The sequence below is a fragment of the Rhinatrema bivittatum genome, chromosome 3 (assembly GCF_901001135.1).
Source record: "Rhinatrema bivittatum chromosome 3, aRhiBiv1.1, whole genome shotgun sequence".
Lineage (NCBI taxonomy): Eukaryota > Metazoa > Chordata > Amphibia > Gymnophiona > Rhinatrematidae > Rhinatrema > Rhinatrema bivittatum.
Window position 1 is genome coordinate 288,826,091 of NC_042617.1, and position 238,112 is coordinate 289,064,202.

The window sequence follows — 238,112 nt, forward strand, 5'->3', positions numbered from 1 at the left end:
CTCAAGTTATTCATCTAAATGTTGCTGAATATGAACCTCTAAGTTATCTGGGTATATTCAGCAGCACGGCCATGCCACTGAATATTCCAGCTAAGTTAACCGGATATGACTGAATATGGACCTCTGAATTATTGCCTGTCTGGATCTTGAGACAGGTACACATTTACAAACTACTGATCCCTAAACTACCAGGAGTAGAGTAATTTTTTTTTTATGTTTATCTCCTAGCCTCTTGTCTTAACCTCCAGGAGAAAAATTGAGAGTGGCTTTTCCCAAATTTCAAGTCACCCTGAAGAAGGGTAGGATTGTGTGGGTTGCCGTAGAATACTCCCTATATGTTAACTTCTGGGGAAGGGCTTCATGATCCCCAGAATTTCCAACCAGTATCACCCCAAATGAAAACCCTACTGTGCCTCCAGGTATGACACCAACATAAAGGAACCAAAAAGTGAAATATAACAAATAGCAATATAGCAAAAAAAAAAATAATAATAATAAAATTGCACTTGTAAATCTATGGAGGCAATTCAAAGTTTTAAGAAAACAAGTTTTATGTTTCATTGACCTTCATAGTGACACCTTAGAACCGCATCAATTTAATTTGATGACTCAGGTTCAAAGGATATCAAAAAATGAACCACAACTTTGAAGGAAGGAAGCACCAACAATATAATCTTCATCAAAATAGTGCCTGAATAGTACTTTTTTGTTTTTTGTGATTTGATATGCAAGTAAAAATATTTAAGAACTGAATGCCACACTTATCTTGAGAGCAAACTCGTCGATGTTCTCTAGTCAGCTGTTTAATAAATTAGAGGAATGGAGTGTAATACAGCTGAACATACTGCAATGTTTTGAGAGCACTGCTCCCTATTTGAAGGTATCTGTTTTCATCTGTCAATATCCACCAGCGGATCAGATAAATATTTATTCTTCTACGGAATGAAAACAGCAAATGCAGAACAATGATGTAATATTTGCATTAGAACAAAAGATTACCATCTGTGATCGGGGATGGGCAAAAGAACGCTCTGACAGCTTGCCACAAATCTCTGACAGTCATCTGACATGCTGAGATGTTGGAAATGCGGCCATTTTAAATGCTCAGGCACGCAAAAATAGAACTGTCAATCATACCTTCAGTTATAAAACATTCTCATAAAGATGCATAGAAAATGAAAACAAAACTATAAATCCAGAGGTAAGTGACAAGAGTGGTTTTAAGCTGTGCCAATTGATGCGATCATTTAATCCAAAAGGCACTAGTGAATTTATAAAAAATATCCAGAAATGTTCTTTTCTATTTATCATAGAATGAGGATCACCACCCCTCTTGGATGGATGTGCTAGTTCAAGCACTGTCCATTGCAAATCTGCAAAAGTATGGTTACTTGTAATGCAGTGTTGAACAATAGGGCAGACAGTTCTCTATTGGTAAAACGGCTGCGATGTTCTCTTAATCTGGTTTTAACCATCTGCGACGTGTGACCCACATAAATCATGCGACATGGACATTGAATGAGATGTCCATGTCGCATGAGAATTACAATTAGTATGATTTTGACAATGGATAACTTTGCCGCTGGTGGGATGTTCCCAAAACGGACATTGCATTGCTGTGGGGCACATGTCACATGACCCACAATTATAATGACCGTCAGGAAACGGTTCCAAAGATGGTTGTGTGAACATGACTGAATGTACAACTCGATGTTATGATTCCTACCCGCAGAGCTTCTCTCCGTGAGCAAGCATCGCCACCTTACCTGGTCCTCTGACGTGGCTGGACGCCACCAGCTCCGTTTGCCACGGCCCAGAGGCCGAGGCTGTCTCCCTCCCTCCGCGGCAGGATGCTGCCAATGCAATCCTTTGTGGCCTGGAGACCGCAACAGCTTCTGCCCCGCTCGGCAGGGCCGCCCCTGCCGAGCAGTTGCGGACGCCAACGCCCACGTCGGGTCCCGCGCGGCAGGGCCGCCGCCAGCACCATCTTGTCGCGGCCTGAGGCCCTGCTTCCCTGCCTCCCTGCCTCCTCTTCGCGGCTTGGAGGCCGCCCTGAAACCTGCCTCCGTGGCAGGGAGCCACCGCCGGCCTGTCTTCGCGGCTCGGGCTGCTGACGCGATCCTCAGGGTCCTTCCCAGATGGCAGGAGGCCGTCCTGTGGCCTGCCTGCTCCTTCGCTCTCCAGCGCAGCTGGGTGCCGCTGTCCGTGGTCCTGCTTCTTCTCTTCAGCCTTCCTTAGGTGCTGGCACGCGCCCCTTCACAGCTTTTAAAGGGCCAGCCACAGGAAGTGTTGCTGGCTCCTTCCAATGATGACTTCCTGCTTCTGCCCTATAAAAGGGATTCTTCGTCAGTCTCTTAGGGCCTTTGGATTGAGTCTCACAGTCGTCTGTGCTCCTTCGTTGATCCAGGTCCTCCGTGGTCTTTCCTTGCTTTGATGGCTTCGTGTTCAGTGTCTTCATGTTCCTTGTTCCCAGTCCTGGTGTTGCTCGAGTCCAGATGTCCGTGTCTTCAGCTGTTTCCATGTTTCAGATGTTCCTTGTCCAGCTTTTCAGCATCTTCAGGTTTCTGACATCTCCTGTCCTTGTCTTCAGATGTCTTCAAGTTCCCGGTACCTGATGTTCCATGTCTCCGTGTTGCAGAGGTCCCTTTCCAGGTGTCTTGGTGTCTCATCTCTGGATGTCTCGCTTCCTGGTGTTCTAGCCCTCCTTGGTGTTCGTTCTTGCTCCGGAGCCTTCTGTTCTGCTGGCCGAGGATCTCCGGGTGATGCAGCTTCGTCATGGGAGATGCCAGCAGTGGACTGGTGTCCTATGCTCCTGACCTGTCTTGTCCTGCCCGCCTTTGTGGTGCTTCGGATGACATCTTGTTCCGTTGTCGAAGTTCTGCCTCGGCTGGATTCTTCCCTGCGCTTGTCCTGCTCTCCTCGTGGTCCATGACCAGACTCCTTGGGCTGTGTAGCGCGCGCAGTGGGACAGGGTGGTCCGCGACCAGCCCATTGGGTCCGCCCGTGAAGGTGGGTTGTGTAGGGCACTCTGAGAGACAGTGCCAATGCTATCTTCCCAGCTTCTCATCTTGTCAGGACTTCGTCAAGTTCCTCGTCTTGTCTCTGATGTCATCGCATCGACCCTGGTCCGTGATGTCTTCACATCGACCCTGGTCCGTGATGTCTTCGCATCAGCCCTGGTATAATGTCTTCAACAGCCCTGGTGTCATGTCTTCAATAGCTTTAGTGTCATGTCTTTGTTTCAACCCTCGTATGTGATGTCGTCGCATCAACCTTGGTGTCATGTCTTTGTGTCAAGGACTCTGTCTGCCCTCATCCTCGTTCTGGCCTGCCGCCCATTGCCGTACCCAGGGGCAGGTCCGAAAGGGTTTGGAACGGTCGGAGGACTGTTCATCAATCAACATTGCGTTGTTGGTTGTCCGGGGTGTGCAGGTCCGGTTGAGGGTCAGACCTTGTATCCTAGTCCTTGCGTCTGCCATGTCTTGCCATGTACCCATGCTCGCACCAGCTCACCTCCCACGGTTTGGCTTGGGGCTCCTCCCTGGGTCATGCCGTGGCCCAAGGGCTCACAACCCTGTTTAGAGATGACCACGCCTCCGTGCCTCGGAGTGTGACGGCCGACAGAGGTCGCGCTCGTAACACTTGATCCCTAATGTTCATACCTCCTCTAAAAGAAAAAAGAGGTAACTCCTTAAATATAGGATAAGGATTCAGAACGTGCCAGTAATGTTTAATTAACACGATAATACGGTGAGCCATGTTGGAATATTGGAGTACACGCACTGTCCTGGCAAAAGGAGATTTCACTCTGTATTGCAAAAATTACTCACGATCTGAAAATTGCACTCTAAGAAAGGCATTGCAAATAACTTTCTTGGGATATCCAAATCCTATGATCCTAGAAAAATCAAATCCATGGATTGGCATTTAAAGCCTTCAACATTAGAACAAATCCAGCGAAGTCTAAAAAATTAACTCACCAGTAAGCCGCACTTATACAGCTTAGGGTGAAAATTTTGAAATTTGAGCAACTATTTCTCTTAATGGGTTCATGGAAAAGAGTAATGACAATCGTACCATTATGTATAGTAGTTATTTTGTCCAAAACAGATAAACATTTGATATCAAAAGTGATGGTAAACCTTAAGTTATTATCCTGAATATTCAACCATTGATGAAATTGATGTAAATGTGTTTCTGAGCTGTCCAAATAAAGAAAATGTCATCTATATAACGACTCCAAAGAATGATATTTGCCAAGAATGGTGAATTATAGATGAATGATTCTTCAAAACATGAGACATAGAGGTTTGCTATGTCAGGTGCAACAGGTGACCCCATAGCAACACCATGCAGTTGGTGGAAATATCATGGTTCAAACATGAAATAATTCTGGCACAAAACTAACTGTGCTAATTCCATAACAAAATTTGATGGAATTCGCTGGGACTGGGGAAGATCATTAATGGTTTCATGTATCAACAGCAAAGCTGCATCCAATGGAATGTTCTTGTATAGAGATTCAATGTCCATGCTGACAAAGAATACTTCCCCTGCAGGTAGAGAAATGTCTGACAGCTTCCTGAGCAAGTGGGCAGTGTCTTGTATGTACAAAATAGCTCTTTGTACTTGTGGTTGCAAAAATAAGTCTAAAAAGACAGCCAGTGGTTCAAGAAGGGAACCATTCACTGAACCAATGGGGCGGTAAGGGAGGGTTTCCAGCGATTTATTAATTTTAGGCACTCCGTACATAAGAGGCACTCATGGGTAAGATACCTGTAAAAAATGGAGTTCTTTATTAGTGAGGAACCCTCTAGTGGAAACTTGTGCAAGAATCTTGTCAATTTGATTTTTAAGGTCAGGAAAAGCATCATATTTCAATCGTTGATAAAACCAAGTATCACTCAGTTGTCTGTTCATTTCCAGAATGTATTTCCCAGTGTCCAAAATAATTATCGCTCTCCCTTTGTCCACGGGTTTGATGGTAATAGTGCTGTTAACAGCAAGAGATTGCAATGCTTTTTTTTTTTTTTTGCTCTGATGAAGGGTTGAAATATGTCTTGACACAGTGTTGTTCACTATCTTCTAAATCTTTCAAAAAAAGATTCTGAAAGGTTACTATATAAGGACCCAGAGTGCCAGGTGGGAGCCATGAAGGAGGCTTCAGTAAAGACATATCTGGTAGTGCATTAGGGTGCTTGTCAAAAAAGAGTTTAATTTGCAACATGTGAAAGAACCTATATATACTAATGCAACAGTCAAATGGGTCATGAACGACTGTCGGCACAAAAGACAATCCCAGGTTTAATACTTGCTTCTGTGTCCGGGTTAGAGGTGTACTTGACAGATTGCTCACCACCATTCCAGCAATGTCTGGGATTGAGTAATAGGCTTGTGCCAATGTTGCTCGTCTGGTGCAATAGAAAATTGGGACAGTGTACAAATGCTGTGGTTTGCAACACCGGGGGCCTCTGTCTAAAAAAGGCCTTACAGATGGTGCAACACAATTTGGTGGGATATCCTCTTGATTGTCCGACCCACTGGAGGATCTAAATGATACTTTTTTAGCTATTCAGTTGTCCTGTGAATAATTTAATTAGATGACTCATGTTCAAAGGAAGCGTCAACAATATAATCATTGGTAAAAGTAGTTCCTGAATATTACTTTTTTGTTTTATATGTTTTGATATGCAATTAAAAATATTTTCTCTCAGGCTAAGTGTGGCATCCAGTCAGGGGCGGATTGGCCCACTGGGGGATCGGGCATCCCTCGGTGGGCCGGTCGCTCTCATCACGTGATTTTTTTTTTTTTTAAACTTCCCGGCTAAAGACAAGAAGAGGGTCTGCTGGCACTGCGCCCGAAGAGAAACCTGCGGGCAGGGCCTGTGGAAGCACTAGGGGTGCCGCGAGCAGTGGTATCCCGAGGGGAGCCAATGCCCCCGGGCGCAGGGAGGCTCATTCGGCGCAGCGATAGGCAGATCGGCAGGGCTGTGGTGAGGCTCACATCACCACGGCCCGAAGAAAAAAGATCACGTTTAAACACACTGATGCTCCTCCTCCTTCCTGCCTGTGAGGCCCCGGAAGTAAACGTTGCCGAAGCCGTGTGGGCAGGAAAGAGGAGGAGCATCAACGCGTGCAGAAGAGGAGCAGCGCTTACGGGCCACCACGAGTCCCAAGTCGCAGCGGCCCGAGAAGAGGAAGAGGCCGAGGCCCGGTAGCAGGGCCGCCACGGCCCAAGAAGATCAGGGCCACTGCAGAGCCCATCCTGCAGCGACCCACGAAGAGGAGGCCCAGAGGTGAGAGAGAGGCTGAGGGTCTGTAGAGGGGGTGTGTGTGCGTGTGTGTATGAGATGAGTTGAGAGAGTAAGGACCTGAATGTTTGCAGAGACAGCATGTGAGAGCCTCTGTGTGTGTGAGAGAGACAGCATGTGACAGTGAGAGCCTGTGCTTGAGTGAGAGTCAGACAGCATGTGCCAGTGAGAGACTGTGTGTATGAATGATCGTATGAGAGACAGCACGTGCTAGTGAGAGATTGTGTGTATGAATGTATGAGAGACAGCATGTGACAGTGAGAGCCTGTGCTTGAGTAAGACAGCATGTGGAAGTGAGAGCCTGTGTGTGTGTGTGAGTCAGACAGCATGTGCCAGTGAGACTGTGTGTATGAATGATTTAATATGAGAGAGCATGTGACAGCGAGAGCCTATGTGTGTGTGAGAGAGAAATGCATGTGAGAATGAGAACCTGAGTGTGTTTGAGGGAAGAAGATGGAGAGAAAAGAAACAGAAAAAAAGACAATATAAAAGGAATTGGCAAAAAAAATAAGATAGGGAAGGTGGGAAAAAAAAGCCTGTGACCAACCGATTAGAAAACTATGATCAGACAGCAAAGGTAAAAAAAAAATTAATTACTTTTTAGTGACTGGCACATGTAATCTTTGGGAATGTGCAAGAATAGCACTTTCTCTATGCGGATCTCACAATGTACGAGATCAGCATGGAGAAAGTGGAAGCCCGCGGGCCTGCACAGAGGAGGCAGCAGAATGGGCTTCAGTGCCAGTAGCAGCAATCGGCGCCTCCCCAATAGCCATGTGGCAGCAGTGATAGTGGCAGCAGAGGAATGAGAGAGGCTCCGAGGTTGCTGGCAAAAGAAAGAGAGGGGTTCTGCCTTTAGTGTGTGCATGTGTATGAATGGGACTCTGCCTGGGGGTGTATGTGTGTGTGTGTCAATGCATGGGTGTCCCCCTGGGGGTCTGTGTGTGTGTGAGAATGGATGTGTGCATGCCTGGGGGATGGGGAGGGAGTGGTTTGAAAATGAATGGGAGCCTGCCTGGGGGTCAGTGTGTGTGTGTGAGAATGACTGGGAGCTTGCCTGGGAGTGTGTGTTTGTGTGTATGTGAAGGAGCCAGTGAGTGTGAGAGCATGAGTGTGTATGAGAAAATCCAAGGGAGTAAGAGTTTGTGTGTGGAGGGGGAGAGAGTGTCTTAGAGCCTGAGAGTGTGTCAGTGTCTGTGAGAGCGAGAGGTTATGGTGGGTATAAGAGCATGAATGTGTATGTATGTGACAGTGTATGTGTGAGAGAGAATGGACATGTGAGTATGTGTGAGAGAGAGAGGATAACCTCCTAATCCTCAACAATATCAGGGTGACTGGAAATCAAGAGCTCCCACAGAAGGGGACAGCAGGGGCTTTTTAAAATCCTTATTAGTTTTAATTATTGAATATTATTTGATGTCTGCTCTTTTTGAAATATTTTATTGGTGTTATATACACATTTTTGAAAATTTCCCTATGAGTTAAATTACTGGAGGTTCTATTCATCAGCAGTTTTGAAATATATATTTTTAGTATGATTTTCCTATTGTGATGTTTTATAGTTCTTGATTTTATTGTTTGATGTTTTATGAGGAATGATGGTATTTTCTGTTTTTCCATTGCTGCATTACTTACAGTCTAACTTCTTGTGATTTCCAGTTCAGTTTGTCTGTGCATTTCTGTGTATATTTTATGGTCCCTTTATTCTGTATTTGGTGACTCACCAAATTGTATGTGTAATTGGGTACCCATGGGCCAGTATGGAGAAAAATCCCCCGGGCCACTATTTTCCCACAGTCCGCCCCTGCATCCAGGGGTGCTATACTTCTCTATCACACTGAAAGTATTCTGACATCACACCCAAGGGCAGGATCTGCTGAGAGCTCTGAAGCATATTGCTGACACAGCAGGCCAGTTGAGGTCACTTCAGCTGTAAAAATAATGGGCAAACTGCTATTAAGGGGCCGATTTACTTTAGACCAATTTAAACCTGCCAGTTCTTTCTGAAATCATTCGGAAGGTTGTCCTTCAACTTTTGACTTTTAGATAAGATAACTATTTCTCCACCCTAAACAATCAGGTTTTTGGAAAGTTCTCAGTACCAAATCTGCTCTCACTGCTCTGGCTATGGAAATCAGTCTAAGTCTTGACAAAAGGAAAAGTTCTCATTGTTTTTCTTGAGATGAGCACAGCCTTTGATACCATAGACCATCAGTTGTTGCTAAATTGTCTGACATACGGATTCTCAACTTCCCGCTAAACAGGTTCAAGTCGTATCCTTGAGAACAGAGGCTATCAAGTAAACTTGGAATTCTGCAACCTTGGATTCTTAACCTGCAGGGTCCCGTAGGGCTCAGGGCTCTCTCCTATACTTTTCAGTCTCTATCTTTCACCTCCGGTATGTTAGTACAAAGCCTTGGCTTCAGCTGTTTCATTTATGCTGACATCCAGGTTATGGTCACCCTGGACCCTAGGGCTATGGACCATGTGGAAAAATGTAATTACTGCCTAACAGAAATTGCAAACTGGCTTAGTTTCTCCAAGCTTAATGTCAACCCAGAGAAGTCAAAAGCAATTTGGTTCATCAGGAACCATTCTTAAAGGTTCCTGATGAACCTCTTTTCTTCGGACAGACGGACGGCAGGAGAGTCGGGTGTTGGCCTGCGCAGTCGGCGCTGAGAGCCCGTCGGGGTAAGGCCTTTTAAGATACTCTTGCTCCCGACGTCTCTCCCCACCGACCACGAGGCGCCCAGCACAGCTCCTCTTCTTCAGCCGGCAGGACCCTCCTCCTCATCGGCCGGCAGGGCCCTCCTCCTCTTCGGCTGACAGAGCCCTGCAGCCAATCCGGACCAGGGCGCGCCGGTGACGACACAATCCAGCGTCTCCCTGGGTTTAAAGCCCAGGCTCCTTCCCGGCGAAGGAGCGCGACAAAGGGGCCTGCCCCTTCATGCCGCACCGCAGAGAAGTTTCAAGAGCCAAACTAAGCACTCTGGAACTCTCTCTACATTATTCAAATTCTGATACCCATCAAAGAATCTATCACAAAAACGCTTAAATTTTGGGAAAACTGCCTCCAAGAGATCAACGGACTCCTCGCAAACCTAAACCTGATTCTAAACTCGGCTAAAACGGAACTTCTCCTCATCACCGCAGACAACAGCAACCTCCCACAAATTGCTCCAGTTAACACCATGGTTACACAAGCAAGAGTCCTAGGGGTAGTAATAGACAAACACTTGAATCTAAAATCATTTATTAACAATACAACCAAGAACTGCTTCTACAAGCTGCAGGTAATCAAAAGAATGAAACCACTCCTACACTTTCATGACTTCAGAACAGTCCTACAATCCGTAATATTCTCCAAGATAGATTACTGCAACTCTATCTTGCTAGGTCTCCTGTCCTCAACCATCAAACCACTTCAGATACTCCAGAATGCGGCAGCCAGAATCCTAACTAATTCCAGAAGAAGAGACCACATCTCTCCCATTCTAATAAATCTACACTGGCTACCAATACACTATAGAATCCTCCACAAGTCCTTCACCATCATCCATAAATCAATCCACTCCCAAGCCCCTCTCAACCTCCAAATCCCCCTCAGACTACACACATCATCCAGACCCATCAGAGAAGCCTACAAAGGTTTGCTGTCTGTTCCCCCAACTAAATCTACACACCATATTGCACTCAGAGACCGGGCCTTTTCTTCAGCGGGCCCCGCTCTTTGGAATACCTTACCACAGGATCTTAGACTTGAACCCTGCCTATTAACTTTAAGAAAAAGGCTTAAGTCTTGGCTATTTAAACAAGCCTTTCCTGAGTCTAATAGCCAGGGAGAGATCCTACAGCAGGGAGAGATCCTATGGCAATACCCATTGAGAGACCTTACTGCACAATTGAGAGACCCTTCTGCACAATGTAAATAATATCCATTAAGAGACATTATGGCACAATGTAAATAATCTACCTCTGTAAAGATTATATAATTCTTGTCTATTCCTGTCTCCTTCCTCCCCCAGTTTCAACAACCTTGTTATATTGTAACTTTTTTTACTTCCTAGGCACTGGTTAAAAGAACAAAGTTTTTTGCACCCCCTGTTATTTGTAAACCGGCATGATATGATTGTATCATGAATGCTGGTATAGAAAAGCTTTAAATAAATAAAATAAAAATAAATTATTCGGCCAGACTCTTCCAGCGCTCAATCGTCCAGGCTCCAACTCCCTCTCCTAGCAAGCACCCAGCCGGTTCCAGCATTTTCCCACTCCAGCAGTCATCTAGCCCGTAACAGCAGCAGCTCTAACATTCATCCTGCTTGTCCTAGCTTTTCACTCCAGCACTCATCCCAGCATTCTTCAAACCTGTTCCTGCAGCCATCCGTGCCAGCATCCATCCAGCTTGTCCCAGCGTTCATCCCAACATTCATTCCAGCATTCATCAAGCTTGCTCCAGCAATCTTCCGTTCCAATCATCCGTTCCAGCATCCTTCCAGCCTGTCTTAGCATTCATTCCAGCATTATTCAAGCCTGCACCTACAATCTTCCATTCCAGTATCCATCCAACTTTTCCCAGCATTCAGCCATATCAACTCGCATAGAGCCTTGCATAGCACTCATCCAAGGCATTCAAACAATCAACCATTCCTCCTAGACAAGACAAATCCACAATGCATCCGGGTTCCCAAATTCCTATTCTGCAACACAGTCTATCCACCATAGGAAAAGCAACTATCCAATTTCGACATCGCACCTACAAAACCCTCATCCCAATCATGATCTCTCCTATTACCCAACTGCTAGGCCTAGCTCTATTCTCCCTGACACTATTTAATGAACAATCTCTCACCAAGAAATCTCTGATCCTCAATGACTATCTCCTAGACGCAAAACCAGACATCTACGCCATCACAGAAACCTGGCTTAAACCTACGGATATTGCACTAATAAATCAACTACCAACACAGTTCTACGACTTCTTCTCTCTTCCCCGACATAAAAAAAGTGGCGGGGGCATTCTTTGAGCAACCAAAAAACATCTGAGATTCTCACAACACCCAGCAAAATCAGATTCCAAACTAGAAATAGGCTTTTTTTAAACAACCCAACTCCAGATCCTCCTTGTTTATGCCCCACCGGGCCTACTGGAATCATATGCCTCCCCCATCGTTGAAATAATTGTAACACACATGAATCTGGACTCCCCGGCAATAATACTAGGAGATTTCAATTTGCACGAGGACAACCCTACACTCTCAACCAACTGTGGGGCTTTTCTCACCGCCCTTTCAGCCATGGGCTTCAAGCAGATCGTCAATAAACCTACCCATAAAGCCGGCCACACTCTGGACCTCAATCATTCATCCCACCCTGTTTGCAAGCAAGTCCCTTGGTCAGACCACTCATTAATCTCCACCAACTTCACTCTGACAGAATCCAGTATCATACACCCCCCTCAACCAGCATTTCTCTACAGAAGGCCCTGCTCTTCCAATGACCTCAGCAACCAGCTGGCTTCAGAACTCCCACTCATTGACCTCTCTGATCCCAATTATTATTATTATTATTTATTTCTTTTGTATACCGACATTCGATCGAAATATCACATTGGTTTCCAGATAACAGGTTGAATAGGGCGAGAACTGCCCTATTTTACATTGTAACAAGATAATTAATTAAACAATTAATACAAGAAACATTGTAACAGCTGAATATACTTAAATGTGGGTATAGAGAAATGGCCTATAGCCTATATACAAAATGTACAATATGATTTGGTTACGAGTAGAGGGGGGACAGGGAGGAGGGAGTGCAGGGAGGGGGAGAGGGAGGGAAAGGAGGGGGGAGGGGAGGTGAAGGGGGGGAGGGGGGGGTTATGCGTTAGTGCAGGGTAGTAGTCAAGCGGAGAGGCTTTCAAGAACATGTATTTTAGGATGTTGGGGTTCAGGAGGGAAGGCTTTTAAGAACAGCCATGTTTTGAGCTGTTTTTTAAAGGCTTGGGGTGAGGGTTCGTTTCTGAGAAGTGTGGGGAGGGAGTTCCACAGGATAGGGCCAGCAATTGAAATGGCTCATTTGCGTGTTGCATTGAGGTGAGCATTTTTGAGATTTGGGATGGAGAGGAGACCTGAGTTGGAGGATCTGAGAGTTCTTTGTGTGATATATGGTTGGATGGTGTTGTTTAGCCAGACCATTTTGTTGTTGTTTATTTTTTTGTGTATAAGGGTGAGTGTTTTATACTGGATTCTTTGTGTGATGGGCAGCCAGTGGAGGTCTTTGAGAGTGGGAGTGATGTGTGAGGATTTACTGTGGTTGGTGATGATTCTGGCGGCGGCGTTTTGTAGGACTTGGAGAGGCTTGATGTGGATTTCCGGAAGTCCAAGGAGGAGGGAGTTGCAGTAGTCGAGTTTTGAGAAAATAATTGATTGCAGTACTGTGCGGAAATCATGCGGATGGAGGAGAGGTTTGAGTTTTTTAAGTGTTTGAAGTTTGAAAAATCCATCTTTGATTGTATTGGAGATGTGTCGTTTAAAGTTGAGTTGGCTGTCGATGGTAACTCCTAGGTTTTTTGTGGATGGTGTGAGAGAGGTTCTTGATGAGTTTGGCATCCCCGTGTTGTTTGAGCTTCCTGGATCGTTTGAGGGGGTGCTCTCGAGGGGGGAAGAGGGACGGTCGTCCTGGATGTGAATGATTTCTGTTTTAGCTTGGTTGAGGCAGAGTGATAGTTGGGATAGCAGTTGTGATAGTTTTGAACTGAGTTTGTTCCATCTTTCCATGGTTAGTTCAATGGATTTGGTTATGGGGAGTAGAATTTGAATGTCGTCTGCATAAACGAAGAAGGTGAGGTTGGCATCTGAGAGGTATTTGCATAGTGGAAGGAGGTAGATATTGAAGAGGGTCGAGGATAGTGAAGAACCTTGAGGGACGCCATGGGTGAGGGGCACTTGGGAGGATTCAGATGAGTTTGTCTTGACAATGAAGGATCTGTTAGTGAGGTAAGATTTGAACCAATTGAACCAGCCCTCCTTTCCTGAAGCAACATCACAGAGGCAGTAGCAAACAAACTTTGTCCACCATCAACAAAAAAACTCAACCCCCAACTCTTCAAAAAGACAACCTTGGTTCAACAATGATCTCCAAAAGCTCAAACAGAGCTTAAGACAGAAAGAGAGCAAATGGTGCAAAGCCCGCTACCCCAGCATGCTCGCTGCCTATAAACTAGCGCTCCACCACTAAAGGAACTCCACCTTAAAATCGAAAAGGGATTTCTATGCTCACAAGATCCATGACCTTATCTTCAACGCAAAAGCCCTATTCACCTACGTTTCCAAACTAACACAAACCAACGCAGTAGATATCCCTAACAACCAAGCACAATCCAAAGCGGACGAATTGGCTCTTTTCTTCCAAAATAAAATCTCCAACCTCCTAACGCGACTACCTACTAGCGCTTCCTCTCCTACTAGTACATATCATCTCTTAAACAAAGGCATCTCTCTTGAATCATTTGACCCCATCACCGCGTCAGAGATCCAATTGGTTCTAAAGAAAATGAAACCTGCCACCCATCCATTCGACCAAATCCCAACTAAACTTCTCCTGCTAATTCCTGAAACCATTTCCAAAACACTGGCTGACATCATAAACTGTTCATTATCTCAGGGAATTTTTCCTGATGACCTTAAACTAGCCTCTCTCAAACCCCTCCTAAAAAAACCAAATCTGGATCCTAAAGATACCAACAACTTCCGCCCGATCTCCAACCTTCCGTTTATAGCAAAGATCATGGAAAAATTAGTCAATGCACAACTATCTGATTACATTGAAGATCACAAAATTCTGTACCCCACTCAATTCAGGGTCTGTAAAGCTTTAAGCACCGAAACCCTACTCATATCCCTGACAGACCACCTCATCATGGGACTTGATAAAGGTCAATCCTTCTTACTGATTCTCCTTGACCTCTCAGCAGTATTTGACACTGTTAACCATTCCATCCTCCTCAACCAGCTGTCGGTCATCGGAATAATAGGAACTGCTCTTGCTTGGTTCAAATCATTCCTCAGTAGCAGAGGCTACAAGGTCAGAATTCAAAATAAAGGATCCCCTCGCTACAACTCCTCCTTAGGAGTTCCTCAGGGTTCCTCCCTATCCCCCACGCTCTTTAACATATACCTTCTTCCCCTATGCCACTTGTTAACCAATATGAAACTAACACACTTCTTATATGCCGACGATGTCCAAATCTTGATCCCCATTAAAGAATCTATTACACTGGAATATTGGGAAAATTGCCTTCAAGAAATCAATTGCCTCCTCACTAGCCTAAACCTGATACTAAATCCCTTTAAGACTGAACTCCTTCTCATCTCCACAGAAAATAGTAATATCACTTTAAACCCACCAACCAACTCACTCATCACCCAAGCAAGAGACTTAGGAGTAATCATAGACAATCGCCTGAATTTAAAATCTTTCATCAACCAAACTATTAAGGACTGCTTTTATAAACTACAGGTACTAAAAAGAATCAAACCACTCCTTCACTTTCAAGATTTCAGGACGGTCCTTCAAGCAATAATCTTTTCGAAGATAGACTATTGTAATTCTATCTTACTAGGTCTCCCTGCCTCCTCCACCAAACCTCTCCAGATGCTCCAAAATGCGGCAGCCAGAATACTGACTAACACCAGGAGAAGAGACCACATCACTCCCATTCTCAAAAACTTACACTGGCTGCCAATTCATTTCAGAATTATTTATACATCCATCACCATTATCTATAAAGCCATTCATCATCATGCTCCACTTAACCTACAATTCCCGCTCAGACAACTCACCTCCTCCAGACCCATTAGAGAAGCTTACAGAGGATCACTACATGTACCACAAACCAAATCCACAAATTATTGATCACTTAGAGAACGGGCCTTCTCTACAGCGGGACCTTCGATATAGAACTCCATTCCCCCTGATTTAAGACAGGAACCATGCCTTCTAACATTCAGAAAAAGGCTTAAGACTTGGTTATTTAAACAAGCCTTTCCAGACCCTAACTGATTCTCGCTTTCAACTATAGAAAGACACTTCAGAATACTGTGTAAATAATTATACCTCTGTCTGTTAAGTTACCATAGCTTTGTTTCTTCTCCTCCCAGTTGAGCAGCCTTGTTTTATTGTCACTGCATTGATTCTCTTCACTTGTTCAAGGTTCTAAGTTATTACAACCCCTGTTATTTGTAAACCAGCATGATGAGATTGTATCTTGAATGCTGGTATAGAAAAACCCTAAATAAATAAATAAATAAAATAAAAGGTAAATTTCTTTCTTCTTTGCTGAAAATGTTAACATATTTATCACAATACCCATTCGTCCTGAGTCCATCTAGCAGCTGTGTTTTCCTTTAGAATAAACACTGAGGTAAACAAAATTATCAGGTAAGTAATTTCTCCATTGCACTTAGACGACTACAGGACTGTGTTACAAACTTTAGTTTTCAGTGAATTTGACTACTGTAATTCACTACTACTGAGATTAACTCAATCAACAATTTTCTCTTTACAGATATTACAGAATGCAACCACAAGAGTACTAATAGGCTGCAGTAAATTTGAACATATCTCTCCCACATTACAATTATTACATTGGTTGCCCATCCAATACAGAGCCCAATATAAAATACTAACAATCATTCATAACTCATTATACAGTAATAATGTCTCCTGGCTAAAGGCTTCTTTGCATCTTTAATTTCCCCCTTGAACTCTTAGATCCGCAAACAAAGGTCTTTTACAGGTCTCTAATGTTCATGGGCAAAATTCTGATGAGCACGTACATAGAGAGATACCTCAGGCTGATAGTGACTGATGCCCTAATCATGAGTGTCCACAACCTTGATTGAAGTTACTCATTTATTTGTTCCTGAGGTTCATAAGAAGTCACAGAATGCTTGTTACTGCCTTATCTAATGCCAGCACTGATGCACTATTGCTGCTAACATGGTTTGTACTAAGGGGGCTTCCAATCTGAAAGGCATGTTTTAGAAAGTTTACTGGAAACTGGAGGTTTGCAGCAGGTTTCTTTCTGGCTTGCTGGCTCACTATTCTTCAGGTCCTGCCAGGTTCTGAGCTTTTCCAATGCACTACTGCTCCCCAGTGAAGTCGTCCTGATGCTGGTTGCCTTTCTCCGTGCCGCTTCCATCCTGTCTCTAGCTTTTTTTGAGATATGGTCTCCAGAGCTGAACTCAGTAGTCCAGATGAGGTCTCACCAAACACCTATAAGGGGCATTATTACCCTTTTCTTGCTGTTTATGCCTCTTCCTGTGCATCCCAGCATTCCTCTGGCTTTAGCCACTGCTTTGAAACATTGCTTTGTTACTTTCAGATCATCAGTCACTATCAGCCTGAGGTATCTCTCTATGTACGTGCTCATCAGAATTTTGCCCCCCATCATATACAGCTCATATGGATTACCACACCTTAAATGCATGAGTCTGCACTTCTTGGCATTAAATCCCAGCCACCAAACTCTTGACCATTCTTCCAACTGTCTTAAATTGCTTCTCATTTTCTCTACTTCTTCAGGGGTGTCCACTCTGTTGCAGATCTTAGTATCAGAGTACTACCACTATCTAACACTTCTATAGTGCTACACAACCTATGCAGCGCTGTACAAAAATATAAAAAGGCAGTTCCTACTCAATAGAGCTTACAATCTAATAAGACAAATATATAGGTCAAGAGATTTGGGGATTAAAGCAAGACAATGGTTAAAAAGAAAAGAAAGTTGGTTAACAATACTAAAAGCAGACAATCGGGCATAAGATTTAAAAGTGGTTTCAAAAAGATGGATCTTTAGATGGGATTTATACATGGCCAGATAGAGAGCAGGGCGCACCAGGTCAGGAAGGCTATTCTAAGCATATGGCGCAGCCAGATGGAAAGCATGGAGTCAGAAACTACACGCAGCAGAATCCCTCTCCTTTGTCACACATGCTGAAGACCCGTTCCTAATACAGAATAAGGGACCACCATGGACCAGAAAGAGAAACGTGGAATAAAACTGAAATTGAACCCCTGAAAAACCAGACCCTGCATGCAGCACCACACCAGAGAGAAAGAGAAACTCCTCCAGCACTGATCAAAATACAAAAATACAACAAATGCACATTCCCAAAGGCGACGTAATCCAATCATTAAAAACTGAATATTAAAACTTTTACTAACTTTTCTGAGCATTTTGTTTCATGTAATCAGGTGGTCCTGGTCTCTCTTTCACTTTCCTTTTGTTGGTCTTTAAAGTCCTTTTCATTTCCTCTTTCTTCTCTCTTCTTCTCTTCTTTCCCTGTATCTGTCTCTGACATTGATCTTTCCCTTTCATCTGCTTTCTCCATTTCTTTCTTCCTTGCTTCTCTATCCTCTCATAGCTAGATTTCACCTCTCCTCCTCCATTCCTCATCTCCCTCTTTTCACCTTTTACCTACTACTCTAACCCCTCCCCATTCTTTTCTTCCTTCCTTCTCTCCTTCCTCAGCCTGTTCCCTCTTTCACATCCTACCTAGTCATCCGCACCCTAGCCCCAACCTTTAATCTAGCTACCTGTCTCATCTCCCAGCTCCTTCCCTCACTCATCCCTTTCTTCTGTCCCTACCCAGTCTCCTATTCCTGCTTTCACCTCCTCCCCAGCTCCCCCATTTCCACCACCTCTGTCCCCTTCACAGACCTGTCCCTCTCCACATTAAGTGCCATGCTGGTCAGACCAATAGCCGTGGTTCATCGGGACCAGCAGCCTGCTTCTGCTAGGGGACAGTCTGGGTCTTTTCGAAATATCAGGAAGATCTCCTGCCTCTGTTCATTCCCAGATTTCCTGTCTCGCATTCCCTCCCTTTCCATTGCCTCTTAAACTTCCCCAGCCCCTCCAGGTTATTTACACTATTTCTCCATCATCCCCCACCTTTTTGAACCATTTCACACCCCTAGCCCATCTGAAACATCCCTACTCATCCCTCCCATCAAATCACCCAGGCACGGCATCCCTGTGCATCCATTTCAATCCCAGAGTCCCTACTCTTCCACCCAATCCCTGAGTGCTTTTCTGTTCTCTCACACAATCCTCTCTAATCTCTCCCCTCACCCGACCCTTCTTCCTCTCGCCTTTCATCTCTGATCTCTCTCCTTCCCTCCCACTTCTCTCCTACCACCAATCTCCCCCTCCGCATCTCTCCCTTCCCTCCTTTTGCTGTCCTCCCCATATCTCCCTTCCCACAAACTGTGAACCTCACCTCCCACTCTTTCACTTTTTCGTCTTTCCCCTCCCATCTCCTCCTACTCATTTCTCTTCTTCCCTTCCCAAACCTACTTCTCTCCCATTCACCGCCTCGATTTTTGTATCTCTTTCTACTTCCGTCTTTCCCGCTTAGACACCCCAAATTCCTGTCTCCTGTGTGTCGGGGGAGAGGGTAAATTCGGCAGACGGTAGTAGGGGCCCTCCATGATGCCTGCTTTGCAGCTCTGATCAGCAATGCAGACAGAAAAATAATCCTTGCAGCTGTAAAGGGTTGCCAGAAATGAATCAATAATGTACAGGTTTGAAATTACCTGAGTCCTCAGCCTGTCAGTAACCTGGAGTGTGTGTGTGTGTGTGTGTGTGTGAGGGGGGGGGGGGGGTCTGATGTGCAGGGATCCTGTGCTGTTTGGGAGCTGAGGAAACAGGACAGGCATCTGGGCAGTGCAGTGCTGCCAGGAAATGCAAAAAAAAACAAAACCCAACAACAACAAAAAAGAAATAGCAGGGCTTGAAAGTTGACTTTCCCCACAAGCGGAGAGGGGGGGTATGCTGAACAGACATAAAGGCTGCACTGACCTCCTGCACCTAGGAGAGGGAGGCAGGCAGACAGCAGTGGGGGCTGCGCTGACAGCCGCTGCACGTTAAGCTGTGATTTTCAGTCAGAGATCAGCAGCGCTGCTCAGGGTTCCAAATAGCGTGGAACATGAGAGGGTGAAGCTGTCACCTAGGGAAGCAAGAAGGCCTGGGTGCCGTGAGCCCCGTGACAGCATCAGAGAGGGCACAGGGTACATTTTTAGTCCGTGCTGTGTCGGTTCAGAATTGGAAGAGAAGCCTGGTGACGCTGCTTGGGAGCGGCAGCACTCTACTACTGTATCTCCAAGGCACCAAGGCCCGAAAACAAAGTTGCAAAAAAAAAAACAAAAAACCCAAACCACAATTATACGGACAAGGGCAGTGGGGAAGTAATTGTGTGAGTGCATGCATGTATGAAATGTTAACATTTGTTAATGAGTACCAGGCAAGGTATGAAGAAAGTTCAAGACAGACAATAGTAAGCTGACTGGCGGAATTTAATGCCAGCTAGGATAGGCTGCTGAGGGACTGCAAGCACCTCTGCTCCATAAAGAAGGCTGCAACATTGTTATAGGTATAGGATAATATTGTCACAAATGCCTGTCAATGGTAAAAGAGGCTGCTAGAGAGCCAAGGTGACTTTGGAGCTAAAGTAACAAAATAAAATATTCCTAGTGAGTCAGAGCAGAATCTGATAGGAATCTACACTGAATTACAGTGAGCTGCTGAGGTCCTAAGGAACACTCATCTAAGTGCATAAGATGTGACAAAGAAGCACAGGACTGGTGGCCTTAGAATATAGTGTGCTTATGTGAAAGACATAATTACTAAAATAGGGACCTGCCTTTGTCCATAGATAGGGTAATTATAATGAACAATTATTTTTTATTTAGCTAGTCTCAGGAAACAATAAGACGTCCTGGATACACTCACCTAGGGAACTCGCCATTGATTGCGGAAGACGGTCAGTTGCAGGGAGGTAGTCTCTCTTTTTATCGGGCCGATACAGTAAAGTCCGCTCTCCTGGCGCACGCACCGGCCCTTCGCCGATGCGCGCAATTCTCTATTTAAATTAGGTGACGCGGTAGATCCGGGTAAAAGGAGGCGCTAGGGACACTAGCGCGTCCCTAGCACCTCCTTTTAGCCCGGAGTGGCGGCTGTCAGCGGGTTTGACAGCCAACGCTCAATTTTGCTGGCGTCGGTTCTCGAGCCCGCTGACAGCCACGGGCTCGGAAACCGGACGCCAGCAAAATTGAGCGTCCGGTTTTCGGCCCGACAGCCGCGGGCCGAATTCAAATTTTTTTTTTTTTTTTTTTTTTTTACTTTTCGGGACCTCTGACTTAATATCGCCATGATATTAAGTAAAATGTGTGGCTTGGCTGCACATTTTACTTTCTGTATCCCACGCGCATACCTAATAGGGCCATCAACATGCATTTGCATGTTGATGGCCCTATTAGGTGCTGCGGGTTGGACGCGCGTTTTCCTCCCCTTACTGAATAAGGGGTAAGGGAAAACGCGCGTCCAAGAGCAGGCTAACAGTGCACTCCATCGAAGCGCACTGTACTGTATCGGCCTGTATGTTATGTATAGTACAGAGTAGCTAAAGAAGACAACAAAACAAACATCAACTAAAAGGAAAAAGAAGAATATAGAAAAGAAGAAGAAACAGCAGACAGATATGTGTGCGCACACACCATCGCTATACAGAAAGAAGAAAAAAACATGACAGAGTAAAAAAAGAAAAGAAATTGAATAAAGACAAATAGATATAAAAGAGATAGTAAAGGACATAATAAGAAAAGAGTGAAAGAAAAGAAAGTAAAGAAAGAAACATATGCGCTATACTTACCAAAGTGAACTTCAAAGGTCCTGTTTACCTGAAAAATATAACGAAAGCACAAAGACTCAATTTCTTATATAATATAAGGTATTAGTAGTATTTAAGGAAGAATAGAAGTTTATTGAAAAACATAAATAGAAAATATTGTACTTATCTCATGTTTTCTCAGCAGTGGTTGACAGATAACCGGTTCTAGAAAAAACAAAGAGAAGAAGTTAATTATTAGAAATTGTTTGTGTGATTTAAGTATAATAAAAACAACACACATTGGACAGAATATCTGGTATAGTAAATCTATTAGTTTTAATCCATTCCCTTACCCTTTCTTTACCCCCGCTCTCCCTCCCTACCCCTGGGAGACTAGACTGGATGGGCTACGGGCCTTTTCTTTTTGTTTGTACCTAATTGGAGAGGGGGCTTCTGGAAGTGACCCCTAGTGTGTAACACCAGGGACCACCAAGTGTAGCCCTCGGCTAGGGATACCTAATACAAAGCGGAAGGGGATCCCATCTCACTAGGGCAGTTTACACAGTGCAGGCCGTGGGGACTTTGAGCATGCTCAGTGCTGCTTGTCTCCGTGACCGAGGGTTGCTAACTTTTAACTGTCAAATTTCCGAACTTTTGAAGAATCTGTTTCATATTTTAACTAGGGCCATTTTTGGGGGGGGGGGGGGGGGTGAGTGAGCCGGGCAGTTGCCCGGGGTGCTGTCAACTGAGGGGCACCTTGAGTGTTATGGAGACAGAGGAGGAGAGGCCCGGTGTGGTCACGGTGGATCCCAACCCACGGCACTCAAAGAGAGGAATTGTGTGGCCATTGTGGATCCCATCCCACTGCGGCCAAAAAGCTCACCCAGCCTGACTGTATTCCACACCGCCGCAGCTGAAGACAGGCTCAGCATGGCCATGACCAAAGGCTGAACTCGTGTAACTGCGGCAGATCCCATTTCCCTGTGACAGAAGAGAGGACTGTGGGTGCCATCAGTTGAGGGGGGCTACTTTTCAGTTTTCGCCCAGGGTGCCATTTGCCCTAAATCTGGCTCTGGTCTTCACTGATGGGGTTTACACACCTGCAACTTATTGCCAATCTTTACCATTTAAAAACACAGAAACCTTTAATTTGGTAGCAGATAAGGACCAATCTAGTTTGCCCAGTTTCTTCCTGCTACAGTGTCTTAGACCCCAGATGATCTTTGGCTTTTCCCTCACTTCTTTGCAATTAATGATCCCGTACTTTCTTTAATTGTTATTGTTTTTGCCTCTATCACCTCGACTGGGAGGTCATTCCATGCATCCACCATCCTTCCTGTGAAAAAAGAATTTCCTATGTTATTCCTGACTCTACCCCTTCAGAGCCTCATATCATGGCCACTAGTTCTCGAACTTCTTTATTCTGAAAAAGGTTTCGTTTACCAGCCCAGGGGCCAAATTATTGTTCTGTAACTTTCTTTAGGCCTCTGATTAAATCATGGACTGAAGTCTAAATAAGTGTTGCAAAATAAATAGCTCCAACACATTGAATAATACAGTAGCTACCAAAGCACACACTAATTGATCTTCGTTTTCAGTTTTTATTGCATTTTTCGTGGGAATTTATCAGTGTTTATTACAACAAACAAAATAGGGAGAAAATCAGGGGAGAAAATATTAGTCTGTTTATTACACCGATTTTCTCAAATTTTCTTTGCTGTAATAAAACACTGATAAATTCCCAGGGAAAATAAAACAAAAACTGAAAATGAAGGTGCTCTCCCGGCGCACGCACAGGCCACTTTCCTGGGCGCACGATTCAGGAGGGTGGCCTATGCAAATTATGGCCCGCGGTAAAAGGAGGCGCTAGGGACACTAGCGCGTCCCTAGCGCCTCCTTTTTGACAGGAGCGGCGGCTGTCAGCAGGTTTCACAGCCGACGCTCAATTTTGCCGGCGTCGGTTCTCAAACCCGCTGACATTACTTGCACTTTATATGTTCTTGTTGTTCATTGCTAATTTGCCCATGTACATAAATTGTATTTACACATATTTATTTATTTTTATTTATTTATTTAGAGCTTTTTTATACCGACATTCATGATACAATCATATCATGCCGGTTTACAGATAACAAGGGGTGCAGTAACTTAGTACATATAACAAGTGCAAAAGAAACAATAAAGTTACAATATAACAGGGTTGCTAGAAACGGAGTAGCGAGAAGACAATAATTAAAGAAAATTATATGCCCATGTGGGTATGTGCAACTATTCAAAACCATTTTACTTTGCTATTAAAGTCAATATTGAAACTATAACCAAGTCAGTATCCTTGCTGCCAAATACGAAAACCTTACATTGTTGTGGTTATTTTTATTGTCCTCACTGCAAGAGTTTCAGCCAAGTAAAATCTTGCCAAACCCTGAAGAAGTTTATTGTTATTGAAAGTTTTGTTCATTGCCACTGTCCCCTATCCTATATTGAAAGCCAGCTGGGAAGGAAGAGGTGGTTTACATTTCCATCGTTCACCTGCAGGCCTATGAAATGGGAACTTTTTTCTCTGAAAATGTTTTATAGGAACCGACAATAATACTAGCTATTTATTTAAGGGCCTTATTCATCAAAGTCTTTTCTTATGAACACTGAATGGGAGAAAAGGCTTGGTGACTCAGAACCCCCCAATGAGGAAAATAAAAAACTCAAGAGTCCTTATTTCTCAGTCGAGGTACAACATTCAGAACCATTGCAGGGGGTGGACAAGATGGGTGCAGCCTTCGAGCGTTAGGCCGGGGAAGGGTGGTGGTGGTGGAAAAAGGTGCCAAGTCATCACCGCCATCAGGCTCCGCTGCCGTCACCATCACCGTCGGACCAGCGGCGAAAGAACGTCCCCGTGCAGCCGCCCTGTGCAACGGGCCAGCCGGGCCACCAGAGCACGTGGAAGCTCGTGCAGCTGACGCCTGAGCAGATTGCTCTGGAATTAATTGTGTTGTTTTATTATAATTCACTTGCTCTAGGCAGAAACTGAGAGTGGCCGAACCCCCTGCTTCTTTGGGGAAGAGCAACCTGTTCAGTTTCTCTTGTAAGTCAGAACCAGGCCAGTACAGGAACCTCATCGGCTGAGCACATCTGCATCTATGGGAAGTCAGAGACGGGATTTGCATGTGTGACGCAGAAACGGCTTCTGCCTGCACTGTGAGCGAGTTCCACCGCGCGCGCACCCTCCAACAGAGCCCAGAAACCGATCAGTGCAAGCCCTCTGAGTGACCGGTTAAATAGGGTTTTTATATCATCAGGTAGAGGGGAAGGGGAGGGGGTGCAAACATCAGGCATTTGCAGTTACAACAAACTGATGACTATAACTATTAGGTTGGAAAACAAACTTCTCTGCTGAGTCTCCCATGTTCCTTTCAAAGATTTCCCCATCACTTTACGCTCTGCCTCTTCTGTCCCTTTTTCAAAGACCAGATTGTAGCAATGCTCAGCAGCGGCCTTGCTGACTGGAGGCAGTGTCTAATGGGAGTGGGGAGGGACGGCCAGGGTAAGTGGCTGCAAGGGCTTTACACTTTAATGTTGATTTCCAGGGAGAAAGGAGCAGTGTTCTCCCCTCAGCGATCACAATAGCACATCTGGAACATCAGCTGTGCAAGTCTGAAGGGCTCCTTTAAATTTCAGTTGCATGTTTGTGACAATTAAAATGTTTGAGCAAAAGACAAAAAGCAGTCTGTCTCCCTGCCTCTGAGGGGCCTCACAGGGCTCCATTCAGCAAGGATGTTCCCCACAACACAGAGTGCCCCCCCCCCCCCTGTTAGGAGAATATAATTTTAGGATCACCAGCTGGCTCCATGTCATGCCAGGCAGGCTGAGCTACAGCAAGCAGGGTCTGCTGCTGCCAGTGTATCTTTAAAAAAAAAAAAAAAAAAGCAGGAACAAGCCCCTAGATCAGAGCTTTCCAAACTTTTCATGTTGGGGACACACTTTTTAGACAAACATAATTTCACGACACGGTAATTCAGTCTACTAGTAAACCAGAGGTTAAAGGTTAAACGAACGAAACATATTTCGACAATTTGTGTATGTTTCCTTAAATATATACATAAATAAAATGTTTCACGACACAACCTATCTCATGAAAACCTTAAATTTATATTAAAAATATATATTCCAAGATTCATGTTATTGTTATAATTTATGAGAAACAATAACAAAACAAATTGTCTGTCCCCCACACACTCATCTCTCTCCCCCTCAAGCACATGTCTGACCCCCACACACTCATTTCTCTCCCCCCAGCACATGTCTGTACCCCACACACTCATATCTCTCCCCCTCAAGCACATGTCTGTCCCCCCAGCACGTTTGCCCCCCACTCACTCATCTCTCTCTCCCCAGCACATGTCTGGCCCCCACACTCATGTACCTCGTCTTTTTGATTGTTGCCAGTTAAGTGCTTCACTCCCTTCCATGATCACCAGACACTGCTTCTTGCAGTCAGTACTCCTCATGGCCAGGCCTCATCGGCAGCAGCAGCCAATGCAAGGATGGCTGGGCTCGTTCCACCCACCAAGCCCCCCAAAAAAAACGCAATTGACAGCAAAAATCACCCAATAATAAACCACCCATAAACCGAAAAAAAAAGTGAATCTCTAGAAAAAAAAAAGCCCAAACTCGCATCAGAGTTGACCGCGACACACCTGCACACTGCAGGCGACACACTAACGTGTCCCGACACACAGTTTGGAAAGCTCTGCCCTAGATGCACAGATGATAAAAACCAGGACTGGCTCAGCCTGAACCCCTCATAACCTATCCTGAAGTCATCAGGGCCTGGCTCTACATAAACTTAGGCAGAGCTGCTGATTTAATGTTATCCATGTTGCGGTCCGTTTCTTCAGTTCTCGCAGGATTCCGCTGGGTCCCGGGCTCGACAGGGCCTCCGCCCGAGGAGTTCTCACGAGGAGGGCACCATTACAGGCCTATCCCTGCCTGGCCTCGCGCGCGCGAGGAGGGTTCTCTTAAGCGCACAGCACCCGGAAGCCCGGCTCCGCCTCGTCTGCTGACGTCACGCCCTGCTCCAGATTTAACCGGCGTCCAGTCCTCCACTAGATGCCTTGCAACGAGGTTCCCTGCTGACTAGTTGCTTCCTGTTCCTGTCCTTGCTTGCTGATTCTCGTTGTCTCTTTGGTTCCTGATCCCGGTTTGCCTAACGGACTTCTCTGCTAGCCTGCTGCCTGCCTTGACCCCGGTTTGCCTAACGGACTTCTCTGCTAGCCTGCTGCCTGCCTTGACCTCCGTTTGCCTAATGGACTTCTCTGCTAGCCTGCTGCCTGCCTTGACCCCGGTTTGCCTAACGGACTTCTCTGCTAGCCAGCCGCCCGCCTTGACCCCGGTTCGCCACGGACCTCTCTGCCAGCCTGCCGCCAGTCCTGATCCCGGGTTGCCTCGCGGCCTTCTCTGCTAACCCGCCGCCTGCTGCTACTCTGGTCTGCTTCGCGGCCCAGCCTCCAGTTCGCCGCCGGTTCAGACTCCGCCTACCTCTCTGACCTGCCTGCCAGCCAGCAACCTGCCTTGTTCCTGGTAGCTCTCCCTGAACTATCTGACCTCTCTCCAGACCACCCATGGACTGGTCCTCTCTGGACTACCTTGACTGCTCCAGTCCCCAGGGCCTGGGTCCCTACGGGTCCCTCCCGGGGGGATTCCAGGCTCCGGGTATCCTTGCCAGGCACTGACTCCGCCCCCCCGGTCTGCTCTGTGTTATACCTGCAGGCCGGCCCAAGGATCCACTTCTTGCCTTACCACAGCCCAGTCACAACAATCCATAATTAGCAATTACGTTTTATCTTAAACAGTATGGAAATAAAGTGGTGTGTGACTGATAGAGACCATTTGTGTTTCACCTGTTAAACCTTCCCTCCTCCCAAGAAAACATAAAAACTTCACAATAAGAAAAAAATGTTCCAATGAAAAAGAAAACCTGTTTGTATTCTGAGAAAGGCAGTGCACTGTTCACACACAGAATTCACCAAGAAGAAGAAATAAGTGTAGAAAAGTGCAGGATGCAGGCTCTACGCAAGGTATTCTAAGTTAGAGATTTCCAATCTTTCAAGTGTGGGAACCCCTTTTCAACATACAAAAGTTTTTTTAGGAACCCCCCATCCTGTCCCCACTGCTCTCACTTGGCTCCTTCCCTACCAGTCTCGCTTCCCCCCCTAGGCAACTCACTCTCCACCAGTTTCTCCTTCCCTCTCCCTACGAGTGGCTCTCCAGCCCCTCCCCACCAGCCTCTTGCTCCCCCCTCCTATCCTCCCCCGTCTCTCTCTCTCCTCAGCCCCTCCCATGTCTCTCTCACTCTCTCCCTCCTCACTAGTCTCTTTTCCCCCAGCTGCCAACCTACCAGCAACTCTTTCTCACTCAGCCCTTCTACTACCTTTACTATTTATAAATTGCTCTCCACCAGTCTCTCTCCCCGCCCCAGCCCAGCCCCACCAGTCATTTTCCCCCAGCCTTTCCTCATCCACTCCAACCCAACTGACACTCAATCTCTTTCTCTCCAGCCTCCCCCTATTAATCTTTCTCTCTCTGCTCTTCCCTCACTAAGCTCTCTCTCTCTAGTCTCTCCTCACTCTCTCTCTCCTGTCTAAGGTATCACTCTCTCCATGTCAGCCTCCCCCAGCCTCTTGCCACCAATATCCCTCCCTAAAACTTTATTCCTCATCAGTCTCTGTTTCTTTAGCCTCTCCCGTTCCCAATTGCCAACCTACCAGTTTCTCTCCCCTCCAGCATCCTCCAACCTCTTTATCTCTGTCCTCCTCCTCCACTTGTTGCTCTCCCCTCCAGTCTTGTCCTCACCAGTCTCTCCCCCCTCCAGCCTCTTTATCTCGTTCCTCTCCTCCTCCTCCACTTGTTGCTCTCCCCTCCAGTCTTGTCCTCACCAGTCTCTCTCCCCTCCAGCATCCTCCAGCCTCTTTATCTCTGACCTCTCCTCCTCTTCCACTTGTTGCTCTCCCCTCCAGTCTCATCCTCACCAGTCTCTCTCCCCTCCAGCATCCTCCAGCCTCTTTATCTCTGACCTCTCCTCCTCCTCCACCTTTTGCTCTCCCCTCCAGTCTCATCCTCACCAGTCTCTCTCCCCTCCAGCATCCTCCAGCCTCTTTATCTCGGTCTTCTCCTCCTCCTCCACTTGTTGCTTTCCCCTCCAGTCTCATCCTCACCAGTCTCTCTCCCCTCCAGCATCCTCCAGCCTCTTTATCTCTGACCTCTCCTCCTTCTCCACTTTTTGCTCTCCCCTCCAGTCTCATCCTCACCAGTCTCTCTCCCCTCCAGCATCCTCCAGCCTCTTTATCTCTGACCTCTCCTCCTTCACCACTTTTTGCTCTCCCCTCCAGTCTCATCCTCACCAGTCTCTCTCTCTTCAGCCCCTGCCCAGGCCTTCTTTCAGGTCGATGCAATAAGACGCATGCAAAAAACAGGTGCTCATATCGAGGGTCTGTGTTCCTAACGCACGTGCATCCAAATCCCCTGTGCGCCCAAGGCAATATTTAAATGAGAAAGTGGAGTGGCGTCCAAAAAGGGTGCGCTAGGGACAAATGTGCGTTTCTGGTTCTTAAATGTTTATTGCATCGGTCACATGGACGTCTAAATTGTGCGTTCCTATCAAAAGTGCATCGATTACATGAAATTGTGGAAATTTGCAATGCGAGTTGTATACCAAAAGGAAAGCAATCACCCATGATTTTTTAAGGCGAGCTTTAGCTAATCATCCACTCCACTGCTCCCTGTATACATTGTTTTATTTTTTGTTCTAGCCCCAACTAACTAAATCTTATACTAATTTCTCTAAACAATCCTATCACAACAGAGGCGACTACATTTTTTTTTTATTAATTTTTTATTTATGCTGATTTTTACAATCTTACATAGAGGAAAAAGACAAATGATTACATTTCTATTAACGCAGCCGTGGTCCGAGAGTGGAAGATCACACCGGGACCCCCCCACTGGACCCCAGGTAATTTAAAACATTTTGGGGGGGTTCAGGAGGGTGGGGGATTTATTTTAAAGGGTCGGGGTGGGTTTTAGGGTTGTTTTAGTGTGCCGGTTTTCCCGCCCTCCCCCTTCCCCTCCCCCCTCCCCCGATTTACTATTTTAAACGATAAATTGGGGGAATTCCTATTGTATCGCGCCTCTAATGATTTTTGACGATTTAAAATATATCGGACGATATTTTAAATCGTCAAAAAACGATTCACATCCCTAAAAAAGATATGCATTGGGCACCCAGCCTTTGGGCGCACGTTCCTGCATCGGGCGCTACTAGCTAATGCCTTCTTTCCATTTAATGTACATGCGTTGGGCGCTATCCAGTATTTGTTTGTTAGGGCGCGTGTTTTAGACGCGCTAATCTCCTTGCGGCGTCGCTGGCTGATTTTACGCGCATGAATGAAACCGCGCACTTAGCTGGAGCCACCTTGTTGCATTGTCCTGTTTCCTCCTCCAGTCCTCCTCTCCTCACTGCAGTCTCTCTCCCTAGCCAAGTTCCCTTCCCACCAATCTTTTTCTATCTCTCCCCCCCCCCCATTACTCATTCTCCTTTCACCTTATTGATGCAACTGCCCCTAACCCCCCCTCCAGCTAGTGTGGGTGAGATACCTTCCCTGATCTCTCCCAGCCTGCTGCTGCCCAGAATATCTCGCCCCACATGAGCTTGCTGTTGCCGCTCTTCATCTCCCATCCTGCTCCCTCCAGGCTTATGTCTCTGTCCACCCAAGGCTTTCAGTTGCCACTGCTGATTCTGCTAATTTTTCTACCAGAGGAGCCTCCTGCACCTATTATTTTTCCTTCCTGTGGACCACCGGGGTCTGCGGGCCCCAGGTTGTGAACCACTGGCCTACGCAACTAACGTTATAGTCTAAACTTGTGCAGTGCTGTGGTTGGCAACCCCTTTTCATTCAGCAGGGCCAGCATTAGAGTTTCATTTCTGTATATAGCGCAAAGACAAATAAGCATGTAAGAGACCATGTAAAACCTATGAACAACACTCCAAAAGGTTTGAGGGATCGCTCACATGATCGGCTTAGAGGGAATTTATGTTCTGCACTGTTCTGACAGGGAGGTTAGCTCTCACAAACCAGTCGAAAAAGTATTAAGTTAATCCAACAAAAAAGGTGTCACCTACAGCTAGTTTGCTGACCTTTTATTTTTATAGTTTGGGTGGCAAACTGTAAATCACATAAACTAGTGCGTGCTAAAACTGAGGCCTTCCCTTGCATGGAATACACATGTGAACTGGGATAATAAATTTGTGGGTGGGAGATAGATGCCCCAACTTCCCCTTCCCTGTGCAAACAGAGGTCAGCACTAAAGGGATCTGAGCTTTATAGGGTTTCAGAAGGAGGGAAGCCGACTGTCTGTATCTGGAAAATACGTGTGCACATAATGGGCACATGGTAACAGACACAAACAGGAAGGAGCTGAATTAGACCAAGTTTGAAAGTTGTGAGCACCACTGAGTGAAATTATCAACTCAATTGCTTACAAGATTCAAACTCAGGCCCGGCGCTACATGGTGTGCATCCCATGCAATTACCCAGGGAGGCACACCCAGAGGGAGTGGTGTGTGTGAATGGGAGCCTGACTGTGCATGTTTCTGTGTACAAGTGAACCTGACTGTGGTGTATGTGTGTGTGCATGTGTATGTGTATGTGTGTGCAGGTAGGAACCTGTCTCGGGTGGGTATGTTTGTGAATGAATGGGAACTTGTCTGGTGTGGGTGTGTGTGTCTGGGAACGTGTCTGAGGTTGTTTGTATATGTGTATGGGAGCCTGCCTGGGTGTGTGTGGGTGTGTATGTGAAGACAATTTGTGCTGCCTCACTAATCCATCCCTTACTTAGGATGACTGGAAATAAAAAGTGAGTTTGACATCCTTATTAGTTTTACTTATTGGATGTCTGTGTCTTCCATTTTGAAATAATTTATTGTTGTTTGGGAAATGTTTTAAGTTTTGTATGAGCTCTTAATTATTGGATGTTATTCTGTTCCTTAGATCATTGGAAATATTCTTTTTATAAGTATGGTTTTACTAATATGATTGATTTATATTCCTTGCTTTTATTGTTTGATGAATGATTTACGAGGACTGGTGATGTTTCTGTTTCTCCATTGCTGCATTGCCTACAGAGCCTGGCTTGTTGCAGTTTCCAGTTCAGATTCTGTTTATAGTTTATAGTCTCTTTATTCTGAATTTGGTGAGGGTGAGTGTGTTCTGCATGTTTAACTGAGGTAGGGTATTCAAACCGAGGAGGGGGCAGCATAATGATTGTTCGCACAGAGCAGCAATAAGGCCCTGCTCAAACTCGGGCTAATTCAGCCACTTTTAGTGTCTGTATCTGGGAGAGTTAGATGGACATCGTTTAGGTGAAAGTGATGCTGATAGGAGAGTTTAAATTAAATAGATGTTCTCCCTTCCAATCTTCATTTCTCTTAGTATTGTTTCCTTACCCCACCCCCACCTACCTGAGCAGATAACAAAGTTATGTGGGCTGGCTAGGATCACAGCCCCCTGATTTTCTGTGGAGGCTCAGGGATAAATTTCTTGGCAATGTTTTTAAATTTTGTGAAACATTTGCATAAACGTGCATACAATTTCCATCATTTGAAATGTTAAACTCATTTGCAGTATAAAAATAAAAGTAGATTTCCAACCTTTCTTGGGTCTGAGTCTTACTTTTTGCCTTTTTGTGATCTTTCTTCCTGTTCACCATTTTAGTTTTACCCTTTTATTTTTGTACTTTTGCTCTTTCTCTTCCCTTTTTCTTCTTCTCTTTTCACGTCTTCTCTCAGCACAGCCTGTTTCTTTCCTTCCTAAAGATGCCTTTTCTTTTGCCTGCCCCCCACTCCTTTCCTATTCCTTTTTCCCCGTCTTCCCAGACTCTTTACTTACTGTCCTGCAGTTTTTCCTCCCCCCTCCGGTCTCTCCACCCTCTGTCTCTCGGTTTCACTCCCTGCCTGTCCTCCCTCATCCCTCCCTGCTTCACCAATCCTTACCCCACCAACCTCTCAGCCCCCCTCCCCTGCTTCTCCCAGCTATCCCCCGACCTCATGCTTCATCCCTGGACCTCTCTCCATCTCCCTCGTCTCTGGTCCTCTCTTCCTCTCCTCCAGTTTCTTTCCTTTCCCGCTGCCTGGGCGATATTCACAGTTTGAGTCCTGCGGATCCCGATAGATATTTCACTTTCGATGCATATCCAGCATAGCTCCCTGCTTCAACGGCAGGGGAGAAGAAAAACAACCAATAAGGGCTGTATAACATAGTCTGGGTAAAACAAATAAGCATGGGTGTAGCTTGCTTATTGGCAGGGGAGAAGCTTTCTTATTGGCAGGGGAGAAGAAAAACAACCGATAAGGGCTGTATAACATAGTCTGGGTAAAACAAATAAGCATGGGTGTAGCTTGCTTATTGCAGCGGCTACTACCCCTAACTAATCAAGCTAGATATTTCACTTGGATGCAGCTCCATCACTGCGCTCTACATTAATGGTGGGGGTGGAAGGGAAATAGAACCAAGAGCTAAGAGAAACAGATAAGTATGAGAGAAAAAATGTGTGAAGCTTGCTGGGCAGACTGGATGGGCCGTTTGGTCTTCTTCTGCCGTCATTTCTATGTTTCTATGTGGCACCCTGTGGGCTCTAACCATAAGCCTGGGCTCCCAGATGTGGCATGAAGTGCCACTCTCTCACCGCTGGTGAGAGAGAAGGAAGCTGCCTGCAGGGGAGGAGGAAGAGGGGGGAACATCGTGTAGGCAGGCGTGACTCCAGTCTGGGGCATCTGGCTGGCTTTTCCCAGGCAGAGATGAGTGACAGCAGCAGAAAACGGAGGAGAAAAATCATTGCAGGATCTGTGAAGTGTCCCACACTGACGGAGGCCACACTACTCGCATGGGTAGCCTTCCTCCCCAACACACAGACACACACTTCCTGCCTGCCCGCCCACTGCCCCCAGCATCTCCCCCTCCCCCTCCCCCTCTCTCTTTCGCATCTTCTTTCTCTTCTCATTTTTTGCTCAGCAGCACCCCCACTCTTTCTCCTCCCTGCAGGCTGATATTTTACCTGCCGCCAAGTTTCCACCCTCCTTCTGCCCAGGGTGCCTGAGCCTCCTGCTTGCAGATATTGTATGGAAGGGTGCCAGACGGTGGGGTCAGCAGTGTCCCCTTGAGTCGGTAGTGGGAATGATTGGGGGGGGGGGGAGGGGGGGGTTACTAGAAAAGCAGGGGATGCTAGCCAACAGATACATTTTCAGAGTCCTGTGGATGTAGCGGGGGACGACCTCAGGACCGAAATTGTGATGCAGGGCAGGGCAGAGATGCAATGGGTAGAACCGTGCAGAGAAAACATCCGCAGCTTGTGCCTTCTTTGCACTTGGCTGTAGCATTACCAGGTTTTGCTTCTGCCAAATGTTTTAGTACACATTTTAAACAAGTCAAAGAAAACTTGCGTCAGCAAGCCCTTATCTGCAGCTCATCTCAGTTCCTCCAGTTCAAAATATAATACCAGTGATTCATCACGAGGGGCGCCAACCACCTACATTTCCTCCTTTTTACTGCAAAGGCAGCAGAATGAGAAAGGATGTGCTTTAGTCTGAGATAGAAGAGAGGCGGAGGAGAAATACAGGAAAGATGCATGTGGGCCTACATGCCTTCCACGTTTTGGAACAAGGTAAGCCTTAGAGATTGCCAGCTAATTTGGAACTTGGAAGAGGGAATAGCAATGGAATGGCTTCCTCTGTCTCATGAAATAATTCTGTCCTGCAGGTCAGAGGCCTGAACTTAATCTCAATGAGATCTTGCTAGCGCTGTGACATGCAGCAGGGATCCTCTGCAGCATATTCAGATGCCAGGGTGTAGCCTTGTTTCAGGGGGAAGCGGGAGATATAACGCGGGTGAGGGGGAAAAGACGGGGGATTTTAGCTCAGAGGGTCTGGGCAGATGAGATTTCCATGGTGGATCAGAGACCCCCTGGAAGTTCATTCTGCTGTCCATGTCGGAGCCTGAGTCTGGCAGGATGACTGAGGGGAGGGCTTTGTCTGTGGAAGAGATTAACAATAGTATTTGTGTTTAGATTTGGTCAATTAAATGCAGGTATGGGGGGGGGGGGGGGGGGACGGGGACACGGGGACAGATTTCCCAACAAGAGGCAGCTGAGAATCCAATTCTTTGGGGGTTCTCTGAAATTGTTCTTGCTTTGGAATTTCGTTTTTCTCCCTTCACAAGAAACCGGCTGGCCAAGAAGTGCTCTCTCGTGCCACCAGGGTCGCCCTGGCTGTGCCCGCACAGCTCTCCTCCCTCCGCCCCGGCTCTTCATTTTGTGGTGTTTGCACCAATTGTCGTTTAGTGTTTCTGTGAAGCAGTGGGAGGGGGGGGGGGGGTCATGAGCCTGGCAGAGTGCCCTATGCTCCCGCCCCGCCCCCATGTACTCCCTAGGCTTAGACTGTATATTGTGCCGGCAAAATTCTGTGTTTAGCATATTAGGCTGTACCGCCTGCATTGCCACCGTGTGCAGAGGAGAACAGAGTGGGCACGGAGCCAGCCTCTGTCCCAGCAACAAATCCACTTCCAGGCCTTGCAAACAAATAGGGAGCCGTCCTTATGGCTCCAGGCCTGTACTTGGAAAGTGGGACTGCAGCAGCCCATCCTTAGACACTGCACTGTCTCCCACTGCACTGACGACATCACTGAGGCAGTTCGGGCTGTGCAGGAGAATCCACCCGCTCTCTAGCAAGCAGTATCTTAACCTTCTTGGTCTGCCTGTGTCCTGTTAAAGAGACTGCACCTGAAATAAAGGTTTTAATCCAGCGATGCCTGGCATGGAACAGCTTAAATCTGATGCATATAGGTACAGCTTAAATCTGATGCATATAGGTACCAGGTGTGGTGGGTGGTTGACCTCTCCCAGTATTGAACAAACGCCTTCACTACCGCTTTGGAAGGGTCATTTGTATAGAGTTTAGCAACCACCATCATGAAATCAGGACTTTATAGTGGGGGAGGTGGTGCTGGACCAGTATGGCCGTGGCTATAGGCGCCAGACCTAAAGGGCGCCGCTGCGTCAGCACCACCACTGCCGGCCACACTGGGGGCGCAGCTCTGCGCCGCGGCTGCCGTCTGCCACATTTTCACTTCCTGCTCCCTCCCAGCACTGACGGCGCTTCCCGTGACGGCCACGTAGACGCAGTGCTGGGCACGTGCTGTAGGGAGGCAAGGCACGGAGTTCAGTGGCGGGCAACGAAGCAGGGAATGGCTGCGGCAGGCTGCTATCAGAAAAAAAAGGACCCCAAGGCCCGGCCAATCCAGCAGTGAGCACGGGGAAGGGGAAGCTGTACTGTGGTGGTGGCTTTGGAGGAGACCGGCTCAGAGAGCAGTGCAATGCAGCTATCTGCCCGGTAGGAAAAGGCTTCGGGAAGGAGGGCAGCTTGAGCTTGCGATGTGCGTCGAGAGAAGGGGAGGGCAGTCAGGCTGGAGGTGTCTGGGGACAGGGAAGGGAGGGATGCTAATGGTGTCCTATGTTCCTGGCAGTGTGAGGAAGAGAGCAGGCAAGAATGGATGGGGGGGGGGGGAGGGGGATAGTGCTGATGCTGACTTGGAAGGGAATGGGGAGACAGGGAGTGGGATACTTGGGAGGTGGGAGGCAGGAATAGAGAAGGGGGATATTAGAGGGTTGTGGGGAGGGAATGATGGTGTAAGAACGTGTGTGTGTGTGGACACATGGGTGAGAGACAGTATGTGTGGGGGGAGAGAAAAAATAGCATGTGTTTATATGTGAGAGAAAGAGCAGCACATGTATGTGTGTGATAGAGAGAGAGGAGAAAGTTTGTGCATGCACCAACACACACACACACACACACACACACACACACACACATACAAACTAATCCACAACAATCTAAAGGTCAGGGTGACTGGAAATCACAAGTTCCCAGGTATGGAGAGGGAGATATTTTTAAAACAGAAATGACAGTAGAAAAGGAACACATGGTCCATCCAGTCTGCCCAGCAAGTTTATGGTAATATCTGCTACACTATGTGGGTTACCCCCATGCTTATCAGTTTCCCAGACCGTAATAGTCAGGGCCCTCGTTGGTTGTAGTTTGAATCCAGTTCCCCATTACCCCCATGCTTATCAGTTTCCCAGACTGTAAATGTCAGGGCCATTGTTGGCTGCTGTTTGAATCCAATTCCCTGTTAAGCCTTGCATTTGAAACAGAGAGCAATGTTGGAGTTGCATCAAAGTATCAGGCTTATTGGTTAAGGGTAACCGCTGCATCAGTAAGTTACCCCCATAATTATTTGTTTCCCCAGACCGTAAAAGTTGCAGCCCTTGTTGGTTGCTGTTCGAATCCAATTCCCATTTTTCCCCTGATGTTGAAGCAGAGACCTATGGAGTTACATCAAGAGCATGAAGGCTTATTGGTTAAGGGAAGTAACCACCACAGCAGCAAGTTACCCCATGTACTCTTTTCTTCATTTCCATCCTCTAGCCTTTAGGGATCCACAGTATTTATTCCAGGCCCATTTGAATTCTTTCTCTGTTTTCGTCTTCACCGCCTCCTCTGGAAGGGCATTCCAGGCACCCACCACCCTCTCCTTGAAGGAATATTTCCTGACATTGGTTCTGAGTCATCCTCCCTGGAGTTTCATTTCATTACCGCTAGTTCTACTGATTTCTTTCCAACAGAAAAGGTCTTCTCATACAGACTCCATATCATGTTAGTTGCTCTTCTCTGGACCACCTCCATCTTGACTTTGTCCCTCTTAAGATATGGACTCCAGAATTGAACACAGTACTGCAAGTGAGGCTTCACCAAGGACCTGTACAAGGGCATTATCACCTCCTTTTTCTTACTGGTTATTCCTTTCTCTGTGCAGCCCAGCATTTTTCTGGCTTCAGCTATCGCCTTATCACATTGCTTCGCCATCATCACAACTTCAGACACTATTACCCCAAGATCCCTCTCTTAGTCCATGCACATCAATTTTTCACCCCCCATCACATAAAGCTCTTTTGGATTACGACACTTTTGGCATTGATTCCCAGCTGCCATAAGAACATAAGAAAATGCCATACTGGGTCAGACCAAGGGTCCATCAAGCCCAGCATCCTGTTTCCAACAGTGGCCAAACCAGGCCATAAGAACCTGGCAAGTACCCAAAACTAAATCTATTCCATGTTACCATTGCTAATGGCAGTGGCTATTCTCTAAGGGGCGGATTTTCAGAGCCCTGCTCGCGTAAATCCGCCCAAAACCGGGCGGATTTACGCGAGCAGGGCCCTGCGCGCCGGGAAGCCTATTTTACATAGGCCTCCCGGCGCGCGCAGAGCCCCGGGACTCGCGTAAGTCCCGGGGTTCTCGGAGGGGGGCGTGTCGGGGGCGGGCCCGGTCGTCGCGGCGTTCCGGGGGCGTGTCGGCAGTGTTTTGGGGGCGGGTACGGGGGCGTGGCTACGGCCCGGGGGGCGTGGCCGCGCCCTCCGTACCCGCCCCCAGGTCGCGGCCCGGCGCGCAGCAGGCCCGCTGGCGTGCGGGGATTTACGTCTCCCTCCGGGAGGCGTAAATCCCCCGACAAAGGTAAGGGGGGGGGTGTAGACAGGGCCGGGTGGGTGGGTTAGGTAGGGGAAGGGAGGGTAAGGTGAGGGGAGGGCAAAGGAAAGTTCCCTCCGAGGCCGCTTCGATTTCGGAGCGGCCTTGGAGGGAACGGGGGGAGGCAGCGCGGCTCGGCGCGCGCAGGCTATACAAAATCGATAGCCTTGCGCACGCCGATCCAGGATTTTAGTGGATACGCGCGGGTCCGCGCGTATCTACTAAAATCCAGCGTACTTTTGCTTGAGTCTGATGCGCAAGCAAAAGTAGGCTGATCGCGCTTCTTTTAAAATCTACCCCTAAGTGAACTTAATAGCAGGTAATGGACTTCTCCTCCAAGAACTTATCCAGTCCTTTTTTAAACTTATCCAATCCTTTTTTAAACACAGCTATACTAACTTCAACCACTCTTTCAGCTTTCTTAAATCCCTTTTCATTCTCTCTACTCCTTCAGGCGTGTCCTCTCTATTGCAGATCTTAGTATCATCCTCAAATAGACACATTTTACCTTCTGTCTCTTCCACAATGTCACTCATAAAGATGTTGAACAGAACCAGTCCCAAAACTGAACCCTGTGGCACTCCATTTAACCCAGTTTTCTCTTCAAAGTAGGTTCCATTTACCATTACACTGTCTCCTATCAGTTAATCAGCTTGTAATCCACTCCACTATCTTGGCACTCACTTTCAAGCTTCTCATTTTATTCACAAGTCTCCTATGTGGGACTGTATCAGAAGCTTTGCTGAAATCCAAGTAGATCACATCTAGCGTTCTTTCTTGAACCAATCTCTAGTCACCCAATCAAAAAAATCAATCAGATTTGTCTAAAAGGACCTTCCCCTGGTGAATCCATGTGCCTTGGGTCCAGCAACCCACCAGATTGTAGATAGTTCACTATCCTTTCCTTTAGCAGAGTTTCCATTAATTTTCCCACCACTGAGGTGAGGCTAACTGGTTTGTAGTGTTATGCTTGCCACCCATGGCAGTCCCGCAGTGCGGCCCTCTCACCTCTCTATACAAGCTTCAGGCTCCAGCTCCTCATTGCTGGCGGCGGTGGGCTGCCAGTCTTGACCTCGGACTTCCACCAGCTCCTCCGGCCCTGCTCCACTTCCCGGGACCTCCGGCCAGGATGCCTCCATCCGTCGGGCCTCTCTGCGGGGTTTGCAGAGAGACGCCGCCAGCAGCACCGCGCCCCTCCTTAGGCACTTGCGCGCACCAGTGAAACCTTTGAAGGGCCTGCGGCAGGAAGTTGGCCATGGACCAGGATGTTGACGTCAGTTCCCTCAACATATAAAAGCTCAGGCAGCGCTCTTCAGCGTTACCTTTGCAACAGGTCGCCTTGGTCTCCTGTTCCGGTTTCCGAGTTCTAGTTGCCTTGCACTTGTCTTGTTCCGGCGATTCCTGGATCCTGTTCCTTGTGTTCATCTCGTCTGTCTACTGGATTGACTACCTGGTTCTGACCTCTGCTATGCCTGACCACGCCTACCTTCTCCATGCCTTGACCATTGCTACATCTGACCACGCCTGCCTTCTCCATGCCTTGACCATTGCTACATCTGACCACACCTACCTTCTCCGTGCCTTGACCATTGCTACGTCTGACCACACCTGCCTTCTCCGTGCCTTGACCATTGCTACGTCTGACCACACCTGCCTTCTTCGTGCCTTGATCATTGCTATGTAAGACTTTGCCTCAGACATTCTTGAGTTCAGAGTTCCACGTTGCTTGCTACATCTTCCAAGTCCCGCCAGCTTCCATTCAAGCTTGACAGTGATGCCTCTGGACTATTAAGGCTTCGGCCTTCCTTTGCTCAGGCATCTTCAGTTCTTTCTTATCCATTGGTGCTTGAGTTCCTGTTCCACATCCTGTCCAGGATAGGACCACGACACCTGCTGGCTGCTGTCTCTGGGCTGAACCATCTCCTACCTGTACTCTACCTTGAGGCCTGCCTAAGTCCTGCTGGCCCTGGCACCCGAAGGCTCAACCCGAGGGAAACATGGGCTGCTGTAGGTGAAGCTCCAGTGGCCTCCAGGATCAGCCCACTCCGCCTGCTGATAGTGGGAACCCGTAGGCCCTCGCCTACAGGTTGCATCAACCCCACCTCAGCCCAAGGATCCACATCCTATGCAACATGTAGTTTCCAGCCTCCTCTCTGCTACCACTCTTGTGAAGCAGGACCACCGCTGCTCTTCTCCAATCCTGTGGCACCACTCCCGTTTCCAGGGATCTATTGAACAGATCACTCAGTGGACCCGCCAGCACATCTCTGAGCTCTCTCAGTATCCTGAGGTGTGTCTCATCCGGCCCCATGTCCATTTTCAGTTTGCCTAGCTCCTCCCATACATTCTCTTCTGTAAATGGAGTTTCATCTACTGCATCCCCATCTATGGTTTTATTAACTAGCAATGGTCCTTCTTTAGTGAATATCAATCTGAAGTATTTGTTTAATATTTCTACCATTTCTTTGTCATTCTCTGCACATTGCTCCTTGTCACCTATCACTTCTGACCTCCCTTCTTTCACTGATATATCTGAAAAATATTTTATCTCCTTGCATTACCTCTTTGGCCATCCTTTCTTCCACTTGATCTTTTGCTTCCCTTATTTCTTTCTTCGTCTCCCCCAGTTTTAACAGGTATCCTTCACTGTGTTCCTTTTTTTGGATCCTTTGTACTTCTTGAATTCTATTCTTTTTGCCTTTACTTTTTCAGTCACTTCCTTAAGAGAACAAGATTGGTTTCTTTTCCTCTTACTCTTGTTTACTTTTCTTACATATAGATTTGTTGCCTTGCTCCTTTTAACTTGGCTCACTGTTGTTCCACCTCACTCATTTTCTCCCAGTCTTCCAGTTCTTCCCCCAGGTATGTCCCCATTTTGACAAAATCTGTATTTTTTAAATTCAAAACCCGGGTCTTCATGTGACTTCTCTGTGTCCTATTCGCAAAATCAAACCTTGCCGTGTGATGATCATTGGTGCTCAAATGAGCCCCTACCTGAACATTAGAGACATTATCACTATTAGTGAGCACCAGATCGAGAATCACACCCTCTCTCATGGTTCCATTACCATTTGTTTAAGCAAAGCCCCTTGCAGGGCAACCACTTTCTCTCTACTTCTCGTAGATTCCACAGAAGGGATTCTCCAATCCACATCCGGCAGATTAAAATCTCCAATGAGCAACACTTCACCCTTCTTTCCCACCTTTTGGATGTCTTCAATGAGTTCTCTGTCCAGTTCTTCTATTTGAGTCGGAGGCCTGTAGATCACACCAGTAAACATGGAAGCACCATCTTCTTTTTTTAAGGATGGTCCATAATGCTTCTTCCCTACCCCACATCCCTTACAATTCAGTTGCTGGATATTGTTTTAACATAAAGAGCTATTCCTCCCTGTTACAGGTTCATACTGGGGTGGATTTTAAAAGCCCTGCGCGCGTAAATCTTTCCGGATTTACACGTGCAGGGTCCTCGTGCGCCGGCGCACCTATTTTGCATAGGCCGCCGGCGCGCGTAAAGCCCCGGGACGCGCGTAAGTCCCGGGGCTTTCGAAAAGGGGTGGGAGGGGGCTTTCAGCAGGCTTTCAGCAGGCGTAACTTTGCCGACAAAGGTAGGGGGGGGTTAGATAGGGCCGGGGGGGTGGGTTAGGTAGGGGAAGGGAGGGGAAGGTGGGGGGAGGGTGAAGAAAAGTTCCCTCCGAGGCCGCTCCGAAATCGGAGCGGCCTCGGAGGGAACAGGCAGGCCGCGCTGGGCTCGGCGCGCGCAGGTTGCACAAATGTGCACCCCCTTGCACGCGCCGACCCCGGATTTTATAAGATACGTGCGGCTACGCGCGTATCTTATAAAATCCAGCGTACTTTTGTTCGCGCCTGGTGCGCGAACAAAAGTACGCGATCGCATATTTTTTAAAGATCTTCCCCACTGTGCACACTGGTATCCTGCCCAGGGGCTTTGACCTGGGGGCAGCTAAATTCACTGAGGTTCACACTGGGGCTACCTGAGGTCTAATCCCACATAAGCACACACAATTACTGGGATTATACCTGGGAGCTTGAACCCAGGAGCCTATTCCCTACACAAATAGCCACGCACACAGATTTTGATTCAGTACATCATGGTTCCAGGTATTTAGGAAAGTGAGTTTATTTGAGCAATTGTAAGACAGAACAAATAACATCAGATTACACAGAAGAAGTAATGGTAGATAGATAATAACAATTGCTACATAGTTATAAAAAGCTTACATTTCCAAAGGATCAGTCGGACCATCGCGTCCAGGGCTCTCTCTCTCCTCTCTTTCTCGCTACAAATGCTTGTGGAAAATGTGATGTTCCCTCCCTCTGAGTTCTTATTAAATTTCAGACCCATGTGTGGCCTTCACTTTCTCTCTCAGGCTTTAGTATAAGTTAATTGCTAGTTTTCTCATCATAGACTTAGTGGAATAACTAAATAAAAAGACTCTTGCGCCTGTTCGTAAACATTTCACAGTGCAAGACAGTAAACAGGAGTTCACTCAGAGGTTGGCCTGTGGCCTTCAAACTAGTCTGTGTCTGGGTAAAAACTTTGAATCCATACGGCCTATCCCCTATATACATCCTCAGCAAAAGTAACAAAAAAAATGACTCCAACGCTCCCCCTTTTCTGTCCTCTCTGTCCTTTCTTAACAAGTTATAGCCTGGAATGGCCACATCCCAATCATGAGAATCAGTGAACCAGTTTTCCAAAACAGCAACAATATCCAAGTCTGCCTCCAACATTAGGGCCTGCAGATCTGGGATTTTGTTGCCCAGACTACGAGCATTTGTAGTCATAGCTTTTCAGCTGCTCTTCATAGTCACCTTTTCTGCTTTTTTAACCTGATTAACTTTGTAACTTCCTCTTCTCTTTCTTCCTGTTTTGCTTGGGGGGTGACATGCCAAATTCACTGGCCACCTCCTGTCACCCCCACTCCCTAGTTTAAATGCCTGATAATGTATGTTCTTAATTTTTCACTCAGCATCCTCTTTCCTGCCATCCTTATTAGTTTTACTTATTAAATATTTGATGTGTCCACTGTATTGAAATATTTTATTGGTGTTTGGAAATGTTTAAAAAATATGTAAATGAGTTTTTAATTATTTGATATTATTCTATAGATCAGCAGTTTTGAAATATGCACTTTTTATTGGAGTGGTTTTTACTGTTAATCATTCTTATTTTTTTATTTTGTTATTTTATGTTTTCTGAGGAATGATAAGGATTCTGTATTCTATTATTGCATTGCATATAGAGACTGGCTTCTTGCGGTTTCCAGTTCAGTTTTTGTCTGCACGTTTCTATTAATTCTCTATTTGGTGGGTGAAGATCTATCTGCGTTATACATTTATGACCAATTGAGGTATTCTGCTAACATGTAGCTTCTGTATACGGATCTATAGCAGCCTGACTTGTCTATTTTCCTAACAGGAGGTGTATTGGTGTTTTAGAGCCTGGTGTAATATTTGCAGTGTTGCCTTTTCATAGGTAGGGTTGTTATTGTTTAAGTGCTGGCAGTTAGTGCTCTTTTGGTAAAGTTGCTGAGGTTTACTATATTGTAATTGCAATTCAATTTACTCATAGCTTTCTGAGGGCCAAGTCCACACTCAGCACATTACAGTAGGCCTAATACCATATGGATTCCGTCTTTTGGGTTTTTTGTTGTTTTTTTTTTGCACAATTTTTGGTTATCATCACAATAGTTTATGTAAATATAATATGCATGTTGTAATAGTTGTACCTCTCTGCCCTTATTTTCATGTAAAATCTGTTATAAATGCACAATTTTGAATTGCTCGTTAATTACTGTACCTCATAGATCGTGCTGTAGTTAGGACATAGAGGCATGTATTATTACATATGTTCTCAGACATGAGCGGCTATGTGTTAAGAGCCATTGCTGGTGACTTGTTGCTGTGAGGTGCTGAGACCAGAGCTCAGGTACCAGTCTAAATCTGTACATCAGGTAGTGGTAAATTTTCCATGGCACACCTAATGAGGTCTGAAAGCAAACTAGTGTGCGTGGTACTTTGCTGTAGTCTGTTTCTCAAACTAGTCCTGCCACTGTTGTATGCAAATATATTTCATGAATAATTCTTATTTTGAAGTTAACTTTGTGTTTACTTATAGATTATAATAGTAATAGTGTGATGCCATATCTTATTATTATCTGTTATAAATCCAGTAGTAGTGATTGGATTCACTTGTTGGGGACTGGATACGCAGAGGCATTGTTTTCTTTAATTGTATATTTTTCTTCCTTTTCTAATTTTTCCATTTTGTACTCTGCTTGCAAATTCACGTTTTTCTTGAAAATGTAATCTGTAAATTCATAAATTAAAAAAAATAGTAATAGTGTAAAGGTTTAAAAAAAAATGCAAGTCTTTCATCTCATGGTGTCATGTTGTACACAGGGTGTAGGTACATTTTTTTCACTTGGCCATAGGCACCATATTGCCTGGCTATGTCTCTGGTGCTTGCTGTTAGCTCACAGCCAGGCAATTTGGCGCCTGTGGACACATGAAAAAGTGTACTCTCACCCTGTAAAAAAAAAAACCAACTTAATCCATAGGACATCATGAGCTGGAAGACTCTGCTACATTTTTTTTTTTTTTTTTTTTACAAACAAAACACTGTTACTATTTATAATCTATAAGTAGATACAAGTATACCCTTGGCAGCAAAAGTGTGACCCTAACAGGAGGGTGGCACCTTGCACAAATGGGAAAAGTGTCTCCCCCTTCCCCCAGATTGATTTACCTAAGATGCCACTGCACTGTGCAGCTTCGTCAGACACAGGATCCTGTCTGCAGTCTGTTCCCTCTTCTGAAGATCCACATCCTTCTCCTCTCCCAGGAATCCACGGCCTCTGTAACCTAAAGCTGGCTACCCCTTCCCAGCCTCCATTCCTTTCCCCTATCCCAGCATCTCCCTCTCAACATCCTCTGCCAGCATTCTTCTTTCCCTCTTCCTCCTGCTCCCCCAGCATCCTCCTCTTTTTCTGTCTGTCCAGTATCTGTCCCTCTTTCACCTCATCCCTATCCAGCACTGGCCTTTTTCACCTCTCCTAGTGTCCCCCCACCCCCACCCCGCCATGCCCAACACAAGTATCTCCCTCTCCTTATCCTCCCCCCCCCCCTCCCCCCAGGGCAGCACCAACATCCTCCTCTCTGTTCCCACTTCCAGGCTGAATCAACTGCTAGTATGTGGGATATGAAAAAGAATATAAAGAATACATGTAGTTGTCTGATTGTTAATGCCAGAAGTCTAAAAAAATAAAATGGGAGAGTTTGGAGATAATCTTAAAAAGGATTTATGCTTGTAAATTTGGGTTTTATGTACACTAATGGGCTTTTGAAAAGTGCTACTCTTACCTACGTACTGGCTTTGAAACTTCACTCCAATTGGATCCATTTTCAAAAGGTTTTACGTGTGTAAACAGACTTTACACATATAAATTGGTTTTTGGAAATTGCTGCATTATATTTATTTATTATTTATTTAACATACTTATAGCCCATATGTGTGGCAGCTTGATTACTGCAGTGCTGTTATAGCTGGTGGGGTTTAGGGATACCTTCTCAGGAACAGGGCAGGATCACAAGGAAGGAGCTGGATCTGTCTTCTGCATAGACAAATCGAGCCCTTCTGGGAGCCAATAGGACATAGCTGGAACAGGCACGGCTGGACTGGAGACGGGCTGAATGCCAAGGAAGTACAGGGCTGGAGGCAAGGGCTTAATATGAAGGCACCCAGGGTTGCAGGCAAAGGCTGGACACAAAAGATCGGACCAAGCCAGGACAGGATAAGACACAAACAAGACAAAAACTGGACAAGACAGATAACTTAGAAGGCTCAAAGGCCAAAAGCTAGGCAAGGCCTGAAGGCCACAAGACAAGGCAAATCAAGAAGGTCCTAAGATCACAAGGGATGGCTAAGAGCAAGAAGGCCACAAGGCAAGGCAGGAAGGTTCATAGACCACAGAGCAGAGAAAGGAACAGAGGCCAGGACAAAAAGCCAAGAGTAACTCAAAGAACCAACAAAGAGGTTCTGGCAAGGTAAGTCTAAATAGAGCTGGGGTTAGGTGTGGTGCAGGCAGGAAGGAGGAGCCTGGCAAGTTCTGGAAGCCAAGCCTGCTGAGGACTCCTAGTGGAGAAAAGACTTCACCACAGGCTGATTCAGGTGGGTCACTGAGGAGCTGGTTCTGATGGCTGAGAGCAGATTTCGTTAGAATCCTCTGTTGATGAGGAAGTACCATAGCAGAAGGCAGCATGGTAGGATGAGGCTACAAAGTAGGCAAAATCCTAACAAGCGTTCCCTGATGAAAAAGCTATTTGTAACGTGGCCAACTTGACTGCACAAGTATATGAGCTGCGAGTGGACTCATGAATTATCAAGACTGCGTTAGACAGATACATTTTTACTTGCATTGAAAAAAAAATAAATTCTTGATAGAAATAATCTCAACTTGGATTTTTTTAGGTGGATGGTAGATTATGATGATTATAACTAAGCTCTAAAGGCCTCATTTACTAAGCATTGAGGATTTAAATACACTATGACAACTGATTATGAGAAATTCCACCATTCATAACTATATTTTTTTCTGACATCAATTACAAAGTGATTGGTAGTAAGAATTCCATAAAGACATGCAGAATACAGATTCTACAGGAAACTAACTTCATTCTGGAATCACTATGAATAGAAATACCATCGTTGACAGAGAGGAGTATAGCAGTGGGGGTATACAACTATATATTTGATAGTGAAACAGACTGAGGAATGCTGATAGAGATTAGACAGGCTAATAAGTTTGGAAACACAATAATAATGGGAGGTTTCAATTAACCCAATATTGATTGGGTGAATGTTTCATAAGGGCTTGTCAGGGAAGTTAAGTTTCTATACACAATTGAAGAATTGGACTACCTAATTTAGGGTCTGAGGTCCCAAAGCATTTTTTTTGCCTGGTGAAACAAAGTCCACACCCAGGAGTTATAGTACAGCCTTTATTGCTGTACAAGTAGACATTCAGAGAGATGTGATTAGAGACATCTTGTTTTACTTGGTTTATATAGGAATCGGGACAATAGTACCAAACATGGATGTCACTTGATTCTCGATATCTTGCAAGTGCACACGCATACCAAACCATAAGTGAAACGAGATGTCAGAGGTGTGAAGCATCTGCTAAACCTCAGGGCTAAAGATCATCTCTATTCCCAGTGTGAAATGAATCCACAAGGAGACAACTTAGGTTGAGGGACTTTCCATTCCATGTAGGTGCACATGATAAGTAGCCCACAGGGAAGGTGGGCGCTAGGGGAGTAGAAAATTTAGATGGCCACATGGCCAAATGTTAGATTTGCCTGTCAACTTTCTGAAAATAAAGCAGAGACACTTGCCATCTCTTGCCCATGATGTCAGGGACATTTCTCCATCTCTGCTTAAGTGCTTCTGATAATCAGGGGTTTTGCAAAGTCAGATACCTACATCTTGCTTTCACTTTCCTTCATTATTTCCATTTAGCTAAAGATTCTTATTAGCTTGAAGCTATAATGATAGTTAAAAGGTACAAATGTCAACCACAAGTATCAGTTGTCTCTTTATTGACAAAGCTGATCTGCCAGAAGGTATAGTTCTGTCTAAGTGCTACTTGTTATTGCTCTGAGTGATTTACATTAATTTCTGATCTATCTTATTTTAACCCTTAGCAAGATCTAACTCTAGCGCAATGTAAGATATCTAGGACAGGTCCAGAAGGGTCAAACTGACCTTTAATTCTGTTCAACACCATAAATGACTGCTTCATGGAACAACTGGTTTTAGAGCCAATTAGAGGAGCGGCTACTTTAAATCTAGTTCTCACTGGAATGTAAGATCTGGTGCAAGGGTTAACAGTGGTGGAACTGCTTGGCAGTAGTGAAACATAGGCCGTGTGGTGTTTTTCTGCCATAGAGATGTGCCCTCCCCCACCCCCACCCCCCCTTGGTCCAGACTATGAATTACCCCTATGCTTGGGGTGGGGAGTACCACATGAGAAATATTCACTAATATGATTTAGCTTTGGGTTCGTAGCCTAAGTGGGGAATGAGACAGGGTCCCAGTCACCCTGATACCACAATTCTGTGCCCTTCCCAATCTACCTCTTTCTTGTGGCACCACACACCGGAAAAAATCATCACACCAGAATAAAACGGTAATTTAACCCTTTTACTAGTATTTTGTATATAAATCCAACCAGAACATTAAATGGGAAAAGTACAGTAGTGAAGTGTAATATAAACTTGCAGGTTTCTTATTTTAAATCAAGCAATGCAGAAATAACACTTGGTAAGGCCTGTTAGCCAGGGCAACCAACATACTCATATGGATAGTAAAATAAAATAAGGAATGCTAATAGAGAAAGGTTGGGGTGGAAAAGCAGTGAAGTACACAACTTTCAAAGATTGTCTTTACCCCTGAGTACTCAAAAAAAAGGGGGGAAACAGATGCACTTCAATGTCACCAGTTTGTAAAGGGGGCGCCCTGTCCCAAACACAAAATTGTGTGGTGACAAAAACAATCAAGAAAATGAAGAGGTCCCTCTTGATGGTGGAGCTGGCTAGATGACAAACAAATAGATGAGCACTGCAGTGTGTGAAAGGTCTCTCTCTCTCTCCTGGGGAGCTTCCCCAAATGGTTTTCTTGGTACTAAACAGAAAGCTGGCCTGGTTTCAGTCTCTCACAGAAAGACCACAGTCGATCAGCTTCTCTGTCCCAGCCCTATCTCGTGGGTCTGTATCTGCCAGCAAGGTTTTATGCTCAACTTTGGCTGAAAGGCTGAAGCAGTTAAGATGAGAAACTGAATTTGTGACATAGGACAAGGAAATGTTTAAACAACTTTACTCAGTCTCTTAGGAGGGTGATCCAGCTATGTGCTCCTGGGCCTGGATATAGATATCCAGGAAGTTACTCAGTCTCTTAGCTCCTGGCTCCTCTGTCCCTTGTTGGGATTTTACATGTAGCTTGGCTATGAAGCGAGAACAGCTGTCTGTCTCTATATTTCCTCAGAGCACAGACTTCGGTCTCTCCCTCTTGATAATTTGCTCTTTAGGAGAAGAACTGATTGTACAGCTGCCAGATACACTCCTCTTTTCCTGGCTTCAACTCCTGGACATCCCCTCCCCTCACACACAGACAGAGCCAAATTGCACCTTTTCTATCTTAAATTGTCCCCCAGCATTCCTTTGGCTTCTTCCTTTGCTGGCTATGTAATGCTGTTATCTGGGCAGGCTAAACAGGACAGTTTTTCCCCCAGCTTGTTAACACTATGATTGCTGGATGTTAGCTCTTGCAGAACATTTGTCATTCACATAGGGGTTTTAATATATTTTTATATTCCTTCACCTTGGCTGCGGTGGCTTGCAGACTCTGCAAGTTTGAAAACCCCTTTTTGGCAATGTTATTGTTTGTAAGGTTTTGGGTGGACCCTTGGACACTGTGGCAGATGACCATGCCCACGGGGGGAAGTCCCGTGAGGGGCCACAGGTCAGGCTCAGCTTTAGGTCACACAATACAGAATTATCTTTTATTTATTTTTATTTATTTATTTATTTAAAGCTTTTCTATACCGGCATTCATGATACAATCATATCATGCCGGTTTACATATAACAAGGGGTGCAATAACTTTCTTTTAACCAGTGTCGAGGAAATAAAAGATACAATATAACAAGGTTGTTGAAACTGGGAAGGAAGGAGACAGGTAAAGACAAGAATTATATAATCTTTAACAGAGGTAGCTTATTTACAATGTGCCGTGGTGTCCCTTAATGGAAATTATTTACATTGTGCAGAAGTGTCTCTCAATTGTGCAGTAAGGTCTCTCAATGGGTATTACCGTAGGTTCTCTCCCTGCCGTAGGATCTCCCCCTGGGAGATCCTATTAAACAGAGTTGAGAAGCCCCCAGAGGTGGCAGTAGTGAGTAGAGATGAAGCCTGGCTAGGCTTGTAGTCCCTCAAGACACTGGAACAGCGATCCCTCAATAGCTGTGCTGTAGTGGAGAGAAACTGAGATAGTGAGTACAGTGGAGCATACACAGGGTTCTGGTATAGAGCCTCGTAGGTTGATTACTCACACAGCGATTTCTCCCGGAAGGTAACACAGAAGCTGGAATAGAGGCAGGCCCTCAAAGAGCGAGTACCTGGTTCCAGGGAACAGCTCTGAGAGAATATAGATGGTAACTCACTGATGGTGTAGGCAGCGGGTTCTTCCAAGCAGAAGTGAGCTCAGGCAGCGAGTCCCGGAACATGGGCCCTCGAGGAGTGAGTACCTGTTCCAGACAGCGACCTGAAAGAAAAGAGAGAGGCCCCTGAGGAGCGGGTACCCCGATAGAATGAGTCCAATTAAGGAGAGGCAGAGTAGCTAGGTACGGAGAGCGAATCCCATCCGTAGGGAGATCCCTTGCTAACTCGAATAGCTAGCAAACAGAGTAGGCTTTTGTATCCGGGATGCGTGACGTCATCACAGGGGGACGCCCCTGAGGTTCGTGCCAAAGAAGGAATAAGAAGCAGGGTCACACAGTGCGCGCGCCCTATGGCAGCTGAACAACATGGCGGGATGCAGCACCCACGCCAGACCAGGGACGCAGGAGAGGATGGCAGGCAGACGCCGCAGCAGCCAGAGGATGGCAGGCAGACGCCGAGCAGCATCAACCACGGGAGGAGTCACCAAAGAGGTAAGGAGGGTGGAGTGGAGACGTCGGGCAGCGACAGTTGTAACAGGCAGGTCCAAAACACATCACTCAGATCCAGATGCAGCTCAGTCCACATTGTAAGGTTCCAACAGATGATAAGCTCGAGGGGGCAGGAACTTGATTTATAGTAGCTTGCTAAACAGAGGTCCATATTCAGATGCCTTTAGTTGAATAACTAAGAAGTTATCCAGCTAAATGAAAATTTGGCTAGTTATCCACCTAAATTCTTCTTGGATAACTATTTGTCCAGCTAGAATTTGGCCAAATAAGTGAGGGGCTTTCCAGGGGTGGTCCAGAAGTGTTCTGGGGAGGAAGTGAGTTATCCAGATAAACTTATCCGACTAACTTTTAAGATACCAGGTATTAGGGATGTGAATCGGGTGCCCGATCGTTCCCACTTTCGGGATCGTTTGTTTTTTTTAGTGAAAAGTCATTTTTCGGGTCAGTGCGCGCTAACAAAAATAGCAAAAAATAACAAAAAGTAACAAAAATAAACGTTTTTTTGTTAGTGCGCGCTAACATGAGTTAGCGCGCACTGACCCGAAAAATGATTTTTCTGAAAAATTGGGGGTAAAATTGATCATTTCTTTTAACCAATTTCTAATGAATTTAGAAATATCGTACAATATTTCAATTCGTTAGAAAAACGATTCACATCCTTACCAGGTATATTCAGCAATGCAGCTGCGCCATTGAATATACATCACTAGTTAGCTACATAAGTTTATCTAGCTAACAGTGCTGCATAGTGACTGAATATAGAGTCCAATATTGCTATCTGTTCTGCTCATCCACACCAGTTGCTCAGCTCTACAATAGTTACCACTCCCTCAGAGATTCCCTGTGTTTATCCCATGCTTTCTTGAATTCAGATACTGTCTTTGTCTCCATTACTTCCACTGGGAAGCTGTTCCATGCATCCACCACTCTCTCTGTAAAGAAATACTTCCTTAGATTACTTCCTGAGTCTACCCCCTTTCATCTGCATCCCATTAGATAACCATGAAGTAAAAAGGGGCACGCAAGGAAAATAAGGCCATAGCAGAAAAACTAAATTCATTCTTTGCTTCAGTCTTTACTGAGTAGGATAATGGGGAGCCACCCACACTGGAACTGTTCTTTGAAGATGTTGATTCAGAGAAACTGAATCAAATCAATGTGAATTTGTAAAAGATGCTAGAACAAATTGACAAAGTAAGCATTTACTAAGCATTTTGCCACATACATAGAACAGAAGGAAAGACTAAACAAAGGAGGCCCTAAAGTATTAACAAATCACAGGGTCCTGATGGTATTCACCCAAGCTTCTAAAGAAATATGAAATTTCAGTCCTGATATTGGTAATCTATAATCTATCATACCAATCTACTTTGTACTTGAGGACTGGAAAGTAGCAAATATGTCAGTTTCAGAAAGTGTTCCAGGGTGACCAAGGTTGACTACAGACCAGTGAGCCTGATATTGATGCCAGGTAAAATGGTGGAAGCTATTGTTAAGGTCAAAATTACTGGTTATATGGATAAACATGACTTAATAAGGAAAAGCCAGCATGGATTTAGAAAAGGGAATTCATGCCTTACTAACCTTTTGGAATTATTTGAAGGTATGAGTAAGCATATGGATAAACGTGAACCCATCAATTTAGCATATTTGGATTTTCAGAAAGTATTTGATAAAGTCCTTTATGAGAGACTCTTTAGAAAACTAAAATGTCATCAGATGTCATCTTATTGTGAATTGGTTATTAGTTAAAAGATGAGTGGGGTCCTTCATTTTCAGTTTAAACTACTTTTCACCAATAAATCTTTTTCTTTTTTATTTCAAAAACTTAGCTACGGGCCCACAGTGCTTTCCTGTATCTCCTTCCCTAGCAGACTGAGAGTGGGGCATGTACAGAAACTGGGCTCGGACTGCATGTGCAACAAAAAAAAAGTGCGAGAGCAGCATGCATGATGCTGTGATGCTGCCCGCAGCCGGAGTTACGGGCAGCCTCTTACCTTCCTCCGTCCCGCAGCCCAGAGGCCATTGCCTTGCTGGCATGGAGCTGCGCTGGGGTTCTCCCTCGCAGCAGGAGACAGCTGCCAACATCGCCTTCACCACAGCAGGAAGCCGTGGACTTCAGCTGGGCCGCGGCACAGAGCTGGCGCACACGCTGTCTTCGGCAGGCCTGAGGCCTGCTCCTTGGTGTCAGGATGCCGCCTTTGCTTCACCTCCTCGAGCAGCAGGACATCACTTCTGCATAAATCAGTAAAAAGCAAACAGCGTTAAAATAATAAATATAGAAACATAGAAATGACGGCAGAAGAAGACCAAACGGCCCATCCAGTCTGCCCAGCAAGCTTCACACATTTTTTTTTCTCATACTTATCTATGTTTCTCTTAGCTCTTTGGTTCTATTTCCATTCCACCCCCACCATTGATGTAGAGAGCAGTGATGGAGCTGCATCCAAGTGAAATATCAAGCTTGATTAGTTAGGGGTAGTAACCGCCGCAATAAGCAAGCTACACCCATTCTTATTTGTTTTACCCAGACTATATTATTCAGCCCTTATTGGTTGTTTTTCTTCTCCCCTGCCGTTGAAGCATAATTAAAGTTAAAGAATAAAAATAAAATTAAATAATATAAAAATAAAAATTAAATTAAATTAAATTAAAAAGCATAGTAAAAGATAAAGAGATATATATGCAAAGAAGATAAAGATTTATAAAGAGGACACCTCCCTCACAATACTTCCTTTTTTGTGAGACAACGTATCTATGAAAACCGGGAGTCAAAACCAGGGCTGGAGACCCCCCCCCTCCCCCGGATGAGATGGCTAAGGTGCTCTCCTTTTCTAATGGTCTAAAGGCACTGTTAATTGTTGTTTTCTTATATTCTCATTTTCTAGCTCTAATTCAGGTTTTGCAAAACCAGTTGTTTTAATTAGAGCTCACAACTTCAATAACATTTATGCCTCAACTGTGGCTTATTAGGCATCCTGTTACTGCCTGACTCCCAAAACGTTTAAGCACTTGGCCTTATCAATAAGAAAAACAGAAGTTCCCTGTTCCTGTTTCAACTTGTTAATGAGCAAACTAGAGAAGAATGAAAAAGAAGAACAGTATGCAGCAGTATTGTGTTTAAAACTCCTTTTGTTAAGCTGTGCAATATATATTGATCCACATTTATTCATTTATTTATTGGTGATTGCTTTGTTCACTATCCCAACTGTGTGTGTGTGTAAAATAACTCCCTATTACTTCTTTCCACACATCCATATAGTGGCTGCCAGGGCTACATTGCAGTCATGATCTGGGCTGCAATATAGCCCTTGACATCAGAACAACCATAGGATGGGAGGGAGTAAAGCAGCTGCTTGTTTTTTCCTAGTCATGTATGGCTCCCCTTTCTACAGCTGCACAAGCTTGATGGCACTTGCCAGACGTATTCTCCGGCTGGACCTGTCACTACCTAATATCAAACGCTGGAAGCAGCAGATTGGCAGCTCCTTCCCTTTAGCTAAGCAAGAGTGGGAGAAGGTAACTTAGATTTATTTATTTATTTATTTATTTTTAATTTTTATATACTGAGGTTCTTGTATCAGATACAAATCACTCCGGTTTACATAAAACAGTGAGATGCCCAAAAGGGAGGGGCTTTACATATAACTATAAAACAAAGTACAAATTGAACATGGCATAGAATAGTTACAAGAAAAACTTTTGAACTCAATATCATATTATAGTAACAAATAAAACAATAGGTATCATAGTATTGAAAAATAAAGTAAAATAAAGTAAAACAATAAAGCATAGTATGTACAATAAAGTGTATATTAAATACGATAATGTATAAGCGCAGTATATACAAAAAAGCATAGTATCTTAATAGGGAACGAGGGAACGGGTTGATGTGATTGATTACTGAATATATATTACGCGAGAATGCGAGCATCTAGGCAGCGTTAAGTGTCTGGAAAGGCTTGGCGGAAGAGCCAGGTTTTTAGTTTTTTTTTAACTCCTGATGACTGGGTTCAAGTCTTAGATCTGGGGGGAGCGCGTTCCATTGGTGGGGGCCTGCTGAAGATAGTGCTTATTTCCTTAGTAGTGTTTTTGCAGGTGGGGCATACAGTATGCCTTTGTAGGCGCTTCTGATGGGTCTGGAGGATGTATGAGGTTGAAGTCGTGTGCTTAGCATGATGGGCGCGAGTTTGTGAGTCGCTTTGTGAACGATTGTAAGAACTTTGAAGAGGATCCTATGTTTTATGGGAAGCCAGTGAAGGTTGCGGAGGATTGGAGTGATATGTTCTCTTTTGTTGGTGTTTGTGAGGATTCTGGCGGCGGCATTCTGTACCATCTGTAAGGGTTTGATCGTATTTGTGGGGAGTCCGAGTAGAAGGGAGTTACAGTAATCTAGCTTGGATAGTATGATGGATTGGAGTACTAGCCTGAAATCATTGAAGTGTAGGAGGGGTTTTAGTTTTCTGAGTACTTGTAATTTGTAAAAGCAGTCCTTTGTGGTAGTGTTTATAAACTTTTTTAGGTTTAGATTGTTGTCAAGCCAAGCTCCTAGATCCCTGACGTCAGGAGAGAAATTGATATTTGAGTTTGTTGATTGAGAGGAGCTTGATGAGATGGTGGGGGGGGGGGGGGGGGGGGGTGTCATGGGAGATAATGAGCATTTCCATTTTATTGGCGTTCAAAACTAAGTTGAGACTGGAGAGTAGGTCTTTAATTGGCTGAAGGCAGTCATTCCAATAGGTAATAGTTTTTTGCAGGGATTCCGTGATCGGGATCAGGATTTGTATGTCATCCGCATAGAGGTAATGGGTAAGCTTAAGGTTTGCGAGTAGGTGGCAGAGAGGGAGGAGGTATATATTGAAGAGGGTGGGTGAAAGTGAAGATCCTTGAGGGACTCCTTGGTCTGTGGGGATGGGATGAGATTCCTTGTTGTTGGAAAGAAGAAATAGGGACTTTATAGAACCTATTGTTCAGGAAGGACCGAAACCAACTGAGCGCTGAGCATAGATGAGGGGGTTGAGGTTCCCTTTCTCAGACTATATTGAACTGAGGGTGGAGAAGGGCTGGGCAGCTCAAGATGAGATTTAAGAGCATAGTGCCCACAGGCAGAAGACGGGGGGCAAAGTGTTTTACTCCCAGAAATCAAAGAGCTGCAGGAGGAGTCCCAGTTAATGCGCATCTTCAGAATTTGGCATTTTAGAGACGTGCCTATGTTGCCTACGCTTAAGTCTGGCCCAGGGGCAGCTCCTTGGTGGCTTGCTGCTTGGTCCACTGCTGCCACTGCAGGGCGTCACTGGCACTGGGCACATGGGCCCGTGTCCCGAGTCTCTTCCTTGGTACCTTGAGTTTCTGCTTCTGGAAGAACAGAAGAAGCCCTGCAGAGCCCTGCAAATATTTTCCTGCAGGCACGCTGAAGAGAAGGCTTTGTGGGACCGCTGGCATTTCCCTACAGCCGGCAGCCAAAGAAGAGTATCTGTAGGACAGCTGGCATTTCTGTGCAGCTGACAGATGAGGAAGAGGTCCTGTGCAGGCCACCAGCATTTCCACTGGAGTTGGCAGCCGAGAAAGAGGAAGAGAGGTCCAGAGTGAGCCTGTGTGAGAGAAACTGCCTGTAAGTGTGTGTGAAAGAGAGAAAAAGACTGCTTGTGTGTGTGTGTGTGAGCATGAGAGAATTGCCCTTCTGTGTGTGAGCATGAGAGACTCTTCTTCTGTGTGTGTATGTGAGAGTGTATCTATGGGTGTGTGTATGTGTATTTTAGCCAAAAGAACTTCTTTCAAAAATTGGAAAAAGGATCCATCTGAGGAAAATAAGAAGAAACACATGCCTTGGCAAGTTAGATGTAAAACATTGATAAGGCAGGCTAAAAGAGAATTTAAAAAGAAGCTTGCTGTACTGGCAAAAACTCATAATAAAAACTTTCTAAAATATATCCAAAGCAGGAAGCCTGTGAGGGAGTCGTTAGTATCGTTAGATGTTTGAGGAGTTAAAGGGGCACTTAGGTAAGATAACGCCATCGCGGAATGACTGAACTCTATGCTTTGGTGTTTACTGAAGAGGATATTGGGGAGATACCTGTGATGATTGGTGATTCAGAAGAACTGATGCATATCACTGTGAAGCTGGAAGATGTAATAATGCAGATGGTCAAATTAAAGAGTAGCAAATCACCCAGACTCAATGTAACCCAATCTTTATGGAGGACGCGGAATACAAAATCTTTCAAATAAATAAATAAATAACATTGGTGGACATTCTGTTACTCTAAAACTAGTAATAAAGCCCATCCATAGATAGGGTAGTCTGGTCTATCTCATCCTCCCTTTTCCTTTTCTCCCTCCCTTTTCTCACCTCCACTTCCCTACAGTTTTCTGTCACCTTCCTCCTCTTCCCTCCCCATACCTAGCAGTTTTCTCTTTGGCAGCTGCAGGTCCCTAGCCCTTGCACCAGTGAGTGGGATGGGATCCTGCTAGTATGCTGACCTCTCCAACACCACCGTGGGTGACGAGGGGTGGAGGGTCACGCCGGCCTTTCCAGCCCATTGTGGCACTTTGCCTACTTTGGGTGTCTGTCTGTCCTCTGCCAGCAGGGGTCCCTGTCGGCAAGCTGGGCTCTCCTGCGCCACCACGAGTCTCTGTCTCTCCTCCGCTGGCAGAGTCTCAGCAGCAGCTCCTAGAATGCTCTCCTCTCTTCTGCCTTCAGTCACGGCAACGCAAGGGTAGGGCATGTTTCAGGGGGAGGAGAACAGAGGAGTCCCATTTGCCAACCATGGCAATGAGGGTGGGGAACGTTTCAGGGAAAAGAGAGCAGAGGTGCTCATTTGCATACCAACAATGTGGGTGGGTGGGGGGGGGGGCAGCTTTCCTCTTTATTATAGTTTGGTTTCAATTATTGGCAAGAATGTAGAGTCCAGAGGATATAGAATAATGTTCAGGCATAGGATTGCCAACAAGCTCAAAATAACATGGAAAAGTCTGAGCTAGTCAGTTTTGCTTCTCCTCCTTCCAAAATGCATCTCTGGACTTGTACTTCCAGCGTCTATAAGAAAGGCAGGAATACAAGTCCATAGATGCAATGGGGATAATATTAGGACTGACTCAGCCCCTTTCAAGTGACTGGGAACTTGTTTTGAACTCTGTGTGGGTGACACTGACTAATAGTTCCTGTAAACCAGAAGAAAAACTACCTCTCCCAGTAATAATTTTTTATAATGCTGCTAGACATCCATAGCACTGTACATATACGTATGAGAGACAGTCCCTGCTCTGTGGAGTTTATAATCCTGTCAAGACATGCAGACAAGAGGCTTTGGACTAAAATCAAGAAAGGCATGATTGTGAAGAACCAAAACCAAGTGGGTAATTAGATGGTATGACTTGAGGAAAGGGGCTGCTTTTTCTAAGTAAAACTTCAGGAAACCAAACCATCATCTTCTATTAACTCTCAGTAAGAAAAAGCAGAACTGAGATGGATGGAAATTTAAGTATAACAGATTGGTATATCAAAGCAGTTCTTCTAGGTAAATATCCTTAGGAATCACTAGACACTCCAATGCAACAGAAACGTAGATAAGTCTATCCTAGAGCAAATACATGTGAAAAATCATCTTAGTTTACACTGTGTCTTCTGTGAGCAACACAAGATTATGCACAAGACTTGAAAAGTTTCATTCCAGACCTGCTGCACTCACACCCATAACAGATCAACACTTACAAATCAAGATGCGCTGTGGGTTTTTTTTTTTTAACATGTTCCACCCTAGGCTAACCACCTTGCAGTCTCCTTTTAGTGACTTGATCGGGACCCGATGTAGGCACAGGCATGTGCCTGAAGCACCAAATTCTGAAGGCGCCCAAAAACCGGCCCCGGCCCCGTTGCTCTTTCGTTTCTGGGGGGTGAAATCCCTCTCCCCCCCCCCCGGATTCTGCCTATGGGCACCATAATCTTAAATCCTGTCCTGAACACCCGATGGATGTTTGTTTTTTTTTTCTTTTCCAGACAACGAAGCTTCATAAACCCCCTTCTCTTCCAACTACTTTCTTCTTTTTGCAGACTTGCTGGTTCTCCCCCCCCCCCCTTTCTATAACCGTGCTGTTAGAGGGTAGTGAGGACAGCAGGGGTCGGGAGTAAGGGGTCAGGGTGGACTTTGTAAAGTAAAACGACGGAGTCTGGCTGAGCGGGTTCTTCTGCCCCAGAGCCCAGGCAGCGCCTCGCCCCGCTGCCCTTCTTCCTCCGGGCTTGTGGCGGCGGGGGGGGCGGAGCAGGCTTCCTTTTCAAGAGGCAGCCGGGCGGCTACGGTCCCTCCCCTTTTCATTCTTCGCCCACAGAAAGGGAATCCCGCAGCCTGGGGGACTGAAGAGCTGCCCTCGTTTTCTTCCGGCGCGCATGGAACGCTCCGGGCATGGGCTCTTTCCGCGTCTTGGAGTGCGGGCGCGCGTGAATCCCTCTCCTGTCGTCACGGGGCCTCCTCTGCCAGAGTTTCTCCTCTAGGGTTTTGCAAAGCCTGCTAGGATGGGGGGGGAAAAAAAAAGCCTCTCTGACTCTGACCGAGGAAGTCGATTATCCCCGCCGTCTCTCGCTCCCCCGCTGATCTAATCACGGGACGGCCTGTTCAGGAGGACACCCGCCACCCCAGCACAGAAAGCCCAAGCGGAGTTTTTATTTATTTTATTATTATTATTATTATTATTTTTTACTTCTTCTTTTTTTTTTTTTTTTGTAACTATTTTTATTCATCCAAATCCGAGCCAGTTACAGTTCTTTCAAGATTCGCTCCTCGGCGAAAGTCAGGACGGAAGGCATCCGCATGAGCCCCTGCGATTTCTGAGGCAGAACGGACGTCACGGAGTAAAGGCGAAAGAGTAAGGTGAGCGCCTTTTCTTGGCCGTGCCGATGCTTGGTGATCCAAGACCGTAAGCAGCGATGTGGGAAAATAGACAAGATTTAAAAAAAAAAAAAAAAAAAAGCAGGCTTTTTTTTTTTTTGTCATGATGGAATGATTTGTGGAAATAAATGGCTTTCTGAATATTTTGGAGCCTCGATTGTAACGGCAAAACGTTTTCCACACCAGCAAGCAAAACAAAATCTCTAAAAGTTACTGCCAATTTTTTTTTTATTTTTTTTTTGGAAGGGATGAATAAACATGTGGATAAAGGTGAATCGGTAGATGTGGTGTATTTGGATTTTCAGAAGGCATTTGACAAAGGCCCTCATGAGAGGCTTCCACGAAAACTAAAAAGTCATGGGATAGAGGGCGATGTCCTTTTGTGGATTGCAAACTGGTTAAAGGACAGGAAACGAGAGTAGGATTAATTGGTCAGTTTTCACAATGGAAAAAGGTAAACACTAAACAGTGGAGTGCCTGTGGGATTTATATTGGGACTGGTGCTTTTTTATATATTTATAAATGATGGAAAGGGGTACAACAAGTGAGGTGGTCAAATTTGCAGAGGACACAAAATTATTCAGAGTAGTTAAATCACAAGCAGCTTGTGATACATTCCAGGAGGACCTTGTGAAATTGGAAGATTGGGCATCCAAATGGCAGATGAAATTTAATGTGGACAAGTGCATGATGATGCATACAGGGAAAATAACCCTTGCTGTACTTACATAATGTTAGGTTTTATATTGGGAACTACCACCCAGGAAAAAGATCTGGGCGTCATAATTGATATTACATTAAAATCGTCGGCTCAGTGTGCTAAGGCAGTCAAAAAAGAAAACAGAATATTAGGAATTATTAGGAAGGGAATGGCAAATAAAATGGAGGATGTCATAATGACTCTGTATCGCTCCATGGAGAGACCGCATCTTGAATACTGTGTGCAGTTCTGGTCACCGCATCTTAGAAAGGTTATAGTTGCGATGGAGAAGGTACAGAGAAAGGCAACGAAAATGATAAGGGGCGTGGAATGGCTCCCCTATGAGGAAAGGTTGAAGAGGTTAGGGCTGTTCAGCTTGGAGAAGAGAACGCTGAAGGGCAGAGCCGTAGCTAGCCTATGGCCGATAAGGCCTCAGCTTTTTGGCAAAAACTGCTGTGCCTGCTTCTGGAGTTCTGTTTACCATCAGGGCTGTCCTTGAAAGGGAGGGGTATGGCCAAATCTAATACAAAAATCACCATGCTGTCAATTAGCACAAAAGGAGCCCTTCCTGCAGAGCTCCGGCTCAGTTGACAGAAGAAACATCAGCCGCCCGCCCGCCCCTGCAGTCACAAGGTGCAGCCCATGCAGTTATAATAAACAGCATCAGCCTTCCACACCCCTTGTCCTAGCAGTCCGAAAAGCCACACTAGCAGAAGCATCGACCTCCCACCTCAGCAGTCAAGAGAAGCATGACCCGCCAGGCTGAAACAGCATCAGCTTTCCACTCCCCTGGGCGAAAACAGCATTGGCCTCCCAAGCCTGTTTCTCACCTCAGCAGTCAGAAGGAGCAGTGGTCTGAATAGCTGCAAGAAGCATTGGCCTCCCCACCCCCTCCAGGCAGTTAGGAGCAGGACCCACAGAATGAAAGAAGCAGCATCACCCCCCCCCCTCCCCCTCCTCTTCCTCACAAGTGGAAGCAGAAGCAGCAGGGCCTGGAGTTTAGAAGCACAAAGGAAAAGTCTAGTGGCTGTCCAGGCTGAAGAAGGAGACTGCTGCTGCTGCCCCTTGTTCTTCCAGAGGGGAAACAAGTGAAAGAGCATGAGAGACAGAGCATGTGTGTGTGTGTGTATGATTGAGCAATGCATGAGAGACAGAGCATGTGTGTGTGTATGATTGAACAATGCATGAGAGACAGAGTATGTGTGTGTGTATGATTCAGCAGTGCATGAGAGACAGAGCATGTGTGTGTGTGTGTATGACTGAGCAATGCATGAGAGACAGAGCATGTGTGTGTGTGTGTGTATGACTGAGCAATGCATGAGAGACAGAGCATGTGTGTGTGTGTGTATGACTGAGCAATGCATGAGAGATAGAGCATATGTGTGTGTGTGTGTGTGTATGATTGAACAATGCATGAGAGACAGTATGTGTGTGTGTATGATTGAGCAGTGCATGAGAGACAGAGCATGTGTGTGTGTGTGTGTATAATTGAGCAATGCATGAGAGACAGAGCATGTGTGTGTGTGTATGATTGAGCAGTGTATGAGAGACAGAGCATGTGTGTGTGTATGATTGAGCAATGCATGAGAGACAGAGCATGTGTGTGTGTGTATGATTGAGCAGTGCATGAGAGACAGAGCATGTGTGTGTGTGTGTGTGTGTGTGTATGATTGAGCAATGCATGAGAGACAGAGCATGTGTGTGTGTGTGTAAGATTGAGCAATGCATGAGAGATAGAGCATATGTATGTGTGTGTGTATGATTGAACAATGCATGAGAGACAGAGTGTGTGTGTATGATTGAGCAGTGCATGAGAGACAGCATGTGTGTGTGTGTATGATTGAGCAATGCATGAGAGACAGAGCATGTGTGTGTGTGTATGATTGAGCAGTGCATGAGAGACAGAGCATGTGTGTGTGTGTGTATGACTGAGCAATGCATGAGAGACAGAGCATGTGTGTGTGTGTGTATGACTGAGCAATGCATGAGAGACAGAGCATGTGTGTGTGTGTGTATGACTGAGCAATGCATGAGAGATAGAGCATATGTGTGTGTGTGTGTATGATTGAACAATGCATGAGAGACAGTATGTGTGTGTGTATGATTGAGCAATGCATGAGAGACAGAGCATGTGTGTGTGTGTATGATTGAACAATGCATGAGAGACAGAGTATGTGTGTGTGTATGATTCAGCAGTGCATGAGAGACAGAGCATGTGTGTGTGTGTGTATGACTGAGCAATGCATGAGAGACAGAGCATGTGTGTGTGTGTATGACTGAGCAATGCATGAGAGATAGAGCATATGTGTGTGTGTTGTATGATTGAACAATGCATGAGAGACAGTATGTGTGTGTGTATGATTGAGCAGTGCATGAGAGACAGAGCATGTGTGTGTGTGTGTATGATTGAGCAATGCATGAGAGACAGAGCATGTGTGTGTGTGTATGATTGAGCAGTGCATGAGAGACAGAGCATGTGTGTGTGTGTGTGTGATTGAGCAATGCATGAGAGACAGAGCATGTGTGTGTGTGTGTATGATTGAGCAATGCATGAGAGACAGAGCATGTGTGTGTGTGTATGATTGAGCAGTGCATGAGAGACAGAGCATGTGTGTGTGTGTGTGTGTGTATGATTGAGCAATGCATGAGAGACAGAGCATGTGTGTGTGTGTATGATTGAGCAGTGCATGAGAGACAGAGCATGTGTGTGTGTGTGTGTGTATGATTGAGCAGTGCATGAGAGAGAGTATGTGTGTGTGTGTGTATGATTGAGCAGTGCATGAGAGACAGAGCATGTGTGTGTGTGTATGATTGAGCAGTGCATGAGAGACAGAGCAAGTGTGTGTGTGTATGATTGAGCAGTGCATGAGAGACAGAGCATGTGTGTGAGTGTGTATGATTGAGCAGTGCATGAGAGACAGCATGTGTGTGTGTATGTATGATTGAGCAATGCATGAGAGACAGAGCATGTGTGTGTATGTGTATGATTGAGCAATGCATGAGAGACAGAGCGTGTGTGTGTGTGTGTATGATTGAGCAGTGCATGAGAGACAGCATGTGTGTGTGTGTGTGTGTGTGAATGATTGAGCAGTGCATGAGAGACAGAGCATGTGTGTGTGTGTGTATGATTGAGCGGTGCAAGAGAGACAGCATGTGTGTGTGTATGATTGAGCAATGCATGAGAGACAGAGCATGTGTGTGTGTGTATGATTGAGCAATGCATGAGAGACAGAGCATGTGTATGTGTATGACTGAGCAATGCATGAGAGACAGAGCATGTGTGTGTATGATTGAGCAATGCATGAGAGACACAGCATGTGTGTGTGTATGATTGAGCAATTGAGAGACAGAGCATGTGTGTTTGTGTATGAATGAGCATATGAGAGACAGAGCTTGTGTGTGTGTGTGTATGCATGACAGAATATGACACAGTGTGTGAGTGTGTATACAGAATATGATTGAGCATGAGACAGCATGTGTTTGTGTATATGACTGAGCACGAGAGACTGTGTGTATATATGTTTGAGTATGAGAGACAGAGCATGTGTGTCTGTGTATATGACTGAGCTGTTGCGCTGCATTGGAAGGGAGCACTAGGGGGCGCTCCCCAGCATGGGACAAGTGGGGTGTGCCCCTGCGGTGAGACAAGTCCAAGTCTGGGAAGGACACAGGAGACGAGATGAGGACTTGAATTGAAGATCCGACGAGAAGAAGACTGTAACTGTAGATCCAATGGGATGAGGACTCAGGCGAGGACTTGGAAGGACTCTGAGCACTAGGAAGACTCAGACGTTTAAAAGATAAGCAAGTGCAAGGAGCTCCGAACCAGGAGAGAGTGCAGATACAGAGTCAGGTTCAGAATTAAAACAAGGTTTCGGAGACTTGCACTGCTGAGGAAGTCAAGGACATGGAGGTTCCTCGGCAGCAACCACAGGAATCCCACCGAGTGCCCTACACACCCCAGCGGGGGTGGTCATGACCACTCGGCCACTGTGTGCCCTACACAACCCCATCTGACTGGTTGTGGACCATGCAGGGACGGGACGGTGGAGCCACACGGGATATGATGAACTTGGAACATCACGGAGCTTGGAACAGGACTTGGAACATCATGGAGCTTGACAAGACGAGAGACCAAGGAATGAAGAACATCTAGACGAAGACACGGGATCCCACAAGGAACGGAAGGCCTTGAGAAGATGGAAGACGAGAGTCCTAAGGAGGACTGGCTCCAGGAGGACTAGCTCCTTGCAAAGGCAACTTGGGGCTGATGGCAGGAGCCTTTTGTAGGCAGAAGAGGACTAAGCCCGGGGAGGAGTCCAAAGGAGGGCCCCACCTCCGCTATCCTTACAAGAAGGGAAGAGAGCCACGGGCCTGCCCCCTAGGAGGAGCAGGAAGAGGAAGTCAGGACCTTGGACAGCAGCGTTCTTGCCGCTGCCCTGCAGGAGGAGTAGTCAGGCCTCTGAGCAAGCCCCGTTGAGGGAGCGGCGGCGTCCAAGCCGCAGGAAGGCCTCCGGGAGCGGCTTCATGCTGCAACTGAGTCCAGGGACCGTGGCCTCCAGGCCATGGATGAGTGGACACCGGTGGCGGGCCTCTGGGCCGCGGAGGAAGGACAGATGCGGCTCCATGCCGCGAAAAGAACCCCGGCACGGCCCCAGGCCACGGGAACCAGACAAGTTTCCGGCTTCTGCGGCCTCTGGGCGCGCAGATAAGCACCTCCTATTGCTCCAGCCGCGGGAGGAGTGCAGCATGAGCATGTGAGAGAATGTGTTTATGTGTGTGCGTATGACTGAGCATATGAGAGAGCCTGTGTGCATGGGTATATATGATTGAGCCTATGTGTGTTATGAGCAAGCGTTTGAGAGAGAGGAGAAAATTTGTGTGCAACAACCCCTTCCCCCTATCAAATCCACAGCAATCTCAGGGCATCTGGAAATCAAAAGTTCCATGTATGGAGAGTGGGGGATTTTTTTAATATCCTAATTAGTTTTAGTGAAATATGTTTAAATATGTTTATTAAGAGACAAACCAACATACAGAGTATGTAAAATAACAACCTTCCTCCCCATCCACATCCTGGACAGATGCAGAAAACAAATGATGAAACAACAGGGCTGACGTCTGACTCTGGCACGTCTGACCCTGAAAAGAAAACAGGGATGTCCCTTATCTGTCCCACCCTATACCCTCCAACCCACCCCTCTAACTAACCCCCATGGTAACCAGGCAAACCCATTCCCAGAGGTATGGAACCTATAAGGTATTTAAAATAAGACTACGAGCTCTAGTAGAAATGCTGGCAAGATACAAATCCCACACCTTCAGAAACCTAGACTTAGATGGTTCAGAAGATCGAGCTGCAAGAGATTCCCTGAACATCTTATTATGAGTTGCATTCCTCCACTGCCACTAGGAAGGAGGAGATTTTTCCCCTCCAAACCAATAAGATAGAACGTTTACCTTGAACTAGCAATTTCTTTAGTAACAGCCTCTTGCTTTCTTTCCGAATATAATTAGGCAGCCCATATTAAACAAGACTACAATTTAATAAAGTGTTAACAAAAGATATGATTCTGCCCCAAATCTTCAAAATAACAGGGCAATTCCAGAAAGCATGATGAAAGCCGATGAGCACTTCAAACAATCAGCCGAGGAGGAAAGTTTAGCCCTCTATGCTTAACTCCAGAGAAACAACGGCTCTGTGAAGAAATTTAAATTGCATTTCATGTAAATAGCCATTAGAAGACACACATTTCAGCATCTTAAAACAAGTAAGTGGATGCTGATCAGTCAATTGCAGCTCCCCATCTGAACGCCGGCGATCCAAAATAGATGTAACTCCAACATCTTGAACCCAAGCCTGTAATACCTTCTTAATCTGAGACAAATTTTCCTCCTTTCAACATGGAAAAAGTCATCTCATTTATCTATCACAGTTAAATCAAGATCTATGGTAGGTAGGGTATGGAGATAATGAAGGGTATGGAGATAATGAGAAAAAAATCTTGAGCCCGCAACCCAAATTGCGTTTGTAGAGTTTGGAAGGGCAGGATGGACCCCATCTGTGGACAACACCTGCTGAAGTTGTGTAATACCTTGAGCTTTCCAATATAAAAAAACTCCTTGAGTGGCAGCCCGGCTGAAAATCCAGGTTCCCTTGTAAGGGCAAAATGGGCTTACAACAAGCCGAGAAATGTAACTTCTTCATCAGAATTCTCCATGCAAAGGAAACAACAACCGATGTGTAGCAAGACCATAGGGGAGGTTATGTGCGGGAGAATGCAATAAGTAACGCAGGTCCAAGTCATTTAAAACCACCTTATCACATTCAATAACTGTAAACACAACCAGGCTACGTTCTACTCTGCTAAATCTGGAAGACCTAATCCCCTCTGCAGCCATGGTGTCTTTAATCGGGAGAGAGCAATTGTGGGCTTCTTACCTGCCCATATTAAAACCTAAAAGCAGCTTATCTAATGCATGAACATCAAGACGCTGTAACAAAAGGGGCAGAGTCTGCAACACATAAAGCCTCTTGGGAAACAAAATCATCTTACAAAGACTTATTCTCCCCGCCCCCTAGTGACAAAGGTCAAGTCTGTCACTCTGCCAGTTTATCTTTGGTAAAAGTTAGCAGAGGTGGCGATAATTTTTTAATTTTTTAATTTATCAATTTCAAAATTTACAGACATCAAACAATGCCATAGAAAATTAGGTTCAGTGATTGCATACATTTCTTAATACAATTTTCTTTCCATAATATTCAAATCAAAACTGCCTGTTGTTACTCATATATAACAAGGAGGAGATATAAGATTAATTGGAGCAATTACAGTTCAACTTTACAAAGTAATAGAGAGTAAGGCAGTTTTTACATTAAGAGCCAATGATTGTTTCAAGCTGTATCTTGAGTCCATTGATGCGATTCCATAAAACCTTCTAGTTGTTACAGCTCAAAGAAAACTGAATTCATACACTCAGAAAGAAAGAGCATGAATATCACACAAACGCCAATAATTCTTAACGGTAACCAAAAAATTGAATTAGCCGAGAAAGTACGCAACCTCGGAGTAATAATTGACACAGAGCCAAACCTCAAACAGCACATAACACTAAAGGTTAAAGAAGGGTATGCTAAACTCATGATACTCAGAAAACTTAAGCCATTACTATCGCTGCCAAACTTTCGCACAGTGCTTGAATCACTGATATTTGCAAGCACCGATTACTGTAATGCTTTACTACTTGGTTTGCCCTACACTACGATAAGACCCCTGCAAATACTACAAAACTCCGCAGCTAGAATTCTCACTGGAAAAAGTAAAAAAGATCACATCACAGATACACTTGCCAAACTACATTGGCTACCCATAGAACAAAGAGTGCAGTTTAAAGCTCTTTGCACAATACACAAGCTGAAAAAGCAGAATGGCTGAACACAGCACTTCGAGTACACGTCCCACATAGAAATTTAAGATCGGCAAACAAAGCTCTCCTAATCATTCCATCGGTGAAAACAGCAAGGCTAACCCAGGTTAGGGAGTGTGCACTGTCCCTGGCCGGTCTCATATTATGGAACACTATGTCCCTCGATCTAAGACTTCAGAGAAATCATAAACTTTTCAAAACACACCTCAAAACCTGGCTTTTCAAACAAGCCTTCAAGAAAGAGAACGACGCAATCAAATAAGTAAGGATAAGCGGACTTAGAGCACCCAGCCCACAACTTCCAGATTCTACCTGGAAATTATTTTATCCCTCTGATAATTGTAGTCAAACTGATAGGTTGAACAGCAATAAGACATACAATCCCCCATGAGAATTTCATCAATGTAAATTCCACGTCATAAACCATACTATACTTAATGTCGTTTTGTTACCGAATAATAAGGGCACCCACTATTTAAATTATGATCTACATTCTCCTTGATATATGTGCCTTATTGTGAACCGTTATGATGGTAAATAACTTAATGACGGTATAGAAAAACTTTTAAATAAATAAATCTAACACCCTCAACTTTCATAACACATTTACATGGAAACCGCACGTTGCGCAAGTTGTGGAACCAAACTCGGGGATTATTTCCTCCTCCTTCGTGTCTCTTTGGCATCGTCGGGGTAAACCCAGATCTTCTGACGAAGGCAGAGGACACTTCTCTTCTGAAAACATTTTTTAATTATGTTATCCCTATCAAAGGGTAACATAAAATTAAGAAGTAAAGTTCCTCTTCCTTCCTTCTACTTGTGTATCAAGCGAGGCTTCCGGAAATTCAGTGATATTCAAGGTATTTTCTTTTCTTTCCGACTGGTTTCCACTTCCCTCTTTGAATCCGGATACAAAATATACTTCATTTAACATGGGCTGTTCTTCCATAGGAATCAGTAAAACTTCTTTTAAGAGGTGTTTAAACTGTTCTTTTGCCGATATCATATTACATTTTGGAAAATTTAGCACTCTGATGTTTCGCTATCTAGATTCATTTTCTAGTATTTGCTCTCTTCTGCTAAGCGCCGTTTCCCCTTTTATTATAACATTTTGGACAGATTTTAATTGTTCCATTTTTTCCTCCATTTGTTCCGTTTTTTCCCCGATTGTATAGTTACTACAGATTTTAAATTATTATACGATTCCTGTGTTCCTTTTATTGCCTCTGTTAAAATAGCAACTTGGACATGTAACTGTTGGCCCCACCGCAGAATGCCCCTAAATAGAGGCGTGGCGAGGGTCTGAGGCGCCCGGGGGCCAATGCATTTCTGTTGTCTCCCCTGCACCCCCCCCCCCCCCACCGTCACCCACCGTCACATTGCCACATGGCATCATCATGTGGTGTCTGTTTTCACTGGGGAAAGGGCGGGAACCCAGCCAGCCAGCGCAGCACACCCCCCCCCCCCCCCCGTGCAGGGCCAATGTTAACTTCTCTGTAGCCCTGTGCATGTGCAAGCAGTTACTGTGCTGGCCCTTCCTCATTCTGTTTTGTTTTTACATTTTGTTTCTGCTCTTTTTCTGATCAGGTCGGTGCAAGGTTATTAGGCACTCTTAAGGGCCAAGTTTTAAAAAGGCCGCGCACTCAAAAACCAGGGGGGATATGCATGCGGCTGGGCTGGGTGCGCACCGCGCGCATTTTACAGATGGCCCAGCCATGCGCGTATCTCCCGATACGCGCCGAAGGGCCGGGCTGTGTGAAAGGGGTGGGGGCCCGGAGGCAGTAGTAACTTTTCCGATAAAGGTAGGGGGGGGGGGTCTAGATAGGGCCAGGGGGGTGGGTTAGGTAGGGGAAGGGAAGGGAATGTGCGGGGGGGGGGTAGAAAGAAAGTTCCCTCCGAGGCCGCTCCGAAATCGGAGCGGCCTCGGAGGGAACGGGCAGCGCGCGCAGGGCTCGGCGCGCGTAAGTTGCACAAATGTGCACCCCCTTTGCGCGCGCCGACCCCGGATTTTATAAGATACGCGCGTGTGGCTACGCGCGTATCTTATAAAATCCGGTGTACTTTTATTCGCGCGTATGTTTTTAAAATCTACCTCATATAGTATTAGAAATGTTGTAATGCCTGCTGGGTGTGGGCTTGATCCTGGGAAAGCCAAGAGCAAACTAAATTACAATTACAATATAATAAACCTCCCATTCCAAAACAGCAGTAACTGCCTGCAGTCAAACAGTTACAATCCTATGAAAAGGTGACCCTGCAAACACTGCACCAGGCCCTAAGACAATATGGACCAGATTTTAAGAGGTGCACGCGGGCATAGATTTGTGCGCCCAACCCGGCACGCACAAATCTACGCCCGATTTTATAACATGTGTGCGCAGCCGCGCGCATGTTCTAAAATCCGGGGTCGGCGTGCGCAAGGGAGTGCAACTTGTGCACCTTGCACGAGACGAGCCCTAGAGGAGCCCCGATGGCTTTCCCTGTTCCCTCCCCCCCCCCCCCCTGACCTTGCTTAATACGTTGCGCCTGCCTCTGGGCAGGCATAGGTTGTGGCCGTCGCGTGATCCCCTGACACGGCCGCTGTGCCGGAGGCCTTTATTTATTTATTTAATACTTTTTCTTTTTTTTTTTTATACCTACATTCATGAAATAATCATATCATATCGGTTTACATAGAACAGGGGGTATGATAACAATAATAACAATAGCAATAGCAAACATGCAGCGATGAAAGTTACAATGAACAGGGGAGACGTAACTAGGGAGAAGAAGAAGTGGAGAGAAAACTCGATAACTAAAACAAAGTGAATACATTGTGTGAGATAGCGTGTAATGGATGGACGGGCTAAGTATGAGAACTGTGGCATGAACATGTGGCATAGGCCTTGGTCCTGCCCCGCCCCACCCCGTCCACTCCCCGCCCCTTTTTTAAAGCCCCGGGACATACGCGCGTCCCAGGGCTTGCGTGCGTCGCTGGGCCTATGCAAAATAGACTCGGCGCGTGCAGGAGCGGATTTTCGCGGTTACATGCCTAATATATGGGCGTAACCCTTTTAAAATCCGCCCCTATATCTTCTATAGGGAAAACAGAACAAACCAAATTTCTACAGGTCCTTACAATGAATACCTCACCTCAATCTGAAATGCAGAACACAGACAGACCCTCACCAAATACAGAATAAAGTGACCTTAAAGTATACATGGAAAAATACAGACATAAAGTGAACTGGAAACTACAACGCGTCAGACTCCGTATGTAGTGCATCAATGGAAAAACAAAAGCATCACCATTCCTCAGAAAACATCAAACAATAAAATCAAGAAATATAAAGCATCAATCATAATAGTAAAACATTACTAATAAAAAGAATTAATATTTCAAAACAGCATGAAACAGAATAATATCCAGTAATTAAAAACTCATATATTTTTTTTATTTCCTAATCACCAATACAATGTTTCAAAACAGCACACACATCAAATAACACCAGATTAATTAAATTCAATAAGGATTTAAAAAAAAAAAAATCACTCACTCTCCATACCTGGGAACTTTTAACTTCCGGTCAACCTGAGATTAGCATGGAGTAGTGGGAAGGGAAGGGAGGTACAAAACTTTCTCCTTCCTCAAATACACATAGGTTATTCCTCATGCTCACATAGACACACACACTCTTTCCAAACTCACACATGGTCACAGCACACACACACACACACACTGTCATAATCCGCTATGCTGGTGGGAGGAGCAATCAGATAGGAGTAGCAATCTGATGTATTCCATAGGCGGAGTAGCAATCTGTTGTTATAGACTGCTGGAGATAGTAGTGGGTGGATCCTTGGGCCGGTGGCAGATGACCACGCCCCTGGGGAAAGATCCTGAAAGGGACCACCGGCTAGGCTTAGAGTATGGAGACAGACACACACTAATTATTTTATTAAATAGGTCTTGAAACCACCAGAGGTGGCAGTAGTGAGCTGAAGTGCCCGGCAGGGCTGAAGTCCCTCAGATACTGGAACAGCGATCCCTGGATGGCTGAGCTGTTGAGAAACTGTAGACAGTGAGTAGGCAGGGTATACAGAGTTCATGAACAGAACTTAGATGACAATACTCACTTATTGGTCTCAGGGAGCTCAGGACCTGGAAAGGATAGGCCCTCGAGGAGCGAGTACCTGGTTCCAGGGAAAGCTCTGAGAGAGCGATGGTAACTCACAATGATGTAGACAGTGATGGCTTCCAGGCAGAAGAGCATCAGTAGATAGTCAGGAACGAGGGCCCTCGAGGAGCGAGTACTGGTTCCTGTCTGTAACCTGAAAAGCAAAGAGAGAGCGAGGCCCCCGAGGAGCGGGTACCTCTGGAAAGCCCGAGGAGGCAGAGTAGCTTAGGCAGGGTAAACGAGAAACCTAGTCCTATCCTGTCCCTTGCTAACTCAGTTTGATAGCGATATCAGAGACCTTTAAATATCAGAAGCGGATGACGTCATCTCAGGGGGACGCCCCTGAGATTCGCGCCCTTGCTGGTAGTTCATTCGGAGCGTGCGCCCTAGGCTTCAGGCAACATGGCGGATCTGCAGTGTCGAGCCGGTCCGGGGATGCCAGAGGGAGATGCCGCGGCAGCCAGCCGTCCTTCAGAGGTAAAGTGGGCGGAGTGAAGGCATCGGGCAGCGACGGTCGCAACACACACACACACACACACACACACACACATGTACTGGTTTCTCTCCCTCTCTTCCACACACACACATGCTGGCTCCTCTCCCTCTCCTCCACACACATACACACACACAGGCCCCACTCCCTCTCCATTCCCTCTCTTCCACACGCACATACGTGTGGGTTCTGGCTTCAGTCCCTCTCCTTCAGTTGGACCGTGGGCCTTCTGTACCTCTACTGTTGGGTGGGATGGCCTTCACCTCTGCTGCTAGGTGGGATGGGCTCCCCCGGCGTCCACAGACCTCCTCCACCTCTACTGTCGGAGGGATGGGCCCCCCTGTTGGCTGCAGCAGGGCCAGTGCAAGGGTATTAGGCGCCCTAAGCAAACCTTACAACCTGGTGCCCCCTCCTCCCCATACACAATTTAAAATTATGAATTTGTAACAATAGACTTTACATGAAAAATGATATTCTGAGGCAAAAATAATATATACATTGTTGTGATAGTTACATGCACTGCTATGGTGCCAACCAGAAAACTCTGCCATTTGGAACTCATATGGCATTAGGCCTTTTGTAACATGGTGGGTGTGGGCATGGTCCTCCCGTATCAACACAGTAGTATCTGCCAACACTAAAACAGTAACAATCCTACCTATAAAAAGGAACACCGCAAATATTACACCAGACTCTAACAAGTCATATCAGGAAAACAGAACAGGCCAAGCTTCTACAGATCCCTACAGAGAAACCACATAAGAACATAAGAAATTGCCATGCTGGGTCAGACCAAGGGTCCATTAAGCCCAGCATCCTGTTTCCAACAGAGGCCAAACCAGGCCACAAGAACCTGGCAATTACCCAAACACTAAGAAGATCTCATGCTACTGATGCAATTAATAGCAGTGGCTATTCCCTAAGTAAATTTGATTAATAGCCATTAATGGACTTCTCCTCCAAGAACTTATCCAAACCTTTTTTGAACCCAGCTACACTAACTGCACTAACCACATCCTCTGGCAACACATTCCAGAGCTTTATTGTGCGTTGAGTGAAAAAGAATTTTCTCCGATTAGTCTTAAATGTGCTACTTGCTAACTTCATGGAATGCCCCCCTAGTCCTTCTATTATCCGAAAGTGTAAATAACCGATTCACATCTACTCGTTCAACACCTCTCATGATCTTAAAGACCTCTATCATATCCCCCCTCAGCCGTCTCTTCTCCAAGCTGAACAGCCCTAACCTCTTCAGCCTTTCCTCATAGGGGAGCTGTTCCATCCCCTTTATCATTTTGGTTGCCCTTCTCTGTACCTGCTGCATCGCAACTATATCTTTTTGAGATGCGGCGACCAGAATTGTACAGAGTATTCCAGGTGCGGTCTCACCATGGAGCGATACAGAGGCATTATGACATTTTCCGTTTTATTCACCATTCCTTTCCTAATAATTCCCAACATTCTGTTTGCTTTTTTGACTGCCGCAGCACACTGAGCCAACGATTTTAAAGTATTATCCACTATGGTGCCTAGATCTTTTTCCTGGGTTTTAGCTCCTAATATGGAACCTAACATCGTGTAACTACAGCAAGGGTTATTTTTCCCTATATGCATCACCTTGCACATATCCACATTAAATTTCATCTGCCATTTGGATGCCCAATCTTCCAGTCTTGCAAGGTCCTCCTGTAATGTATCACAATCCGCTTGTGATTGTGTTTATGTATTGTATTTTCTTGCTTTAATTTATTGCTTGCCGTTATTATGGTTTTACCGAGATGACGGTATAAAAATAAACAAAACTTAAACCTTAAACTACTCTGAATAATTTTGTATCATCCGCAAATTTGATAACCTCACTCATCGTATTCCTTTCCAGATCATTTATATATATATATATATATATATATATATATTGAAAAGCACCGGTCCAAGTACAGATCCCTGAGGCACTCCACTGCTTACCCTTTTCCACTGAGAAAATTGTTTCCTGTCTTTTAACCAGTTTGTAATCCACGAAAGGACATCGCCACCTATCCCATGACTTTTTAGTTTTCTTAGAAGCCTCTCATGAGGGACTTTGTCAAACGCCTTCTGAAAATCCAAATACATTACATCTACCGGTTCACCTTTATCCACATGTTTATTAACCCCTTCAAAAAAATGAAGCAGATTTGTTAGGCAAGACTTCCCTTGGGTAAATCCATGTTGACTGTGTTCCATTAAACCATGTCTTTCTATATGCTCTATGATTTTGATCTTGAGAATAGTTTCCACTATTTTTCCCGGCACTGATGTCAGGCTCACTGGTCTATTTTCGAAGAAGAGTAATATGTAAATGTTACATACTATTGTGGCAATTTTCAAAAGCCATTTATTTAACATGGCTAAAACCTATTGGCAATTCAATGGCATATATTGTAGCAATTTTCAAAAGCCCACTTACATGGGTAAAGTGCATTTACACATGTAAAATCCTGTGTTAAGCTTGTAAATGTTTTTGAAAATCAGGCCCTAGGTGTAGTATCCATTTACGGCTCGATTTTCAAAAGGATCTAGCTACCTGCAGTTGTACTCATAAGTTTACATCCCCTGCAGAATTTGTAAGATTTGCAGCATTTTAAGAAAACATGAGTGATCAGGTAAAACATATGTCTGTTATTTTTAATGTGTTTCAAATTAAACTATTATACCTCACAGAATAGCACAATCCTTAAACAAACCTTAGCAATAAAGGAAATAATAAAATGGTCCTGTTCAAATGTTTGCAAACCCTTAGTTCTTAATATCCTGTATTGCCACCTTTTGCATCAATGACGACTTGCAGTCTTTTGTGATAGCTGTGAATGAGGCCCTTTCTTTTCTCATGTGGTAAAGCTGCCCACTCCTCTTGGCAAAAAGCCTCCAGATCCTGTAAATTCTTTGGTTGTCTAGCATGAGCTGCATGTTTGAGTTCTCCCCAAAGTGGCTCAGTGATGCTGAGGTCAGGAGACTGTGATGTCTGCTCCACAACCTTCACTTTCTTCTGCTGCGGCCACTGAAGGGTTGACTTGGCCTTATGTTTCAGATCATTGTCATATTGAAAAGTCCAAGTGCGCTCCATGCGCAGCTTCCTGGCTGACGAATGCAAATTCTCCTCCAATATTTTCTGATAAGATGCTGCATTCATCCTGCCATCAATTTTGACTAAATTCTCTGGGCCACTGTAGCTCACCCCTCCCCAAAACAGCAGAGATCCACCTTCACGCTTCACGGTAGGGATCGTGTGCTTCTCTTCATAGGCATTGTTGAGTCCTCTCCAAACATAAAGGCAAATTTTGAAAGCACTACGCTGCCCAAGCGGGGAGATACGTGCAGAAATCGGGCCGGCGTGCCCTGGACAGATTTTAAAAACTGTGTGGGTATGCGCACAAAACATTTATTGCAAAAAGGGATGGGATGTGGGTGTGGTCTGGACAGGGCGTGGGCGTTCCTAGATATCTCAATGAAATCTGCACATATTTACGCACACAAGTGCGCGCTGGGGGGTCCCCTACCGCGTAACTGTATTTCTGCTATGGATGGCGTGTAAGTCCTGAAACAAAAAACTAAAGAGGTTGGTGGGGTTTTAAGGGTTGAAGCTAACAGTGTAAAAGGTAGGCCTATGAACTGTGTGAACTGGGGAATCTGCTAATTTCGTCTGCACGCGTGTCTACTAAAATCCCCCCCAATTACATGGTAGAGGCAGCATTTACGTGCATATGCCATAACATTTAATTTTAGTCTCATCACTTCATATTTTTTTGTCCCAGAAGTTTTGAGGCTTCTCTGGGTGCTGTCTGGCGTATTGTAAGTGGGCTGTTTTGTGGCATTGGTGCAGCACTGGCTTTTTTTTTCTGGCAACTCTACCATGCAGCCCAGTTTTGTTCAAGTACTTCCTTATTGTGCCTGCTGGAACACCCAAATCACTTTGTTTCAGAGAAGCCTGTATTTCAGTAGAAGTTGCTGATGGGTTTGGTTTTTTTTTTTGCATCCTGACAAATGTTCCTGGCAGCTGAGTCTGAAATCTTTCTTGTTCTACTTGACCGTGGCTTGCTATTAACAGAACCCATAATTTCCCACTTCTTGTTCTTGATCAGAGTCTGAACAGTACTGATTCACATTTTCAAATCTTTGGATATCTTTTTATATCCTTTTCCTGATTTATAAAGTTGAGCTACTTTTGCTCACAGATCCTTTGACAGTTCTTTTGCTTCAATCACCACCAAAGTCAGTGCAGCTCTGGATGAAATGCAAAAGGATTTCTCAAGAGCTAAGAAATTCATTGACTATTTATACACAGACAATAATTACAATCAAACAAGGCACAGGTGTGGATACCTACCCTTCACTGCCATCTCAACCTGTGTGTGTCAACTTGAGTGTATTTTATCAGCCCAAACATTCAAGGGTATGCAAAATTTTGAACAGGACCATTTTATTATTTCCTTTATTGTTATGGTTTGTTTAATGATTGTGCTATTCTGTGATGTGCAATAGTTTAATTTGAAACACATTAAAAATAAGACATGTTGTGTCTTTTCATTCATGTTTTCTTAAAATGCTACACATCTTACAAATCCTGTCAGGGGGATGTAAACCTATGAGCACAACTGTAACTATAGAGTTCAGCCGCCATTTATTTTGCAGACTTATAAGCCTGCCTTTCCATGTGCTTAAGGCAGGTTACAGCAACATGAAATATTAATTACATGATGCAGGAATTATAAATTATATACTAAGAGAGAGTAAACAATATGAAATCAAAACTGCAACAAAAATAAAATGTAGCTAGTGTGAATAAAAACCACAGATTTAGGCGATCAAACTAGAATAAAGCAAAGGAACATGCCAGATGTAGTAAAATAAAACAGAAGGAAAACAATAAATTGGCACACCTTTTAAAAACCTGAACAAGGAGCCAAGTCTTGTGTAACAGCTGTAGCACAGCCAGCAGCTTTTCTCACTCACACAAACAGGGGGCAAGTCCACTCTAGCAGAAAGATTTTCTTAGCTGATAATTTGTTCAAAAAAAAAATCTCTTTTTTTTTAATAGGAAACCTCCCATACCAAAATGGCACCAACTGCCAGCACTAAATCCTACCACTGAAAAGGTAACACTGCAAATATTACACCAGGTCCTACAACACAACTGCACCTCCTATTAGGAAAACAGAACAAGCCAGGCTGCTATAGATCCCTACACAGAAACTACCTGCTAGCAGAATACCTCACCTCTGTCACACATGCAGAACACACACAGACCCTCATCAGATGCACAATAAAGAGACCACAAAATATAAATAAAAATATGCAGACAAAATTGGAACTGGAGACCACTACAAGCCAGACTTTGTATGCAGTGCAATAATAGAAAAATAAAATTGCCATTTTTTATAAAACCAACAATACATGCTTTCTCTCTCACACACACACACTCAATCATACATGCTGTCTCTCTCTCTCACACACACACAAACATGCATGCTCTCTCTTAAACACTCTCACTTTCTCATACACATACTCTCTTGCCCTTTTACACATCCTCTTTCATACACAACTCCCATGCTGTATTTTCATACATGGTTTCACTGTCTCATACCACTTACACCCTCACTTTCTCTCACATTCCCTCTGTCTTACATGTTTTGTTGCTCACACACACACTGTGACTCATGTCGGGGCTCTCCCTCTCTTCTTTGACTGTTGACAGAAGTTTTGAGGGCCGGTACTGCTCTTTGGCTGCTAGTGAGATAGGCTATACCAGGGATGACTTTAGAGGGGGGGCCCCAGGGTGAATCAGCCAGAAATGCCCCCCCCCTACCCATGAGGGAAGGGCAAAAGGGGTTCCCTTCCTCAAGATTGAGATTCTACTCTGCACTTCCCCAAAAGACTCCATACCTTTTCCCTTTCTCTCAAGACACCTCATGCAGCCTCCCCCTTATGGCCCCCACAACTAATCTCTCCACAGGCTATGCCATAAGAACATAAGAACATGCCATACTGGGTCAGACCAAGGGTCCATCAAGCCCAGCATCCTGTTTCCAACAGTGACCAATCCAAGTCACAAATACCTGGCAAATACCCAAACATAAGATAAATGACAAGCTACTATTGCTTATTAATTACCATAATAGCAGGGTTTTTTTTTATAATTTTATTTTTTTAGTTTCAGATATATAACAATATATCACAGTACAGAAGTAACAGAGATTATCAGTGAAATATCACTTATTACAATAAAGGTCATAAAGAAATATTCTGTAATCTCAAATATTATAGGAAATATGAGAGGGAGTCAAGAGAGAAAAAAGGAGCTCTTACATTCTTAAGGAATAAACATAATGGGGTAGATTTTAAAAAGAAGCGTGCGGGCGTACATGTGCGCGTGCTACCCGGCACGCACACATGTACGCCCGATTTTATAATATGCGTGCGCAGGCTTTTTTCTCTCTTGGCTCCCTCTCATATTTCCTATAATATTTGAGATTACAGAATATTTCTTTATGACCTTTATTGTAATAAGTGATATTTCACCGATAATCTCTGTTACTTCTGTATTGTGAAATATTGTTATATATCTGAAACTATAAAAAAATCCTCTGGATTTACGTGCATAGGGCTTTTAAAATTTGGCCCAATATCTCATAGAAACAGACACATTAGAGCATTTCCACAACCTTACTATCAAGTTTGAACTTCCTGGGCGTGCGCATCTAGGAAAGATCTTAATTGTACTGGTTCAAGAAATACATAATTTTCATTTTGAAATCTTATTAAGCATTTATAAGGGTACTTCAAAAGAAATCTAACACTACTATTTAACACCTCCGGTCTCATTTCTAGAAACTTTTTTCTCCGATCTTGTGTAGATCTCATGATATCTGGGAAAACCCTTTACTTTATGCCCATGAAACTGGGCTGTTCTATTTCTAAAGAAGAACTTCAATACTAGATTACGATCATAGTCAAAAGCAAATGAAACAAATAAAGTTCCTGTAGCTTAAATTTCTGTTTCCAAAGACATTTCCAGAATCTCAGTTATATTCTGTTGTGATCGTGGACCCTTTCTCCGCGACATTATGAAGTCTGTCTCAAAGGTGAAGCCCCTGAGATTTCGTCAGCGGAAGGCGATGCAAGCGAAGAAGACTTAACAGGATATTAGTTCATACCAGTCGACATTCCCCTCGAGTTCAGTCTTTAGATGTTGGGAACATCAGCGAAAGGTAGTTGAAACGTGGAAAATACTGGATCTGGAACTGGCTGGATCAGGATCAAGCTGAAGAAGGAACAGGACGAAGCAGGAACAGGACGAAACAAAGGAAGGCTGAAGCTGGAGCAAACTGGCAGACTTCACTCCACCTTAACTGTTGACAAGACAAAGAGAACACGGAACAGTTGGTCTTCAAATAGTCCTGTGCCTCTGATGACGGATTCTCTGCCTCGAGCCCATATTTCCTGCCGCCGTCTGTTGTGTTTGTGGCATTATGTGGACCCTTGGTCATTGTGGAGATGACTCCTCCCACGGGGAGGGGCCCCGTGGGGAACTGCAGCGATAGGCTAAACTCAGATAGCAGACATGTAGTAGATGGAAGGCTTTATTGTACTGCTGTAGATAGATGGTATGAAGCAGGAAGGTAAGGCACTGCAGTCTGCGAGGTGCCGATACGTTCAATAGTCTCTGATGTTGAAGTCTCACCCAGATGTTCAGATAGGTGGGAGCCTGCAGTGCGGATAATGCCGAGCCTGGTGGGTGGAGTTGGAACACCGGATTGTAGAGGTACTCACAGGAGCGTAGTGTAGGCGTCTTCCTGGTAATGAAGATGGTGGGACCGAAGGTCTGAGGTGCAGGATACACAGACTGATAGGCCCTCGAGGAGCGAGTTCCTGATAGTCCAGAGATCCTGAAATAGAAAGAGAGAGAGAGAGAGAGACCCCCGAGGAGCAGTTGTCTGGTTAGTAGAGGCCCTGAAAGGAGTTGGAAGCGAGAGACACCCGAGGAGCGGGTGCCTAGAGCTTCGTAAGGAGCGAGGCCCGGAGTGTAGAGAGGCGTCTAAGCGAGCAGCTTAGAGCGGTCATAGTAGCTAAACCGAAGTCCTTGCTAACTCAAGTGGCTTTAAATACCCAGATGTATTGATGTCATGTGATGGGGATGCCCCTGAGGTTCCCTCCGTGACGTGTATTTGAGCATAGGCAACGTGCACCCTAGGAGGACCTGGGAATGAGCATGGCGGACTGGAACACCCATGCTGAGCTGGAGACGCCAAGGCCCTCGGCACCGGAGGCAGCCCAAGGAGGAGGAAAAGGGAAGAAAAGAGGTAAGGCAGAGCGGTTGCAGCCGTCTGCGACCGACAGACGCAACACCGTCCCTTTAAGATGTTGATGACATCACTGGCCCGCGCACACGCTCATGTCCTGCGGGTGTGTGCACCGACACTACTGAAACAGCGATCCAAGCCGTGCGATCAGCCTGCAGGCCTCAGCAAGTGGCGCGGCTGATCCCCGAAGCCAAAAATAGATCCTCCAGATCCGCTGGAGCAGGTAGGAAGGCCCGATTGCAGCGAATCGCAGCCGGGTTTTCTAATATATTCAGAGATTGTTGATCGTGTGCCTCTATTCCATTAGAATTCTGTATCTTCCGTGGTATATTGAAGGCCTTAGTTATCACAGGCATAGCTTCCCTTGGAACTTTAAGACTTTCTGCAAGATATGACTTAAAAAGTCCACCTCAGGAATTTTACACACTATAGGAAAGTTAAGTATCCTAAGATTCAGAAATCTTAATGTATTCTCAATGTTTTCAGATTTCTTCATTGAAGAGTTTCAAATTGAATTAAATTCATTTGAATCTTTTCAATTGGAATAATTTTTTTCTCCAACTCTTCCAATCTCTTCTGCTGTAAACTCACAATTTTTTCAGTAGCTATTCCTCTTTTATTGGATTCCAAAAATGCTTGAGTTAAGGAAGTTATTGCCGACTCTATGGATAGCAAGGCATTCCAATCTGTATCTAAAGTCACAATAGCTGGTTTCTGCAAAGAGAAAATGTTTCCAGGCATTAATGAAATGACGTCACCTTGGCTCATTATTTCGCTGTTGCCTCCTGCCCGTACAGCCGTAATAGCAGTTTATGGATTTTTCCTCTAGGAACTTATCCAAACCTTTTTTAAACCCAGTTACACTAACTGCTGTAACCACATCCTCTGGCAAATTCCAGAGCTTAACTATGCGCTGAGTGAAAAAGAATTTTCTTTGATTGTTTTAAATGAACTACTTGCTAACTTCATGGAATGCCCCTTGGTCCTTCTATTATCTGAGAGAGTAAATAACCGATTTACATGAACTTGTTCAAGTCCTTTCATGATTTTGTAGACTTCTATCATATCCCCCCTCAGTCATCTCTTCTCCAATATGAACAGCCCTAACCTCTTTAGCCTTTCCTCACAGGGCAGCCGTTCCATGCCCCTTATCATTTTGGTTGCCCTTCTCTGCACTTTCGCCAGTGCAGCTATATCCCACAAAGCCGTTTCCCTTCCAACCAAGATTCTGTCAACAAGCACTCTCCCCTCCTCCCAGGCACCATGATCCCAGGAAACACGTCCTGCTCTCTCCCTAACCCTCCCAGGCACCTTATTGATGATGACAGTCATCTCGTCCCATCTACCGCTTATTCCTCTGCACTGCCGGGGAAGGTACAAATAAAGGGCACCGCCCCTTCCTCTGTGCAAGCAGATGCACGCTGATGATGCTTCCCGCCGACTACTGCTATTGGGGCTACTGGAGTCCTTCCTGCAGCGCAAGGAGGTGTGTGCTGGGTGACCGCTACAGCGCAGATTCCGGTGCAGTCGCCTTAGTTTAGTACTCATCCACAAAGTTCCCTCTAAGGATTAGGTTGATGTGAGCAAAAATCTTTGGTTTGATTACCTTGTGATCACTACTTTCTTTGAGGCATAAAGCCTACCAATTTTATGCTCACAGTTACCCAATCCTTAGAGGAAACATTGGAGCAGCATGCACAAAAACTTTCTCACATGCACACACACACACACTAACACACTTTCATATCCACTCTTTCTGTTTCTCATGCATTCATGCTCATTCTCACAAACACACACACTCACTCTCATGCTTCTCATTCATTCCCCAGACTCTCTTCCACACACACACACACACACACACACACTCATCTCAGTAAATGCAAACCTTTTGCTGCCAAAACTTTGAGAACACCAAAGCATTGCGAAACAAAAAAAAAAGACACCTAGGACCTTACCATACCAGCACTATCAAAGGACTCAAACAGCAGCAGCCCTATTGCGGTCACAGGTACCACCAGAGGATCTCAACATTCCAGGACCCTCTATGCCCAGGGAAGTGATCCCACCGCCCAGAAGCCCCACCTTCGGGGACACAGACATCTCAGATGAGGAGTCAGAACCCCTGGAGGAAGGGGAACTCCCTCTGGGGACAGAACCCCATCGAACCATGAGACGCTTCTTCACCAAGGACGAACTTCCAGACCTGGTCACACACAGCTTAAAAGAGCTTGCCATCCCGGGCACAAGTGCCTTGGGGGAACCTAAGCCAAACTCACTTTTGGAGGGACTTCGTCAGACCTCCCGCCATTTCCCACTATTACAAGCCATCCAGCAACTAATTGACCTGGAATGGGATGCCCCAGAAACCACGTTCAAAGGGGGCTGGGCTCTGGCAGCCATGTACCCTCTGGATCCCGCGGCCAAAGATCTCCTGGCATGTCCGAAAGTGGGATGCCATGGTCTGCGCGGTCTCGAAGCGCACTACTATCCCGGTGGAGGGAGGAGCAGCACTCAAGCATGCTCAAGACAGACGTCTGGAATCTATCCTCAAACAGTCCTTTGACGTCTCCACTATGTCTTTACAGATCGTGGCCTGCTGTGCCGTGGTGACACGCGCCTGCTTAGCACAGACCAGGAACAACACTCCTGGGGGAAGCCCTGGAAACAGCCGTATCATTCCTCACGGACGCCGCTTCAGATCTGGTACGCACAGCAGCTAGAGAAGTCCATCCGTCGTTGCAGCCAGAAGACATCTGGCTCCGAAACTGGTCGGCCGACGCATCTTCCAAAACGAGACTCAAAGGATGCCTTTCAAGGGAACACTCCTGTTCGGAAGCGAACTAGAGAAACTAGCCAACAAGTGGGGCGAGTCCCCACTGCCACGGCTACCGGAGGACAGGAATAAGAGAAACCAGCGACCCTTCCCCCAAACTTCCAGGGGCAGAGGATCACAGCGCTTCAACCCATACAGAAGCTCATATCAAGCGGCTCACCCCGCAGACAGGAGCCAGTCCTTTCGGAACAAGCACAACAAAAGGGGAGCCAGCTCGGGCCCAGGCCCCAGCCGCACCCCACAATGAAGATCAGCCGACCCGTCCAAAGGAAGAAGCCATAGGGGGCAGACTGGCCCAATTCTACCAAAGATGGGTCGAGATAACTTCGGACAAGTGGGTCCTCTCCATCATTCGAGAGGGATATTACCTGGATGGGTGACCAGCCTCTGAGGCGTCGTCCACGGTGCAATAAACAATGTTAAAAAAAAAAAAAGAACAAATAAACACTATCTATGACACAGCAACAATGCAAATATCATACCATGCCTTAGAACACTAATATACCACCTGCTGGGGTTAACAGAACAAGCCCTACTGTTACAAAGCCCTACAGAAAAACTACTTTCCAGCAGAAATACTGCCCCTCAGTTACACACACAGAAGATAGACAGACCCTTACCTAATACAGAATAAGGGACTACAAATTAGAAATAGAAACATGCAGTCAAAAATAAAATGGAAAGTCCGAAAGAACAAAATTCAAATATGTAATCCACATTCCCTAAGATAACATATGCCAATCACTAAAATTTTAAAAATAAAACCATTTTTTACTTTTGCTGTTTGATCTTATTTTTCTAATTTGTTGGTCCCAGGCTTTTTTTTTTTTTTTTTAATTGTTCCTTTTCTTGGTCTTTTCCCAATTCCTTTTGCAGGGTCTCTTTTTTTTCTTTCTGTTACTTCTGACTCCACCTGTCTTCTTTCCTTCCTCCCTCAAACACATATTCAGGCTGTCAGTTCACACGCTGACTCTCTTTCACATGCTGTCTCACACACACCCCGCTCTCACTCTCTCTCTCACACACACACAAACACACATGCTCTCTCACACATGGCTGTCTCTCACAACATACCGGCTCACTCCCACACACACAATCTCTCAACTCACTCTCACACATACACACACATTCTCTACAGGGCCTCAGCCTCTGGGCCTCTTTTTCGGGGGTCGCTGCGGGATGGAGTCCGTGGCGGCCCTGCTACCGGGCCTCTTCTTCTCGAGAGGGGATCCACGGCAGCCCTGCCACAGATGTTGCTCCTCTTCCTTCCTACCCGTGCGGCTCCAGCAATGGTTTTCTTCTGGGGCCGTGCGGGCAGGAAGGAGGACCTGGAGGTTTCCTGTGGGGGGGGGGGGGGGAATAAAACATGGCCACACATGCATGCAGCTGAGAGGGAACAGCGTTCTAGATTCCCCCCCCTCCCCCCCCATCCCGCCACCCTCCAAGTATGATCCTGGTTATCGCCAGTTTCTTCTTTTTGTCCTAGGGGTTGCTTGTTTTTGCCTATTGGCGAATTGCGTTCTGTTAGTACGGGTGGAGGGCTCCCAATGACACCCCCCTTCCTAGCTGTCACCTGGGGTGGACCACCCACCTTGCCCCTTCCCACCTTAGTATGCCACTGTATTCGAGCATGGTATAACATTTGTGTGAGGTTTGAGTCCTGAGATAGTGCTGGCATGGTAGGGGATAGCAAGTTTCTAGTTGTCTTGTTTGTTTTGTAAGGGTTTGTTTCCTCAAAGTTTTTTGTTTTTGTTTTGTTTTGTTTTTCTGTGAGGGTAACAAAACACAAGGAAAGAGACTTAGCTTCCTGTTCATTAAGTAGGACCTCTGACCAAGGCAGCTTGAGGAAGGGGGAGGAAGACGAGAGCCAGACGGTGGAGGGAGAGGGATGGCAGGAAACTCCCCGCCCAAAGTATTCGAATTCAGAATTGACTTAACCAAATAATATTGCACTTCCCTAACTTTCATATCATGAAACAGCGTATGCGGAAAGAGTAGGGACTGCTGATTGCTGGAAGAAACAAACAGTCAAGAACTCGGGCCCCTGCACCCCGGAAGTGCCGGCAAAGCAGCTCAGGAGTGCCCCCCAAAAGAAAAGCTATTCAGAATTAGAAAGGAGGGGGAATTCCAGCAGAATGCAACCAACAGGAAAACGGTTTCTTACATTATCTTTATGCCCTCCACATTGTGGCGAAATGTAATCAGAATATTTACATCCCTGTTAAAAGGCCACAGAAAAGAAGGGCTGCCAGACTCCAGTAACTTTATTCTAAAAACCCACTGCAGCCAGTGCAGTGTACATTTCTCAGACCTAGTTCTAGAAACCAAGGAACAGCCACAAAGGGGTTAAGGTTTCTACAATCACCAGGATCAGTTGGCCAGATCGAGTCCCTCCCCCTTTCAGCAGGGCAGTGACTGAGAAATATTTACATGATTCCTGCTCCATGCTGGATACTCCCCCCCCTAAGGGCTTCGCTTCCACCGCTTCCTTCAGATTCTCACATTTGTCAGCACTTTTCCGTCTTCCCCTGTCTTTCTTATTCACAGTACTCTCTTTGCCATCCTTAGTGGAAGTGTGGGGTTGACTGGAATTGGTTGGCCACGGTCTTCATGTGCTGGGGAAACGGAGTCTTTTAGAGCTGGGATCTTCCTGACTCAAAGCCTTGCTGAAACTAAGTGACATTTTTTTTTGCAATTTACCTGTGCCTAATGAAATAGGGCTTTATAGCAAAAGATTGTGCCTTGCTTGTTAGAAAGGGGCAGATTTGTAATTGGAACCTGAAAGGGAGCTATCTTGTCTGCTTTCTGGGGCTAAGAATTTAAAAACGTATAGCCTGTCCTCCTAGCCATTTCATATATTCGCTTCCCTGGTCTCCTAGATAATTAGCTTCAGTTACCTCATCTCCAATTACATAGTAGTTCCTTACAGCCTAGATATTAATAACTTAAACTGTCATATTGCTTGTAAAAATTGGTTTGCCTATTCTACCTATAACACTAATACTTTTAGTTCTTATTTCAAATAACTATTAAAAATCTTTCCTAGGGACTAACCATACCTTACCATATTTTTAGGATTTTAGTGAATTAGTGAGAATGGCTCTTGTTACTAAGTTATGTTACATTGTGAACCGTTTATTGTAAAGCTTGTTGCTAAGTTATGTTACTTTGTGAACCGAGGTGATGTCTGCAGACGTGCCTCGGTATATAAAAAACTCTTAAATAAATAAATAAATAAATGCAACTATTGTGGTGCTTATGTCCCAAGGCCTATCATTTGGATAACAAAGGGTTGTTCCTTTTGCCTTCAGCTGTCTAAAATTAAAATGGAGCTGATCCATCTAAGGGAGCAATTGACCAGGTTGCAATTAACCTCCCCTTCCCTGAAACATCCATCTGTCATCCATCTCCCACAGCCGTTACAGAATCCCAGGGGAAAAAAAGGTTTACAGTGGGCTCTGGTAGAAGTAGATATGTGACAAACAGATCCCCACCTTCCCCAAGTTTACAGCATCCTGTGCCTCCACCCCCACTCCCACAGAGATGTCAGACATCCAGGATTCAGAAACCCAGAAGCAATCGGACAACAGTCGGCTCTGGCAGAATAAGACCTGCAATAGAACCAAATGTCATAAAAGAAAGCTGCTTCTGCTAGGAGACTCAATCAGAGGACCCAATTTGGGAGCACATTTTGATGGTGACACTATAGTTATATGCATTCCAGGATCCTCAGCTAGTAGAAATGCAAACCAGATAGTCCAAGTCATTGAAGAAGAACTGCAATTGGAACTGCAATCTTCTTGTCTTCACTTGTTTAATGTTTATTATTATTATTATTATTATTTATTATTATTTTGTTCCTTCTCCACTTGTTAATTGTAAACCGGCATGATGCGATATCCATCGCGAATGCCGGTATAGAAAAACTTAAAATAAATAAATAAATAAATAAGAAAGTAGGAACTTTGATATCAGTGTTATCATCCATCGGGGGATCAATGACCTCAATAGAAATGGTATCCATGAAGTACAAAAAGGTTTCCAAAATCTAGGCATGAAGATAAGAAGCACTGTAAAGACTATTGCATTTTCAGAAGTATTACCTGTTCATGGAATAGGAGATGAGAAGCTTTGCCATATAAATAAATTCAATACCTAGCTCAAAACCTGGTGTACAGAAGTGTTTTTGGATACATTGGAGATTGGGGTCGTGTATGGAGCAATAAAAGGCTTTATGGAAAAGACGGCCTACATTTGTCTGTAGCAGGAAGAAGGATGCTAAGTGAGAAATTCAGATCTTACATTAACAGATGTTTAAAGAATGGGGGTGGCAGGAGATGGTCCCTGAAATTGTCTTGTCATCCCCATGCAGTACAAAAACTACAGGACATGGGAGGTGAAAATAACAAAATCTAATCAGCTCAAGAAAACTAGAAAAGGTTCCTAGGAAGTGCAACCTAGCAAGGGAGAAAAATTGGAAAGCTATGACTACAAATGCTCGTAGTTTGGGCAATAAAATCCCAGTCCTGCAGGCCTTAATGGTGGGGGTAGAACTGGATGTTGCTACTGTCACGGAGACGTGGTTCACGGATTCTCATGAATGGGATAAGGCCATACCGGGCTATAACTTGTTAAGGAAGGAAAGAAAGGACGAAAAAGGGGGAGGAGTAGCACTTTATGTCAAAAATAATATCCAAGCAACTGAACTGCAAGGAAAGTGGGGTAGAGAAGAAGCATTATGGGCCGTCCGAAAAAAAGATGATGGTGCATCCGTTTTTACTGGAGTGGTGTACAGGCCTCCAACTCAAACAAAAGAACTAGACAGAGATCAGATCAAAGACATCCAAAAGGTGGGAAGGAAGAGAGATGTGTTGATTGTTGGAGATTTTAATCTGCCGGACATGGACTGGAGAATCCCTTCTGCAGAATCTAACAGAAGTAGAAAGATAGTGGATGCCCTGCAAGGGTCTCTGTTCAAACAAATGGTAATGGAACCCATGAGGGAGGGAGCTATACTCAACTTAGTGCTCACTAATGGAGATAATGTCTCTAAATTCTGGGTGGGTGCCCACCTCAGCACCAGTGATCATCAAACGGTATGGTTTGATATCGCAAATAGGATACGGTGAAGTCACACGAAGACCCGAGTTTTGCAGTTCAAAAATACAGACTTTGCCAAAATGGGGCCTGCACAGGAAGCAGCTGGCGGGTCGGCAGGAGCTGGAATGCGGTCTAGCTGTGTGGCAGTTGAGGCGACCGGGAAAAGGAGTCCCGGATGTGGTGACCGCTGCAGCCAGCGAGCCCGGGGAAGCAGCCCCACACCAGTGAGTGGCGGGTGCTGGTTGCGGGAAGCTGCGGCCGGCAGCCATAACAGTACCCCTTCCTTTAGACCTCCCCCTAGAAGGTCTGGGTTTTCCTGGGTGATCTGTGTGGAATCTCTTAATAAGGTCCTTGTCTAGAATGTTAGTAGCTAGTTCCTAAGAGTTCTTGTCAGGCCCGAATCCCTCCCAGGCTAGGAGATACTCCCACTTGCGGCCTCGCTTCCTGACATCGAGGACCTCGCAGACTTGGTATATGGCCTCCTCTGCTGCCCTCGGCTGTGGAGTTTCGAGGCTAGGGTTCTGAATTCAATTGTGTAATCAGAAAGAGAATGTCTCCCTTGGCGGATATGCAGAAGGTCGGTGCCGGCGGCTGCCTATTGTCCCGGGTCCTCAATCACTGTCCGGAACAGCTCCAAGAAGCGAGGAAGATCTTGCAGTACCGGATCGGCACGTTCCCACAAGTGGGATGCCCAGGCCAGGGCCTTGCCTTCCAGCAGAGTTAGAATATACGTGGTTTTTGTCGCACTGTCCGGAAATAGGGAGGACTGGAGACAGAAGTGCATGCTGCACTGGTTAAGGAACCCCTGGCACTGGTGGGGGTCGCCGACGTAGCGTGGAGGGGCTGGCAACGAGATCGCCTGGCGAGTGGGCACCTGCATCGAGGGAGGAGTCGGTGCCGGTGGAGGAGCTGCACCTGCAGCGACCACAGAGTCCATGCGGGCATTGAGACGCTCCATGGAGGACGTCAAGGTCTCTAAAACTCGCTGTTGCTCCAGGATTTTCTGGGCCGAGCCTGGAATGGCTTGTAGGGCCGAAGCCTCCGCCGGATCCATGGCCTTGGCTTATTGTTATGATTCTGAAAGGTGGACCCCTTGCGTGAGGTGGAGTTGGCACCACCTGTGGAGGAAACCCCCACAGGTCCCCACCATCGGAAGGCGAGGCCGGGATGAAGCAGAGACCCCCACAGGAGCTTCACCACTACCAGCCCACGTTTCCCTCAGGTTGAGCCCTTGGGTACCGGGGCTGGCTGACGTATGTGGGGTCTCTGAGTGAAGAGGAGACGCTGGGATGGATACCAGGCCCGGGGCCAGAATGGACGAAAGGCTGGAGCATAGAGAAGAGCGAGAGCCGGAGCAGGCCGCAACACTTGAAGCAGGAGACCAGACATGGGTCAGAACAGGAGGCAATTCTCATAGACAAACTTCCAGGCTCTACCTGACTGTTACCAGCCACCTTGCTATCACGCCCCTGAAGTGTACAGTTTGCCTAAAACAGTTTATTACGCTGTGCTTCCCTAAACTCTTGGGTACGTAGGCTTGCAACATGAAGAGCTGTAAGATCGTAATAAAATGACACACTCTGGTGTCTGTCAGAACATGAACAAGAATGTATTAGTAGAATAATGTATTACATTTATCTAATATATTTGTAAACTGCTTTTCTAAGCAAGACATTCATGGGTAGCATTCAGATTATGTTAGCCATAACTTAAGTTCCATTGAAAATAATGGGCCTTAAGGTAGTAAAGATAGCTCTCATTGATTTTGGTGTACTTCTCATGAATAATTATATCTGCATGCTATCCCATAATCCCTCCCCCCCCCCCCCAAAAAAAAAAAAAAAACAACCAACAATAGCAGATTTGAAAAGCAGCATTATAAGAGAATAGAGCTGATAACAATACAACCGCAACCCATTTAAACAGACAGCAGATGGAAGTTGCTTTTTGCCCTGAGTGTCCATCTCTTCTTTTCTGTGGGTGTTAATTTTGGGTGATTCCGTGCAACAGTGAGAGGAGGGTTGTCTTTCTTAGTCATCATGTACGTGGTAGTCGGCACAGGACTTAATCAGAATTCATATGACCAAGCAGCTGACTCGCTCTATCAGTTCTGCAGAACACTTCCTGCCATTCTCATTCCACTTGTTTTGATGTGGGGAAAATATGCGTTCAGCATGTCTAGCTGATGAGCCCAGACGGACTGTTAGGAAGAACCTCAGAGGCTTGAAATGCGCTCTTCCCCTTCACAGCAGTGCTTTTCAGTTTCCAGTCCTCCGTTATTTGAAACTCGCGCCATCTCATCGGACAGTAGTACATCCACAGCCAGCTGCAAGCTGCTTACCACCACATTTTCCATATCCGAATAAATCGAGCTGTTCCATAGTCTGAAGTGCCAGAGGCTGAAGAGCAAAAAAAAAAAAAAAGAAAGCCAATCCTCTTTGGACCATTTGCACTGTTTTTCCAGGCATGCAGTCGCACAGTTTAGAAAAGCTGGAAAATCTCTCTTGGCTGTTGCAGCTTTGGATGAGGAAAGGCCTTTCATTTTTGCATGTGTAAAGTATCCGTACTCTGGGTCAGTTCATCTCGTAGGGATTGCAGTGTGGAATATATTTCAGTAGCAATTTTGCCACTTCTTTCAAAATTATGGGGTTTTTTTGTTTTGTAACTACCTCCTCAGAAATAAGCAGAATGCTGTTACCAAAAAAAAAAAAATAGCAGGTGCGCTTCTCCAACATTTTGGGTGTTGTCCTCTTGCGCGCAGTTTCAGGTCCACTTTGGATAGCAGTCAGGGCTGATGAAATAAGACTCGGCTGTCCCGTTCTGCCACGTTCTAGTTATGGTGGGTTTGCAACCAATGACTGTTTCGATAAATTTATTGTGCCAATGCAAACATCGAAAAATACAAAAATACAATAAATCCAAGCATATAGCTTTTGCCAAAATTAACGATTTTCTTCTTCAAGTACTGATTTGGAATCCTTTCCTTTTATCCTCTCTTCTTTTTAGTTTCTTCCCGGCATGGGCCATATTTCATATTTCGTCATTTGGCTGCGTCAGGGGAAGTTAATTTCTACTCTTACATCAAGTGACAAAACACAGCCCTTGTCTGGAAGAAAACACAGGATGGGAGGGTAAAAGGAAATGATTATGAATCAGGGCTAAGTTTGGACATGAGTTACTGGAGGAGAAAGTGATTTGCCCAGCATTCATGAACACTGGCTTCTCTGGGTCATAGCCTGCAGCTCTAACCACTAGGAAGCTGTGCTGAAGGAGGAGGTGGAGAAGAATAACAACAGTTAATTTAGGCAAAAAATAAATAAGTTCATTTTTAAAAAATTCCAAACTTTTGTTATAAAAACTGATAATATATTGCAACAAAGGATATATGTGTGAATCAAGATATATTTTATTTTGAAGTGTTAGGTATGTTTGGGTAATTGTTACGTGCTTGGATTTATTTGCTAAGATTGCATTGGCATAGTACATTTATTGAAATGATAGCTGGAGGCTTCTTTAGTGTCATATTCAGTATAGGAAGCCCAACCACGATTGCATGGGATTTTGCTAAATAAAGTATATTGAGGGGTTTAGAGGCAGCAATCTGTTGGCGACATGCTGAAGAATTCCTCTCCATTCCACAGCCAGAAAATCAAAGTTTCTTTAATCTTTCCCTTCTCTGGGCAGATACTAAGGAAAAATATATACTTGCAATGTCTACTAAGAGCTTATCTATAGCATGCTTATGCTATGTGCGTGGCAGTTTCCTTGCAGAAGATAAAGATTTTCTGTACCTGGGATGGTGTACACAGTGCTAGTGTTTGCATTGTCTACACTGGGAGCTGATACTGAATTGAAGAAAATCCTGAGCTCTCCAGTGAAGTTACTATGTGGTTTGCTAGTCCCATCAGCTGTTTCATCAGGACTTGCCACAAAGTCAAGCATTCTAGTTACTAATCCTTCTTCAGTAGTAAAGTATTGAGTGGCAATAGGCAACATTTTTCTATTGCCTCTGTTTGAAGCATCTGTTTGTATAGCAAATGACAGAGGCTTCCCACCGCATAAATAGGTAGTAGGCAGGGAGAGTAAAGTCCCAGCCTGCTGCCATCAACCGTGCTAGCTCAACCTTCTTTTGGTGAAAGCACTTGTGTGGGGGGAAGGGGAGTTGGGGAGGTGATTGGGCATGGGTGTCCTCTCTCATCCCTTCTCCTTCCCCCCCTTTTTCTTTTCTTATTGGTCCTCATGGGAATTTTAAACCAAGCAGGGGTCTGAGCGGGGACTCACGAATAGGGTGGAGGGTTTCACTTCCCTTTTTAAGTGGGAATTGTGCCCTCCCTGTGATCTTTTCTTGTCTCTCTAGCTTGGCTTCTTGTTAGCTGTGCTCCTGTTCTTACCTGATGGTGAGGTCCTGCAGAGGAGTGGCATGGTGGCAGTCTTCAGAAGAAGGGGGGCCGGGTGGCAGCACGTCTCTCCCTGGTGAGGATTGTTGGACCTGGGAAAACAAAGTGCTGTACCGGGGGTAGAGGGAATGGCAAGAGAACTTGCTCCTGGGCATTCGGGTGGATCGGGAGAGCTGGCGAGTGGGGTTCTGGGGCCAGTGGGGGCCTGGTCAGCTGTAGTACAGGCAGGGTTCAAAGTGCTGCTTCTGCAGATGGCTGCATGGAGTGGCTGGGGAGAGCTGTTGTGGGCATCGGTGTGTATACAAAGCCCGCAACTGGGAGGTGTGGGCTTTTGGTGCAGCAGTCTGTGTATGAGGGTGTTGGGAAGTGGGTTGACTTCAGGTCTATTCCCAGTGTGGGACTTGGTAGACACAGGAAGTTGGTTGGGAAGGGCAGCTGCCTGGGGACAAGGTTTTGCTGTGCAGGGTGGGTCCAGGGCCATGGGGTGTGGAGGAGGACAGAGAGACTGTGGTTGGTCAGTGGGAAAGTATTAAGTGATGCACCAGAGGGAAGGGTTACACTGGCTCCGGAAGAAAGGGGGAGCTTGTGGGAGGTCTGACACATGGCAATCTGGCTCCTAGCTAGTGGATTTTGTGGATGTTGCAGAGACCTTGGGCACGAGGCCTGGCGATGATGTGGCAACTCAGATGGCGGAGGAAAGCTTATTGGGATGAGTGTACCTGGAGGCCCTGGATCTTGACACAGCCTGGAACAGATTTCTGGAATATGGCAGTGGTGAGTGGGGATTTGGAGGGGGTGGGTTTGGAAGGCTTATCAAGGAGGGATAGCTGGGGTAGAGGGCTGTGGGACTCTCCTGAGTGCTATGGAGGAAGTGGTTATGGTTGAGAGGATGCAGGATCATGGTTAAGATGGGCAGGTTATAGGGCATAGGGTGGGATGGGAGATATCTCACTGCAGGGAAGGGGAGGATACAGGGGGACTTTCAGTGCATAGGGGTTTAGGGATGAGGGAATGGATTTTACTGAGGTTCATGCATGTCAAGGAATAGTTGCTCAGGGAGGGTCTAAGGGAAGGTGAGGTCTAGGGGTGGGGGTTCAGGGAAGCCCGGTGTTGCATATTTTACAATCGCCAGGGGATTTGACAAGCAGACGGGGGCTTCTCAGCAGGAGGCTTTGAGGGAGCATGTTCCATCACAGGAGATCGCGTAGCAGAAGCCAGTAGGAGTTGCACACCAGGATGTGGAGAGCAGAACTGCAGAGGAGCTGCCTTAGTCAGGTGAGCCTGAAGACGCTGGCAAGAGGGGACAGAGTAAAAGGAAAAGGTCTAGAGCTAAGCACTTGTCATTTTCTGATTCGTCTTCCTCATTGTTGTCATTGGTTGAAGAGGTGAGACTGGGTTGAGAGGATGCTGATGATGGAGCCAAGGCAAGACATGGGGCATCTTGTGGGAGGGGGTACCTAAAGGGCTGAGGAGGAAGAACAAGAGAAGGAAGTACATTGATATATTCAGGTTGTTGGAGGGTAGGAGAGGTGAAAAGAAGCATGGGAGAAAGAAGAAGCAAAAGGACAAGGACAAGGAAGCAGAGTGCAGGAAAACAGTGGTGTCAAGATTAGGGGATTGAGCAGGTATAAATCTTTTAAATAAATAAATATATTGAACTTTGTCTAGTGTTTCCTTAAGTTGGAAAGTGTGATTGGACATTATGACCCTTCACAGTATGGTTCCTCACTGGTTCATGGAAACAGTATTTTAGGGGCTTATAGGGTGGGTTAAAGTGGGTGTGGTTAATCTATGATATATTTTGGGACAAGATGAAGGAGAATTGCTTCATGTCCTCGAGGACTGAGGATGCAGATGATTAATAAGGGTCACGTGTCTGGGACCGAAGTTGTGGGACAAGATCAGTCTGGGAGTTTCATCTCACTCACTCAGGAGGGGATGTGGGGATGTTGGGAAGCTTGGGGGCCAGCCCAGGGGACAAGGAAGTGGGCAGGACAAGTGTTGGCGGTTCAACGAATCATCTTCTATTTATTTACACACTGCAATTCAGGCATGCCTGTTCCGTTTGCAAAGGTGGCCATCCTGCTTCTTTTTTTTTTTTTTAATTTTAATGTTTTATTGATGTAAAAAATATAAACAGTGGTGAAATACATTGTTAAAACATATGAAAGATCAGATGAGTAAACAACAGTTCAACATTTTCACATACAATGTCTGGCATTTTTTTTATTTATCCCAGTTCCTCCTACCCATCCCTTCCTCCTCCCCCCCTCGGTGAACTTATTATTATTATTATTATTGCTTGACATTAGAACCGTTATGTGAAAGCCTAAGAGAAGAGAGAATGTACGAACTTGTGTACAAATAAAAAACTCCTGGGTTGCCACTTTGTTCATTTCTCATTTGTTAACTCCACTGGCCAGGAAATCAAGTAAAGGTTGTCATAGTTTCAAGTATCTTTGACTGTGTTGTTTTGCAAGAGCTATTGTTCTATGAACAGACCCAAATCTGGACAGCCGGAGTCCAATACCCTCCTCAGTGGGCAATTGATCCGAGCGCCAGACATCTCGAATCTCGCCGCTATGACTATGAGATGCATGAGTTTTGACATGTCAGGTGATGCATCGAAAGGGACATTTAAGAGCACATTTTCTGGTGTTAAAGAGACCCGCTCTCCTGTGATTATGCATATGAGTTGTTTGATATACTCCCAGAATGCTGTTACCCAGGGGCAAGTCCACCACAAATGGTAGAATGAGCCCATCCGACCACATCCCTTCCAACAATGGGGATCATGTGAAGGATCAAATTTGTGCAATTTTTCTGAAGTATAATACCATTGAAACAGAATTTTGTAACTATTCTCTGCCAGTGCCGTGTAGGCTGATCCCTTTTTTGTATATAGAAAAATGGTGTTCCACATTTCCTCTGAGAGTACGTCTCCTAAGTCTGTCTCCCATGCCTTCATGTAGGCCGGCTTTTCCGGGGAATCTTTATTAATAAAATTATAAACCTGTGATTTGGCCCCTCTAAGAGTGTCTGCTTGATCACACCAGTTTTTCACCTGTCTCTTGCCTAGAGCGAGATCTGGTCCTACTTTTTCCGCGTGAAAGAAGTGGCGGACCTGGAGGTAAGGCAGTATATCCCTATGGGAGAGGTGGTATTTATCTCTTAGCTTAGGAAAGGGAGCTATGGACCCATTCCCCCATAAGAGCCCCAAATATCTAATGCCTTTCTCTTCCCAGTCTTTAAAAGATTTTGATTGGCTCCCTATTGGAAATAAAGTATTGGTTTGTATGTATGAGCTAAAAAAAATATCTCCTGGGCCCTACTAGTCGATTTCTCCATTTCTCCCACAGCATCAAGGTGACTTTAGTTGTCATTGGGATTGTGCACACAGGCATCCACGTCCCTTTAGGCTGCCATATCAGGGACCTAAGTGGGGCCCCTCCCATTAAGGCTTGCTCTATAGTCACCCATTGTTTCTGTTCTCTGTGTCTATTCCAGTCAAAGATAGCCCTAATTTGAGCTGCCAAGAAGTACCAGCTTAGATTTGGCACTCCCTACCTCCCCCCTCCCTCCCACCCCGTAGTTTGGGTCTGTAATTACAGCGTGTGAGACTCTTGGAGGTCTTCGCTTCCAGATATAACAGAAAATCCACTGTTGCCAGCACTTGATAATGGTGGGAATAGCAATTGGGAGAGATTGGAATAAATACCCCAGCCGTGGAAGGACATTCATTTTCACCGATGATATCCTACCAAACCAGGACAAGTAGAGTTCAGACCATCTATCCAGGTCCCGAAAAATGTTTTGCATAAGGGGGGGGGGGGGGGGGATAATTAAGCTGAAAGAGTGCTTTGGGATCATTACCAATGTATACCCCTAGATATTTAATCTTCTTATGTGCCATCTGAATGGAAAGGAGGATTTTAATAAGTTTAGCTCGTCTGTAGGGTCAGAAACATTTAACAATTCCGATTTTTCCACATTCAACGTAAAACCAGATACCCTCCCAAATTCCTGTAGTGCCGCCAGAGCTTCCTGTAATGAAATAGTGGGGCTTGACAGGGTAAATAGGATGTCATCGGCGAACATAGATATCTTGTTCTCCTGTGCTCCTAGCTCTATTCCTCTAATTAGCCTATTCGCCCTAACTTGAATTGCCAAGGGTTCAAGGAACAGCACGAAGAGTAGCGGTGACAGAGGGCAACCCTGTCTCGTACCCCTGTTTATTGAGAATGCCTCTGAGTATGTCCCATTAATCTTTACTCTCGCTTTTGGCTCAGTGTATAGTTGTTGTAGCCAATTAATAAAATGGGGGCCAAAGTTCATCGCCTTCAGAGTGCTAAACTGAAACGGCTAGTGAACTATATCAAATGCCTTTTCTGCGTCCACTGATAGGAGGACTGCTGGTATATCCTGCTCTTTAGCCCAAATTAAATCAATGATTTTGTGTGTATTATCGGCAGCCATTCTACCAGGGATGAAACCTGCCTGGTCGATGTGCACTAGACGGGCCATGACCTTATTTAGACGGGGCGCCATAATTTTCGCTAACAACTTAAGGTCAATGTTAATGATGGAGATGGGTCTATAGAACCCACATTGCGTAAGATCACACCCAGGTTTTCCCAGAATGGTGATGCCGGCGACATTTGCCTCTGGCCGTAAGGAATGTCCATATCTCAGGGAGTTAAACAACGCATTCAAGGGGGTTATCGAGAGGGTGCCAAATTCTTATAGAATTGCGGGATAAATCCATCAAGGCTAGGAGCTTTATTGGCTTTAAGACCTTTAATTGCCTGCTGGACCTCCAGAGGGGCGATTTCTCTATCCAGAGCCCCCTTCTCCTCCTCATTGAGAGCGGGGAGATCAACTTCTCTAATATATTGGTCTATCTGCTCTATTGATATGGAGGGGTTCGCGTCGTATAAAGCCCCCTAAAATTGTTAAAATCTATGTCTAATGTCCGGGGGGGGGGGGGGGGGGGAGAGATAGTAACTTGCCTTCTTGATCCTTAATCCCTGTGATCTGATTTTGGAGTTCTTTGTGTTTTAGATATCTGGCTAGCAATCTCCCAGAATGGTTGCCCCATTCAAATTTTTCTTGGGTAATCAGCGACAATTTAGCGCTATCTCCTCATCTGCCATGACCTGCAGCTCGTCTTAGTTTCTGTAATTTCGCATAGGTGGTGGCAGATAGCAACTGTTTGTGGCTTGCAGAGAAAGCTGTGATTTCCCCCATCAATTTCTGCTTTACTCTCTGGCAGTTCTTTTTGATAAGAGCTCCTCTGGAAATAAGAAAAACTCTCCCTACCGCTTTCAAACATTCCCATATTAGGGTAGGGTTACCAACATTTGTAGATAGGTAATCGGAGATAGCACTTTGTAGCTGCTTACAAAATTCATCATCCTCTATAAGGGAATCATTTAACTTTCAAGGGCGAAACCCGCCCTCCTCATTTTGGTTACATAGGTCTAGGCCAACAGGTACATGGTCAGACCAAGTAGTGGTGGTGATATAGATCCGATCAACCTTCCCTACCAAATATTTGTCCACAAGGAAGTAGTCTGTGCAAGAGTAAGATTGATGCGGGGCAGAAAAGAAAGTGTAATTTCTGGCTTGAGGGTTTCTCAGTCGCCACACATCCACCAGATTCCATTTTTCATAAGAGCTTTCAACCTTTTCCTAGATGGACCAGTGCCTATATTACTCCCCCCTGAATTATCAAGATGAGGGTTTATAGTCAGGTTGAAATCTCCCTTTACTATTAGGTTTCCCTCTCCTTCTCTATCAAGTAAGTGGTCAATCCGCTCCAGGAAAGCTTTTTGGTCAGTATTCGGGGCGTAGATGTTAAGTAATGTGAAAAGTTCCCCTTGGTACTCAAATTTTACTAAGACAAACCAACCCTCAGTGTCTGCCACATGACTCCTTATTTTATAGTCATACCCCTGTTTAAATAGTATGCACACACCTGCATATTTGCTCAGTTTGCTCGCTGCTGAAAAGAATCTATGGGCCATAAGAGGCCACGCAAGGAGGTGCTCATAGCGATGCTTTAAATGCGTTTCCTGTAAGCAAATAACAGTAGCCCAGTGGGCTTGTATGTCCTGTTTGAGGAGATGCCTCTTGCATGGGATATTAAGGCCCTTTACATTAAGGGATAATAGACGAAGAGCCATGGAGAATATATGTAAGTTTTCGTGAGCCATGGGCTATTGAGCTAATCCGGCAATACCATCTGAAGCACCTTATCGTATGTCTACCCTTTGCAGTATCCAGGTTGATATCAATGTAGTTCTCTCTGTTAAAACAATTATACATGGCCCTGTTCCACCCCTGAATCCCACCTGCCCTTCCCCTGGCTACTTCCCGTTCCTCCCACTCTCCCCCCTGCCCCCATGTAAACACCATGCCACCATGGTCTACTTATGAAGGTAGAGAAGATCGGTGTGCGCCCCAGTCAAGATATACAGTTCCTCCCATTCCCACTGTAATCACAGACCGCCATTAGCCCTCCCTCCCCGCCATAGAATAATACTTAGAAGTTCCCTGTAAGTTGTAGAAGACATGAACAAGAATATCCTGCGGAGCTCCAGCAGCTACTCAGATAATTTTTCTTACATTATCCCACCTTAGAACTGGTACCAAATATTAAAGATAAACTTTTATGATATGCATAGAGGGGCAGTTCACCCGTGTCCTTCCATGTCGAGATTCTAAGGTATTCCATTGTTCCACCGCAGCCACCTCCCTCCTTTTTCGATCCGCTGCTATCGTGGAGACTCAGGGCGCTCTCGTGTTGTTGTTGGGACAGTGACCTTTATTGGTAGGCCTGCTGATTTCAAAATGGCTGCCGCTTTGGTGGGGGTGACTGCTTTAGTCGTTGTTCCCCCGATGGTCACCGAAATCCCCACCGGGAATAATCACCGGTATTGGATGCTTTCTTTTCTCAATGCTGAGGTGATTTCCTTATATTCTAGCTGGCGCTTAAGCATCACCAGGGAGAGATCAGCGAAGACTGATATATTCTGCTCCTCCCATTTCCAAAATTGCTGTTTCCTTGCCGCTGATAGAACTTTCTCTTTCACTGGAACCGCAAGAAGCACGCTATAATGTCTCTTGGCTGGTTGCTCTGACGCGGTCCCAGGGTACGGTGTGCTCTTTCAATTTCAATCGGCAGGACACTGCTTGATGAGTCCTTTTCAGATGCTTGTCTCAAAAAAAAATTGCATATGTCCCTTATCACTGCATGGCAATCGCTGTATATCTCTGTCTCTGGGATGGCACAAAAGCGCAGATTACATCTGCGGTTTCTGTTTTCAAGATCTTCTATTTTGAATAACATGTCTGTCTCCGTTTTAGTTAGGGATTCACAGTGGCACTGGATTCTGTCAGTTTTCTCCGATTGAGCGTCCAGTCTGGTTTCACACTCGGCGCCCCTGCGGCTTATCTCCTCCATGTCTTCTCTTAGCTCGGCTATTTTTTCCAGCATTTCACGTTTGTTTGTTTTTAAATCTCGGCGAATATCGCTGAACCACTGGCGAAATTCATCTCTGGAAGGCCACCAATGCCTGGGAGTGCCTTTCGTCCACTGATTGCATTTCTGCTTCCTTTTCATTTAGGTCTGCTAGCTCAGGCTTGTCTGGCTCTGCTAGGCCGTCCCGATCTGCTCCTCCTTTTGTGTATGAATATTGGCTGAGATCGGCGCCTTTTCTTTTCACTGCCATCAAGACAAATAGTTAGGGTAACTTCAGCTTCCAAAACTTCCTCGGCAGGGGGAGGGATGGGTGGCGATTCACGCATTAATTAGCTCTGGGTGCCCGGGAGCTCCTTTTCAGGCTGCCATCTCTTCCCGTGACGTCACCCCCCCCCCCCCAGCCATCCTGCTTCTAAGTGTATTAAACAGTCCCCCTGGGGAGTCTGGGAGGGGAGGCAAGCAGTGAAGTCTTGATAATACTGCTGATTAGAATGAGTGCTATGCCAGCATGATTAGTGAAATATCTCAATGGGGCAGTGGTGGTGAGTTTTCGAGAGAAGTTTCACGTGGGCATTTAGAATAGCCTACGTCAGCGATTCCCAAATCTTTTGAGAGCATGGATCCCTTTTCAATCTCCAAAATTTTTGCAGACCCCCCCACCACATGCTTCCTTTTCATTTTTACCTGCAGTAATAAGCCATATATAGAAAAGTTATTACTGTACTAACAAATAAATAATTATATGCACATCAGGCTCATTCATAATATATAAAACATTAAATCATGTTTACTGATATAAATGGAATACATATAATTGCAGAGCACAGCAGTAAATGTGCAAGAATGTACTTATAGTCAATAACTTGCATAGTGAAACTACAGGCAGCCATCCAGCTGGATCTGGAGCAATTACGGGAAATGGACTGGTGGAGGGAGAACGAGACTGGAAAGAAAGAGAGTAGTGGAGGGAAAGAGAGTGAGAAACTGGTGGGGATGGACGGGTGGAGGGACATAGACTGGTGGAAGGAAATAGAGGGAGGAACTAGTGAAGGGGAGAGAAAGATTGGTGGTGATTGACTGGTGGAGAAGGAGAAAGACTGGTGGAGATGGACTGTGGAGGGGAGAGAGACTTGCAGGATGACAGGTGGAGGGAGGGAGGGGATCTGGTTGGAATGGACCATGAAGAAGAAACTGAGAGTGAGAGACTGGTGGGGAAGGGGGAAGGAGGGGTGTTTGAGACAGGACCACATCACTAAAAGGGAGATGTGAAGAGAGGTTTGGTGCACATATCCCTCCCCAACCCCCATTGGATATGCTCGCCTCCCATGGTGTCTACCTTGGAGCCTCGCCTGAGGTTGCGCCATGGTTCAAGGGTTCACTTTCTCTCAAGGAAGCGACCGCATCCCGCCCTTGCAACAAAACCATCCTGTTAGTTCGATCTTGGTGGGGGTGCAATGGCTTTCTCCCCACCTGCCTGTTACCAAATTCCATACATGCAGAGATAGGATACCCCCTTTATTTTCATAAAGTGCTGGGCATGTATGTCAGTGGCATCTCTAGACAGAAGTAACAAAGAAACCCCTGGCCAGTTTCAACCATCTAAGAAAACTACAACCAAAATTATTCAGGTGCATTAATCAATAAAAATTCTAGCAGTGGGCCAGAATCCCAATATAAAACCTGCACCTCAAGTTCTACAGTACCCTACATTCATTGAAACTCCCCCAATGAAGAATGCAGAGCAGAACAAGGTCACTTCTCCTTACCATTCACCATAAAAAATAATAATCAAATTCTGGTGGTACCTCATTAACAGCAACAGACTCCCTCCACTACCAGGAACATTGTATATTACAAAATCCTGTAACAAATGTGCTTGGGAACTATAGGAAACCTGCCATACCATAACACCCTAACTGCCAGACCTCAAAACAGTAACCATCCTGCCTATGAAAAGGCAATACTGCAAATATTACAACAGGTCCTAAACCCCAGTGCTCCTCCTGTTAGAAAAACTGAACAAGTCCAGCTGCTGTGGGTCCCTTATATAGAAATTATATGTAATAGAATATCTCATCTAAGTTACACATGGAAAAAAGACAGACCATTGCCAAATAAAAAAATAAATAAATCATAAAGTACAAATACAAATATTTGGAATAGCATCCCATCAAGCCTCAGAGTAGAGCCTTGCCTGTTAACTTTTAGAAAACGACTTAAAACCTGGCTCTTTCACCAAGCCTTCGCCGACCCACCAGAGAAGCACTAGTTGTCCTCACGCTTACCCTTCACGGTGTTTATTCTTACAAATGGACTCTGACTCTTCCAGATTAAAGCACCATTAAGCTTTAGCTCGTACGCACTATGTTATCACTTTGTTTTTATTTATTTCCTGCCTTGTCTTCCTTCCAGCTTCCTGCAAGCTTCCAAGTTCCCTTACCCTGTTGATTGTAACTTTGACTCATTCCTACCTATTGTTTACCTTTCGTTCACTTGAATTGCGACCCCAGTTATTTTCTTGTTTATTGTAAACCGATCTGATATGGTTATTTACTATGAAGGTCGGTATATAAAACTGTTAAATAAATAAATAAATAAATAAATAAATATACAGACAAAAACTGAACTGGAAACCACAGTGCAAAAATGTAAAAACAAAAAATGTATACTTTGTTGATATATGTTATGCTATATATTTTTGCTGAGAACAAGCATTAAATTGTGTTTTCATAATTTGTAACTATATTGAGTTTTATTATTTTTGTTGTTAAGGTTACTCTCACTCCTTTGTTATTTCTGGAAGTAAGGGTTTCTTGTAAAAAAAACAAAACAAAAAAACAACAACATTGCATTCCTCATAAAACATCAAACAATACAATCAAGAAAAAGTATATTTCAAAGCAACTGATATATAGACCATCCAATAATTATAAACCCAAATTATTTTTAAATTTCCCAAACACCAATAGAATATTTCAACACATTAAACAATAGACAACAATTAAAACTAATAAGGATTAAAAAATTCCCCACTCTCCATACCTGGGAACTTTTGATTTCCAGTTGCCTGAAGATTGTTGTGGATTAGAAAGGGGGCACACAATATTTTTCCTCTCTCTCATACACACATATACTCAAGTTCATTCTCACTCACACACACATGCTCACATTCATTCTCACTCATATACACATGGTCCTTCTCACACACACATGCTCAAACTCAAATGCTCCCTTTCATTCACACATGCTCTCACAGACATAAATGCTCTCTCTTTATCATACACACATGCTCTCACAGACACACACGTGCTCATACACACAAGCTCTCACAGACATGAGTGCTCTCTCATACACACATGCTCTCACAGACATGCTGTCTCCCATACACACATGCTTTCACAGACACCATGCTCTCTCTCATACACACATGATTTCACAGATATGCTCTGTCAATCACACATGCTTTCTCTCTCACATGCTCATGCTGACACACATGCTCTCTCTCTTACCCACATGCTTACACAGACGCAAATGTTCTCTCTCTCGTACACAGTCCTCATTCACACAGGCTCTCACACCCTCACTCAGGCCTTTTATTTTTTGGAGTCTGCGGGCGTCCTGTGGCCTTCTCCTGTCTCATGCTGCCAGCTGGTTGGGTGGCCCTGTGGCATTATCAATCTTCAGCCGCTGGCTGGATAGGTGCGCTGGCAGCCTGTCGGGCCTCCTCCCATTTTCACTTTCCAACAGCCTGTTGAGCCTCCTTTCAACTTCAGTTGTCGACGGGATGGGTGCTCAGGCGGTTTATCGGGCCTCGTTCCGTCTTCAGCCACCGGTGGGATGGGTGCACTGGCAGCCTATCGTGCCCCATTCCATTTTCAGCCGCCAGCGGGATGGATGCATTGGCAGCCTGTTGGGCCTCCTCCCATCTTCAGCCACTGATGGCCCTGCTGCCTCCTTCCGTCTTCTTTGGCTAGGGTGCATTGGCAGCCTATCAAGGCTCTTCTTTCGCAGTGCAGGCTTTCTTCTCTGCACACTTTCTGCGGACCCCCTGCTATGGTCTGTCAGACACTTAGGCTGGGAAACACTGCCCTACATGGGATGGTGTATTGTGGGTGGGTGAACTCAAGATTGGTCCTGTGCTTTAGAGAGGTGGTGGTGGACAAGCTGGTATCAGAACTGGAGAAGAGTAGAATTGTCGGTCCTTTCGATGGTCTGTCATTTGAGAGGATGCACTTGCCTCCTTTGGCAGTGGTGCCTTAGAAGGAGGTGGGTAAATGCAAGTTGATTTTGAATTTGTCCCTCCCTCCTGGTGCCTTGGTAAATGATTTTGTGCCGGAGGAGCTGTCCCGCGCGTTTTTCTGTATCGGCCTGACAGTGGGGTTAAAAGAGGATTGGACAAGTTCCTGAAGGAAAAGTCTATAAATGGTTATTAGCCAGGTAGACTTGGGAAAGCTAGTGCTTACTCCTGGGAGTGAGACCAACTATTGGGGATCTGCAAGTTAATTGTGACCTGGAATGACTACTGTTGGAGAAGGGATGCTGGGCTTGATGGACCTTGGTCTGGCTCAGCATAGCATTTATGTTCAATTATATGTGAAGATGTAGAGGCCGGCTGATAAGTAATAACTGTTAATTGGTGGCCAAGATGTCGACCGATTAAGAGGTTCGGAAAGCTCTCGCTGTTACAGCTTCACATTGTTTCCTGAATTTTGGGCTGTTACCGATAATTTTCATGCCTCATACCAAGCGAAAAGCCAGGCTTTGTGGGGAGTGGAGTCAAGATGGCGTCGTAGTTGGCAGCATAGTGAATCTGCTCCGGCGTTTTTTCCTAAAATTTTGATTTGTTTCCTGATTGTGATGGCTCCTAAACGAAAGGGGAAGCAGAGAACTTACCCCTCGACGTCCTCGCTACCCCCGGGGCAGAAAACCATCCCGCAATGCACCGTCAAACCAGTGGAAGAGGGTCTGAGTAGTCCGGCTGCAGGTTCTGTGGAGGGAGACCACGAGCAGGCTTCGGAGTTACATTCTCTCAGCCCGGACCAGAGGCTACCTCCTTCCGAGCGCGAAACCTCGACGCCTTGCCTGACCGGCAGTCCCGACGTGGATGTGCGTGTTGATCGAGCAGAGGGGGTTGCGTCGTGGGAGCAAGGCACCCGGATACCCGAAGGAATCGGAGAAAATGCCGCTGGAGGCCTAGGGCTGGAATTGGAGGGGGAATTCAGACAACAGAAGCGGTGAGAATTTGTCTTCTATTACCCCCATTATACCCAGCAAAGTTGTGAACTTTAAGAAACTGGAGGTAGTTACTTTAGAGGCCTTATGGTCTCTAACATCAAGCCTTGCAAAGTCTTTAACTGAATGCTCTACAAATATCGGTGACCTATCCTCTCAGATGTGTTTGCTAAATGAAAATTTTGGGAAATCTAAACTGGATGTAAAAGAAAATTTTCAGAAAGTGGAAGAAGAAATTAAGCATGTAAAAATGGTTCAGGCAACCATGGTACAGAACATTGGGACTATTAACAGAAAAATTGAAAATCTAGAGAACGCTGCGAGGCATTTAAATTTAAGGTTATTGAATTTTCCCAGAGTAGTAGGAGAGTTACCACGAATGACTGTAAAGAGATATTTTCTAGAAATTTTGGAAATTTCCACTGAAAGAACTCCTCCTCTGGATAAATTATTTTTTCTTCTTCTACGCAAGACTCAGCAAAGACAAACTATAACTCCAAATTTTCTGGAAAATTTAACGGAATTCTTAGAGTCATCAGCTTATGAGATCGCAGAGAGATCTACGCTCCTAATTTCATTTTTTAATGAAAAAGATATGGGAGATATTATGCGGGCCTATTTTAAAAAGACCAGTAAAAGCTTTATGGGAGTTCTTGTAAGAATTTATCCGGACGTTACCAAAATAACACAACAGAGAAGAAAAGCATTTCTTGATTTAAAATCTGAGGTTCTTGTTGTGGGAGCGACATTTTTTTTATGCTTCCCATGCAAATGCATCGTGAAGTATAAAGAGGACACATATATCTTTTACCAGCAAGAACATTTAAAAAGCTTTGTGGAAGGGAAGAAAGCTTTTCATCAACTAAGCATTAATGATACTGGCCCAGAGTAAAATATATGGTTATACGATGCAATTCTAGAAATATGTATTTCCTGATTTCTCCTTAATTTTGCTGCACCCCCCTCCCCCCCACCCCCCACATTATTAGAGGTCTAACGCAGAGCTTTCCAAACTGTGTGTCGGGACACATTAGTGTGTCGCCTGCAGTGTGCAGGTGTGTCGCGCAAGCCCGGTCAACTCTGATGCGAGTTTGGGCTTTTTTTTTCCTAGAGATTCACTTTTTTTTTTTCAGTTTATGGGTTGCTTATTATTGGGTGATTTTTGCTGTCAATCGCGGTTTTTTGGGGGGCTTGGTGGGTGGAACGAGCCCAGCCATCCTTGCATTGGCTGCTGCTGTCGATGAGGCCTGGCCATGAGGAGTACTGACTGCAAGCAGCAGTGTCTGGTGATCATGGAAGGGAGTGAAGCACTTAACTGGCAACAATCAAAAGACGAGGTACATGAGTGTGGGGGCCAGACATGTGCTGGGGGGAGAGAGATGAGTGAGTGGGGGGCAAACGTGCTGGGGGACAGACATGTGCTTGAGGGGGAGAGATATGAGTGTGTGGGGGCCAGACATGTGCTGGGGGGAGGAGAGAGATGAGTGTGTGGGGGACAGACAATTTGTTTTATTATTGTTTCTCATAAATTATAACAATAACATGAATCTTGGAATATATATTTTTAATATAAATTTAAGGTTTTCATGAGATAAATGAAACATTTTATTTATGTATATATTTAAGGAAACATACATAAATTGTCGAAATATGTTTTGTTCGTTTAACCTTTAACCTCTGGTTTACTAGTAGACTGAATTACCGTGTCGTGAAATTATGTTTGTCTAAAAAGTGTGTCACCAACATGAAAAGTTTGGAAAGCTCTGGTCTAACGGGTGTTACATTTGGAGAAATTATTATATGATTAATTTCCTGTATTTGAAATGTATTTTACTTTATCTTCTTGTAATGCCATATTACTTGTAATGCCATATTTTTGTTAAAAAAATCAATAAAGAGATAATATAAAAAAGCCAGGCTTCATGAAAGCCTAGCTGCCGCTGAAAGTTTGAATAATCAACAACCCACCATCGAGAAGTTTTTCGTATCATCGCCGATGGAGCCGGGAGTGAGGGCCGCTGAAATTGGAGACGTGGAGCGAGCGTCTCCGATACTGGCTGAGGAGATCTTGCCAAGTCCCGGCGCACCTGAGACGCTGTCCCCACCCCAATGGCTGAGAGCAGCGGGAGAGGATACATCATCGGCCTCCCTGGTCAGCCCCACTGAACTGGTAGTCCAGAAGGAGAGCAGTCAAGGAGGAAAACGAGAAGGGGAAGGGAAAAGCGAACTGTTGGAGAGACCTTTGGTTTTACCACAGGGGGCCTACCCACCCCTACTTCGGGAGTTGATCAACCCTGCTGAGCCAACATTGGAAGCGAATCAGGACAATGATACCGAGGCCACGCGAGGAGGTGAGCAGATACAAGTAAGATCTTTCCTGGTTAAACCGGCTAAAATATCTATGGAAACATTATGGGATGCGTTAGCCTCGTTAGAAAACGCAATAATAGGCTTGTCAAAATCTGCTTTTGAAATTAATAAAAATAGCCTGCACAATGAAGAAAGAATAAATAAGAGAAAAAAGTTTTGGAAGTGGAAGAGAAAGTGAAACAGATTGAGAAAAACCAACAGAATATAATTCAATCTGAAAATGTTCAAAACTAGAAATTTGAAAATATAGAAAATTTTTTACGGAATACAAATATAAGAGTGGTGAATTTTCCTATTATCTCCCAGATATCAGCTACGAAACTAGCAATGTTCTTCTGGAAAAAAACAAACAAGATCACCAACTCCTTCAGCACCCCCTCAAACACAGCAGATCAAAACATCAAACACACCAATACACCCTGGACAAACTTCACTCCTATTTCCAACAAAGCCGCCGAAAACTTAATTAAAAAAATCAACCCAGCACGCCACGACCTGGACTCAATCCCCACCCGATACCTGAAAGAACTGGCACACACCATCGCCCCGACCATAGCAGCCATCATTAACAAATCACTCGAAGAAGGGATACTCCCCGCACAACTAAAAACAGCAACCATCACCCCTATCTTGAAAAAGAAAAACCTCGACCCGTCTGATCTAAATAACTACCGCCCCATCTCAAACCTCCCACTCCTAGCCAAGCTGACCGAAAAAGCGGCCTTGATTCAGCTGAACGAGCATCTAGAGGACAACAATATCCTCCATACTTCACAACACGGATTCAGAAAAAACAGAAGCACCGAAACCCTACTAATCAACCTTTCAAACACATTAATTAGAGGTCTAGACAACACGCTAAATCATCTACTTATCCTTCTAGACCTCTCTGCGGCTTTCGACACGGTGGACCACAAGACCCTGATTGACAGCCTAGCACACATCGGCCTGACCGTCAATACACTAAAATGGTTCACATCCTTCCTAAAAGATAGACTCTTCAAGGTCGCCATTAACAACAACTCTTCTAGCCCCCTACCACTAGACACCGGGGTACCACAAGGCTCCGCCTTATCTGCAACCCTCTTTAATATATACTTACTCCCACTCTGTCACTTCATCTCAAGTCTGGGCATAACATATTTTATGTATGCAGATGACATTCAACTTATCATCCCCATATCAAACACCATCGAAGATGCTCTGAAATCAACAGCCAAGCACCTAATCGACATCAGAGACAAACTAAGCCAGATGAAACTCTGTCTCAATATGAATAAAACCGAATGTATCCTCATAGGCAAACACAACCCTGGATCAACTACCGCACCACACTTCCTTCAAATTGACAACCACAGCATCCAACTCAAAAACGCAACAAAAGACCTTGGAATCTGGATTGACAGCGACCTCAACCTAAAAAAGAACATCGCCATGAAAACGAAAGAAGGCTTTCTGAAACTCCACCTCCTGAAACACTTGAAACCACTTATCCACCAGCAAGATTTCCGCACAGTTCTGCAATCTCTAATCTTCAACAGCCTTGACTATTGCAACTCCCTGATGATCGGCCTCCCAAAATCCACCATAAAGCCACTCCAAATGCTGCAAAACGCCGCTGCAAGAATTCTAACTGGCAAGAAAAAATCAGATCATATCACTCCCGCCCTGAAAGCCTACACTGGCTTCCCATAGCACAAAGGATTGAATTTAAAACGCTAACAACTGTCCACAACTCAATCTACAATGCAGCCAACCCCGCCCTAATTGACATGATTCACCTTCACAAAGCACAACGGACCACCAGAACAGAAGGCAAAATGACCCTAGACATACCTTCCCCCAGCATAGCCAAACTAACAGCCACGAGGAACAGAGCATTCTCCGTCGCAGGACCCAAATTATGGAACACCCTTCCCCATTACTTAAGATCACTCAATGACAGCAAATCGTTCAAAAAAGAACTCAAAACCTGGTATTTCAACCTAACCTTCCGCGACGGAGTCGGCTAAGCCATCCACATCCCTCTTCCCACCTCTTCCCCCCCTCCTTTCCTTCTACCACCCCCCTCCCTAACTAATACCCAAACACCTCCACCTTCTTCCCCCGTCCTACCCTCCCCCAACCCCTCCCTGACCTCCCACCCCCTCCCCTCTCCCTACCACCCCTATGGCATCCCATCCTCCTTCACCCCCCCTCCCGCCCTCTCCTCCTTGTCTCTTGTTCTTCAATTTTTGCCACACAGCCCTCTATCCAGCCCGCCTCAGCTGATTCCCCCTAGCCCCCCCACCCTATCTCAGCTCCCTGCTAGAGTGCCCCAGTGACTGTTTTGTCACCAACCTGTTTACCAAGTTATTTAAGTTATATAAGATGTTATATTCATATTTGTATAAGTTACCAATTGGTCACCACTATGTATAAGTTGTTTATCCTGTAAACCGGAGTGAAGGCATCCCGCTATACTTCGGTATAAAAAAGCCTCGAAATAAATAAATAAATAAATAAAAATTATTTAATTGAAAAGTTAAAGATTCCGAAGGAGGCACTCCCATTAATCACTAAAGCTTATTTTTTGCCGCAAAGGAAAGCTGGAAAAGACCAAGGAAATTTGGAAGAACATTTGAATGTGACTGATTTATTGGAATTATCACAAGAAGAAATAATCACAAAAAGAGGAGTATTATTAGTAATTTTTACCTTTATAGCTGAGAAGAATAATATATTTCGGATGTACTTTAGAAATAGTACAGAATTATTTTATGGCCAAAAAGGGTGGGTGTATCCCGATATCACTAAGGCCACACAAGAAAGGGGAAGGAAATTTCTAAGTTTGAGATCTGAGGCACTAGTGATATGTTCTAAATTTACAGTTTGTTATCCATGTAAATGCTATATAAAGTATCATGGTAATGATTATATCTTCTTTGAACCCTCGCAGTTAAAATTCTTTTTGGATGCTCACCCAAACTCAACCTGATCAGTACATATGGCAATTCTGTAGGCTATCTTTGTATTTACTTTTTACTTTATTTCCTATTTCTTCACTCCATGTAATATTTATTTATTTATTTATTTATTTATTTATTTATTTAACATATTTCTATACCGGTCTTCATGAAGGGATTCATATCAGGCCGGTTTACATGGAACTTAGGGGAATAACTAATTAACCAAACAAGAGAGCCGAAGCAAAGTTACATATAACAGGGAGATTGAACTTGGGGGCTAGAGTAGCCAGGAAGTAGTAAGACAAAATTAACTAGGTGTAATAATACATATGAATAGTACTGAGACTAGTGCGAACGTCCCATCTATTGGGCTGAGTCTGGATTGAACACTTTAGCAATTAGGGAAGGCTTGGAGGAAAAGCCAAGTCTTAAGTTTTCGTCAGAAGGTAAGAAGGCAGGGTTCCAGTCTTAGGACAGTCGGTAATTTGTTCCAGATGACTGGGCCCGCTGTGGAGAATGCACGCTCTTTAGTGGAAGTTAGGTGGGCGGATTTATTAGGTGGGACTAGTAGAGTTCCTTTATCTATTATTCCCCCATGCATACCTTTATCTTAAGGGTGGTATAATATGGTACTAATAATAATCTTACAATATTATATTGGAAGAAGTTAATTCCTTGTTATCTAGTTGAGTGTATGTGTGTGAGAGAGAGAGCATGTTTGAGAGTGATTTTATTGTTTGTTTTATGAGGAATGGCAATTTTGTTTTTCCATTATTGCACTGCATACAAAGTCTGGCTTGTAGTGGTCTCCAATTCAGTTTTTGTCTGTATATTTTTATTTATACTTTGTGGTCTCTTTATTGTGCATCTGGTGAGGGTCTGGGTGTGTTCTGCATGTGTGACAGAGGTGAGGTATTCTGCTAGCAGGTAGTTTCTGTGTAGGGATTATAGCAGCCTGGCTTGTTCTGTTTTTCTAATAGGAGGTGTATTGGTGTTTTAGTGCCCGGTATAATATTTGTAGTGTTACCTGTTTAATGGTAGGATTTAGTGCTGGCAGTTGGTGCTGTTGTGGTATGAGAGGTTTTCTATATATAGGGCTTCTCTACTCCCCTCACGAGCATCCCACCTCCCTTCCCCTGGGTTTTGTGTGTGTGTGTGTACGAGAGAGAGAGAGAGAGAGAATGGGAGCCTGCCTGGGTTGTTTGTGTGTGTGTCAGTGGGATTCTGCCTGCATTGTGTCTGTGTGAAGAAATTTTGTGCTGCCCCACTTATCCAAGACAAGCTCAGGGTAACTGGAAATTAAAAGATATCAGGTATGGAGAGCGGGGAATTTATTCCATTCTTATTAGTTTTAATATTAGGTATCTGATGTGGCTGCCATTTTGGAATATTTTATTGCTTTAATTATTGAATGTTATTCTATTTATCAGCTTGTTGGAAATGTTCTTATTATTTATTTATTATTTATTTAATTTTATTTTATTTATTTAAAACCTTTTATATACCGACATCCGTTTGCACATCGCATCGGTTTACATTTACTTATTAGTATAGTTTTACTAGTTTTGAGTGAGGGGATCCAGAGGAGACAGAGAGGGCGTGAACCAGAGGTTGCTGTTGGGGAGGGGGGGGGAGGTAATATCCGTCTTTAGATATGGCACTGGACACCCTCACTCCTAAAGCAAGAGGCACTGCTACAAATATTTTGCACCATTGTTGCAAAGTGCTCGGCATGCATGTCAGTGACCTCTCTAGGCAGAAGAACCAGTAACAAAGAAATCCCTGGCCAGTTTCAACCATCTAGTCAAATTGCCACTAAAATAATTCAAGAGCATTCAGTCAATAAACGTTTTTCAATATGGGCGTATAGGATAGGACAGAACCCCAATATAAAACCTACCACACCACCTGCAGGGGCAAAGGTGGTGCCAAAAATCTCGCCCTTCTGCAGGGCTGAGGAAGGCTGCTTTCTAGAAACCTGCACTGTGAAACCAGCCTCTTCACTGTGTGCGCACTGTAGCCAGTTACTGGTCTACCTTGGAGTCAGTCCCCCAAGGAGGAAATAAGGAAGAAACTGCATTCCTTATTATCTTGAAAAGAAATAGCACATTTTAATGCTGAATACAGAACAGGTGGCAAACCTACTGGTACCTCCTTTGAAAAGGACTGCTCCATTTATGCAAACTCCATTGATGTTAATTCACTGGTCACAAATATAATCTCTTGCAGAACCTTATATTCCGTAAGCAAAATGTTAAGGCACCCCTATTTGACTGATTGGTGAGCAGTCTACATACCGAGGTCAATATTCAAAAGATGGCTGTTAAGTAACTTGGCCGAACATAACTTTCTGATGAAGTTACAGAGTATATTCAGTGGCACGGCTATATCGCTGAATATATGCGCATATCTTTGCACTTAGCCCTGTAAGTTATAACCGGCTAAGTTTAGACCACCTTTAGGGCAAGTCTAGTTTAGCTGGTTAACTTATGCGGCTAAGACTGAATATCGCTAGTTAGTCGCATAACATACACAGCTAACTCGCTGTGCCCCGATCTGCCCACTACATGCCCACAAGTTATGCGGCTAACATTTTAGCTGCATAAGTGACCTATAGGGCTAAGCAGTGGCTGCTGAATGTAGGAGCTTATTCAGCGGCTGCTACTTAGCTGCAAACATTACACTTATCCGGCTAAATAGCGCTGAATGTGCTTTGAATATTGACCTCACTGCTGCACAATAGGGCGAACATGAAAAAAGAAACAAACATTGAAATACAGTCCATATGCAACAACTTGTCTGTAGCTATATTTTGTGGCACCAGCTCACTTAAGACAAATGAGTGCTGGCTTGCTCCTCCACAGCGGCCGGTTAGCTTCCTGCCTGAAGATTGGAGTCATGGTACCAAATATGGCATACAGCACCTCCAGTAGCTCTTCTCACTCGCACAAACACTGAGCCGGTCCACTGTTACAGTCAGCAGAAACTTCTTAATAAGTATCATCATTTTTTTTCTTTTTACAGGAAAACATAGGCAGTAATGGTATAGCTTTTTTTTTTTTTTCCTTTTACCTATAGGGTAACAAAGCACAGCAAGAGAAAATACAGCTCACCTGCTCAGATGTCAGAAAAAACTTTAATCATCTCTGACCCAGGCAGCTTGAGGAGGGGGGAAAGAAAAAAAGAGGGCAGAATGGCAGTTTGGAGGGAAGGGGAGAGGGAGGAAATTCTCTACCCAAATTACTCAAACTCAAAATGGACTTAAATCAACTAAATAATTTGCTTCTATGATTGCAACCTTCATATCCTGAAAGAATCTATACAGAAAGAGTACTGATTACTGATGGAAATAAAATGGTCGCAACAGCTGTAGTCCCCTGCGGTGTTTACACATTGCAAGGGTCCAAAGCAACTCAGAAGTGTCCCCAAAGAAAAATTATTCAAAATTTAGAAATAAGGAAAACATTCTAGCAGATAGGGCTAGCTCTAGGGTAAATGGTGCCCTGGGCAAAAAGTGTTGATGGTGTGCCATCCCTCCTCCAGATATTCTCTCTCCCCTTTTCCTCGCTCCTTCCAGGCATACTCTCCTTTCCCCTCCTCTCCTCCTTCTGGATCCTTCTCTCTCCTGCTTCATGCCCCCATCCCTTCTTCCACTCCCTACCACCTCACCCCGTGTACAGTCTATCCCCGCCACACCACCCCATCCCTCTGCAGTCCCCACCACCCCTCAATGTCAAATGTAAAAAAGAATAAAAGAGTCAGAATGTAGGGCACCACCTCAATTTCCAGTATTTTCCACTGCTCTCCCAATGGCCCTGCCCCAGCTCTTCTTTAAGCCCAGCATGGGCTGGCAGAAGGAGCGGCACATCAGCTTCCTCTGCTATGAACAAGTTTGCTGAATTTTTGTCTGATTGGTGACACTTTACATCCCCCCCCCCCCCCCCCCACACACACACAATGTGGATTTCACAGGCACCATAGTACTGAGACATTGTTACTTTCAGTTTCATATTATTTTGCATTAACATCTTGATGTTGACGACAAAGCTCTTGTTGGCACCTTTTTAGACGAGTCTTCAGCATTTGATTCTATTTCTCACAGTATCTTACTTAACCAGTTGTCTGCAAGTTGTAATTCATGGGCAGATACATGCTTGGTTTGCATCTTATCTGAATGCCTGCCAGCAACAAGTATGGGCTAACAGTTCTTCCTTTGACTGGCTTTCTATCCCCTTGGGAGTGCCACAGGGATCAGTACTGTTGGCAGCCTTATTCAGTTTTATATTAGACTACTACAGCAGCACATTCAGAATGTGTGCAGGTGACATCCAAATATTTTTACAAAAAACGTTTTTGAGGTGAATCTTAACTTTTAAGAAATAATTTTATAGGAAATGGTATCGGATTTAAATGTGCATGACATAATCCACAGGCTCTTGCTCGCAATGGGTTTCAATCAGTGTCATAACACAAGCATTTGACTTCATGTCACAAAACTTTTCCTTATCCTAAAAAATTTTTTAAACATTTTGTTTGGAAAAAAAACCCTTGCAACTTTATTCTTAACAAATTTAATTTTACTTATCTTAAAGTTAACCCACTTCTTTCATATTCAAGTGCTCAAACGCAAACCCACAAATCCAAATATTTTTCCCAGTAACGGGTACTTTGTCAATAGTGAAATCACTGGGATATTAGAAGTTATTTACCTTTAAATGAGTACAAATCACTTGATTCAGGTTCAGGCAGTGAGTATGAAACTTTTGGCGAGAAGCCCTCGTCTTTTTTAGTGGAGCGACACAACTGGAGAATAAAGGCTTTTTTTCAAAACCAGAGTAGATCAGGTCCAGTCGAGAGAAATGAGAGAATTGGCCATGCCCAGCAATGCTCGAACATGGGACAGACCGTCGACATGCTCACAGCGTTTCTTGAGTTCTCCATGATAAATTTGTCTACCAAATTGTTGACCAGACATCATGAGTGCCCTTGAAAAAGGTCTATCATTTGTTCCATCAGAGGCAAGCGGCACAGTCTGCCAAAATGTGAGCTCAAGTCGGGTGTTTCATGTTTGCAGTGAGACTGTAAACGGCGTGTCCTTTTAAGATGAGTTAATTTTTATTTTTTCAAAAACACTTTTTATTAGTATATGTTTATAAATCACTTTAGTGTATTTTTTTATACATAACTTGAAATAAAATGAGTATTTAATATGGGTAGAGTGAAATGGCATATGAATGAAACTTAAGATGGACATCTCTGATACCGCTTGGGGCTCATTGTGAGGCGAGAGGTGGTGAGGCGGTGGATGTAAATTAGTGAACACCGTTATTCTGATGCCAAGTTCTATAGGATTTATGTGAAAGATATTTTTGAATTTAAAAGATTTTGTGGTTTTCCCCTTGATATTTGATATTTTTTGTGTGTGTGTGTGTGTGACTGAACATGTGAAAAAGCAAACGAGCATTTGTGTGTATAATTGAGCATGTGTGAAAGCAAATGAGCATGTGTGTATAATTGAATTTGTGTGAGCAAATGAGCATGTGTGTATAATTGAGCATGTGTGACAGTAAACAAGCATTTGGATGTATAATTGTATATGAAAAAGAAAATGAGTGTGTGTGTGATTGTGCATGTGAGAGAGATTGAGCGAATGTGTGTGTTTATAATTGTGCATTTGAGAGAGTGAGCGAGTGTATTTGTGCGATTGTGTATGTAAGAGAGCAGATGAGCATGTGTGTGTGTGTGTGTGTGTGTATAATTGAGCATATGAGAGACAGAGCAAAGAGTTTGTGTGTGTATGAGCATGTGATAGAGAGCACAAGCAAGTGTGTACGTGTGTGTGATTGAGCATGTGAGAACATGTGAGAGGGTGAACGAGCATGTGTGTGTATAATTGAGTGTGTGAGAGAGAACGAGCATGTGTGTTTTTATGCTTGAGCGTATCAGAGAGCAAGTGAGCATGTATGTGATGATTGAGCATGTGAGAGAGCAAACAAGCTTGTGTGTGTGTGTGTGATTGAGCATGTGAGCAAGAGAGTGAATGTGCACGTGTATGTTAGAGAGAGAGGGGAGAAAGTTTGAGGTAAATTTTCAAAGGGGTGTGCAGGTGTCCATGTGCGTGCGGTTCTTGGCGTGGCACATGGGCGCGCCGATTTTATATCCAATAAAGGAACGGACTGGGAGGGAACTTCCCTAACCCCCTAACTATACTTCCTTCCTTTTCCCCCTCTCTGCCCCGACCCCAACCCTCCCTAACTAACCTATTTTTTTTTATTTCAGAACTTACCTGCTCTGACGAGCAGAAGTAAGTTCTGCGCACCAGCTGGCTGCCAGCGCATGCTTCACTAAGACAGCGCCTAATGGTGTTGTCCCTGCCAGCCCCTGCCCCTGTCCTGCCCTCGGCCCCACCAGCCCCTGCCCCTGTCCTGCCCTCGGCCCACCAGCTCTTCTGCGCATAGCAGGAGATATGCACATGGCCGTGTTGCTCTGAAAATGTGCACAGCCCAGCCACGCGTATATTTCCCAGTATCGGCATGCGCCGGGTTTTAAAAGTTTGGCCATTTGTATGCAACAAACAGCTCCCCCCACCACCCCACTAATCTACGACAATCTTATAGCATCTGGAAATCAAAAGTTCCCAGGTATAGAAAGCAAGGGATTTATTAATCCCTGTTAGTTGTAATTATTGGGTAATATTTAATGTATCTGCTGATTTGAAATATTTTATTGCCATAAGGAAACGTTTTATGAATTTTTAATTATTGGATACTGTTCTATTTGTTAGTTGTTTTGAAATATTTCTTTTTATTAGTATGGTTTTACTATTATGATTGATGCTTTATATTTCTTTATTTTATTGTTTGATATTTTATGAGGAATGGCAGTGTTTCCGTTTTTCCCTTTTTGCTCTGCATACAGTCTGGCTTTTTGCAGTTTCCAATTCAGTATTTGTCTGCACATTTCTATCTATAATTTATGATCTCTTTATTCTGGATGTAGTGAGGTCTGTCTATGTTCTATACATGTGCAGACGTGATGTATTCTGCAAAAACTACTTATCATAAAGTCCAAAAATGTTTGTCATAATATTTGGAAGCAGCTGCATTTTGGCACATTAATAGTGCCTGCTTTTGAGGAACAAGATTTCAACTTAGGAAGACAGATCAAATGTAAACATGTTCTTCAACATTCTGAAACAGTGAAATACTCCAAAAGGAAGATACTTAAAAGCCAGATCCATTCAAAAAATGCTTGTCCAGTATAAATGGAGCAAACTTACTTATTCTCATTGAATGCAATGATCACATGTTTGTTTTAAAAGCCAGTCAAAATAGAAAGCACCCCCCCCCCCCCCCCCCCCCCCCAGGTACATGAATCAAATCAACCAGTCATAGGTAGACTCAATGTAACATAGAAACATAGAAACATAGAAATGACGGCAGAAGAAGACCAAATGGCCCATCCAGTCTGCCCAGCAAGCTTCCCTCATTTCTTCTCCCATACTTATCTGTTTCTCTTAGCTCTTGGTTCTAATTCCCTTCCACCCCCGCCATTAATGTAGAGAGCGGTGGAGGAGCTGCATCCAAGTGAAATATCTAGCTTGATTAGTTAGAGGTAGTAGGAGTAGTAACCGCCGCAATAAGCAAGCTACACCCATGCTTATTTGTTTTTACCCAGATTATGTTATACAGCCCTTATTGGTTGTTTATCTTCTCCCCTGCTGTTGAAGCAGAGAGCTATGCTGGATATGCATCGAAAGTGAAGTATCAGGCACATTTGGTTTGGGGTAGTAACCGCTGTGACAAGCCAGCTACTCCCCGCTTTGTGAGTGTGAATCCTTTTTTCTTCTCCCCTGCCGTTGAAGTTATGCTGGATATGCGTGAAGTATCAGTTTTTCTTTTCCCCTGCCGTTGAAGCAGAGAGCTATGCTGGAAATTCGTGATGTATCAGTCTTTCTCCGATGCCGTTGAAGTAGAGAGCCATGCTGGATATGCGTCGAGAGTGAAGTATCAGGTACATTTGGTTTGGGGTAGTAACCGCCGTAACAAGCCAGCTACTCCCCGCTTTGTGAGTGCGAACCCTTTTTTCTTCTCCCCTGCCGTTTAAGCAGAGAGCTCTGCTGGATGTGTGAAGTAACAGTTTTTCTTTTCCCCTGCTGTTGAAGCAGAGAACTATGCTGGATATGCATTGAAAGTGAAGTATAAGAATGGAGTGATCAAGCTAGTTGAAAGGCATCAGGAATAGAGGAAGGTGGAGGTAGTAATCTGGATATTTGGTTTGGGGTAGTAACCGCCGTAACAAGCCAGCTACTCCCGTCATTGTGAGTGCAAATCCTTTTTTCCACATTTCCTCATGCTGTTGAATCTTAGAGTGATGTTGGAGTCACAGTAACCATGTGTATGTTTATTGACTAAGGGTATTGTCTCCAGGCAGTAGCCATCATTCTGGCGAGTCACCCACTCTTCATTGGCGGCCTCTTGACTTTATGGATCCACAGTGTTTATCCCACGCCCCTTTGAAGTCCTTCACAGTTCTGGTCTTCACCACTTCCTCCGGAAGGGCATTCCAGGCATCCACCACCCTCTCCGTGAAGAAATACTTCCTGACATTGGTTCTGAATCTTCCTCCCTGGAGCTTCAAATCGTGACCCCTGGTTCTGCTGATTTTTTTCTTATGGTAAAGGTTTGTCGTTGCCTTTGGATCATTAAAACCTTTCAAGTATCTGAAAGTCTGTATCATATCACCTCTGCTCCTCCTTTCCTCCAGGGTGTACATATTTAGATTCTTCAATCTCTCCTCGTACGTCATGCGATGAAGATCCTCCACCTTCCTGGTCGCCCTTCTCTGTACCGCTTCCATCTTGTCTTTGTCTTTTTGTAGATACGGTCTCCAGAACTGAACACAGTACTCCAGGTGAGGCCTCACCAAGGACCTGTACAAGGGAATAATCACTTCCCTTTTCTTACTCGATATTCCTCTCTCTATGCAGCCCAGCATTCTTCTGGCTTTTGCTATCGCCTTGTCGCATTGTTTCGCAGACTTCATATCATTAGACACTATCACCCCAAGGTCCCTCTCCTGCTCCGTGCACGTCAGCCTTTCCCCCCCCATCGAATACAGTTCATTCGGATTTCCGCTCCCCATATGCATGACTTTGCACTTCTTGGCATTGAATCTCAGCTGCCATATCTTCGACCACTCTTCCAGTTTCCTTAGATCCCGTCTCATTCTCTCCACTCCTTCCGGCGTGTCCACTCTGTTGCAGATCTTAGTGTCATCCGCAAAAAGACAAACCTTACCTTCTATCCCGTCCGCAATGTCGCTCACAAAGATATTGAACAGGACCGGTCCCAACACCGATCCTTGCGGTACACCGCTTAAAACCGCTCTCTCTTCAGAGAAGGTTCCGTTTACCATCACACATTGTCTTCTGTCCGTCAACCAATTTGCAATCCAGGTCACCACCTTGTCACTCACTCCCAAGCTTCTCGTTTTATTCACCAGTCTCCTGTGCGGAACCGTATCAAAAGCTTTGCTGAAATCCAAGTATATGACATCGAGCGCTCTTCCTTGGTCCAATTCCTTGGTTACCCAGTCAAAAAAGTCAATCAGATTTGTCTGACAGGATCTTCCCCTGGTGAATCCATGTTGCCTCTGGTCCATCAATTCTCCGGACTGTAGATAGTTCACTATTCTCTCTTTCAGCAGAGACTCCATTACTTTTCCACCACCGAAGTGAGGCTAACCGGCCTGTAGTTGCCAGCCTCCTCCCTGTTCCCACTCTTGTGAAGCGGGACCACCACCGCTCTTCTCCAGTCTCTCGGCACCACTCCCGTTTCTAGGGATCTATTGAACAGGTCACACAGCGGACCCGCCCAGAACATCTCTGAGCTCCCTCAATATCCTTGGATGAATCCCATCAGGCCCCATGGCTTTGTCCACTTTCAGGTTCTTTAGCTCTTCCCACACATTTTCTACTGTAAAAGGATTTTCATCTATTCCACTTCCCTCCAGTTTCTTGTTGTGTAGAGATGGTCCTTCTCCAGGGTCTTCTTTAGTGAACACAGAGCTGAAGTATTCGTTTAATATTTCTGCCATTTCTTCGTCTGTCTCCACACATTGATCATTACCACCTTTCAATTTCACTATACCACTTTGGACCTTTCTCTTTTCGCTGATGTATCTGAAAAATGTTTTGTCACCATTTTTTATCTCCTTGGCAATCCTCTCTTCTGCTTGATTTTTTGCCAACTTGATTGTTTTCTTCGTCTCCCTCAGTTGATACAAATATTCTTCTTTGTGCTCCTCCCTTTGGGATCCTTTATATTTCTTGAATGCTGTTCTTTTAGCTTTAATTTTGTCAGCCACCTCCTTTGAGAACCAGATAGGTTTCAATTTTCTTTTGCTTTTCTTTATGTTTCTAACATATAGAGCAGTTGCCTTGGTGATTGCTCCTTTTAGATTGGTCCACTGCTGATCCACATCTCTCTCGTTCTCCCATCCTTTAAGTTCTTCCTCCAGGTACTTTCCCATTTCCTCAAAGTCTGTGTTTTTGAACTGTAAAACTCGGGTCTTTGTGGTTCTTTTCCCTATTCTATTAGTGATATTAAACCATACCGTTCGATGATCACTGCTGCTGAGGTGGGCGCCCACCTGGACATCTGAGACATTATCTGCATTATTGAGCAATAAGTCGAGTATAGCACCTTCTCTCGTGGGTTCCAACACCATTTGTTTGAACAAAGATACTTGCATGGCATCCATTATTGCTCTACTATTTTTAGTTTCTGCAGAGGGGATTTTCCAGTCTACATCTGGCATATTAAAGTCACCCACGATCACCACTTCTCCCTTCTTACCTATCTTATGGATGTCTTCAATCAGATCTCTGTCCAGCTCTTCCTTTTGGTTTGGAGGCCTGTAAACCACTCCAATATAAATGGACACTCCGTCATCTTTTTTTAGGTCGACCCATAGAGCTTCTTCTTTACCCCAACTTCCTTGTAGCTCAGATGCTTGGATGTTGTTTCTGACATAAAGAGCCACACCTCCCCCTTTTCTATCCTCTCTGTCCTTCCTTAACAAGTTATAGCCTGGTATTGTTGTATCCCATTCATGAGATTCTGTGAACCATGTTTCTGTGATAGCAACAATGTCCAATTCTGCCTCAGCCATTAGGGCCTGCAGATCTGGGATTTTATTTCCCAAACTATGAGCATTTGTGGTCATAGCCTTCCAGGTACTCTCTTTAAGGTTATTGCTTTTCCTGGACTCCTTATGAGATATTAGTTGAGATTTGTTATTCACTTTACTCTTTCTGTTTGTAGTTGTGCCACTGTTGACAGAGTTATCCATCTCAATTAGATTTTTCTTTTGGTTATGGATCTTGAAATACTGCATGCATTGTGTTTTTTCTCTCTTTTCTGGTAATACTGCAATGTTTTTTTCAAGAACTTCCTCAGTTTTTAATATAGAGAGGGCTTGTTCTTTTTGCATTTGGTACATTGTGTGTCTCCTTATCACAGGTCTAATTCTACCAGAGCCCACTGTAATCCTGGATTGTAAAGAATTTCTTAATGACCTGTTTGAGTGGGAGGGTGTACCTGTTGGCTGCTCATCTGTCAAGAATGGATGACTTTGGGTCCTACCTGAGCGTAATGGATCTCCTTTTCTTGACTCCTGGTTTTTCCGTGATATTGGGGAATTATTATCTGTGTAATGCAATGTGGGTGTAATACTTTTAATTGAAGCTAATTGAGCTTTTATCTCAGTCAGCTCCATTTTCAAGGAAGAGAGTTGTGCACAAATTGGGCAAGCTCTAAGTTTCCAGATGCTTTCCCTCAGAATAAAGGCTCTACAGCAGTTACATTGGATAAGTCCGAATATAATGTAAGATGCCATATGTCCATATATGGAGAAATGAGCCAAACTACATTGAGGAATCCCCAGTTTTTCAAAGATACATATGTCAGCGAGCCACCCAAATATTATAAAAGCACATTGTCCCATTCAATTTCACTAGCTAGACCTCTCAGCTGTATTGTATTTAATGACCAGATCCAGCTTTGTTCTGCATGGGTAAGCGACATTCTCTGTCATCACCCCGCCATGATTCATGTGCTTTAATTGAATTTCAGGAGTGAGAACTCTATCCAGTTAGTTGTAAAAGGTCTCATCAAGTAATTTTCTGTGTACCTCCCGAATATAATCACGACAGTATAAGAGCACCATTGCCCATGTTAGACATAGAAACATAGAAACATAGAAATGACGGCAGAAGAAGACCAAACGGCCCATCCAGTCTGCCCAGCAAGCTCCACACATTTTTTCTCTCATAATTATCTGTTTCTCTTAGCACTTGGTTCTATTTCCCTTCCACCCCCACCTTTAATGTAGAGAGCAGTGATGGAGCTGCACCCAAGTGAAATATCCAGCTTGATTAGTTAGGGGTAGCAGCCGCCGCAACAAGCAAGCTACACCCATGCTTATTTGTTTTACCCAGACTATGTTGTACAGCCCTTATCGGTTGTTTTTCTTCTCCCCTTATCGGTTGTTTTTCTTCTCCCCTGCCAATAAGCAAGCTTCTCCCCTGCCAATAAGCAAGCTACACCCATGCTTATTTGTTTTACCCAGACTATGTTATACAGCCCTTATTGGTTGTTTTTCTTCTCCCCTGCCGTTGAAGCAGGGAGCTATGCTGGATATGCGTGAAGTATCAGTTTTCTTTTTTTCTCCCCTGCCGTTGAAGCAGAGAGCTATGCTGGATATGCGTGAAGTATCAGTCTTCTCCCATGCTGTTGAAGCAGAGAGCCATGCTGGATATGCATCGAAAGTGAAGTATCAGGCACATTTGGTTTGGGGTAGTAACCGCCGTAACAAGCCAGCTACTCCCCACTTTGTGAGTGCGAACCCTCTTTTCTTCTCCCCTGCCGTTGAAGCAGAGAACTATGCTGTATATGCATTGAAAGTGAAGTATCAGGCTTATTTGATTTGGGGTAGTAACCGCCGTAACAAGCCAGCTACTCCCCTCTTTGTGAGTGTGAATCCTTTTTTTCCACATTTCCTCTTCCTGCTGAAGCTTAGAGCGATGTTGGAGTCACAGTAAGCATGTGTATGTTTATTTAATAAGGGTATTGTCTCCAGACAGTAGCCATCATTCTGGCGAGTCACCCACTCTTCATTGGCGGCCTCTTGACTTTATGGATCCACAGTGTTTATCCCACGCCCCTTTGAAGTCCTTCACAGTTCTGGTCTTCACCACATCCTCCGGAAGGGCATTCCAGGCATCCACCACCCTCTCCGTGAAGAAATACTTCCTGACATTGGTTCTGAATCTTCCTCCCTGGAGCTTCAAATCGTGACCCCTGGTTCTGCTGATTTTTTTCCTACGGAAAAGGTTTGTCGTTGTCTTTGGATCATTAACACCTTTCAAGTATCTGAAAGTCTGTATCATATCACTTCTGCTCCTCCTTTCCTCCAGGGTGTACATATTTAGATTCTTCAATCTCTCCTCGTACGTCATCTGATGAAGATCCTCCACCTTCCTGGTCGCCCTTCTCTGTACCGCCTCCATCTTGTCTTTGTCTTTTTGAAGATACGGTCTCCAGAACTGAACACAGTACTCCAGGTGAGGCCTCACCAAGGACCTGTACAAGGGAATAATCACTTCCCTTTTCTTACTTGATATTCCTCTCTCTATGCAGCCCAGCATTCTTCTGGCTTTAGCTATCGCCTTGTCACATTGTTTCGCCGACTTCAGATCATTAGACACTATCACCCCAAGGTCCCTCTCCTGCTCCGTGCACATCAGTTTTCCCCCCCCCCCCCCAATCGAATACAGTTCATTCGGATTTCCACTCCCCATATGCAAGACTTTGCACTTCTTGGCATTGAATCTCAGCTGCCATATCTTCGACCACTCTTCCAGTTTCCTTAGATCTCGTCTCATTCTCTCCACTCCTTCTGGCATGTCCACTCTGTTGCAGATCTTAGTGTCATCCGCAAAAAGACAAACCTTACCTTCTATCCCGTCCGCAATGTCGCTCACAAAGATATTGAACAGGACCGGTCCCAACACCGATCCTTGCGGTACACCACTTAAAACTGCTCTCTCTTCAGAGAAGGTTCCATTTACCATCACACATTGTCTTCTGTCCGTCAACCAATTTGCAATCCAGGTCACCACCTCGGCACTCACTCCTAAGCTTCTCGTTTTATTCACCAATCTCCTGTGCGGAACCGTATCAAAAGCTTTACTGAAATCCCAGTATATGATATCGAGTGCTCTTCCTCGATCCAATTCCTTGGTTACCCAGTCAAAAAAGTCAATCAGATTTGTCTGACAGGATCTTCCTCTGGTGAATCCATGCTGCCTCTGGTCCATCAATTCTCCCGACTGTAGATAGTTCACTATTCTCTCTTTCAACAGTGACTCCATTACTTTTCCCACCACCGAAGTGAGGCTAACCGGTCTGTAGTTACCAGCCTCCTCTCTGTTCCCACTCTTGTGAAGCGGGACCACCACCGCTCTTCTCCAATCACTCGGTACCACTCCCGTTTCTAGGGATCTATTGAACAGGTCGCACAGCGGTCCCGCCAGCACATCTCTGAGCTCCCTCAGTATCCTTGGATGAATCCCATCAGGCCCCATGGCTTTGTCCACTTTCAGATTCTTTAGCTCTTCCCATACATTATCTACTGTAAATGGATTTTCCTCTGTTTTGCTTCCCTCCAGTTTCTTGTTGTGTAGAGATGGTCCTATTTGATGACATGTTTTATAAGAGAGAAATAGTTGCAGCCCAAGACTGTTGAAGAACATTACAACTTGTAACACATACCTGTAAAGGAGAATACATTTCCTCCCCACTTGTACATTTTTACCATATCATTCACTTGGTGAGACCTCTCTTGGAATACTGTGTACAATTCTGGAGACCGCACGTTCAAAAGAATATGTACTGGATGGAGTCTGTCCAAATGGTAGCTACTAAAGTGGTCAGTAGTCTTGGTAGTAAAGCATATTATAGAAACATTTAAATACCCCCAAGTTATCAAAGCACAGGAAGAGAGCCTCTTTCAAGGGGGCTCTGAAATGAGGGATCATGGGATGAGGGTGAAAGAGGGCAGTGTTAAGAGTAATCTAAGGAAATATTTCTTTACAGAGAGGGTAATGGATGTATGCAACAGCTTCCCAGTGGAGGAGATGGAAACAGTATCTGAATTCACGAAATCATGGGACAAGCACAAGGGATCTCTCAAAGAATGGTAGAGATTGTAGAGCTGAGCAGTTGGTGTGAATGAGCAGATGGTCTTTTTCTGTCCTCGTGTTTCTCTACATACCTTATAGATAAGTTCTCCAACAGAAGCCAGATGAGCAAAATCTTGGAGATTTCAAGCCTTGTGCTGCCCTTGTAAACTAAAGCTTATAGACACTCTAGGCTTAAACCTAAACCACAGAGGCCTAATCCATTACACCCTACTGTGTGAGAATTGATTACCTACATCATGCGAACAAATATAGTTTTAAGAACTCTGCTGCAGAAATTGTACCATCGCCAGCGGTCATTTTGTCTTCTCACAAGCAGACATAATCCATTCATAAAAACCCACAGGCACATACATTCCTCAAGCATGGCAGGTTCCATCTTCTGCTTCAGGCACTTTTTATGCAGGGATGGAAATCCAAATGATAGGTATACATGACATGGGTGCCTGCAAAATTGTGCAAGGGAAGTACTTGGCTTTCATCAAGACAAAATTTTAAGTTTACTAATTGCAAATGTAAATTCTGGTTAAGATATGTGATCCCATGCAATCCCAAATTTCCATCTCTCTAACATAAACTTGCACCATCTCCATCTAATTCACATCCTGTAACATCTGCTGGTAGCCGAATGGATGCAAAACATGATGGGGAGCGAGGAACCATGACAGCTGTTGTTTCTTCCAGACCAGGGTTGTTTTGGAATGCTGGAGGGCGAGAATTATTGAAAACTAGCCCTGGCCTCTCTATCAGCTGCTCAGACTAAGATGAGGTAATGCACAAAGCAGTTTCCCTTTAATTGTGGCTTTGTGCTTTGTTTCTTTAATTCTTTGCTGTCTGTGTGGGAATCGGTGTTTGGTAATGGATACATTAGGTCATATGAGCGATTCAGTAGGTTTGTTGAAAGCATAAAAAAAAAAAATGGAAATTTTTTTCCATTGGGTAGTTGGATTGTGTCTAAAGACAGTCACAGTCAGGGGCCAGAAGCACAGCAGGGAAATGAGATAGATTGGAAATAGAGATGCCTGCTTCAGCAAAGTCTTTTCCCATAAACAGCATGGGATAAAAGTGACTCATGCTCATAAGCAGATGAGAGAGAACATTATGAGGATAACTTTCAAATAACTGTGTGGAAGTCCATATACATGCATTTATGGCCACTCATAGATCTACTCTAGTATTTTATAATATCATATATGCATGTGTTATAAATATGTAAAAATCTACTCTGGAAAATTTGTACATGTGTAAAGATAAAAGTCATGGTATAGGTGGCGATGTCCTTTTGTGGATTACAAACTGGCTAAAAGACAGGAAACAGAGAGTAGGATTAAATGGACAATTTTCTCAGTGGAAGGGAGTGGGCAGTGGAGTGCCTCAGGGATCTGTATTGGGACCCTTACTTTTCAATATATTTATAAATGATCTGGAAAGAAATACGACAAGTGAGGTAATCAAATTTGCAGATGATACAAAATTGTTCAGGGTAGTTAAATCACAAGCAGACTGTGATAAATTGCAGGAAGACCTTGTGAGACTGGAAAATTGGGCATCGAAATGGCAGATGAAATTTAATGTGGATAAGTGCAAGGTGATGCATATAGGGAAAAATAACCCATGCTATATTTACACAATGTTAGGTTTCATATTAGGTGCTACCACCCAAGAAAGAGATCTAGGTGTCATAGTGGATAACACATTGAAATCGTCGGTTCAGTGTGCTGCGGCAGTCAAAAAAGCAAACAGAATGTTGGGAATTATTAGGAAGGGAATAGTGAATAAAATGGAAAATGTCATAATGCCTCTGTTTCACTCCATGGTGAGACCCCACCTTGAATACTGTGTACAGTTCTGGTCGCCGCATCTCAAAAAAGATATAATTGTGATGGAGAAGGTACAGAGAAGGGCAACCAATATGATAAGGGGAATGGAACAGCTCCTCTATGAGGAAAGACTAAAGAGGTTAGGACTTTTCAGCTTGGGGAAGAGACGGCTGAGGGGAGACATGATAGAGGTGTTTAAAATCATGAGAGGTCTAGAACGGGTAGATGTGAATCAGTTATTTACTCTTTCAGATAATAGAAAGACTAGGGGGCACTCCATGAAGTTAGCATGTGGCACATTTAAAACTAATCGGAGAAAGTTCTTCACTCAACGCACAATTAAACTCGAATTTGTTGCCAGAGGACGTGGTTAGTGCAGTTAGTATAGCTGTGTTTAATAAAGGATTGGATAAGTTCTTGGAGGAGAAGTCCATTACCTGCTATTAATTAAGTAACATGAAATAGTTTTTGGGTACTTGCCAGGTTCTTATGGCCTGGATCGGCCACTGTTGGAAACAGGATGCTGGGATTGATAGACCCTTGATCTGACCCAGTATGGCATGTTCTTATGTTCTTATGGCCGCACTCTCAAATCACCCCAGCAACTTCTCGGTGCAGCAGGAATGCCGCCACACATCAATGGGTCCCAGCTCTTGATGTGGCTCCAATGCTGCCTGAACACCACCATGCTCTAGCGCACATCGTCTCTTAAAAGGCCCGTGGTGGAAAACCCCTGCAGTGCCTGACCATATAAGGGCTCTTTCAACTGTCTATCGCTGCTTCAGTAACGGGTCTTCTGTCTAGAGCAGTGTGTGTTACTCCTGAGTCCCTGTTGTTCCTGCATTAGGGTGTCCAGCCTTGCTTTGCCCAGCCTGTCTTATCCTGCCTTGCCCAGCTCATCTTGTCCAGTGTCTTTTCTCCTGTCCTTGTCCAGATTTTGGCCTGATCTGGTACTGACTTCTTGCCTTGGACCTGACCATTGCCTTGGACCTGACCATTGCCTTGGACCTGACCACTCTTGCTTTCCACCTGCCCTGACCATTGGCCTATTCCCCGTATCTCCAGTCTGCTGCCTATCCTGACCCTGGTGTTTTCCTGGACTCTTGCTCATCCCACCTCAGGGTGCCACCTAAGACTTGCCGTCTGCCAGAACCCAAGGGCTCAACCTGCAGGGCAGGTGGCTGGTATAGGTGAAGCTTCGGTCTGTCCTGCTTCAGGGCATTTTCGCCAGCTGTTGGTGTAGGCCTCGTAAGTACACCTATGAGACTGAGTCAACTGCACCACATCACTAAGGGCTCACTACCATGCAACTCATCACAAATACATGTGAATATATAAATAAGTTCGATGGATAAGTTCTGATGTGTCTGGATAAGTCATAGAGCTACTTATACAGGCCTACCCTGATTAAGTACACCGACTTCTGCAAGATCTTGCCTACGCCTTGTATATTCCTGTAAATAGTCCGTTGCAGTTTTTATTTATTGCTTTAATTCCTCCACCTCCTGCTCTTTGTATACTCCTCCTTGTTCGCCCTCCCTGTTCATTGTAATTTCTACCTTTAAAGTTACATTGTAAACCGGTATGATGTATGCATACTAATACCGGTATATAAAAGTTTTTAAATAAAATAAATAAATAAGTAAGATAGCTAGATAAGTCTCAAATAGAGCTACTTATCCAGCTATCTTACTTAGCCAGATAAGAGGCACTTTTAAGACTTATCCAGCTAACAGCAAAGCTGCCACTTAGCTGCAAAAGTCAATATTTATGTGGTTAAATGGTGTTGAACTAATGTATGAGCATTATACATGCAAAATGTAAATAGCACTTATCCCGGGTAAGTCATTTCTTACTCATGTAAGTCTGCAGATTTTCTAACATACGCAAGTGAGTGAAATTACCAGTTTTATCATTTACTCCACCAGTTTGCTCAGCCCTTTAGGTCATCCAGACCCTCCTGGTTCTTCAGCCTGAACTCTCCTCGGTTCACCCAGACCCCCTCCCAGTCAGTACTTCATAATAAAGAGATTTAACATCACTTACGCCAGATAATGAGCAGCTCTAAATATACGCGAGTAAGCTGTCAAATCTGCATACGTATGTCTCTTATAAAATAGCAACTTCCGTGGGTCCCATCCCGGAATGCCTCAGACCACCCCTCTTTTTTACGTGCGAACCCTTATTTATATGTGTAGGTTTGAGGTTTATAAAATAGCATATGTGCAAATACATGCTATTTACGTGTGCAATGTTTGGAAAATTCACCTTACCATTTCTGTATGCTGTAACAGAAAGCGACAGCGGGCCTTCAGCTCCTGACATCCTAATGTATGGTGCAAGTGGTTATTGCCGACAGTGCCTGCTGCCTTGAGCTGCCGTCATAAATCATGGAGAGGTCGTTGCCGAGTAAAGTCACCTGGACTTGTCCTGGATATTCAACACAAATACGGGTCAGGCTGAATATCAGGCCTGAAGTCACCCAGACGGAGTTGTCCGGGCAACCTTAGGACAGCTGTTTGTCCAACAGGTTCCCCCAAGTAACTTTGTTTGAGCAGAGCTGGATATCAGCGCTGCTCAGACAAGGTGAAACTGTGCCCCAGGAATTCCCCCCTGCGCCGCCTCTTTTAACCTGGGTTGAATTTTGTGCAGGCAACAATTTTTGAGAACAAAATTTAGGCAAGGAGCAGGGAAAAAAATGTCAGACCTCAAGAGTTTGTCTAGCTAACTCCAAAAGTTAGCCGGACAAATTCTTTGAGTAATGACCTTGGCACTGTACACCCCTTACCTAATGTGTATTGTTGCCCCTTTAGTCACATGGAGACCTCGGTTCCATTGCCAGTGTATAAACATAGAAACATGACGACAGAGAAAGACCATCTGGCCCATCCAGTCTGCCCATTCATCCAATTAATTTTGCATTATAATTCTCATCCCATCCTTAGAGATCCCCACTATTTGTCACATACTGTCTTGAATTCAGATACTGTTTTTGTCTCCACTTCTATCAGAAGGCAGTTCCACACATCCGCCACCCTTTCTGTAAAGAAATATTTCCTAACATTACTCCTGAATCTACTCCCTTTCAACCTCATCTCATGACCCCCTCGTTCTAGAGCCTCCTTTCCATTGAAAAAGGCTCACCTCCTGTGCATGGAAACCTGAGAGATACTTTAATGTCTCTATCATATCTCCCCCATCTTGCCTTTCCCCTAGGATGTACATGTTTAGATCTTTAAGTCTTCATGTTTTAGAATGAAGACCACTAACCATTTTAGTAGCTACTCTGTGGATCAACTCCTTCCTAAGAGCATAAGAACCTAAGAAGTTGCCATACTGGGTCAGACCAAGGGTCCATCAAGCCCAGCATCGTGTTTCCAACAATGGCCTATATAGATTACAAGTATCTGGCAAGTACCCAAAACGGTACTTGGCAAGTACCTGTTTATATCCTTGAAGGTGCGGTCTCCAGAATTGTGCACAGTACAATTGAGGAGGTCTCACCAGGGACCTGTACAGGGGCAATATAACTTAGAGTGAGTTGCTAAACCCCCCCATATTAAAACTTAAAAGCTGCATAGGACAGGGTCTTTAGTCTATGACCGGTGTGACTTGCTGCTTCTTGCTCCATGCTCAGTATTCTGTTGGCACTATAAAAATACATTTTAGTATTGTTGCTGAGATCTTTACTACTGATGGATTTATCTAGTGTTTTTCCTTTCATCTGTTTCAATTGCAAGTCTGCCCTTAGGTACCTGACCCAGAAGAACCCTGAGTTAGTCTAGATTTGGCTCCCACAGTATCTGTACACACATAATATAAAATCTGTGGCTATCGAGGGACACGAAAGATGGAAATTTGAAAGCTGATGAATGCAGCTCAGACAGCCTGTGATGCAACTACTTTGCTTAACTGGTTTCAGGTTACTTAATTTCTTTATGTATTTTTCAGTAATTAATTGTGTTAGCTGTGAATCCCGGGTGGGGAATTTTGCAACACAAATAGCAGCTGATGCACTGTGCATCACGTCACTACCATCTGTCAGGGCTGTTATGGTTGTGTTCCAGTAGCTTTTATTGGATTTACCTCTGCTTGCCTTGTCCCTTCCCCAGAAGCTTTAGTGTTAGTCTGAAGTCAGGGCAGTTAAGTGACTCACTCAAGGTTAAAATGTCAATTAGTATACTTTCCCCTGCTGCTTTATAATGGTAGATCTCAGTTTGGCTACCCCTTGATTAAGATCTGCAGGCTGCTCTGGTGGGTGCTATATGGCTGTGCCTGTATCTTGCCTCGTGGTTTGTCCACAGTATTTAATTATTGTTTATATATAGCATTAATGTTGTTTACAGCAGCGTTTCCCAACCAGCGTGCTGCGGCTGGAGTGCAGGTGTGCTGCGGATGCAGTCTCATTTCCTGTTTTCCTCCTGGCCTGCAAGATGTCCTCCCACTAGCAGGGGGTGATGGACAACAGCACTTATTGGTAGCTGCTCCTGCTTTCCCCTCTGCTGGCTCAAGATACTGCACAAGGTCCTGTAGTCTCATGAAACCTGCTGACTCCATATAGTTAAGTTTGCAGATGGAAACTGGAAAGGAGGAAGAGGCAGCACTCTGTAAGCTGCTGGCAGACTTCTTCTGTACAAGAATTAGGCTTGGGTTGAGGAAAGGGAAGGTGAATATGCCACAGGGTGTGGGGGAGAGTGAAGGGAAGGTGATGATGCTTCATGGGGATGGGAGGAGAGGTGGAGGGAAAGGGAAGGTGATGACAGGGAGTGGAGGGAAAGGGAAAAGAAGGTGATGACAGGGGGTGAGGGAGATGGATTATGATGATGATTATGTTGGTGGGAGAGAGGAGTGGAGACCATGCGCCCCCTCCCCAAGCTGATGTCATCCGAGGGGGGTGTCAAGAACTGGCTGTTGACGCCAGAGGCGCCATGCGCTGGTTCTGCACTTGCTCTGTCTCATGCACAAAGGAGCTCAACAAAGGAGCTTCTTTTCTTTGCTCCGTGCGCGATAATTGGATAGGGTACCCGACCCTTTTCAACTGGCTTTGGATGCTTCTAAGACCTTAGTATTCAACATCTCAGTTATCACCAGACAAGGTTGATTTTCCTAGCGTGTAGCAGATGGACTCAGGACCAATGGGTATAGTGTACTCCTGTTAGCAGTTGGAGACGGATCAGATTTCAATCTGACGTCAGCTCCTAGAACATATACTCCTGCAGGAAGTGCAGCTCTTCAGTATTTTCCATCTCCATAGCAGTTAGGGACTATCTGCACACTCTCGCAGCGTTTGAACCAAATCGAAAAAAGAAAACCAAAATTAAAGGGGAAAACCTACCTGAAGACGAGCCCCGCTCTCCAGCGGTGATACCCTCGGTTCCCTCCCCCAGTTGAGATTCCCGAGGTGATTTCCATGGTCCCTCGGAGGTGAGCCTCAGTCTGGCGGCCGAATCGCGACGAGGACCTAGCCCCCGATCCTCGGGCACGGCTGAGAGGCAGCGGGTGCACCCCTCGAGCGCGGCGGTGAAGGTATTGGCGCTCTCCCCCCGCAGCCGGAGACCGCCTGGAACGAAACCAGGAAGTACCGAAGACAAGGTAAGGTGGAAATCTGCTGTTTGAATCCGGTCTCCGAGGATCGAGGAGGAGCACAGCAAGGCACCGTGATAGTGGGCAGTGGGTATTTTTAACAGACTGAACCTAATTATTGGGTGGGTCTGTGCAGTCAAGTGCCCAGGGAGTCTGCCTCTTTTGTGCTTACAAGCAAGCAGCGTCTGTGTGCCACCACAGACATTAGTGCATAGCAAGGCACCGTGACAGTGGGCAGTGGGTATTTTTAACAGACTGAACCTAATTATTGGGTGGGTCTGTGCAGTCAAGTGCCCAGGGAGTCTGCCTCTTTTGTGCTTACAAGCAAGCAGCGTCTGTGTGCACACCACACACATTAGTGCATAACCAGGCACCGTGATAGTGGGCAGTGGTAGGCACTACTCAGTGACATTAAATCCATAATGTCAGGGAAAGCTAGATGTAGTCGAGTGATTGGGACTGGCACAGGAGGCACTTCAAAAGACACTAGTGCAACGCCACCAGTAAAGTTAAAAAAGCACCTGTCGCAATCTAAACTCTTTGTAGGGGCTGGCAGCTCCATCCTGAAAAAAATGAAATCTGACCATGATGCATCGCCATCACCACCACATCTTTCTTGCCCTGTAGTTTTGGAGGTGAGGGAAGGGGAGGCAGAGTCATGGCAGACAAAATGTAGACACCCAAAAGCAGCAGGGGGACAGAAGTCTCGACTAACACTTAGCGTTGACAAGGTAGCGCAGTCACTGTTTGCTTCTGATTCAGATGAAGAATCTTCTTGTGTGGGATTCTCATCAGAAACGGAAGAAGTAATAGGTGAAGAATCTTCGGGAGGATCAGTTAGTCCTGTCTTAGCCTCCAGTGCAGCAGGGGAGAGATGAAAGAGATGAGGAGGAAGAGCAGTCAGCACAGGCACAGAGGGTGACTGAGGCCCCCCCCCCTGGCATTGCTTCTCAGGGTGCACCCACTACCTCAGCTCCAGTGGCAGCTTCCACCCCCAAGGCTTTAGAGAGGGGAGGATCACGAAAAACATCTGCGATCTGGAGCCACTTTAAAGTGACGGAAGACCCGCGTTTTGCTCGGTGTAATTACTGTGCCAGGGATATTAGCAGAGGCAAGCAAATGGGACATCTATCTAATTTTGGCATGAACCATCATATGAAGAGGCAACACCCAACAAGATTACTGCCATCTGGGGATGGTGGCAGTACCAGTCGGGGGACCCCTTCCAAGCAGTGTGCAGTGGTTGAAAAGCAGCAGAGTCAGCCCACGCCCTCATCCCCTTCTAGCAGTCAGGTGGCAGGCCAGCAACCCCCTGACATGTGGCAGAAGCGACAATCCACCATGGAGGAAATGGGGTGGAGTGCGGTAATGCTATCCCGGGGTAGGAGGCAGGCAGCCTCAAAAGTTGTAACCAGGACCATTGGGGAAATGATTGCCCTTGATGGCCAGCCCTTGCAGTTAGTGGAGAATGTGGGTTTCAAGCGTTTTCTGAAGGTCGTACTTCCAAATTACAAAGTCCCCTCCAGAACCACATTTAGTAGAAAGGTCATCCCCAGCCTGTACAAGCAGTGTCGCAGTCGTATGCAAGCGCTGCTAGCTAAGGCAGAGGGGAGAGTGCATTTCACCTGCGATATCTGGACCGCCATGAATGCTGTACACTCTTACCTCTCTCTAACAGCACACTGGTGGGACATGGCTGAGGCAGGGGCAGCCAGCAGCTCTATTACTGAAGAAGTATCAGGGTGGAGGTGTGCTTTACTGCACACCCACCTGACGGACCAGGCCCATACCGCAGCCAATATTCTAGCATGCATCAGACAGATGCTGGAGGGCTGGCAACTACACCAGCGAGACAGGAAAACTCAGGCAGGGTTCTTTGTCACAGGCAATGGTGCAAACACGGTTAAGGCAATAAATGACGGGCGCTTTAAGAACATCTGATGTTTTGCACACACTCTGCACCTGGTAGTGAAGTCAGCTCTGGGGTTGGATTCCAATGACAAAGAGAATGAATACCTGCATAGGTTAATACAGAAGTGCAGGAACATAGCAGCGCACTTCCACAGAAGTGTCAAGGCGGGGCAGGTTCTCCGACAAAAGCAGACTGATTTGGAGATGACTCACAAGTGTCTCATTCAAGACATTGCCACCCGGTGGAATTCCACCTTTATGATGCTGGAGAGGTTAGTGGAGCTGCAGACACCCCTTCATGAACTTTCTGGTACAATGGACATAAGTGTGCAGAATCCCCTAGGGCATCATGATTGGCTAGTCATGAGTCAGCTGGTAAAAATCCTGCAGCCCTTCAAGGATGTCACGGAGGAGCTGAGTTACAGAAGTGACACCTTGGCTGACATCATCCCCATAGTTCATCTCTTGGATGAACGTTTGGAGGCCTTTAAACAGGAAGAGGGAATGACAGTTGAGGTGCTGCATTGTCTGGACGTTTTGCAGCAGCAGGTGAAAGAGAGATTAAGGCCTTTAACAGAACAGAACGCATACATGCTCACCACAGTCTGTGATCCCCGTGTGAAAGGGAAACTCACCCTACAGTACGATTGTCTCTTATTGGTGAAAGACCTGCTGTTAGCAAAAGTCCGTGAACAGGAGCGCCATAGGCAGAGACAGATTAGGCTTGAAGCAGAGGTGGAAACAGCGGGCAATTCAGAGAGTTGTGCTGCTAGCCCAAGCAGGAGCAGCACTGTGTCAGTGATAGATAGTACCTCCTCCTCCTCCACTTCAGAACGCCCAAGGCATGTTGCCCATAAAATTTATCTGTTGTGCGACAGGCGAGAGAGATAGCTGCTGGCATGAGTGATTCTCAGCCCGCCCAAGCAAAGGAGACACCAGCACAGCTGTCAGTGACACGGTATCTCTCAGAGCCGATAGAGAACATGCAGACAGATCCGCTGGCATATTGGGCACACAAGTCCACTGTCTGGCCACACCTAGCCAAAATGGCTCAGCGATATCTGTCATGTCCACCAAGCAGGGTGCCCAGTGAACGTGTCTTTTCAATGACGGGGGATATCATGAGCCCTCACTGCTCAAGGCTAGCACCAGAGCTGATGGAAATGCTAGTGTTTTTGAAAGTAAACCTGCCTTTGCTTGGGTTTCCAAATTTTCCCTGTGAATGGCAAGATAAATAAAAGCAATTAAAAGCCTTGCAGCAGCCCCAACTGCCTCCTATGCTCCAGATAATATAAGCACTGCAGCACATGTACCTGACCTCAGACGCTGTGCCTGACCATCCACTGCCCAGGCCGTACGTCCCTACAAGAGGGATATCTTGTAGGGACGTATATCTTTTTTGAGATATAAGAGCCTGATCTCAAACGCTGTGCCTGACCATCAACTGTCCAGGCCTTATGTTCCTACAAGGGTTTGACCTCCATTGCTTTGCCTGTCCATTCAGGCCTTATGTTCCTACTTTCAAAAGGGAAACTTTGATAAAATGAGAAAAATTGTTAGAAAAAAACTGAAAGGAGCAGCTACAAAAGTAAAAAATGTGCAAGAGGCGTGGTTATTGTTAAAAAATACCATTCTAGAAACACAGTCCAGATGTATTCCACACATTAAGAAAGGTGGAAAGAAGGCAAAATGATTACCGGCATGGTTAAAAGGGGAGGTGAAAGAAGCTATTTTAGCCAAAAGATCTTCATTCAAACATTGGAAGAAGGATCCAACAGAAGAAAATAGGATAAAGCATAAACGTTGGCAAGTTAAATGTAAGACATTGATAAGACAGGCTAAGAGAGAATTTGAAAAGAAGTTGGCCGTAGAGGCAAAAACTCACAGTAAAAACTTTTTTAAATATATAAGAAAATGCCATACTGGGTCAGACCAAGGGTCCATCAAGCCCAGCATCCTGTTTCCAACAGTGGCCAATCCAGGTCATAAGAACCTGGCAAGTACCCAAAAACTAAGTCTATTCCATGTAACCATTACTAATGGCAGTGGCTATTCTCTAAGTGAACTTAATAGCAGGTAATGGACTTCTCCTCCAAGAACTTATCCAATCCTTTTTTAAACACAGCTATACTAACTGCACTGACCACATCCCCTGGTAACAAATTCCAGAGTTTAATTGTGCGTTGAGTAAAAAAGAACTTTCTCCGATTAGTTTTAAATGTGCCCCATGCTAACTTCATGGAGTGCCCCCCTAGTCTTTCTACTATCCGAAAGAGTAAATAACCGATTCACATCTACCCGTTCTAGACCTCTCATGATTTTAAACACCTCTATCATATCCCCCCTCAGTCGTCTCTTCTCCAAGCTGAAAAGTCCTAACCTCTTTAGTCTTTCCTTGTAGGGAAGCTGTTCCATTCCCCTTATCATTTTGGTAGCCCTTCTCTGTACCTTCTCCATCGCAATTATATCTTTTTTGAGATGCGGCGACCAGAACTGTACACAGTATTCAAGGTGCGGTCTCACCATGGAGCGATACAGAGGCATTATGACATTTTCCGTTTTATTCACCATTCCCTTTCTAATAATTCCCAACATTCTGTTTGCTTTTTTGACTGCCGCAGCACACTGAACCGACGATTTCAATGTGTTATCCACTATGACACCTAGATCTCTTTCTTGGGTTGTAGCACCTAATATGGAACCCAACATTGTGTAATTATAGCATGGGTTATTTTTCCCTATATGCATTACCTTGCACTTATCCACATTAAATTTCATCTGCCATTTGGATGCCCAATTTTCCAGTCTCACAAGGTCTTCCTGCAATTTATCACAATCTGCTTGTGATTTAACTACTCTGAACAATTTTGTGTCATCTGCAAATTTGATTATCTCACTTGTCGTATTTCTTTCCAGATCATTTATAAATATATTGAAAAGTAAGGGTCCCAATACAGACACCTGAGGCACTCCACTGTCCACTCTCTTCCACTGAGAAAATTGCCATTTAATCCTACTCTATGTTTCCTGTCTTTTAGCCAGTTTGCAATCCACGAAAGAACATCGCCACCTATCCCATGACTTTTTACTTTTCCTAGAAGCCTCTCATGAGGAACTTTGTCAAACGCCTTCTGAAAATCCAAGTATACTATATCTACCGGTTCACCTTTATCCACATGTTTATTAACTCCTTCAAAAAAGTGAAGCAGATTTGTGAGGCAAGACTTGCCTTGGGTAAAGCCATGCTGACTTTGTTCCATTAAACCATGTCTTTCTATATATTCTGTGATTTTGATGTTTAGAACACTTTCCACTATTTTTCCTGGCACTGAAGTCAGGCTAACCGGTCTGTAGTTTCCCGCATCGCCCCTGGAGCTCTTTTTAAATATTGGGGTTACATTGGCCACCCTCCAGTCTTCAGGTACAATGGATGATTTTAATGTTAGGTTACACATTTTTACACATTTTTGAGTTCCTTCAGAATCCTGGGGTTTAATCTCGGTTTTGGTAAAATTTTATTGACATCTTTTGTCTGGTCTTTGGTTGGATCTATATGTTATCATCCATGAATGTTTTATTCTTTTTGTGCATTGCTTATGCTTGCTGTAAGTGTTAACTTTAAGTGATAAATATATTTTAATAAATTAATTGAAAGGAGAAAAAGAGAAGGTGATGATGCCAGCAGGTGAGGGGGAGGGAAGATGATGATGAGGATGATAATAATGCCAGGAGAGAGCAGATGATGCCAAGGGGTGAAAGGGAAGAGAAGGTGATTGGCATGGGGTAGAGGGACAGAGAAGAGAAAGTGATGGTGCCAGGAATGGAGAGAGAGGGATGATTATGCCAGTGGGTGGAGGCAGACTTAAGTTAATGATGATGCCAGGGGGTGAGGGAAAGGAGTAGAGGGAAAGGGAAGCTGATGATGATGATACCGGGGTGACGAGAAGAGATGGAGGGAGAGAAACGGTGATGATGTTGCCAGGAGGAGAAGGATTGAAGTAAATTGCAGGAGGACCTTGTGAGACTGGAAGATTGGACTTCCAAATGGCAGATGAAATTTAATGTGGACAAGTGCAAGGTGATGCATATAGGGAAAAATAACTCTGGTTGTAGTTACACAATGTTAGGTTCTATCTTAGGAGTTACCACCTAGGAAAGAGATTTAGGCATCATAGTGGATAATACATTGAAATTGTAGGCTCAGACTGCTGTGGCGATCAAAAAAGCAAGCAGAGTGTTAGGAATTATTAGGAAGGGAATGGTGAAGAAAATGTCATAATGCCTCTGTATCGCTCCATGGTGAGACCGCACCTTGAGTACTATGAGCAGTTCTGATTGCCACATCTAAAAAAATATATAGCTGCACTGGAGAAAGTACAGAGAAGAGCAAACAAAATGATAAGGGGCATGGAACAGCTGCCATATGAGGAAAAGCTAAAGAAGTTAGGGCTGTTCATTTTGGAAAAGAGACAACGGAGGGGGGATATGATAGGGGTCTAGAAAATCATGAAAGGACTTGAACAAGTTAATGTAAATCAGTTATTTACTCTCTCAGATAATAGAAGGACTAAGAAAACATAAGATATGCTATACTGGGTCAGACCAAGGGTCTATCAAGCCCAGCATCCTGTTTCCAACAGTGGCCAATCCAAGTCACAAGTACCTGGCAAGTACCCAAACATTAGATAGATCACAAGCTAGTATTGCTTATCAATTACCGTAATAGCAGTTTATGGATTTTTCTTATCTAAATCTTATTTAAACCCAGTTACACTAACTGCTGTAACCATATCCTCTGGCAATGAATTCCAGAGTTTAACTATGCGCTGAGTGAAAAATAATTTTCTCTGATTTGTTTTAAATGAGCTACTTGCTAATTCATCGAGTGCCCCTTTGGTCCTTCTATTATCTGAGAAAGTAAACAACCAATTTACAGTAACTTGTTCAAGTTATGGCATTAACGTGTTATCACATGCGTTAACGCCATAATACATTTTGATGAATGACCCTATTAGCTAGATCAACTCTTTTGAGTATTGGCCCTGGAGACTAAGAACAGAAAAAGCCATCCAGAGCCATTGAGTCTCTCTGCCTGCTTTCCATTCCTGATGCACTATCCAGAGACTGCTTGATCTCTGACTTTTCCTCATATCTGGCTATGGAATTGGCCTTTTCAGTACTTACCAGATTGCCTTTCCAAACCCTCCCAAGCCCTGCTAGCAAAGAAAAAGTTAAATGGAACATTTTACATTTACTCTGAGAATGACACTGTCTGAGCATGTTGTTCCTCTGCATTCAGGCAGGCCAATCCCCACCAATGGGTTATGCACCTCTGCCAGCAGATGGAGATGGAGCAAACTCTGACATCATGGATATATAGTCCCGCCCCAACATCAGCCCACCAGTATTCTCCATCTCCAGCAGATGGTGGACGTGAATCGCCCTACTGGGGATTGTCTGTGAAAAAAAAATAAAATAAAAGGAAGAAAAAGAAGACATCTAGAAGACGAGACGTTTATATAGCACCGCTTGCCTCCTGAGGTGATACCGTTTGGTCCCTCCCTCAGTAGAGAGCCTTCAGTCTGGTAGCCTTGGGTGGCATGGACTAAAAAAAAAAAAAAAAAGAAAATTAGTGGTTACAGGCCAAGAGAGGCTCAGCAGTGAAGGCTTTCGCCCTTTCCCCCTATAACAGGGACCTGTTCCTGCTCTCAGCCAGGGAGGGCTGAGCTCAGATAAAAGTTTTTACCTTATAAAAAAAAAAGAAAAAAGGAAAAAAAAGAAGAGAAAGAAGAAGAAGAACTTTTTGGTGAAGAGTTTTCCTACTGGGTCTGTTTCCTCGGCATTTGACTCCTCCCTCTCACGTCTCTGGGGAGCTTTGTGAGGTGTGGAGGCAGTTTGGGCACGGTGTGTTGAGCAGCCTTTTTGGTGCATGGTAGGCCCCCGCAGTTAGTTTGCATGTTTTTTTTAGTGTGTGTCGGCGCGTGCCTCGTGTGTCTATCTCCACGTCTCCTTTTGGGCATGTGAATCCTGAGCGGTTCTTTTGGACGCGCACTCTATGCGTCCAGGTTGGGCATCCTTCTTTCTGGATGCATATTTTGTGCACCTAGTTTGGGTGTTTTTTAAGCACATGTTCCTGGACACGTTTTGTGCATCTAGCTGGGCATGTGCCTATATGTCTGTCTGAACGCATTACAACCATTGTGCCAGCAGCAAAGAAGTCTAAGCACTTATCTATTTGTGCTGCCTGCCACATCAGGGCGATACAACTGGAGCGTTCTACAAGCCTGTGTCAGCGCTGCTTGGATGCTTCTGGGGATTTGCTTCCTTCTAATTTCTCTGACTACAGTCCTTTGCATTGGTCTGAGGAGAGTGGGACCGAAGGCGACACGATGCTGGCATCCCCTCCTTCAGTTGATCCACTGGCTGAGTCTTCAGGAGAGACTTGCTCTCAGAATGTCAGGTTCAGGCTATGGGGCCTGGAATGGAGCCATCTTCCTTTTTCTGGTGGAATTCTTCCAGGGATTACAGACTTTCTACAGGATCAGTTATCTGAGTCAACAATACTTACTAGTTTAGGTCCATGCGCTCAGAGTTCTCCTGTGTTAAGCGCCGTGGCACAGTGTGGCCTGACAAGTTTCGAATACATGTGGATCAAGATAACACTGATGATGGTGGTGGTGGCTCCCCTATTGAGGAAAAGGAGATTCTCCCAGATTTGGAGCCACATAAGAGCATAAGAAATTGCCATGCTGCGTCAGACCAAGGGTCCATCAAGCCCAGCATCCTGTTTCCAACAGAAGCCAAACCAGGCCACAAGAACCTGGCAATTACCCAAACACTAAGCAAAAGTGACGCAAGGCAGCTCTTCTCCATTTCTTTCATAGAGATAAGTTGCTGAGCCTGATCTCTCAGACTTTGAAGACCCTCGGAATGGTGGGGGTGACTCTCGGGGTTGCAGAAGATGAACCCCATTTTGGTTACCCTACGCAAGGCTTCATATTTCTTTCCTCTCCTGGATGCGATTCAAGAGTTGATTGACCTAGAATGGAGTGGGCCAGAGGGGCATGCCTTGGTGGGTTTATACCTCTTGGATCCACATTTGCTTTTCCTTAAGATGGTTGCTTTGGTGTGTTCTGTCATGAAACGATCTACCATCCCAGTAGAGGGAAGTGCAGCTCTTAAGGATGCTCAGTATAGGAGAATTGAGGCTATCCCAAAGCAAGCCTTTGAGGCAGTGGCGATGAGCTTGCAAATTGCATCTTGTTGTGGCCTGGTAGCTCAATCTGGCAGCGTTGTTTGAGATAGCGGACCTATGGTAGAACCGGGGGCTGCCTTCTTAGCTGATGCGGGCTGTGACCTGGTTCGCACAATAGCCAGAGGAGTTGCTTACGTTATAGTGGCTAGACAGCAGCTGTAGCTGTGCAACTGGTGGGCAGATACTATTTCAAAGTCCAATTTCACCAAGCTACCTTTCAAGAATTCACTTTTGTTTGGCAGTGAATTGGAGAAAATGGCAAATAAATGGGGGGAAGCCCAGGTCCCTTGTCTGCCAGAGGACAAGAAGCCGATTTCCTGGATTTTTCGGGCAAGTGGCTGCACTCGAGACTACTGGCATTTTCGGCCTTATAGGGGAAGTTCTTCCCAGAGATCCCATCCCTTCCACAGATCTCAGTCCTTTCACCCTTGAAGGCCTCGAAAGGATGTGGGCTCTGGAAGTGGAGCCCCTCGATCTTCTCAATGAAGATTTGCAGGGTCACCTGTTGGTAGAGGAGATAAGTGGGCACCTATCTCATTTTTATCACTGGTGGGTCCAGATTACTTCGGATCAATAGGTCCTTGAAGTGGTTCGGGACATTTATGTTCTAGAATTTCTTCGCATTCCTCCGGTTGCCTTTATGATATCTCCATGCAGCTTTCCTCAGAAGAGGGTAGTAGTAGAAGCTACATTGCAAAGGCTGTTGGACCTGAAAGGCATGATTCCTGCTCCCAAATTGCAGTGAAATACAGGCCGTTATTCCATTATTTTGTTGTGCCCAAGAAAGAAGGATCCTTTTGACCCATACTGGATCTCAAGGGAGTCAATTGTCATTTGCGAGTAACTCATTTCAGGATGGAAATGGTGCACTCTGTCATAATGGTAGTACAATCAGGGGAATACCTCACTTCTCTGGATTTCACGGAGGCATATCTGCATATTCCCATTTGCCGGGAACATTAATGGTTCCTACGGTTTGCCATACTGAATCATCATTACCAGTTTCAGGCCTTGCCTTTCAGACTGGCCACTGTACCCAGGACCTTTTCCAAGGTCATGGTGGTGGTAGTGGCAGCCTTATGCAAAGACAGCATTCTGGTTCACCTATATCTGAACCACTGGTTGATTCAAGGCAAGAGTATGGAAGAGAGTCTTCGGGCTTCTTGAAAGGTAGTTTCATTACTACAGGAGCTAGGCTGGGTGGTGAATCTGGCCAAGAGCAATTTGCAGCCGGCTAAGTCTCTGGAATATCTCAGAGTTGCTTCGATATGAAGCAAGGCAAAATATTTCTGCTGGAGACTCGAATCCAAAGGTTGATGGCTCGAGTTCAAACCGTGACAAACACTATCACCTGACAGGGTGGTCTTATCTACAAGTCCTGGAGTTGATGGCTGCCTCATTGGAAGCAGTTCCCTAGGCAAGAGCATGTATGCAACGCATGTTGCTTTCCCGATGGACCCTGCAGTTGCAGGACTATGTGGTGAGGCTGCCCCTACCATTGGAGGTGAGGTCTCAGTTGTACTGCTGGTTACAGGCAGGTCAACTCAAGAAGGAGGTTTCCCTGGAGACGCCAGATTGGTTTGTGCTCACGGAAGATACAAGCCTTCTGGATTGGGGGGGACTCACTGTCAGGAGTTGATGGTGCAAAGTCACTGGAATGCAGAGGAGCGGCAATGGAGCATCAACTGATTGGAAGAACGGGTGGTTCATTTAGCATGCTTGCGATTCGCTGAGCGTCTAAAGGCTCAGGCAGTCCAAATAATGACCAACAATGCGACGACAGTGGCGTAAATCAATCATCAGGGTGGAACCAAGAGTCAACAGTTGTCAGAGGAAATAGATGCGTTCATGATGTAGGCAGAGCAACATCTTCTAGGCATATCTGCCTCTTACATTGCTGGACAGGACAATATCAAAGCCAACTTTCTCAGCAGGGGAAACTTGGACCCAGAAGAACTGGAGCTAGCAGATGAAGCCTTTCAGCTCCTTGTGGACCACTGTGGCTGCCCAGACCTAGACCTGTTGGTGACCATCAACAATGTGAAAGTTACATGCTTTTTCAGTTGCGAGCAGGACCCAAAAGCACTGGGCATCTCATTCAGGAGTGGCCGCACAGCGCCCAGCTGTATGTGGTCCCCCCCCTGGTCTCTGATAGGCAGAATCAACTGGAAGATTGCAAGTCAAACCAACAGTGTCCTTTTAGTGGCTCTGGATTGGGCTCAGAGGCTATGGTATACTGATTTACAAAGACTGCTGGTGGGCAGTCCCTTCAGGCTACCACCTTGGAAGGATCTGTTGCAGCAGGGACCCATTCTACACGAGAATCCAGGTCAATTTTGTCTTATGGTTTGACTATTGAAAGGGCTCAGTTGTTGAAGTGGGCTTATTCACCTGCTGTGATTTCCACCTTACTTCAGGCCAGGAAATTTTCTACTTCTCTAGCCTATGTTAGGTTTTGGACAGTTTTCAAGGCCTGGTGTTCTGAGCAAGGTTCTCAATCTCGCAAGGTGGATATTCCTTTAATTTTGGAATTCTTACAGGATGGCTTGCATAAAGGCTTGGCCCTTAACACCCTGAAGGTTCAAGTTGCAACCCTTGCTAGTTACTGGGGACGAGTCAGTGGAGGGCCTTTGTCTTCCCATCCCGACATGTCCCGTTTTTTGAGGGAGTTAAGCATCTTCGTCCCCCTTTGCGGCGTCTGGAGCCTCTGTGGGACCTTAATTTGATCCTGGAATTCTTGGCAGCTCCAACCTTTCGGTCGCTGCATGCAGCTGCTTACCTTGAAGACAGTTTTTCTGATAGCAATCTGTTCAGCACGTCAGGTCTCCGAACTGCAGCCTCTTTCTTGCCATGAGCCTTTTCTGCGTCTGACTCACAGCTGTGAACTGTGTCCTCATTTTTGCCAAAAGTAGTTTTAGAGTTTCATATGAATCAGTCCATTTCCCTGCCCACCTTGGACAGGGATAGGGATGGAAATAAGTATAGTCTTTTGTGTTCCTTGGACGTCAAGCGACATTTACCACAGTACGTGGACTAAATCTGTCCAGAAGTCTGATCATCTGTTTGTACTCCATGGTGATGATAAGCAGGGAGCAACTGTGACACATGCAACAATAGCCCTTTGGGTTAAAGAAGTCATTACGGCCGCCTGTGTGGCTGCTGAGGTCCTTTGCTGATTAGACCGCATTCCATGAGGGCTCAGGTGGTGGGCGTAACTTTTTCGCCTGCCGAGATTTGCCAAGCAGCGATGTGGTCATCTTTGTACACCTTTTCCAAGCAATTCCACTTAGATGTTAGGGCTAGGGAGGATGCCGCATTTGCGCAGGTGGGATTAACTGAACCGCTGGCAGCCTTCCACCCCCTTCAGGATTAGCTATGGTACATCCCACTGGTGGGGATTGGCCTGCCTGAATGTAGAGGAAGGAGAAATTACTACTTACCTACCTTTCCTCTAATTAGGGCAGGCCAATCCCCGACCCGCCCTAGACTGCTAATGTTTGTTTTGGTTAGCCTTTTTGGGCAAACTTTGCAGAATGTGATTTCTGCTCTTCGTTGAAGACGGGTAAGTGGCTTATCTAGCCCTTTAGTTTAGTGAATATGTTACTTCTTTTGGCTGAGCTCAGTGCTCCCTTTAGGTTGGAAGCACGAGTGGTTGATTGTTAATGATATGGTGCTATCGCATGCGTTAAAGGCATTTTCGCATGCGTTAAGGGCCTATCGCATGCGTTAACGGGGCTTTTCACATGCGATAAGCCCTTAACGCATGCGAAAATGCCTTAGCTCATTTTCATAAATGACCCCCCAAGTTTGTTTGGTGGTGGATCATATTCAGAACAATTGAGGAAGTATTACGTTTGTCTAGCTCACTGTTACCAAATAGGCTCCATTTCTATTTCAAATTGCACTAAATCAGTCCTGGTTTCCCTCCATTTTGCAGACCTGTTGCTGCTTTTAGGGAAATCAGAACTACGAATTCATGCAGAACTAGATCAGCTTGTGCTGAGCAAAATGGAGCCAGTTAGGAATCCTAGGGTTATGGTGGTGAAGAGCTCTGTATATACCACAAATTAACGAAACATCACTGACTTCGTGTTGTTTTTTATATCCTCTGTCTCCCCCATCTTCTACTCCCTCACCTCCCTCCATCTCCAAAGATGCGTCTGGTCCGAAAATCCCTGTGCATCTTCCTGGCTGTCACGGTGTCCTTGGCCTTCCTTGTCTTCCATGTGTGGTCTCCAAAGCTGTACAGCATAGTGGACCGGGGAATCCCTGAGGATCTGCTGGACAGCAGTATTTTGGTCTCTTCCAAGAAGTATGCGCACCTCTCAGTTCGATTTAAGGAAGAGGTACTAAGGTAAGCCCACCCAGCTTCTCGCTCGATCCTCCCCCAGATAAGGTGACCTCTCGGCTTCATGGCATTGGGGATGGACAGCCTTGTTTTAACGCCCCCCCCCCCCCCCCCATCCCCTGGCCACTAAGAGTCCTCCTGCTTATATTTGAGGAACCACAACTGCAACTCCATTGAAGTTATGGGGCAAAACCAAGAGTGGCCTAGCCTGACCTACAAAGACACCCATTTAAGTGAACTTGTGACTGTCCTATCTGTTTTGCCTCTCTCACTGTTAGTCTTTGAAAAGCAAGCATGCTCACAGAAGGCAGGTTCGGGGGTGTCCACTAACCATGGATGTACAGGGCTCATGCCCCAAATGTATTGGCCAGTGTCCCAAATCTCACTCTGTTTACTGCTCTAGCCCCTTTTTCTTTGAGGCCCCCTGCAGGGAACAGGAAGGGAGGGGCTGTTTTCTGCTGCGCAATGTCTGTGCCATTCCCTTTCCTGCCCCCACAGGGGGGGCTGAATGTTGGGAGAGCTGAATGCTTGGGGTGGTGATATGGGAAAGGGGGTTAATGTTGGGGGAGGTGAGAAGGGGATGGCCCAGAATGAGGTGAATGTGGAAGAGATGAAGGAGGAGGTTGAATATTAAGGGAGCTTTAGGAAGGCTGAATGCTGGGGGGGAGGGGGGAGGCAGGAGAAGGGGAGGTGAATGTGGTTTCCTGCCCCATCTCCCTGGAATTAGCAGTGCAAATTTGGGCTGTTTGAAGTGATGAGAGAGAGCCCGGGTATGGGGTTGCATGAAAACCATCTGGGAGGAGGGGGGGATGTGTGTGGGGAAGAGCAGGAGCACAGTTACTTGGCGAAGGGGAGCAAAAGAGCTGGAGGGAGAGGATCTGTGCGAAAGAAAGGCAGATGTGGTGATGGAGGTGAAGAGAGCTAGAGATGGGGGACAGAAGTGGTGACGGAGGGTGTGTGTTAGAGATAGACAGAGGTGGTGAGGGGTGAAGAAGGGTAACAAGTGGAGAGAGTGATTGGAAGGCTTTGAGAGAGAGAAAGAGAGGTGATGTGGGGTTGGTGTGTGAGAGCCACAACAGGTGATGGGGAAGCGTGTATGATAGAGAGTGGGAGGGTGGGAGGGGACAGTATGCAAGGTGACAACTACAGGTAAGAGACTGATAGGGAGAAGTATGAAAGGGGCCATTTGAGGGCTGAAGGAGCGGGATGATGGAGCAGGGAGACAAACTGGAGGGGATGTGAGGAGGTGAGTGGAGTGAAATGGTTGACATGTGAGAAAGTCAGTGAGGGGATGATGAGGCGTGATGAGAGAGGGGTGTCTTAGATAGCAGGAGACTGATGGGGGAATCAGCCTATGGAGGGGAAGAGAGAGCTGTGTAAGTGAAGTGTTGGGACAGAGAGAACTGGAGAGTGAGATATGATGGACAGAAAAGAAGTGAGGTAGAAGGAAAGATGAGATAAGTGTGAGAGGATAGAAAAAGTATTAGGGAGAGGTTTAGAGACAGAGAAGAAAGAACTGAAGAAAAATTAGATGAAAGAGATATTGAGGAAGGGGATGAAGTGATGAAGACAGAACAAAAATAAAATGAGGTGTGCCTAGAAGAGGAGTTGGGAAAGACAGAGAAGAGGAAATCAGGAAAAAGAGACTAAGACCAATGCAAAAGAAATCTCACCCAGATAACAACATTTAGCGGTGCAGCAATCTGGTAGCTGTAGAGTAAACTGGATTCCCTGCAGGCTGTGATGGCCTTTATTGGATCAATGTAAGTATTATCCAAAAATGTTGTACATGATCTATTAAGTCCACATAGATCCCTTCTTTACATGTGAATAATGTCTCTGATGTGACATTAGGGGTAAGCATAAAAAAAATGTGTTTTCATTTTGGGAAATTTTTTAAATTTTTCGGTTTATATAATATTTTTTGTTTGGTTCATTTTTCAAACAACAACAAAAAATTTAACCACCCAGGCCCCAACCCCAAACAAAAACAGGCTTCCTAGAGGCCTTCCAATCCCCCTTCTGCCTTAAGCCAGCTGGGGCCTCCTTGGGTCCCTCCGACCCCCGCCCCTGCCCTTACAAAAGAAGACAAAGACCGCCCACCCGCCCTTTGAATAAATTGCCAGAGCCAAGGAGGTCCCTGGCCCCCACTTAATCCTTCCATGGGGACCCACCTGGTCCAAAGGACAAGAGTGATCCCCCATTTGCTCTTGCCCTGCTTCACGGTACATTTAAAAATGGCGCTGGCTGCATTGAGGTTCCGCCCCCCCTTTTTAGTTCAGTAAACACGATCAGCCCCCTCTTGAACGATGCTGCAAAAGCACAGGGCACTAGTGTTACTGAGATCTTGCCAGTCCTTCTGGGAACAATTTTAAACACTGGCACCTCCTACACTGGGATACACTATACCAGTTGAGTGACGAGCTGCCAGTTTATATCCAGGTTCTTTCACCAGTTTTATTCCCCCGGGGAGGCACTCCTTGTTTTCACGAAATTATTTAATCCTTCATCACCTCTCTCCTTATAGGAAAAAACGAATTGTATGCAGAAGACACAATAATTTTTACGCTGAAAATCACATTCCAGTTATGGAATTCTTGGCACATTTTGAAACCTTTTACTGGATCAGCTTTACAATTTATCTACAAAGCTTGCACATGAGGTTTGGAAAGCACAAAGGTTGCTTTGGCACTGGCCTCAGTGCAGCTGGTGTCACTTTCAAATATTGGTCAGATAAATGCCACAAGAAACAACTGTGAAAGGCAAACAAACACCGTACTTATATGTAATAGTATTCAGCATAAAGGGCCATCATATTAAGCACACACCTTCGTTTGCTTTACATATAATCACGGGTCCTGTCACGTCTATCCGGAAACTCCCATCACTTTTTACATTTTTTTTTTTGTGCAAGTAAAAATGTCACTTATCTCAAATCTGAAGCTGACACAAATCTTCCTTTCAAATGGCAGATGTAACAAATTGAACCCGTGAAAAATAATGCAGATTAAAAGGAAGTTCTTTAGCAACTGGTAGCGCCATACCCTGAAGCAGAGTTTTTTTTCACTCGAAACACGGCGCATGTCAGAAGGGACCGATGGAATTTGTTACATCTGTCATTTAAACGGAAGATTTGGATCAGCTTCAGATTTGAGATAAATGACATTTTTACTTGCACAAAAGAACATTAAAAAAATGATGGGAGTTTCCCGACAGACGTGACAGGACCGATGATTATATGTAAAGCAAACGAAGGTGTGTGCTTAATATGATTGTCCTTTATGCTGAATACTATTACATATAAGTACGATGTTTGTTTGTCACTTTCAAATATACCACGAGGCAGCGCACGAGTGAGTGCGGATTGCTCCTGCCTTTTGGACCAGGGAGATCCCTGTGAAAGAGATAAGTAGGGGCCAGGAACCTTCCCAGTCTTGGCATTTTTTTATCTGGGGGGGGGGGGGTTACAGTGTAGTCACAGAGGCTCGGGGAGGCCACAGCTGGGCTTGGCTAAGCCCAGCCGAGTAGGCCCTGGCCTCAAGTCTTCCTTTATGGGGCAGCAGGGGGCAGGGTCCACTCCAGCTGATTTTTGGGGGTCAAGAGTTGGGGTGGAAAACTTTGAGGAAAGCCATTTTTTTAACTAATACAAAAATACTCCAAAAATTTTTGTTGTTTATTTCCTTTTGTGAAAGGCCATTCCATTTGAAACAAACCAAAAATGGCGCTTTTTTTCAGGTCAGATGTGCAATTTGTTAAAAATGAGTGCACATTCCTCTGCAACATCTGAAGAAGAGACTTCTGTGGTTTTCAAAGTGCATTATTACTATTTTTAGATGATTTGTGCGCAGTAAACGTTTTCAGAAAACCAGCAGAATCTCAGTATCATTAATTTCCTGTGTTTTTACAAGGTCGTTCGTTGCAGGGGCTGATTGTGATTATTAAATTTAATTAGCAAAATGCTGAGAGGCCGAGCCCTTTCGGCCTGTATAATGAGTCTTTAAAGTATCTAGCAATGTCTCTGGCTAGCTTACAGCGAAGGCAACTTATTAACTTTAGAGGCAAAGTTCAGGTCTGCCTTGTACTGTTGGCACACATTGCATTCCTGAAGAATGTACCAACTTTTTGAGGGTGGGGGGTGGGGCTGGAAGAGGTTTTTAAGTCATTATTTCACTGCCTTCAGGAATTCTTTATTTAGAGGGTGGTGAGATGTGCTGATAGAGGCAGCTGTAGCTAAGGTGCTCAGTGCTTTCAGCAGAAAACCAGACAAGACTTTAAAAGATAAATAAATCAGCAACCCTAATGAGATAATTAGACCTAGGGCAAATGGGCTGATGCCTGACTCCAACAGGCTGATCAGCAGATTTGGTGTGGAGAAGAAATGTTGGGGGGGTTTTTTCCCCATGGTGCGGAAGAGTTGGCTTCAAATACTCAGTGATCACGTAATGAGAGGGTGACAGATGTGGAATTGGAACCTGGCTCCTCCCCACCTAACCCTGGACTTCTAACAGCGGAGCAGCACTGCCAGACTGTTACAGAGCATGGATCCTTAGGCCAAGGGGAAGTTGGTACCACCTGTGGGGGAGGAGCCCCACAGGTCCCCACCGTTGGCAGGCGAGGCTAATGGGAAGCCTGAGACCCCATTGACACTTCACTACTACCAGCCTCAGGTTGAGCCCTTGGGTACCGGGGCCGGCTGGATTTACGTGGGGCCTCAGGAGACAGAGTCCAGGTACAGATGTAGCTATTAGCAGGCAGGGTTGAGTAGAAGGCAAGAGCTGGCAAGGCAAGGCAGATGACGTGGCTGGAGGTCGGGTACAGGCGGAGGTCTTGGCAGGCAGCGTATCTTGGAGGTCAGGAACAAGCAGAGGTCAAGCCGGTCATAAGCAAGAATTCAGGAACGGGACTATCAGGAACACAAGTAGGAGCCGAGTAGCCAAGGTGAGGGCTTGCAGGAAGGCCTTGCCTCAAATAGTCTCGGGTCAAGGGAGAGGAGCCCTAGCACCCCTCATAGCGATTCCCTTTAATGATGTCAGAGGCCGCGCGTGCGCACGTGCCTAGGAGCACGGAGCATCCCTGCGGGACAGGGCACCACAGTGTCCAGGCTGAGGAGGAGCAGCAGCGTTGGAGGCCTGGTGGAGGCCCTGCGCGGAAGGAGCGCATGGCAGGGAAGGAGCAACTGAGCCCGTGGCCCGGCAGGAGCCCGGTGCGGGAAGAGCTTGGCGACTGCGGCGGTAGGTGGAGGGAGCAGGCTGCGGCCTACAGCGGCCGGTTCCCATAACACAGACCTCCTCCGAGAGGCTGATCTTACTATGCTCGTGCTGTGGGTGGGGATGGGAAGGCTTACAGACTACCAATGTGTTTTTGGGGGTTTTTTTTTTAATCTAGAAAAATTGTGTGCCATCACAGCCCTTTATTTTTATTTGAAACTATTGCTACAGAAAATACAGACTCTGCTACAGGATTTAGATGTTGTTTACTGTACAAGCAAAGTCCTTGAGGGTTTCAGTTAGCCCATAAAATCAGGATCTCTTTTCCTGGTAAATGAGATACGAGAACTGAGAAACTGCAGTAATGCAAACAACCCACCCATCTTTCTCTGGAAAGCATTGGCAAGGGGAGAGATAAGGAGAAAACAAGGAGCCCTTAAAGGTAGTAAAGCTTAGTGATACTGCAGGCTCCCTTGCAGCTGGGCTGGAACAAGTAGGTTACAAATTCCTAGCAGCCTAGCAGGTTGATGCTGGCAGGATGGTTGTGACTGGATACTGTCCAGCAAGAACACAAGACCTAGGCAGTTTGGGCAACAGCCTTATAAATGAAGCATGCCGTATCCCTCATTTCCCTCTCCTACCCATACATGTTTTGAACAACAACAACAACATGCACCCATTCCAGCTGTCTTTCACTCAGCTTCATGGAGTGGTTGAAATGGCCATAGCTTTATTTATTAGAGCACCTACAGGTGACAGTCTTGCTGACACCCTCACTGGCATATGGAAGGCGTAATAGACAGCAACTAAAATGTATTTATTTATTTCCAATATCTAAACCAAACTAGTGAGGTGGAGGCATGGAGTAAAAGCCGCATTGTGCTGAATGCCACTGCCTCACTTCAGCATGGCCACTTTTTTTTTTTTGCAGACTTCCCCACATCACCCCTACAGTGGTCTGAGTAACAGTATCGAACGTTGGTTAAACATAGCCGCCACTATCCTGGGCACCCCCCAATGGCACCTGAGCAAGCCCGATTAAGTGCCTCTCCTTTTAGTGCCAGTGAGGACATGGCTGGCTTCTGGGGTGTATGATCATTGCGGATGCACAGGGCGCCGTACACTAGAGGGCGACAGTGCCCCCTCCTGATGTAGCCTCTGCTCCCCCTCCCGCTAGGGGCCCATGCTGACAAAGAATAATTTGCTGCAATACCATTCCCCTATGGGCTGAAGAATTTTGGCTGCTGCCTCATCTCTCTCTGTTATGGTTGAGGGTGTTTTGGTGGATCCTTGGGTGCTGTGGGTGATGACCACGCCCACGGGGAGGAGCCCCGTGAGGAGCCACAGCACTGGACTAGACTCGTACACACAAAACACAGGATAGTTCTTTATTAGACAGCTTGAAGATATCCACCAGAGGTGGCAGTAGTGAGGCAGTCTGTAGTTGCAGTCTCAGGGACCTCGGCAGAGGGAGCCCTTCTCTCCTAGATGACGTCAGGAGGTTCCGCAGCAGGTCTCCCAGCGAGGAGATACTGTGGATGAGATAGACTGAGAGTTAGAGTACTCACTAGGTGTTTGCTGTTGATATGCGATTCCACCAGATATGTTGAAGAAGGCACAGGCACCGAGGCAGGGAGAGCAGGCCCTCGAGGAGCGAGTACCTGTTCCCTGTAAGGCACCTGAAATAAAGCAGAGGGCTCCCGAGGAGCGGTTACCCAGGTTAGCAGTTACCCCAAAGGGCAAAGAGAGAGAGCTTCCAGCAGCAGCATGGAAGTGGCAGAGTAGCGAGGACAAGAATGGATTCGAGTCCTTGCTAACTCAATGAGCTAGCAAACTAGTGAAGGTAATATACCTGGATGGCATGACAACAGCATGAGGGAATGCCCTCGAGGTTCGCGCCAATGGTGGCATTAATGGTGTAGCCTATACACTTATGCCTCTTCTCTTCATATTATTGTATTATCTAATCTGTTCAGTTATGCCTTCTATCGCTCCGGCTATCCTAGCCCTCCAGGTTAATACCCCTTGTTATATGTAACTTTCATTTCTTGTTATATGGTTGACTTTGTTACTCCCCTCATGTTATTTGTAAACCGATCTGATACGAATTTCTTTCATGAAGGTCGGTATATAAAAATGTTAAATAAATAAATAAATAAATTAAGATGTGGGGGGTGTATGCGCGCGCATGCATCCTAGTAGGTACCTGGGAGGAGCAATGGCGGGAGGCTGCACGATAGCCGTTCCGGGGACGCCGGAGAGGTCGGCTTGTAGACGCTGAGGTAGCCATCTTCCCCAGGTAAGCGGAAGGAGCCGAGAATAAGGTGAGGCAAACGGGGCGAAGCCATCTAGCACCGATGGACGCAACACTCTCCCCCTCCCCGTGTGTGGTCTGCAGGGGCTGAAAACCCAATGCTGTCCCCAGCGCCCCCATGGGGCCAAAGAGTGGCTGCTGTAGTTGCCACCCTCATGGCCCGCTGGCAAGATAGTAGTGCTGAGGCCTGGTGTTTTTAAACGCCTCCTCCTGCTGCTAGCATTTTCCTGTCCAGTATGGTTCAGTTTAAAGGTCAGTTGTTTGAACTGAGCGGGGCAGAGAAGTGCCAAAGGCAGGAGATATTTAAAAGCTCTGGGACTCTGCTGTTCTCTGCCAACAGGCCCGGCCAGGCCAAAACAGGTCAAGCAAGGGGCCTAGGGAACAAAAACCGGGGCTAGGAGGAAGAGAGAGAGGAGGCTACTGGGGTTGAGGGGTGAATGGGTAAGACAAATTGCTGGATGCGGGGGAGGTGAAGAGAGAGAGAGAGAGTCGAACCTACTAGGGCTGGGAAAGAGTTGCAGGATTGGAAGAATCGAGATGGGGAGCTGCTGTGGCTTGAAGGGATTGAAAGGAGTGGCTTAGGGGTGGGGGAAAGAGAAAGGGGACCTGCTGAGGCTGGCGAGATGGGTGGGAGGAAGTTCCCAGCAGGAGAAGAAGAGAGGGACTGGAGGGAGTGGGGGAAAAAGGAGTTGCTGTGTTTCTGGAGGAAGAGATGAGGGCTGCTGTGGCTTGAAAGAGGAGTAACTGGGGGGTGAGGCAAGAGAGATGGTGCTGCTGGGTCTGAGGGGAAGGACGGATGAGAGAGGCTGCTGGGGCTGAAGGGAAAGGGGGGCTCCTGGGGATGCGGGGGCTGGGAAAGAAGGCGCTGACAGGGTGGATTGTACAAAAGGTTTCATAGGGGGGGAGGGACTGCTGGGTTTCGGAGTGAAGAGGAGGATGCTTTGCCAGAGCTGCTACTGGTTGGTAGGTGTGGAGGGTGCCCAAGAACGAAGGTTCACTTATGGTACCTAACACTCTTGCACCAGCCCTGGAGAGAGAGGGAAGTAAAGAATACAGCAAGAAGAAATGGAAAATGGAATGGAGACCCTGGAAGACAATGGAAAGCAGAAATTTATTTATTTATTTATTTATTTATTTAAAAACTTTTCTATACCGTCGTTAAGTGATATACCATCACAGCGGTTTACAAATAGGCACATGAATAAATTTGAAATAGATTGTACTTTAACCAGAGGGTGCCAAATTTGTTCAGATACATGATTCAAAATATTATAAGCTATATGTAATGTGTATTGAAATTCCCTTTATGGGCTATCCATATATGCGATATACTGTAATTCTTTAACTTAATACTTAAGTGTGATAAAAATAAAAATAAAGAACACATATATGTTCTCTGGTGACTTTTGCCTGTGTGTATAAGTCCTTTTCTTGTTTCTTAGTACTACCTATTCCCCATTCTCACTTTGAAAAGCTTTTTTTGAAAAGCCATGTTTTGACCAACATTAGGAAAATAAAATGTCCAGACAACAAAGGGAGAAAGAAAGTATTTTATTTCAGTTTAGTGATTGGAATATGTCAGCTTTGGGAATGTGCCTCTCTGGTATTTGTATTTTGCACTTTATATTGCATGTGTTTTTTTGCACTACATGCAGAATCTGGCTTCTTGGGGTTTCCATTTGTTTTGTTTGCATGTTTATATTTCTAGTTTGTGGTAACATTGTGACCAGGGTGAGGGATTCTGCCAGCATGTAGGTTCTCTGTAGAGATCTGTAGCAGTCCAATTTGTTCTCTTTCCCAGCAGAAAGTTATTGATGTTCTAAGGCCTGGCATAATATTTGCAGTGCTGCCTTTACACAGATAGGCTTGATGTTAAAGACCTCTTATCACTCCCTCTACAACCCAAGTTCCTTTCTAAGGACTCTTATCTCGTATCTCTCTTATCTCTTCCCCACTATTCAGTCTCCCAGTATGAGCCCCTGCTGCCCTGTCATCCCCACTATCTCAATTCCAGCTCTCTTCCTCTGTTTTACTTACCCTCATGTAAGGAAAAGATGTAACACTTGTAAAGGAATGGGGGAAAAAAAGAGCATCATCTGGAAAGATATGTGCACTAATGTTCATAGAATGAATAATAAAGTCCCAGATCTAGAGGCAGTCATGGTTGAGGCTGACTTGGATGTAGTAGCTGTCGCTGATACCTGGTACACAGAAAAAATGACTGGGATATAGTTATACTGGGCTATAATCTATTCAGGAAGGACAGGGTAGAAAGAAAGGGAGGAGGATTGGCACTATATATAAACTTAATATTAAGGTAACAGAACTACAGGGCTTACTAGGCAAGGAAGAGGCACTGCAGGTTAATCTGAAAAGAGGGAGTGAAATTTTTTTTTTATATTGGTGGAATATGGTGGAATTTATATTTACCAGATAATTTCCTTTCCTTTAGTCCTAGCAGGCCAGTCCACACCTGCGGAATTCCCCTGCTTGCCAGTAGGTGGAGGCAGAGAACTTTCTCCATGTTCTTTTTTTTTTTTGCTTCTGTCACTCACGCTATTTATCCTGGGATAGCTGGGAGGTTCCTCAGAAGCCTCTTGCCCTAGCCTATTAGGTTGATGCATATCTCTCATTTTTTTTTTTAAACCCTCCCCCTTTTTTTTCTTTCGGAAGGGTACTTGGCACTAAAGGAAAGGAAATTATCTGGTAAGTATAAATTTCACCTTCCTTTTCGTTGTACCTGAGCAGTAACTAATTCGGGCAGGCTGAGGCCTTAGAGGCCCCCAGCACTACTTTTCTAAATTTGAGATCCTTTTCTACCTGCAGGTCTAGCCTGTAAAGGTTTGTGAACGTACCCCAGGAGGACCATGTGGCTGCCCTACAAATATCCTATGGGGTTGCAGCCCTACTCCCTCCGCCCACGAGGTTGCTTGAGCTCTAGTATAGAGTGGGCGCACAAGGCCCTCGGGGCCTGCTTCCCCTGCACGATATACGGTGCCGCTATCAGTTCCCTAATCCAGCATGCAAGCAAGGGCTTAGAAGCTACCTGGCCCCTTCTCTGACTTTCCAACAGGACAAACAATCCATCTGACCTCCTAAATTCATTGATGAACTTTAAATATTGTAGCAGCGTCCTTCGGATGTCTAACGGGTGAGGGCTGCCCCCTGCCTGTCCTCCTCCTGATTTGTATGAAACTCTGACAGCCCCTTAGGTAAGAAGGATGGAACAGGTCGAGTAACTCCCCTGTCCTTTTGATTCGACTGGTAGGGCTCCCTACAGGACAAAGCCTGGATCTGTGAAACCCTTCGGGCTCATCATATCGCCACCAGAAAGTGAGGTCCTTTAATGTTGCCCCTGCAAATGGTTCAAAGGGTGCCTTAGACAAGGCCCTAAGGACCACATTAAGGTCCCACGTGGGTATTACCTGGCGCTTTGGAGGCTGCATGTGTTTTACTGCCCTCAAGAAATGTGCCATGTCAGGGTGAGCCCCTTGGGAGCCTCTCTGCACCTGACCCCTAAGACAGGCTAATGCTGCCACCTGCACTTGAGAATTTAGGGCTAACCCTTTCTCTAGATTTCCCTTGTTTTCGCTGTTTCTGGGGAGACTTTTCTTCCCCTGCACCACCCCTCAAAAACCTTCCAGACCCTACCACACGCCCGGGAAGATAAGAGTGTCTCCAGGATCTTTGTAGGTGGCTACTGCTGCCTTTGAATAGCCTTTTTTCTCTAACCTGTCCCTCTCAAGAGCCAGGCTATAAGATAATAACGATCTGACTTTCCTCACTTGACTGGGCCCTGCCTGAGCAGTTTCTCGGCTTTCCCTAGCTTTAGAGGTGCACCCCTGCTCAGCCTCACTAGGTCTGCATACCACGACCTTCTGGGCCAGTCTGGGGCCACCAGAATGATCCAGTCCCCGTAATCTGCTTTCCTCAGTACTCTCGCTATTAAGGCCCATGGCGGAATTATATACAGCAGCTGCTCCACCGGCCGTGGTTGGACTAGGGCATCTTCTCCTTTTGAACACCGTTCCTGTTGCTTGCTAAAAAATTGTTCTGCCTTGGCATTTCTTTCTGTTGTCATCAAGTCCCATTCTGGCCTTCCCCACCTCCCTATCACTCTTGAAAACGCTTCTTCCACTAATTCGCTGATGATCCGTTAATGGCGCCATACCACCAGGTGTCGGCACTTAGGGAGGCCACCCTCCACCACCACCGGGCACCCTGAAATAACATTGCAGCCATAAGAAAAAATTGGGAAGGGAAGAGAATTCATCTGAAATGAGAGGGAAGCGCGAGGAGAGAGTCCCGATCGCTAGACACGCCCCCCTGACGTCGCTGATAACGCCGATGATCCGTTAACGGTGCCAAACCGCCATGCGTCGCGTGCTGAAGGGGGCGCGACAAAGGGGTGCACCCCTTTGTGCAATCCGAGGTACTGGATATATTTAAACACTTAAAAATTAATCTGTGCGAATGGTTATCTCTCTATTAATATTAATGTGTCTGTAACCTTTACCATGTTTGTAAACCGTTACGATGGCTTTAAAATGAAGCCGAATGATGGTATATAAAACCTGATTGATAAATAAATAAATAAAATTCCCATTCTCTGTGGTCTAGCCTGCTGAGGTAGTCTGCCTGTGTGTTCTCCTTCCCTGCTATGTAGCTGGCTGTTAACCCCACCAGGTTTCTTTCTGCCCAGCTCATTAGCTGTTCTGCTTCTTCCTCTAACTGCCAACTTCGCATCCCTCCTTGCCTGTTTAAATAGGACACTGCTCTGGTGCCGTCAGAAAGGACTCCTACCGGTTTAGTTCTGACCCTGGGGCTTAGGTATTTGCGCGCCAGCCTTACTGCTCTCAGCTCCAACTGGTTCGTTGAGGCCTCCCCCTCCTTGGCTGACCATCTGCCCTGCACCACCTGTTCTTCGCAATGCGCCTCCCAGCCTAACCTGCTGGCATCTGTCGCTAACGTCACCCAGTCTGGCGGAACTAGGCTGAGCCCTGCTAATAAGTTGCTTTCTAATAGCCACCACCGTAGGCTGGCTCTGGCCTTGGAGGTGAGCCTGAGCCTCCCTCCATATCTTCATGTGCTGGGTTTCCATCTTGAGAGCAATGCTCTCTGTAGTGGGTGCATATGAGCCTTTGCCCATGGGACTACCTCTGTGGTCGCTGCCATCTTGCTGCTGGTTTCCTGCTCCCTAGAAGTTTCCTCATCTGGTAACTCAGTTTATCTGCCCTTTTCTGCATCAAAAACACCTTTACCTGCTTGGTGTCGAACTAGGCCCCAGGGACACTAACCTTTGGGAAGGCTGTAAACTGCTTTTGGCCTTGTTTACTACCCAACCTAACTCCTCGAGGAGTGCCCTCACACTCCTTGTGAAACTGCTGCTCTCCTCCTCTGACCTGGCTCTGTTCAGCCAATCGTCCAGATGTGGGTGCACTGGAATACCCTCCTTCCTTAGTCTTGCTGCCACTACTACCATCATCTTCATAAAGGTTCTTAGTGCTGTGGCTAGACCAAATGGCAGTACTTTGAACTGATAATGGTTCCCCAGTACTGCAAACCTCAGGTATCTGCAGTGCGATTCTCTGAAGGAGATATGCAAATATGCTTCTGCTCAGTCCAGCATAGTGAGAAATTCGCCTTTTCTGACTGCCTCAATGACTGACCTCAATGTTTCCATTCCTCTCACCTTGAGGACTCTGTTCACCTTTTCAAGTCTAATGCTGGGCGGAACGCCCCTTCTTTTTTTGGGTACTACAAAGTATAGGGAGTAGCAACCTGTGCTCCTCTCTGGGACTGGAACTGGTACTATTGCTACTAGTGCCACCAGTTTGTCTAGGGTCATTCTGATTGCCTCACTTTTCCCCTGCAATCTGCAGGGGGACTCCAAAACGAATTCTGGCATTGTGGTAGCCAAATTCAGAGAGTACCCTAGGTGGATCACCTCCAGGACCCACCTGCCCCTGGTGACTCGGGCCTACTCCTTGAAAAATAGTGTTAGGCGACTGCCCACTGGAGGAGGTTCAGGGTGGGCCCCCCGACCATCACTTAGCCCCTTTAACCCTCTCCCCCCCGGAGCTCTGGGGGGTTTATCTGTAACCCAGCCCTGTGCTTCTCAAAAGGGCTGTCTCAGCTGGGGCCTAACTCTCTGACTAACCGGGACTCTCACTTGCCTAAAGCCTCTAAATTATTTGATCTTTTGTTTAAAGGGCCTTAAGGGACCTTTGGGCCTATCCTCCGGGAGTCTCTGTGACTTTGAATCTACCAGGCTCTTCATTAGGTCGTCTAAGTCTTCCCCCAAAGCGGAGATGTCCTTTGAAGGGCAGGACGCTTTACCTTTGTTTCGAGGGTGCATCCACCACCCAATGCCTGAGCCACAAAAACCTCCTTGCCACCACCACCACCACCAGCAATGCCATCTGTTTGGCTGAGGTTCTAATGAGATCATAGCATGTTTCTGCCGGAAAGGCCATCCCTTGCTTTGCTCTGGCCATCCTATCCCCTGGGCTTTCTCCTATCCCTAACGTTTCTTCCTGGAGCTGCCGGAGCCATTTGACCAATGCCCTGGCTACATAGCTCCCACATCCCGCTGCTTGTAAAGACAAACTGGCTGTCTCAAATGCTTTCTTCAAAAAGGCGTCTACCTTTCTATCCTGAGCGTCTCTTAAGGAGGTGCCTCCTTCCTCCGGTATAGTCGTCCTCTTTTGACACTGCTGCCACTGGGGCATCTACTTTTGGGACTTTTAGTAACCTGCCTCCCCCCTCCCCCCTGTTGTAGTGGGTAGAAAGAGGTCATTAGGGATCTCGCTTTCAGGGCTGAATCAGGCGTGACCCGGTCTCCCTCAAGCATTTCCTCTATAGCAGGGTAGAGGGGAAAGGCTCTTGCTGATTCTCCTTATACCTCTCAGTTTTGGGTCCCCTTGCACGCTCAACTTCCTCCTCACTTTCCTTGCCTGACTCCTGCAGGCTTAAGGCTTGTATAACCTTTACTACGAGGAGGCTCAGTTCTTCCTTCCTAAACAGTCTCACTGCTACATCTCCTTCTTCGCTCCCCTACGCCTCCACGGGAGCTTCCTCTGGGAGTTCCAAATCCCCTGCATCACTCTCCCAACCACCAGGGAAGGGCGGGAGGGGTGGGGGGGGCGGCAGGAGAGTTCCCTCTGTTCTAGGTTTCTTTAAACCTGGCGTGTGTCGAGAGCCCAATGGGGAACTACTTCCAGGGGGGGGGGGGGGGGGCTTCTAATGTAGCCACTTTGGCTTTCATTTCTTTATAGGCCTGGTGCATTAGCAAGATAAATTCTGTAGAAAACTCAGTTTCCTGCATTGTGCCTTGCCCTCTTCCCTCTAGGGCTTCTCTCTCTCTAACTCTTAGCCTGCCTGCACCTCGCTGCATCCCTCCACCATGGGCAGTCTGCCCGATCAAGCTGCCCTCGCGGCTCCCTCTGAGCCGGTGTTGGTGACACAACTGCTTGCAGCCCCTCCCCTCCCCTCCTCGCTTGATCGCTGCTCTCTGTTTTCTGGCAATTCACAGCCGTCACAGCAGGGGCAAAAGGAGACTAGGATGGATCTCCTCCTTCTCGTCCCACATTGCGCGCATTTCCGGCCCCTCTCAGCCATGCGCCTTGCCGCTGGAGGGGGAGAAGCCTGTGTTCCCGCCGCTGTGGCTAAGGACGCCGAACCCCTCCCTACGATCGTGTGCCTCCCCCTCCTGGAACTGCCCTCTGTAGACTGCAGTTTGCTTAGGACTACTCCAGGGGAGGGGGGTTCAAAAGGTGAGGAGGATTGTAGAGCTGAGCAGTTGTGTGTTTTTTTTTTCTGCTGTCATATTTCTATGCTACTTTCTTTCCATCTTGGAAAGGGAGGTGGTGGCGCGCGAGGGCCCTGCTCGCATAAATCCAGCCAGATTTACGTGCGCAGGGCATTTAAAATCCGGCCGAGTATCGGCATAAATCTCCCTCTCTCAAATGATTTCACTGATAATAACGCTTTATATAGAATTCACAGTTCTACATTTCCTGCCCCTAAACTAGGTTACATAATTGTCAAAATGTATATGATTAGCTTTCTATTATAAACAATTAATCTGAATGGTCATTATGTAGATTCACCCTTGCATGCTAATGGGCCTGCAATTAACTACATTGTCAGTTTGACCTTGTTGATTCTAAACATAGTTTCTGTTGCCCTGAAGCCCAATTCTTTTTGATAATACAGCATTGTCTATTTAGCCTGTAGCGTGTTTGTCCAGCAAAAGCAAAGCACAACATTTGAAGCAGAAATATTATACAATACTTATTAGCAATTATAAAGTTCTTTTGAATGAAAGTCAAAAAACTTGGGAGAACAAGAATACAGTCTTCTTGTGTGAGATGTCATAAAGTGTTTCACAGCCTTCTCACTGTTCTTTATTACAAGTTATGCCTATGATAGGGCCTGTGAGCACCACAACATTACTCTATTCCAGCCCTTACCCTCCTGTCCTGGAGGAGAGGGGTGACACCGGAGCACACAACAGAAGCAAAGAAACGCCACTGCTCCCTAATCAAGCTCCTCTCTTCCTATCATTCAGGAACTTGAGGGGAGAAGGTCAGCCCAGAGCAGAGCAAAGAAGGTTATGCCATATACCTTCTGCTCTGTGGCCCCTTGTCCGGGAGGGCGAAGGGAATAACAGCACCAACAGTGCCTAGGGGTGAAAAAAAATCCTAAATCTGATACTGACCGTAAGTCCAAAGATGCAGAGGAGAGGGGTGAATGTGGGGGAGGGGGGAGGGATTTGGGACTGGCTGTCATGGAGTCATGTGGTAACCCTACCTGTCAATCCTGCTATTAGGAGTCAGGAAGACAGACAGAGCAAATGTGAAGACTCCAGGTGGTGTTTCTGAACGACACTGTGTCTAGAGCCAGAGGAATGCTTGGGGGCAAAGGGAGAAGCAAAACCAGCAGAAATAAATAAGCCTGGCTCTACAATATGCCAGAGAAAGGGCTTTTCCATTGCTGGTCCCTTTATCCTCCCACCTGCGCATCACTGAGAGCCCGAAAGAATTCAGGAAAGAATTAAAAACCTTTATGTTCCTGGATGATTTAAAAAAACTTGCCTCTTGATTGTCCTTATATGTAATTGCAAGTCTCAGTCTTTATAGACAGAATGGGACTAAATCATTTAAAAAAAAATTTTAAGTTTGTCTAAGCGTTTTGGATTTATTTTAGTTATTGCTGTTCGTATGGATTGGTCTTGATTGATTGTATTTTATTATATGTAACTATTGTTTGCTGCCCCCCGAACCTTGGAGGGTGCAGGTTAGAAATAATTTTTTTAAAATAAAATAAATACATTTTATTGCCCCTATATAGGGTTGTTGGTGGGACCTTTGCTGAAATACCGTGCCCGGTTGTAGAGGTCATACCAATGGAAGGATATAGACAGGTTGGAGGTGGTTCAGATAACATGGTTGCTACATATGGAGGAGGTTGATGGGTGTCTGCCTGGGGCGTCAAGGCAAGGGGACACCAGCAACACAGTAAAGCAGGGCAAACTGTGCACCAGCTGCCCCCATTCGTATTTCTCCCTCAATGTGTGTGCAGACTCCTTAGGCCCGCCAGCAGTGGCCCAGCCTGTTGCAGCGTGGGGGCTGGAGCAGCACAGCCGGCCATGAGGGGAAGGGTGCCACTGATCATCCCTTTTCTGGAGTGCCATTCTTCCCCAGTGACCATCCAGAGAGAGTCTACCAAAATGGTAAAGGATATGCAACAGATGCTGTCTGACATGAGGCTTAGGGATCTAAATATGAGAAAGGACAGACGAGGTGGGGTTATATGATGCAAAGGTTTAAATCACGGTTTAGAACAGGGATGGCAAACTCTAGTCCTCGAGTGCCACAAACAGGCCAGGTTTTCAGGATATCCACAAGGAATATGCTTGGGATAGATTTGCATACAATGGAGGCAGTGCATACAAATCTTTCTCATGCATATTCATTGTAGATATCCTGAAAACCTGGCATGTTTGTGGAGTTCCCCATCACTGGCGTAGAACAAAAGGTCACAATAAGAGGCTTCAGGAAGGTAGACTCTGGAGCAACATCTGAAAATATTTCTTCATGTAAGGGTGGGGTAGGCATAGAAGAGACTCCTGGAGGTGATGGTTAAGATGAAAACAGTAACAGAATTCAAAAAAGTGTGGGTTAAGCACGGAGGATCCCTAGTGGCAAAGAGGATGATGAGGAAGCAATTGGGGGTAACCTGCAGAGAGCTGCAGTTAAAACCCAAAACAGCAGCATCGGGCCTCCAAGAAAGCATTAGGATAACATGCACAGAGCAGCAATTACAAGCCTAAACAGTAGTGCTACAACAGCATCAGGCCTCCAAGAAGACTGGGGTGATCTGCAAGGAGGGATCATGGTTAAAACCCAAACTTCAGTGAGCATGGAGGAGGGAGGCTGAATTTTTTTACAACACCCTCACTAATGCTGGTGGCTGTGGGGATTAGTTGATAAGACCTAGAAGGGGGCCTGGGTGTTGGCTTAAGAATCATGACAAGGCCTGAAATGGTCTATCAGCAGAGGTGGTGGAGACCATCACTCGTGGATTTTGTGTACGCTTGGGATGGATATGCAGGGCAGCAGTAGGAAAAGGGTTGAGAGGTCAGATAAGACCTGCCGGGAGAGAAGTGTTTTGTGTTGGGTTGCATATGGGAATTTGTAGGTACATCTACCCAAAGTGGACAACTCTCAGCTTCTTGATTTAGATGGGCCATTTTGTTTTTTTATCGGCCGTCATTTACTATGTTAATCTGATTGTTATGTCATGTACTTCACTGTAACATGGTAGATGGCGACAGAAAAAAAAATAGCCAACTGAGCCATCTGGTCTACCCATTTATTCCTGTCCACACTGTGAAGGAAATAACCCAACTACCAGGCGTATGGGCCTTATCTGCCATCGCATTCTGTTTCTGCGATCTTTTGAATACGTCTTGAGAGAGAAACCATAATTTAAAAAAAAAAAAGTTTTTACTGGCTATTCAGTCCTGGGCAAAACTGGATCATTAATGATTAAACTGCTATTGCCTTAACAGTGCTGTAAAGTCACTAAGAAATACTGCTTTATAAAACAGGTATAAAGAGCTTTTCTTTCTGTCATCTTGTATTCAATAAACCCAGGTTACTCCCAAAGAATTCCTGCAGCTGTGAGTTGGAGTCGAGTCTGAGCTTCCCGCTGCAGACACAGCTCTTAGGCGATTCATACGTCATCCAGCTTTCAGAGGACATTGCCTCCTCTGATTTGGCAGAACTCACTCTCTTGCGGGAACAGGAATACCAAAACCACAGATTACGGTAAGAAGGGATGATGGGAGGTGGGGTGGGGTGGGGCTCCAGGCCATCAGGGGCAGGCTGAGTCAGTCCTGGTTTTACACTCTCTGAACTGCGGGATTTGGGCTTCCAGGTTCTCTAAGAGAAGCAGAGCTGCTGTATGACACAGAATATACTGAATCCCACTAGGAAGGTGGAAGGTGTTCTCAGGAATGTCTTCTCTGTCTTCCATATGCAAAGTAAAAACTGGGGATTTCCAACATACAAAGAGCCTGAAAACCTGACTACGAGATCAGCCTTCAGAGACCCCACATAAGCATTGGGGTAGATTTTAAAAAGGTGCGCGCGGGCTTACATCCTTTATGGATGAACAGTCTCACCAGTTCCTGTGCTGAAGGGAGGCCAGGTAGAGCCACAAAGCGAGCCATTTTTGAAAACTGGTCCACTGTGATCCAAATGGTGTTACTGCCGCTAGAAGGAGGAAGATCCACTATGAAATCAATGGCGATGTGTGTCCACGGTTCACTGGGCGCGGGAAGTGGCTGCAAGAGACCCGTCGGCGGCTTCTGACGGGCATAGGTGGGCCACGACTCCACATACACTTGAGCATCCTTCTTCATGGCCACCAGTAGAACCTCTGAAGTGAGGAAAGGGTTCTGGCTTGACCTGGGTGGCCCACTAGCAGGGAATCATGTGCCCATTGAAGGATCTTTCTATGAAGTGGACAGGGAACCACCGTCTTCCCAGGTGGTATGGTGAACGTGGCGGAGAGAACTTTGTCTGGATTGATGATGTGACGCGGAACATCCAGGACATCCTCAGTGGTAAAGGACCAGGAAAGAGCGTCGGCTCGAGTGTTCTTGTTGGCTGTCCGGTACCATAGCAAGAAATTGAACAGAGTAAAAAAGAGAGAGACCAATAGGCCTGCCAGTGATTAATGCATTGTGCATGAATCAGGTACTCAAGGTTCTTGTGGTCAGTATATACCGTGACCTGGTGCTGAGCCCCTTCGAGCCAGGGACGCCACTCTTCAAAGGCGAGCTTAATTGCCAATAATTCTTTGTCCCTGATTCCATAATTGTGCTCTGCAGATGAGAAGCGGCGAGAGAAAAATGAGCAAGGATGCAAGGTGTGATTGGCAGAATGCTGTCTCAGGACCGCATGAACTCCGACGTCGGATGCGACAACTTCGACAATGAAAAGTCGTCAGGGATCCGGGTGGCATAAGCACGGTTCTCTAAGGAATGCGTCCTTAAGTTTTTGAAAAGCCAACATGGCCTCGGGTGACCACTGCGAGGAATTGGCTCCCTTGCGGGTCATGGCTGTGAGAGGGGTAGTCAGTGTGGAATGAATGACCGGTAATAATTAGTAAATCCCAGGAATCTACGGAGCACCTTGAGGCCCGTTGGTTGGGGCCAATCCTGGATGTGCTTGATCTTTTGGGGGTCCATCTGGAACCCCTGACTCGAGACCACGTAACCGAGAAAAGGAACAGTCTTTTGTTCGAAGGAACATTTCTCTAGCTTGGCATATAAGCGATTGTCCCTTAGGCGCTGAAGGACGTTACAGACATCTCGGCGATGATTCTGGAGGTCTCGTGAGAATACCAGGATGTCATCTAGATAGACTATGACGCACTGGTAGAGCATGTCTCTGAATACCTCATTCATCATATTCTGGAACACCGCTGGGGCGTTACAAAGACCGAAGGGCATTACCAGGTATTAGAAATGGCTGTCACGGGTGTTAAAAGCGGTTTTCCATTTGTCGCTCTGGCATATCCGGACCAGATTGTAGGCCCCCCTCAGGTCCAATTTGGAAAATATTTTGGCCCCCTGGAGCCTATCAAACAGTTCAGAGATTAGTGGCAAGGGGTATTGGTTTTTCTGGGTAATTTTGTTTAAGCCGCGGTAATCTATACACGGCCGGAGGGAACTGTCCTTTTTCCCCACGAAAAAGAATTCCGCTCCAGCGGGAGACTTGGAAGGCCGAATGAAGCCTTTTGCTAGATTCTCTTGTATGTGGTCTGACATGGCCTTAGTTTCTGTTAGCAAAAGTGGGTACACCCTTTCGCGAGGAGGTTCTGAGTTCGGAAGCAAATTTATTGCACAATCAAAAGAGTGATGAGGTGGTAAGGTGTCCACAGCTTTCTTCGAAAATACATTGGTGTAAGCAGAGTACTGCAGCGGGAGTCCTGGGAGAGACATTGTGGTAGTTAAGCAAGGCATGGGTGACACGACTTCCAAGCAATCCTTATGACAAGAGCTGCCCCATTGGGATAGGTGTAATGTGTTCCAGTCAAATTGCGGAGTGTGAAGTTTCAACCACGGTAGTCCAAGAACCACTGGATGGATGGCTTTGTCCAGAACCAGAAAAGAGATGGTCTCCATGTGCATGGATCCGGTATGAAGTTGGATGGGGACTATGGAACAGGTAGCTTCACCAGGTAACGGCTCACCGTGGATAGAGGAGAGCAACAATGGCGTGGGTGTGCAGACTGTGGGGATCCGGAGATGCTCCACCAGCTGTCGGAGAAAAAAGTTACCACCAGCCCCGGAATCCACTAAGGCCAGGGTGTGAAATTCCAGGGTACCTGAGTTAATGGAAACAGGTAACATTAATGGAGGAGAGGCTGATGTCAGGCCTAGGAGAATTCCTCCGGCAGAATCTACGCCTGGGAGTTTCCCGAACAGAGTGGGCAAGCAGGTACCGCATGTCCGGGCTGACCACAATACATACATAGGCCTGAACGTAGGCGGCGACGCTTTTCCTTCGAGGATAAGTGGCTGCGACCCATCTGCATCGGTTCCTCTTCATCAGTATCTTGCGGAGCAGCAGTCTTCGTAGAAGGTGCTGGGTGGATGCGGGGAGTACCAGTAGTCAACCTCATGGGTCCTCTGGTCTCATGCAAGCATTCATGAAGATGGTGGTCAATGCGGCCTGCGAGGTCCACGAGAGCATCCAAGGTGTCAGGAAGTTCTCGAGCTGCTAGCTCATCTTTGATGTGCGGACTCAGGCCCTCGAGGAATATCGCAGTCAGGCAGCTCAAATCCCACTGCAGCTCAGACGCAAGGGTCCTAAACTCGATGATGTAGTCGGTGAGGGATCTGGAACTTTGATGCAGGTGCAGTAGTGTGGAACCGGTGATAGCCTTTCGAGCGGGATCATCAAAGAGGGCGAGGAAGCCCAGTAGATCCTGGAGGATCAGGTCCACTCGCTCCCACAGGGGTGACGCCCAGGCCAATGCTCGTCCTTCCAGAAGGGATAGAATGTATGTTGTTTTGGTAGCCATGTCAGGAAAGTATGCAGGTTGTAAGGAAAAGGGCATTTTGCACTGATTCAAGAAGCCCCTCAAGACAAGGGATCACCTGAAAAACAAGGAATGCCGGCAGGGGCACTGGTGGCCGAAACGGAGGCATCTGTGGAGCTGGGCTCAGCTTGGTAGATGTCGAGGCAGTGTCCAGCCAGTTATTTAAAATATTTATGGAATTAGTCAAACTCTCCAAAGCTTTCTGCTGGTTTGAAATTCGCTGGGCCAGGCCAAAATCTGTGCCGGGTCTATGGACTTGGCAATCTTTTAGGATTTGTAAGTATGTGAGCCCTTTGGCCGAGGTGAGAGGTGGTACCGCCCAGGGGAGGAACCCCACTGAGCCTCACCGTCGGGAGGCGGAGTCTCAGCTGCGAGATGTTATACAGCAGAGGTAGAAAGGAGAAAGAGAGGGTGATCCCTGGAGGCGGGTCACGGGGCAACAGCACAGATGCTGGCATCAGATTCAACTCCGAGGACAGGAGTCAGGCAAAAGATGCAGTACTACCCGAGGAGCATGGGATGCCGAGTGATAGTTACAGTCACTGAAGTTACACGGGGTCAGTAGAGATGGTACACTAGAGGGTTCCTCGGTGGGAGGTCATGGTAGTGGTCCACATAGCGGGGTACATCGGCGAGGGTTCCTCTGGTGTTATCATGGCATGGGTCCACACAGTATCCACTGTATGGATACACTGGAGAGGATCCCAATGAAGATATCACAGTCTTGGTCCACAGTGTGGTTACTCACAGTGACAGGAGACAAGGACGTAGTTCTGTAGAAAGCCTCGGAAAGCGAGGCAGGCAGGAGTCCAGGTCAAAGGCCCTCCGAGGAGCGGATAGCCAAGAGACGAAGAAGGGCCCCAAGGAGCGGGTACCTGGTTGTCTCACACCACGGAAGCAGGAACCGGAACAAGCACTCTAGCGAGAGTAGGTAGATTCAGCAAGATGAATTAGTTGCTAAGTCATCGGCTGTCTGGGCAAGTGAGCTTAAATATTGGAGCTGAGTGATGTCATCTAAAGGGGACGCCCCCGAGGTTCCCGCCATGAAATGGTTAAAGCAGGTCGGGGAGCGCATGCGCGCGCCTAGGGAACCCCGAGGGTAAGATGGCGGTTGGCAGTGTCCATGGTGCTCAGGTGGGCCCGGGAACGGAGGCTGGAAGACCGGCGGTAGCTGGCAGAGGCTGCGAGTTCGCCCAATGGAGCCAAAGAGTAAAAAAAGAGGTGAGCAACAGAGGTCGCAGCCGTCTGCAGCCGCGGAGCATAACACAGGGGCGATACAGATGCGTACTGTTCCTTCCTTCTGGCCTAAAGTGGTCTCAGATTTTCACTTGAATCAGATGCACGCCCACCATCTGCTGGAGATGGAAAATACTGGCTGGCTAATGTCACTGCAGGAGTATATATATTGTTACGTCAACTTTGCTCCGTCTCCATCTGCTGGTAGAGGTGCATAAACCACTGGTTCTGAATTCATCTGTCTCGACACTAAGAAATACCCCAATTATTTTTTCAATGCTAAAAGAAATTGTAAAATTTTGAGTTGTGTCTTAGCACAAGTTTTGATTGGCTGTCAGATCTTAGCTCTCGTCTTAATGCTGACAGATTGGGGTTCAGTGCTGTTTTGCTTCATTTTATTCCTTCATTCAAAAACCTTTGTGCAGGTTTTACAAATTTACAGTGTGAAAGCAAATTGTATTGTGCAGATGTAATAGATTAGCACAGAGGTCACATTATTTCTCACCGTCATTTGGCATGATATAAATCTGGCATCTTTTTGTGCTTGTTAATGTGAAGGCCTGGGAATAAATTGTCAGAAAATGTTGCCCACTTGAGCCATTAATATGTGAAGCATGAATATAGCACAAATAGGTTTACTCAGGAAATGAGAGTCTCAGAAGCTCTGCTGGGGAGGAAGAAAAAGGCGAACACTCCCTTTCCTCCCCCCCAAAAAAAAAATTGTATGCAAGTATAAGGACTAAATATATACAAAAAAGAAAAGAGATAGAAGAATAAGACAAGACCAAAAGAGGGCATAAGACAAGCCAAAAAAAAAAAGCAGGCAGGTTAATATTCTGAGGGATCTTTCTGGCATGCTGCTTTCATGGCTTTGGCAGGGATTTTCTTTTATACTGTGTGCTCTCTCTGTGCCCTGCAGGACTCAGTCTCTGGCAGACAAGCTCATCATTGCCAAAGCAAATTCTCCCCTGGAGTACCCAGTGCAAGGGGTAGAAGTTCGGCCACTGCAGACCATACTGGTGCCAGGTGAGAGATGCGTGTGCTGCTGCCCTTTGCCTTACTCAGTATTACTGTGGCGTCATGGTGGCGACGTTTGAAATTCCTCGCCGGCAGACTGAGGGCAGACGCTGTGCCAAGATCAGTTCTGACAACCTGATCCAGTTCTACTTTTGTCCCATTGCGTCTGTGGAGTTGTAGATCTGATTTCTTGAGTGAAAACTGCAAGTCTGTAGATGTAAAGGGGCAAAACCGGGACCAGTTCAGCCAGTTGGGTGGGCCTGAGTCAGAGGAGAGCTCTAAGCAAGCTCTGCATGATTAAGAACAGGCTGCACCAGTTCTAACTTTACCTCATAGCATCTATGGACTTCTAGGTAAATCTGGCTCCATGCCATTAGGAACATGCTAATCCAGTCCGGCTTTATCCCATTACATGCAGAGACTTGAGGTTCTGATTGTCCCATTTTTACTTAAGAAAATGAGAACTACAAGTCCCTAGTAACATGCTTCCGACCCCAGGGTTGCTATACCCCGGTCAGCACCCTGTACCTTGTGGCTCTGCGTCCAGCATGCCATGTCTTCCCCAGTGATGACCCGGAGTGGTTCCCGACGTCTTGCCTTCAGGGCTACATCCTGTGGCCTAGACTAAGGACTCGCAGTACTCACTGGTTTCATAGGCCCAGCCTCCAGGACTTTCTGTGGCATAGGTGCTGACATCACTGCTATGCTGAAAGAAAAGGAGGCTCAGTTGCCTTGGTGAGTGCCTGAGCAAGAGGTCCTGATCCTTGATCTTGTGCTATTGTGGTTCCTGGTGTTGCTGCCTTGCCTTGCTGCTGCCTCAGTGGTCCAATTTATCTGTGGTATTCCGGCCTTGTCCCTGACCCCTCTCTGCCTGCTATTAGCATACCTGGGAACATTTGATTATTTCCTTTCACCCTGAGATTGTCGCGGGGGGGGGGGGGGGTGATAGCAGTGTGCACACAAACTTCCTCTCTCACACAGTAGCATACTTACATGTTCACTCACACACATACATCTTAATTCTCACACACTCACTTCTCTCCCTTGTCCGCACACATATGCACACTCACTTCTCTCTTTCTTCCACACATATACGTGCACTCAGACACACATGCACTCACTCCTCTCCCTTTTTCACACGCACACATTCACTCTCTTCCACACACATACATGCACACTCACTTCTCTCCTTTCACACATATATATGCCCTGACTCCTGTTTTCCAAACACACACTCACTTCTCTTCCTCTTCCATACATATACATGCACACTCTCCTCTCCCTTTTCCACACATGCCCATAAATGCATACACTTACACACACATACACACTCATTCACTTCGCTCCCTCTTCCACACACATATGCACTCTTTCTGTCTTCTCACCTCGATTCTCATTAGCCACAGGAGCCTCCTCTTAACCCAAGCCCGCAGAACATGCACTCCACTTCCTTCTCCTCTTGCAATGTTGGGCCACTCTGTTTTGTTTTTGGCGCGCAGCCCGACACGGTTGCTCCTCCTCCTGCGTCTGCAGTTTCTTGTTTCTCACAGGGGAGGGCAACGCTCCTGCTCATCTCGCTCTTCACATCGCCTTCCTGAGGCATGGGTGCTGACTCTTCTCCTTCCTCTACCCTTTTTCTTCCAGCCTTCTGCAGCAGGTCATCCAGAGTTTTAGGGTGTTGGCCCGGAGACCCGGCAATTCGTTAGATTTCCAGAGTCTCCGGCCCAAATCCAGAGCGTTCTCAGGTATGGCTGTTAGTCCTGAATCCTGTTATGGTTGTGGACCCTTGGACCAGAGAGAGTGGTGATGTAACCACTGAGGGATTGCCCCCAATGGATCTTGTCTCTGGTAGGTGGAGCTGGTGAGGACAACCTGGCTGGACCTTCAGCTATACCAGCCCTCGTCCCCCGCAGGTTGAGCCCTTGGGTGCCGGGGCCGGCAGGACATAGGTGCGGGTGCCTCATGGAAGATGATGGAGCTGAAGATGAAGACAGGGTCAGACGTCTGGGTCTGGGCTGGCAGCGAAGGTGCGGAACAGAATCCAAAGCGAAGATCCAGGGCAGGCAGCAGAGAGGCAAGAGCGAAGTACCAGGCCAAGGGTCGAGACGGGCAGCAGGCAAGCAGAGGCAAGGAGACAAGCCGAGGTCAAACCAGGAGATCAAGCCGAGGACAGGGTCACAGGAACTGAAGATCAAGGAGAAGACCGAAGGCTGGAACGAAGGCACGGGCAGGAAAGCAGGAACTGGAACGCCAGAACAGGACTCAGGAACACAAGGACTGGAGCAGAAGCAGGAACGGAACCAGGAACAGGATCAAGGCAGGAACAGGAACAAAGATGTCAGGAACAGCAACTAGCACTCCGAGGAGACGACCTGTTGCAAAGGCAAAGGACTGCAGACTGCTGTGGGGTTTGTGATGTCATCTCCCGGGGCCGGGCTGAGGTTTCCTGCCGCGGCTCCTTTAAAGGGAGGAGCCCCCGCGCGCACCTAGGGAAACCCCCGCTGGACGGAGGACGGTGTTCGCGGCCATGAGGAAGGCCATGGTCAGCTTGCCGTGGAGCGCGCCGCGTCGGAGGCTGGCGGTAGAGCAGGTAGGAGTGACTGGCTGCGGCCTGCTGCAGCCAGGAGCCACAACAAATTCTGCCTTCACTAATCCCTGCCCGTTCCTGCCTGGCTGACATTTTGGGCCAGTCTCTTCCCACCGATTCGAGCCTCAGCAGTGCTGTGTGCTGGTTAGGCAGCGTGAATCTGATTAGTGGCCCCAAGGGTTCACACACGCTGAGTCATGACATCCCTGCATGCAGAAGGATAAAGCTAGGATTGGATTAGCCTATTCTTTATGACATGGAGCCAGGTGGCAACCTTACTTCTAATTCCAGTATCTCTAAGAAAGGTAATAGAAGGCCATATATGCAATGGGTCAAAACCAGGACTGACTCAGCCTGCCTTTTATGAATTGAATGGAGCTTGTCAGTAACCCTGCTTTTATGCTGCTCCTTTCTGCAGTTCTCATTGAGCTCCTGGGAAATGGCCATATTTGACTTCAGTCAGGAGTGGTTCTATCATTAGGCAGGTGACCTCAGGTGGCAAACGTTTTGGAGTGGTAGAAAGTGCCCTGCAGTGACTGCCTCATTTTCCTGCCAAACACCAAATAAAGGTCCTGTGCAGCAACACGGGTAGATGAGATGCCGGTGGCGTTCCCACCCCCACTGGCAGGAAGAGGGTGGCATAGTTTGCTGACATGGCGATGGGGCTCCCAACCCACCGGCAGCATCATTTGATAACGTACTGGTGGTGGTTCCCACACCCCACTGGCAAAAAGAAGAATGGAGCGTTCCTCCCCCTTCCCCGCCAGCAAAGCAGCACCTAATTTGCCAGTACAACTTTTTTTATGCTCCCTGTTTTTTTTTTTTTTTTTTTTTACATTGTAAACCGGTACGATAAGACCTAGTCTTGAGCATCGGTATAGGAAAAGAAATTAAATAAATAAATAAATAAATACAACTTAGGAAGAAGAGTGCATGGGGGAGGGCTGCTGGTTTGAAATATTTTATTGGTGGTTGGGAAATCTAAAAAAAAAAAAAATTTATGAGTTGTTATTTATTGGATGTTCTATTTGTCACCTGTTTTTAAAATATTTTTTCTTTTTGTTAGTATGTGTGGGGAACCAAGCAGTGTTTCCCAGGCTGGAGGCACAAAGCCACATGGGCTCCAGCCTTTTCTAATGCAGTTTTCAGAGCTTCCTCTCCTGGAGATGCAGGGCCTCCTGAAGCCAGCTGGGCTTACACTCTTATGCTCCCCAGCTGCTCCCACCCTCAGGCCTCTCCCTGCCCCAGCAGGGTCCTGCCCTCAGAGTCCTCTCCCTCTGGGGGATCACTCCGTTACAGTATGGTTTTACTGTTATTATTGATGTTTTATATTTTTTGATGTTTTATGAGGAATGGTAATGTTTTCATTTTTTCCATTGTTGTACTGCATACAGAGTCTGACTGGTTGTGGTTTCCAGTTCAGTTTTTGTCTGCACGCTTCTATTTATACTTTATGATCTCTCTATTCTGTATTTGGTGAGGGTCCGTTTGTGTTTGGCATGCATGACCTAGGTGAGGTATTTTGCTGGTGTGTGGTTTCTATGTAAAGATCTATAGCAACATCACTTCTTCTGTTTTCTTAATAGGAGGTGTGTTGGTGTTTTAGGGCCTGGTGTAATACTTGCAGTGTTGCCTTTTCATAGGTAGAGTTGTTATTGTTTGAGTGCTGAGTGATTAGTTGGTTTTCTTCAGAAGTCATTTTAAATCTTTGTAGCTGAGCTTTTACATTTTCCATTGGCTACACCACAGACTGAGTCAATCAGGGATATCCATTTCAGTTCTCTAATGTGTTAGTGCTATTTAATTATCTTTTTTTCTGTTTTCCAGGCTTACGACTTGAAGATGCTGGGCAGAAAGGGTACAGGGTGAGTAGCAGAATAATATATATAATGATTGTGGACTGATATATTTATTTCTTTAAATCATGCCTATCCCTTACTAGGCAAAGTTTAAGGCCAGGTAACCAAAATACAACCGTGAAATAGATAATAGTATCAAACACAGATACATCTGTAAGCAATTATTTGTTTTGAGATAAGTTGCTTGCCTGAGGGGACACATTTCATTCAGCTCATGTTACACACCCTGGAGAAAAAAATAAAAACTGGTGGAGTTAAAATAGCCAAAGGTGGAATGATTGCAAAGCATGTGGAGACTGTGGACAAAGTTCACAGAATAACAAGAATTTGTGACAATATGATCTTTGAGGATAGATTGCACTCTAGAAACTGGATTTATGTAGCTGGAGGACTGAAGACTAGCTTGACAGGGTTCTTAAAATAAATAAAGGTGTTTGGGAGTGTAGACAGAGCTTGAAGATCGGGTATGCTCTGTCTACACTAGGGGTAAGATAGGTACTGGGTTTAAATTCTAATAGGGGGGGACTAAGGTGGAACAAGTTTCCCAGGGAGAAGGTGGATTCCTGTACGTACGCGGATCAGTCCAGACAGTGGGTGGAGCCTCCTTTCCAGCAGGTGGAGACAGACTAAAACTTGAAGGATGCCCTATATCAGGACAGAGCCTATCCTCTACCCCTTCAGTATTTGTCTGTCTCCAGCAGGTGCAGCATCTCCCCTTCGGTTCTCTGCTGTAGGCTAGTCAGCCTCTTCTTCTTTCTTTTTCGGCTCAAGCAAGTAGTTCTTTGATTCCCACTTGTTTTACAAACAAAGGAAAAACTAAAAAATCTATGAAGGAAATTTTGCCTTCTTTTAATGCTTTTACTGTTTTTGTGTGGGAGACGTCCGTCTCCCAGCTCTTGCCCGGCTCAGGGGGGCTTTGCCCCTTTTGCAGGAGGGGGTTCCCTGCATAGTCCTGAGACCGTGGACGCTTCCAGGTGTGGGGACCGATGCTCTCTGGGCCTCGTTGCCCCTCTGGCTGCCGAAAGGGTTTTTAACCCGCTGCTGCGCTCAGTAAAAAAAAAAAAAAAGGAGTTTAAAAGTTTCAAACTTTCCATAAGTTGCAGGTACTCACCTACCTCTAACTTATTTGCAGCAGTTGACCAGCTTTTTTATTTTTTTCTGGTCAGAGTAGGGCTAGAACCAGCAGCCAGAGAAGCAGAAGGCAGCAGGTTTGTCAATCAAGCATTTTTTTCAGCTTTTTTTTCTTCAGCCGCGGCTTAGCTATGTCCCGGCTGGCAGCCTGCCTTTCTTGTGAGCTGCCTTCTTCGCATTTTTCGCGGCAGGGCCTCTGCACTGCTTGCCTGCTGGGTGGGGAAGGTCCCTCCTCGGCAGGACAAGCAAATTTAGCCCGGGGCTCCACTCCTCCCGACATGGCTAGGTATTTCCCGGGTCGGCAGAGCCCGGGAACGGCCACCATCTTGGATTTTTCATCGGGGCCGATTTCAGTGCTCCCTGGGGCTGGGGGGCCAGATTTTTTTGATTTAACCCCCGATTTGGCCCCCGCGGGTGCCCAGGAGGGGTGTCCTGACCTTCCCTCGCCCCCCCCCCCCCCCGCCAAATCCAGGGTCCCTTTTTCAGCGGATTTCGTCCTCCTCATGCACAAATCTTATCTAGCTAGCCTGAATGAGCTGGACGAAAGCCCCCCCCTTGCCCCCCCCCGCCAAAAATCCCTCGCTCAGCGCCGTTGACCACTGGCCCGGCCGCGGAGCCCCAGGGACCAGTTCGGGTGCGGGTGGTCCCGGGGGTGCCCCCCCCCCCCGGTATCTCCCGTGTCCTCGGATCCCGCTGCTTCCTCGGATTCGGCGGATGCCCCCCCCCCCCCAAGAGGGGGATGACCCTAGAGCCCTCCGTCTTTTTCGTAAGGAGGAATTAGAGCCCCTCCTCCCTTTTGTTTTGCAGGAGCTGGGTCTGGAGAGTCCCTCCGTGGATAATCTCATGGCCTCGCTCCCTAAGGATATGAACCCGGTTCTGGGAGGGCTCCGGGCTCCGGCCTCGGCCTTTCCCTTCCACCCCATAAGCTCCTTATCCTGCGGGAATGGGAGGCTCCTGAGGGTGCGCTTCGGGTGGGGCGTGCGATGGATAAGCTCTATCCCCTCCCGGAGGAGGGCTTGCAGCTGTTGCGATATCCATCGGTGGATTCTTATGTTTCTGCAGTGGCCAAGCACACCACGATTCCGGTGGAAGGTTCCACAGCCTTGAAGGATTCACAAGATCATAAGCTGGAGGCTTACCTGAAGCGCATCTTCGACGTTCTGGCCCTTGGGGTCCGGGCATCTTGCTGTAGCAGTCTCATGATGTGAGCGGGCCTCCAGTGGGTCCAACAGTTACTCTGCGCCCGGGCGCTTCCGCCAGGTGAGGCAGAACAAGCCGAACGTCTGGAGGCAGTCACCGCTTACGTATCGGACGCCCTCTACGATCTGGTCCGTGTCCAGGCGAAGGCGATGGTTTCGGCAGTGGCGGCCCGGAGGCTCCTTTGGCTATGCCACTGGTCGGCTGATCAGTCCTCGAAGACTCGGCTGGGCACGCTGCCCTTCAAAGGTAAGATGCTCTTTGGCGAGGATCTTGAGAAGCTTATGGACTCCTTGGCTGACAACAAGGTCCATAAGCTCCCAGAGGACCGCCCTAAGTCTTCCCGATCCTTCGCGGCCTCTCGCTCTCGCTTCAGGGGCCAGCGTCGCTTCGCTTCTCTGGGGCGGGGCGGTTCTGCGAGGGGGTCTTCTCGTGCGCAGTCCTGGTCGCAGTCCTTTTGTGGCAGACGGCCCTTTCGCGAGGGCCAGCCCGTGCGTGCCGCCACTAAACCTGCCACGCAATGAATTTCAACCGACCCATTCCTCGGTTCCTTACCTCAGCGGATGCCTCTCCCTGTTCTTCGAGGAATGGGTCAAGATCACGTCGGATCAGTGGGTCCTCGACATTATCAGAGACAGGTACGCTTTCGACTTCGTCAGGGAACTTCCAGATCTCTTTCTTTTCTCGCCTTGCGGCCGGGCCAAGAGGGACGCGGTGGTCCAGACTCTCCAAGCTTCTGGATCTGACAGTGGTGGTCCCAGTCCCGGAAAGGGAAATTGGCGCTGGCCAGTATTCTATTTACTTCACCGTGCCCAAAAAGGACGGGTCCTTCTGCCCAATATTGGACCTCAAGAGGGTCAATCGGGCTCTCAAGATCCCCCACTTCTGCATGGAAACCCTGCGGGCGGTCATTGCGGCGGTCCGCCCCGGAGAGTTCCTTGCTTCCCTCGATCTCGCAGAAGCTTATTTTCATATTCCCATTCACCGCGACTATCAGAAGTATCTCCGATTCCACATTCTCAACCAGAACTTCCAGTTTCGAGCTCTCCCCTTTGGCCTCGCGACCACTCCTCGCACCTTCACGAAGGTCATGGTAGTAGTAGTGGCGGCCTTGCGCCGGGAGGCGATTCTCGTCCATCCCTATCTGGACGATTGGCTCATCAAGGCCAAGTCGGAGACCTCTTGCCGGTGGGTGGTGGATCGCGTCTTGGAGCTCCTTGCCTCTCTCGGGTGGATAGTGAACTTTTCCAAGAGCAAGCTTCGGCCCTCCCAGGAGTTGCAATTTCTGGGAGCCCACTTCGACACCCGAGTAGGCAAGGTTTTCTTACCTCGGGCGCGAGCCCTCAAGCTGATCGATCAGGTCCAGATTTTGATTGCCCTACCCTCCCCGACAGCCTGGGATTATCTCCAAGTCCTGGGATCCATGGCTTCTACCATCGACCTTGTCCCCTTGGCTTTTGCTCATATGCTTCCATTACAGAAAGCTTTGCTGTCCCGTTGGCAGCCAGTGTCGGAGCAGTTCCACGTAGTCCTTCCATTCTTGGATTCTACTGCCGACGAATTACAGTGGTAGCTGTCTCTTCCTCATCTTCTGCAAGGGATGCCTCTTCAAGCTCCACAGTGGACGATAATGACCACGGACGCCAGCCTGTTGGGCTGGGGTGCGGTCTGCCTTTCTCAGTCCACCCAGGGAACATGGTCGCAGACTCAGTCGCGCTGGCACATCAATCGACTGGAAACTTTGGCGGTCCGCCTGGCGTTTCAGGAGTTCCTTCCCCTGATCCGCGGCAAGGCGGTACGAGTCCTGTCCGACAACTCCACCACAGTTGCCTACATCAATCGCCAAGGGGGCACTCGCAGTCCCCTGGTAGCCTTAGAAGCCAGCCGTCTCCTCGCTTGGGTGGAGCGTCACCTACAGTGCCTTGCGGCTTCTCACATCGTCGGAAAAGACAATGTTCAAGCCGACTTCCTCAGCCGGCAGTCGCTTGATCCGGGAGAATGGGAGCTCTCGGACGCGGCCATTGCTCTGACCTCGACCTCATGGCGACTCTGCGCAATGCCAAGGCCAATCGGTTCTTCAGCCGCTGGAGGGAGCATGGCGCAGAGGGCGTGGATGCTCTGGCTCTACCTTGGCCAGCCGACGTCCTTCTGTACGTGTTTCCCCTGTGGCCACTGGTGGGGAAAGTTTTCGGGAGAATCGAGCTCCACCGGGGACCGGTGATTCTCGCTCCCGAGTGGCCGCGAAGGCCGTGGTTCGCGGATCTCAATCTAGCAGTGGACGGGCCCCTGCGCCTCGGTCATCTCCCTCGTCTCCTCCGGCAGGGGCCTGTATATTTCGACCAGGCCGATCGCTTCTGTCTTGTGGCCTGGCTTTTGAACGGCGTCGCCTGAGGCGCAAAGGTTATAGGGAGGTGGTCATCTCCACCCTGCTGTGAGACCGGAAGCAGTCGACTTCTCTGGCCTATGTGCGCATCTGGAAAGTTTTGGAGTCCGTGTGTACGGAGGCGGGTGTCCCTGCGCGCTCCACCTCGATTCCTTTGATTCTTTCTTTTCTTCAGAAGGGTCTCTCTAAGGGCCTCTCCTTCAGTTCTCTACGCGTTCAAGTCTCTGCGCTCGGCTCTCTCCTGGGTCGGGTGGACGGTCATGCCTTAGCAGCCCACCCTGACATGATTCGTTTCCTGAGGGGCGTTAGACACCTCCGCCCCCCCTCTCGGGCCACGTGTCCGTCGTGGAGTCTCAACCTAGTCCTTCGTGCTCTCTGTGTGGCTTCCTTAGAGCCTCTTCGCCACGCTACGCTCAAGGATCTTACTCTAAAGACTGCCTTTTTGGTCTCTATTTTCTCTGCTCGCCGTATTTCCGAGCTTCAGGCGCTGTCCTGTCGGGAGCCCTTCTTGCGTTTCTCAGATTCTGGGGTTTCTCTCAGGACGGTTCCTTCCTTCTTGCCTAAGGTTGTCTCCGCTTTTCATGTCAACCAGTCGGTCGAACTCCCAGCGTTCTCTCCGGAGGAGATTGCGGGTACGGTGGGTGGCGACCTTCATCGGCTAGATGTAAAACGAGTCTTGCTTCGCTATCTCCAGGTCACCAATGACTTCCGGGTATCGGACCATCTCTTCGTCCTTTGGAGTGGTCCCAACCGTGGTAAACAGGCTTCTAAGACCATGATTGCGCGGTGGTTGAAGGAAGCCATTTCCTAGGCGTATCTTTGTCAAGGTCGTCCACTTCCTGAGGGTCTGAAGGCCCATTCTCTGCATTCTCAGGCTACTTCGTGGGCGGAGAGTCAATCTGTCTCCCCGCAGGAGATTTGCAGGGCCGCCACTTGGACGTCTCTGCACACTTTTGCTCGACACTACCGTCTGGATGTACCCGCTCCGGTGTTTGGTTCCTTTGGGCGGCAAGTGCTTCGAGCGGGACTGTCTCGGTCCCACCCAGTTTAGGGAAGCTTTGGTACATCCCACTGTCTGGACTGATCCGGGTACATACAGGAAAGGAAAATTAGTTCTTACCTGTTAATTTTCGTTCCTGTAGTACCACGGATCAGTCCAGACGCCCTTCCCTGTCTGTCTTCTGTCCTCTTGAAGCTTGTTTTCTTGCAGGTCTGCAGATTTCCATATATTTCTTTGTGCAAGATTACTGAGCAATTACACCGGAAGCCTTAGAGGCAAGGTTCATGGTGCGGCACTAGAGGCACATCCGGATGTGGTGTGTTTCCTCCGGGGGGGGGCAAAACATTTGAATCCTCTAATCTGTCCAGTATGTCCATCCTGGAGCCTTTAGTCCTCAAGGTCTTGTGTGTTGCCCCTTTTGAACCTCTTAAGAAGGCCACCTTGAAGGACCTCACGTTGAAGGCAGTATTTTTGGTGGCAATCTGCTCAGCTAGGAGGTTTTCTGAGCTCCAAGCTCTTTGCAAATTTCCGAATCCGGAGTCTCCCTCAGAACGGTTCCATCCTTTTTGCCAAAAGTTTTCTCGACCTTCCACTTGAATCAGTCTGTGGAGCTCCTGGTCTTTCCAAATGTCGAGATGGAGGCGCCTCATGCTAGGCAGCAGAGGCATCTAAATGTCAGAAGGGTTGTTCTAAATGTCAGAAGGGTCTAAATGTCTAAAATGTCAGAAGGGTTGCATTATCTTGAGGTCATGAATGCCTTCTGGGTATCAGATCCAGGTATCAGATCCTCTGTTTGGTTTGTGAAGCAGCGCTAAGAAAGGTCACAAAGCGTCAAAGGTCATGAATGCCTTCCGGGTATCAGATCCTCTGTTTGGTTTGTGAAGCAGCGCTAAGAAAGTCACAAAGCATCAAAGGTGACCATAACCCGTTGGCTGAAAGAGGCTATTGTTCCGCTTACATTTGCTGGGATCGGCCTGTACCCAATGGTTTGAAAGTACATTCGATTCGATCTCAGGCTGCTTCCTGGGCAGAGTACCAGTTGGTCTCGCCACAAGAAATTTGCCGCTTGGACATCCAGGGACCGGACATCAGCAGTTTTGGAAGCAGTATCATTCGAGCAGGACTTTCAAGGTCCCATCCTAGATGGGGAAACTTTGGTACATCCCAGCAATCTGGACTGATCTGGGTACGTGCAGGGAAAGGAAAATTGGTTCTTACCTGCTAATTTTCATTCCTGTAGTACCACTGATCAGTCCAGATGCCCTCCCATTTGGGGGATGATCAGTAGGTTTCTTGAGAGTCTGCTCTGATTGTTCCAAGTTCTGAAGTAGGCACAGGTGTCTCCTTATCCTGTGCTCAGTTTTTTCAAGTTTATGGTTACTTTGGTTGGGTTTCTTCTTGTCCTTTGCTTGATCCATATTATGTTATTATGTTCTGCTTTGGTAATGATTATTCTGAAGAGATGCAGGTGGCACACCAGGTTAAGAGGGGGTGCTCTTCAAGTTTTTTCTCTGTCTCCATCTGCTGGAAGGGAGGCAAAACCCAGCAGTCTGGACTGATCCGTGGTACGACAGGAACGAAAATTAGCAGGTAAGAACCAATTTTCCTTTCGTCCCAGGAGATGGAGGAAGGGAATTTTGGAGGTGAGAGGTTCTAGGTAAGCAATGGGTTTCTTAGTTTGTGAATATATGTCAAAATTTGCATATTAGCTGAAATATTTACCATGGGCTTTAAACGAAGAACTTATGCACAGAAACTAGTGAAATTTTCTCTCTGATGCTTTTAGGGGGGAAAATGAAAAAAAAAGGCGGGTGGAGGGGGCAATGTGATGAAAGCTGGTAAAACTATCTGTGACAGGGCTGTGCCACATCAGAACGCTGAGGAACTAAGTAAAGTTAAGACCGATGAGTACTATTTAAAATATTGTATGGGTAGCTAACGCCATAACGCTCTTCCTTCCCAATCTGCTTAGGTTCATTTGTCAGCCACTATGGGAACATTTAACGTGGCAGCAGTGGTTGACAACGTGAAGGTGACGGGTGAGGGGGAGATGAGGCTTTCCCTGTCCAGCCCCCGCCTGGACAACCTGAATCAGCAGTTACAGTTTATCACCTATACCAACGTGGTTTTCCATCCCAACACCGCTGACGCAGGTGGGTGGTGACGCAGGCCACATCAAGGTTGCCAGTTTTCTTGACCGTCGGCTTTTAGTGGATATCACTGTGCAGCTGCTCAAGAATAAAAGGCTTCCACCCGTTGAAGTGTTTGAAAGGGGAACATCAATATTAAACATCCCTTTCCATAACGGAAATCTAGTGTATAAAAAAAACACGATATCACTGAATCTGCCTGCCCATTGGGCATGGGGCCAGAGATTAATGTGCCCAAGCTCACCCAGCATCGCATGCATCCACTAGCCACATGGTTCTACAGCAATGGAGAGCTTCTTAGGTGACAGTGGCACTGGCCATCTACCCTGGGACTGGTCTCCTTCCCTGGAGCTTGCACTGGGTAAAGTTCCTGACGCTACTTAGAGATCTGACCATACAGCTTTGTGGGCATGTTTCAGTGGGTGAATATCACACTCTCACCTGCCAAAGTACACAGTTCACTTGGCCTGCAAACTGTAGGACCTGCATAGCGTCTCGGTGCTCTCGGAGATCTGCATTGGTTACCACCAAGTCCTCTTTGCTCTTTTTGTTTTGCAGTTCAACTTGAGACTGATGGTCACCAGGCCACTTTCGTCATCAAAATCCGCTACGCGCCAACCCTGAAGCTGTATAACCCAGGGTCCTCCGGCCGTAAGTGCTCTCTCGCCTTCACTGGTAGGAAGGGGCTGTAAGGCAAGCCGAGACCAGTCCTGCCCGTCCTGTTTTTCTGCCATCGCTTTGACAACCTTTGTAATCCAGCAGTGACTGCGCATTCATCCTAGGCTCACTGCCGCTTGTGTTCACACTAGAAGGAGGTGGGAGAGTGAGATCCAAACTGAATAAACTAATCCCACCCTGGGAGGTGGTTTCTCTCCTGGTTTAGTTACTCCAGGAGTAGCTAATGTCGGATGAAATGTTTGTGAGTGGAGTTTTGGAGTCTGCTCCAGAATTAAGTTTGAACACAAAACGGAAGTCATGACACGTTTATTCATGGATGAGGTGAGGATGCTTTTAAAAAAAACCAAAAGGGATCAGGACTGGCCCAAATTTTAACTGGGCCACTTAGCAATTCTGCGGGATGAGACCTCTTTGTCCATCTTGAAGAGGTTCACATAGCCATGCATTTCAGACACAGCTTGATTTTGCCTCCACAAACAAGTATTTTGATTCTTTTTTTTTTTTTTTTTTTGCTGTCATAAGGAAAGCAGGAGGTGAGAGGACTTGCCTGTCCCTCTAGGTTGTGGCCAAAATGAAAATGTGTGCAGTCTAAGAAAAGACAGATTGAAATGGTGACATTAGAAAAGTCTCAGAATATTCAGTCAAGTCCTTACAGTCCTGGTGACTTCATATGCACATACCTAATGCTAATGTCTTTATTGAGGGATGCAAGGTTCAAATGCACGAATCAGTCACTAATGAGATGCAGTAGCCTTGGACGTGGCTAGTCTATGATAGCATGCTGTGCAAAAAAAACAGCAAGAACTGCAGGGCCAAGAACATGACATGGTGATTCAGCAGCAGTGATGTGCATTGCCATGCAAAAGATCACCTGGTTCGATCCCCCAGTTGGGTCTTCTGCTTCCCTGCTCAGCTGGGTCTGGGGGATGCTGTGGAGACTGCGTTGACAGCTCCATGAAGGGTGAGGGCTGAGGGTGTTGTGTCATTGCTTAAGGGTGACACCTAGTGGCCAAATCTGGGGCCCATGATTGCAGAGGAAATCCTGGTCCATGGCCCCTGGCCTAGGACCCATCGCTGCACTGACCAGAGTAGGTATAAAAAGGGGGGGGGGGGGGAAATCCAGGGTTAATTGGAATGAAGGCTAACTGCTAAAAGCCCAACGTAGCAGGAGGAATACTGCTTGTTAAAAAAAACAAAAACATACCATGATCTTTCTCTCCACCCCCCCTATGGACTAAATTTAAAAATCAGCAGTGTTTTGGTTTTGTCTTTTTATCCCAGAAGTGTTTGCTTGGAAAATTCCCCCCCCCCCCCCCCCGTAGAAGCTGTAAGAAATTAAATCCTGGAGCGAAAGAACCACCGTTTCCAGACCTATACAAGCAAACTAGCAGACTCACAGGGCTTTATATATGCTTCATTAGGCCCCGGCCTAGTACATCTCGGTCCAAAAAAACAGACCGGAAACCGATCCAGTACTGCAGTAGCGACCAAAACAAAAAGGATCGGTGAACACCAGGCGTTCTTTATTCTGCACAGAACATCATCCTTTGGTTTTGGTCGCTAGTACATCTGGGCCCACGCAAGCCAGACATGCTGCTTCCCAGACCCGTACCTTTCCTCGAAGACACTTCCCACTTTGTTTCTTTTATTGCCCTCCAGCGGATTACAATGTCAGCGCCCTGGTCAGCATACTCACCAAAACCTTCCTGCGCTATGACAAGCTGCGTGCGCTGATTAGCAGCATCCGTCGCTTCTACCCAACGGTCAGCATCATCATCGCCGACGACAACGAGCACCCCGAGAAGGTGGAAGGACCCTTCATTGAACAGTACTTCATGCCCTTCGGGAAGGTAGGTCCCAGAGCCAGTCAAGGGTCTCTTGCTCCCCGGGGCCTTGGCCTCTTCACAGCGGCCGCCTCGTGCCTGAAGCATGTTTATCCTTTTTTTTTTTTTATATTTGATATTGATCATTAGATAACAGAGCAGTTAGATAACGTTAACTCCCAGAGGAGACACATGCTGAGCCCATCTAGTGCCGCTCTGAAGGGAGTGAATGTAAAAAAAAAAACCAAAAACGGGGGGAGGGAAAAGTGACTTTTAGCTGTTAAACTGAGTAGATCTGACCGAGGAGAGACAGGGAAGCTGCAAGCAGGCATTAACATTTTTTTGTATGTTTATTACAAGATTGTTATCCATTCTGTACCTGCGGAATGCATTTTTGTTAAGCAGGCCCCTGTGGCCTTCATGACGACATAGAGAGGTCCAGTGTGGCATCTGCTCTGGTCCATCACTGCTCCAAATCATGGTGTGTTTTAATTTTAAATTTGAGCTTGTCATTTTTTTTTCCCCTTCCTCCTCCTCTCCAGGGCTGGTTTGCTGGACGAAACTTAGCCATTTCTCAGGCCACCACCAAGTACTTCCTGTGGGTCGACGATGATTTCATCTTCTCCCCTAGAACAAAAGTGGAGAAACTGGTGGAGGTGCTAGAGAAGACGACCCTCGATCTGGTGAGTATGGCAGCTACAGAAAACAGCCACAGCCTGGGCCAGGACATCCAGAGTAAAAGTTTTAGATGAGTAGATATGTTTTATTTTGTGCTTGTTATGAAACGGTTGAGAAAATAAAAGCAATTGTGATTAGTTAGGCAGTGCCAGCTGACCGGATCTTTTGTGAAAATCTAGCACAAGGTTTTTGGAAGGGCTTTCGGAGCAGAAGCAGTAAATCCTTGCAGGGGGAAAAAAATGGAAAATGGAAGGCAAATTTTATGCCAAAGAAATCGTGGGAAGTCAGTGGATAATAAGATTTTGTGAATTTGAGCTTAAAATATGAAAGTGAGCACAGGAGTTTTCAAAAAAAGTTTCCCAAAGGCTGAAAATTAGCTTTTTAACAGGTTGTTAAAGCATTGTGGGCATAGTTCCCTCTAAGCTAAGCGCATGAGCAATTGCTCATACGCAAGTCGATTTTCAAACGGCCACGCGCGCAGATACCGGTGCATGGCCGGGCCCTGCGCACGCCACGAGCATGGCCGGGCCCTGCGCACGCCACGAGCATTTTCTAAAGGGCCCGGGCACGCGCGTAACCACGAATATGCGCACAAGTGCCGGACCTAAAGAAAGGGGCAACCTGGGGGCATGTTCTGGGCAGGTCGGGACAGCACCATTAGCCACTGTCCCAGGGAAGAGATTACTCCAGAGGAGCAGTGAGTAATCAGACAAAATAAAATAAGCAGGTAGGAAGGGGTTAGGGGTTGGGGAGGAGAGGGGAAAGGATAGGAAGGTTAGGGTTAGGATAGGAACTGGGAGAGGCCCAATTGCATCGCTGCACGTAGCTTATAAAATCCCCCGCCCCTGCATGCGCGAGTCGCTGGCCGCCCATACATGTGCGCATGGATTTAAAAATCCATCACAAGTGCGCGCGGCCGTCAGATTTTAAAACATACGTGCAGAGGCTTGCAGTTTTTTTTCTTATGGACCGAAATAGGAGAATCAGAACTACAAGTCCCAGCATGCAATGGGCTAAACAAAGGACTAAATCAACCCTCTCAGGTGTATCTGGAGCCAGCTGGCAACCTTAGTCAAAGAGGGCTGCCAACAAATGCCAGGTCATCAGGGACAGGCTGAGCCAGGTCTGGTTTTTACTCCCCACAATGGATCCAAGAAAGGAAAATTGCTTCTTACCTGCTAATTTTCAGTCTGGAATACCACAGATCAGTCCAGACAAGTGGATGGAGGCAGAGAACAAAACTTTGAGGCACTGCTACATAACCGAGAGTTCCACCTGCAGTCCCTCAATATTGACCTGTACCCAAGCCAAGATGTGTAACTCCAAACCACCAGGATCTCTTCCTCTAAAGAGCTGGGGAACAAGTTGGAACACCCAACCAAACCTACCCCTGAACTATGGTCAAGAAAGAAAAAATTTAAATCTCCAAACTGCGAGAACTATATACAATTATCTTCTTCAGAACAAAATTAAACTCTGCATCACCAGCAGCATCCAGAATCAGGAGAGGTCTTTCGAAAAATCATAATCAGAATGGGCTGGGAGTCTGGACTGATCTGTGGTATTCCAGGAATGAAAATTAGCAGGTAAGAACCAATTTTCCTTTCCTGTTCATACCCAGATCAGTCCAGACAATTGGGATGTACCCAAGCTCCTTTACACTGGGTAGGATCCCGAAAGACCTGCACGTAGCACACTTTCCCCAAAGGCGCCCTCCTCTTGAGACCCTGACATCCAAATGGTAATGCTTCATGAAAGAATGCAAGAAGGACCACGTTGCTGTCCAACAAATCTCCTGCAGCAACACCAACTGGCACTCCACCCAGGAGGCCAACTGAGCCCTAGTGGAATGTGCCCGCAAACCCTCGGGGATCAGCTGGCCTTTAGAAATATAGGCCAAAACTATCGCCTCCTTCAACCCAGGGGAAATCGTACTCTTAGTCGCCTTACCACCCTTCCTTGATCCACTGATAAAACAAAAAGGTGGTCCGAGGTCTGAAATTTATTAGTCACCTTGAGATCCCTTAGGAGAACCCGACACACATCCAACAGATAAATCTCCCTCACATGGGTGTCAAATGCAAAAACCCTGGCAACTCCACGGTCTGGCTAAGATGAAAGGCAAAATCTATCAAAGGTACACCAAACAGTACAGCAAACTGATGAAACTGAACAAAAACAATCTAGAGCAATGCTCTGTCGCTGTCAATAAATAAACTTCTAAATGATGTATGTTGTGTTTTCTGATTGTTTTAATAAAGTATGTGCCTACACAATAAGTGGTGTGAGTTTTATCAAAAAATATAAACTTGTTTACCTAAATGATAAATGGAGTTAGAGAAAGGTTTCATACATAGTGTAGATGCCCAGCACCACTGTTCAGTGGTCTATAATCATTAACCTTCCTCCTCCTCCTTAGATTCTTTTTTGTGGTTTTTTTTGAAAGGTTTTTTTTTTTTTTTTCAAAAAATTTCAAAAAATTAAAAAAAAAAACCTTTCAAAAAAAACCACAAAAAAGAATCTAAGGAGGAGGAGGAAGGTTAATGATTATAGACCACTGAACAGTGGTGCTGGGCACCTACACTATGTATGAAACCTTTCTCTTACTCCATTTATCATTTAGGTAAACAAGTTTATATTTTTTGATAAAACTCACACCACTTATTGTGTAGGCACATACTTTATTAAAACAATCAGAAAACACAACATACATCATTTAGAAGTTTATTTATTGACAGCGACAGAGCATTGCTCTAGATTGTTTTTGTTAAGATGAAAGGCAGACAGCACCTTGGCCAAAAAGGAGGGAACTGCCGCAATGAGATCCCATCATTGGAAATCCGCAAAAAAGGATCCCTGCACGATAAGGCTTGGAGCTCAGAAATCCGTCTCACCGAGCAAATCGCCACTAGGAATACCTCCTTCAGCCTAAGATCCTTCAAAGAAGCCCTGCTTAAGGGCTCAAAAGGAGGGCCACACAAAACCCGCAGATCCAAATTGAGATTCCAGGACAGACCAAGTCTACGAACTGGAGGACGCAAATGTTTTGTCCCTTTCAAAAAAACGTACCACATCTGGATGCGAAGCTAAGGGTCTCCCATGCAGCCATCCTCTAAAACAGCCTAAGGCTGCCACCTGGACTCGGAGAGAATTATAAGCCAAACCTTTCGACAGCCCCATGTCCTCCTGACAACAAATTCCACAGCTCGACTGTGTGTTGAGTGAACAAAAAACACTTCCTCCAATTAGTTTTAAATCTGCTACCTGTTACTTTCAAGAAATATCACCATTTCTAATACTATTTGAAAGGGTAATTAACTGTTGCCTATTTACCTGTTCCACTCCACTCATGATTTTATAACCCCCCTATCACATCTTCTCTCAGCCATCTCCACTCCAAGCTGAAGAGCCCTCGCTTTTATGTAATGTCTAATTCATCCTGCTATCCATGGAAATCTCCATTTATGGTAAGGAAACTTGCTGTGTGTCCCAGTCCCCAGAGGCTTATAATATAAGGGGGTAATTTTCAAAAGGATTTACACGCGTAACAGTAACATATATACAATTCGGCTAATCCAAAATTCAGCAGCCCTAGTTTTAACCGGTGCTTCTTTAAGAAATCACATTTCTCCGGTTCTGTTTTTACTAGACTGGCTCCCGATTTAAATGTAGGATTCAATACAAAATTCTAACCATTATTCACTCACTTATTCACAACCCAGTCTCAATCTGGCTTTGCCCTATTCTCCGAATTTATAAACCTACTAGACATTTATGATCTTTAAGTAAAAATATCTTAGATGCACCTTCTAATCGAATGGCTTGATTGGACATTACAAGAAAGAAAGAGCCTTTTCAATGGTGGAACTTCTTACCAGTTTCCCTAAGTCTATTCACAAATTCAACAGATTTCAAAAAAACATTAAAAAACCTTTTCTCAGATGCATTTAATCTACACTCTGTAGATCATTCTTAATTTCATTCTCTTAATTTTCTTTGAGACACCGATAGACTCGTAACAGGCTACTTTGTATTGCTTTTTGTTTACTACTTGTTTACTGTTGCTTACCTAAATTGTGTATTTTAAAGCTGGTTTTATTACTAAGTTACCTAGTTATATTATGTATGTTTTTAATATGTAGACCGTTTTGACCAATACTGTTATTGAAAAAGCGGTATAGAAACAATTTAAATAAATAAATAAATAAATAAAATAATCTGTTTAGCCTTTCCTCATAAGGGAGCTGTTCCATCCCAGTCACCGTTTTTCTTGCCCTTTTCTGTACCTTTTCTAATTCTGCTATATCTTTTTTGAGATGGGGTGACCAGAGCTGCATGCAGTACTGAAGGTGCGGTCTCTCTGCTTTGTTTACTATTCTTTCACAAATAATTCCTAGTATTCTGCGTGCCTTATTGACTACCGCCACACACTGAGCTGATGATTTCAGTGCACTGTGCACAGCGACTCCCAAGATCCTTTTCTTGAGTGGTTGCCCCTGATGTGGAACCCAGCAATATATACACACAGGGCCTGGTTTTCAAGCGCATTTACACGCGTAAAACTGGGTTTTATCCATGTAAAAGCACTTTATGTGGGCTTTTGAAAATTATTTCAAATATGCCATTGAATCGTCAATAAGTTTTACCAGCATTAAGTGCACTTAATGTGGGTCTTTTTATTTTTTGCCTTTCAGGCACTTCAGAGTGGATTGCACTCCGGTACTGTGGTTATTTCCCTGTCCCCAGAGGGCTCACAATCTGAATCTGTACCTGAGGCAATGGAGGGTGAAGTGACTTACCCGAGGTCACAAGGAGCAGCAGTGGGATTTAAACCCTGGCTTCTCTAGTTCATAGCCCGTTGAGTTAACCACTAGGCTACTCCTCCACACCAATGGCTTTTGAAAATTGCTGTGATAGCATGTTACATTTACGTGCTTAACTAGAGCCTAACTTTCAAACGTATCTGCAGAACAGCATTTAAATTAAAATTGTACATATGTTATAAGGTGCTATTTAATTAATTCAATTTTTTCCAAGTTCCTCATTTTCCTTGTTCTCTGTAAGAGACTTGTGTTAAGTCATTTTTAAGTTTTATGTAAACCGAGGTGATTAGTAACATTGTTACCAGAACCTCGGTATATAAAAAATGTTAAATAAATAAATAAATAAAATTATGCGCCTAAGTGATCTATGCTAGTATTTTATAAACTCCTAGCGCAGTTTATAAAGTGCTGCATAGTTCTCCTTCAAAAGTACGCACGCATGTTTCAGTATACCCAAATATTTCCAATGCAAGAAAACACATACAGCCTCTTAACATTTATAAGATAACATATTCGTGAGTACATGCTACTTACACGAAAATCCTTTTGAAAATTTACTCCAAGGTTAGGATTATTTTTCCTATGTGCACCACCTTGCACTTGTCCACATTAAATTTCATCTGCCATTTAGATATCCATTTCTCCAGTCTCACGAGGTTTTTCTGCAGTTCCTCACAGACTACCTATGTTTTAACTACTTCGAATATTTTTGTGTCAACTGCAAATGTGATCACTTCACTTGTCCACTCTCTTTTCTAGATCATTAATGAAACAGTTAAATCACAGGTCCCAGGACAGATCCCTGGGGCATGCCACAAGTCACCTTTCTCCACTGAGAAAATGGACCAGTTAGTCCTACTCTTTTAACCAGTTACCAATCCACAGTAAGACAACGCCTGCTAACCCATGGCTTTTTAGCTTTCTGAGGAGTCTCTTGTGAGGAAATTTATCAAACACCTTCTGAAAATCCAAATACACTATATCGATCAGCTCACCTTTATCCACATGCTTATTTACTCCTTCAAAGACTTCTAATAGTTAATAAAGCATGACTTCCCTTTGCTAAATCCATGCATATGGATAAATATGGTTATTCCCATTAAGCCATGTTTATCCATATGACTAGTAAGTTGGCTCTTAATTATAGCTTAAACCATTTTACCAGGCACAGACATTAGGCTTACCGGTCTGTAGATACTTGGGTCACTCCTGGAACCCTTTTTGAAAATTGGCATTACATTTTCTAATCTTCAGCCTTCAGGTATAGAGGCAGATTTGAATGGTATTTACAAAATATCAGTACTAGGTCTGCAAATTCATGAGTCCCTTTAGAACTCTGGGGTGAATACAGTCATGTCCTGGTTACTATTTAGGTCAGTTTTGCTCTAGAATTTCTTCCAGATTAACACTGATTTGATTTAGCTCCTCTGAGTCATCACTAAGAAAAAAAACAGTTCAGGAGTGGAAATCTCCCCATCATCCTCCTCTGTAAAGGCTGAAGTGAAGAATTCATTTAGCTTTTCTGCTATGGCTTTATCCTCTCTGAATGCCCCTTCTACCCCTGGTCATCTAGTGGTCCAACTGAATCCTTGGAAGATTTTTTTGTTTCTAATGTGGTTGAATAGGTTTTTATTGTTAGTCTTTTACCTCTTTCACAAGTCTCTCCTCAAATTCTCTCTTGGCCCACTTTATTAGTGGCAGTGCTTTCCCTTTTTTAAAAGATGCCTTTTTTAGCTTTGATAGCATATTTCACAGTACCATTTAGCTATGCTGGCAGGTGCTTATTCTTTTGACCTTTCTAATTTGAGGAATACATTTCATCTGGGCTTCCATGATTGTGTTTTTAAACTGTCTCAGTGCTTCATGCAGACTTTTAGCTTGTAACTGCTCTTTTAAATTTTCTTCTGACTAGATTCCTCATCTTATCATCATTTCTCCTTTGAAATTTATTGCAGTAGTTTTGTGTATTTTTCAACCAGTGACAGTCTCAATTTTGATTGTATTATGATCACTTTTGCCAAGCAGCTCCAATACTACTACTACTACAAACTTTTATAGTGCTACTTAATATATATGCAGTGCTATGAAAATTATTCTTTTTTTTTCTTGTTCTAGAGAGAGATGTTATTTGCCCAATTGAATGCAGACCTTGGTTCAGGGCCCATTGCTCTAACCCACTAAGCTACTTAAGCAGTGACAGCATGTAAGAATTTGATCTCCAGCCTAGCTGTCAGGACAGGTCCCTGACAGGGACTTGAATTGGTTTCTGCTACAAAGTGCAGGGCCAGAGTCTTAGTCTTTAGACCAGCCAGGCACTACTGTCACCTCTTACACCAATTCCTGCATTCCAGTGAGAACCAGATATAAAGTATCTCCTTCTCTCATTGGTTCACGGATCAGTTACTCCATGAAGCAGTCCTTTATAGTGTCTTGAAACTTAATCTCCTTATGATGCCTTGATGAGACAGTCACCCAATCAATATTGGGGTAGTTGAAATCTCCCATTTCCTAGCATGTAGCCAGATGGACTCAGGACCAATGGGTTATGTGCTCCCCTGCTAGCAGATGGAGATGGAGTCAGGTTTCAAAGCTGACGACACCCTAGCTGTACCCCTGCAGTGACCTCAGCCATTCAGTATCTCTCCGTCTCCAGCAGATGTGGATTATGCCTTCCCTATCGGGAACTCAGTACTCTTTAGAAGAGGAAATTGTACCTTTAAATTGGAGAAAGATCGAGCCCTGCTCTCATGCGGTAATACCTAATGGTCCCTCCCCCAGCTGAGAATTCCTGAGGCGATTTCCGAGATCCCTTGGTCCGGTAGCCGGTTCCCGGCATGGACTTTGCTGCAGAAGCAGCTGAAAGGCAGCGGATGCAGGAAGCTGAGCATGGTGGTGACTGCCTATGCCCTCTCCCCCCACAGCCAGAGACCATCTCTGTACTCAGCCTGTAAGCTCTGAGCACAGGTAAGTAAAGAAGAACTCCTCTGATTCAGAGACATGGAAGAGCTTCGGTAAGTATTTCCTCCGGTCTCCTTGCTCGGCATGCTGTACCAACGATGTTCCCGAGCCAGTAAGGGCAAGGGATGAGGGTTTTTGAGCAACCCGCCAATGGGCTAGGCCCCGCTTCAGACTCGGTGGGCACTCCACGTGGCAGGCCGCGGGGGAACCATCTTACGCGTGATTTGGTGTGGCACCATTTTCCCCCATTGACCATCGGTATGCGCAGTGTGGGCCGCCTTGTGTGCCCTAATGCGCACATAACCTCACACATACCCGTGCGCATTCCTACACATATAAATACACACATACATTCTCGCACAACCGGACGCTTATACTTGTGCGCGTCAGGACGGATTTCTGCGTGCTCAAGCTCAGTTGCTAACCGGCTGAATGCACAAGCTACAGTTAACTATGGCTCCCGCAACAAAGATGCACAAGCGACTCTCCCATTGTGCTGCCTGCCATATTAGGGCTGCACAGTCTGACCTAGAATCCTTTCTATGTCAGCACTGTGAGGAAGCCCAGGGAGGCTGGACTCTCAGAACTTCTCTAAGCCCGGCCCCTCCCAGTTGGAGGATGGGTCAGCCACAACTTTATCTGGTAACACCCCGGATCTGAGCAAACCTGGGGCTGCGTCCTCCCCGGGAGAGGGCAGTTCAGCGGCCCCTACCCCAGTTCTTCCTGGGCTAGGTATGAACCCGGCAACCTTTCCTTGGGTGGAATTCTTTCAGGGCCTTCAAGCCTTTGTTCAGGCACAGTCAGCTGCTGCCCCTGTCCGGTCTGAGCCCCAGCTAGGAAGGCCTCGTTTTCCCAGCCCTATCAGCAAGCCTTGGGACATGCCTCACTTCAACAAGTGTATCCCTGACAGGGACCCAGACACCATGGACAACCATGGGGATGCAGACTCATTGTAGGACGGGGAAATCCCTCCAGGTCTGGAACCATACCGGACCATTCTGGACCATACCGGACAATTCCACAGAGATGAATTGCCGACCCTGAAGACTCTAAGAGTTCCCAGCACGGACCCTATGTTGGAACCAAAGAGGAATACCATCCTGGTGTCTCTACGGAAAGCCTCTTGCTATTTCCTGATGCTGGAAACCATCCAGGAGTTGATTGACCTGGAGTGGGATGCCCTGGAAGCCAGTTGACCTGGCAGCCAAAGAATGCCTACGTTTCCCGAAAGTGGATGCACTGTCTGCCCTGTCTCGAAGTGAACAAGTATCCCAGTAGAGGGAGGAATGGCCTTGAAGGATACACATGATAGGCGATTGGAGTCCATCCTTAAGCAAGCCTTTGATGTGACAGCAATGACACTGCAGATCACTTTCTGATGTGCCCTGGTGGCTCGTTCGTGTCTGCTTCTCGAGGCAGATACCTCAGGGGCGCATGATATGCCCTGGTGGCTCGTTCATGTCTGCTTCTCTTCAGAGGCAGATACCTCAGGGGCTTATCCCAGACAGGTGATGGATGCCGCCGCAGCCTTCCTAGCAGATGCAAGCTCTGACCTAGTGCGTATTGCAGCTAGAGGAGTAGCCTCAGTGGTGGCGACCAGAAGACAGCTATGGCTGCGAAATTGTTCAGCGGACACGACCTCTAAGCAAACCTCACAAAGATGCCCTTTAAGGGATCCCTTCTATTCGGAAGTGAATTGGAAAACTAGCCAGTAAGTGGGGTGAATCGCCAGTGCCTCGGCTACTGGAAGATAAGAAAAAGAGGTCACAGCACCCCTCACCCATGAGGGGTCAGGCCAGGGGCTCCCAGCCTTTCCTTTGGTTGACTCCAGGAACGTTGCAGCTTCGCACCATCCCCTCTTTCTTGCCAAAGGTAGTCTCTGAGTTTCACCTGAACCAGTCCATTTCCTTACCGTCCCTAGATAGACGCAAGGACTCGGAAGACTACCGCCTCCTACGCCACTTAAACATCAGTAGGCTGTTAGTATGATATCTAGAACATACAGAACCAGTGTGCAAGATGGACCACTTGTTCTTTATGGTGGAAGGAAACAAGGCGAAGCGGCTTTGCTGAATCAAGGAAGTGATCACGGGAGCTCATGTAGAGGCAGGGAAGCCTTTACCCCTTCAGATTAAAGCTCATTCCACTAGGGCCCAGGCAGTATCCTGGGCGGAGGCTAAGCTACTGTCTTCCTGTCTACATCTGCTGAACAGTGACGTGGTCTTCCTTGCACACCTTCTCCAAGTTCTAATGCCTGGACGTCCAAGCCCGAGAAGACGCAGCCTTTGTGAGGGCAGTGCTTACCGAACCATGGGCAGCTTCCTGCCCCATTCAGGAGTAGCTTTTATACATCCCATTGGTCCTGAGTCCATCTGGCTACACGCTAGGAAATGAAGAAATTACTTACCTGATAATTTCGGTTTCCTTAGTGTAGACAGATGGACTCAGCATCCCGCTCACAGCCTCCCATGAACAGTGCCAAGAAATTGCACATGAATCTCAATCCCAAAGAGGTTACGGGTAAGCCATCACCCTATCTCTAGATCTGGGCATCTATAATATTGCTGGGATTCAGCGCTTATGTTTGGTTGAGTACAGTTACAGTCTCCAGTTTTTAATCAAGTTCTTAATCAAGTTATTAAATTGTATTCAAGTTTTTGCAATAGTATGTCCATAATGGCTTTTGAAGTGAATACTGAATGGCTGAGGTCACTGCAGGGGTATATCTAGGGTGACATCAGCTTTGAAACCTGACTCCATCTCCATCTGCTAGCAGGGGAGCACATAACCCATTGGTCCATCTGTCTACACTAAGGAATTATCAGGTAAGTAATTTTTCCATTATTATTGTGTTCCCATGCTTAGTAGCCTATCTAATTTCTCTTAGTGTTTACAATCTGTTTCACAATCCTGTTTGTCATTGGACATAAATGAACTGAAAAGAACCATCAGAAAACCGGAATGCAAATGTACTTGAATGCAATCAACCAAGCAGAAACCTCACCCAGAGAATTCCAAACCATCAACACATTCCTAAGAACCACAGCTCCCCTACCCCTCCTCCCTCACAACAGAGGCCAACTGCCATAAATTAGCTATGTTCTTTACAGAGAAAATCACACACAACTGATCCTAATGAGACAGGATACAGACAGAAAGTCCAACACACAAACAGTGTACCACACCGCTGACAAATGTCAGTCCATTGCTGAAAAAAGATATAGACTCCTTGCTCTCTACGGTAAAAACAGCAACTTGCCTAGAAGATCTGTTTCCCTCCTGGCTAATAAAACAAGCCAAATCCATACTGCTACACCATATCCACATCATCATCAATTCGTCACTGGGAGGTCCACCTCCCAGACTGACTCAAAAGAACAATAATAGTATGACCTGCACTGAAAAACCCAACCTCAGCCTTAATGATCTGAACAGCTATCGCCCTGTCTCCAGCCTCCTTTTCTTAAGCAAGATCATTGAGAAGGCAGCATTACTACAAGTCTCTGATAACCTGATCACCTCCAGTGCACTAGAGTCCTGTCACTTTTGGCCATATCACAGCACAGAAACCATATTAATAAGCCTGGTGGAAGAACTTCAGCTCTTCCTAGACCATGCACATTCAGCCTCACTGGTATTCTTGGACCTTTTGGAAACTTTCAAAACAGTAGATCACAACCTCCTCATCGCCAGACTAAATGACCTAGAAGTAACTAGCCCTGCATTTGCCTGCTTCACGTCCTTCCTCCATGACTGCGCCCAAACTGTATTACTGGGAACAGCACTCTCTGCTCTCCCATGGAGTCCCAGAAGAATCCATCTTATCACCCATCTTATTCAACATTTACATTCGCCCCCCCCGGACCAACTTATCAGAGACTAACACATCAAATACTACTCTTACGTTGATGACATCCAGACTCTGGTCCAATTCATCTCAAACCAAGACACTGTCATCACCAACATCAACAGCTACCTGAAAAAAAATTGAAAACTGGTTACACCAAAACAAAGCCTAAACCCAAAAATGACAGATTGTATGAATCAGGAAGCCTGAGCCCTGCCACCTTCACCCCAAAGTGACCTTCACCTCAGCTCCCAAGTCCAGAGCCAACTCATCATCAAACCCCAGATCCAAACAGTGACCAGAACAGCCATCTCCGCCTGTTCTGCCACCTCTGGCCCCTCCTGGATAACACCACCTTTGCTAATGCAGATGGAGCCACTATAAGTTCCCGCCTGGACTACTGCAACTCACTGTATGCAAGAATCCCTAACACCCTAAACCGTTGCCTACAGCTCATACAAAACATTGCAGCTTGCATAATCGGGAATATAAACAAATCCCTGCACTGGCTCCCAACACGTTACCACACCAGATTCAAGCTCCTGAACCTAGTCTATAAAAACTTTCAAAGGCCAAGCTCCTACCTCTCTCAATGGATCCTGTCATTGAGTTAGACATGTAAAAGTTTGATTTCATCATAGTATTTCTGTTAGCTTTTGGCAGGTAATTATTTATCTCCCTTCTTCTCAGCCCCTTAAAATTTCAGGAATGCCTGGGTTGGGTAGAAGGCCGGAATCCTAGTTACACAATTGCTGTTCAGCACCTGGAGACATTAACCGTAGTGTAAAGTAATTGCATTAACAACAGAGGGAGAGTGAGAAACAGCAGAGCGGGCATGGAGAGAATGAAGAGAGTGTTACCAGAAATTAAAAAGGATTTTGTAGCCACTCTATTGAAGACCCACATTGGATGGGGTAGGGCGGGGGACTGGCCATGGAGCCCACCCATTTTAACCTTAGGTGCCCTCCCACGCCCCCTCCTCAGGGCCGGGGGAGCACTAGGTGGACCAGGCAATCAGCTAGAGTGCCAGAAATGGAAGGGAGTCACATGATACTGCCTAGGGTGTTGCAGACCCTTCCACCGGCACTGCCCCCCCCCAAAAAAAATACAGTTCAGGCTACTTCCCCACTGCAACTGTGGTAGGGTGACAGTATTTGTGGGATTGTATTTTCTTTTGATCATGGTTGCAGTTTGGAGCTTTTGTAATCTGCAGTGCTTTTGTGGGAAGGAAAAAACTTCTAAATGATTGGGGGTGCTAAACTCAATGCACATTATCCCTCCCCTGGAAATAGTGAAGGAGTTTGGGGTTGCTCAACCATCCACTGCACACACAGAGCTGGCCCCTGTGGGAAAAAAACAAAATGGACCTCGTGACCATCAGAGCTGTAGCGTGCCTATGGCCAATATGGCCGTGACCATAAGTGCTGCAACCAAAAGGCACCATAGCACTGCCATTGCCAATGAAAACAGTGCGGCCGGCGGGTCCTCAGCAAAAGAAAAAGCAGTGCAGCCCCGTCGAACTTGACAGCGTGGTCAGTGTGGCCTTAGTAAGTGGAAAAGCAGAGCGGCTCCATTGGCAATGCTGCTGATTCTGGTGGGGCCGCGCTGTTTTTCCACTTACTAAGGTTGCGCTTACCACATCGTCAATTTCGGTGGGGCCACGCTGCTTCTTCGGAGAAAGAGGTGCGCACCCTCCCCAGCTGGAAGTAGTCTAATGTTAGGGCTGGCTCGGCCCTATGGTCGGAAGTCATTCCCTTGGCCACGGGGTCTGAAGAAGAAGACTGCTGTTGTCTGCCAAGTCAAGGAAGAAGTGAGTGAGAGAGAACATGTGTGCTTGTGTGTGGGAGAGTGAGAGAGCATGTGTGCTTGTATGTGTGGGAGAGAGAGGGCATGTATGTATGTATGTGTGTGGTGGAGTGAAAGAGAGCATATATGTGTATGAGAGGGAGCATGTGTGTGCACAGCTACCCCAGTTACTCTCCCTGCTAATCCATGATAATTTCAGGGCACCTGGAAATCAAATGTTCCACTACAGAATCATATATAAGTCCATAACCACTATTTTCAAAGCTATACATCAACAATCGCAGCTCAACCTTCAAATTCCTCTCAAAAAATTCACGTCCAAAAGACCAATCAGAGAGTCCTATAGAGAAACCCTACAAGTACCACACTCCAAATCCATGAAGCACATAACCGCCAGAGACAGGGCTTTCTCCACTGCAGGACCAACACTGTGGAACTCCATCCCACCAGATTTGCGACAGGAACCATGCCTTCCTACGTTTAGGAAAAGACTTAAAACGTGGCTATTCATGAAAGCATTTCCTGAACTAAACTGAACCTATTCCATTATCAACCAGTCGCCCAGACTTTGCCTTAATCATGGTAATTAACATCCCTACCTCATAAGGGCAATTCATCAATGCTATAAGCACATTGACTGGCATATATGTTCTTTCTATTTAAACCCCAGCTTCTTTTCTCCGATCCAAGTTATTTTATTCCCTTGTTTTATTGTAACTGCATTCCTTAGCCTTCTCTTGTTTTATGTTTTTTACTACTATTATTATTATTATTTATTACTAAATGTTATTTTTTTGACTTTGTTCCCTATCCACTTGTTAATTGTAAACCGACATGATGCGATTTTTATCGCGAATGCCGGTATAGAAAAACTTAAAATAAATAAATAAATAAATAAATAAGGTATGGATAACGGGAATTTTTTAAAATCCTTATTTTAATTGTTGGGTGTTATTTGATGTGTCTGTTTTGAAATATTTTATTGATGTTTGGAAGATTTTTATATAAGTTTTTAAATTATTGAATGTTGTTCTATTCATTCATTGTTTTGAATCATTCTTTTTATTGGTATGGTTTTACTAATTTTGTTTTATGAGGAATGGTAATGTTTCTGTTTTTGACATTGTTGCAGTGCATAAAGAATTTGGCTTGTTGCAGTTTCCAGTTCAGTTTTTGTGTGTACATTGCTGTTTATACTGTATGGTCTCTTTATTCTGTATTGGAGGATCTATCTGTGTTTTGCATGTGTGACTGAAGTGAGTTATTCCATTAGTGTGAAGTTTCTATGTAGGGATCTACAGCAGCTTGGCTTGTTCTGTTTTCCTAATAGGGGGTGCATTACTATTTTAGGCCTGGTGTAATATTTGTAGTTGTTGCTGTTTGAGTGCTGTCAATTAGAGCTTTTTATATAGAAATTATTTTTACTCATGGCTCTCTGAGCGTCATGCCCATGCACAAGATGCATTAGAGTAGGCCTAATACCATATCAATTCCCAGTATCTCTTGCTCTTTTGCAGGGTTTTCTGGTTGGCACCTCAGCAGTGCATGCAAATATAGCATACCTATTGCAAGTGATATTTTTACCTCAGAAGACTGTACTTTGAATGCTCTTTTTCATGTAAAATCTGTTGTTATAAATGCATAATTTTGAATTGTGTGTGAGGAAGGTGTGATCGGCTGGAGGGCACCTAATACCCTTGCACTGGCCATGGGCATTGCTGTACAAACCTTTAACAGAGTCTTCCAACTCGTGGTCATGCGGTGTGCATTGGGTGAGGACGCAGTTTTCCACTTGGCCATAGGCACCAAATTGCCTGGCTACAGCTCTGGGGGACCATTAACTGCCATCACATTCTGTTTTTCTGTGATAACATTTTTATGAAGAATCTGCTTCAGCCTTTACTGGTTGCAGGCTGGTTTGTAAGGCAGAGGGAGCCCTCTGCTGACCATAGTTTTGCCACATCTTAAGGAAACCAGGACTGAAAGTTGTTTTTTTTCTATTTATTTTACAGCATGGGGTCTCCCCCAGGCAGGGCAGGATTTAGGCGCCAAATTCTGAAGGCGTCCAAAAACTGAGATTTACCCTGCTGCTCTCTGCTTTCCAGGGGGGAGAGGAAGGAGGGAACCCTCCTTACCTTAATAATATGTCTGTGGGCACCATCATCTTAAATCTGGCCCTGCCTCCTGGTACCTCCACAAATGGCTCTAGTTAGAGTCATTGTATATGTATGGGTCAGATTCAGAGTCAATAAACTTTATTGGCTTCACAGTGCAAGCTTATTGCTAAAGTAATGCTTAAAGTGGTGAAAAGGAAAGAATAACCTGAAGTATACAAGAACAAGAAATATCCTCTCTCCTTATTCCTTCTCAGCCTGTCTTCCAGCTCTCATCTAGGATTGCCACCTGATCCTGGCTAATCCTGACAGGCTGAGCCAATTCTAGTTGTGCCCCGTTGCATGCCTGGGCTCGTAGCTCCTGCCTTTCGTGGAGAAGAAGTCCATAAACTACTATTAATCAAACTGACTTAGGGACTAGCCACCGATTATTACCAGCATCAGTAGCATGGGATCTATTTAATGTTTTGAGTACTTGCCAGTGGAAACAGGATGCTGCGCTCGATGGACCCTCGGTCTGACCCAGTATGGCAACTTCTTATGCTCTTATGAGAAAACCCAGCCTGGATTTACCAGCAGGCACACTACACCTGTGTTTTTGGGCAGCGGGCTTGCTGAAGATTTGCTGCCTTCCAGCCATGCTGAACCTCACTGTTTCCTGATCCAGTCCCTCCCCTCCAGGCAGCATGCAAGGGAACAGGCAAACCTACGGCAGACAGAACAAAAGAGGGGATCATTTGGGGAGATTGGGAGGGGCTGAGTGGAGATCATTGGAGGGTGGAAGAGAGGCTTGGGGATATGTGTCTGTCTGTGAAAGAGAGAGAAAGAGGGGGGGAATAGGGTAGGAGGGCAGTGTTTGTATGTATGAGAGAGAGAGAGGATTAGTGCTCTGTGTGTGTGTGTGTATGTCTATGTCATATCGGGTAGGATGTTAGAAGAGAGGATGCAAGGAGAAGCAGAGCATGGTAGGGCTATCTCTCCCTCCTCACTCACTGCAATTCAAATCCTCCCTCCCTTGAGATCTTGGATTCTATCCCCCAGATCCTGGACTCCACTCCCCAATTCTTCCTATGCTCTCCTCCCCCTCCTCTTCCCCATCCAAGATTCCTAATCTTCCCCCTCTCCCATCCCTAGTCTTCTTTCCTTCTCACATTCCTCCCCCCGTCTCCCCATCCCATTCCTGTTCCTCCTCCCTTTCTGTCCTCAACCCTGAGGTCTCCCCCCTTGTATTGATATATGAAATTGCATTTCTTCACCCAATAAAAATAAAATATACTAATAGTTCTAGTGTAAAACTACCTTCTTTTTATAATGTAGTATAAAATTTGCCAGTTTGCTTCAGAATTTTTAAAATTTTTACCACTGGATCTACCCCTGAGCAACTACAGGAAACTAGAGGACTGTGCTTTAGACCTTCTGCTCCCTGTTGTGCAATCTCGGGGGGGCGGATCAATCATGCCTAGGAGCATCAAAATCCTAAATCCGTCGCTGTGCAGACCCATAGACATGACTGCAAAATCAGGACCAAGGAAGCCTTTTCAGGTCTGACCTGGGTCAGGTGGCAGCTTTGCTCTCATCAGGGAGCCATCATGCACAGCCTCTCTTCTGACTCCCTTTCCTCTAGCTAAGGAGCAGAGTGTAGAATTTCAGGTGAAGCCAGCAGATATTAAACCAGCTTTTTATCCTGTACACGTACACCAGAGGTGGGGGCTGTATAGTCAGGAAAAATGAAAGACAGGAAAAAGAACCAAGAGAGTGCCACTGCCTAACACAGAACCTGAACATTCCATGCAACTAGAGCGCCCTCTGCTGCCTACATGGAGCTGCGCTGCTTGTTCGGTACCGTTATACGCTGCTTTCTCCCACGTCCCTGACAAAGATGCAGGCTTTTCTCTCTCGTCTCCAAGAATGATCGGCACTCTGTGTCATCTGCCCCGCCAGTGGTTATGAGTGCAACTCCAGCAGCAGCAATGCCACTTTGAACAACACGGACCCACACTGGGAAAGAAATGCGGGCTTTCCCTGTCCACAGCAGATATTACCGTGCCCATGTGACTAACAGTGGAGCTGCTCCACCTAGTGGACAAGATATTAAGAACATGCGTTTCAGAGCTCCTCGCACTGGTTTTTCTGCATAGGATTTCTATGACTGAATTTCCTACACAGCTGGACTCAGACAGGAAAGTCAAACAGAAAAGCCCTATATTTAGAATGCAGCAGAAATGATGAAGGGGATGGAGTGGCTGGCTCCATTATGAATAAAGCTTAAACAGGGCAGGGGATCTTTAGCTTGGAGAAGACACGACTGACAGGAGGGACTTGATGGGGGCTTATAAAAGCACAAGCAGGGTGGAGCAGTTTAACAGGGAACAGTTGTTTACACTTTCAAATAGTTCCATGGAGTGATCCTAGACCTAGCACTATCTGGTAGTAGATTTAAAACAAACTGGAAAAAATTATTTTTCAGTCATTGTGCAATTAAATTGTGAAGTGTGTTGCTGAGGAATGTGGTCAAGGTTAGTAGTATAGATGGGTTTTTAAAAGGTTTGGACAAGCTTCTGCAGGACAGGTCCATTAATAATTATCGGCAAAACAGAGTGGCGTTTCATCACCTTTTACTTTTGAGAATGAGCAATACAGAATAAATCTTCCCTGTGGGATCTGCCGGGAACTTCCAAATGACCCAGATTGGCCACTGTTGGAGACGGGATGATGGGTTTGATGGACCATTAGTCTGACCTAACATGCAAATTTTATATTCCTAAGAAACACACTTCACAGCTTGAAAAGTAACGAGCATCTTGGAGTGTGGACATCGAATTCAGTTTGTCCATCTCCTAGGAGAGTTGAATGTTTGATTATGTTTGATCTCTGTTGTTTTATGCTACAGGTAGGGGGTGCTGTGCGGGAGATCACTGGATTCAGCACCACCTTCCGACAGAAGATCAGTATTCAGCCAGGGGGCAAGGATGGTGACTGCCTGAGTACACGCCGCGGCCACCACCATGGCATCAAGGGCTTCCCCAACTGCGTGGTGACAGATGGCGTAGTAAACTTCTTCCTTGCACGCACAGATAAAGCAATGCAGGTGGGATTTGACCCCCGGCTCCGCAAGGTGGCTCACTTAGGTAAGGATAGGCACGTGGTTAAAATGGGGGAACTATATATTTTTTTAAAATAAATAAAATAAAGTAACTTATTCTTTTTTGTTTAGATAAAAACATAGTGTTGGTAAGTACATTTGCTAGATTTTTCTGTTAAATCTCTATATCCTTTTGTTCATCTCTTGAATTATCCAGCCTAGAGATGAGAGACTCTACATTCATGAGCCATTCAGTTCATGCAGTCACAGGCTCTGTCTCCATCTTCATGCCTATCCAGTCCATCTATTGTGAATTTACTCCTTTCCTAGCATGTAGCCAGATGGACTCAGGACCAGTGGATTATGTGCCCCCTTGTTAGCAGATGGAGACGGAGTCAGGTTTCAAAGCTGACGTCACCCTAGATATACCCCTGCAGTGACCTCAGCCATTCAGTAGTTCTCCATTTCTTAGCAGATGTGGATTGGGCCTTCCCTATCAGGGAACACAGTACTCTTTAGAAGAGGAAATTTTACCTTTAAATTAGAGAAAGATCAAGCCCTGCTCTCCTGCGCTGATACCTAAAGGTTCCTCCCCCAGTTGAGAATTCCTGAAGTGATTTCCGAGATCTCTCAGAGGTGTGCCTTGGTCCGGTAGCCGGTTCCCAGCGTGGACTTTGCTGCTGAAGGAGCTGAAAGGCAGCTGGTGCAGGAAGCCAAGCGTGGCGGTGATGGCCATAGGCCTCTCCCCCCACAGCTGAAGACCGTCTCTGACTCAGCCGGTAAGCGCCGAGACCAGGTAAGTAGAGAACTCCTCTGATCCAGAGACATGGAAGGGCTTCGGTAGGTTTTTCCTCCGGTCTCCTTGCTCGGCGCACCATACAGACGATGTTCTCTATCCCGTTAAGGCAAGGGAAGGGGGTTTCCGAACGGGTTGAGCGCTTCCCCAATGGGCTAGGCCCTGTTTCAGACTCAGTGGGCACGCCAAATGGCAGGCCAGAGCAACGCCATCTTGCACACAGTTTGGTGTAGCGCCACTTTCCCCCATTGACCATCGTTATGAGTGGTGCAGGCCGACAGGGCTATGCGCCCAACACACGCATAAGTGTGCGTACACCTGTGTGCATAACCACGCGCATACCTGCGCGCATAAGCACACACATACATTTGCGCACAACCGGAAGCTTATGCTTACGCGTGTCGGGCGGATTTGTGCGCGCTCTAGCTCAGGCTCTAAACGGCTGAATGCACAAGCTACTGTTAACTATGGCTCCTGCAACAAAGAAGCACAAGCGACACTCCCTTTGCGCTGCCTGCCATATTAGGGCTGCACAGTCTGACCTAGAATCCTTCCTGTGTCAGCCCTGTGAGGAAGCCCAGGGAGGGCTGGACTCTCAGAACTTCTCCAAGCTCGGCCCCTCCCACTCAGAGGATGGGTCAGCCACGACCTTATCTGGTAGCACCCCGGACCTGAGCAATCCCAGGGCTGTGTCCTCCCCGGGAGAGGGCAGTTCAGCGGCCCCTACCCCAGTTTCTCCTGGGCTAGGTATGGACCAGGTGATCTTTTCTTGGGTGGAATTCTTTCAGGGCCTTGAAGCCTTTGTTCGGGCGCAGTCAGCTACTGCCCCTGCCCTATCAGCATGCCTCGGGTCATGCCTCGCCTCACCAAGGGTATCCCTGACAGGGACCCAGGGGATGCAGACTCATTGGAGGATGGGGAAATCCCTCCAGGCCTGGAGCCATACCGGACCAAGCTACGGTTTTTCCACAGAGATGAATTGCCGACCCTGAAGACTCTGGGAGTTCCCGGCACGGACCCTATGTTGGAACCAAAGAAGAATCCCATCCTGGTGTCTCTACGGAAAGCCTCTTGCTATTTCCCAATGCTGGAAGCCATCCAGGAGTTGATTGCCCCGTTGTGATGCCTCTGGAAGACAGTTTTAAAGGAGGTTGGGCCTTGGAGGCCTTCTACTCTCTGGACCTGTTGGCCAAAGAACGGCCTGCATTTCCTGAACGTGGACGCCTTGGTGTGCGCCGTCACGAAGTGAACAACTGTCCCCATAGAGGGAGGAGCAGCCTTGAAGGATGCGCACGATAGGCGGTTGGAGTCCATGCTCAAGCAAGCCTTTGGCACAACAGCAATGACACCGCAGATCGCTTCCTGTCGTGCCCTGGTGGCTCGTTCATGTCTGCTTTTCTCAAGAGAGGCAGATTTCCCTTGCCTAGGAAACTTATACATCAAGAAATTAAAAATTCTGCCACAGTATTTTAAAACGCTGCAAAATTCGGCATATTTCATTTGTCAAAATAATACAGTATGACGGCGGTCTTAGAGCAATCATTCAAACGGTAAGAAAAACATTGAAAGATGCAAAATTTAAAATTTTTGATGCAGAATCCCCTCTCTAGCACCGTGACTAAAGCTTCTGGTTTTCAGGGATTTTTAGTTTGGAAAATCGTTGAGCACAAGAGGCGCCCTGAGCTGCAGGTAGTGTTGACTTCTTGCAGCTGCCATTACTTACAGTAGCACAGCGGTATCCAAGGTGCTTGTCGCAAAAGCCAGCAGCTACAAACAGTTAAGTGCTGCCAGCAGCAGCTCTTGGGCTCCATGGATTGCCGAATTAAAATCCCTGAAAACCAGAAGGACTAAACCGTGGGGGCAGAAGAGCCCCTGGGCACATTCTCCTTGCACCAAACTGTTCCTTCGCCTTGCTCTCTCCCCTCCCCTCCCCTCCCCTCTGCATGCTAACGCTAGGACCAGCTTTTCCTGTGCCCAGGGCAGATATTCAGAATTATGGCCCCTGCCAGCCCTTGACTTCTCAGTGGCTGCTCTGCCCAGTGCTTTCTCCTTTGGCAGCAAAGGCCCAAATGTTCCCCTGGTGGTGGTGGCAGCTCCCAGCAAAGCAGGCCCTCTCTCCCTCTCTCCTCTTCTACCCAGCAACTCCCTCTTTCACCCCTTGCTCGGTATCCCCTCTCTCTTCCCCTCCACTCCTTTCCCTACATCCCCCTGTCGACTCTTTCCCCTGAATGCCCCTTCCTCTCTGTCTGTCTCTCCCACTCCAATCCATGCTCCGCATCCCCCCCCTCTTTTTCTTCTTACCACTTCTCCCCCCCACCCCCCCACTTGCCCAGCAGCATCCCTCATCTCTCCCACCCATCCCTTGCCTTGAGGTTCTCCCCCTCCCCATGCCCAATATCCATCAACATCTTCATCGTTTTTATTACCTGCCTCACCATAAAATTACACCCCCAGCGTGCTATCGCAACACAATATTCTTACGGGCGGATTTTAAAAGCCCTGCTCGCGTAAATCCACACGGATTTACGCGAGCAGGGCCTTGCGTGCTGGCGCACCTATTTTCCATAGGCCGCCGGCGTGCGCAGAGCCGTCCCGGGGTTTTCGGAAGGGGGCGTGTCGGGGGCGGGACCCGATGACGCAGAGTTTCGGGGGCGGGGCGTTTCAGGGGCGGGACTGGGGGCGTGGTTTCGGCCCGGGGCGTTTCGGGGGCGTGGCCGCGCCCTCCGGAACCGCCCCCGGGTCGAGTCTCGGCGCGCGTGGATTTACGTCTCCCTCCGGGAGGCGTAAATCCGTGGATAAAGATAGGGGGGGGGTGGGTTAGGTAGGGGAAGGGAGGGGAAGGTGAGGGGAGGGCGAAAGAAAGTTCCCTCCGAGGCCGCTCCGATTTCGGAGCGGCCTCGGAGGGAACGGAGACAGGCTGCGCGGCTTGGCGCGCGCCGGCTGCCCAAAATCGGCAGCCTTGCGCGCGCCGATCCAGGATTTTAGAAGATACGCGCAGCTACGCGCGTATCTTATAAAATCCAGCGTACTTTTGTTTGCGCCTGGTGCTCAAACAAAAGTACGCGAACATGCTTTTTAAAAAAAATCTACCCCTTAGAGTTTACGATAAATAATAACATTTACAGCCCTCTGCTCAGCAACAGAAACATAGAAATGAAATGACGGCAGAAGAAGACCGAATGGCCCATCCAGTCTGCCCAGCAAGCCTCACACATTTTTTCTCTCATTCTTATCTGTTACTCTTAGCTCCTTGTTCTATTCCCCTTCCACCCCCACCATTAATGTAGAGAGCAGTGATGGAGCTGCATGCAAGTGAAATATCTAGCTTGATTAGTTAGGGGTAGTAGGGGCAGTAACCGCTGCGATAAGCAAGCTACACCCATGCTTATTTGTTTTACCTAGACTATGTTGTACAGCTCTTGTTGGTTTTTTTTTTCTTCTCCCCTGCTGTAGAAGCAGAGAGCCATGCTGGATATGCATTGAAAGTGAAGTATCAGGCACATTTGGTTTGGGGTAGTAACCGCCGTAACAAGCCAGCTACTCCTCGCTTTGTGATTGCGAATCCTTTTTTTCTTCACCCCTGTCGTTGAAGCTATGCAGGATATGCGTGAAGCATCAGTTTTTTGTTTTTGTTTTTGTTTTTTTTTTTTTTCCCCCTGCCGTTGAAGCAGAGAGCTATGCTGGAAATGCGTGATGTATCAGTCTTTCTCCCATGCCGATGCAGCAGAGAACCATGCTGGATATGCATGGAAAGTGAAGTATCAGGCACATTTGGTTTGGGGTAGTAACTGCCGTAACAAGCCAGCTACTCCCCGCGTTTTGAGTGCGAACCCTTTTTCTTCTCCTTTGCCGTTGTAGCAGAAGCTGCCTGTCCTCCAACCCTCTGCCCAGCAGCATCCCCCTCTCCCCCCACAGCAGATTCCCCTTTCCTCCTCTCCTCTGCCTACCAGCAACAGCCACCCCCACCCCCCATCTCCCCCTTTCTTTCTTCCCCTCCCTCCTGTGCTCCTTGGGCTGCAATGCTGTAGATTTGTTCTGCAGCGGAAACTTAAAACGATGATTTGTGCTCATTTCGCCTTCAGTTAAAAGAATTTTTGTTTTCCAAGAGGCGTTTGGTAATGTCCCGAATTAGGGAGCAAGTAGTGAAGTGGCTTTTTAGGCATGCGACCACTCTTTAAATACAGTTATATTGATCGTATTAGTATTGTTATTATGCTGGTTTGATGTTATTTCATTGTTGTTGTACTCTGCTTAGTACAGTGGATCTAAGTGGATAAAATAAATGTTTTAAAATAAAACGAATAAATCAGCTTAGGGCCTGTGAGCCATCATGCATCCATAGGCCCTGAGGCAGCCCTGACCCATCTCCTACACAGCCTTATTCAGCAGCATGCTGAAACCTTGCGCGGTTGGGAGTCCCCCAGGACTTCCTTAAGTCCTTCAGCGCTGTCCCTAATTCATTTTCAGGCCCAAAACTAACCCCCCTGAGATCTCGATAACTAAACTCAGCCATCATTATGTCTCCACCATGACCTTTCCCAAATCAGTCCTGTAAAACAACATAATTAGACATCATATTTTTAAATATTAAACATATATGTGTATGTATACACAGATATACACACACACAATACAAATATGTTTCAGAAATCCTGTGACTGTCTCTCATGAATGTGTAATTTGTGACTTTTGGATATACACCACAAAAAAAAAAAATCCCGCAAAATACCTAAATTTATCAGTCAAAAGATTCATAATACATTGGGTGAAGGTAATCTCTGGAATGGCTGGCTGGGCTGAATTGGAATGTTTTCCCTTTACTACTCACCATAGAAAAAACTTCAGATTATGTTGTCATTTCAGTAAAAGTGACACAAAGTCCCTCCATTGCTAAGTACTTTATGAAGTAACACAAAACCCTGAAAAAGTCACTTGCTGTACCAAAACTGCACAAGCTCCCAGAACTCTGAGAGCAGCAACAACTGTTTGAAAAGGCAACGCTGCAAATAATCTGTGTGTCCCTAAAAAACCAATACACCTTCTAGTGCAACCTTCTAGGTTCTCAACCCTGTCATCGAGACATACCTAGAGTCAGATTTTCAGAATATCCACAATTAATATGCATGAGATAGATTTGCATGCAGTGCCTCCATTGTATTCAAATCTATCTCATTCATATTCATTGTGCACATCCTGAAAACCTGACTGGCTAGGTTTGTCCCAAGGAAAGAGTTAAGAAGCATTGGTCTAGTGGGTAAACTAAAAAAGCTGGACTGCTACAGATCCTATATAGAACCTATAAACTATCAGAAGACCTATTCACTTATAGAACATAGACCTTCACCAAATACAGAAGAAGGGATCACAAATTATAAATAGAAACGTGTACACAAAACAGACAAAAACGTTGTTCTGCTATCCACTCCAGTTTCTCATACATACCTTCTTCCGCCTCCCTCCCCCTTCTCATTCCTTGCAGACAGGAGGGAATGGGGAGAATAAGTGAAAAGGAGGGGCTGGGTTAGAGAAGGCATTTTTATTGCTTTAAAAATATAAGAAATTGCCATAGTGGGTCAGACCAAGGGTCCATCAAGCCCAGCATCTTGTTTCCAAAAGTGGCCAATCCTGGCTACAGGTACCTGGCAAGTACCCCAAAACTAAGTATATCCCACACTACTGATGCCAGTAATAGCAGTGCCTATTCCCTAAGTCAACTTGATTAATAGCTTTTAATGGACTTCTCCTCCAAGAACTTATCCAAACCTTTTTTGAACCCAGCAACACTAACTGCACTAACCACATCCTCTGGCAACAAATTCCAGAGCTTAATTGTGCGTTGAGTGAAAAAGAATTTTCTCAGATTAGTTTTAAATGTGCTACATGCTAACTTCATGGAGAGCCCCCTAGTCCTTTTATTATCCAAAAGAGGAAATAACCCGCTCTAGATCTTTCATGACTTTAGAGACCTCTATCATATCCCCCCTCAGCCTTCGTTTCTCCAAGCTAAACAACTCTAACTTCTTCAGCCTTTCCTCATAGGGGAGCCATTCCATCCCCTTTATCATTTTGGTCGCCCTTCTCTGTACCTTCTCCAGTGCAACTATATCTTTATTGAGCTGCGGTAACCAGAATTGCACACAATACTCAAGGTGTAGTCTCACCATGGAGCGATATAAAGGCATTATGACATTTTCTGTTTTATTCACCATTCCCTTCCTAATAATTTATAATATTCTGTTTCCTTTTTTGACCTCCACAGCACACTGTATTATCCACTATGATGCCTAGATCTTTTTCCTGGGTTGTAGCTCCTAATATGGAACCTAACATCGTGTAACTACAGCATGGGTTATTTTTCTCTATATGCATCACCTTGCACTTGTCCACATTAAATTTCATCTGCCATTTGGATGCCCAATCTTCCTTCTGCAATTTATTACGATCTGCTTATGATTTAACCACTATGAATAATTTTGTATTATCTGCAAATTTTATTAACTCACTCATTGTATTCCTTTCCAGATCATTTATAAATATATTGAAAAGATCCCTGAGGCACTTCACTGTTTACCCTTTTCCACTGAGAAAATTGACCATTTAATCCTACTCTCTGTTTCCTATCTTTTAACCTGTTTGTAATCCACAAAAGGACATCACCTCCTATCCCATGAGTTTTTAGTTTTCTTAGAAGCCTCTCGAGGGACTTTGTCAAAGGCCTTCTGAAAAGCCAAATACACGCCGAGGTAGATCTTCAGAACATACACGCGCGCGTAGTTGGCGCGAACAAAAGTACACCAGATTTTATAAGATACGCGCATAGCCGCGCGTATCTTATAAAATCCGGGGTCGGCGCGCGCAAGGCTGCGCAAAATCAGCAGCCTGCACGCGCCGAGCCGCGCAGCCTGCCTCCGTTCCCTCCACGTCCCCTCACCTTCCCCTATCTACCCTACCCCCCAGCCCTACCTAAATCCCCCCCCCTACCTTTGTTGGGCAAGTTACGCCTGCTTGAAGCAGGCGTAAGTTGCGCGCGCCGCCCCGGCATCCCCCGGCATAGGCCGCAGTGCTGGGGGACTCGGGACCGCCCTCCCGGCCCGCCCCTGAACCGTCGCCACGCCCCCAGACACGCCCCTGACCGCCCCCTGGCACGCCCCCTCTCGCCCCTTTTACGAAGCCCCGGGACTTACGCGCCGGCGGCCTATGCAAAATAGGCGCGCCGGCACGCGAGTGCCCTGCGCGCGTAAATCCGAGAGGATTTACGCGCGCAGGGGTTTTAAAATCTACCCCTATATCTACCGGTTCATCTTTATCCACATTTTTATTAACCCCTTTAAAAAAATGAAGCAGATTTGTGAGGCAAGACTTCCCTTGGGTAAATCCATGCTGACTGTTCCATTAAACCATGTCTTTCTATATGCTCTCTGATTTTGATCTTTAGAATAGTTTCCACTATTTTTCCCAGCACTGAAGTCAGGTTCACTGGTCTATAGTTTCCTGGATTGCCCCTGGAGCCCTTTTTAAATATTGGGGTTACATTGGCCGCCATCCATTCTTCAGGTACGATGGATGATTTTAGTGATAGGTTACACATTTTAACTAATAGAACTGAAATTTCATTTTTGAGTTCCTTCAGAACCCTGGTATGCATACCATCCGGTCCAGGTGATTTGCTACTCTTTAGTTTGTCAATCTGGCCTACTACATCTTCCAGGTTCACAGTGATTTGGTTCAGGGATTTCTGGTTGACATCACAGCACTGCATGTAAATATAATGTAAGTGATAGTTTTACCTTAGAATACTGTACTTTGATATTTTTCATGTAAAATGTTAAAAATGCATAACTCCTAACTGTGTGTGTGGAACAGGCCAAGGGAGGAGGTTGTGGGGTGGAGGGGCGTTGTGCAAGGCTATAAGGTTTGCCTAGGGTTCCTAATACCCTTGCACCAGCTATAGAGTCTAGGGTGGGGGGGCAGAGGGTGTTGGGTTTTAAAGTTTCTATCAATGGAGGGAGCTAGATTTTATTTTTTTTGGGTGGGCCCGGGACAGACAATGAATGAACAGGGGTGGGGGCAGCACAATAATTTTTCGCACAGACCAGCAAAAAAGCTAGCACCAGCCCTGACAACCGCCCTGCTGATTTCACCCCCTTGGACTTAACATGGAGGGTAGCCACCTCCACCCCCTAGTCCCGGCCCCGGTTCTTCAGGTGTTGCTGAATGCTGCTGCCAGAGTGCTAGCAGGGTTGGCAGGAAAGAACATATAGCCCCAATTCTGTTCAGATTTATTTATTTATTTATTTATTTATTTAACATTTTTATATACCGGCATTCGTAGGACACATCATGTCGGTTCACAATTAACTGAGAAAGGAAATTACATTGAACAATTTGCACTGCTTGCCAGTGACATGGCGGATAAAATTCAAAATCCTTACAGTGATCCATAGGAGTTTCAGTTCAGAGGCTCCACTTAGTATTCCTACGCTATTAAAAACATTTATAGTCTAGGCAGACATCTTTGCTGACAAGGTAAAAAGCGATTTGAGATACCCTCTCTGAAAGTAACCCATTTGTGCAAAGCTAGAGACTGGAAATTTAAAATTGCAGGCCCCCCAAATGTGGAATGCCGCATTGATTGAGGGCAGAGCATAATACAAGATGCTTTCAAAAGGATCTTAAAGCATTTCTTTTTAATGAGGTATTTGCTGTGTTGCAGGCCCACTTGAACAGCTAGTGTGTGAGTTGAAGTAAGGTGGTAAAAAACTGATAAAAACTGATGAAGACTGAGCAATCAGTATGTATTGCGTGTGTGTGTGCGTGTGTGTTGCTTTATGTTTTTATTTTATGCATGGTGTTCATAACATGCCAAGAATTTAAGATGGTGTGAATAATAAATATTTTTTTCAAGTAAACTCTTTCCCCCTCCCACACCAGCTGGTCCCCATCGTATTGTCGCTCTCCTTGCCCAATTCATCCACCTGTCGCATGTGCTCTCTCTCCCTCCTCGTTCAGTTTGTGCTCCCAGTAATCTGTCTACCTAATCCTCAGCACCCCCCTGAACACACACTCTGCCCTCCCCAGTTTCTCCCTAGCACTTATTCATCCCCTCCAACACTCTTGTCCCCCCCCCCCCACACTCTGCATCTCAGCCCTCCCCCTACTCGCTCTCTATCATGCAGTCTCCGGTTGCCAACTGCTCCCACTCCCCTTCCCAAAGCCAGCTGCCTCTCTCTCACTGCCACCAGTCTTCAACAGCCCCGCTCCACCACCCCACTAAGTCTCGCTCTAGCAGTGCCACCGCACCAGGAGATCAGTCTCCAACCGTCCCCCACCACCACCACCCTCCACTCAGACTCTCAAGAAGTGCCCTCCTCAGTCAATCTTCAGTGACCCCTCCCCTACCCTTCACCCCGCACATCCAGTGAGACTCAATCACGCACCCCTTCAGCTATCTACCAGCCTGTCAGTCCTCCCTCACCTGGTTCTGATGCTCACAGCCATAGTCCCCCATTCCGGCACACGGAGATCTCGGTGCGTCTGAGCCACACAGCGCCTGAACTCCTGGACTGGTCCCTCAGTCTCCTGCTCCTGCAAGAGCAGGGCAGGAGATCAGGCGCTGTGTGGCTCGGATGCACCGAGAGTTGTGGGATGCCAAGAGGGAACATCTGCTCTCAGGACCATTGGCTGCAAACATCAGGACAAGGTGAGGATGCAACACAAGTTCAAAATTCCAGTGGCCCCCCTTTGTGCCTTCTCTCCTGTTGGCCCAAGTCTGGATTTTTATGTACAAGAAATTAAAATTCTGTGCAATGGAGGAATTCTTTGCCAAATCTGACACATATTTCCCCTGGGAGTGTCAGTTTCACCTTTTACTATGGTACATTCTCTCTTAACCTAAACTGACCAGATGTCATGTCATAAGTGACAGACTAAACTAGTCCTAGTTTTACTTAAGTGCATCTGTGAACTTCTTGTTCCAGTTTTCCTAAGAAAAATAGAAACTACAGGTCCCATAGTACAATAGGGGCAATACCAGGACTGGCTTAACCTTATGACATTGAGCCATCTGCTGTCTCACCTTAACCTTGTTCTTTTGACTTGCATGCCATGCATGGGCAGTAGCTATCAGTGATGTTGTCTGTAAAACTCCCTGACCCCTCTCTCTCTCTCTCTCTCTCTCTCTAAGAGTTTTTTATTGACGGACTGGGGATCCTCCATGTTGGGTCCTGTGATGATGTCGTTGTGGACCATGCTTCAAAGATCAAGATACCCTGGATGAAAAGCAAGAAGGAGAAACAATATGACAAGTTCCGCTACCCCGAATATGCTGACAACAGCATCCGGCTCAAACACCAGCTCTTCTACTTCAAAAACAGATTCCAGTGTCTGAGCGGCAACTAGCACCTGCACGTCAAGAACTGAGAGCAAAAAGGAGCATTTTGCATTGCAATTTCAAGACACTAGAGCAAATGAGAAAAATAGGAGGACAGACACTTTTTGTAAGAAGACATGGACCAACCATGGAGTTTGAGGATGAGGAAACAGACTTTCAGTTGTGTTTAAGTAAAGGAGAGGGTTTTTTAAAAATGATGTGCAGAACCAGGGATTGAGCACATGTTCAGATATTTGTCTCTGCTAATTCTCAAATTTATGTAAATATACAATTTTTTTTATTCACCAGTAACAAAGTCCAAAAAGGAGATGGAAGGATCTAGTTTCACTTTAAGTTGAAGAAAAGAAATCAATACTTTCAGTTTCTGCTCACTCTACCTGCTGTGTGCCAGGGCAGTGTGTGTAAGAGAAACTTGCACTGCTGCTGCCTGTGATGTTCCTGTTCTATGATGGGGCAGTGTATGTGTGAGGGAAGCTTGCCCTGCTGCTGCCTGGGCTGTACCTGCTCTGTGGTGGGGCAGTGTGTGTGTGTGTGTGAGGGAAGCTTGCATTGCTGCTGCCTTGCGGTACCTGTTCTGTGGTGGGGCAGTGTGTGTGTGTGTGAGGGAAACTTGCACTGCTGCTGCCTGTGCTGTACCTGTTCTGTGGTGGGGCAGTGTGAATGTGTGTGAGGGAAGCTTGCCCTGCTGCTGCCTGTGATGTTCCTGCTCTATGATGGGGCAGTGTATGTGTGAGGGAAGCTTGCCCTGCTGCTGCCTGTGATGTTCCTGTTCTATGATGGGGCAGTGTATGTGTGAGGGAAGCTTGCCCTGCTGCTGCCTGGGCTGTTCCTGTTCTATGATGGGGCAGGATGAGTGTGAGGGAAGCTTGCACTGCTGCTGCCTGTGCTGTGCCTCTTCTGTGGTGGGGCAGTGTGTATGTGAGGGAAACCTGCACTGCTGCTGCCTGTGCTGTACCTGTTCTGTTGCAGAGCAGTGTGTGTGTGAGGGAAGCTTGCACTGCTGCTGCCTGTGCTGCGCCTGTTCCGTGGTCGAGAGGTATGTGTATGAGGGAAGCTTGCACTGCTGCTGCCTGGACTGTGCCTGTTCTGTGGTGAGGCAATGTCTGTGTGAGGAAAGCTTGCAGAATTAATACATGGAGGAGTGTACTTTATAATGTTACCATCCAGCACTTTGCAGTAGTGCTAAATATTGTTGAAAAAATTCATAAATGGAAGGAATTGGATGAAATGATTTAGTATCCTTTTAATGCTGGATATTTAACTGACCATGTTTGACTATTTTAGACAGACTTGAGAGCTTTCGGTTGTATAGTCTGTTCTTGTCTGCAGATCTTATGTTAGTATGTTTAATTATTTGAGTTAGATTTATTTTTTTTTTTTTGCTTGCGGTGCCAAAGACCAACTTTACCTTTGTGCCAAGTGTCAGGCACTCCTGGCAGTAGTAAAATGTATTGGCACACTTTGTGTCTCAAAATGCCTCAACTTGAAGAGATTCTGTCTTCACCATGTCCTTTGACACAGTGGGGTAAAACCAAGACTGGATCATCGTGTCCTGTATGACATGCAACTTCTTGCTTAACCTAAGTCAGGAGTGGGGAACAGCCAGTCCTTGAGGGTCCTATCCAGTTGGCATTTCAGGCTATGCTTAATGAATATGCATGAGATCATTTTTCATACATTGGAGGCACCGATTGCAAATCTATCCCATACACATTCATCAAGGAAATTCTGAAAGCCCACCTATTGCTCAGCCCTGGAGGACCAGAGGTTCCCCATCCCTGCCTTAAGTCATGGCTAGCAAGCAGGGGTCCTCAAGTACTGTAAACAGGCTTGGTCTTCAGGATATCCTCAGTGGACATTCATAAGACAAATTTGTATTATCTGGGTTATCCTGAAAACCAGACCTGTTTGTAGATCATGAGGACTGGAGCTTCCCATCACTTATCTGTATTACCAACTGGCTGCAGTTCATTTTGGATGGGCTGATCCAGGCCTGGTTACTTCCCCCTCCCACCCGCTGAATTGCATCCCTGGACTTGTACTTCCTACTTTCTTTGCAGGGGCAGGTGAGGGTGGTGGAGGGAGGAATCAAGATTACAAGTCCATGCATGCAGTGAAATAAAAACCAGGACTAGAAGAGTCTGTCATAAAAAAAAACCAAAAACATGAAACGGACTCCCAGTCCTAGAACTGAAACATTCTGGGAATTGTAGTCCTGCCTTTGCTAGAGTCACAGTGGAGGGGGGCGGGAACTACCCTCTAGGGCAGGGTTTCTCAGTCAGCACCTTGGGTCTGGTTTTCAGATTAACCACACTGAATATTCATCAGTTGTATCTGCATGCTCTTTGGTCAAAGAACAGAGTTAATCTGCATAGCTTTGTTACCCTGAGTAGATAGCAGACCTGTGCGTGGCCCAGTTGAGAACACCTGAGCCGGTCTGGTCACCAGGGCTCCGCGGTTTGTTTGACAGCATGTGCCGGACCTATAGCTGCCCAGTGACCCCGTTCTGTAAGGGTGCTGTCTGGGGACAGAGCAGCTGGTGGCGCACGCTGAACAAGGAGGTACAGGCTCGGATCGCGAGAAACTACTGCAAGTTGATTGGAGCCAAGCTCAGACAAGAGAAGTGTAAGCAATCTTTTAGAAGTGTAAGAATGATAAGGAAGGGGGCAGAGTTATTGCTTTGGTAAACGTAGTAAGGGTGGTGCAGGGCAAAAGGAAAGGGGTGGAGCCGCATACAAAAAATGTTTGCACAAGTGGCTGCCAGCCGAGCTGTATCCCATGAGGCAGATCTCTGCAGCATTGTATGCTGCTCTCCCTGTGGGAATTCTTACTAAATAAAAGCTTCCTCTTTCCAACTGCCAGTGTTCAGAGATTATTTCATTGGTGGACATAACACCTTCTGTAACAGTTCAAGGAAGTTTATACATTTTAAAAATAATAATAATGTCTTAGTGTTCGGACAGGTGAATCCAAAACCAGTCGGTTATGCACTTCTACCAGCAGATGGAGACCGAGCAAAGCTGACATCTCGGAATATATACCCTGGCACTGACATCAGCCTGCCAGTATTCTCCGTCTCCAGCAGATGGTGGATGTGCATCTCCCTACTGGGGATAGCGTTAAGTTTTAGAAGGTGAAAAGAAGAAGGAAATTAATTTGCCCCCCACCCCTCTCCTGTGGTGATACCTTATGGTCCCTCCCTCAGTTGATAATTCCTGAGGTGATTTCCGTGGTCCCTCAAATGAGTGCCTTTGTCCAGTAGCTGGTTTTTCAAACTGGCATGGACTTAGCTGTAAAAAAACAAAACAGCTGAAAGACAAGTGGGTGCAGGAAGCTGAGTGCGGAGGTGAAGGTTTATGCCTGCAGTCAGAAACCGACCTTGTACTCAGCCAGGACAGGCTGAGTTCAGGTAAAGGGTATTTTTAAAAAATGGTAAAGAGACGGGGAGTTGAGTAGGGATTCCTCCCCAGGGCCGGTGCAAGGGAATTAGGCACCGTAGGCGAGCCTTCTCCCTTGCACCTCCACCTCCCGCCCCCCCGGTCGCGCCACCACCCCCAGGTCTCAGCCCCAACTCCTACCTCATTCTCGATCACGCCCGCCGACTGTGTGGTTTTCTGGGTCGCGAGCTGGTTGGGCACATCTAGCAGCCTGCCAAATCTCCACTCCTCTTTGCCGCCACTTGCAGTCCCATATGGCTCGCACCCAGTAGTGTACCAAGGGTCTCCAGCGCCCGGGGCCCAATGCATTTGTGCCTCTCCAGCATCCCCCCGTAATCCTTCTTGTACTAATGCTTAAGGTCACAGAAAATCAGTGGCGTCTCTAGACAGAAGAATTGGGGGGGGGGGAGCCAAAATGACATTTCTTCATCGCACCCACCTCTATAGCATGGATCCTGCTTTAAAGTCCAAAGGGTCTTCTGCATAATTTTAAAAAGCTGTCCAGTTTCTATAAAATTATTTGATAGCCTCAATCAATTCTATATGGCTATGAGAGTGAAGTCTGGAATATATAGGAAGGGACAGAATGTCAATACAAATCCTGCACCTCCAGTTCTCTAACTCTGTGCATCCACTGAAATTCCCCCAAACAATGGAGCTTGGGTGTTTCCCTTACAGCTCATCATAGTAAAAGATATTTTCAAATTCTGGTGTCACCTCACAGTAACAGCAGCACAAACACCTTCCACTGCCAGACACATTGGGGTGGATTTTTAAAGGGTTACGTGCGTAATATATGCGCGTAACCCTGTTAAACCCGCTCCTGCGCACGCCGAGCCTATTTTGCATAGGCCCGGTGATGCACGCAAGCCCCGGGACGAGCGTATGTCCCGGGGCTTGAAAAAAGGGGCAGGGAGTGGGCAGGGCAGGGCGGTCCGGGGGCAGGGGCCATTTGCCACTATGCCCGGGATTGTGGGCCGGCCGTTGGCTGGCAGGCGCAACTTATAAGATAATGGTAAGGGGGGGAGGGGTTTAGGTAGAGCTAGGGGCGGGTTAGGGAGGGGAAGGTGAGGGGACGGGAGGGAATGGAGGAAGGCTGTGTGGCTCGGCGCACACAAGTTGCACAATTGTGAACGCGCCGACCCTGGATTTTATAACATGCGCACGGCTGCGCATGTTATAAAATTGGGCATACATTTGTGCGCACTGGGTACCTCTTAAAATCTGCCCCATTGTGAACTAACACAAAACCCCGCAAAAAAGACACTCAAAATCTATACTGCAATCCCATCGTAACGTAACAGCAATAACACCAAGGACTCAAACAACAATAACCCTACCTGTGAAAAAGCAAGGGTAATTCCCTGTACGTACCTGGATCAGTCCAGACCCTGGGTTATGTCACCAATCCAGCAGAGGGAGGCAGAGAAAACATTCTAATGAATCTGACGTATACCCTGGAGCACCACCTGCAGTCAATCAGTATTTCTCTGTCTCCCAGCAGAGGTGGACGTCCCTAACCCCTGCAATCTGTGGTATTTTGTTATTTTTTAGTCAGGTAGTTTAGGAGTTCATTTTTTGCAGGCTTTCTTTTTCCTTTGAAGAGAGCCTGTTCTTTTCATTTAAGTTATTTAAAAAAAAAAAGGTTTTATTTTTTCTTCACAGCCATTTCACTGCCTCCCGGGAGGTTGCCAAGTCCTGGGAAGACTATCCCTCCTGGTTTTTGAGGCTGCAGGAGTTGGGGAGGTTTTGTACCCAGCAACCACTCCTGGCAGGGGTGATACCGGGGGGCCCGGCTCACTCACCCTACTTGGAGCAGCTCCTGGGGGCCGCGGCGTTTCGGTCAGGTAAAAAATAAAAATAAAAATAATTCTTCACAGATGAATCGTTGTTTACTTACCTTTTGGTGGTCAGTGGGCCCGTGCCTTTGTTTTTCGCCGGGGTTTCTTTTAGTTTTTTAGTTTATTTCATACTTTTTATTTTGCGCCATTTTTTCTTTATTATGCCGCGAGGCACGGCCTGCTGTGCTTGTGGAGATGCGCGCGCGTCTCTCCAGAGAGAGTCTCTGTTCATCCTGTCTCCCCGGGGGGGGGAAGGCTCATCAGTTTGCCGATAAAAAAAAGGGACTCGGCCACTTCGCGCGGCCCCAAAACCTCGGCCCAGCTGCTCTCCTGCCCCGGACTCTTTTCGCTGCAGTGCGGGAACTGAGGCACTCCTGTCTACTCTGAGGGTGGCGACACAACAAGCTATTCAGGGTGCTTCTGACCCGCCTCCGCTGTTGCCGCAGCCGGCGGTCCCTGGGGGGGATAAGCCGCGCGAAACAGGGCCATATTTATCGGATGAAAGCCTGGAGGAGATTTCAGATTCTTCTTCCTCTTCTTCTGCCTTTTCAGGGGATTTTCTTCGTTTTCTTCACAAAGCTTACAAATCTAAGAAATTTCATAAGAGACATAAGAGTCTCTCATCTGAACAGAGGTTAAGGCCACGTTCCTCAAAAAGGGCTAGTTCCACGGATTTGGGAGTGGGGTCAGCTCCGAAGTGTCCCCTTTGTCAGGGTCCAGATCAGACCATTTTTTCTTCTTCAGATGATTCTGAGCATGGCTCTTTACCTATCCCGGACAAGTCCTTGCCGGAGGGGGATTTAAATGAAGACCCTGCTTTGAGTATTAGTTCAGACCCTCATGTTGCGGATGGGGATGACCCCATAGTAGTCCACCTGTTTAGAAGAGAGGAACTTAGTCCCTTAATTCCAGCAATTTTACTGGAATTGGGTCTCGAGGTTCCAGTGAAGGATTCTCGGATGGGTGACGTTGACCCAGTGTTGCTTGGCCTTAGAGGTCCCACGACATCATTTCCTTTTCATCTTTCTCTCACTGACCTTATGTACTGGGAGTGAGATACTCCTGAGTTGGGGCTTAAGGTAGCATGAGCCATGGAAAAATTGTATCCATTACCTGAGGAAGCTTTGGAAATTTTAAAATTTCCTAAGGTGGATGCCGCTGTTTCAGCCGTCACTAAGAAAACAACTATTCCAGTAACTGGGGCTACGGCTCTTAAAGATCTCCAAGATCGTAAGCTGGGGGTTCAGCTTAAGCAAATTTTTGAGGTTTCTGCTCTTGGTGTGTGGGCGGCCATGTGTAGTAGCTTGGCTTTGCGAGCTGGACTAAGATGGGTCCAGGCTTTACAAAACAATTCTTCCCTCTCTGAAGAGGAAGTTGCTCAGGCTGGTAGACTGGAAGCTTCAGTTGCTTATAGTGCAGATGCTTTATATGATCTCATTAGGACTTCAGCTCGTTCTATCGTTGCTTCTGTATCGGCTCGCAGACTTCTCTGGTTGAGGAATTGGTCTGCAGACGCATCCTCCAAAGCTCAATTAGGGGCTTTACTCTTTAAGGGAATATTATTATTTGGTAAGGAATTGGAAGATTTAATTTTGTCCCTAGGGGAAAATAAGATTCACAAATTGCCAGAGGACTGTCCTAGGCCTAGAAGCTCTTTTTCATCTCGCTCTCGTTTTCGGTCTAACAGAAGATTTCGTTCTTCTCGTCCGTTGGCTCCTCCAGCTAAACAGTCTTCAGGTAGATAACAGAATTGGTCTCAGTCCTTTCGTGGCCACCGCTTTGGTAGACCTGGAACTTCCCAAGTCTCAGGAGGCACAAAGTCTGTCCAATGAGATAAGGCCGGTCCTTTCTCCAGTTCCCATCAAAGGGGGCAGGCTGTCTCTGTTTTACGGAGAATGGACCAGATGTACGTCAGATCAATGGGTTCTGTCAGTGATAAATCAAGGTTACGCTTTAGATTTTGTTCGGCGGCTTCACCACCTGTTCCTAATTTCACCGTGTTCTTCCCTACAAAAGCGTCTCATAATCCAAGACTCGCTACAGCGTTTAAGCGACCTAGGAGCTATAATTCCAGTTCCAACATCAGAACATCGGAAAGGTCGTTATTCAATTTTCTTCGTCGTTCCCAAAAAGGAGGGAACCTTTCGTCCCATTCTCGATCTCAAGAGGGTCAACCGTTGTCTAAGGATTCCAAAGTTCCGGATGGAGACTCTTCGGTCTGTCATAGCCTCAGTTCACAGAGGAGAATTTCTAGCATCTCTCAACCTCACTGAAGCTTATTTTCATATCAGCATTCGATCCGATCATCAGAAGTTTCTCAGGTTTTGCATTCTAGGGCAACATTATCAATTCAGGGCTCTCCTGTTCGGATTAGCCACAGCTCCCAGAACATTTACCAAGATAATGGTTGTGGTGGCCGCTCAACTCAGGAAGGAGGGCCTGTTGGTACATCTGTACCTGGACGACTGGTTGATTCGAGCGAAGTCGGAATCTCTTTGTTATTATACAATCAACAGGGTAATCAGCCTTTTGCAGTCTCTAGGCTGGGTGATCAACGAAGACAAGAGTCACCTATTACCTTCCCAATCTCTGGAGTTTTTGGGTGCACTGTTCGACACTCTTCAAGGGATAATGTTCCTTCCGGAGCATCGCCTTCTCAAGCTTCAATCACAAATTTGAGACTTACAGTCTATTCCTATTCCTTGTGTGCGGGATTACTTGATAGTTTTAGGTTCAATGACCTCTACTCTGGAGTTGGTTCCCTGGGCCTTTGCGCACATGAGACCACTTCACTCTGCATTGCTTTCACGCTGGAATCCGGTTTCAGAACTATACCACCTTCTCCTTCCTCTTACAGAGACGGCTCGTTCCAGCCTAGATTGGTGGTTACAGACAGCAAATCTGCAACGAGGTGTACCACTAGAGATTCCAGAATGGACTGTGGTCACTACCGACGCCAGTCTTTCAGGCTGGGGAGCGGTATGTCAGAATACATCTGTTCAGGGTCAGTGGTCCGAAGAGGAAGTGCAGTGGTCGATCAATCTTTTAGAGACCAGAGCGGTTCATTTAGCCTTAATCGCTCTTCAACCTCTCCTTTGCGGGAAGTCGGTTCGGGTTCTTTCCGACAATGCGACCACGGTAGCGTACACCAACCGCAGAGGCCATGCTACTGGGCTTCCTCTTCTCAGCCCGCTGCGACTTGGGATTCGCAGCGGCCCGTAAGCGCTGCTCCTCTTCTGCACATGGCTGATGCTCCTCCTCCTTCCTGCCCGTGTGGCTCCAGCAACGTTTTTCTTCCGGGGCCGCGCAGGCAGGAAGAAGGAGGAGCACCTGCAGGTTTGGACGCGACCTTTTTCTTTGGGCCGTGGTGACGTGAGCTCCACCAAGGGCCCCACCAGTCTTCCTGCTGTGTGGGTCCGGCACACAGCACAGCAGTAGTTCCCTGCTCAGCCGCCAGTGGGATGAGGTCCACCAGCGGCTGCATGAGCCTCCATGTCGGCCCTATGGCCCTGCGCCCGGGGGCATTGCCCCCCCTCCCCCTCAGTATGCCACTGCTCACACCCCGTAATGCTCAGCGCCCTAGGCCCAGGCCTAGTGCTTCCACCAGCCCTGTTCCTCCCCCTCCCTCCTGGTCTCCTTGCTCGGCACGCAATCTGACAGCCGTTCCCCCACCTTCAGTGGAGTTCAGGTGACGGGGGCAGATTGGCGGGTTGAGCAGCCCTTGCGGCTAGGTGCCGCTCCAAGGCTCATCTGTTTCGCTGCATGGTAGACCACGGCGGCGTTTTCACACTTTTTTTGTGCGCCGCAGACTGCCCTCTTCAGTTCCACTGGATTATTCTTGTGTGCCCAACTATGTCGCCCATTGTACATTTGGTTGGGTGCCTAGTTAGGCACCTACTTAGGTGCATAGGAGCACCTACCAGAGCACCCGTTTGTGCATGCACACACATGCATGTGCCTTTTTGCGCGCATTATCTGAGCGTCCTAGGGGAGCTCACGTTGAGCACTTATATAGTCTCACCGTTGTGCGTCTTATCTGTGAGTGCCTAATATTTTTGGGAGTGCACAATTGTCAGGTGCCTGCTAGGACTTATTGGCAGTCTGATGGCACCCATAGCAAAGAAACCTAAACACCTTGCCATGTGTGTTGCTTGTCATGTTCAGGTATCTCAGTGTGGCATTTCCTTGAATTTGTGTCAGCACTGTTTGGAGGCTCTTTGAGAATTACCTCCTTCTGATCATTTTACTAAGCCTGGTTCTTCCCAGCCTGGTGCGGGAATGGAAAAAGAGCTGTCAGAAGGGTCGCCTGATTTTGCAGCTCCCTTAACTTGTTCACCAGAGGGAAAGATAGTTCAGTGGGGCACAGGACAGGTGCTCCCTGGTTTTGGCATGGATCCTGCTGCCTTTTCTTGGGGGTAGAATTTTTTTTCAAGGACTGTACTTTTCATTCAGGCACAGTCCCCGGTCGTGGCCACTTTTTTTAACAAGTCAGGATTGCAAGCGGTGAAACCCTGCATGCCTGGTGCTGTGGGTAAGCGTCGGGATACGCTTGGAGCTGTGCTTCCTGATAGGGACCCAGATGGCACAGATGATGAAGCCGATCCTTACTCCCTGGAGGATGGGGAAATTCCTCTGGGATTGTAGCCATGTAGAACTATGTTGAGGTTCTTTCATAAGGATGAGTTACCGGCTCTGGTTTCCCAGACATTGAAGATGCTGGGAGGAGAGCAGGCATGGATTAATGGGAGGCTAGGGGGTGGAATTTAGAAAGCTGGTGTGCATTATTCCTTTCCCTCCCCCTCCAATCAACATCATAAGGACATAAGAACATGCCATACTGGGTCAGACCAAGGGTCCATCAAGCCCAGCATCCTGTTTCCAACAGTGGCCAATCCAGGCTACAAGTACTTGGCAAGTATCAAAAATTAGGTATATTCCATGCTACTGACTACAGTAATAGCAGTGGCTATTTTCTAAATCAACTTGATTAATAGCAGGTAATGGACTTCTCCTCCAAGAACTTATCCAATCCTTTTTTAAACCCAGCTACACTAACTGCACTAACCACATCTCCTGGCAACAAATTCCAGTAAATAACTGACTCACATTTACCCATTCTAGACTTCTCATGGTTTTAAAGAGCACTCTCAGGGTGACCACAGTGCTAAAGTTCCCAGGCATGAGTATCACTGCCATTGTACACCTTCAGAGACCCCAGTGTTTCTCAATCCTGAAGTCTGCCAGTTTTTTCTGAATCTGGGTCACAAGTTTAGAGGTTGGTCACGAGGCAATTGACTGATGCCACAATATGCTTGCTACCAGCCTCTTGACCACAGAGCTTAGGTGCCTAAGTGAGAATCAGACATAAATTGATAGTTTTGAAAATCCACCAGGTTTAAGCACCTAACTTTAGGTGTCTATTTTCCCAAGGTTCTTGAAAACTAGGTGGGCCCTGGGTTGAGGTTTATTTAGGTACAGAAAAGTTAGGCTTGATTTTCAGTGATAGCTGCCTAACCAGCCCAGTCCAAACTAGGCACTGCCATAGAAGGTCCAAATTTGTCCATTTCTCGTGCTACTTTAGAAAATGTTGTTTCAGGGGCATGCTAGTCCCATAGACTCCCCCCAACTGAAAAAAATGATATGCTGGGGGAAGCATTCTCCCTCTCTCCAGCAATGAATAAAATGTTGTGCCATTGGGGGGGGGGGGGGGGGGGAGGCACCAGCTCTCTCCCTCCTCCCTCCCCCCCCACCCCTGGCATCCTCCCTCCCTCCAGTGATGAAATGATGAGCCAGAGGAAGCAGCCAGTCCCTGACATTCCTCTTCCCTCCAAAGACTTCAAAAAAACCTGAGGGAGAGCCACCAGCCCCCCACATTATCCCTCTCCTGGTACCTGACAAAAGTCCCCCCACCCTCCAAAGCCAAGCCAGGAGGAGGATAAAACCTTACCTCCTGGCTTGATGTCCCGACTCAGGCAGCAGCAGCAGCATCTGAGTAATGAGAGATGCCAAGCCAGGAGGACATAGGTTTGGCAAGCTAATAAATAAATAAATAAATAATTTGACTGATCTTTGTGCCAAAGTCATTCAGTGGCACAACTGACAATATGTGAGCCAAGAAAGCCGATCAAGAAAACAGAAAAAAAAAAAACAAAAAAAAAACCTACATGACTGGTTCCCTCTGCTTCTGTCGTCATGCTACACATTGTTTGAAAACCTGCAGAGCTTTTGATCCCAGTCAGGCCAAATAGCTCAACCTCACTTTGTTAATGCATTCTCATTCTATTCCCATGTGCAAAAATGGCAAATGCCATAACAGTGCATTTCCTGAAAGGAAGAGGTCAATATTCAGAAAAGCAGGGAGTTAGCCAGATAACCCGTCTCGCATATTCAATAGAATTTTCAAACCTAACCGGCTATGTCGGAATATAAATAGCTTGAAAGTTATACAGATATGTATACCCAGATAACTTTAGCCTTTACCGGTTATATGTTATGGGGAGCACTGGGAGAGCGGTCCCCCTTAGAGGGAGTGTGCCCTTGGGCCCCTGGCACAATCCCAGGTGGATCAGGACCGCACCAAGGGTAGGTGTAGCATGTGACAGCGTGGGTGGCGAGAGACGGCCCGACCCCCAGCCAGACCTGCCTGCCTCTGGAACCAACTATGGAATGTTGGTAATGAACAGTCCTCCGACCGTTCCCGGCCCTTTCGGACCTGCTGCTGGGATGGCAAAAGGCAGCAGGCCGGACTCAGGGCGTGGGCAGACGGAGGTTCATGAACAGAAGACGAAGACTCGGGAACCATAGACTGTAGACGTAGACTCAGGAACTTGTAAGGTTCAGACATTAGCACAGTCCCTCAGGGCGCCCTACACAGCCAGTACCGCTGGTCTGGTCACGGACCACCCTGTCCTACATTCGCGGGAGCAGAACCAGCGCAGGAAGGGAACAAGGTACTAAAGACAAGGAATCAGGAACAAAATGCTGCACACCGGCAGTCAGGAGAAAGGACTGGGACAGGAACAACAGGAACCAATATCAAGGAACATCAGGAAACATCAGGAACATGCAAGACACCAGACACAAAGCTGGAACAAAGAACGAAGGCCTGATAGAGCGCTGGAAGAGGCAACCTCCAGAGATGAGTAACTCCAATGCAAGGCAATGGATGAGTGCTGGAGAAGAGCTTTTATACCCCAGGAGCAGGCAACTGCCTGGGAGGAGTCCAGATGGGTCACACCTCTCTGGCCCTACAAGAGTGGAGAGGAACAGCGGGCCCGCCCCTTAGGAGAAGGGCGTGGCCCACACCAGAGCATCCAGGCTGCAGTGGAGTAAGCCTCGGGTAGGCCCTGCTGACACCGAAGGCCTCCCAGGCTGTGGAGCAAGATCCGCACGATTACTCAGGCGAGGCCCTGGCTTCGGAGAGGCCTCCAGAGAAGGTTCTCACCTTCTCTGGAGGCCATGGCAGAGCTACGGGAGGAATCGTAACATTATATTCTGGTTAAGTGGAGACATTTTTTTTTTTAAATATCCTTGAGGGTCTGAAGGCCCGATTCCCCCACCCCACTAAATCACTAAAACTTATGTAGGGTATAGAAAAATGCACAGTTGTGGCACAACTGTGAGTCCAAAGAATGACTAGCCCTTGTGTGCAGAGCCTGGCCAGCTCTGTTTCACTGGGCAGAACATACAGGTATAAAAAATAATATTCACATATGAGACATTGAGGAGACCTGGAAGAGAGTGTGCCTTGAGCAGCAACCAGAATGTCACAGTTCACCTGGTGGGGGGAAGAATTTACACTCTGTGCCCACAGGAATGAGGGGGATATATATAAATATAACACTATTTTTCCTAAAGATCAAAGAAAACTAAAGAACAAAGGAAGAAAGGGAGCATATGGTCAGCAATAACGAACCGGTGTGAACAGGTGGAGGCTGAACATTGGGATGTAACAAAGGAATGACAAGTGACTGTGTCCTGGCTGTCATCTCTATACATGCACATAAAAAGAAGCTATTGGTAATATGTATTTTGGAGAGAAGTGCATCTTACAACTTGTAGCATTCTCTCCCCAGGAAGAGGTAAAGCTGGCAATAAACCTTAACTATTAAACACTAAGGGGATTGATTTTGTATCTACTAAGATATTTGCTGGCTACAGAATAAAGTTTTACAAATTGTGCAAATTGGCCCTTTGTATACCTTCCTGTCTGTCAGGTACTGATAAGGGGAAATTCTATGCCCTATTTGTTGGAGTGTAAATCTGAGAACTGCAGAGAACTGGTATCTTGTAAGTGGGGTATGATCATTGTGTATAAGCAATTGTGTACCGCCTGCTGGGCGAGCTGATAGGTATTTCCTAAGATTTTTTACGGGGCAAGTGGTGGCGTTCTCGATGGTCCTTAAATAAAATTTGGCTCCTCTAGCAGCTTGGTCTGTTTTTGACCTCTGTATTATTATCTGTACTACATGTTCGGATAATGTGATGTTATGCAATAAAATACCTCCGAGGTCCACTTTCCTTTTAGATGCGGCCACCAGCTCGCAAATTCGCAGTGCTCCAAAAAAGCTAGTGAAAATGCGGTTCTAAATAATTAAACTTCAAACGGTGACACGCATACCGATGGTAACGCCTACCACAGCTGCAACAGCAACTCGTGAGTAATAGGCTTATGTGAATCAATGACAGGTCCAGATTTTTTGACCCATCCCGCCATAATCTTCCTAACTAGGAAAGACTTTGATGGGTTGCCCCAACCTCTTGCCTTTGAGAAAAAGGCAAAGCCCGCTAACTGACTTATTACCACGCTCCTTGATATACCGCTCTCCTTTAAGCTCACAATAAATTTAACCAATAGATCTTGTTGAACTGGTCCTACATTCCAACCTCTCTCTTTAAGGACGTCGGATACGGTTTCGTATGCTGTGCTGTACGCTCTCCATGTGGAGGGGGCGACCAATCTCTTCAGGAGGTCTCTCATGTTCCACAATTCTTGGGTACTGCTGTGCCTTCCTTGTCGGCTCCGGGACCCTGTTTGTGAAATAAATCCCATTTAGCTCTGGATAAAGCATCAGTAACAGTATTATGGACACCCATGACATGACGTGCTTTTATGGTCATGTTTAAAGGTAAACTGGTCAATATCACCTCTCTCAGTAACTCTGCCACTCTTGGACATTTGGCTGATTGTTTATTGAGAACTTGCACAACCGCCTTATTGTCGCACCAAAATATTATGTATTTATTTTGGAGTTTGTGATCCCCATATGACTAGTGCCACCAAAATGGGAAATAACTCAAGGAAAGTGATGTTACGTGTTAAACCATTCTGAACCCACTCCTGCGGCCATTGCTCAGCAGCCCAGGAGCCCTGCCAGTATACTCTGAAACCCCATCCACTAGATGCGTCTGAATATATACCGAGGTCTTGGTTTGATATAGTAGGGTCTTGCCAAATGGATATTCCATTGAACTTGTCGAGGAAGGATGACCATAAATACAAATCTTCCTTCATTGCCTGAGTGACTCTGATGCTATGTTTTGGGCGTGAAACTCCGATCGTGCTTACGATTAACCTCCTCAGGAAGACTCTCCCCATTGGTATGATGCGACTTGCAAAATTCAAGCTATTAGTGACTGCATTTCGACCAACGTCATCTTTTTGGCTGTCATTGCGTGATTCAACTTGTGGATGTCATGAAGTTTTTCTTGGGGTAATCTGGACTCCATCTTCTTAGAGTTGAGTTCTATTCCCAAAAATTTGATTGAAGTGGTGGGCCCTTCGGTCTTGTCATGTGCTATTGGGACTCCAAAGTCGGATGCGATTGTATGGAATGTTCTTAGCAGTCTCGAGCAGGCAGTAGTGTTTTTGGGTCCAACAAAGAGGAAATCATCGAGATAATGCATGATGTTGTTTGTTCCAGCTTGTTGCGCTGTTACCCAATGGAGGAATGAACTGAATGCCTCGAAGGTAACACATGACACTGCACACCCCATAGGCATACATTTGTCAAAGTAATACGCTCCCTCGAAGCAAAATCCAAGCAATGGGAAACAGGGAGAAGGCGGAAGGCTGAATCAATGTCGGTTTTCGCCATAAGCACTTCTCTCCCACATCTACGCAATATGGGGCGGATTTTAAAAGAGTTACGTGTGTAACCTTTTAAAAGACTCCTGCGCGCGCTAAGCCTATTTTACATAGGCTCGGTGATGCGCATAAGCCCCGGGACGCGCGTATGTCCAGGGCTTGAAGAAATGGGTGGGCAGGGGTGGGGCGGGGCCGGAGCCTCCAGGCACAGCGGCCATTTGCTGCTGTGCCTGGGATCGCGGGCCAGCCATCGCGCACAACCTACGCCTGCCCGGAGGCAAGCGCAACTTAAAAATTAAAGGTATGGGGGGGTTTAGGGAGGGCTGGGGGGGCGGGTTAGGGAGGGGAAGGGAGGGGAAGGTGGGGGTGGGTGGGTGGAAGGAAAGTTCCCTTCGAGGCCACTTCAATTTCGGAGCGGCCTCGGAGGGAACGGAGGAAGGCTGTGTGGCTCAGTGCACGCAAGTTGCACAATTGTGCACCCCCTTGCACACACCGACCCTGGGATTTTATAACATGAGCGCGGTTGCGCACGTGCATGTTATAAAATTGGGCATAGATTTGTGCGTGCCAGGTTGCACGCACAAATCTACACCCAAGCGTAGTTTTAAAAATCTGGCCTTATATCTATAGCGCTGTCGAAGGAGGCTCTTTTTTTGGGATGACAGCCAATGAAGATATTATCATTTTTTGAAACGGTGGAGAATTGAAGGGTCCCGCTATTCTGCCTTTTGCGATTTCTTCTTCAATTTTCTTTTGAATGATTGCTTGATGTTTAGATGCTGAGGTTGCATTAGCTGTCCATGTTTCCTCTATGATCCCTTGGAAAGGTATTTTGAATCCGGAGCAAAATCCCTCTGTTATCTGCGCTGCATGTTGCGTGGGTAATGATTTAACCATGGGAGCATGGCTTCAATGTTGATCGAGGATGGCGCTTTGATGAAAGTGCTGTTTTCACTTCCCCTTGGGATTACTCCCTGTGTAACCCTTCTTATTGCATTTAAATGCTGGATGTGTAGACGAGCAAATCGAGCAAATGTGTTTGAATTTGCAATCCTGGAAAGAACATGCCGATCTGTTATATCTCCAGCACGCTCCTTTGCTACTGTTGGACGCTGCTTGTCCTGCGTGTGTGTTTTGGCTTAGTCTGTAGGATGAACAGATGCTGCTTGCTGGATCCTGCTTCTTACTCATGTGCCTGAGCCACAGGCTGACATCCTGTGTTCCCCAAGACATGAAGTGGTTCTCATCCATTTTGTCTCTGAAGCGCTCGTCGTAATTAAGCCATGCGAATCCTTCATATTCCCTGAAGGTGTCTGCATAGCTAAGCATCGGGCCGTATTGTGATGGGCCTTCTTTTCCCATGACGCTTATCATGCGCAAAATTGTCCAGTTTATGATATTTTTGGCGATGTCAGCTCCGAGTGGACGTTCACGCTTTCGATTTAATTTTTTGTCTACTGGATTTCTTCTTCCTTCGAGGATTTTAAAAATATCGATGTATTTTCGCTTCCAGTTCTTTTTATGCAATTGTTTGGGCACGCTCTCCAATAATTGTGACAGTGCTATCAATGCCGGTGGTGCACGCAATGCATCCTCATCCCTTGCACTGGGCATTTGTCTTTCGTCCTCCAATGATGATTCAGAGTCAGAGGATGATGTTGTACTGGAAGTGGAAGAATCAGATTCTTTTTTTTTTTTTAAATTTTAAATTTTGCATTTTCAGAATATAATACAATATCCATTGTAAATTGAATAAAGAGATTATACATCTTATTTTCAAAGAAAACATGTTATTTGTAACATCTTAACATAAATCTCTCATTATATTAAGGAAATGTGTGGAGACCAAGATAAAGGAAAATAGGAGCTCAAAAATTATTATAATCAACTTAGGCAATAGCTTCCCTGTAAGATAAGACGTCCCTTTCTTTTACACACTTCCAGATTTCCCATCTAAAAAGCCCCTTAATTGTCCCGGCTCCTGGAATATATATGTCTCCTTCTGATATTTCAGGACACATCTACAGGGATATTTCAATATCATAATTGCCCTCCGATTTACCACTTCCATTCTCATTTGCAAAAAGGCTTTCCTACGTTCTTGAGTAGGTCTTACAATGTCAGGATAGATCCAAATATTCTGTCCATAATACTTAATCTTTCTATTCCTGAAGAAGAATTTCAGAACCATGTTCCTGTCATGCTCAAAGGCAAAAGACACCAAAATAGTTCCTCTTGTTTTAACCTCTGTTTGAGATGACATTTTAATAATTGGAAGAATCAGATTCTATCTCTGTTCTTACCTTCTTACTCTTTTTTGATTTTTTTGTGTTTTGCACATTTTTTTATTACGACTGCTAACCCCCGGTATTAATTCACAGTCACCTTTTGCCATTGCCTCGTTCTCATTTGTTGTGTTCTTGCGGGTGTGTTCTTCTACAGCCGCCTGAGTTGGCGGAGCCGTCTTGAGAGAGGTGGGGTTATGTTGCGAGGAGATAATTTCTTGTCTTGGTTCTGTGCCTGTGCTTTCAGCCGGGTTGCTGGAGGCCTGGATGCCAGCGGTGATTTGTCCTGGGGCTACTTGTCCTGGCCAAGGCCACTATCCCCAAGGAGGGAGCTGTGAGTTGTTCCCAGGAGTAGCCTGATTGCCTTTGTTCCCATTGGTGAATGGATTTGCACCAGGCCAGAATGGAAATAGCATGTTCCATGGAGGCTGTGTACTTGATTATTCGCCGGTCCAACCATCGACGGTGGCCCTGTCAGTGTCGGTACTCCACTGGTGATGTCAGAGCATCCAGTTGTCGTTGTCGGATTTTGAGGATTACTGGGACCTGGTGTCACAGTCTGACTCTGCATCGCTGACTGCTCGTGCATTTTTGAACCTTGTTCCAATTCTTGTGTTGTTGAACCTTTGTTTTTAATTGGAACTTCAGCGTGTTTTACGCACTCACATTCTAATCTTTTGCGCTTTTGCCTGCTGGCATTTTGTCGTGCGTGTGGTGTGGCTGTTGCCTTCTTGTTTCCAAGCACTGGTGCTGTGTCTTTCTTGGGGACGTCTGGCATGTTTGTTCTTTCAGGTCGGCTTCCATGGAGGTCATTGTGTTTAAACACTGTGATGATTCCGGTGCTGCAGATGCCACCAGCCCCATAACAGAAAACAAACGATGACGCAATAGCAAGAGAAATTACAGCCCTGCTAATCAACACAACACACAAACACCTCACTGGTCAAGCCACAGGCACAAGCACTTTGTTAGAAAGAATCCCCTGGCTTTATTTAATATCAGACCCAGTAGTGAAAGCAAACTAAAAGGCCATGTCTGCAGAATGTTAAAATTCAGAAATGCTTCTCACTGTTATTTAGCCAGTACCACAGAAGGGGAGGAATGAAGTGTATGCACCCCTTTTTCCTGCTTGGCCCCTTTAAGAGCTGATTATATTAAATTGTAGGGGGGGGGGGAGGGGAGAGGTGAATGTGTGTGCCACGTGGTTGGCCTGCCGATGGGCAGAAGGGCCGGTTTAAAGCAACAGACTACCGGCGTTTTTCTTTTTCTTTTTTTTATATATAGGCCTTTAATCTTGCCCTTTGTACCCGGGTGTTCCTAGAAAACACCCCCCCCCCAATGCGCTGGGGAGCGCGATGCTTGCAGTCTTCGCGTCTGAGCGCTCCGATGATGTGGCCTGGCTGGTAGCAGCTGGGGCCGGCGAGGATTCCTTTGTTTAATACGGCTGGGTAAGACAATGCTGGGGGCCTTGCTTCTCCTGCCTTCGCCTGCTTTATATCGGCTGGGGCCTTGATCGTGGTCGCAGGGTCCGCGTGTAGAAACTATGGCCTGAAGAACGTTTCGCCTGGCCTCGCCGCCGCAGGAAAAGGACGATGGCTGCGAGGCAGGCTTATATCAGTGCTGCGCCGCGCCCCCGACGCGCCCAGGAAGACCGAATCCACACCGGAGGACGGCGAGTTTACAGTCCTGGCGGCGCGCTGTTAAGGGCAGGCACGTTCAGGTACACTAGCCCTTCTATATCTGCTATGAAGTGCCAAAAGGCAGAATACAAATAAAATAAACTTTTAAGGAGTTTCCTTAGGAAATGACATCAATGAAGAAATAGGTTTGTGGTGGAGATTAGGGATGTGAATCGTTTTTGAACGATTAAAATTATCGTCAGATAATTTTAAAATCATCCAAAATCGTTGAGTGCACGATACAATACAAATGCCCCCGATTTATCGTCAGGGGCATTTGTATTGTATCGTTAAATAGGGAGCGGGAAAACCGGCACACCAAAAAAACCCTAAAACCCACCCCGAACCTTTAAAAGAAATCCCCCACCCTCCCGAACCCCCCCAAAATGTTTTAAATTACCTGGGGTCCAGTGGGGGGGTTTTAGGGTTTTTTTGGTGTGCCGGTTTTCCCGCCCTCCCCCGATTTACAATTTTTAACGATTTAAAAAACAAAACAAAAAACACGACGATAAGATTTCCCTCCCCCCCCAGCCAAAATCGATCGTTAAGACGATCGATCACACGATTCACACCTCTAGTGGAGATGTGATTGTCTTGAGTGGGAGCTAGGAGAGAAGCACATTAAATTAAAAACAATATAGTTAGGACATTGATAAAGACTGGGGCTAAAAGTCATTAAAAATATAATTCTTCCCAAATGGAGGATACAAATATCTCAACTTCCCACACTAAGGCACACTTGCACCAGAGAAGAATATTAAATATCCTGTTTCTACCAAACCTGGATGTAAATGTACTTTGAGTTTTCTTTTTTGATTACGTTATTGCAATTGACAGTAAAATATTATTTGAACACTCGGTCTAAGTCAAGCCTGGTCTGTTCAGGTACCTGCACCGAACAGCAAGGGTAACACACACACACACACAGGTTTCCAATGCCTGCGTCACGATGTCAGCCTTCACCCCAACAGAAAGGACCCACCCCCTTGGGATCAGAAGAGCTGGGGAAAAGGCAGAGCAGCTAGCCGCATTGTACAAATTCTTTTATGTGCCCTGGGAAATAGAGACATTCCTGGAAAAAAGGATTACAAGAGTTTACTTCCCACCAAGTTATTCCCCACAAGGAATGCCAAATATAGCTGTGTGAGAATCCATCCATGGCTGGATTTTGCTGTTCTGTGGCTGGGCAACTTTCAAAGAGGGGATCTAGGTGCCTATCTCTGTGCATAGGCGGCCTGATTCCTGTGCAGCCCGGGTGGTACCTCTGTAGCAGCATCCAGGGTGTTTCAGTGGGCAGACACTGGAACAACCCTCTACTTACTACAGGCCTCGTGCTGGTTGGGGAGAAGACAAGGTTCAAGGCCCTCACCTCTGAAGATTTCTCATGTCCCTCTTCTTCTCGCCAGCTCTCTGTCAGCATGTAAAGTCACTCCTCAATAAAGCAAATGTGCAGACCAGAGTTTGGCTATACAAGCCAAAGTACATAAGCTTACTAAAAGTTGATGCAGGCTCAGACCCCAAAAATAAGAGATTCAGAAAGACAGTAGCAGGTTACAGGGTTCACATCAAGAATGCTTTTTCACAAATTCTCCAGATCTTCTGGGACCTCTCAGACTTCCTTTCTCTCTGGATAGAGGCTTCTTCGCAAAGCACAAGTAGGCAGTCTCCATTTTTTTTCCTTCTCTTTTGGTCAAGTGCCAGCTCTTTAGCCAGCTTCTTGTCACCCCCCCCCCCCCCCTTCTACGTCATTGGTTCACTGAGCCCCTCGCTGAACCTGTAGTCAAGACAGACTCTCACCAGCAGAAACTCCCCCTCCCCATATACCTCAGGCCTAGCTGCTCCCAGACTCGGAACCCTAACACTCCCAGGTGCTGGTGGCAGGAAAACGAAACCATGCCTTCCAATTTTATACCCTGAGCACAGACATTTCCTCCTATTGTGATGTCACTGTATGTCCTCAGTACCTTCATGCTCCGCTTTGCTGACAGAGACCTTAGAGATCGGCAACCACTGTGGATCCATAAAGTCTAGAGGATGTGAATGAAGAGAAGAGGCATGGGGATGGCTTGCGGGAATGACGGCTACTACCTGGAGATTAATATCCTTATTCAATAAACATACACACGGTTAATGTGACACCAACATTGCTCTATGCTTCAACAGCAAGAGGAAATATGGAAAAAAGGAT

The 238,112-nt window shown here is 46.1% G+C and overlaps 1 protein-coding gene across 6 annotated transcripts; it reads left to right on the forward strand.

Moving 5' to 3' along the window:
- The first annotated feature begins 33,574 nt into the window (after positions 1-33,574).
- Positions 33,575-216,902, forward strand: B4GALNT1 (beta-1,4-N-acetyl-galactosaminyltransferase 1). 6 transcript variants are annotated; one of them, XM_029594917.1, is made up of 13 exons: positions 33,595-33,688; positions 92,643-92,758; positions 93,328-93,456; positions 146,704-146,903; positions 165,581-165,754; positions 171,196-171,302; positions 175,708-175,745; positions 183,423-183,603; positions 184,159-184,251; positions 185,938-186,128; positions 186,644-186,784; positions 205,218-205,455; positions 216,389-216,902. In XM_029594917.1, exons 3-13 carry the CDS (start codon positions 93,352-93,354, stop codon positions 216,601-216,603), a joined length of 1,683 nt encoding a protein of 560 aa, XP_029450777.1. In that variant the 5' UTR covers positions 33,595-33,688; positions 92,643-92,758; positions 93,328-93,351; the 3' UTR covers positions 216,604-216,902. The 6 variants fall into 6 exon arrangements, with proteins under 6 accessions (XP_029450778.1, XP_029450774.1, XP_029450777.1 ...); XM_029594916.1 differs by lacking the exon at positions 33,595-33,688 and adding an exon at positions 58,646-59,220; XM_029594914.1 differs by lacking the exon at positions 92,643-92,758 and having other exon boundaries at positions 33,582-33,688.
- Positions 216,903-238,112: the final 21,210 nt, after the last annotated feature.

Bases quoted from the DNA above. Each gene is read 5' to 3' on its own strand.
- B4GALNT1 (XM_029594914.1), top strand. From the start codon at position 33,653: ATGTGGGCCTACATGCCTTCCACGTTTTGGAACAAG. The intron at 165,755-171,195 runs GTAAGAAGGGAT...TGTGCCCTGCAG, and splicing joins TACCAAAACCACAGATTACG to GACTCAGTCTCTGGCAGACA. The intron at 171,303-175,707 runs GTGAGAGATGCG...TCTGTTTTCCAG, and splicing joins GCAGACCATACTGGTGCCAG to GCTTACGACTTGAAGATGCT.